The sequence below is a fragment of the Archocentrus centrarchus genome, chromosome 1 (genome assembly GCF_007364275.1).
Source record: "Archocentrus centrarchus isolate MPI-CPG fArcCen1 chromosome 1, fArcCen1, whole genome shotgun sequence".
NCBI lineage: Eukaryota > Metazoa > Chordata > Actinopteri > Cichliformes > Cichlidae > Archocentrus > Archocentrus centrarchus.
The window spans coordinates 33070771-33355111 of NC_044346.1; the positions used below are offsets into that span (position 1 = coordinate 33070771).

Sequence of the window (284341 nt, forward strand, 5' to 3'; positions counted from 1 at the left end):
ATTCCTCCATTGTACATGGAATTATACCAAGATATTTTACAACTGCTGGTGCAAAACAATACGGTTCATCTCCACACAGCATTGATAAAGGCTCAGCCATGCTGTCGTGGCGACATCTGTTGCGCTATATCTCCACCAGTGGAACGCTGTAATAGTCATTGAAAAGTTAACTACCGTACTACACTATAATATGGCATAACACAGGGCCTTGAGTAATGCACTACGACTTGGTCATTGCCATTCTGGCAACAGCAAATTTATAACACTGTGTCTGAGGGTTAAAGTAGGTTCGCTGTGAATCGTCTTTTGAAAAACTGGCCAATCCTTATAGCCTAAAAAATATACATTTTACTCAACTCCATTTTAAAAGCGAAATATGTTAAAGCAATCTATTTCATGATAATTTCTTCACACATTAGGCCCGCATCCTAATTCATGATTGTTAGTAAGCAGCTGCAAACGAGGAAAAGAAACACTCGATTGCCTACGATTTCAACAAATTAAAGAGGAAAAAAGTACAACTGTGTAATACCTCTATTAAAACGCTTGAGATGAAGGCTGAAGCCTTAAACGGAGGCTGAACGTGCCTGAAATGAAGAGTAATGCTTTTCGCATTAAACGAACCCTTCTCTCAATATTTCCTTAAATTTAACATTCTGAAGCTTTCTTTTCTTTCTGAAAGTCAAATCGACGCGCGCGACTTTTTTCCCGGTTTCCCGTCTAACGTTTCCCGGGAAACGGGAAATGGTTCTGATCGCATTTCCCGGGAATCCCGGATCCCGGAATTAAACCCTAGTTTCTATATTGATGTATGTACACTGTTTTCTGACTTTGGCTGAGGAGAAAATCAATCAGAGCTTGAAACAACTGACTGTGTCACTGTGCCAAACATAAACTGAACCCATGACCAGGAAAGGTTCAGCACTTGAACACCTAGTGAGACAAAACTGTTAATTATTTCCTTTATAAATCAAAATAGAGAAGCAGCGGGACATCATCCTCAACTAGCTGCAATACGACAGACTTCATACGAAGTCCTGAGATTGGGAAAAGCTGTAAGAGGCATGAACAAACACACTGCCTCGACTCATTCCACTGGTCCAGCCAGATGAGCCAGGAGATCTACTCAACAGATGTATGTTCAAGGTGAAGGTAAGCTCCATGGTAAGACACAATAAACAAAGAACAGAAATTGGATGAAAAGGTCACAGTGCATCCCACTGAGCTGAGAGGCAAAAACAGCTACCAGGTTAATGTTCAGTGAGAGACAAGAGTCAGACTCTATTACTGGACAACCCTCTCCCAGTCCCCCATCTCCGTTCTGTGGTAGAGCTGCGGTTGACCCCCTGGGAACAGGCTTTCAGAGTTCGGGTGGTCTAAAAGGAACTGAATGGTGGACTTCATGTGCTGGACAAAGTGTGGCGGCTCAGCCCTTGGAGAGGTGGACAGGTACTAGATAAAGGGAAAAAATACCAAAGTCATGAGGAAAAAGCTTTGTTGCACTGGTTAATAATTGAAAAAAATAGTTGATCTTTTAAAAAGCCACTTACTTCAAGTTAACATTACCTTTAAAATTGTGTCGTCATTCTGTGACAACCAAAAGGCAAGATCTAGATTCTCAGACCATTTGCATGGGCCAATTTTAACAAGTCCCCGACTTGAGTCATATATGCCAGTCATCTGCAAAGGGTCATTATTTTATTCAGTAAGACTTCTGTTTCCATAAAGGGGACATAAAAATGATTTCAAGGCTTAAAAATTGTACAATTAAGAAGACAATCAAAGCATCCACTTGGGGATTACATTTTTAAGTCACTTCAGTAAGTACTGATCAGAAAGAAAATTCAGTGATGATATGACATTTCAAAAGCAGCAAAATGATTAAATATTAGGTAGCATCCATGTGAAAATTGTATATATACAAACATGCATTTTACCCCCCCCCCAAAAAAACAAACAAACAAACAAAAAACAGCATGCTATAGTCCCAGAGCACCTCTCCTCCAGTGAAGGTCCGTGCTGACCTCAGCTCCTCCGCAGGCCCTTTATGAGGGAACGAGGCAGGGAACACATCCCCCATTTTAATGTTTACGCCTGTGCAGAAACAAAAAGGCAACATATTAAAGGCCAAATACCACAGAGCATTGGATCCTGTTCTGTAACAGTCTCACTTACCAATTCCATACACTACAGGTCTGTGAGTTCCATTAACAACCACGTCATTCATTTCTACAACAGCGAACCGAAGGCGTGATTAGGGCAACGGATGACTTGTAGAGTATTTCTAAACGATATTAAACAGTTAAAACAAATATCAAAGTTACCTGTGACACAGCATGTTTCCAGATGAATATCTTCCTTGTGTACCTGGAACGCTGCTGTGAAGTGATAAAGAGCCAGTTAAGTTTTGCAAGTTCAGCTGCTGTCTGGATAACACTGCAGTGCAACATGAAGTAGCTTTTAAGGATTATACCCAGTATATTAAGGCTGAGTTTATGGGATGTTTTTGAGTCGTCGTTAAATCCCCCGACAAGATGGAGCTCAAGTCTGCATAATGGAAAGGAGAGGAGAAATGGAAATAAATAAATGAATTCATTGAAGAACCTGCATGTTTATGTGTGTGTCATACCTGCCCTCCTTACAGGCATCACTCAGTGACGTGACCGTTTTCACGAGGAGTGGCACTTCAGACCAAGTGTTGGAACCGTCGCAGTGAGCGAGGCAAACAGCTCCACTTCCTAAGAGATAATAAAGGGGAATTATTAAACACATTAAAGATAGAATTTCATAATTTAATACTAAGGCACACAGCATAAATGTGGTAAAAGAAATTTCACCAGTGTGCCGCAGCACGACCAAATGGCAGGTGGTGGCATCATCGGATCCAATGACTGAAACATAATCTGTGACAGATAAGACAATAAAGGATATTAATGTTACAGTCCACGTGTTCAGTCTGGAAGACCAAGCAAGCATACCAAAATGCTGAATTTTGTACCAAATAGTTCATAAATAAATAAAAGCAGAGTCATGCTTATAATAATTCTTGATCCAAAATCTTTTCTGTGGTCAGACTCCATTTCAGAATACTAAGGTTTCTGTTGCTGGCTGCTTGCCTAAGGTTGTTGTACAACATGATATCGAAATATAAAGACACAGGAAAAGAGCAGATGCACTGTTAAAGTCGGGATGTGACACCAGTCTGCAAAGGATGCATTTGTCCAGCTTTTCATAAGAAAATACTTTTTTCTTCTAAAGCAACCAGTCAACACGATGAAGCCAGGAGTTTCAACACTGAGAGGGTTGACTGAGCAGCAACACATGAATATAAGGCAGCCACAGTGGCAGAAAACATACTCCTGCATATAAGAGTGGGAACTGAGTGCTTTATCCATCACTAGAGGAAGCTTTGCCAATGAAAGTCAAGTGCCCACACAAAAGGAGTGAAATCACAAAATGTATGAGAGCCTAGCTGTAACGCTTCAGCTTCGTTTTTGCAACTGATATGACTAAACTGGGAGGTGCACATGGGTGTCTGTGTCTTCTTTTTCAGTAGCCTCTGTTTCTGCTTGCCCAGCCCAAAACATAATCCTCGAGTTTTCAAACTAAAATGGGTTCGACTGCATTTCCACTGGTCTCCACTAAAACACCAGAGTGGTGTGAGGGAAAGGCGAAAACATAAAACTCTCACATTTTAAAATTCCTGTGTATCAGTGTGGATACAGCCTTATGTTGAAGTGATCTGTTACTTACTGTCTGCTGGTGTTGTTGCAGCAAACTCCCTCTGTTGGACATAAAGGAGGCACTTTGGATCGACATCAACACGCGGCTTAGAGCGAAATGTTCTCGCATTTTCCTGTGACATAATAGCAAAATGTTTCAAAGTGATGCCACACAGAAAAGACTATCTTTAAAGTATTTTTCATTATTAGTATTAATAGCATATTTAGTGTAAACTCTGGCAGTCTATTGAATTTTATTTGTGAAACATAAGAAGGTAGAGACAAACTGATCCAATATTTGACCTGGATATTGGTCTGATCCTGACTCATAAAGCTGGATCAGTTATTGGTGATGACAGTTCAGTCTATTACTATGATGTTCATCAGCAGGTTTGCACCAGTTGCTAGCAGTTACATTCGATAACATTTGTTGGGTAGCTTATATTGCACTTCCTGTAATATAATGTATTTTTGGTCCCAGTCTTTTACTAATAAATCCAAATTTACTAAATTTATATTGTCATATTTTTCTTTACAAAGTTAGGAAAACAATTTCTAAGTCAGGCCCTTATGTTGCTTTAAATATGAAAGAATTTCATATTTCATTTCCTAAAACTAATTTTTTAGCTGTCATAGAAATGTAAAGGAAGATTATTATCTTTATCTTTACACTTTAGATTAAATGAATTAGGCTACCAGATAGATCCAGAGGTCATCCAGGACAAGACCTATCTCAAACATCCACAACACATTCAGCTGTTCTGATTAATTCATTCCCATTTCCCTGTGTAACTTGGTAAGTTTAATTTACGGACAGCACGGTGGTCAACACTGCAGCCTCACAGCAAGAAGGTCCTGGATTTGAATCCACCATCTGGCCTGGCCCTTGCCGTGTGGCGTTTGCATGTTCTTCCCGTGTTTGCGTGGGTTTTCTCCGGGTACTCCACAGTCCAAAGACATGCAGTTAGTGGGGTTAGGTTAATTGGTGATTCTAAATTGGCCCTAGGTGTGAATGGCTGTCTGTCTCTCTCTCTGTTAACCCTGCGACAGGCTGGTGACCCGTCCAGGCTGTACCTGTGACAGCTGGGAAAGGCTCCAGCTGTCATGGGTGGCACAGATTTACAGCCACTCACTACTTAGTTACTTTGAAGGCAATTAAACCTACTATATTATTTACCAACTGCGATTCTGTTAAAATAACCATTTAAAGACGGTTCCTACTGAATAAAGAAGATGCGCTAACTACAGCAGCCACGCTTTGTGTAAACAAACCTGTAATTGTGGATTTTTGTCGAACAATTCCGCTGTCGATCTTATGCGGTCAACCGGTTTATTTTGAATGAACAAAGGCATTTCTTCAGGCTAGGTCAGCTTTAAACTGGATATCATTAAGAGCAAAAACTTCATATTAGTATCGCTTATTAACACACGCTATGCATCTGTTTCATCCATCGGCTTTGACTTCCTGGAAGACTTTCTTCTTCGTCGTTTTAATGTCGGATGCACCAAGTGAAGCATTACCGCCATCTACTGCTGACTTACAGAGTCCCTATATTCTTCTTGTCGCTTGAGAGTCTCGTTAAAAGTGTGAGATTTGTTTCAAAACAGCATTTTTGAACTTATTTGCGAAGATCATCTCAAGGTCCTTCTATCTTACTTTGCTGTTTCACCGTAAAATAAGGTCCAACGTCTTGACGCCACACAGTTGTTAAGAAGCGCCATTGTTTACACAAATCATATTCACCATTACGACTTAGTGAATATGCGTACATAGTACCTGTTCGTTCTACACGAACTACGAAAACTTACTAGCTTAAGTCACGTCGATAAAGAGGGCAGGGAGGGAACAAGCCAGCTAGCCGTTTAGCTACGTGACACATACAATTATTGCGTGATAAAACCTTTATTTTAGCGCAATTATTGTCTAATGAACGTATAGCCGAAAGCTGCGAAATTCTGTGTCTTTGCTCGCGTAAATTACGCTTATTTTTTGCCGTTTATCACCGAGCAAAACAAACCGCTGTTTGGCGTCAAAGCTAGCATAACAAACAACAGAAAGGGAAAAAATGAGAGGGGGCTCATCTTATGGAGATAGAGACAGGGACCGAGGACGAGACAGGTGAGTTTTAGTTCATGCGAAAGCAACACATTTAATACACATCTGGCTTTACACGTCTGGACTTCAGAGGAAGTTTGACCTAAGGCCCTGTTTCTTCTTCTTTTTTTTTTTTCTTTTTCCTCCAGACTCAAAGCCGATAAAGGCAACACCAAAGGCTTCTTTAATATTTTCTTCACTTTGTTGCTACTTACTAATCAATGATTGCACAGCGTCAGCATTGATAGTGCATTTATGTAAATGTAGCAGTTGCTTAAAAATGTCCGCTGTATAAATCTCGAGGGACTACTACATAAGGCTGTCTACTAATTTTAACATCTAGTTTTATTATTTAGAAAAATTATGGCGCTAAAGGTGAGGTCAGGAGGTTGTTACTTTTTTGTAGAAGTGTCACAGTGCAAGATTTGTCGTTGTCTAGGTAAATACAAACGTGTCTGCAGGACTTATTATTTTTGGTCATCAGACTACTTGCTAGCACACTTTCGGTGGTGTTTGCACATCTAAAATGTGAACATTATAACGCTAGGCTTGTGTCTGCTGCAGTTATTACATAATTTCTCTTACAAATTAAAAATACGAGAAGCTGTCTTAAAATAAACCTAAAACTTTAGGTTATGTTAACCGAGCACAACAACGCATTGATTGACTGGTGTAGTGCAGCCAGTCTTGTGGATTAATGCAGGATTGGCACTTTAGACTTAATAATCATAATAATAATCAAATTGCAGAGAAGTATGTGCATTTTTATTATGCCATAAATACGTTGATCCATATAATAACTGCAGTATTAGTTCAACAGTTGACCATTTGCTGCTGTCTGTTGTGCTGAGTCTTCATTGCTCTTTATCTCTTTGCTCTTATCTTTCAGGCCACGTTTTGGGGCCATGAGTGGTCGTGGTGGACCTCCGCCAATGAAATTTGGGAATCCAGGTGAACGTCTTCGAAAGAAGCGGTGGAACCTGGATGAGCTGCCAAAATTTGAGAAGAACTTCTATGCTGAGCATCCTGAGGTGCAACGCTTGAGTCAGGTGAATCTTTGCTTATCTTTCTACATCAGTAAGGTGATGATGACTTTGGACCTGAGGGCATTATTAGTAATCAGTTATGTTTTAAACAGTCCCTGTGCTTGTGTGAGGATGGAAACATATAATAAAAACAATAAAAGTTAAGCACAATCCTGTTTAATTTCATGTCACCTGATAATTGCAATTCTTTGGTAGAACTTGAGAACATACTGTGAAAAATGTGACTGATTTACACATCATCCCCTCGTGTACAATTTTCTTTCCCTCTTGTTGGCATGTCCAGTATGAAGTGGAAGACTTCCGCAAAAGGAAGGAGATCACGATCAGAGGCTCTGGCTGTCCAAAGCCTGTCACTGCTTTTCACCAGGCGCAGTTTCCTCGTAAGTAAAAAATATGTTTCAGAAACTGCTGGTACAGATCATTTCTAGGAAGCATTAGCAAATACAGCAAATTATTCTTACACTCACTCAAATATCCAAGTACTTAAAAATGTCACAATTTTATTTTGAGGCTCTGAGTAAAAGTTTTGTTACACATACTGCAGGCATACTTGCACACACAATGTTTTCTCTTAGTCTTCTGATGGAAGGAAAGAAAGAAAGTCAGAAATTAATCTGCCAGGCTTTTTGTTGATTGTCTCCCTCCTTTTTACTGACAGAGTACGTGATGGATGTGTTAATGCAGCAGAACTTTAAGGAGCCCACAGCAATCCAGTCCCAGGGTTTTCCTGTGGCCCTGAGTGGCAGGGATATGGTGGGGATTGCACAGACTGGCTCAGGAAAGACACTGGCTGTAAGAATTGGACATGACGCAGTTTTTAAGGATTTATTGTAAAATAATAATTTGTTTACTTAGCACATGTTGCTAGGTTAACTGCAGAAGGAGCAAGAGAATTATTTTTGTGTTTATTTTAAAATAGATTCAAAGGGGCATTTTACTGCTTTATGTATTTATTTTTGTAGTATAGAAACTAACTGTATTTTGCTTTTTTTTTTCCTGCAGTACCTTCTTCCAGCTATTGTACACATCAACCACCAGCCTTATCTGGAGAGGGGAGATGGTCCAATTGTGAGTTCAAACTTAGTGTGTGATGTGATACCAGGCAGAATTAAATCGTATGATCTTAGTGCGGGTCTTCTGTCACTCTGTAAATTTCCTTATTCCTCATTCTCCTCTCTTCATAGTGCTTGGTGCTCGCCCCTACCAGAGAGTTGGCCCAGCAGGTACAACAGGTTGCGTATGACTATGGGAAGTCTTCCCGTATCAAAAGCACCTGTGTCTACGGTGGTGCGCCGAAAGGACCGCAGATTCGAGACCTTGAACGGGGTGGGTATGGTTGTAGATAAGGACTTGGAATGGATTATTGAAAATCCAAGAAGTCTATGAAATGTTCTGTTCGGTATATTCCAACCCCGATTTTTTAGTATTTTCTTTGTCTGTGAGGTTCAGAGATATGTTCATAAAGAGAGTATTATACATGTACAATCAACACAAGCATTGACTGTTACCCTGTCTGAGCATCTTACACGATGTGTATCACTTATTTTTTCTGGTGATCATGATTTGGTGATTCTAGGTGTTGAGATCTGCATTGCCACACCTGGTCGCCTCATTGATTTCTTGGAAGCAGGGAAGACCAACCTGCGCCGCTGCACCTACCTAGTGCTGGATGAGGCTGACCGCATGTTGGACATGGGCTTTGAACCCCAGATTCGCAAGATAGTAGATCAAATTCGGGTAGGACTGAGGCTCAGTTAGTTTACCATTTAGAAGTGATTGTGGATAACCCTATCGCAGAAGTGCTTCAGTTAAAATGATCGTTTCTTTCTCTGTCTATTAGCCTGACAGACAGACTTTGATGTGGAGCGCAACCTGGCCAAAAGAGGTTCGACAGCTTGCTGAGGACTTCCTGAGGGAATACACCCAGATTAATATCGGCGCTCTGGAGCTCAGTGCCAACCACAACATCCTGCAAATAGTCGATGTCTGCATGGAGACTGAAAAGGACAACAAGTAAAGAAAGCCAACAGGAAAAATATGGCTACAGCAAAATGGCATGTTATCATCTTTAATTTTAGGTTAAAACTGAGTACTTTCTTTGTTGACAGACTTATTCAGCTGATGGAGGAGATAATGGCTGAAAAAGAGAACAAAACCATCATCTTTGTGGAGACTAAGAAACGCTGTGATGATCTTACACGGAGGATGAGGCGTGATGGGTGAGGAATTACTGTCTCTTATCATACGATAAAGTATTTCAAGGAGAAATATTTAATATTTGATAGACTGAAGGTGTTCACTGTGTGAACTAAACTTGCCACTTAAATGTGTTTTTGTTTTCTAGGTGGCCAGCCATGTGTATTCATGGAGACAAGAGCCAGCCTGAAAGAGACTGGGTACTTACAGGTGAGAATAAAGTGGTGCCACCTTCTACCTTGTCTTTCTTGTAGATTATTTTCCTGCCATTCACCTGTCACTAGGTTTTTATAGAATGTTAATAATTTCCATCATCTTCTTCAGTTTCATTTTCTTCTTCTTCTTAATTAAAGTGTTTTATTTCATTCTACAGAATTTCGTAGTGGCAAAGCCCCCATTCTGATTGCCACTGATGTTGCCTCTCGTGGTCTGGGTATGTCTCATCACATAATAGTTTCTATTATCTTAACTATCCTAATAGTTCATAATATTCCATATAATTGTGTCTTCTGTTTTATTATGATTTGTCCCTTTTAATAATATTTTTTTCCAGAAATAACAATATAATATATGTAAGAAAGAGCATAAGAATAACACAATTATAGTTGGTGGGTTCCTGTTAAACTGGTCCTCTGTTTTGCTAATAATTTTTACAAGTAGGTAAGTAGACCACCTGAAAGTGGACAGCTGGAGAACAACCCTTTAATACAGTAGGAAAATATCAATCAAACCACAAAATATACATTTTCTTGCTGAATTACCGTCCCACGATTACTATCAGGTGACTGTATGTCAGCTTTTTGTTATTAGGACTGTATTTATTTGTTATACAACACTTAAATCCACTAAATCCAGTGCAAAATAACAAAAAGTCCCCAAGATTTTGCAAACTAAACATTTATTGTCTTTCAATTTATGCACTTCATTCTAGTAGCATTGTTTGTCTTAGTGTGTAACATTTAATCTGTTAGCTTCCTGGCACTTAAAGAAAATTAAGGTTTATTAGTGTTTTTTTTTTTTTTTTTTTAAGTATGTTATTATGAGTCAACGTCATCACAGTCAGCTAAAATAAAGGTTAAAACTTTAGTTAACTGAAAAAAAAACTTTAAAAAAAGTTAACTGAAACTATATTTTGCGCATACAAAACTAAAATAAAATAAAATAAAGCTATGCAAGAAATGTCCTTAGTTTTAGTCATTTTCAAGTTGGCCAAATTTGTCTGCATAGCCAGCCTGAGGAAACTATGGCACAGATATTTATTGAGACATGGGATATTTACATGACTGCAAGCCAGTGTTTGTATTGTAATACATCTTCCAAGCTTCTTAAATGTCACACTCCATGTTAATAATACTTAAAAAGAGTAAAACTAACACTTAAACTAATAAAATGTAACTAAAGCTAAAATATTTTCTGACAGAAAAACCCTGCATTGAGCAAATCCACTTTGGAACCTAACAAAAAGTAAAATGCAAAACTGTAATGACACTTCTGGTCACAGATGAAGTAGAAAAACTTTGGCTCTAGTGACATTTATTTTGAAATAATTTTTTTGGGGGCACTCTTTTCCAAAATGTTTTAACCTTTCTGTACCAACATGGGGTTAAACATGGCTCCTTAAGTACATCTAATACATACATGTGGTATATTTTTATTTAAAGATTTAACTTGGCAGGAGTTGAATATGTCTACATTAACCTGGTATATTGTGTAAATCTTAGTTAGCTTATTAATGTGGACTCTCTGTTAAACAGAAAGTAAGCACATTATAGTTACAGGAGTTTTTACAGAGAATAATATATCAGTAGTTTCATATTATAGTTGTATTGCAGTTAACCACAAATGTGATAATACACTGAATGAATAATAGCAATGAATATAGTGATAAACAACGAAATAAATCAGCAGTCTGCATTAAAGCACCCGCCCTTAACTATAATAACCTGACAGTCTAATGGACCATTTTGTCCAGTATGTAGGCTGCAGGCCCTCTGGTCCACTGGGTTTATAGTCTGTTTCTTGTTACTGCAGTTTAAAAGCTTCCTTCAAACGGGGCTCTTTGGCACGCTGCCTGAAAGGAGGGGTGTGTGGGACAGATGCTCCTGTGCACCTTTTCTTATGTCTCCTTTGTGGTGTCAGTACTAATTTGCTGATGATGTTGCACATATTCCACTTTTTCTCCAAACATTAAATGATAAATTGTGTAGTTCTTTCTTGATATTATTCTGCAAAATGTTAAAGTTTGCTATGTTTTGCAGATGTATATGTGTAGAACAAAACAGCTGAATTTTATCAGATCCACTGAGATAGGCTAGAAGGAAGGCTAGGGTGTACAGTGTGACATCTAATTTGTTGACAGGATAATCTGAGAAGGGGGGATAAGTGAAAGTGTCTTAATTTTCCAAAATTCCCATGACCGAATCCTTGTTCTCTTTTCCCCTCTTCTCCTCTCAGGGTTTGGCAGCGCACGGCAGCTGTAACAATCTGCGCTGCTGTCACTGCCCCCTCATTCATGTTAAAGTAGAAGCTTCGCTAGTTTTAGAGGGATTACAGCCCCTCTTATTCGACTAAAAAAAAAGATCCCCCCTGCCCAGTATTGTCAGAGTTTGTAAATCCAACGAGCCTTCCTTGGGAGCAGCCTGAGGTTCCTGTATGTCTGCCCATCGGTCCGTCCCAAAAAGCAGACAGACAGGAGAGAGAGAGTTAGACGGGCTCGTCTGGATCCAGTCCTGGCCAGGGTCTGAGGAGGGGCCTGCAATGCGGCGAGAGAGCAACAGAACCACCCGTTATGTGTGTGTGTGTTTGTGTATATGTGTGTGTGTGTGTGTGTGTGTGTGTGTGTGTGTGTGTGTGTGTGTGTGTGTGTGTGTGTCTCTGGAGATTTTATGGTTCTGCTCCCGTCTGACGTTGCTGGTGTGAGCAGAAGGTGAGGGAGGAATCCTGTCTCCCTCTCCCTCAGCCCCTCCCTGTGAACCAGGACTGATCAGGGGGGACTGACTACCTTTGTAAAAACAACATGAAGGGGGTAAGTACCTCACCACCCCTTTGTCCTAACTCCTCCACGAGCTCACCATACATTCAGGTACTGCCTTAGTGCTCATTAAAATCAATTCAATCACGGCACATTGTTATTCCTATGTAGCAGATAATGGTTGATTAAATGGCTTCCCTCTGTCACAATGGAGGAGAGAAGGGAGACTTATTGATCAGCAGTGCTGTCAGAGCCCCACATCTTCTGTAATGAGAAACAGACTCCTTGTCCTCGCACATTCTGACCAGCAATAACAATGTGAAGTTTACAAATCCCAATCATGGTTTCACCTGAACACCTTGCTCACTTTGTATCAGTTGAGCATGAAAGCCACTTTTCGGTCATAATTGAATGTGATTTGATGAGTAGTCATGTGGATTTTTGCATGGTGTCTAAATAAGCAGGTAAGTAATTTGTTTAGATATCTTCCTAATAATGCAAATGAAAAAGATTTAATTGAAATTATACATTTGGACTAAAATTAAATCAATTTTTTCCTCCAGAAGCCTTTTCCCATTCTTGAGATTCTCATGTGTTTACTTTCTCCCTTGCTGTTAAATTGGTTTTAATCCACAAGATGTGGAGGATGTCAAGTTCGTCATCAACTATGATTATCCAAGCTCCTCTGAGGATTATGTCCATCGTATCGGACGTACGGCCCGCAGTACCAACAAGGGCACAGCCTACACCTTCTTCACCCCAGGAAACCTGCGACAGGCACGAGACCTTGTCCGGGTGCTGGAGGAAGCACGCCAAGCAATCAATCCTAAACTGCTCCAGCTTGTGGACTCAGGCCGTGGAGGAGGCGGCGGTAAGGACTGTTCCACTCTTTTATACCTCAGTCAAACACACATAACAGATGTTTGATTTTAATGAGTAAGTTGAGATCAAATTTGTTAAGTGGGCCAGACAGGTGAAGCCACAGCTTAATATTGTGTGTGTCTTCCACATCCTCTCTAGCTCTTCTATCAGCACTTGGTATTTCTCAAGCTTCTTGTGTTCCTTCTTCTTGATGTTGCTGTCACTTGGTATTGCTACGTCTATCACTACAGCTGTCTTCCTCTGCTTGTCCACCACTACTATGTCCGGTTGGTTAACCATCACTAGTTTGTCCGTCTATATCTGAAAGTCCCACTGGATCTTAGCTTGGTCATTCTTAATGGGCATATCCCATTTCAACCCTGGGACTTCCAGGTCATACTCAGCACAGATGTTCCTGTATACTACGCCAGCCACTTGGTTATGATGTTCCATGTATGTGCTGACTGCTAGCATCTTGCACCCTGCTGTTATGTACTGGATTGTCTCAGGGGCATCTCTACATACCCTGCACCTGGGGTCTTGCTTCGTGTGGTAGACCCCAGACTTTATCAATCATTTGCTTAAGGCTTGTTCCTGTGCTGCCATGATTAGTGCCTCTGTGCTGTCTTTCCGCCCAGCTTTGTCCAGCCATTGGTACGATTTTTCGATATCAGTCACTTCTTTATGCTGGTGGTACATGCTGTGCAGGGACCTATCTTTTCATGATGGTTTCTTTTCTTGCTCTTCTTCTTTCTCAGGTTTCTGTTGCTTGAGGTACTCAGCTTATTATCCCAATAGGGTATCGGATGACTGGCAAGCTAACTTTCCTGACTAACTGGCTAACTTCTCTTCATGCTGCCTTGATCTTGGCCTCAAGTCTTCTTCTCCATGGAGGGTACTGCTCCTTACGGTTGTTGTTCATCTTATAGCCAAGCATCTCGATGATCACTGTTGCTGTGGTATAGATCAGCTGGTTGGTTTCAGTGATGGTCGCAGTAGGGATTAGCCATGATCTTCTCTTTCAGGTCAGTTGCTCTCACATTCAACGTACCAGTTGTTCTTGTGGCTTGGTACCCAATCTCAGTGTGGGGATGATGACATCTCCCCCTGACCTGACATCCTGTTTCTCCCTTGCCATAGCACTTGAGTTTTACCAAATCAATCTATAGTTACAATAGAAGGTGCATCTTGCGGCTGGAACGCTGGGGCCTGTGCCGCGCTGAGAATTTCAGTTAACTATCAGAACGGATTGATATCATGACAGTTTTCAAGTGGGCGTGGCCATTAGCACTAGCAAGCAGTTGTCCAGTACCACCCACCCTGGTGAGTATGGATCAGTGAGACTAATTGGGGAAAAAAAGGCCTCCATCATGAAGTGATGCACCCATCATGCCAGTGGGTTGGGGTTGCTTTAGTTGGTCAGGTCTCGCTTAAGGAATATTGTTTTCCTAAAAAATTCAGTCAGCTGACTACCTAAATGTACTGGATGGCCTGATTTTTTTTTTTTTTTTGGGGGGGGGTTTACCATTGATTTTTTACAATACAAGAATTTTCCAACTTCTGGGATAAAGTATGCTGTATGTTATTGTTTCTTATCTTACCACGGTTGATAACCTGGATAATGATTAATGTAGCAGAATATTTTCTTACCTGAAAAGAAAGGATATGATGAATGATTGTGAATTTGTTTTTTTCAGGTGGCAGAATGCGTTACCGTGGCAGTAACTCCAGCAACCCTAACCTGATGTACCAGGAGGAGTGTGATCGGCGCATGCGCTCCACTGGAGGCGGTGGGGGCAAAGACAGCCGCAGCGGCTTCAGCCGTGACACCCGCGATAGCCGCAACACTCGCGACGGAGACCGCTCCTCTTCTTCCTCCTACAGGGACAGAGGCCGGGATCACAGAAACAACTACAACTCGGGCTCAGATCAGTACCAGAACTACAACAGCGGCGGCGGTAGCGGCTACAACTCTCGCAGTGGAGGCCAGACCAGCAGCGGTGGAGGTCAGGATCAGTCGAGTCAGCCGCAGGGTCAGTTTGGCCAGGCTCCTCCACCACCAGGGGGACCGCAGCCCCTGATGGCTCAGCAGTTTGCTCCACCACAGCCCCCACTCATGGGCTTCATGGGGCAACCGCCATACCCATTTCCTTCACCTCCACCTCCTCCCCCTGGCCCGCCACCTCCCAGGAAGTAGATTAAACAAGCACTGAATTAATTTGTGCTACTTGTGTGTCCACAGGTTACCTTTGTGGGTTTTTTTTAAAACTCTTGTAATATGAAGAGGCAGGGGTTTAAATGACATATATCTAAGGAGGTAAGGGCTTATATTTTCTATTTGTTTTGTACTTTTTAATACACCCAAAATGTGGAGCTTAAATTGTCTGATAGAAAAGGAAATCTTCAAATTTTACAGTTTTTCCAAAGTAGACTATCACTCTCCATAGCTGCACCGTGTACCATGAGGGGAACAAGTATCAGGTTTTCATTCCAATCAAATGCCACACAGGATGTGATCTGCTTTAAATTTTCAGGTGTGTTGGGATTTGGTTAAAATGAAACCCTACTTTAGACTGAGGCCTGAGTGTTATGTGGATTACAGGGCTAGTCTACTAGAAATTAATTTTTAATAGTCACATTCCAGGCTGATATCGTTCTTGAGCTTCATAGTAGTTCCGATTTGTTCAGTTTGAGAGATTTTTGGCTGACATATTTTATTTATTCAATACATTTTAGGCTTATTCTCAACAGGGAAGCAACTTTCATGTTTGTGACTCTTTTCTCCAATAGTAGTCATATCATTCAGTGTCTTCAGTGTGATTGTTATATTAGACTCAGATTTTGTCACGCATGCCTTTCCTTTCTGCTGTCCTGTAGCAATATTAATAAGCACATTGACTAAACTTGCAATTTGTTGCTTGTTTCCTTTTTTCCCTCATTGTGTCCTTTTTACCGTGATTTTGTAAATAAATGAATCAAACCTGTTTCCTACATTTCAGCTTATTAATCAAGCTTATACAGCTGATTAGTTCCCTGTTCAAATGACTTTATTTGCTTAAAATACACATTTCTAGTACATCCTCAGTTTGGACCCAGCAGTATGTACATGTATCTTCATTAACTGGTAAATGCATTTTGATGATGATTGGCATTGGCTTCTATTTACAGTAGGAGCACAAATAAAATTTCTCTCCTCTGAAATGTATCTGTACAGTTAATGTTATCAGGCATCTTTTTGGTGCATTGGTCTTAAAAATCTGTATGTAATTTGGTTGACTGATGCACTTTTGGTCTAAATAAAAAAAAATTTAAAGGAAATAAATTCAATTTTTTTTTTTTTCCTTTTCCCAGATGATTTAATGTCAGCGATTCAGTCAGATTAACAATCAATCTGGGACCATGCTGCATGCAGCTGCAACGGGTTTGGTAATCTACTTATCACTGTAACACAAATTGCTGTCTTATTTTTTTCATTTCTATTTATGGAAACTGCAGTTAGCTGTGGCAGAAATAACAAACCTCAGATGGCCTATTGATACTGTTACCCAGTGGGACAGAGCCACTGCACATGTGGGAGTGGATGAACAGGGGAAACTGTATGAGTTGAATAAATATTTCTCTATGAACAGTAGAGGAGTCTGGTGATCCCAGCACATGCAGACATTTAGTTCAATAAAATTCTATGCTGGAGTTTTTTTTTTTTTTTTATTGTTAATACCTGATAAAATTTGTGGGGAGTGGGTTGTGAACTTTTTTGTGGAGTGTGCCACACTAAATCTTCCACATGGAGTGAAGAGTTAGAGCCTCCACCATCCCTGCATGTCAGAAGAAGTAGAAGTTTAATATTGTTTGGGAGTTGTAGTTAAGGCGAATCTGATGATCTTTCTGAACTGAATTAAATGCATTTTTACAACAACTAACTGGTAGATCAAGTTTACATTAGTGACAAACTGCTTGACCAGCAAAATCTGAAGTGGAGTTTACCTTTTTATTGCTTTCTTCCTGCTAGTCCCAGATGTTAGCAGTAAAACTGCCTGTAGATAAATTAAAACATCTGACTTATAGCATTATAGAACATATTAAAAAGGTAAAATTGCTCAGTTTAACATGGGTCATTTTACCATATTAAATTTAATACATGTACAGCTGAATCAGAGTGAGCAATTTCCTAAAATGACACTGATGTAGTTGTTTCTTAGACAAAGCCATCTGTCTCCGACCACTTGGAAGTGATCATGGATGTGTGCTCCAATCATCTCAACAGCTATGGATATTAGAATAATCCTGTTATCATTTTTGCTCGTCTTTTTTTTTTTTTCCCACAAAGTCTTTCCCGGTAAGGATACGAACACATGAAAACAAAGGTCAGATCAATCATTTGTATACATATATGTACAAATCAAAAAAAAAAAAAAAAAAGAAAAGTTTCATCTCAGGCACATGTGGTAGAATCAAACCAGATGTCAATGACTTCAACTCAACACTTCACATGTTCCTCTTTGGGTCAATCAACGGTAGAAAGGCAGAAAAAAAAAAAAAAAAAAAGTAGTGTATACGGGAATGATTTCATTTTCAAAATTTTGACATAGGTGCATGTAAGGTTAAATCAAAATCCTGAGTGAAACATAAGGTAATAAAGTTTCTTAATCTTTTGAAAAACCAAAAGTGCAGAGATTTAACGCCCTTCATTCGTGGGCCTTTCGCTGTGACAGGAGGAAAAGCACGGGCGTAAACAATAAAATTAAAGAACGGCTGGTTCGGTTTCCTGGTATTCTGGTCCTGGTATTCTCCATGCTGGCTCACATGTCCAAGACTTATTGGTACATCTGACAGAACAAAGCCTTCATTCAAGTTATCAGTCATACCAGTGCTTTTCCTAACGTGCTAACATCTGCTGTATCAAAGCTTTGATACGTACACCACCGATAAGTAATTTCTCCAAATACATAAAAACCCACACAGACTATGGTTAAAAAAAACAAAACAAAAAAAAAAAAAAAACATAATCATCACGTTACAATTCATCACTGAATTGATTACTGCATCATTACAGATCAAACTCCTCATACTCTAAACAGGTCTCCCACTCGGCTCAAATGGAAAACATCTTCTGTGATTTCATATGTGGGAGATGACTGTTAGTTTTCATTTCAAGTGGATGTAGTTTGCTAATACATTGCATTGAATTTGTGCTAAATTTCATAATTTGATAAGAAATGAGGAAAAAAAAATCTATATAACTATCTTTTCTGGCTTTTGGTAAGATTGTTTTAAAATATTACTTGAAACATTTAGCTGACCTAACAGTATGGAGTGACAGACATGATTGCTATGAACACTCAAATGTGCAGCAATCTCAAGAAAGGAACGCAGACTCAGACTGAGCATCTCCTTTAACATAAATATCAGATATGAGCTGTTATTACATGTTAAACTTGTTTTACAATATACTGGAAACATTCAGTTTTTAAAACATGTTTTACCAAAAGCCACTGCACTGGATTGTTTCTGACAGTCTTATGCTGGACTGATTGTTGGAAAAGAAAAGAAAAGAAAGCAGCAACAACATTCGGGAACATGGATATGATCAAATAAGAAGAGAAAGGCTGTGAACAAAGGCACACGGTGGAAGCTGGTTCCCACAACTGCTCCCAGAGTTTGAAACCACTGAAGCGTAAAGAGGTCCCCTGGCCTCAGTCAGCATTGAGGGAGAGCTTCGACCTAAATGTAAAGGAAGCAGCAGATCACATGACGGGATACTGGTCCTTCACACTAAAGGTTTCCCCAAGTGTTCGGAGGTGGGAACTGGTCAACATCACCAGATTCATCATGAGATTTGTCCCCCAGGTTAAAAGTTAGCTTGTACCGCAAACGTACTTTCTCCTGTAACACAAGAAAAGCAAACAGACTAAATCATCAACGATGCTGTATGCTTACATTTACAGTTTAATTCCAATCAGTCTTCTTCACTGCATTTTAATGTAATACTATAAACATTCCTCTAACTTAAAGGCATAGCTTTTTTCATTTAAGTGGGGCTGTACACAGTGCACATCCACAGTCAGTGGATTACCTATACAGCATACCCCTTTTGAGCGGAGACACAGAAGGTGAGCAATGTATTGCCGCAAAGAATGTCAGGCACAATATGTATTTTCGCCACCTAAACACAATGTCAGCTATTTAAATTTGCAGTTTTTTCACCATTACAAACAAAACACCCATCAAACAGGGAAGTTCTCTGTCTTGATCACTCAGTTTGTAACTTGTGTGTCTTATAATGTAGAGCAGTGACCCCTGTACTCTGTAATAAATTCGCTGTTGGCGCAACAAGAGTCTGATGGCAAATTGAAGCACTGAAAAATATTCTAGGTACACCTAAACAGATGCAATACAAGCTTAGCTTTGGTGACAGCACTCCTGCCTACTACTTCAAACTGTGGGAGAATTGCTGACTGATCTATTGTAGATGAAACAATTAAAAGTAATTGGTAAATGTATAAAATAAATAAAGACAAATATTCTGACCTGCGGCGATCTCAAGCAGAGTAAAATGTATAAATAATGTGGCTGAAGGCGTAGAGTACCTTGTGAGGGTTAGCCAACAGTAAAATCTGTGTGACAGCAGCTGGAGGCAGGATGGGATTGAAGGCAGGCAGCTCAGTGCTGGAGGGAGGCTGTAGCTTGACTTTCATCACCTAGATAATGCACACCCATTAACACACTGAAATCTACATGTTTTCCAGCTGGCTAAAAGTCACAGCTCTCACATTACACTTCAATAATAAATATCAGTTTAATCTGAGCAAGTAGCTCCTCACATGAAAAGACAAATTTCTGGATCAGATGCATGAGATATGACCATTGCTGTCATTAGTATGAATATCAGGAAACGTGCTCCTACTTTGGGCACAGCTGCCTGGAAGCGGATGTTGGTGACGGGGATGGGGGCTGAGGACAGCATGGAGATGATCACCACCAGCACATCGGGCCGTGACGGAGGGCAGTCGCGGGCAAAGGTGAACAAAACCCGGAGACTGTGTTTGTCAAATACAGTGACTGGTAACAAGGTGCCTGAAATAGATGAGCAGAAATATACGATTCAAAGAAATAATAAGAAAGACAATTTCAATTTATGTTACCTCCATATCAGCTCATGAAAATGACAAAAAGCTAACTATTCCCAGACCAAGAATCCCTGCTTTTTTTGTTCTGGTGATTGTGCTTACTAGGTTTGATAGTTTCCAGAGGCACAGTAACATCAGCTAGAGAGATGCTGTCATAGGGGTCAGCAGTGGGTAATGAGGCTTTGTCAGTAACTGTGAGAACAAGATTGGAGAGGAGCGCAGCATCAGGCTGCTCTGAATGGACGACCGGGCTGGCCACAGCAGTAGCAGGACTAGATAAGGAGGTGGAAGTTGCAGCAGGAGCAGGCTTTGAGCTGGACTTTGTCTGGAGATCTCGTAAAGGGACTCTTGATTGAGGCTGCAGCTTATCCCTACATGAAAAACAACAAAAACCCAGGCTATATGGCAGCTGTGTGCATGTTAAAAGTCCACCAACAGTGCGTTTCACTACAAATGGTGATGACAAACACACCTACCATTTGACCTGCTGGCTCTCTGGAGGTAGAGACTGCTGCAGCAGTGTCTTTCCCAACAAGTCCAGCTCTTCCATGGCTTTAGGTGGTGCAGTGGGGCCCTCTACTGGTGGAGCCTGTGGTTTCTGGACCACAGCTGGTAGCAACACTGAAGCTGGTGCAGACGGAGTTGATGCTTCTGTAATATCTGATGTCTAAGAGAACAAACAGGGAGTTATTTTAGTGTAAAAGGAGATGAAGATGGTGTAAAACTGAAAATTAAACTTAGTGGCAGGACTGAATCTACTATGTGTAGGATCTTTATATGCTCCATCTTTATTTAAAATCAGAACTGGGTAGCAGGAAAGTTCAAAGTTTTTACTTTTTTAAATTTTTTTTTCTTTTTAAAAAAACAAAACAAAAAAAAAAACAGTGATTTTTTACTGTGAACATATAAAATATTATTTTAATTCGCACCTGAAAAGCGTTCAGAGAGTCACCGTTTTCGGTTACATTCAATCCTGAGAGAACAGAGACAACAAAAGTTAGACTGCATCCTATTTGATTTCATTTTATGGAATCACTGAAACCTTTTATGTTACATGTACCATAATCTACTAAATACCTTGTTGTACTGACCATAAACCCATCGGGAAAGTGTTGACGGAGGACATTTTATACAATGTAACTTCCCTTTTGAAACCAGATGAGTTGCCCCCTGTTGACCACTGAAAGTGTTGCAGGTTTACGGCACTTTTGACACTGGTTTCACCTTTCAGATCTAGAAAATTAATCAATTTTTACATACACTACAGTCTCATGCTATAGTGTCAGGGAATGAGCCAAGATTTGTTATGATCTGGCCAATAATAAATGTTTCTCTTCTGCTAGTCGTCAGATCATTCAGATCATTCATTAATTATTCGTGTTAAACTTGGAAACACTGAATACTTTGCTGCCTAAAAATAGAATGCCCTGCAACAAAAATATGAAGCTAAACTTAAAAACTTTGTGTGTCAGCTGTACCTCTTTCAAATTTTTCTTAATTATTTCTGTACACCGGTGTCTCTTGAAAAAGAGGTCCAGATCTTAGAAGAGGTCTGCCTCTGCGGGATGCTGCACTTGAATCAGTGGAAAATAAGGAATTGTGCTGAGCAGACTAGGATGTGCTTCCTTAGCTTGCTACCTTTGGGTTTACAAACCATAGGATTTTTTCCTGCTTACCAAGTGACATGAGCTCATCATCCAAGAGGCTCATGCCCATGTTCTGAGTCAGCGTCTGTAGGCTGGAGAACTCCGTGTTGGACGGTGCTGTGTTGGCCGAAATGTTAAGGCCCGTCAGGTCTACAAGCGCTGAGCTAGTGCTGTCTGATTTGGAAAGAAAATCATCATCTGTGTTACATAAATCTTCAGAAATTAAGGGAGTGTTAAGGTAAACACTGATGGAAAGTAAAAATCTGACTTTCTTGGAATCATCAGCGGTGACTTTGAAAACAGTCGCATGCACCTACCTGGTTGTGAGGATGAGTTTATGGCATCTTTAGTAACATCCTCTCCCTTTACTAGCTGTCTGTACAGATTAATGACCTGCGTCAAGCTGTCGTTGGCCTGCAAGATATCAGCTGTAAGCAGAAAACTAATTAGTAACCAAACATTACCCTTTGACATAAGGCCTGATTTCCTCAACTGACATACAAACAAACTTACCTAAAGCTTCATCACTATCCTCTGTATCACTTGCTAATCGGAATAGCGTAGGCCTCATCTTCTCACATCGATGGTAAAGATCCTGCAATAAGAAACATCTTGGAACACTAAAACCACACATCTGCTGAGCAGGACCTGTGGGAATAAGAGACCTGCAGCAGCTCTTTTAAATGTGCTGTGTCCTACAAACCTTAATGAGCTCCTGGTTGCTCTGGGAACAGCTCTCCTTGCTGTAGCCCTCCAGCAGCTGGCTCAGCAGGCTGACACTCTCCTTCACCTCCTGGATGGCGTTCACTCGCTTTGATACTTTCTCCACTCGTTTTTGATCCTAACAAGAGGTGTGACAAGATCGCACAGTGTCCAAGATCATTTGAAACTTCTGAGTGAACAAATTAAAGTCTGCACTCAGGCCATCATGGACCAATGTTATTGTAATAAATAACATATTACAACTTAATGCTAACATTTAATGTCACAAAATATGAAAGTAGAGTGAGTGTACATTTTTTAAAATGTAATTTAAGTTTTATTTCACCAATAATTATCCATGCCATCTGATATCTGCTGACAAATGCTACCTTTGCTGGATATGCTCAATTTCAAATCATGATCATTAATCTTGATCATTTGGAAGTATTTTGTTTATTGCTCTGTACTTATACAATCGTTCACTTCAATAATTCATTGGAGAGATAATGGATACACCATCGCCGTCAAAGCTGGAAAAGACAGAGTCAAACAAAGGGACACGTACGTGGGAGCACACGATGTAAACCACATGTGGCAAACAAAGCCGATGACTCACCTCTTGGACCATTTCCTTAATGAGCTTGTTTGCTGCTCTTAAATCTTCAGGGTGGGTGCTATTCAACAAGCGGGACAGCATCTATAAAAACAGGATTAAAAGAGGAAAGGGGAAAGGAAAGAGGAAGAGAGTTTTTTAAACTGCTGCTCCCTCAAATTTTCCCAGGAGTTCAACTTCACATCATCTGATGGGAAAACAAACTTGTGACGATTGTAAAGAAAACTATTTCCATCTTAGGATAGTAAAGCTCTAATATGTGCAGAAAATGAATGATGGCTTTGTTTTTAAAGCCTAATACTGTATTTAATTTTTATATTTAATTCTTGATCATTTGTATTATATACCTTTGATTTCTCCTCATCCTCAAAGATGGCATTTCTGGCTCTGGGTGGAGGGGGTGGGAGGGGCTTGTCATCAGGAAGCACAGGATCCTGCTTGACAATGCCTGGAAAAAAACAACACTTGTTAACCTTACAAAAATACACCGTCTATCGAGAACATCATCGTGGTTTCCATTTATAGATCACAGATACAAAATACAGGTCACCTTGACCTCTGGTCCAACCATGATGCCTGTGATACTGCTGCTTTAATACTCTACAGCTTTTAGAAGAATTTTAAATGAGAGTCCCATTTGTGCTCTCTTAAAACATAAAAAAAAAAACCCCAAAACAAATCATGCTACTAATACACACTGATTTGACTCCAGGAACCCATGACAGCTGTTAGAGTGGAAACTTCATTTCTGCAATCAGAGTTCAGATGACCATGACTAAGGACATTAGTCTCATGCTTGTGCTAGAAAGGAGAACTGACACTACCTGCCTTGTTGTCAAAAAGGACAAAATACAGGGAACCAAAAAACACATCAACAGTTTAAAAAGAAAAAAAAGGGAACTAAAAAGATCCATAAACCTTGTATGGTGAACATACGTGCAACCAGGGAGAACAAAAGAAAGAAAGTGAACCTATCATGTATTTTATTTTACTCTTGGACACCAATGGATTAGCCTTGCATAATTCATAACTCAAAATAATCATCGTCTATCTTATGCTGGACCTTGGTGCGGCCCCACACTTCTACCTTTAAGGCCACCTTCCCTTTAAACTAGTGGTTTTCAAACTTTTTCTGAAAGTGCCCAATGCTGCACAAGTCAATTTTTCAATCAATTATTAACAACAAATAAGAATCCAGGTCTAATAAAGGTCAGCACGATAGCTTAAGGAAACTCTTGTGTGCTCTCCCAACAAAAGGCTTATTTATTCAGCCTGATTTCACTCCCTATTTTAGTCCTGGCCCTCCACCTGAAGTGGCTCTGTAGCCTGCAGTTTGAGAAACAATGCATCCTTTTCCTGACTGGCTGCTCCTCACAAACAAAACACTTGGATACAACCATTATTATTAAGGATATCCTCTGTCACCAACATCATAAAGCATAAAGGCAAGAAAAATATGGCTGAATCTGAGTTTTCAAGGAAATTTGAAGCTTCATTATTTGAAACTTCCGGAGAGCTCACCCTGTTTTTTCAGCATGTGATACGCTTCTGATATTTTGGTCTCATCTGGCAGTCTCACCGTCCAGCTGTACACCATTTCTAAAACTTTCTTCTTCACTGCCTCTGGAGCCCGGGCTCCTAAATACTACAGAGAGAGGGGAACAGGTATTAGCTACTGCTAAAGAAAAACAGATTTATTCTTTGATAGATAACACTGACGTTTGGTCAGAAGAAAGCAATTATTTGATACAAGATTTTGTGACTTCCTCTGTGGTTAATAATACTAATATCTAGCCCCCTGGCTGTGTGTTCAGGCAAACTTAAATATAGCTCCATTCTTTGTGAAACCAAACAAGTAGTTTCTGTTTCAGTAGTTAATAAACTATAAAAACTCTCTCATGGATATTGGGTTGCAGCTAAACTGCTGAGACAAGAGAACAATAGTCATTACCTTTGGTGAGACCACTTTGATGAGCTCATTGAGAAAGCGAAACTTTCCCACTTCACTATGAAATCGCTTTCCACAGTTCTTCATGCATGTCTCAAGAACCTATGAAGTGTACAAAGGTTGTTGGTTTTACACTTGCACAGACAAACAGAGTCTAATGTGACACCTTGCAGTCCTCTGCACCCGTTGATGCTGCGTGCAGAACGAGCTTACCGTTAGCGCTTGCATCGCCTCCCACTCCTGAGGAGACTGGATTTTGTGTGCCAGAAGTCTGGTGGCAAGCTGAGGACTGAGACAAAAAAAAAAGAAAAAGAAAAAACTTACATTAAAGTGACAGGCTTAGAAGGTTGTGCAAAACCTCATTTTGAAATTTCAGAGTGACACACAAATTGCGAAATTATGGTTTGATACATTACCAATTTTTTAACCCATACCAATATTCTTTTTGTCTGTTTTGTTTCTGTTGTTATTTACTCCTCTTTTGTGACAGGAAAACAAAGAAATCTTAATTCTAAATTTCTCTAGACTTACACTACACTACCTTTAAACACTTAGCCAGAATTTGCTGTGGGGTGGCTTGCAGCCAAGTATGAAGTGACTGGTACGAGAATTAGAACCTCCAACCTCCACCAGGCAATATCATCTGGAAAGCATCTGATTGGCAATAGCTTATTACAGCAGTGTGGGATCATCTCAACAGAAAGAACAAAAAGTGGCCAACATGCAAAGAAGAGCTCTGGTTGCACATTTCAACATAAGATAAGAGATAAGATTAAAAAAAATGTACTCGTTTCCCATTTTACGCAAAATATAAAGAAATGAGGGGTCGCTCAAGTCTTCTGTACTGTAAGTCAAATATTAGTTGATATCAAAGTTGATATTGATTATTTAGCCAAAAAACAGTGCAAAGTCCCAGTCCCTAAAATGTATATATTGGCTGAAGCAAACTGTCCAAAAGTACATAAATGCTGTAAAACTGAAGGCAGCAGGAAACAAGTTGTCACTGTGTTAACAACTGGTACATCACTTAGCTTCTCAATTTCCGTGTGAAATTGTGCAATATATGAATCATCATCACGATCATCTCACCCTTCCGGTTCATTTTCGAGCTGATCACAGAATCCCTTTATAGAGTCCCAGTCAGTCTCCTTATTCAGAGGATTGGTGGCCTTGTCTGTGTAAGAGAAAAACAAATCCTCAACTTGCTTTAAATGCTTGGCACGTTTGTGAATTTCAGACCTGAAAACTGCCACAAAAGATTTTAAATCGGGCTGTTCTCTGTAGATCTGTGAAGGCAGTCAAACCTGTCCCTTTACACCTGACACTGCACAGCAGCTGCGGCCTGCGAGCGCGTGCAATATGCAAATGAGCTTTCTGATTTGGAGCCGATGAAAAGGCTGGCTCACTTTTGGAGACTTGTGTGAGGATACAGCCCAGGTGCTGCAGGGTTCCTGGTTAACTTGCTCCTCAAGGGAACAACCAGGAGCTAACTAGCGCCTTGATTCTGTTAGCATCCAGCTGAGCGTTACTGACGCCTTTAAATTTAAATGTCACGTTTCTGTAGTACCACAGAGCTCAAACGGACAACAGTAAATTAACATTAAGCTCAAAATGAAAGCGCAGCACAGTAAATATGAAACCGTATGACTGCTGCGGTTTGTTCCTGATCGCCAGCTGTACTTCTTAATTTGGGGGCTTTCGTTGACTCCTCTTTGCTCCCTGGGGAGGAAGCTATCAGCGCCAGCGGAAAACCCACAATGACTAAATATCTCGATGAGCCTCAGCGTCATATCAGTTATCTATTCACGTTCAAAACCTAATCAGGTATTGATATGTCCAGTGACTTACTGATGCGAGACTGCAGGCTGGCCTCATCTGGAGGCGCTGCCGCCGCCATCTTTCGGGAATTCTAAACAAGTGGCAGCTATCGCGAGACTTTTGCAACATATCGCGCGAATAGCGAAAAAGATTTCAGCGGCTGTGGAGCACATTTCAATCAACAGCCGTGGAAACGGTACAGTGAACAGAGATAATTAACAAAGAAGCAAACAAATTAATATTAAAAGTCGCAAGTATTTTCTCCCCCGGGGTTAATAAAATATTCAGATTGTAAAAAAAAAAAAACGTACAAGAGGAGAGATAAAGGTACAGGTATCTATCTCTCCTCGTTGTTGATATTTAAATGGATTAAAATATCTGGCAAAATAATGTATGAACATATATACTTACATATATGCACACAAAAAAAATACATCCAGGTTATTTATAAACATCACTGGATCCTGGGACTTCCTCTGGGATCCACATGGGATGACATAAATGGCAACACAGACTGCATCACTGACTATATAAATTTCTGTGAGGACACCATCTTCCCAACCAGAACTGTGCGCTGTTTTCCCAACAAGGCCTGGATCACCTACTGACTGAAAAGAAGACCATCTTCAGGTCTGGGAACAAGGATGAGTTGCGAAGGATACAGCATGAACTGAAGGCAGGGCTGTGAAGGTGTAAAGATGCATACAGGGAAAAACTGGAGACCAAACTCCAGCTGAATAGCATCAAAGAAGTGTGGAGGGGGATGAAGCTGATCACAGGTCTCAATCCAAGAGATCATCGGCAGCAGGGGGCAGCCTGGACATAGCCAATGAACTGAATCTGTTTTTCAACAGGTTCAGTACGGGACCCCCTTCTGCCCCTCATCAAACAGCACTAATCTTAACACCTCTCCTCAGCCATCAAACAACCCCCAACCCCCCCCATGGTGGGCTTGAGTTGCAGGCCCTGAGCATATCTGTCCTTGGGTCCTGCTGCCAAGGGTCCTGCTGAAGTGCATCATAGGAACTGCTTGGGGGGTTCCTATGATGCACTTCACCTTTTTTCTCTCTACATTTAATCACTAGTTATTATTAATCTCTGTCCCTCTTCCACAGTGTGTCTTTTGTCCTGTCTATCTCCCCTCAGCCCCCAACTGGTTGCAACAGATGGCTGCCCCTCCCTGAGCCTGGTTCTGCTGGAAGTTTCTTCCTGTTAAAAGGGAGTTTTTCCTTCCCACTGTTGCAAAGTTCTTGCTCATAGGGGGTCGTATTGACTGTTGGGTTTTCTCTGTAATTATTGTAGGGTCTTCACCCTACAATATAAAGTGCCTTGAAGCAGCTATTGTGATCTGGCGCTAGATAAAAAAAATTGAACTGAATTGAATTGAACTGATTACAGGTGGCATGGTGAGAATCGTGTATACAAACAAAGGCAGTAAAAAACATGGTTTTAAATAGCTTACTATAGCATTGATATCACTTTGAGTTTCAGACCAGTCTATTGATCTTAAAGGAGAGGTCAGAGGTCAAATGTGACATATTTGAAGTGTTTTTACGATGCTTTCTATATGTTGACAGTGCACTCCACACTTGTAAGAATGATGTTTTCTTAGTTTGAAGGCTTTTTGTCAAATTTTGACTGATAAATCATTGAGTCAACCTTGAAGACCTTGGTGGACGTAATTCAAATTTGAATGGACTGTTAACATGACCCCACTCTACACTCTACAACTCACATCTCTAAAGTAGGGACCATAAAGGATGAGTTTATATAAGCATACTGTCTGGAGCAGCCACACTCAAAAATATTTAGGTCTAATATTAAAGTTTGCTTACTTTAACTGCATTTAATATCTATGGGGAATAACATAGCTTTAACATATACAGGGATTAATTAAACTGATGCATGTTTGTCAGACACATAAATTAAACAAGTATAGAAATGTAGTTGCTGTTTTCAGGTACTTAAAATTAGTGTAAAGTATGTAAAAGTACCAATAAACGCATTGTGGTTTTAGACACATAATAGTAACTATCAGAGACATTATAAGAGAGGGAGAAACATGTCACCAGAATCCTTATAGAAGGACTGATGGCACTTAAAGAAATTAAAATCAGGTGGATAATCTGGCAATGACCAGCAAGCAGTCTAATGAAAAATGCACCAGTGGTAGAAACTGTAAGTCATGCTCTGATGGTCTGCTCGGGCTGTCAGAAATTAGATTACAGATTATCCTGAAAAGAAAGAAAGAAAGAAAACCATCATGGAACATGGTGAAAAAAAGCATACATTTTTGCATAAAACACTTTTGACTTTGATTTACTTGATGAAATTTCACCAGTATTTGTGTTAAGGGCAGGCCTTAGGGGTCTAGTCCTGTACAACAAGGTCACTGTGCCCAATCAGATGATCTGTATACTTATAAACTTTGACAACTATAAGTAAAATTAAGTTGAAGTAAATGAAAGATTTATGAAATATTTTTAAAAACCCACATTTCAGTAACAAGCTCGATCTGCAGTGACAGAGGTATCTAGTATGACTGAGAACATTGGGGCTCAGTGGCTGATGGAGACTGGCATGTATCCCAGTGATTTTGGAGCAGATCTGTCTATGCAAATCAGATTTTGGCATGTCTTTTAACTAATTCTTAAAAGAGATTTCATATTTCTCCAAATCTTAAAATATATTTTTTGGTCCTTGTTAGCTTTAGAGTCAATTTTAAAATTCTTGTTTAAACTTTTAAAGCTTTGAATGGTAAAGCACCTCAGAGCTTTTATTAATCTATTCTTCCAACTGGTCCCTTGGGTCTTCAGAGCAGAAATGACTGCTTACTCATTTAAAAAAAAAAAAAAAATATATATATATATATATATATATATATATATATATATATATATATATATATATATATATATATATATATATAAACAAAAAAACATGGAAATTAGGCCTCTGGGGTAGTGGCTCCTAAATTCTGTAATGAGTTGCCCTCATCCCTTCATTTTATTGATTCCGGGGTAGCTATTAAAAAAAGAGCTAGACATTCCTATTCAGACAGATGTTTAAGTAATTATGTGCCATTGTTTTATTTGTTTCTTCTATTGTTTTATTTGTTTTTTCTCTTGATGTAAGGCACTTTGTGACCTTGTGAGCACCACTCAATGTCTCTTTGGACTTAAGAGGGCTTTAATTAGCTTGGAAAGCTTTAAATCGTGTCAGTCTAAAATCCCGAAACAAATGAAACTGTGCACATAGGGGTCAGCATTTTTTCTGGTTAAAAAGCAAAGCGAGATGAGCCAAATGCCCATGCGCTGAACCTGTATTCTACAAATGACCTGAGGAGGGATGCAATTCGCTGCTGATGCATGTAATCTGACATTAATTCCAATGTAAGAAGAAGATAGCAGCCTGTGAATGGCTGTAGCGCCCCCTGTAGGGCGTTAGAGGAACACAAAGGTGATATTGTAGGTTGGCAGGTTGGTTGACAGCCAGCCTGCTAATGCACTTATCAATGCGCGCTCGGATGGCGTTGAACACATATTTCCTGTAAGGCATTTTACTTTTGCTTTTATTGTTACATAAACGCGGGCGTCGCGGGTAGCGCGCTGAAGACACTTTTTTTTTTTTTTTTTTAAACCCAGTGTTTTAGCAGCTGCTGCATTCACTGCCCCGTCAAACAAAAGCGTACTGCGGGTATTGTGGTCCACTTCACAGAGGAAATGCTTGCACCTGCTTCTACTGAAAAGGCATCACTGCGTGAAACAATCCGCACAGCAAACCTGCAACCTAGGAGCTAACAGCGAGCCTGTGAAGCTAGTTAGCTAACTCGGCTACGTCAAGAACTTTTTGCGGGCGACCCCCTCCCGACTGATAACGGCGCTATCAGCCGTGTTTTTAACCCTGTCCGCAGGCATCGCAGTCGGAATAATCTCACACGGGAGGTGAACTTCACACAGAGCTTGCTGCAGTTGCAAAAGTTGGTTGGTGTCCAACTAGCGTGTAAGACATGCTGTTTTTTCTCCAGCGTGACTCAGTGGCTGTTCATGAAGGTAACGTATCGGCCGATCGCGGGTGTTGCCTGGTCATCGCTGCCGTCTCTATCCTGTCAGCGCCTGGGAACAAATAAAGGTCGATTCATTTAACGTCCACCACGTTTTGTGGATTTGTGTGACTGTAGTATGATGGGGTCTCTGAAGGCTCTCCAGGAGTGGTGTCGGATACAGTGTGAGAACTACAGCGATGTGGAAATTAAGGACATGTCCAAGTCCTTTCGGGACGGGCTGGCGTTTTGTGCCATCATACATCGCTTCAGACCAGATCTGATGTAAGTAACATCGAGCGTAACATTAATGGTGAGGGGAAGTTAAAAGCAGGTTAAGTTAACGGTAAGGTTGAGCTGTGATAAACTGCTTTTTTAATGTATCAGCTGGCTCCATTGAAAGGTAGACTGGTTTTTGAGGCGTGACAGGGTGCTAACTGTTTTCTGTGTGACTGAACTGAGGTTCAGTCTTACAAAGGATGATCCATCCATTCAAAATACAAATGTAGAACAAGATCTGTCACAACAAGAGCCATCTGAAGTCATCTGTTCTCTGAAGAAGGGCCGTCACTCATTAAACTTATAGCTAAACTCACAGGCTACATGCACACACAGCCCAGTTTGATCCCATGTAAAACCATTGCATAATAACATATAAGTTAAGTTATATAAGTGTAAGAAATACACTGGACCATAGTCAAGACTTTTTAAAGGAGATGAAACCATGAATCCAAGTGGAAAAACACTCCTTACCCCCACTCCTTTAAAAATATGCCAGCCAAGAAAATATTTTATTTTTCTTAGTTAATTAGTGAGCCATTTAAAGTAGAGAAAGCTTAAGAAATATGCATAATTTAAAAAATCTTTTTTTTTCCTACATGCATTGAGTCTACATGTAGATACATGTACAGTCAATGAGTCAGTATTTATTAGTCAGTAGCCCAGAATTAAAACGGACCAAAAAAACGTCACATAAATAGGCAAGAAAGAAAAAAAAAACCCACACCCCGCAAAAGACAGGTGTGTCTCTCCACAGCTGGGATTGGCAGTGTGTGCTGCTAAATTTTATACTTTATAAACCCGCAGTGATTTAAATTTGAGAAGCACTGAACCCGCAGATAAACGCATACAGCAGATGTCTTAGGATACTTTAAAAGTATTAACTCATGCTGTGCCAAATGTTTCATTGGTACTGAAACATCTCAGTATGTTCTGTAGTCATAAGCTATTTGAGGTCTTTGTAAACGTCATTTTTTTGCCCATAGGTGCGAAAACACTGAAGAGTACAGTATGCAACATCTTCACTCTATCCATTTGCGCAAGTGTGTGTTTGCGTGTGCGCAGATCATACATCACATTCTATAAATATCTCCATCATCTGTCGTTCCACCTGAAATAGAAAGCCCATGATATATTTAGATTAGACGGTTTGAGATCAGGGAATCTTAGATGTTTGTCGTCTTTGGTTCTGCAAGTCGTGACAGCGCTCTTACAGACATTTTGTGCGAAATCTTGTTTTCACACCATAAACGGGACATGTGGTGAGGAGCTGCTGGAGACCAGCGCTGCTAAAACTAAAGACCACAAGATCATATGCATGCATAATATGCTTCACTAGAGTACAGTCATGCACCCGGTTATGTGGGCTTTCAACTAAAAAAAACCAATCAGCGTAAAAACAGCAGAAAGGCACAAAACCACATGCTGAGTTTTTGTGACTAAACTATAATAGGATTTTCTGCCTTTATGATTCAAACAATTTGTCTAGATTTTGAAATACTTTATAACCTTTCAGACATTTTCATTTTTTCACTTCTTCCTACTCTTGTGCAGTAGTGATGGCATCGCTACAATAAGAGTAGCAGTGTGTGTGTTATTGAAAATTTTGCCATACTGTGGGTCAAATTTGACCCTTTGGTGGGCTGATTCTGGCCTCCAGGCCACTGGATTGACACCTCTGTGTCAAACATACCTAAATATGGCGGTGTTATGCTGGATAACATGCTTCATTCACTGTATGTTTTAGCTATGTTTTGTCACTGCCACTTAAAAACAAAAAAAGCCCCTTGTAATGCCATGAACTGTGCAGTGAGCGAGGGGCCAGTGTGGCGTGTTAAAGTCATCCTGACAAGCTATGCTCTGCCTGTAACAACACTCCCCTCCTCTCTGCTTCACACCTACACACCGAGTACAGAGGTTACTGCAAACCACAACAGCATACATACATGATCAGCAAGACTTTGTATAGGGAGGAGGAAATGATGACTCGCCATCTTTTTTAGTAGAGATTCAAAACAGTAATTTTCTTTTTGACGCGAGGGACAGTGATCCACCTTTGGGTAAAAACAAGTGAGGAACAGCCTGAAGTTTTCAGTACTTCTTTGCAGCAAAGAAGCCATAGTGTGTTTGTGTTAAAATATATTTTTGTAAACTAAATGTATATCAGGGTTTTTCCTGGATCAGACCACACACAATAATGGGCCATGAGACAAGTCCAGATTTGTTGTGAGATTTTGTGGCAACCATAGGTTATCAAGACCAAAACCCAGGAAAACTCGCTAGATATGTGGTGCAAGTATGTCCATAGAAAACTAATGGGACACAAGGTCTGCAGGTAAAATTATATGGAGTTTATTCTTTGGGGAAATTGGCAGGTAACTGTGTGGTAATCTACCAACATCTTTGGCATGCTGTATAACTTTGCTGTATAATTGTACAAAAGAAGCAAATCATGAAGATAGTAAGCACTTCACCCAGTTTGATGTTTTTGAGCTTTTATAGCCTGTCTTGCAGGGGGTAACTGCTGGTCCTTGCTGGCATGCAGTCAGGGGTGCAGAGAGGGACTCCCGTGGCTCAAGAGGCATGCATGGTAGCCACGGGGCGAGCGTCAGAGGCTGAGAGCCAGCTGTCATAGGCTACTGGAAGTGGTCATAAGACTCTTTGAGTGATCTAGAGGCAAAGGCATTTCCTTCCACACATTCACCTACAGAAACCTTGAATTTGAATTCCACTGGACAGACCATGTTGACCAGTCACTTTCTTTTAGTCTTCATGGCTGGAGCTGAACTAAACAGCAAGTGAGTCTGAGGTCTGAGGGAGGGGCAAAGACACACCAATGTAAAATGGAGGGGTGCATTTGATTTTTAACAGGAGGTGTGTTGTTCCACACAGAATATTACCAAGTGTTGGCATTCGCCCATAGGCTGCACTTTGAGCACCTTGGGTCTAAAATCATACCATTAACAATATATTGTGTCATACCAGTGCCCTTTGGGGACATGGGGAAAATTGTGGTTTGAGGAATGGTGATCGTCTCACTCATGATGTTCATCTCTCAGGTGAGGAACCTGGACTGAATGGAAGCAGAGTACACTTTCACTAGACCAGTGAAGTGGAATTTATCAGCACAAACAGCACAGCAGTAATCCTGGAAGTACAGGAATTAGACAAATCCTAAACTCCCAGCTTTCAAGCTTTGCCTCTTTAATTTGTGCCCCAGCATGCCTCACTGTTCAGCTTTCTTTCTAGCTGCAGCGGCCCGGCCGAACTCCCTCTGATCCAGACAGACAGCCCGTCAGACTAATCTGCAGCTGAGACCTCCGCCTGTCAAACTGGATTTAGCTCTAATGCAAGTGCAGGTCGTTATAGTAGATGTGCTGCCCTGTACTCCGCAGCCACCGTAGTTTAATTGAAGTGTAGCACACTGATGCAAATGAGACTCGGATGGCCTTATCATTGTTTAGCTGAGGCCAACTGTCAGTCAGCCCATGGGGCCAAGAAGTCATTCATGGAATGGTTAATGGAAGCGCATGAAAATTGTCTTTTTAAAATTGTATTTAAATGAAAGTGTGTTCATTTATCATAGCTTTGTTTTATATTTTTAGAATGCATTTGTTGTCTCACATGCTCTTCTACAAAAGTGCCTGATTATTGCATATTTATAGGCTTAATTATTCACTGTCATGGCATCACCTAATATCAGACTTTGAAGCTTTTCCGACTAACTGAACCAGATTTAGCGGATGTACTGGTTCAAGCCAGATTTTGATCATGTGGATTGTCATTGCCGCCTAACACACACACACACACAGTTTCGAGCGGTCCTCTTTCCTAAAATAAACCTTGGAGTGAGACTGTGAGTCACAGTGGATTAGGTGTGCACTGCAGATCACACACAGCATTTCATCATCCCAGTCAGTGTCTTTTCTGTGAGGCTTGAAAACCTGAAGTCTGTAACAGCAGTTAGAGGCATAAGTTGATGCAGTTTTTTTTTTATTTGTCAGTGTTGGAAGTGCTGACACGGTGGACTGACTCTGACACAGTCGTGGTATTAGAGTTGCTGCTCAGTGCGTTTGTGACCACGGGAATTAGATTAGAGAGAACAGAGGTCACTTTGTGTGGCTCCAACACGGAGCTCATTCACAGGATTTTGCCTTCTTGAAAGTTCCACATGGTTACCACAAGCACTCATTAGGTTCATTGTGTGTGTGTGTGTGTGTGTGTGTGTGTGTGTGTGTGTGTGTGTGTGTGTGTGTGTGTGTGTGTGTGTGTGTGTGTGTGTGTGTGTGGTTTTTTTTAATTAATTTTCCTGCCATACTGTTGTCCAAGACCACTGCACAAATTTACTTATGCACATTCATCCAACAACTCCTCGGACATTTTTCCTGTTTTACTGCAGGATGTTTACTGGTGAGAAACTGGCTTTAGATCCCTGCTCTGGGCATTTTAGACTGGAACCTTGTAATTATCAGCCCATCGCTCCTGCTGCTTCTTTCTGTTTTGCTCTGCCAGTTTTTTTTTTTTTTTTTGAACATCGGGCAGCATTTATGTGTGGTTTTTGGAATTGTCTGCAGTGGTAGGTGGGTGCTGTAACCACTCACCATTGCAGTTTGTTATGCTGTCAGGCAAATAATAGCTTGTAAGTCTATAATATGAGTGCAAATAGGTCAGCAAGTTAAATGCAGCAGTGTTTTGTATCAGCATAGCTTGAGAAGGTATGTTATTACAGTCATCTATAAGATTTGCGATGGAAAAGTCGGGCTCTTATATAATTGCACTGGAAACTTTATCTCCAGCCTTATCTCAAATGTAGTTTTAACTTTTTTTCTGTCATTGCAGAGACTTTGACTCGCTGTCTAAGGAGAATGTCTACGAGAACAACCGCCTGGTGAGTCACAGCTGTATGTTTTCAGGCTTGAACAGTGAACATTTGTGATCCTGTGTTGCATGATGCTGTCATTTTGGAAGCCATAAACCTATCAACAAGGAGTCAAATGCTTAACATGGTGGGTGTAATTTTAGTGTATTTGAGTGCCTGTGAGGAGAGAGGGCAGAGAGTCAGAGGAGGGGAAAGCCAGAGTGCTCAGTGTCAGAAGAAAGAAAATTCTTGACACAAGCCTGTGGAGAAACCATGAAGTGAGGATTTTCAGTGCGAAAGTGCTGAATTTGCAGCTTTATAAAGCAGTACATCAAAACCAGCATAAAACTTTGTAAATCTTATTTCCTTGGTTGTATTTTCCACATGGTTTGAAAGCCAGGAGAACATTGAGGGTTGAAATGGTAATCTCCTCATTTTCAGTCTGAGCTCAGCTTTGGCAGCTCTTGGCTGTTGTTGTTCCTGCAGCTTTAAGAAAGTAAAGAGAAGTGAAAAGCTTATAAAGAAGTTTTATAAAGGAAGAAAGTAATTGTCAGGTCTAAGCTGCAGTCACTATTATGTGAAAACCTTGCGCTTTGGTTGGGTTTGACCTTTTAAGATCTACGTGTGAGCTCCATAAATGGATTCAGGGATAATTGTCTCCTGGAATTGCTTTTCTGGTTCCTCTTTCATGTAGGAGGTGCAGTAGACACGATAAAAACTGAACCCCCTGTTTATATGTTACTGCGGTCACACGGAGACTCAAGCTGGCATTAGAGTGGGCACGTGGCCTGTGGTCATAGGTTGGGTCATAGGTGACCAGGTGTGGGGAACTAGAGCCAGGAGGAAGCCACAGGCTTTATGTGTTGTCTTTGCAAGCTCATTTTGTCATTCATCCAGTGCACCCAGCTATTTTTGGTCTTTTTAAATCCAAATAAAAATCAAAACGTTAAAAGTATTTGCCATGACGAGTCTCAGCACGAGGTGGAAACTACTTTAGCTTCCCTCAAGTGGCTTCTTTTGCTCGTTGGACGCCACTACAGAAATAACTGTGTCAGTTTCACTTCACTCAGTCACCACATTCACATCAAAACAAAAATTCCAGGCCTAACAAACTGTAAAATGCCACTTACAAAGGAAAAGAAGTATTCCTGACCTGATTTGGGTTGATTATCAAGGACCAGTAGTTCATGTGTTTTTGGGTTTTTTTTTTTATGATTTTAGATTTAGTTTAATTTGGATGGTGATGTGCAGCATTTGTGGGCTTCATTATTCCAGAACTGTGTGACTGCTGGTGCGTTGCTGCGAAACTCTGTTTGCACTGCAGTTTCTTCACTGGAATTTTTTCTCACTGCTGGTTATCCTCAAAGGATAAAGCATTGTAAACATCATCTGCAAATGGTGGATGTTTTGGCAGCACAGTGAGATAAGCAGACTTTCACAGTAATCTGGATTTGCATAACTTATTTGTGTGTCTAATCAAAGGCTGGGATCACCCAAATCGCAAAAAGAAGCACACTCTCTGGGATGTCTCACGCAGACCCAGTACATAATTGAAGTGCATTTGTTTTTTTGGTGCTCAAAGCATTCAAAGGTTAAAATGGCAACAATAGTCATTCTCCTGAATAATACACAGACCACAGTTCCACACATTTCCATTGAAATAAAATGCTGATAGCAGTCATACCAAAATATCACACTGGGTTTCAATTAACAAAACAAATTCAGATGCTTAGTGGGTCTGATCTGTTTACCTGGATGAAGTGTGTAGATTATTAGCTATTATGTTTTTGCCCTGAATTTAAGCTCGCTGCTTCTTACTCATCTCCAACATCTCCTGTTGTTTCCTGCTCTTTCTACCTCCTTTCCCCTGTCCGCTTTTCATCATTCTTTCTTTTATCAAAGGCGTTTGAAGTGGCCGAGACTCAGCTGGGGATTCCAGCCCTGTTGGACCCAGAAGACATGGTGTCCATGAAAGTGCCTGACCGGCTCAGCATCATCACATACGTGTCCCAGTACTACAACTTCTTCAATAACAAGTCTCAGGGTGCGTGCACAAACCAGTTGGCTTTGACTTGTAACTGTTCAATTCAGTTTATTTCAGTTCAGTTCAATTTTGCTTAAATAGCACCAAGTCACAACAAACAGTTGCCTAGAACTCTATCCTATATATTAATTCATTAAGCTTTAGTGATATATTTTAGGTATTAGTGTTTCCTGCAGAGATGCATTATGTTTGTGGTGGTGTCGGGGGCAGGAGCATGCTTTCGTTAAAAAAATGTGACAATATGGAAGCTGTGTCTCCAGTATCTTCCTCATCCCTGGATTGACTCCTCAGTGTAGTGACACATGTACCAGTTCTTTACCTGCTGCAGGTTCTGGTTAGAGTCAGAGCAAATCAAAGATTACTGTCCTCAGCTGCAGTCAGAGTTGGTGGTTTGTAAAACAGTGTTTTTAGTTTTTAGCTGCAGCCAAAGGGAGTACAGTAATCATTCATAATTTGAGTATTTTATTATAAATAATAAGAAGAAAAAATAAAGCTTTCTTTGGTAGATGGCAGTGTAGTTTCTTTTGGCCTCTGATTGTTTTTATCACTGTGAAATCCAAGTGCCTTGATTAGGTCATCTTATAATTATCAAACATAAGCTCACCTTTGTTTGTGCCTTTGCATATGAACAAAGAACACACACGTTTAGTGTTTGATGATTTGCATAAATGAAAAATAAAGAGAGGCGAACACCGCAGAAGTCACCTGGTTAGCTTACCAATTGGGAAACATGACCCTGGAGGGTTCTTTCTAGCACCTCGAGATATTCAGCGCTTGAAGTCAAAAGCGGTGCTATTTATGGAAAATCTCACTTTATTTCTCATTTTCTCATAATTCAGATCCAGTCAGACTGCACAGCAGCTTAACCTGTCGGTGTGATAACGTAGACAAGCAGTTTGCCATTAACTGGCTTCCTCTACTTTCTCTAACACAGCAAACCCTCCGTGTATGAAGAGGCTGAGTTCTGCTGGTCTTAATGAGCCAGCCCAGAAAAGGCCTCCAACTCCTTTGGAAGACAAGACTGAGGTAAGTATATAGGACTTGGCACCAGGAGAAACATTATCTGTTAGACTTTAAACCTAATTAAACTCTAGATGCTTGGCATGGTGGCTATTAGGGTTTGCATGGTAGCGAGCTGTAGATTTCTCAGAATGTTTTGTTTATGATGGCCTGTTACGAAGTGACATTGAAACAACACTTAAAAAAAAAATATTGAAGCCTTGCAAGATTTAAAAATCATTTTGCATGTATTATGTGGGGTTATTATGCTCCAATCTCATTGTACATCCTGTATAATGACAATAAAGGCATTCTATTCTATTCTTATAAACCTGCCGTGATACTACAACAATGCAGAATATCCAGCTATGGATTTTTATGTCAACTTCCTTATGTGAGCTTTGTGTTGCACAGCAGGGGAAAAAGCACATCCAAAGCAGTAGAATAAGTCTATAAAGATAGCCTCTGTATCCTGTCTCTCTTTTCTTTCGCATGCCTTCAACTTCTTTCCTCCATCCCGTACTCCCATGTACTGGCATTCTCTTCATCACTCCCCCAATCGCCCTTCCTCCCCTCTTCAGATGGAAATTCATTCCACTCCCTCCTCTTCCTGTTCTCCGTCCTCACATCTCACCCCCCCTCCGCTCTCTGGTCCTGAGCCTAAGCAGTAGGGTTGGGGTGGGAGGGTGGGCTCGGAGGTGAAAGCAGAACTGTTAGGTCAGTCTCTCTTAACCATCTCTTATGGATACAAGACTAACAGTTGTAGTTTCTTAATACTGTGTGCCAAGTTTTGGAATATGCTGCTTCTAACCCCTATATTTACTTAACTTAAAACCCCCAAATGCCTAAAAACTATATATTAATTTTAAATATCAATCATATCCCAAATGTGTGACTCCCAGAGCCACTAATCTAAGCTGTTTGGATTGTTTTTGTTTGTTTTTTAACTAATAAACACTTTTTTTTGTAATTTCATTCTTTTACAATTAATCAAATGATTTAAGCTGAATTAAAAAAAAAAAAAAAAGTAATGATAACCAAGTAGATGTAGCTAGCTAAACAGAATGAACAATCCACATCCTCAAATCCTGACTCCGTATATGATCTCCCCCTCCCTCATTACTCTCCATCTTCCCCGTTCCCTGATGTCTCCTCCCTGTCCCCCCTTCCTGTGAACAACGTCCCCGGTTGCTTGCACTAGCCGATCCAGACCGTGCAGACGGGCGCTGAAGCGGTTGGGGCAGGCAGGCGCCACACTCTCAGCAGCACCTGCGCTGCCTGCCAGAAACACGTCCACCTGGTGCAGAGGTTTTTGGTGGACGGCAAGCTCTACCATCGCAACTGTTTCAGGTAACCCCCTGCTCCCTTCTACTCATTTCTCAGATTGTACATCCTCAGCTCCTCTGCCCAGGTGTTAGTCCCTCCCTCCCTCTCTCTGGGTATAGTACAATCCTTTAATGTAAATGCCTGGCTAGTCCTGTTTTTGATAGCTGTGCACTGCCAAATTGGATCATGCAATATGACCAGCAGGATAGTGCAGTATACCCTGTAAGTATATTGCAGCTGAGTCCAGCTGAGCTATTGGTGACCTGTTTTGGTCAAGCTATGAGTGGAGGAGAGAGGAGTCAAGGCAACGGGCATTTAATGTACAGATATTAGCTGTTTGTTTTGTTTTGTTTTTAAATCACACATCCACAGATGGTGATTGGCAGAAAGTTTGATCACACAGTCGGTCGTCTCAAACAACTATAATTATGAATACAAAGCTCTTAGCCTTCCTCCGCCATGGTTTATGTATTCCAGCTCTGTCTCTTTATACACATCAAGGATAAATACACTTCTGCAAAGGAGTCACCTGTTTCAGAGTTATTATAGTTTTATATTTTTATTTTTATTTTAGTAATCTTGAGAGTGGATTTGTTTGTTTCACCTTAACATTTTGTTTAAAATGTTAAATATTAGTTTTTTTTTTTATTTTAGTGTTCGTTTTTGTTATTATGATGTTTTTCTGATGGAGGATTTAACAAGTTCAGCTTTTCAGCTTTTAAAAGAGTGCATGCCATTTTGATTCTGGCGAACACAACAGTTAAGATTTCACTTAAGTGTGAATTGTAGTAACGGCATGTGTTGCAGCAAAAATTTGATGAGAAGCTATCTCCGTCAGAACGAGTATATCCAGTTTCCTGTGAAATCTTCACAAAGAAACGCTCCTGGTTTTTACCTGTGGAACGGTTTCAATTTGAACATCTACTGTAGACAGCGTTCGATGTGCATTAATATTACATGAATCATCTTTGGAAACATTTCACAAAGATAAATGTGTTTTTTTTTTTGTCACACATTTATGAAATCTTTATGTTGATCTTATTGTCTTCCTGTGTTTTTGGTTTCTCAGGTGCACAGAGTGTCACAGCACACTGCTTCCTGGCTCTTACAAACTGGGAACCGATTCTGGGGCTCTGGTCTGTGCACATCACCTTACTAGGAATGCATTATCCAATCAGAATGGTCGTCCCGATCTTGCTAAGAGACCGGTGTCGGTACAGTCTGCCAGGATTGGTCGCAGCACAGTTCATCACCCGGCGCCCTCTGATGGCGACCGGGCAAAGACTTCTTCTCCGGTACAGCAAACAAACGACACTGACACGCCAGCCAGTGACTCTGTCGCAGTCACTCCTGTTGCAACAAACAAAGACTGCTTGGAAAAAATAAATAAACAAGATGGCGCTGGAGAGACAGAGGAGAACCAGCGCTCAGCCACACCTTCCAACCCTTTTGATGAGAGCGATGCTGAAGAGGAGGAGCAGGGAGAGAAAGAGGAAGAAACTGAAACACCAGCCACACACACAGCTAATGGCGACCTCCCTTCTACACGTGCACCTCATCTCGAAGGTATCGGTCGGCCAGTGCCCGCGCCCCGCCGGGTTTCTGATCCCACCCCTCCGCCTCGCCCTGCCCCGCGGGTTCGACTCCCTCGCACAGCAGACAGTCCCACAGTCGGTAAGTGGTTTTTGCACAGTACTTTTTTTTTTTTTTTTTTTTTTTTAAGGTAGCAGTAACATTTGTTTATAGTGATACTTAAGACTTTTCCTGAAATCACAGGGGAAACTCAGAAGCCTCCGCCTCCTCCCAAACCTCGAGAAAGGTCGCAGTCTCCTGCAAGGTAGCAGAATTGATCTTAAATGCCATTTCACCTGCGTTAACCATACCTTCACAGTCTGTCAGAACTCTGAATTACATTTTGTCGCAGTGTGTGCTGTAGTTGTTTACCCCTCCATGTTTCCATGTGGATGAACTTTGTTGTCTTCCTCTGTGTGACCCCCCCCCCCCCCCCCTTCCATCACTATCTGTGTCTCACTGTTCAGTGGCACCCATAAACCCAAAGACCCACCTTGGCTCGCCCTGGTTCAATCAGAATCCAAGAAGAAGAAAGCCCCAGCCCCTCCCCCTCCCCCCGCTGGACTGGCAACCCCTCCAAACACAGGCTCTTTGTCCTCTCTCAAAGGGGAGGGCTCCAGACCCAGCACGCCCCCTGAGCCCTCCAACCCATTTGACGATGATGATGATGATGATGAAAATAATGAGGGAAATGGAGAAGAAAGCAGTGAGGGAGGTGCACATCCACCTACAGTGGTGACTAGTCACCCATGGTACAGCATCACTCAGGCTGCAGACACAGCAGGTGCCGACACGCCCCCTAATAAAGGAAGCTCATCCCGCTCTGTCAGCCCCGCAAGCACCAAGAGCAAGAAACGGCCGGCACCTCGCGCTCCTCGGCCACCTGCTGGTAACCAAGGTTGGTTTTATCAGCACTCCAAACACCAACTAGTTAGAGCATTACCTTTGTACTTTACAAACATCAAACCTTAATCTGAATGTCATTTTATCAAATGAAGAAATGCAAACATTACATTTCGGTTTTTTTAGTGCCACCTTACCTGAGTCTGCTGAGCTCAACTTGGTGCAGAATTAACAGCTGAGGTGATAATTTAGAAAGCTGAAGTTTATAGATGAACACACCAGTTTGCTGCAATAAAACTGGGATGCATTTGGAAGAATTTGGATGCATGGCTGTATCCAAAGTTGCATACTAGCATACTGTTTAGTTGGCTAAAATAGATTTTTTTAATTGGGCGTATGTATTCCAGAATGCAAGTTATTTATTTTGAAAGCCCTGGTCTAAATGAATGGATGCATGTGCAAAGTTGCACAACAGTACAACTTTATTTAGAGCTCAGTCCAGATAGCCAACTCTGACTCATCTCTCTGGAGTACTGAACAAATGCCGTGTTTATTCAGGTCATGGATACAGTAAGCCAAGAAAAATTAAGTGTCCTTTCCTACATTTTTACTTTAATTAAGAGTAGACATGTCTGCCACCATGCAGTTGAAACTGTCACGAAAATCTACTAACTGTTTGGCTACAGAGTTTTCCCATAGATTTTCTGTTTAGTCTCTATTAATGGCTTTATTTAAACTGTCATTCAGGTGTAATAGGACAAATTTGCATTCATATTTAATTTTTAGCTGAGGTGCAAACCCTGATTCCAATTGATCAAGACTGAAGTTTATAACCTGCAGATGTTATTTGACCTTCCATTTAACCTGGTGCTGCTCGGCACTGCAGCCATCTGCAAGCTGTAATAGATTCTGGTCGTGGGATTGACTAGTGACAAACTTTTGTTTTCTAGATTATAATTCTGTTCTCTGTCCTGTTGAGTTCATTTAAGACATTTCTAAATTTGTATGATGAGTTGCTTTAGTCTTTAGTGAGTCTTGTGCATTTACATGGTTTGTTGCATGGAGTTTTGTGGCACTCTCTACACTAGCATTATGTAGCCTATGAACTCAGTTATTTTAAAATTATTAATTATTTTAAGGCACATCTGTCCAACTTTGAGCATCCAGTGTTGAAAATGTGTCCAGCATAAAGGTGTGAAGTTTGTGTTATTGTTAGTCCCTTTAATCGTAGAATAGTTTAATGTAAATTTAAACAACCTCAAATTTAAGTTGTCACAGTGAAACAATGGCAGTCAAAGTACAAAGCTAAAACAAAAAAGCTTCTAAACAGTGACAGACTAAAAACAGATGAAGAGAGATGAGTTGTATAGAGATGCTTCAAATAAACGTTCTATTCCCTTTCCCGTATCCTCTCTTCATTTCAACATTTCAATCTGTCCCAACTACTTTATATTCCTCTTTAATTTCTCCTGTTCCTACTATTCTTTCTTTTTCTTCAGTTCTCTCTCATTCTCAGCCCTCCTCTTGCTCCCCCTCTCCAGCTCTTAGCACAGAGAGTTTGTCCTCAGGCTCAGACTACAGTTCCTCTCAGCTCCCTTTGGCTGGCAGTGCCAGCAGCGACCAGGAACACAGCTTCACCAAAAGCGTCTCAGAGCCTTCCATTTGTTCACCGAATGACTCCAAGCCTTCCCCTTCTTCCTCCTCGACTGAGCATCTCCGTCAGCCTTCCCCGAGCCCCGCCCCTACTTCAGCGCCAGCATATGCCAGCTCAGCTCCAGCCACTCCACAAACCACTCGCAACCCAGGGACCAGAAGTCCTCGACCTCCACCACCACGACCCCCCACCACTCCCAGTCCACTGGTGTCAGAGGCCACCCAATCACACAACAAGGTAATAGCACCACCACCTAATTAAAAGACAATTTATATAGCATTACTCTTTGCACATACTACAAATCCAGCTGCATCTCTTCTCTCTTTATAGCGGACATGTAAGGAGAACCCCTTCAACAGAAAAGCTTCTCCCTGTCCCGCTGATTCTAAAACCAGGCCGCCAAAAGGTCCCCGTCCTGCTAGACCCCCTGCTCCCGGCCACGGCTTCCCACTTATTAAACGCAAGGTAAACAAAAACATAAAGACAGACTAATTACAAATAGAAACAAAACCTACTGAAATGACATTTCCACTTATGTGTAAAGCTCAGATGAAGTAGTAGGCATGTGGTTCAAACATCTATCCAGGTGCAGTCAGATCAATACATCCCAGTAGAAGATATCCATGGGGAGATGAGTCAGCTGGAGAAGCAGCTGGATGAGCTGGAACAGAGGGGAGTGGAGCTGGAGAAGAAGCTCAGAGACAACCCAAACGGTATCACATTACAGTGCTTTCCAAATCGAGTGAATACCATTTTTTTTTTTTTTGGCCTTTTTTTTTTTTTTCTCTCAAATGTTCATTTTTAAAATCTGCTCCTTATGTCCCAAAGAAATGACAGAGTGCTAATATTTCTTTTTTGTCCTTCGTTCATTCAGATGAGGATGAGGAGCACTTGTTGGTGGACTGGTTCACTCTAATTCACGATAAACACCTTCTAGTCCGACGGGAAGCTGAGCTGGTCTACACGTAAGATATAAATTTTAGTTATTGAATGTCATAGCTGGTTATATTTTTACATGTAAACCCTGTAGACAGAAGCTTGGAGCAGTAAACATGAATTTACCATTTTCTAACTGCAGGGCGAAGCAGCAGAACCTGGAGGAGAGGCAGGCTGACGTGGAGTACGAGCTGAGGTGTCTTCTCAACAAACCAGGTATTTCAGATATCGCCGTCTGTCCCGGCATTATCCAGATAATTTTGGGAGAACCAAGTTGCAGCATTATCCAGCCTCGCCCCTCTCACATGTAGAGCAGGGAAAAGTCTGTTTGTGTTATCATTACTGTAAATACGCAAAGGGTGCAGCCTGGAGAGATGATGCATTGGAAAATAGGCTTTGCACTGGAGAGCTGGTCGGTTAAAACTATTTAATACCCAGTGTGTGTGTGTGAAAAAGCTTGTTACCTGTCTGCACTATTTCACTTGTAGCATGTGCACAAATGTAATAAGTCGGACCAAAAACTCTGTAGTTGAATTCCAGTAACACCCAGTACATGTCTAATAAAACCAGCTTCAACTTTTGTGTCGTCATATTCTGTAAAATCATCATTTACACCCTTGAAGTACTTAATGCACACACACAAACATTTAGTCAATCTTCAGTTTGAATTATTTAGAGTCTCTTGGTTAGTTTGTGCCATTAATGAAACTGACAGTAGCCGCAGTGCTTCTACATTTTACAGTAGTGCAGTAAAACATTAATTAATAAGGACTCTTTGCTGACCTGACGGGATAGTGGGTGTGCATTTATATTCATACTGAACGATGCTCTGCTATTGCTTCAATAATTTATAAACCCTGTGAACACCTACAAAGTGTATATGATTGAAATAAAAACAATACAACAGATTCAATTATTAATCACGCTCTCCTTCTTCCCTTTCTTCCGGACGTCAGAGAAAGACTGGACCGAGGATGACAAGAGTCGGGAGCAGGAGCTGATGGATGAGCTGGTTACCATCATTGAACAGCGCAACCAAATAGTCAACAGCATGGACCAAGACAGGCAGAGGTAATCGCTTACTGATAGTGGCTGTGCATCTCTGTTGTGTATAGACTGGCAGCAGTCTAACTGTGGTTCTGTCACAGGGAGGAAGAGGAGGACAAACTTATGGAAGAGATGCTGAAGAAAAAAGGTGGGATGATATTTCCTTTGTATCAGATTCATGAAGGCAATCTTTCCTTACTTTTAATTTTTATTTCTTACTTCCGTCCTCATCAGACTTTAAGGATCCAGACAGCGACCATCAAAAGAAAAAAGGGACAAAGTTTAAACCCATCAAGGTGCTCAAGCGTCTGAGCCATAAAGGAGAACCGGGAAAGAGTCCCAGCCCTCGTAAGGAGAAAAGCTGAAGAGCAGAGGACACGTCTAGTTTGAAGGGATATTTAAAGGACGCCTATTTTAACAAGACTAAGGAATTCTGAAGGAAGAAGACAGCTCCTCAAACTGTTTTTAACCCCCCCCCCCCCCCCCAGCCCCTGCTCACATCTCCAAACTTCTCTTGGTGGCTATTTTCAGTTGCCTTTTAGTGTCTAACAGCAGGTGCTTTAAAAACTTTAGGCTCAAAATATTCAAACTAGTGACATGTTGGGTGGGTTTCTGTATCACTGCACTGATTGTGTGTTTTTGCTTGAACATCCCTGCATTGCACAGTGACTCTGCACCGTAGGCCTTCAGCAAAGATGTATGTGGTTTGTCAGCTTACATTAGTCCTTGATATCCTTGAGTTTTTAATGGTTTTTTTTTCATCTTACTTACACTCCCCGAGTACCTGAGTAGTGGGCTCCTCTGCTCCTTCAAAGGTGCATGTGTGGACATCTGAGGTTTTATGTCATGTCTGGTTTGAGCCTGTGGTACTGGTAGAAATACGTTTGTTTTTCTTCCAGATGAAACTTGCTTTAAACTGAAGCATCTATTCTTGAAACGCTCAATCAACAAAGACTTCTAGCTGCTATACTGTTTGTGGTTTTCTTGTTTGGTTTCTTCAGTGCTAGTTTTACAGTTGTGTGTGTAAACTGTCATCAAAGGATTGAATGAACATAGACACAGTATTTATAAGTGGGGTTAAACTGCAGGAGAAAACAGAATCGTACAGGAGGAACAAACTGCAGAAAAAAACAAATTGCTTGTTAGTTTTAAAGGAGACCTATTATGCTGATTTCCATATTTTTCATTTTGAGACCCTACCAGAGGATCTTTGCATGATTCAATTCAAGGGGTATACTCCAGGTAACCCCCTGGTCTCAAAGACAGTTTAAGTCCCCAGTCCCTTGAACCCTAGAACACTAACGTTGGGTTATTTTATTTATATATATATATATATATATATATATATATATATATATATATATATATATATATATATATATATATATATATATATATATATATATATATATAAGGAAAATCAGGATAGGTCCCCTTGTAATATGGAAAGTCACACATGTAGTAATGAATTTTGGAAAAAGAAAATGTACAGTATTTTATCAACTGTAGCAAAAGTCCAGTTTGTAACGGTTTTAACTATTGGGGGGTAACCTGAATATGCAATCATTAATTTATCATTTACTATGCCTTTCTGTATGTGTTTCTGCCTTAAAGCGGATAGTTTATATTGAGTGCCATTTATTTTATTGCATACGTCATTGGTTCGAGCTAATGTAAATGTTTACTCATTCTGTTAGTGTTTTGTCTTTTAGGTGATGTATTTGTCTGTCTTGTAAAGTTGTGTGTGTCATGTCTGTTTCTGCTCTGTGCCTAACTTCCTGCTCAGCTGAAACTAAGGGCTTCTGTAGCACCGCGTTTTTGTCAGCTCTACATTGTCCTAAAACAGCAGCAGGGTTGTATGAAATACTGACACTGGGAGGCAGAGGAATAAAAGAAATTCATAAACTTGGATAGACGTGTGTTGTAGTCACTGTTTTACTTTCATGTCACAGCTGCATGTCTCTCTGCAGGCGTCACACAATACTTGTCTCTGTTTTGACTGAAGATTTCTCTTGCTTCCAAGTGAAGGTCAAAAACAGTGGTCAGTCTTCTTTGTCGGCTGCATTTTCTATCCTGCTCTCTGTCCTTGTGTCCAATCTGGGAACGCGGGCCTTTTCCAGTATCTCCAGTTCTCGTATTTTCTGTTATTGGAGCCGTGACGCAACATACATTTAAGTGCATTTGATCTTAATTCTGTTTAAATTACTGCTGATCTCTTACCACTGAATTATATTTATAAGAATATAATTCTAAATGTACATAATGACAGCTTGAAGCATTGTGTATGGACCATTTACCTGGGATATCTCAGTGTTGATAATGTCGATATACTCTTTCTCCTGACCCAGAGAGGCCATGTCTTCCAGAAACTGTTGTCTTTCCTCTATTTCATTCAGAACTGCAGGAAAAACAGAACACATGGTCTTAGTCTTAAGGCTCATCGTGGGTAAATGGATGCTTTCACCTGTAGCATGATGTAGTTGTAGAAAGAGAATAGTTCCTACAATTTTTTTTTTTCTTTCTGCACTGAGCACCACAATGCGAGTGCTATGCAGTTCTAGACATTTCTGGAGCTGAAATCTCCAAAGCAACTCAAAATGAAACAATTCAGATTGAAAAAAGCACCACAGGTCAGAGGAAAAATAAATCTCATTTGGGGTTGAACTGTCCCTTTAAAATGAATGTGCTGGCGTAACCTCTCCACCTCACCTGTGTCTGTGCAGTCAGCCTCACCTTCCTCATAGCGATCCATCTTTGGTGCTTCTGAGCTATGATGTAGAGGAGATTTTTGAGAAGATCCTGCTCTGGGTTGCTCTGTTCCTAGTGCAAAGATATTCTGAAGCTTCTGCTTCTCTTTTTCTAGGTCACCTTGGGTGACATGAAGAAAAATATGAGCAAAATGGAGCCTGAATGTTTCTCAGGATGCAGAAAATGGAACAAATAAAGACATGAATTGAAATTCATGTTATTTTAAAGAACGTACGTGTTGGACCGGGACAGAACTTTTCTCTTGCATAGCTGTCCCCAGACCGACAACCCTCAGCAGCGCGCTTCTGTGTGCGGACCGGCCAGCCTTTCTGGACAGATTTATCAGGAGTAGAAGGCTGTGCCGGAGCAGAGGTCAGAGGTAAAGCTGCTTCACCTGAGGGAGAAAAGTTTACAAGAGCAGAGGTTTTTTTATTTACACAAAATGAAGGGATGTTTAAAATATAAGACTAAAAACATTTTTAGTCTTGGACTCCACCAGACAAGCTTTGCATGATGTGCATTTCAAAGTACCCTGTATCTATTTAGCCCCTCAGTTCATCTAATGTTTAGCTCCTCTCCCTTTAAAGGCAACTGTCTCCTGATTGGATGCTCCTGATCTACATTCCTATCCTCATCTGTGGACTTGATGAATAAAGTTGCAGATACAAGCTGTGAAGGGTGTCTGGGCTCAGCCTTATATTATGGGGTGAGGAGCTTGATCATTTGGAAGGGGCACAGAGTAGAGACACAGCTTCTCCACCCTGGTAGGAGTTAGCTGAAGCAGTTTGGCCATCTGAATAGGATTCCTCCTAGGTTGTGTATTGCCAGCTGGGAGGAGACCTGGGGGCAGACACGAGACAAGCTAGGAGAGATTACATCACTCGGCTAGCCTGGGAACGCCTTGGAGCTAGAGGCAGTGTTTAGGGAGAGGGAGATCTGAGCGACTCTGCTTAGACAACTGAAAATGGATGGGTGTTTGCTCCTCACAAACAGATCTGAACATGCAGGATTTACAATACAAACCGCATGCCTGAGGTGATCATATTAGGGATACCTGCTGTCATGACATCATGCAAAGCCAAGAGTGGAAAAAAACTTGTAGGAAACTGAGTTTTAAACCAGCCTAAGCCTGAGCTTTCTCATGACATGAAACTTAAACCATGTTTAATATGAGCATCCACAATAGTAACGGTTTATATATGACAGAAAATGAGGCAAATAGGTCCTCTTTAAACAGAGCTGGGGCACCATGGGGCAGAATCATAATGATATCATCTGTATTTTTAGCAGACTGGAGTAAAGTTATCACATTCTAATATTATACTGTCTCAAGCCTTTGTCAAACTTACTCTTTGGGTATCTGTTGATCTGTTTTCTCTTGAGACTGGTGACCCTTGATTCTTGTTTCATCACTGAGCACAGAAACAGAACAGTATGAAAAATATGCAGCACAGGCCTCTACAATGTTAAATGGAGACACAAACACAACTCTACAGTGGCCTCCACACTGAAACTCTGTCATATTTTCATGTAAACCTGGAAGGAATCAAATGTTTCATGATTTAAAAGCACAAGTTCAGACATGCAAAATGAAGAAAAATTTGCTCTGACAATGAAAAGCTCAGATAGTGCGTATATATAAGGGAACGAGCAGGAGTGACGATGATAGTGAAGTGCATTAAGCTCACGGTGAAAGCTGCTGGAGGACATATTCAAATCTGGAAACCTCAACTTCACTATGACCAAGGAGGATCTGTCTGAGGTTTGAGCCCTTTCACACCTTTCCAAATACTGCTTGAGGACCAAAGTAGTCCAAGCAGTGCTGACTGTCCTGGACTTTCCTCCAAGACAGTCATCACATCTGGCTTGAACAATTCTGTTCAGCCTGTCAACACTGAAATTTTCATTAAAGCTGCTGAGTTAATATCATCATGCATGATGAAAGATTTTGTTTTCTTGGACAATTAAAATAAAGATAAAAATAAAAATAAATGGTGATCTCCGATTTTTGAAGCCCGCTGCAACAGAAGCATCATCTTACATTTCAGCATGTCCTGGGTCTCCTTGTTGAACTGTGTGGCTCTGGGGCTGTTCCACAATCCCCCGCCAGCTGTACTCTGTGAGGAGGTCTCCATCTGCAAACGCAAGCACACACAGAGGTTACAACCCAGAATACAAGCCCAAAATTTCACTGTTACATAATTCTTAGATTACGTTTTCTTTCACGTCATTAGCCTATAAATGACAAGTTTTTTTTTTTTTATTATTCCTTAGACTACACTGCTGTGCTGTATGAGTTAATTCAACATGAAAGAAAGCTTCGAAGGAAAACATTTATCCAGAGGTGAGATATCTTAAAATTAATAGATTACCTCGTTTTTCACGGTTCAGGCCAATCGTGAAAAAGTCCGGACAGGAAGACAGGAAGTAACGATTTGTTGCTACAGCAACAAAGTAACAAAAACCCTGTACGATTTTCCTGCTATTTTAAGTCGCTGAAATATTTAGAAAAAAAAGCAAATAAAATACAGGTTTTATAATTAAATGTCGTCAATTTTCAAGAAATTTTTAATTTTACCCGTTTTTATTATTTTAAGACAGTGGTGCACTGTCAACTATGGCCACTAGAGGGAGACAGATGATGATGATGATGATGATGATGATTATTATTATTATTATTATTATTAATATTATTATTGTTGTTGTTGTTGTTGTTTTAATGGCTTCTATCAATTACTGATTCTAATTTCAATAAAACTAAAACGAGTCCATTAAGTATTTTTCATTATGTCAATATATACAGCCAGGGGGTCAGGAATGACTGGAAGTGCCATTAAGGTTTTTATTTATTTATTTATTTATTTAAAATTATTGTGGTAATACTACTTTAACTTAGAAATTGAAATAAATAAATAGAATAGTTACAGAACAGAGATCTTATGAATAGTAACTCAAACTAAAATAGTAATTGTGAGGCTCTGTGTGAACAAATGCACACCTCAGTCAGATGCCTTTGCAAATAAACTCTCGTGTGTCAAATAAACAGACTGAATTGAATATAATATGTCTATATAAAGCTGATCACTGCAGCTTTCAGCCTGCATAGTGGATGTCTTATGTGTGGTCGTCACTCAGGGGGAAGGAGAGTCTTTATCAGTGGCGGGCAAGTCATCGGGGGTCAGCAGCAGTCAGGGCATCACTATCTGTGGAAATACAGCAGCCTGCATTTGCCCCATGTCTGCAGATAAACAGCAGCCAGAATATAATCACCTTTCACACACAGGTCTTCTCAGAAGCCACATGTCCTCACTGGGAATACAGAGACAACCTGTGTGCATGAGTGTGTTAAACTGTAAGCAGTAAAAACAGAAGGGATTCACTTTCTGCTGTAGATTCAAACAATTAAAATTATTACATATCTATTATTTGTTTGTGTATGCCAGTCACCTCACCTGTTTTCAGACAGTTACAGAAACACATTAAAAGTATGCAAGTAGCTTTTTAGAATTATATATGTTTATTTTTATTAATCATTTAACATTAACATTTCTATCAACATTAAATGAGCATAAAACCTCTCTGTACATGTGCCCACACAGTCTGGACTCCGTGCCAAAGCATGCTTACATAGATAACAGCCAATGATCTGTTTACTTGTGAATGAAAAATAACCGAGTACGTGCTACGTGTCTGCACGTAATGGGTGGATGGTAGTGAAGTAACACTTAGATAATGTTTTCAGCATTATTATCACTTTTTAAGTTATATTCAACTATTCACAGTGACTATTAACATTTTATTGTTTATATTTTAGTATAATTTTGAGTCTACTTGTTCAATTTTTATGCAGCAGCTCTTTAATAACCTTTGCTTATTTTGTGCAAGTTTAGATCTTTGATAGTTTCGGTCTTTATTTTGGGGCTCAGCATTTTGTGTGATTTATGCTACTTACAAAATAAAAGTTTCTGGGGACAAACCAAAATGTTTCTCTTGCATTTGTTTTCCACCTGAAAATTCAATAATACCAATAACAGTCAACACTCACTGATGTAATCGTCGTTATCATTTTTAACTTTAAAAACACAAGTGTAAGATAAAGTCAGCATGTCGGTGATGGTGATTCATTAAACGACCACATGTTTTAGGTTTTCATCTCAGCACCAGTTTGATTGGGCACGGCACATTTAACCAACAAAAGTTTCTTGGTGGTTCTTCAGACATGAAAGGTGAGAGGACAGCATGACGCTCATCAGTGTTTTTTCAGGTTTTATTGCTCTGAATCCGACACAACAGGAAGACAGTGTGTTGAGGTCAGATAATAGAGTTTCTTAGGGTTTATAATTGACCGGTCTTAAAGGAACCAGCTAAGTATTTTACGCTTACGCTCCACCTCCTAACGGTCAAAACCTATATGAAAAAGAGAGATTTGAAGTTAGACTTGCAGCTGACAGAGATAGACAAGCGAGAGGAGGGAGAGATAGCAGGCAAGGAATGACGAAAAGGAGGCAGCCCTCTGTGGCCTGTTAGCATTGAGTGGACCTTAACTGGGATGAGAGGCCTGGTGAGCTGGAGTCTGACTTTCTGTTAGCTCAAGGTGAGGTAGACATGTAAAAAAAAAAAAAAAAAAAAAAAAAAGACAGAAGTATCCAAAAGAAAAGAGAAACTTTACTGTTGTCGTTGCACCTGCTGCCTTATCAGAGTGCTTGATGGCTGTTACCCAGGCTGTGCTCCCTTCCTTCAGCTCCTTCTCCAGCCTCTCTCACTTCAGTGACAATATGAAAGTAAGTATTATGTTCACTTCAAATTTTTGATGCTTTTAGTGAAATATGGTGACTGAACTGGCATATAATTTATTTACTGGACATATGTGTCTATCTTTATTATAATGCTGGCCTAATAACTCTCAGATTTAAACGGGCGAAAAAGTGGCTTGTAGGTTTTTATTTGTTCCAAAGGGTTCTAAAATACACATTAAACATTTTCAAGATTAAGTTAAATTTTAATTACAATTTATAACTTTTGATAAAATCTTGCTCTTGTTCCAGTTGAGTTCGCTTTTTGTACTGTAAGCTGTTTTATATGAAAAATAGCAATTTAATCACAATATAAAGAAAGTCTGCAGGGAGTGAACTGTTTAATACGCTGATTTAATGAATATCATTAAGGATAGCTTTGTATTTGTATTAGAATAATACTCACATGTTCATACTGGGTTTTTCTTTGCTTAAACTTTGAGTTTGTGGGTGACCTCACAAGCAAGCGCAACTGATCTGCCTACAGTGAGAGCCATCACTGTTTCTCACCTTATTTGACAGAAATCTTTGCATTTTCTAGTTATTTACAGCAATCTGAAAAACAAAAAAATGATTATAATGTGCAAGTAAATGAAACACCACTTTACAAAACCAATAATAATAAAACTACATTACTGGTGATTTTCTTTACTCACTGCCTTGGCAAAGCCTGAAACTTTGCATCATCTTAAATTTGCAGAGAAGTCATTAATAATTTAAATTTCGCAATAAAATGCTCTAATTCTTACGCAGGTGTGGAAATGTACAGAAAGATAAAAGCATGTTTAAATAGAAGATGTTCTTATAATAAAAAGTAAAACTAATATTTTTGTAGTTCAAAAATAAAATTGACAATTTTGTGTCTCTGTGATTTACAAATTGTACACGTGATAACAGCGGACTCTCTGAAAACTGAAACATATTGTTGAAATTGCACATATTTTTTCTTGAGACACCTCAGACTAGTCATCATGCTAAATAGTTTTACCATTTAAAATCAGATTAGGCGTTATGTCGCCCTTAACAAGAAGTTTGACTCCCCTGGTGCAAGTGGAAATCTCCTGTACTCATTCTATGTACAAATGCCTTTTAAAATTCAGCTTAACTTAATGTGAGGCTTAACTTTGCTAAGAGTTAGACAAATCAAGTTAGTGCAAGTAATCAAGTTTGTATAATACAGAGAAAATTTGGAAAGTACCCACCTCATTTGGCTAAACACAGAATGGTGAAAATACTTCAAGGAAAAGATGAGGTTGGTGGATTTGATCCCCCATCGGTCAGACTGGTTACTTAGAGTCAGTAAAATGACAAATACAGTCAATAACACTTTAATACTTTTAAGGATGTTCTTGGTTTTCATAACTTCTTAACTCTCTCCAACAGGTGTGTAAGTCTGATGGGTCTCTCCCTTTAGACTCTCCAAGTACTAAACTGTCACCAAACAGCTCTGAGCAACTGCAGGTCTCTCAACAAATGACAGAGGAGCTCTTGGATGATGACAGCCAAGCATCTTGGGACATTGAGTTCCTGTTGTCAGAGTGGAACAGCCCTTCTCCTGACCCCAGTGCCTCTCTCAACAACAGCAACCAACCGCTTCCACAATATGACCCGAACATTGCATACCAAGAGGCGGGCATGCTTAAGGACCCATCAGGACAAGAGAGTCTGCAGATGAACAGCTGCAGCCTCATGGCTGAGCTCATGTCCCCTGCTGAAACCACCACAGTCCAGCCAGAGCTGTACCACCATGGTTTTAATGATGACCAAACAGGTCGGACTTTATTTCCTAATGTACATAATGTAAATCAGTTTGACTTCTGCCAAGGAGGAAGTATGGAAAGACACAGCAGAGGAAGCCTCAGTAAGGTCACATCATGGGACTTCAACCCCTACTATCACCAGCAGCACCAGCAGCAGCAGCAGCACCCTTCTATGGTGACCATCCCTGAAAACAGGTTCATCCCACCTCAGGCTTTGACCCCTGACCCTCGACACTACAGCTACGGGCACCATTTCAACCACAACGCCAGCCTTTACTGTGACTTCACCCACAGCCAGGGCCATTTGCCCCTTCACCAGCAGCCCCTGCTGGTTGGACAACAGTTGCCCCCTGGTGGGTTGGAGGGGAAGCGTGGCAGGAGAGCTGCAGGGAAAAAGAAACCAGCCATGCACAGCTGTCAATATCACGGCTGCAGCAAGACCTACACCAAGAGCTCACACCTCAAGGCTCACCTCCGCACCCACACAGGTAACCAAAGAAACAACTGTAACATTTAAGTACAGGCACTGTTTAACTGATGCATTTCTTAAGTACTGTCTGCTTTATTTTTATTATCAGGTGAAAAGCCTTATCACTGTTCATGGGAGGGCTGCAACTGGAAATTTGCTCGTTCAGATGAACTGACGCGTCACTACCGCAAGCACACGGGTCAGAAACCGTACCAGTGTATGCTCTGTCAGAGGGCCTTCTCCCGCTCAGACCACCTTGCTCTGCATATGAAGAGGCACAACTGAAGCTCTCACATACACACAAATTTACACCTCTGCCATTAAGACAATTAAATGAAAAAAGTAGACAATTCTTGTCTGAATTTAGGACCTCAAAAGTCAGCTGGTGTAGATGTTTTTGGTAAACTTAAAAAAAAAAAAAACCGAGATAAGTCTTATTCAAAACCCTTCAAAATCCGAAATGAGTGATATCTACCATTTAAAGAGTGACTGTTAGTGATTGATGAACCAGTGGCATGTGGTGGAATACTCCACACATGATGGACAGAAAACGATGCAGCAGGCAGCTTGCTGAAGGTGCTGTAGCAAGTTTTTCTCTTTGTCTCTTTCTACCACACACATTTTAAATTTGAGGACCTTTACTGGTGTTTTCCTGTCCTTAAAGGGCACCAATTATTCTCATTCTCAACACCATGTTTTTATTCTCAAACCCTGCTGAAGCAGCTTTGCATGAGTCACAGTTCAAAACAATATGTCTGTATCTTATTACACCGCTTTGGTGCAGCCCCTCACTTTATCCACTGTCTCAAAGAAGCCATTTTAGCCCCTCCCTCTTCAATCCATCTTTTCCCTGATTGGATGCTCCTCATAAACAGAAATTTTGAACAGCAGGTGGGTGGGGCTTCTGTGTGCCTAAGATGAGCATATTAGATATATCTATTCTCTGTGACATCATACAGAAAAAAAAAACTCTGAATCTGAGTGTTTAGAGTCTGAAGGATTAGGATTACTCACACATACACTGACCTCATACCTTAGCCTTATTTAATATGAAGCTCCACCATTGTAATGACAGAAAATATTAGATAGATAGACCCCTTTAACCATCACAACTAAGCACCAGAAGAAGACCACATATGTACAATAAGCCTGCTTAAAGTTACAAGAGCCGTACAAACACTGTACACACAGCGGACTTAAACACTAACCAAAGGCCTAAAGGTGTGTGTAACATTGGTTAGAATATGATGCACAATAGTGTATCCAGAACTCACAGCTTACTGAACAAAGCTATGGATGCTTATTAGCAGTGCTTAATTATGTCAGCACTGAGATGATCTGATATATTTGTCTGTTTCCATTACGGCTAAAGTAAAATGAAATACTGATGTTGGCAGATTTTTCTTTCTTTCTTTCTTTCTTTCTTTCTTTCTTCTTTCTTTCTTTCTTTCTTTCTTTCTTTCTTTCTTTCTTTCTTCTTTCTTCTTTCTTTCTTCTTTCTTTCTACTTCCCCTTTTTTGTGCAAGGGAAATAAATAAATCTTCATTATGAATAAACACAAACTTCATAACTTTTGCTGCTGCATTGCAGTATCTTGAATGAGCACAAATTTTTATCTTTGAACTAAAAAATCTTTTAAACTGGATTCCAGGCATCAGGACCACAACCTGATGTGATGCAACAGTTAAACATCAAGCAGTCAGCATAGAAATTTTGACCCGTGACCATGAACTGCTGTATCCAAAATGATAATAGAAAAAGCCTTAAATTATATGTAAAACAACTAATATGGGGTTATGCTTTTCTTTAAATATATTTTTATTTAAAAATAAGGAGGAGATCAAGGAGATTTTAAAGCTGTAAATAATCAGCATATTTCTGAGCTCTCTGTTATTATTAAAAATAAGCAACATATTTATTTTCACAATCTTTTATATCAGCAGAAGATACTATATTATTTGTAAAGTGTCTTTATTTCAAAAGACTGCATTAAGCACTGTTATTTTAAGAATTGTTAATATTATCTTATTTCCAATAATAAAGTCTTTTAATGCTGTAAAACTATTTGTGACTCTAGTCTGTTTTTCCAAAGTGGCCTATCTTAAAAAGACAATGATAACACTGTGATAACTATTATTAATAAATGATACATACTTACTCTCGTCCTATGACAGCTGGAATAGGCTCCAGGTCAAGACGTCCGGTCACTCCAGAATTTACTGGTTAATAAATATTATGATATGCATTAAAGACACTATTTGAATGATCATCCTAAAGTTCAAAGTCATGTATAAGACTTTATTTAAGAAGGCAGGTGTGGGTGGTGCTGTCAGCAATACATAATACAATCATTATTTTTTACATAACATAAACCAATGCAACAGAAATTATAGCATTACTAATTATTATTAATAATAATTGATAATAACGACTGTTTTGTTATTTGTCAATGGTAAAAGAATTGTAAAATAATTTGTGCTCTATCAAAATGTTTTTATATGAAGGTACCTCATAGTATTTATTAACTATTTACAAAGTTCAATACCTATCAAGACAATGGTCGTAAAATGTTGTGTAAATCAATTATTAACCACTTTGTGAAAATTTGTTATAAAGAAAGAAAAAAAAAAGTGTTGCTCACACTTTGAATGTAAAGATGTCTTAAGAAAAAAAGTTCAATTTCAACAGCACATATCAGTTTTTCCAGATGTTAACGATGATGAAAGGCAACTAATTTTCTTTCATTTAATGGTTTGTTGCTTGCTTTATTATTTTGCTTGTTACAACAGGCCATGAGTTATGTCGTAGGAAGACTGCAACACTGATTAAAATACAGTTAAAGGTTTAAAATTTATGCCTGCCTTCTTAAGACACTTCACATTTCTCAAAGTCATCCAGTATGTTGGAGTGGATCTTCCAATGGACCAGTTCTGGCCTGTGGGCTGCATGTTTGACACCCCTGCCCTAAAACATTGTTTGCCTTACGCCAAGATTAGAAAGAAGTGTCCGTTTCAAGTCCTTAAGGCTTTTCATTTTCCAAGAATGAGCAGGCACTAAGTGTAATATCAGCCTGTGACCTCTAGATGTCAGTGTTCTGTTATAATAGCTGTCCTCCAGGCTGCAGGCAGGTATTAGCAGGCTGTAGGCGGCTGTGTCTGTTGTGCTTCTAATTTGGGTAAGGGTGAGGTAAGGATGAGGATCTGCTTATGTAACTCGGTACACTGATTCATCCTGATTATGTCAGATGATGGAGTTCATCATCACATTAAGGAGCTCTCTCTATATACACAATGTTGTGTGCTGCATAGCCTCCGGGAAGACAAACAAACACACAACCTCACTCACTTATCAACATCTGCAACACATGCTTATGCAGCCACAGCATAGCATAGCATAGCATAGCATAGCATAGCATTGCATTCAATAATAAATCTGCACGCCTTTGTAAACAAAGTTAGAAAAGCAGCTGACCTTATGTGATCCACAACAAAGAATTAATATTGGCACAGTATCTTCAGTTGCATAAAAGATCTTTGATCACCCCCCCCACACACACACAAAAGCAAAATAAAACAACAGCAGCGAATGAAAATATTTTGAAATATGCTTATGTCATATCAGAGTCATTGTAATTACAAGGCTTATAACTAGATTTAACGTCCAGAGCATGATGCTCAAGTGATGTCATTTTTGTACACAATTCTTTATGTAACTTTAAAAAAAATTTACCAGGAAAGTCTGACATACAGTTTTTCTCAATCCCTTTAGTGCAATTCTCACAGCAGAGAAGTCATTCGCTACTCTCAATGCAGTTTTCAAATCAGTAACGCTTTTCCCCTCTCACAGTAGTGTTTCTCATTGGATGGCTGGATGGAAGGAAGAGAAAATCCAGGAAGGCACTGTCAGACGTTTACTTGCAACAAATAGAAATGCATACTCTCAGTCTTGTGTCACAGGTGCATATCATGGCACAGCTAATTAAATATTCACAAAAGGGTTGGAAATCACACAGCTACTGCCAGCTGCTCATCCAAAATTCCCGTTCAACCACATCCCCGAGGATGCTCTACTAGACTGAGAGCTGGTGACTGTGGAGGCCATTGGAGTACAGTATTTTTCCAATCTTCTATTGTCCAATTTTGGTGAGTCCGTGTGTAATGCAGCCTCAGTTTCCTGTTCTTATCTGACAGGGGTGGCCCCCAGTGTGGTCTTCTGCTACTATAGCCCATCTGCTTCAAGATTCGATTTGATTTGATTCGATTCAATTCAATTCGATTTATATAGCACCAAATCACAACAAACAGTCGCCTCAAGGCGCTTTATATTGTAAGATAAAGACCCTACAATAATTACAGAGGAAACCCAACAGTCAAAACAACCCCCTATGAGCAAGCACTTGGTGACAGTGAGAAGGAAAAACTCCTTTTTAACAGGAAAAAACCTCCAGCAGAACCAGGCTCAGGGAGGGGCAGTCATCTGCCGCGACCGGTTGGAGCTGAGGGGAGAGAAAAAAGACATGATGTGGAAGAGAGCCGGAGATTAATAATAACTAATGATTAAATTCAGAGTGGGGTATAAACAGACTAAAAGAGGTGAATTAAAAAGAAACACTCAGTGCATCATGAATTATAATAGTCCACCCTAGAAGTAATAAATGCATGGATTAGCTTTTCAGCATCACTCTGAGACAGGATGTTTCTAATTTTAGAAATATTGCGCAAATGCAAAAAAGCAGTCCTACATATTTGTTTATTATGTGCATTGAAGGACAAATCCTGGTCAAAAATGACTCCAAGATTTCTCACAGTGTTACTTGAGGCCAAAGTAATGCCATCCAGAGTAAGGTTCTAAGATTTGTGGGGCAGAGTACAAGAACTTCCATTTTATCTGAATTTAGAAGCAGGAAATTAGAGGTCATCCAGGCCTTAATGTCTTTAAGACATTCCTGCAGTTTAACTAATTGATGTGTGTCATCTGGCTTCATGGATAGACAAAGCTGAATATCATCTGCATAACACTGAAAATTGATGCAATGTTTTCTAATAATACAGCCTAAGGGAAGCATGCATAGTGTAAATAAATTGGACCTAGCACAGAACCCTGTGGAACTCCATAATTAACCTTAGTGTGTGAAGAAGACTCCCCATTTACATGAACAAATTGGAGTCTATTAGATAAATATGATTCTGCAGATGTAAGATCAGATGTATTGTGCTTTCAGAGCTGTGCTTCTGCATATCTTGTTTGTAACGAGTGGTTGATTGAGTTACTGCTGCCTTCTTATCAGCTCAAAGTTGTCTGGCCATTCTCCTCTGTCTATAAACCCTAGAGATGGTTGTGTGGGAAAATCCCAGTAGGTCAGCAGCTTCTGAATCATCAGACCAAGAACGATGCCACTTTCACTCACCTTTCTTCCTGATGCTCAGTTTCAGCTTCAGCAGACATGCCTAAGTGCTTTGAATTGCTGACCTGTGATTGACTGATCAGATATTTACATTGAAAAGCAGTTGAACAGGTTTACCTAACAAAGTGGCTGCTGAATGTATGTAGCGTGAATTTACTGGAATATACAGTAGTTGGTGTTATATTCTCAGATTGCACATATTTTCTTTGTCTGTTGTCTGATGCATATACTTTCAGGAGTATCATTTTGCTTTTCTCCATTTAAGCAATTTTGCAAAGTTTCAAATAAATCCTTCACATTTCTTTTTTGTGCCTGAACACTTTTTACTCTACATGAGGCCCACATTTTTTGCAGTAAGGTTTTGATAAAAGTAAAAAAAACAAACAAACCCAAAACTATTTGATGTCTAAGTCTTTAAACAGTGGCGATAAGTTTGTCTTCATTCATCACAGAGTTGAAGTGATTGAGAGCCTTTCATGTTTTGACATATGTGAAAAAGGTTTTGATTCTTGCAGTGTCTTTTGCACAGGTGAGTCTGTGTTATTAAAAATGCCTTAACTGTTTTGAGAATGAGAGGGATGAGAATGACATTCCTGCTGTTAGAATTGCGCCAAAGCGCAAAAAAACATGAAAAACTGTTACAGCATATAACTGTATATCTTTATGTACCATCAAGGGATTGTACACTGATGGCTGTGCCACTGCTACGCAAATTGCAGGGGCCCATGTAAGGTGTTCCGCCACGGGGAGCAACTTGGCTGGGGATCAAACCACCAACCCTGTCATAAGATGGAAAACCTGGTCTTCCAAGCCAGCCCCAAGCAATCCTGATAATTTTAGAGCTAATAATAATCTTCACTGCAGCTCTGCTCATACAAAAGATGTTCCACATCATCAGATAAATCACATCACAAACATGTTAGTGATGGTCATGAGGCTCCATCTGCAGTTTATTTTAGTGCAGTGTTCAAGGGTAAGTGATTTGGGATTTAGAGGTGACATGAGGATAGAGGCTCTGGCCTGTAGTGCCCTGAATGAACAAACAAACTCTAAAACAAATCCCTTCCACTTCCATGTTCTACTTCCTCCTTTCCTGGTTACATAATGTTATACTTTTAGAGAGGGTAAGTTAACCCGTTGATTAGAATGATCCATCCTCCCTGAGCGATAAGAGCACACGATGAGAGTTTGCTAAACAAAGACATGGCCAAGGCTTAAACACCATGCGGTACAAACAATGTCGGTAATGTAATGTTTTTCCATGCATTTGATTTATTTTAGCTTATTCCTCCATGTTTTTTTTCCCCTAAATCCCCAATGTAGGGTCATTAATGGAAAAGACTCATTAAATCATTTGATTTGATTGTTTTATATAAAAACACAGGACACACCCACACGAACCACAGAAAACAATGTGAATGCTGCAGTGGAAGGAAGGTTTGCTGAGGACAGAAGCTTAATTAAATTCTCCTCTTTCTCCTCATCATTTCAGTCACTTGTTTAATCAAATTAAAGAGAGGGAAAAGCAGAAAAGGAAACTTTCCAGAGAAGCAGTGTCAAATCTCAGAGTAGTGACAGTTATGTTTTAATAAACATCGAAACATAACTGTGGTAACTCTTTACAATATAGACAAAAACAAATCATTTGATTACACCCCATTTAGCCTCTGTCTAAATTTAATTAACTCCTTAGCCAGTTGATGTAGACTCTGTTGCACAGATAACAATCTTTCTGAAATTACCTTTCCTTGAAAATGTGCAGCCAGAAGTTTAATAAAATTGAATTTACTCAAATATACTACCAAGGTTTGACGAATAGCTGTTGATTTTTAAATGTGGATATTTTCCGACACTGAACTGTAACACTATGTGAACTGTGCAGACCAACCATGTTACTATTTTTTTTAAAACACAGCAGAGCCATTCACATCACTGAAGTAAACACAGGGAAACATACACTCACATGAAATATACACACAGTATATTGTAACATTACTATTTCAAGAGCTCTGCTTCTCCAATGAGCATTTATAAATGGATTTTCTCTGCATTATTAAACCCTGCTATTTCAGGGCAATGTCAGTACAACCCTCTACAACATCTGTATTTTTTCTTAAGGGTGAAACATTTGTGGACTGGTAACTGCCCATATGGTATACAAGATAAGGATTTTTTAATGTTGTTAAACTAGTCCCACTCAGTGTGTGTTGTCTCTCTTAATGAACTCAGTTTGATTATTTTAAGTCAGTATGAATGTGTAGAATTTTTACTCTTTGTTTGCTGTTACACAACCTCACATAATGAGAATCTTGGCCTGCTGTCCGAGAGCAGGATGAGGATTAGAGTGCTGAAAGCCACTGCAGTACTGAGACTGTTGAGGACTGTAAGTCCAAATGAATCAAAGGAAAAGCTGGGAGAGAGTGGAGGGAGAAAGACGGAGAGGGAGGGAGGGGGTTGGCCGCCTTATTTGAACTTGAGCACACACACACAGAGTCAAACAAGGCCACAGAACGCTCTGTGCACTGGTGGTTACTTTGCACCTTTGTTTTTCAAGGAGCTAATGAGGTTTGGCATACATGCAAATGCATACGCAACAGAGAGCCTTCACTGACATAATGAAACGCCTGTTCTCAAATTTAGATCCATGCATTTAGTGTGGCAACTCCATAAACCTAGGACACTCACAAACATTTAAGAAATAAATGGTCAAACTCAGCAGCAGAAGCAAAAAATATCCTCTTTTAGCCCTTATCAGGACATCTAACCATGTGTTTTTTTCCCTTTTGCTGTATTTGTGATTAGTAGCTCAGATCTTAGATTTCTATTAAAGAAGCCTATTGTGTTTATTTCCAACTCCATAATTATGCTTTGGATTGTTCTAGAGTAGCTTTGCATAATTCACAATTCAAAATAATCCTTATCTTATTCTAGTGGGCCTTGGTGCCGCTCCTTAGTTTTTGGTCTGTCTAGCAACAACAAGTAGTTCCGACTGCCCCCCCCCCACCACCACCACCACCACCACACACACACATACGTGCGCATGCATAAAAAACATCCTAAAAGGGGAACCCACCTCTATGAGCACCTTTTATTTTTTCTTTTGTCAGCTGTTTCCCAGAAACTCTGAACAACAACAACAACAACAAGGAAGAAATTTAGAACCTAAGAAATTGGTAACTAAATTGGTAACTGAAAGCATGCCAGATTATTTATACTGCACTTTAATAATGTTAGTGATTTTAATGATTGTAAAGCCAAACTCCAGTTTCCCCAGAAAACATCATTTAATTTTCTATTTATGTATTTATTTTGAAGAGGTAGATAAAACATGTTATAATATTAAAGACATTTTCTTGTTTAGTGTGTTTTTACACTGCTGCTGGTCACTTACACTACACATAATATTGTAAATGTACTAACCAGTTATGTGATTTCAATTGTTTTGCATAGCCCAATATCACATGTGGAGGTTCAAAGGGCTTCACATGCATAAAAACATAACAAGCCAAAAACAGCTGCCCATTAAAACAGACATTTAAAGAAAACTACGCTCTGCATCTGCCAGATTCCTCAATGGGGCTGAATGAGGCAACTGTTTGTTGTAGGTATGGGTGTACAGTGGTTTTATTATCATTATTATTAAGTTAAAATGCTAGTTCAATGCGAGATTAAAACGGTGCATTTTTTTAAAGACTTTCTTGAAATTATTGGCAGAGTTTGAATCCCTAAAATTTTGAGGTAGGCTGTTCCAGAGTTTGAGAGCATGAACTACAAAAGCTGCATCTCCAGTTTTTCTCTGAGAGGAGTATTGGACAGCTAACAATTTGGCAGCGGAGGAGCTAAAAAGTTAGGATGTAAAGTGACAAACTATCAGATATGTAAAATGATCCAAGACTATTAAAGATTTATATACAATTAACAGTATTTGATGAGTGGACTGATGTACTCTCTGTTATTGGTTTCAAACACTATATTAATGTTATTATGAATAGGTTTAAGCTTCTAAACTATTCTGCATATACCTGTTGGACTCAGATTTATGATGAGTCAGGTGGTTTTCAAAATTCAAATGAGGGCTCAAACATGTTATTGTAAGCTTTGATATTTTGCACAATATTCCAGTTGTATAACGCAGAATGGACACATCACCAATGAAGCACGTCCACTGGTGCTGGTTGATGTTATGACTTTAATCTTTAGTTCAACACACAGGGACACAATAAGAGTCATGGGGAATCAGAACAGATGTTCAGAGGTGAGTCTATGCATGCACACCTATACAGTTAATGATTATAAATGCTTTCTTTCATAGCAAAGTACTTTTTTTTGTATAGAGCTGATACTGAAGGTACTGAAGAATGGTAATGTCCACTTATTTTGCAAGTATGTCTGTGTAGATTCTCAGTCATCCAGGTCATAGTAGTCTCTGGAGCTTGAAAAAGGCGACTGGACTTCTTTTTGTTTCTTGAAGACGTTTCACCTCTCATCCGAAAGGCTTCTTCAGTTCTCAACCAAATGGTGGAGAGACCCAGGTATTTAAACCCCTGTGGGCGTAGTCCCCTGGAGGTGGTTATGACCCTCTATTCATCATGTGTGTGAACACATGTGCCCAGGTGTGAAGGGGGCGTGGGTCATATTTAATCAGTGGTTTCAGTTGAAACCAATTTAGGACTCCGCTCCATTGTTTCCTGTGGCCTATTGAGGTCACTGGAACAAAGGTGTGAATGGGGGTTGAGACATCTGGGAAGGGAGCTCAGGACAGCACTGTAAGCGGGGGAAAGTTGGTGACGTAATCCACCTCCTCTGTTCAATGATGGTTGTTCACAGTGGACATAGTTCTCGCCACCATTTGGTTGAGAACTGAAGAAGCCTTTCGGATGAGAGGTGAAACGTCTTCAAGAAACAAAAAGAAGTCCAGTCGCCTTTTTCAAGCTCCAGAGACTATTTTGCAAGTAAATATAGAACGTGCATTTTAAATTGTGAATCAACATTTTTTTTTGAGGAATTCCTTTTAAATTATCCCTGTAAAATGCAGAACACAAAGTGTTGAATTAGTATTAACAAAGCAGCATTACACAGCAGTTTTATATTACTGCCTGTCCATTGTGGGCAATTTTTCTGGTGCGCCGTTGCAGCAACTACAGCACGACGGTGAAGTGGCTGGTGTGGCATTATTAGTTTTCTTCAAGTAGTTGCAAAGAGAGTGGTGACTCCCAGAAGTGTCAGAATGTCTACAACTAAGATTAAAGCATGTGCTCCACCTTTTTCCAGACATATAAGAACTGTAGGAAATACTGGCACAACATAATGGTGCAGAGGAGAAGAGATGGTGTGAAACTTGAACATGCCCACTGCCACAGAGAAATGCTCACTGCTATGGGAAGCAAATGATACTTTAATTTAGAAATTTCTTCAAACAAGTTCATTTCAATTGTCAGTAACGTCTATATTCATGACTCTAGTGATGGCAGAGTTGTACCTCAGACCTAGATGTGTCAATACCTACTGGGAGGACTACCATGGACTTTGGCACACATGTTCAGGTCCCTTCTGGGTGAATTATAGTAACACTGGTGACCCCCTGTCATTTCATCCAACACCACCATTAGGTCTAACACCAAATAAATGACATTTCCAGAATCTTAGGTCCCCCTGGGGCAAATTAGCATATGCTAGCATGCAAACTTGCTCCTCTAACGTAGGGAAAGACAATATCCCTTAATGACTGTTTATCATTTAACCTTATTTATTGTTGGTAGCTCATTCAGCTCAACATGTCTGCTCCAACCTCTAAAACCGCCACGGTTGCAGCAATGCACCACTGCGTTGCAACTGATCTGTCAAGGTCACAGAAACATTTCCATAGTCAAGCTGTTGTCACTAAATCAAGCAAATTTTAGTTTATGGGCCCACATTGTTCTCAAGTGAGTGGGAACAGTAAATCTGTTGCGTAATAAGGTGACCAGGCCCTAGCAAATTAAACACGGGACAAAAAAATATGTTTATTTGGAACAATGAGCGACACATTACTAATGCTGAGAGAAGCTTAGCATGTAAAGGTCATGTTTTATTTGAACACAACCTTATCAACTGGCTTGCTAAGTAAATAACACCATTAAAGGAAGGTAGATTTTAGTCTTATGCAATAGTCTTACTCTCATTTAAGTATTTCTCAGAAAACTAATAAAACTGCTGTTAACTGTTTGAATTGCTATTTTGTTTAGTAATCATTGAAGGCCATTGCGAGAATGCATCCACGAACTGGTACATCTCAGATGCATCAAGGTTTCTTGTAAGACTCACAAATAAAGTGGCAAAAACATGAAAAACATTCTCTGAGAAGCACTTTCCACCAGTAACACCCAGTTATCAGCTGCATTTGCATAGCTGGTGACTGCAGTGACCTGCATTTTCCATGTTGGGCATTGGTAGAGTAAAATGGTGACGGCTTAACCTGCATGTGAACCATGACGGCAGCCTTTCGTTACAGCCGTTCAGTAAGTGTCTGTCTTCTTGCTAATCTGAATGTGGGATATTGTCTCAACATGTAGGACAGTGGGATAAGGGATAAAAGTGCCGTACAATCCTACATAAAGTGGGACATCCAGATGCAGTATTGCATAATACTCTATGAGAAATAAACATCACTCACTTTTTGCCCTTCCTTTTAGCGTAAAGAAGTACAAATACTTCTTTTCATTTACAAAACCAATTAACAGCATGAGATGTCCTAAGAAAAATAAATGTATTTCCAACAGTATGTCTCTGTTCTTCCATATTCAGTCAGTGTAAACTACAAAGCAACACAAACACTGACACAACTCCTTGGCCTGACTACCTTACTTTGATGTGGTACAACAGGACATGGGTCATATTTTTGTCCATGAGAAGACTTTAAAACTAACAATAATTCAGACCTCTGGTTTGGATGAAATGAACAATTTGGACATTTCCCATGACTTCATATGATTTTGCAGCACAATGCTTCTTGGTGCCAAATACAGCAAAAAAAAAAAAAAAAGGCCCTCCTGTACTGCACTTTTCACATTTTGCAAAGACATCTAATGGGTCTGATTGGACCCTTTAGCCAGCCAGTTCTGGCCCTGGGCCGAATGTTTGACACCCAGAGAGGATCTGCATAAATTAAATGAGAAGTGTTGCCTTGTTTAATGGAAACTAATGAGACCAACACAGAAAAAAGAGAGGTTCAGTGTGAAGCATTCCCATATGTAAGGAGGAAGTATCTCTGTGCAGCACAGCGCTTGTGGAACAGTGTTCCTTTTTTCTGCAAAACCTCACCCCAACTGAACTTTCAACATGGCACAGTCCTCACATGCACTCTCTCTGGGTATTATGTAACAGCTTGCTATCCCATTTACAATAGCTTTCACTGGCACAGTCTCCATATGGGTGCCTTTACATTTTTCACATGGCTACATCATTTACAGATTAGCTCATAATTGCAGTAACTCAGTGATTAGCTTCTCTTGTTCTTATACAATAAGGCTACAGTCTGAAAAGAGAGAAAACATACACAGTGAGTACACAACTGGGCTGCCTGATAACCTTATGTTCTAATGGAAAGAAAAATATAATTATATGCCTTTGTTTTATGCCAATGTGTATTTTAGAGACAGAAAAAAGGCATATATGCTGTATTTTTGCCATGTTTCTGTGTACCTTGAGCTGCCCACTATGGTTGCTTACTTGCAAAGAGCAAATGAGGACAACTTAAGCAACCACAAGCACTGCCCACACAGGCTTTTGCAAACCTTATGACCTCATGTAAAAACATAATTAGGTGAAACAAAATGCTTAATGAAAATCTTCTTTTCTCCACAGGCTTCAGTAAAAAAAAATATATATATATACTTAGTTGTGTCTTTAAGGATAGACAGCCATGCTTGTTCTTGAGGGGCATTTGAGAAAACCGAAACTATTGAGTTAAATTAAATATTTTATATATTTATTTTATATTAAGTCCTAATAAAGAGAAATGAAAAGAAAAATGACATGCAGCTCCAGGGAATTCTAAAGCAGCACTCCCGGGTCCAACTACAAGAGTAAAATTGCTGTTGAAGGACATATAATATTCAGCACTTAACCACAACATTAAAACCACAAACAGGTGAAGTGAACAACATTCATTATCTCAATAATAACACCTCAGTACATCAGACCAACTCTGACAAGGGCTAGACTATGATGACTAAAGGAATGGTTCCCAAAGTCTGGGGACTCTGGGGACACAGAATAATAAGTAGCAAAGTGTAAAATTTTTCTGCCATATTAAAGAGAGCATATCTATAGATGGGTACCAAAAGGTGGTTGTGGGTCAGGAGGTAGAACAGGTCATCTAGTAATCACAAGGTGTGTGGTTCAATCCCTGGCTGCTTCAGTCTGCATGGCAAAGTATCCTTGGGGAAGACACTGAACCCTGAGTTGCTCCGGATGCATTCATTGGCGTGTGATTGTGTGTGTGAATGTTAGATAGAACACACAGAAAATGCCTGTATGAATGTGTGTGTGAATGGGTTAATGATACATGCTGTATGAGTGCTCATCTGGAGTCGAAAAATGCTAAAAAAGAACCAGTCCATTTACTAAAGTTTAAGAATGAAACTTTACATAGCACTTTTGTAGTGTTATTGACCACTCAAAGTGCACAACCCAGTCACACACAAGACACACATTCATACAGTGCTATTTTCTATTGCACATGCACGGTGATCAGGGGTAAACTGGGGTTCAATATATCACACACCGACTTTTTGAGTAGTAAACAATCCACTCTGCCTCCTGAGCCGCAGCTGGCTCCATTATTACAAATCGCTCCAATGGAATCTAAGAGTACAAATTAGAGTAGCTATTCTGTGTTAGAAACACATATTCTCCTTTGTCAGAGAGTCGCCAAAACAGCAGGTCTCGTGAGGTATTTCTTGGTATAAACTGGACCATGTTGCAATGGAACAGTGGTTCTCAAATCCAGGCCTTGTGTCCCAGTGTCCTGCAGGTTTTAGATGTGTCTCAGGACACTGTGCCATGAGGCCTGGATTTGAGAATCATGGCAATGGAAGAAGGTCGCCTAGTCTGATGAATTAGTTTTTTCTAGTACATCATGTGGGTAACCAGAAACTTCAGTTAGTTGGGGAAATAGTAGAAGCAGGATGCACTATGTGAAGAAAGCAAGATGGAGGTAGTAGGATGATAAGGGAGATATTCTATTGGAAAGCGTTTGGTTCTAGCTGTCACAGGCCTCATGTTTTTTCTGTTTTAGGTTCTTTAGTTCTTGGTGAGTATATTTAAGTTGGGTATGTGTGGTGGTTTTTATCACTCCAAGTATTTGAAATATTGATTTCTGCAGTCATTGAATTTCTAGGTTTCTGTTTTGATATCTTTATTCTGGTAAATTGTGAACTTTATTTGTGGCAACATCTTTGAGTCTTTGATTCCTGTTTTACTTTATGGTTATTCCATGAGTTTCAGTTTTGTATCCTGTGTTTTGGTTCATGTTTTGGTTAGTGTCAGTAGTAGTTTAAGTTCCCTCAGTGTTTCTCTCAGTGCTTCTCCCTCTGTATCTTTCCATGTTCATGTCTTTTATCCTCCAGCATTCCCTAGCCTTTGTCTTTGTGTTTAGTATCGTTCTTCTTCTCTCCATGTTCAGTATGTTTTCTGGTCTCATACTTATTCAGTCTGCTTTGGTTATTTCCTGTTTTACTTTGAAGGTTTGTCTTACTTCATGCCCTGTGCCTCTTATGCTTCCTGTTTGTCTCCTTAATGTCTTCACCTATGTATGTGATTACTTTTGTCTGTGTTTTGTTATCCTCCTTTTGGTCATTCCCTAATCAACCCTTTGTGTATAAATAGTCCTGTCTTTTTCCTTTATCACTGTGTTTCTTTTTTTCTTGGATTCAGCCCAATGTTGTTTTTTGGTTTGCTGTTTATTCATGTTTGGGACTTTGTTTTTTTGGACTAACTGTTACAACCTATAGCAAAGGCTCAGCTTTAAAATACGAATGCTATTGTGGCAATAGCATTCGTATGGATGCTAATTTAACACATACTACATTTTTTGCAAAACTCTACAGTCCTTCATATTAACAGCATTCCCAATGGTCTTCTTTAGCAGGACAATGCAACACTGTAAAAGCTGCTCAAGAATGGATTGAATGTACCAAAGAGTTCAAAGGAGTTGAATTCACAGATCTACATTAAGTCAGATAAAACATCTATGGTATGGAAAAGCTCAGTAGTTACAGGACTAAAAGCATCTGTGCTAACCCCTTGGTGCTGGATAAGACAGGGCACGTTCAGATGTCTTGCACCTCTAAAGGTCAAAGCTGTTTTTGTGGCATGAGGAACATCTGTAAAAAGTAGGGAAGGGGGTTTTATTGTTATTTTAATCAATGCGATGAATTCCAGTGACTGTGATGGATCATTTACATTTTATGTACACATCACAACAACCATCTCAGAATAATCATTTAGTAAGGTAAAGGAGATCATACCGCCCGACCTGAGATCATACAACAAGGTAGCTAAGCATCTTTGCTGGTAGACTTTTGTTCAGCTGGACCCACCTGGCCATTAGAAAGAACGAAGGTTCAAGGAATGTCTTGTCATGGTCCTGGGTTTTGGACTTCTCTGATGACAAGTGAAAGAAATATGACAGTAAATGATGGCAATAAATCCAGTTTAGAAAACATGTAGCTGTTGATCACTCATTTATTTGAACCAGGATCTGACTCCTTGAAGGTACACATATTACACTTTACTATGAGGGCAAATAATAAATCTCCACTCTATAGCAATACACAACTAACTAACACTAGTGAAACAATATTACTGTGAATTATCTGCACTGCAGTGAACAACAGCAAGAAAGCAGCAACATTAAGCAAGTGCAACGTGTTTGCTGAATGCTGGGATATGAGCACTTGAGGATGAAGACTATGATAACAGAACTAACAGGATGATAGCTTAATACTTAGATTCTAATGGATGCACACAAGTAATATAGTAAAGAAGGAGAAGAGGTCCAAACTGTAACTGAATATTCCTGAACTGTGGACAGCCCTCAAAAACTGTTCGGGCCCAATGCCTTTGTGAATCTAATCAACTGAAAGATGAGCCAAGTCTTCTGATTGGGGCAGAGTGGTTGTATCATTACTGCATGTTTGGCTTAATTCTGTCTATCCAACTCCAGACTTTCTGTGGATGTGGACCTGTAATGAAACTACAGAGGAAGGGATGACCTTTTAAACAGCCACCGCCAACTTTGTGAAGCAGAGTTGCCGTTGAATTAGTTAAAGGTCAGCCAGGACTATCGTGTGGGTGTGCTGGAAGGCTGACGATGAAGGCCACCAGTCGTGTGTATGTCTTATCTCTAACTTGGATCAAGGCAGTCTGTACTTTGCCATCAGTGCCAGGAATGACCTTCGTAGCCTTTTCCATTGGTCAGAGGGCACATGGTCAGTGTTGGGAATAATTGTGCCAGCAGTCAAATCCTCCCTTTCTTGTTACCAGCAGCATGTCTGGAGGGAAAGCAGATAATTCCAGATGAAGTGGATCCAGAATTGGTCAACCTGTTTCTGGGTAGATACTGGGAGTGACTGGATCTGGGTCTGCAACATCTGATGAAATATAAGCCAGCAGCTTGGAGGTGATGATGCCTCACTAAGTATTATACAGAAGACCTCATAGAACCCAAGATGGTGTGGAGAACAGATTTGATGGACCAAATTATATGTTCCCAAGAGCCTCCAAAGTATAGAACAGGGCTCTTCAACTCCAGGCCACGAGAGCCCCTGTCCTGCAGGTTTTAGATGTGTCCCTGATCAACACACCTAAATCAAATGGCTAAATTATCTCCTCAGTATGCAGTCAAGTTCTCCAGAGTCCTGCTAATGACTTCTATAGTTGACTCAGGTGTGTTGAAGCAGAGACACATCTAAAACCTGCAAGACAGGGGCTCTAGAGGCCTGTAATTGAAGAGCCCTGGTGTAGAGCATGTGGATAACTGAAACAGAAGTGAATATGTTACCTGGCAAGCTGTGATGGTGTAAGAGATTCAAAGCCTCTTTGAGTTTACAGCTTCCACCTTTGAAGTTCGTGCCTTGATCAGATACTAACTCAAAGGGCTTTCCTCGTCTTTCAGTGAAACAACAAAGTGCCGTCAGGAATGAGTCAGCACCCATGCTGGCAAGATCAAGGTATATCATATTGTCAGGCATTTGAATACCACCCCAGTGTTCTAGCCAGCAGCTGATTGCCTGGCGCTGTGCTGGGCTGACGTCCTCTTGTGCTGAGCTGACAACTTTACCTGTTCATTTTCTGAACTAAAGTGTTATTTCACCACAATTATCAATTGATCGTTCACATGGGTTCACCCAGGCTGATATTTATTTCTAGCTAGTACACTGTATCCTGTATTGTTTCTCTATATACCACCCAATCTTGATGAGATATGGCCTGAAAAAAAATCCACACCAATGGAATAAAATGCTGGATGAGTATTAAAATAGAGGGAGGAAGATCAGCCATTTTGGGGATGACTGCCTAGCTGCATTATTTCCTGCATTCAGGACAGTTAAAGTGTGGTGTCTTACAGGCTCCCCCTCCCCCCGAAGTATTCAGAACCATCCACATAGCTCAGCAAAGACTCTCTCTGGTCCTGCATGGGCAAGTTGCCCTCAAATTCTGAATTATTGGTTTAGTAATACACTGTATTGCTAAAAGTATTCGCTTGTCTCCCTTCACACTCAAATGAGTGACATCCCATTCTTAATCCATAGGATTTAATAATGTCGGTCCACCCTTTGCAGCTATAACAGCTTCAACTCTTCTGGGAAGACTTTCAACAAGGTTTAGGAGTGTGTTTATGGGAATTTTTTACCATTCTTCCAGAAGCTCAACTCCTGAAAAACAACTCCACGCCAAAATCCCCACATCCACGCCACTCAAACTTTATACTTGGCACAATGCAGTCAGACAAGTACCATTCTCCTGGCAACCGCCAAATTCAGACTCATCCACTGGCTTCCCAGATGGCGAAATGTGAATCACAACAGTCACCTCAAGGCGAATTTCTCCACTACTCTTGAGTCCAGTGGCAGGATTCTTTACACCACTGCATCAGATCCTTTTTCCATTGCTCTTGGAGTAAGGCTTGGATGCAGCTGCTTGGACATTGAAACCCATTCCATGAAGCTCTCTATGGACTGTTCTTGAGCTAATGTGAAGTTTGGAGGGCTGTAATGACTGACTCTGCAAAAAGTTGGAGACCTCTGCACACTGTGTGCCTCAGCATCCGCTGTCCCCGCTCTGTCATTTTATGTAGCCTACCACTGTGTGGCTAAGTTGCTGTCATTCCCAATTGGCTTCAACTCAATTCAGTTTTATTAATATACTGCCAAATCACAACAAACAGTCGGCAACACTTGCCATTCTTAGACATCGGCTGACCTTCTGCAATCCATGTCTCTCCATAGAATTCGGAGGAAGGGCTTGTCCTGAGTCAAGAAGCAAAGCTAATGAAACATCTCCTTTATGTCAGCTCACTGTAATGGGATACTCCTGGAAATGGAGCAGCACACTGAGTAGGGTGGCTCCTAATGTAGGCCCAGGGAGGAGGTCCAGGGAGGAGGTGTTCATTAAGGCTGGTAACAACTAAAAATGTGAACAACTAGAAATGATGTGATCCGTGCTGTTGTGATGCACCATGTGTTGAAATATGTACCGTGTACTGACACTGGCCTCTATTTCGGGTGATGTAAGCCTTTTAATAGCTCGCGTCCAACAACTTTTTAATCTCATGAATGTAAGTGTCTGCTTTAGCAGGATCCTTTGAGAAGCGTTTTTCAATTTCACGCAGGTGGTCCTGTACTAAGTCCTTAGTTGAATGGAGAAGAACAGGTTCCTTCCATAGAAAGGGGGCAGTATATTGGTTAACACCATCCACCTCCACTCTGATAGTCTTCTCTTCTAGCACTCTGACAGCAGCTGCATCCTGTTTTGAGTGTGTAATGAACTTCTCGTTCCAGTATGGTAAGACATCCCTCTGGCAGAGTTTAGTCACGTGACTGAGGAGTTGGGCAGTTTGTTTGTAAGCAGACACAGAGGGGTGCAGGAGGACTTCACTGGGACCCTGAAGTGTCCAACCAAGTCACGTCTTGAGTGCAGCTGACCTTTCTGGCAGACCCAAATGTACAGGCTTGACTGGAGTAATTAGAGGAGGATAGTCTGAACCAATCAACAACACTCTGTCCATGAACACCCAATTTCTCCTTCTTGGAGAAGGAGTGTGTGCTAGGACCCATCTCGAGCCACCTTTTACCATTGTACAGAAACACATTAACCATCTTCAGTATGACACAGCTACCTTTCCAGGCAGGATGGATGGATGACACTGTATTACTCAGTGATCTCTCCAGTACCGCTTGTCTATTTTAATCCAGGTGACCTTCTGCTCCTTACTGAGTTTCTTGAAATCTGAGCACTAATTGAAGTAATGCTGAACATCGTTGCAGAAGGGGCAATACTTCTGGTTTATATCCCAATACAACAGTCGCGGTGCCTGCTGCAGATTTCTGCTTGGATATGATACCATTCTGGCAATCCACTCGCAGCTCACAAGATTGCTGGGGATGACGGATGTGTATATCATCGTCTTGAATGAACTTCATATTCAAGCTACTCTGAAAAATCTACCAGAGTAGGGATGTGTGCATGAATTGCTTGAACTGTGCTCTTAGGTAATGTTGCAGTTTGAACAGCAGTTGGGTGACGTGTGACCCACACTCCAGCTCCACTCTCCCCTCCTTCCCAAGTTGCTCCAACATTCCGACTAGAGCGCTCACCTTTAGGGCAAACAGACGGAATTCTTGGTCATCACCACTGTTGACTGGAGGCTCGGCCAGAACTTCAGTCATACGCCACAGGGCCAGTTGTGAGGCTGACCGTGAGAGGCCACGGTTTGGCTATAAGGGTGCTTCCTATTGCTGTGGGGATCAACAAGAAGAAGGACATCTTCCAACTTGAGATGTTTGATGAGGATCTGGTATTTGAAGGTTTCAGTTGCATCATGAGGCAGGATATTGTTGAGATAGCCCTAGACAATATCGGTTCTGAAATAGGCGAACTGAAGAGAGTCATCAGTGAAATACAAAAGGTTTGTGATGACAATTAATCCAGTATAGAAAACATGTAGCTGTTGATCACTCATTTATTTGAACTAGGATATGACTCCTTGAAGGTGTGTATATATATATATATATATATATATATATATATATATATATATATATATATATATATATATATATATATATATATATATATATATATATATATAATCTGTGGGTGTGTGGTTTCTATCAAAGAAATAAACATGTAACATGTCTTACATAGATAAACATACCAAATGGAGTGAATTAAGCAAAGTACACAACTGCAAACAATACAAAGAATAATCATTTGGAGAGTATGTTATAAATGTAAGGGATTACCAGTAAAGAACAGCATCCTTGCTTAGGAAAGTGTATATGTGCTTACTATTTAGGGATTGCACACAAGCTCGAGAAATACAGGACGGTCTGTTAAGGGTCATATCGCTGAAAAATAAATCTCCAATGTATGGCACTACACAACTAATAAACACTGTGGAAACAAGAATACTGTGTTATCTACACTGCAATGAACAACAGCAAGAAAGCAGCAACATTCAGCAAGCTAGATGTGTTTGCTGAATGCTGGGACTTGAGCACTGGAGGACGACGACTACTCTGCACTAGTGAATGAAATCAACTGAAAAATGAACCAAGTCTCCTGATTAGAGCAGGAAGCAGCCACATCATCACTGCGTGTTCAGCTTAATTCTCTGTGTCCAGCTACAGACTTTCTGTGGATGTGGACCTGTGATGAAACTACAGAGGAAGGGATGACTTTTTGAACATTACCAGAAGAAAATTGTTTACCCTACAATGCCTATCTTGTAATCTTGCAATCACCCTCTATGAAACATTAAGCCCAGAGAGTGGAAGGGATCCATGGCATTTAATATTATAAATTCTCTATACCATTTAAATAAGGTCGACATTCCAGTTCTTGTCTATGTTCAGAAAAGGCGCCACCACCTGGTGGCCGGTTTGCAGCACAGGTCATTAACCCCGCCCCCTCGGTGTTCACTGGGGAGATCAATCATAGTTAAGTTTAAGTAATTAAAAGCCTAAAAGTAGAGTGTCTGTCTCATTAAGCTGATGTATCGAGCTCATTCCTCCCCTAAGTGTGTTTCTGATGACGCCACTTTCTTATTGTTCTCTCAGACAGTCCTGTAACCTCAGTTGTCTCGGTTATAATTGCATTCATGTCTCTTTATGTCAGTCTGACACGACACATGAGAGTTGAAAGCACCACAGGTCACAGCTGCGATAGAAGTGTAAATTTAACAACCCCATCAGACTTATTTTCTCCCTGCCTGTCTGTTTTGACTCAGCTGGCTTCCCGTTAGGAGGAGGAGGAGGGTGAAGAGAAGGAGGAGGAGGAGTGTGTTACCCGGGGTGAGGTTCCGACCCCGGCTGAACCAGTGAGCGAGGGAAGAAACGGCAGGGAGATGCGGCGTGTTGAGGAGCAGAAACATCTGAATGACCGGCAGAGATTTGCAGTCTACTCTCCGATCCACAAGGTTTCGATCAGTTTGCAGCTGTTTCATTTGTAAGTAATGCGCATTTTATGGCTTTTAAACTAATCTTTACTTATTTATTTTACTAAAATAATTGTTATTTTTTTTTCATTCCATGTGAAATAAAATATGAAAAACTAAAGAACCTCTTACTCCTTTAAGCCCATTTGACGGCTGTAAATTAAAGTTTTCATGTCTAGTTTTGGTAGAATCAAATAGGACATCTGTCATTTGTAAGTTTACAACAAGGAAGTTTCATCTAGCTGTTACGTCTGTAACTATTTATTGTGAGATATTTTCTCTTTAAATCTTTTATTTTAAAGTACTTTTCTTCTACCGTTAAATCACCAACAGTATAATGTCGGTTTACATTTTACCTTCCAAATTTTCATCTCACCACGTGCATTCTTATTTTTTCTCCTCTAGGTGGAGCCATTACGGCGCATTTCACCCGGAGCTGCCAGCCCTACAGCTCCTTGCAGTCAGGAGTGTGTTAACATGACGGGTCAGACTGTAGGAGGCATCATCCAGGACCTGACGGTACCCTCTCTGCTTCGTGTGGGGTCCAGGCCTCAGGGGGAAAACGATTCCTTCACTGAGGAGGCTGTTTCTATCCTGACCTCCACGAGCCAGCTGGCTCGAAGCCTCCTGGGTCACACATTTGCCTTCAAACGTAAAGACAGCTTAAGCAACGCTGAAGCTATGGGCAGCAACAGCTGTGATGAAGAGAACGGTAATAATGCACGTCGCAAACGGGAGTTCATCCCCAGTGAGAAAAAAGATGAAGGCTACTGGGATAAGAGGAAAAAAAACAACGAGGCAGCCAGACGCTCCAGAGAAAAGCGCCGAGTGAATGACATGGTGCTGGAGAGGCGGGTGATGGGTCTGCTGGAGGAGAATGCCCGCCTCAGGGCTGAGTTGCTGGCCCTTAAGTTTCGCTTCGGGCTTGTTAAGGACCCTTCTAATGTGTCCATCTTACCACTGACTGCACCCTTATGTCCCCATCCACCCCCCAGAATAAAAAACCACTACCAGGCTCACACTGATGGCCCCCCATATGTCAGCACACAGCCCACTGCCAGTACTCACCAGATCTCCTCCCAGCCTCCACAGCATGGTGCCGTCTATGGAGCGAGAACAGTTGAGTTGAGTCATAGTGCATCCCAGGAGACTGGAGTTGCTACCTCATGTGGCTCAAATGTGGGCAGCCCTGTGTTTTTTGATGACACACTGGGTGAGTGTGGCCGGCCGTCTCCGAGGGAGGTGGCGGATGAGCAGCAGTGCTGTGAGAGTCATTACGTAAACAGGCAAGACTCACCTGAGGGTTTGAGGAGTCTGCCCCACAAGCTTCGTTTCAAAGGGCCTGGGGGAAGCAACAACGGAGGGGAGATGTCTGCATCACCTGACAGCAGGCATAGTGGTCTGCCTATAGCCATGGTGGGACCAAACATCCAAATGAGAAACCACCAGCAGGTGGGATGGGATGGTCAGATAGAGAGCCAGGCTTCTTGGTCTAGAGAGGATGCCTGGGGTGGGCAGTATCAAGGTTCATCTTCTGGATATTATAACTCATCCTTTCTGCAGAACTCAAGTGAAAACAGATATCCAGCAGAGGACAGCAGTCTTAGGTCGCAAATCAGCAGTTTGTCCCAGGAAGTGGCTCAGCTCAAGAGACTCTTATCTCAACAGCTGCTTCCTAAGATGGCGTAAAACCAGAGCAGAGGAGGGTCAAATCCGAACTATATTTCTCCAAACCATCAAACTCATTTCCCCAGTGTGGGATGTGTTTAAGCAGCTACCTCTGAAATGACATGAAAATTTTACTAGCCTGTTTGCTCCAGTGATGAACAATACAGCAGCAGAATTAAAAAAAAAAAGTCATCACATATCCAAGACTCTGTATATTTCTTTATATTGGACAGAAACATGGGAAAGCAAAGCATCCATCATCTGCAACACCCCTGTCTCATCATATTCAATCACACCTTCAATCTCATCATATTTCAAGACACGCTTGTTTTGTGTATAACATTAACTTGTGATTCAAATGAATTTTTGGAGTGTACTGTGATTTTTGTTTCTGTTCACTATCGTCACGTGCATTGATGTTAACTGTGAGTGCACGCAACATTTGTAAATAAAATCCTGCTTTATGTAAAAGACTTTAAGCAATTTTTTAAAATATTTTCTTGCAATAATTTAAAATCGCAAGCAAGCTGTATTTAATTTTGCACTTACACACATTAGTATGTTTTATTTGGCTCCTAGTGAGAACATTCATTGCCAGTGTATTCCCAAGCTTGTCACCCCTCGTCTTAATCATCACAACTAAGTGCCAAATCCTCACATTAACCCTAACCTAAAGATAACTTCTTCCTTTAATCCTAAAACCAAGTCTTAACCCTCAAATGCACCTTTAAAGGGGTAAAATATGGACAGTATATTTTTGTTTGTGTTTTTACAAAATTACATTTTTTCTTTTTCTTTGGTTTCCTTTTATAGTCAACTTGCTTATGTTTTTTGGACAAGCAGTCAGCCTTGAGGGATGCAGCATACCCACAATCTCACACACAATCACACACACTGAGGGTGTGTATCCTCACAGATGTCCTCTTTTTGAAACAGTAACTTTATGACTGCCTACTTATCAAGCATATAGGGGACAGCTGTAATTTGTAGCTGCAAGAAATAATGCTGGCAGGCAGTGCTCTAGTTAAATTAAGAAAACTCCAAGTGAATCAAGTCTGACGGTAGTCTGATGGTAAATTACTGTGTTGCATTTTTCTGAAGGCCACACATATTTTAAGAGAAGGGTTTTTAAGCTGCATTTGGCATTACATCATGGACTCAGTAACGCTGGGCACAGAGGGAGCTATGGTAGGTGTGGCACCGGACCTGTGGAGGTGCACTGCGCAAGACTACGACTGTGTCATCAGTTTCTTTTTTAGATGAACTGATATCATTCAAATTACGTTTATGGCCTTCCTCGCTTTAATGAAGGCTTTAAAACTGTAAACACCACCTCACTGTCAGTCCATCTGCACTGAGTTAAGGTTAGTGAAACAAAGGGGAGAGTGGAGTGTGGGACAGTGCCGGGGAGAGAGGGGTGAATGCAGGGAGAGCAGTGTGACTCTGCATGAGTCATCTATCACGTCAGCAGCAGAAAAGCTATTTTTAGCCTTGAAGCAGCTGTGGTGGGGACTGAATGACCCACATGTAGGTTCAGAATACATTAACGCTCAGAACAATAAAAATTGGCTCGTGGACGTCTGAGATGAGACTGCGAAACACTCTGATAACAATGGGGGGGGGGGGGGGGGGGGGCAGAATGCACCAGTAGATATAATGAATTATTAAAATTGGTCTCAGAAGATGATTAAATGGTATAATTCTGTATTAATACAAGCTTGGTTTTTTTTGTCAACACCAGGTGGCGCCAAGTGTCTTTAGCGGCATGGTCACTGACTTTCATTCAGTCATTCCATTCATTCACAGCAGTGTCACTCCTTTGTGCTTACTACAGTGCCACACGCTGCACACACAGAACAAGAAGAGATGCAAAGCATTATTTATCCTCTTTCATCACAAAGCACAGTGCAAGTATGAGGCAGGGAGACAAAATGAAAACAAACAAAATGAAAACAAAATGAGCAAGCAAGCAAAATGTGTTTGCTCCTTTTTTTCAATAGCACATTTCATTTCAGGTGGAAGCACAATGAGCTGCAGAAAGCATGAGCTACGATAACGATGCGATAAGGTAACAGCCACAAAACGATATAGACAACAAATGTAAGCAAATGAATGAATAGAAATAATTGAGGTGTGGCACTGGAGGTGTGGCGCATTAGATAAAAGAAAACATAAAAAAAATAATAATTAAGGCAACAATAGACCAGCAATACCCCCCCCCCACACACACACACACACACACAAAAGGAGTGGTGGATCAGTAAAAACAACAATAACAATAATAGTCATAATGACCTAAACAAATGCAGCTTAAAGCTGAAATATGAGGTTATCTCTCTGCAGACCTGTGCAGCTGCAGAGACCCATCCTTTAGGTCTTATTTCTTTCGCTTTCTCTCCAACAAAACCATAAACTCATGAGCTTTTTCTTCTGAGATCACACACCCCCACCCATACCATAAGCCATATAAGATGGAGTAAAAGGGTTGCTAGGCAGACACCACCACACCACAGTTGCCAGGGGGATGCCTGCATGCAGAGGCAGCTGGAGAAATGGAGGAGTGTGTTGGGGGGTTGGTGGTTCTATCTGAGGAGGAGGGGGGAGGAGCCAGACAAGTTCAAGGCCACTGTTTCCCCAGCATGGTAATGGTGGTGGTGGTGATGATGGTTGTGTGTGTGTGCGTGTGTGTGTGTGTGTGTGTGTGTGTGTGTGTGTGCGTGTGTGTGTGTGTGTGTGTTCAAATAAAGCAGGGGGAAGGGATGTGAGTGTGAAAGTGGCTTGGAATTGGATGTGTGTCTGATACAAAGCAGGGATGACGTAACTGCACATGAAATATGGTGAGGATGAGAACAACGGGCTTTGTGGGAAAATAGAAAAAGCTCCTAAGCAGATTCCACTTCCTGTATACATAAATAAAAATATAGACAAAACAACTTTATGTTAATTTTTAATATGCAATAATTTAATTTAATTTTACTGTCATGAATAGTGAGATTATTTCACTTCAGGGTTTTGCAAATACTAACAGGAATTAGGCCAAAAATCTCAGTGCAAAGATAAAATAAATGGCAATAAAAAACTTAATGAATGTGCAATTCATATAAAGCAGTAAAAACAATAGTAAAATAATTAAATCATTTACAACAATGTCTGGAAGAAACTTACATTTTTTCCTAAGTGGGTGTGGCTAGAAGGAAAAAAGATCCTAAACAAAACTGCTCACAGCGAGTTTCTGGATTTCCTGGAGTCTCTTTTCAGAAATCATGATTTCTGAAGAGAGACTGCTGTTTATTTTTCCAAATGTATGTTTATGTTTGCCACAAACAAAAGCCACCCAGTTATATTATACTGTTTTCATAAAAATGCTGACATCAGTGCAGAGTATATCTTCCAAATTGGACACCAAAACAATATAGATGAATAACAGAGCTGCAGGCCATGATCTGAGGTTGAACGGTCGCTTTAAAGTAAGAATAATTAGAAATGGACCCACAGGTGTCAAAACCAAATAGGTTTCATCACAATACAAGTGATAAGCTTTATATATGAAGCTGTGCTTTGGCCAGTTGGAGAGGAGGGTTAAGATTAGGGTTAATACACTGCCCCTCCCCTCTGTTCTGCTTAACTAAGGACTTTTCTTTCATACACACACTCATTTACCCTGGTATTGTAACAGCTATCCAAGTATTATGTAATTCATCATGAATTTATTTTGATGTTAATATCCTTTATGCAAAAATCTATTGCATTCTGATAATATGTATATCTGCTTAAAACAGTAACATGCATTTATGTGGGTATAAATTATAGGGAGAATGTGTAGGTAGAAAAGAGAATTAATTACAGGCCTGGGTTTAAACTCACTGCCCTGTAGTTCCACAGTGAAGGAAGGAAGGAAGGAAGGAAGGAAGGAAGGAAGGAAGACAAAGAAAGAAAGTCAGAGAAAGAGAAAACAAGAAAGACAAAAAGGCAAAGAAAGAAAGAAAGAAAGAAAGACAGAAAGAAAGAAAGAAAGAAAGAAAGTTGATACTTTGACTCAGACTTTTACACTGCACAGAGTTATAGTAAAACACTACACAGTTCTTAGTTGTTGGAACTAAAATTTGCAGACAGTCAAAAGTTTAAGCTTCTCATCTGTAAAGAATTGAACAAAAACTACATTTCCCTTCAAAACACTATGAAGTCCACTTTAGCATTCACAATTAAATCCTGTATGACAAGAAAAAGAATCTGAAAACTGCACTTAAAGTGAAAGTAAAAATACTTAGTTATTTTAAGTCATTGCTTTCTAAAGAAAAGACCTAATGTGATTTTGTGAGAAATTATTTTGATACAAACAAAGCCAGAGTTTCCCAATTAGTGTTGATAAAATTACACATTAATCACACGATTAAAAAAATGGTTATGGTTTATGGATTCTTAGGCCTCACTTATATGCATCATATTTCTGTCTCAACTGCAGGACTTCAATTAGCATCAAATTATAAAAAAATATTTTTATTTTATTATTGTTATTGTGTGTGTGTGTCCCCCATTCATTCCATCCCATTCATTTATGAGTATTTTTCACCCACAAGCGCATGATTAACAGGTCGTGCTGTTGTTGGGGCCATGGTGTCTGTTTAAAGGCATTCATGACCTTGCTATAAACTTAACCAATCCTGTAAATAAGATGGCATTACAGCGTGAACCTGGAGATTAAGGGGCGGGGAGGAGAACAAAAAGAGAGGGGGCTAGTAACACACACAGAGAGGGGAGAGAGAGAGAGTCTCGCGAAGAGACAGGGGACAGAAACGTGACTAGGCAGCCTAAGAGCTGTTATGCAACTGCTGACCTACTAACACATATTTCTAGAAAGGGAACCGGAGAAACTGGAGCAAAGTGTCCTGCAGCGCACAACACACAGGCAGTCCGAGCCAAAAGACAGAAACCACATCCAGCCGACCCACTGACTCAACGACTACTGACCCAAGCAGCGACAGGGAAAGGAGAAGAAAGTTTTTTTTTTCTCTCTCTCTTTCGTGAGGTTTTTTTTCTAAAGGGGACACGGGAAGGAGGAAACGGGAGCGAGACAGCTTTTGTGTCGGGGAAGCCTGAATGTTTTCCTCCCTCTCCTGTGTGGAAAGGTATGTTTTGAATGAGCGGCGGGCTGCTGTGTGCTGTTTCTATCTGTTTATGTGCATTTTTTTTAACCATTGTCTGCGGGTAAATAGTCTTTGGGTGTGTGTGGGTGTATTTTGAGGCGAGGACATGGTGCCCATGGCCGGTTATTGTTCACATGGCGACTCTCGGCTGCGCCGGCAGATCCCGCGTCCGTCCGTGACTTTGAGCTGTATGCGGCTTTTTGTCACGTAAAGCACGCAGGCTAGTATGCCACCTTTGTTCCCGTTTTGCTGCGGTTTTTTACGTTTGTTTGTTTTTGTTTCTTAATGTTTTTGACAAAACACCGAGTCCCGACTGGAAAAAAAAAAAACGTGGTTGGGCATATCATCGCACATTATGAGGTCAATGTCAAGGCGGTGTAATTTCCCCTCATGGTGGTGTTTTCTAGGGAGCAGGGGGCTGCTGCTGTGCTCGGGCTGCTGCTGTGTGGTTAATACACAATATTAGCTCCTGCACGTGGCATATTGGCATGTTGTTTTTATGTAGGTCATTGGATCACTTTAGTGACCAAGATATTGACTGCCCAGCTAGTGCAAACGCTGGGATTAACGCATGGCTGTTTTTAGGTTTTAAATTAATTTGAAGGTCTATCACAGATAAATGTCTAAATCATGTCAGAGCAGATCGTAAAGGAAGCAAATTATTATATTTTTACATATAATTGTTGGGGAAAAGATTTTACAGAAAAGGGTTATTTAAACATATCTTAGGGCTTTTGTTCAGAAAGATTACTTGTCAGGGTTTATGGCACATAATTAATAAATGTTCATATGCAAAGGAGACAACGGTCTCAAAATGTCTGATTTCTATTCAAAGTGAGTCACTGGGTGATTTTTCTTTGCTCACCAGGTGTGTTAAGTAAAGCACAGAGCTTTGCTTTGAGGGAGTTGAAGGCTATGACATAACCAGCACACAGCAGGGAAAAGCAATAAACAGCAGCTCCCTCCTGGGACAGAGACGCTTTGTAATTGATTCCCGTTCCCACCCAGCACTCCCCCCCCCCCCCCCCTATCATTTATATCTACATTAACAGCAAAATTCTTGTATCTAAAGGAGCCATTTAACCACAAAAGCTGATATCAGTGATGTAACTCAGCTGCTCAGTGTCTGTGAGCTATTTTTAACTTGCTTAGTCTTCTTTCTCCACCACAAAAGAGACACGGAGCAGAAACCAGATATAACACTTATTTTTGTTTTGGCTATTTTTATTTTATTTTTTTTGTCTCGAACAATATTGCAGTGAGGGCTTCGGGAGATCGTTTGTAAAAGTTAGAATAACAAGTGAGTGTTCAGGATGTGATGCAATGCATGGAAACCCCTGTCTGGCGAAAGCAGGCACAGTTTTGGTGAATCCACCTACTGCCAGCTGGTCTGGTTTTAGAGCCACCGCTCTGGCCTGACCAGCTTTCTGAATATAGGTCAGACTTGAATCTGGGTGAGGAGACACGAGGTTTACAGGGCAAGCGTTGGACTACTTTGACCACTCTGTCTGTTGCTCTGAGAAATACAAGACCACAGATGGCAGAAGACTTAACTGAGTTCAGCTATTTCTATGAGTTGTAATCAGTAGTTTTGGCGCATTTGATTTACTCTGAAAATCTGTACAACATTTATCTGGTGACTGTAAGTAACAAAAACCTTTGACTTGTACATTAATGCAACTCAGATTTAACTAAAAAGAAATAGACTCTTGTTTATATTATGTGGATATTGAAATGCATATTAATAAGGAAATCTCACAGATAAGTGAATCAAGAATCATTTGCTACCTTTACCCCACAGTCCAAAGTATTTTTTAGTCACATGATACTTTGGGTACTTGCTAAATGGGACACAGTCATATATGTCTCAGTAGCTGACCTGGAATGTCTGGATTCCTGTCTCTTAGTTTTGTTTAACACAAAGCCACAGGGCAAAATGGTTCCTAGCTGGGGCCCCTCCACGTGTGTGGTGTTGGATCATTTAAAAGATGGAGGAGAGGAAGAGGACGGCATGCGTTTTACTCATGCTTGCCTCATAGGGGGTCAGAGGTGAACCATTCCTCCCAGAGCGGCAAGTGTCTGGGAACTACTTCAAAGTTGTATCTCTGTGAAAAACACAGAACCAGTCTGTACAGTAGCTGCAGTGAATAATTCCTTCTAATGAGAAATTAGCCTCTGCGGAAGAAGACAGTTTCATTATAAAATGCCCAGTATCTCTTTATTCTGTAGGATTAGTCTTGGTTTTTATTCAGCGCACAACATGAGCACAGAGGACAGTGGAAAGGGAGATCGGAGGACATTCAGAGCCAGTAACCTGTAGCTCCTGCTGCTGTGTAATATGCATGTGTTACACAAGCTTTTCTCTGTAGCAAGAGAAATTCAGAGCACGTACACTACGAGCAACAACAGCAGCCCCTCCCCTTGCAGTCCTAAGAGAGAGCCTGTTATATGTGAATTTGGCTGCAGAGATGGGTGTGTGCTCTGACGTCAATGCCGTATCTCTCACTATCATTTTTCATCTGCTGCTGATTCTTATTGTTATGTGGAGCAAAAGGTGTCGCAAGGTTTCTAGAGCGAGCGGGAATTATTGTTGCATGAAAATTATCGAGGCTTTCGTAATCTTATTTTTTTTTAGGCAGATGACGTATTCAGGTGTCTCTTTTATTGCTCCTGCTGCAGATTCTGTAAAATTCCTCTCATGCCCCCCCTCCCCTAAAAAAGCTCACTCTGCTTCCTCCCTCCCTCACCTTTCTGTTACTCTATTTTTAGAGTGTGCTCTAATACTCTTTCCCTCTCCTGCCCTCCCTCCGTTGCAGTCCCACTGACCTATTTTATGGCACACCGTCAAAGACAGGAGTGTTTACCGCTTAGCATCGTTTCTAGGTCAGTGGGACAGCGTAGACGTATGTGTGCTTCCTTCCCACCCGCCTTTGTTTCGCACCCCCCCCCCCCTCCCCCTCCATGTCTTTACGAAAATTATTCGGGATTGGAAGGGGGGGGTGGGGGGCGGCGGAGGTCATCCTACATGTTTCCACATCTGTTGCCATTGGTATTCAAATCCCTTTTGGTCCGACGTAGCTTTACGCAAGTTTGAGACTAAGAAACCAACAAGACAGAGTGGAAAAAATTCCCCAGCATATCTACAGCAGACCTTGCCCCTGAGTTACAACACAGCACACATGATTAAATAAATGGTTAATTATTCAGGGTAGCTTTCAAGCTGTTCCAAGGTCACAATGTGGTTTTTTTCCTTTTTTTTTTTTTTTTTTTTTTTTTTTTTTTTTTTTTTTGAATGTGAGATTATGTAACAGGGTCGTTGACTCACTGTGAGGAAGAAGAAATGCAGTCACCAGTCGGGAGTAGAGCTCACTAGATTAGATAGTTGTGTAGCATTATCTTGCTGGTACAAAATGAGTAGTTATATGAAAAAAAAAAGCACTTCAGTAGAGGTGGATGTGAACTTGTCTTGTTCATCAGAACTTTTGTTCTCTCGTTGACTTTGGATTTCTGTTTACGTAACAGGAATCGTCTGTACTGCCTTTTGTCTCATGTGAGGCTTCACTGCACAGAAAGAACACAAACATAGGAGCAAAAACAGAGCTGCTTTCTGTTTCTTCTTTTTGAATTTAGTCTCTGTAGTATTTTGACTAATAGCAGAATACAAATAGGACGGGCAGCAATAATAGATCTATAGCACACTACATAATAAAAACATAATCAGCTGGATTGCAATCATTGAGTCAAAAAGCAGCAGAGAACATTCTGCGGGGATTCCTGCGTTCATAGTGATAGAAGGTCATATTTGCACTCTGTTTAATTCCATTATTGCAAATGAAAAGCGACACCAGAGTCATTGTTGCCTACAGGCACAGTGACCTAGATTATTGCATTTGCTCAGTGTGTGTGCGTGTGTCATAAAAAGGATGTTTTTATGTTTGTAAAGGACTTCAGGGCCCTGTGTAATGATGTGTTCTTAATTAATGCATATCATCTGTGTAATCCAATGGAGTGAGCGAAGCAAAGAAAAATAAGGGCAGATCTTGTTATTACATAACATGGCATTGCTGTCAACATCCGCCTGTGCTGCCTTTGCCATTGTTTTTAACTTTATGATGTGAGACATGTTGGGTGGGCAAGGTTTCCTGTTGATAAGATGTTGACACCACACAAGGAAGTGCAGCGGCTTGTGGTGTTGAGTAATTTCAGACAGTGAGATGAAGTACCAGAGAAACTGTGACAAAACAGAACCCCTTTGCCCTTTTTCCTACATTTTATAAAATGAAATCTATAAGCAGAAATTATAAATGCACAGTTTGTGTTGTCTTATTATAGCTACAGTAATGCAGAATCAGTGTGCAGATCCCATTTTTATCCTTCCTCCTCCAGCTCTTTTATCTGTCAGTCTCTGCAGAGCTGGCAGCAGGTCAGCCTGCCTCAGCTCTGGTTATGTGATGAAGCTCTGTCTTACACAAGAGCTCTGCAGCAGCAGCACATGTTTAGCCCTAGCCTCAGCTGCGTGTGTGTGTGCATGTGCGTGTGTGTAGCTACGCAGACTCTGCATCCACCTTCATTTTCTTTCTGAAGTCAAGGAAACACAGACAAGAAAGAAAAACACTATCTAATCCCTTGGGGGTTAGTTTTTTCTGTGCCGGTTGAATTGAAATGAACAGACGTGTATTGATCTCAACCCTTAGACCAAAGGGACCCAGAATGAAGCTTTGTACTATAGTTAATAAATATAATCTGACCCAATTTACATGTAAATGCATGTCACAACTGAATGCAGTGATTGTACAGCTAATCTAACTCTCTGCTTTTGTTCCCCTCCCTCCCTCTGTCACTGTTTCAGTAACCCATTTAGTGGTCGACTAACAGCGCCATTGAAGCTGGATCCTTAAGGAACCCAAAAGTAGACGGACTGACCTACATCCCATGTAAGACACTGAAAGAAGCAGGTCAACTGCCTGACAGATATCACAACTTTGCTGAAGATCGAGGAAGACACTGATAAACTCAAAGTCACCCCAAGTGAACCTCCTGAGACCGCTTTGAACTACTTGCCAAGACAGCTGGAAAATTGTTTGTACAAAACACAGAACTTGTTTCTTGTTTTAGATTCCTTGCTCAGAACACTACTTCAATGTCTGAGGTTTTTGTGGAGTTCCACCTCTTTTTAATCTTCCTGGCTAATTTGGACACTTGAACATTTTTGATATTATAACTTAAGTAACAGAAATCAATGAGGCTATCCTTTCGAGGAGCACAAATACCTCATCCAGAAGTTTTTGCTGAACCTGCGACATAGGTCAAACGTCTTAGTAACAAAGCAGAAGGCTCATATAGTTTTACATCTTTTCCCTCACCCCCTTTGCCCTTTGCTAGAGTTCTACTCTAGCACCCTGCTGGGAAAAAATGGAAAGTCTCAGTATACATCTCCCATCCACCAGCAACAACAATGCCTTGGATGTTGACAGTTTTTCTCCTTACAATGGGAGCGCCCCATCCCCTACTCCTGAGGGTGGAGTACGGGTTAGCCGCCAGGCTAAAGGTAACAAGCCTACGGTGACCTCCCGTCGCAAGAGAGAGTTCATTTCTGACGAGAAAAAAGATGCTTCCTATTGGGAAAAACGGAGAAAGAACAACGAAGCAGCCAAGCGTTCAAGGGAAAAGCGTCGCCTCAATGACATGGTGTTGGAGAACCGGGTGATGGCACTGAACGAGGAGAACGTTCGTCTCAAGACGGAGCTCCTTCAGCTCAAGTTGCGCTTTGGCCTCATCAGCACAGCCTCCTACATGGAGAAAAGTCAGCAGATCTCCAACAGTGCTGCTGATGGAAACACTGGTGGCAATGGGAGCAGTGCCAGTGGCACGCCAAATGGTAACGCCTACCTCTCAAGCAGTGGTTACTCCAGTGCGTCCCAGGTGATGCTGAATTCGGACTCATCGGAAGCTGAGCAGTCCAGCCGCAGTGAGCGCCACTCCACGCTCCACAAGTACTCTCCACGTGGCTCTGTGTCCGACATGTCTGACAGCTCCTCCAGCCCAGAACCGATGGGCTACAGCATAAAGAAGGAGCCCACAAGCATGGACATGGCTGGTCTGGAAAACAACAGGATTCCCAGTGGGATCACTAATGGGATCCCCAATGGAATGCCAAATGGAGCTTACCATGGCAGCCACAACACTCTGGTTTCTCCTCACCAGCAAAGCTCCTCATTGGCCGAAAGCATCATGGACTTCCAGCAGCATCATCAACAACAGCAGCAGTGCCACATGGAGGTTTCCAACCCTGCTCCTCAGGCCACCTCAGCTCAAAGGAGCGTCATCTTGTATCGCTCCAGCAGTGGCTGTTATCCTATGGAGAGCCAGAGGCCGGAGGAGCAGCAACCTCAGCAGAGCAGAGCTCCTCAACATTGTCAGGACACACTGACTTCCAAGTTCTCTGACTGCTCAGTGACTGTCACAGAAGTTGCTGAGAAGCTGGAGAGAACAAAGACCTTGGACTCACCACAGTATGAATACACCAATGGTGATTCTGAGTCAGCAGAAGAACTACAGCAAATGTATAATCAGCAGCATGACAACCACAGTCTTCAGCACACTGAAAACCACCAGAACCCCTTCGCCCCTGATCTGATCCACAACAACGAGGAGGGCAAGTCCTCCTTCATACAGCACAACGGCTACCTCAACACACTGGATGAAGAGCCCCCGGTGCTCACCTATGAGGGAGGCCCCCGAGCTGATGGTTTTTATCAGGAGAACTCTTCTGCTAAAGACACTTCTTCAAGTGATGGAGACCCTCGTAGCTCTGATAAGGAGGGCTCTACAGATGATGAGTCCCCCTCCTCATCCTCCTCAGATATCAGCAGCTACCACCAGAAGATGGAGGGAGCTGGTGGTTTGCATGGTGAGTGCCAAGCTGAGGTTAAAGCCACAGCCCTTCCCCACAAGCTCCGCCTCAAGTACAGAGCTCTGTCCAATGGAGCATGTGGAGTGCAGGTGGACGGACTGCTCAGCACCTCAATGTCCCCTTCTCCCACTTTGCCTCAGCATCCTTACCTAGCTCTGTCCAGCAACCCTCACAGTGGCAACTCCAATGGGGAGAGCAAAGACACTGAGACTGAGCCAGAGTATGCAGAAGAGGTCAGGCCTCAGGTGAATGAGAGGCCAGAGGCTAAAAAGGAGGGAGGTAAAAAGGGATCCGGCAGTGGGAGGGGTGGGCGCAGTAAGAGGCGAGATTAAGGACAAATAGGAGCAGCTTGAGCAATTTCCTGTCACCTCTCTGTCTTTGCGGTGGACAGACAACAAGAACTGTGACTCACATTGGCACCTTTCAAGACATAAAAGAAGCCAGTGATCAGTATGAGATGTAGTTAGGATGTGATTTCACCATCAAGTTTCACTGTGTCACCTGTACCCCTTCCTTTACTCTCTCCTACCTCCCACCTATCCCTCCAGTTCGATTAACGAGGGATGTGACAGAATGAAACTCTTCAGAGCTGGAGTTTGGGATATTTCCCTTGTGGAAAATTCAAACATTATTCAATTATTCATTATTGTAAACTGCCTTAGTGGCTGGCCAGTGTTTATTGTGGCATTATGGGAACATTCCTTTAACCAAAGACACACATCCTTCCTTTAACATCTCCCCTTTTGGCAAAGAGTTGCATTCTTCCTCCCTTCTTCTCTCTTCTTCCTCTCCCTTCACCCTCTTAACCATCTGCACACAAGTCCTCTTCACTATTGAAGCACTTAGATTGTATATTACTGTGACATATAAATTTGCATATATGGAATATATATTTTAAGATGAAAACTGTCACAAAAATGATAAAAAGCATTGGGATGCGGAAGTCATGGACTTAAGTGATGAACTTGTTGTTTCAAGACACCTTGTACAGTCTTTGTTTAGATGCCTCAAGTTCTTCTTTTACTAAAAGTATGAGCCACAACTTGTAAAAAAAAAAAAAAAAAAAAAAGTGAGGTACCCTTCTTTTTTTACATTTTGAGTTCAGATCGGGGTCCTTATTTAGTTGATCTGACCTCATTGACACTCAAAGTTGTCAAAACAAGCGAAGGCCAGTTACTCGCATATCAGTCCACGCTATGCAGTCACACTTTCCTGTTGGCAAGCACAAGGTGAGCCTTGCTTGCCAGCCGTTCAACAAAAATCAATACGTCTTCATTTCAAGACAAAAATCGTCTGTCCAATAAATGAAATGGCTCTCCAGTCACAACCAGCAAAGCTGCTCTCTCTTTATAAGGTGCCTCTTTATTGTGTTGTTCCTTGTCCCCACGTTGGCAACGTCTTAACAATCCTGCTCACCTCCGCACTGAGTTTTAGCTACAGTAGCTGCAGTAGATCATAAAGTATGTACAAGTTTAACTGTTTCACTTCCTGGTGCCTGCCTCTGGCCACTATGTATAAATGTAAAGTTGTCTATCTCTTGTATACTGCTGTCATTATTTTATTATTGTTTTATTAATATTATTTTCTGTTGTATTTGGTTATTATTTTTGCTGTTATGTGTATTTTTCTGTCATTTACTTGTGTCATTTTTGCTCTAAGCTCTTTCTGGTTGTGCTGTGTATTTATTCATGCTACCCTTTGCCCCAGTTACCGTTTGTACTCTGTGTTACTGTATAACCTTTGCTGAAAGCCTTTTTCAAAAGGAAAAAAAAAAAAAAAAGCTTGGCCAGGAGTGATTATGTAATACTTCACGTGGATATGCAAATGGTTACAAAAAAACACTCATTTTTAATTGTGAAAGATTCAAAATGGGGGGAAAAAAAAATAAAATGTTGTTGAATTTATACACATCTCTTGGATTTTTTTTTTTTTTTTGAGTTGCTCTTATGAAATTTGATGGGAAAGTTACATAAACGCACAAAATTATTCAGACAAGCAGAAGTCCAGCAAGCTGATTCACAGCACTCAGTAAAGTCCCAGTCTGCCAGCACAGCTCGATGTGAGCCAACAAAAAAAAAACCAAAAAACAAAACATAACTGGTTCACCACGTCATCACTTCATACCACTGACTGGCAAACATTTACTAACTGTGGCACATCAGAACAGGAGGGCATCTGTTGGGTAACCCAGAAGTGAGTCTGGATATTCCTGTGATTATATTAATACTGACAGGCACAAACTAAACATGACTGCAGTGTAACACAGAAATCTTAAAATTCAAAGCCATGCCTGCTCACGAAGGGTATATTCAGTGGCTAAAATACAACATTATAAGATCAGACCTACTGCTTTAATTAATTTATTTAAAGAACTAAGTAAAAGAAAAAATGTGTTGGAACATCTAAAAATAGCAAAGACTGACAAGGAATACAGTTTCAGCACTGCTACAATGTGTATCCAACAACTTATAATAGCCTCCATTTAACATTTAGCCTTGTAGAAAGAATTAAAGATGTATCTACAAATATTTTATAGTCTGCAGTGTCTGCTCACTGTGCTCACTGTCATTTATCAGTCCCATTTACATGCATGTTAATGTTTTTGCACTATCTGTGCCACCGTAAAGGGCAGACAAAAGATGTTTAGCAGCTATTGTGCCATAAATTTATTGCAGAAACAAACCAAAAAAAAAGAGAATTAGAGGGAATATTGCAAGAAATACAAGTCCAAATTAATGATACATCTATGTATAAATAGGCACCTGCTGGCAACTTTTTAACAAGGTGATATATCAGTTTCACCAATACAGCCTAGCTGTAATCCAAAAAATATAAGAATCACAGGGTGCATTTAACCAAATGAAGTAAAATCAAAGCCAGATTAACACCTTTTACAGAATCTCAGCTAAAATGAAGGTTCAAACTGCACATTAAGCAGTGTTTCATCAAGAAATCACAAGCAAGGCTATGATCATTTCGGTTTCTGGCATCGTCCAGAATTGCTCAATGTGATGAACCAATTCTTGTTTTAGTTGGAGAAGTAAAGGGAGAAAAAAGTGTTTCAGAGTGCAACAAGCCAAAACAAGTTACACAAGTTTCTTGGGAGAAAACTGTGTCAAACTGAATGCTGAAGTGTCCAAACAATCCTGCAGTTAATGAAACGAAAGCTGACGGGAACAGCAGGCTGGCATGCTCAGTGCATGCCACTGACATGGGTTACATAAGAGCCATTAGAGGAAGGAGAACCTATCAGATAGAGAGGTGTTGCAATGTGAAAGGAACACCCAAGTTTCTTGAGAATCTCAAGTGAGCAGCTCTGGTCTGAAAAGGTCAACAGAGAAGGGAGGAACTCCCCAAAAAATCACTTGTTTTCATCCTCTGAGTGGCTCACATTGTGCAATTATATGACGCAGATCTGCTGCATCCACAGCTCTTCGCATGTCAGTTTCAAAAAGATGGAAGAAGGATGTATATGTGTAGAAGCAGCTGACCACAGAAAGACCTGCTATTTTCAGCAATATGAAACTCTGATGTGTTTTTGTTTCTGGTCTCCAAACCAACCACCAACCGACTATAACAAGGTGACATTCCTGAGAAAACCGCAGAGCCTTGTAGTTCACCCCCCCTTTCCTTCCTATCCTCCGTCATCCCTGTCATCAGTATCTCTTGCTCTTTTTCTCTCATTCTCTTTTTTTTTTGCCCCAGCCCATCTTTAAGCTATAAAAGCTGCTTTGTATTGTGCGGAGGCTTGTGAAAACAGGCCAGGAGAGTAAAAGTAGGTCAGTGAGGAGGGATAGAAGAGGATAGGGTGAGGAGTGAGAGAGAGAGAGAGAAAGAAAGAGTGGGGTTATTTAGAGTGAAGGGAGAAAAAGAGAAAGGGGGGAGGAATAGAATAGGGTTACATCACATTCCTCCACAGTGTAAACTTGAGAAAAATACTCAGAGAAAGCTCTTTTGCTACTGCCTGAAAGAGCAGGTCAGTAGCACGCACATAAAAAAATGCACAAGTGCACACTTACACACTGGAGCCAAGTTTGCATTTGCATCAAACTGACATTTATATGGAAAAAAAAAACACACATGCTAACAGAATAATGTGTTGGAAAACTCCATGACATTTTCAATATTATAATTATTACAGTTAATTTGTTCTTTAAAGATTTAGTGACCTTTGATTAAAGTAACTGAAACATATTCTTATGATTTTACTTCATTATGAGTGAGTGGATATTTTTGTCTGTGAAATGTATTCTCCTACGGGAATTTGTAAATATCCACCTTCACAAATGTCGCTGAAACATTCCCACAGAGTCAGAGCACCTGATACTGACTCATGAGATAGATACCCAGCTCTGATTTGAGTTGACCTCATTTCAATTTTAGTGTAATTATACCTCATACAAACTCCACAGACTCACCCACCTATCCCCGAGATGTGCAGAGCAACAGTAGAAACATGATCCATGATCGCAACTTTGTTAGAATATGAAGAAGTTAAAAATTGTAGTGAGATGTGTGTGTGTGTTTGTGAAAGAGAGGGAGCAAGGGGGTGTTGGCCCTGCGCTGCCTGCAGTGATCAACGGCTGGTTATGTAACTCGGATGCTGCAGTATGTAGGTCACCAGCACAAGGAGAGGCAGGGATGGGGTAAGGAAAATGAAGCTGTGGAGTGCGTGCGTGTGTGTGTTAGTTCCTGTGTTGGTATGTGTGGATTTGAGTCCTTTCACAGCCCCTTGTTCACACATGGAGGATGTGCAGTTTTAAATGATGGTGAGCTGATGTCCAATATGATCAGTCACTGCAGTAACGTCTTCTTAATAAGCTGAAATTCACAAGCCAAGAGGAGGGGAAAAAACTGGATGCTGCTTTGTAGTGAAGCCAAATGTACTTCAAATCGTCCTAAACTTTGAATTGCAGGAGTTTGCATGTTCTGATGCCTGTAAAAAACATTTGATCATGTAAAATACAAATACAAAAAAAAATTAGCTAATTAGCACCAACATGGACCAAAAGCTCAAAGAAAGTCTGGATTTGATTGTGATCAGTTTGGACTTGTTTTGCCATGCAATTAAAAACAGGATGAAAACAATCAGATATTGAGCTCAGTATGGTTCACAGAAAAGCATTGTTGAAGAAACTCTGGAATTCAGCTAATCAATTATTAAACTCTTTGAAGCATGACTAGACATGGTGGCTAGCAGAGTCTCAAGTTCCCTCGCTGAGCATTGTTAGAGCTATTAACATCCTGTGCCTTTTCCCTGTTATGATTACTGTCTTGATCTGAATTCATATTTGGGGTCACGATTACGTGAATTTACAGCTTGGAAGTAACACCTTGAATGTCTCAAAGTGTGGTCTCAGTAGAAAGAAAGAAAGAAAGAAAGAGAGAAAGAAAGGGTACCATATTTCATTTGCAACACAATAAATGGGGCTTAGATCTGGTACATGCCTGCAGGAAGCCAGAGAAAGAAAACAGAGTGAGAGAAAGAGGGAGAAAAATGACTCCTCTGTTGAACATGCTTGGTTGGCTGCAGTTCAGAAGAGAGTTATGTTGCTTGCCATGACCCATTCAGTCTCTGCTGCCTCTGTCCGCCACAGCACTGTAAAATAGGTCAGTCAGTGTATGTGTGTGTGTAATTCTACAGATGCGTGTAGAACAATGATTTGAGGACTGCCAGTGTCAGTGACACACTGTAGCAAGCACATACACACATACATGCACACACAGCATTTACATCATAGCCTTAATATAGGACACAAGAAAGTTGTGCACTTCTGAAATGAAAGTAGGCCACAAGGAATAACTGTGTGTGTTGGTATGCGCATGTGTGAGAGATGAATCAGCTCCATGTTATGCAATGCTAAACCACACTAAACCACCTATTACCATATCTTGTGCCCTTGTGCTACAGGAAGAAGCCTGTAGGCGTGTTTGTCCAAGTAGAGGGTACAGAGAGTCGTACCCTTTCACTCTGACTTTAGCAATGCATCATCTGCCTGTTGAATTTAATGGGCTATAATTTGCTTTCCAAAAGCTTCATTCAGTTTTGTTCTTTGATGTTGCAATCATGGTCATGATCAGTGGTAGAGCCAAGATGAAGCCAGGGGTGGCCATGGCTACCACAGACTAAAGACCACACCACACAATCAATAGTGAAACCCCTTAGATTTCTGACTCACTGAGATTTCAGCAATCTTGTAAGCCAATAGCAAGTCACACTCTGCTGTCTTTAAAAATAAACTTGGGTAGGGCATTAAATTTCATGCATGTGGACCAAATTGCTTGGGGCCCAAGATTCACGTCTGTTTATCCTATTTATTTCCATGCTACCTCCCAGTTACTTCTGTCTTATCCATTTGTGTATCTGTTTTTCCACAAGTCAGGTGTCATGTTGATCAGCGCATTATTTCATGCTGCATTCATATTAACTGGTTCTTAGCTGACTATGACATAGTCATGCTAAGCTTCTAACACTGAATTTTGTCCCATCCAACAGCAAACATTGAACTTCTCTTTCAGCGTGATGCAAGACAGTCATCTTACAGCCACGACCAAAGACGTGGCTACAGTGTACATCTGGCTACACAAATACATGCAATTGGAATTATATCCAGTAAGGACGATTTTTCCAGCAGAACCTTGTTCTTGTTGTGGAACCATTTCTTTCCCTACACAGCTATCCAGCCATTCATTAATTTTCTTAACTGCTTATGCAGTTCTGTGGGGGTGGAGCCTATCCAGCTATCACACCATGAAAGGCAGGGTCATACCAGGCCAGCAGTCTGTTGCAGTGTTAATAGAGAGACATAAAACCATTTATGCTCACAGTCACACCTGTGGCCAATTTATAATCACCAAACATGTATGCCTTAAAGCTGGAGTAGTGGAGGAAACCCACTACACTACAAAAAAAAGATTATCATGGTATTACTTCTACAGGGTAGTCATGTCTGTATAAAAAAAAAAAAAAAATGGCAAGAGGAAGTGACCAGAAAAGAATGACAAATCATTTGGCCACCAGTGATTTGTCATGCAGAAAAACAGTAATGAGTCATCAACTTATGTTTAACTCCAGTGTAAGTAATGATCTCAGCTTGGTCACCACTATAACACTGGTCTAGTTTGGCTGTTATTCATGATCCAATTTGAAGAAGGGTTTTTCAGAATAACCAGTGAAAGCTATTTCTAACCAATTTATCGATCACAATCTCTGAATTAAACTCTTCACAGTCTTTAGTAATATAATCTTTAGTAACCTTTAGCTATTTAGCAGATCTGTACAGTAAAAAGTTTCACATTAGCTCAGAGAGAAACAGCTCCTGATTCAGTCCAGACACGTTGGCTTCCCACCTAGCTGCTGGAGAGCGCTGACTCAGGCATCATGAATGCCTCATCCCCGCCCCCCCCCCCCCCCCCCCCCCCCCACCCCCCTCCCAACCACAAGGTTCATATTTGTGAGATATATGTTAACAATTAAAAATTTTTTACTGGCATCAGTGGAAATCTAATGGTCCTCAGACATGTTGATTCAAGTGCATAGCTTTAAACCAAAGCTGTTACAGTGCTCCATAAATATTTTAACTGGAGCATCACTGATCAATAAAGTTAATTAAACGCAAAAGAGGTGGCTACCAGCATTTTTAAAGTTTTCTAGTAAGAATTCACAGGGAGGCAATAAGGATTTATATGTTTTTTCTAATTCAGACGGACTCATTATTAATGAGACATTTAACACTTTAATATCCTGCAGTGAGCCATTAAAAAGTAGACTCAGACTGCACCAAAGTGAAAGTTTAATCTTTTTAGCTTTTTTTTTTTATTTTAATGATCAGGCCTTGCAAACTAATGATATTATAGTATTAATTTTCTTCTTAAACAATTACATGGCTTTCATTTTCATGTTTCAGACTTGTTAGATAGAGCTGACATGTGGCTGCATCCAGCTACATGTTAGCTAGCTTTGCCCGCCATGATGAAGACACTCTGGAATGTGATCCTCACCCCTGACGTCCATTACTAATACATATCACACACTAAATAGTTTAGCCATGAGTGTGGGTAAAGAATAGCTGGGGGAGTAAAACCCACAGTCCTGTGCACAGTGAAAAAGTTTCTTGGTACACATACCTTTGAAATTACTTTAAATGGGATCTAAGGAGGACAAATTTAATTTACAGTTTATGTTCAAGTTAAGCTCATGCGACTGGATTGATCTAATAAAGGGAGTATTTTCAAATGCTCTGTGTGGTAAAGAAACTATATAGGGAAACAGAAAAGGTGAACCTTTCAGATGATTTGGAAGCTATCCAGCTGATTTGCCTCAAAGTGCTAATTTTCAGATTCATCTTGTAATACCTTTCCACTCAAAATGATATAACCATATTCTGTCTCCCATTGCTTTTGAAAATTAATCAAGGCTTGTACAGAGGGAACAAATAACAGGCATTCATAGAGGCATGAAAGCATTCAGTCATGCAGCTGTGAACCTTTTTGACATGGTATTTTATATTTTATACTATAATATTTTATTTCATATATTTGTCAGTTATGTATTGAAGAAATATTAAAAAGTATGCAAACCTCTGGGATTAGAAGTTGAAGTTGAAGACAAAATTAGGGGTAGCATGCAAAGCCCATTTTGGCTGGATGATGCCACCGTGGGTGAGCAGTTTCAATGTTGCAATCTCAGCTTTTTGAAACCAAATGTCAAAAGTATTTGGTGGATCTGACTGTGAAACTGAGGGACACTGCACGATCATAAGAGCAGTGGCTTGTTGGTCACAAAGTAGGTGTTCTGGACACAAGTTGCAAAATGATCATGTTGTCTTCGGTATGGCTTGAAAGCAGTGAGACAATAAACTTCAGGAAAGTGTTTAGTGAGGGCATGAATCAAAGCAGCCAAGGGACATTTTTTTCTCTAACTGGACTTTTTTTTTTTTTTGCAGCCAAGGAATTACCCTCTTCTGGCCATTATAAATAAAGTCCAGGTTCTCATCACATGTTTGTAAAGGCCGATCATGGCACGGTCACAATAACAGATTTTCATTTCTTAAAAAAAAAAAAAAAAAATCCAACAAAATTGTAATATTGACGTGTAACTGTTTATTACTGCACCTGCCTTTGTGGATGGAGTTTGTATGTTCTCCTCGTGTTTGTGTGGGTTTTCTCCAAGTACTCCGGTTTCCTCCCACGGTCCAGACATGCAGATACTGGGATCAAACTGGAAAATGTTACAGAACCATCTCTAAAGGAATATGGATTCAACCAATCCACAATCAGCCAAAGTGGCTATAAATGAAGGAAAGTAAAGAGCATCATTACCCTCCCCGAAGAGCAAGGTGTGCAGCAGTTTGGGAGGGCATGAAGGAGCCCAGGATTTTACACTCTGACAAAGCTAAAGGCCCCTTTCATACAGGACAGTATCAATCGTCTGTCCACCATCAGAATAACACTAAACAGTGGTGTGCATAGCAGGGTTGAAAAGTAGAAAGTATTGCCTTTAAGAGAAAACTGCAGCCTTTACAATTTACTGGATATTGTGGGGGAACCTTGCAATCCAGCATAAGAACAGTATCTGCTCTGTAAAACATGTTCCTGGTATTATAGTCTGGGCCTATTTTTTTCTGAGCTTAGACAGCTTGTCAATATTGCTGGAACAATTAATTCTGAATTATGCCAGCAAATCTGAAAGGAAAATGTCACAACATCCATCTGTGACTCAAGTCTAAAGAGACAAAGGGACATGAACCAAGATAACAACACTTAGTACATGTCACACGACAGAGTAGTTGAAGAAGAATACAGGTAGGGTTTTGAAACCATCAAGCAAAAGCCCTGACCTTACTCTAAAAAAATGTCAGTGAAGGACTTGAAGTGAACAGTTCATCACTGTAAACCTTCCAACATCCCACATTTGAAACTGTTAGCTGGGGTAAATTCCTCCAAGACCAGAAAGCAACCAGAGACACAAAAACTGAGTTATTACCAAAAATAATAAAATATAGTGTCTCAGTACTTTGTGTCAAAACAAAGGGAGACATAGACAAGAGATGTAAGAAAAAGGTAAACCCAAGAAACACAAATGCAAGAAATCAGGACCACAACAGCAACACTGCTGCACATCAGATACCAAAAGCAAAGGTTCACATACTTTTGACCTTTATATATTTATAATATTGGATATTTTTTCTATAAATGAACCACTAAGAATAATTTGTAATGGATTTTCTTTCTTGCACTGATGTTTTAGTTCATGTTTATTTTTTTGTTTTTCATTTTTGTGAGCACTTCTAAAGTGTTCGCAAAACATCTTACAATACAATACAATAGCTGATAATGTGATATTTAACCACATAAGTGCACAGTCAGCATTTTCTTACACACAAACTTTAATGGAGCAGCCTGACAGACTAACAAGCCAAAGCTGGAATCAGTTAGGTAACCTACAGTCATTTGTGGTGCTTATTAAGTGGATTAACCCCTTTAGATTAGTCTCAGCTATTTTTCCCATCTGTCCACCGTTACAGCACGGACCTGCTGATGTACAAGCTCCACAGGACGCACGCATAGACACGAGCAAAACACACACACAGGAAAACACAACAAAAGACTCATTACAAATACATCTACATGATCATGTGAGCAAATCTTTTCCAACTGACCTACTGTACTGTAAATCTACAATGTGTGTGATCATACATGCACACACACATACACACACACACACACGCTGAGCTCGTTCGCTTACATCACATGCGTGCATTCTGCAGACGCGCTTATGAAAAATACATGCGCACACTAATCTGTGATTAGTTGTTGGTTGTTAATTCTCAGCTGAGTGAACAGGAGACATGCAACTCGTGTACACAAAGAGGTGGAGTCGGTGTTAGCACATTTTGTGCTCTTTTAAGACAAAACATATTCATATTTACCAAAGCTTTTTATATATAGCAATTCACTAAATCTTCCGAGATAATAATATAAGACAATAACAAAAAACAAACAACCAAAAGTAAAAAATGAAAAGAAAAAAAGCTGATAATGACTCACTTTTTATGTAGTTGACAACTGGTAATATGTATCCTGCTAGATAAATACATGTATATTTGTAAAAAAAATATAAAGATAAAATATTTTGTTGTTAAAATAACAAATTTATAGAAATATGCAATAATTTTGAGTTCTTTATGGTACTTCCTATGTAGCTTCTCATTCAGGCAGCTATACTTTTTCCCCTATTGTGACTCAACAGAAATAATCTAAAAATCTACATCCTAGCCAAACAATGTTGCTTTAACAGTACTGCACTACTTCAGAAAAAAAAACTTGCTTTTATTACAAAAGAAAAATTCGTCATAAAACACAAGTTGCATAAGACTAATTTCAGAAGCTCACAATGAAGCTTCTGTGAATCATCCTGGTATGAAATAATATTAATTCCTCACATGAGACCACTTTACTATTAGTCAGCCTGTCAGCTGATTCAACAATTTCTGCAGCGTAAGTTCAGCTGAGGAAAGTGACCTGAAGTGACCTGTACAAAATGGACGTCGTTAACAATCAATCAGCCTGAGAGGCCTGAGGGGCAGAGAAGGACAACAAGAAACCAAAAACCACAACTAAAAAGAAGACGACGGCCCTGCCCTCAGGGGGGACGTCACTGGTTATTTCGGTTCAGGTTATTATGCTGCTGCTGTGGCTCCATATACTAAAGATATGGTAGAAAATTAGGTAGTCTTTTAACATATTAATGCAACTTGTTTAGTTATTTTTTTGATCAAGCTTATAGTTAGGGCTGGATCAGGTGACCCTGAACCCTCCATTATTATGCTTATGCTATGCTGCAATAGGCCTAGGCTGCTGTGGGGTTCCCATGATGCACTGAGTATTTCTTTTAAACTCACCTCTTTTCACTCTCTATGTGTTTATATCCCACTCTGCATTTAATCATTAGTTATTATTAATCTCTGTCTCTCTTCCACAGCATGTCTTTTGTCCCATCTCCCCCCCCCCTCATCCCCAACTGATCGTGGCATATGACTGCCCCTCCCTGAGCCTGGTTCTGCTGAACGGTTGTTCCTGTTTAAAAGGAGTTTTCAAGTGCTTGCTCATAGGGGTTGCTTGATTGATTGATTGATTGATTGATTGATTGATTGATTGATTGATTGTTGGGTTTTCTCTGTAATTATTGCATGGCCTTTACCTTATAATATAAAGCACCTTGAGGTGACTGTTGTGATTTGGCATTATATAAATAAAACTGAATTGAATAGAGGTGGTTTTTCATAGATAAAAGAAAGGAGAGGAAAAGATAAATCACAAGTATTGTTAAGTATTGTTAAGCTGGATGAGCAGAAGAGGGAAAATATTTTTGCCAATATAACAAAAACATCAGTGAATGTGTTAAAGTGGAGAGAAGGGAGTTCAAAACATGGAAATTAGAGCTGTGGGCACAGGCAGCAGCACTGGCCAGACAGGTCACAACCTCCCACACATCTGTCACTGTGAACTCTGACCTCTCACACTGCTTAATGCTTCATCAGGGTAAAGGGTACAGAAGGAGGAGAAAGACCTTGCTTTCAGCTGCACTCCTGCTGCTCTTTGGGTGTGACATTTGGACTTTTTAAATTCTCATCTCAGCTTTGTTTCCCAGAAAACACTTTAGCTGAACTTGCTTTATATTGCACAAAATGTAGGTCATTGCAGAGGAGCCACATTGTTTGACTGAAGGATAAACCGGTTGTTTGCTCTTGAGAGGAGCCAAGCAGCGCCTCAAACAGTCTTTGTGACTATCTCCACCTACTGGCCGGCTAAAACCACTACATTTATCCAGACGGTTTCAGCTGTAACAAAAGCCCCCAGTTGAGCTCTAAGCATTTTCTCAAAAAAATAAAAAATAAAAAAACTTTTCCTCAGTTTTTAAAAAACCTCTCTATTTTCAGCTAAATAAAGTTTCTTTTAAACAACCTGTTTGGATAACAAATCCATGATGGAACATGCATTTAAAGGACCCCTCTAACACTTTCCTTTCTATCATATATATACACTTAACAGCCACTTATTAGGTACACCTGTTCAAGTGATTGTTAACTCAAATATCTAATCAATATTATTGTAGGGTCTTACAATACAAAGCGCCTTGAGGCGACTGTTTGTTGTGATTTGGCGCTATATAAATAAAATTGAATTGAATTGAATTGAATTGAATTGAATTGAATTGAATTGAATTGAACTGAATTGAATTGAATTGAATTGAATTGAATTGAATTGAATTGAATCAGCCAATCACATGGCAGCATCTCAGTGCATTTAAGCATATAGACAAGGTCAAGATGACCTGCTGAAGTTCAAACTGAGCATCAGAATGAGCAAAAAAAATGTGATTTAATTGACTTTGAATGCAGCATGGTCATTTGTGTCAGATGGGCTGGTCTGAGTATTTCAGAAACTGCTGATCTACTGGGATTTTCCCACACAACCACAGGGAATGGTCAGAAAAAAAGAGAAAATATCCTGTGAGTGGCAGTTCTCTGAGAGAAAATGCCTTGCTGATGCCAGAGGTCAGAGGAAAATGTCCAGACTGCTTTGAGCTGATAGGAAGGCAACAGTAACTCCAACATTCACCCTTTACAACCAAAGTATGCAGAAAAGCATCTCTGATTGCACATCATATTGAACCTTGAAGCAGATTAGGTACAGCAGCAGAAGACCACACAACATGTCACTCCTGTCAGCTAAGCCTGCCTTGTATCAATGGTTCAGACTGATGGTGGTGGTCTAATAGTGTGGGGAGATTTTTTTGGCCCCTTTGCGCATTGTTTAAATGTCACATCCTACCTGAGTTTTATTGCTGACCATATCCATCTCTTTATGACCACATACTGCCCATCTTTTGACAGATAGTGCGCCATGTGACAAAACTCAAATCATATCTGATTTCTTGAACATGACAATGAGTTCATGTCCTTAAATGACTTCCACAGTCATCAGATCTCAATCCAATAGAGCACCTCTGGGATGTGGTGGAAAGGGAGATTCACATCATGGATGTGCAGCAAATCTGCAGCAACTATGTGATGCAATCATTCCAATATGGACCAAAATCTCTGAGGAATGTCTCCAGCACCCTGAATGTGTGTCATGAAGAAAGGCTGGTGAGTGTATGTCTCTTCTCTGTTCAAGGAAGCCACACCATCAAGAAGGGAATAAATCCAAAGACATAATTATAGCGGCACGGTGACAAAAATGAGTTTATTAGTGAACATTTAACATCAGTTTTAATGAGAAAATGCTTAAACTTTATAAAGAATCTGTTGAAATAAAATGTTTAAAAAAATTTTTTCATACAGAACTTTTGATGTCACTTGAATTACAAAACAAACATGAAAGCCTGCCAATTCATCTCCTTTATTTCATGCAGCTGCCACTTCCTTTGTTACCGACTGTTTTTTTTTTCTTTTACCAGATCACAGAAGCTTTAAAGTGAACAAGAAAACTCCACCATTGTGCAAGAGGTTTTTCTTAAAGAAAAACAAAAACAAAACTTCATTGACTGAAAAAATTTTAACTTGACTTCAATTTCCATTTTTAGTGCATACAAAAAAAACCAAAAAACCTTCCTGGTAGTTTTAGGGAAGATTCAGCATCACAGGGTAGCCTTTATCTGCCAAATTTAATTCACATGCTAGTTCACCCTTCATTTTCACATACGAGAACCACTCTTCAGATTAATACCGTTCACAGTGACGCAGCTGGACACAACTTCTTGTAGAAGGCCTGGTGTTCTATAATTGCTCCAGATTAAAGCATTAAAACTTAAATGCCACAATCCAGGCAAGGCCACAGATTATAAACATATGTAATGTGCATATTATCACACATAAAAAGTCTCCTTCATATATGACCACAGCAAATAATAAAAAAGAAAAAACACATAGCTTTCTTCAATTAAACAGAAAGACAACATAAACACAAAACTGATGAGCTTATGAGAACTAAATGTTAACAGGATTTATACAGCACTTCATCTAAGACTGGAAAACATGAAAAAAGCATGTTCACGACATCAATTTAGCTCTAAAAGCTGAATACTGAAATTCTTTAAATAATATAAGATGACAAAATTATATTAAGTTACATTCAAATATTTAAATATTTAACTACAAAACAACTGAATACTTGTTGCAAACATGTCCATATCAGGGTAAGTAGGTGTTTCACTTTCTATCCAGTGACTGAAATCCCACAGTTTGTGTTCGACACTGATCTGTTTGGGAATGCGTGCTCATCAACCAAGAGCGAGCGTCCCATATTTAATCATCCTGACTCACTGTTCTTCATTTTGTTCTCTGGGGTTTGAGAAGGTCAGCAGCCCGTTACTCACACAGTCGAACAGGCTGAGAGAAAAGTGCCATGTCTGTTATATCAGCCATAGACAAAACTGTTCGATTCTGTAGTCACACAGCGAGATTATTTTGAGTTATGACACAGGGCTGCTTTGTCAGACCAGCTGATCCTGATGTGCATGATCTCCTGTGGTGAAAGCTGAAGTGTTCCTCCATCGGGAACAATTCACGGCAGCTGTCCAGGGAGAATAGCTGGATTGTTTGTTACTCTGGTTACTCTTGGCAGTCAGTTCTATGTATATCTGGACATTTCCTTCAAACTCTTCGAGCCAGTGCTGCTCCTGATGAATATTGAGCCTCGATGAGAACTTTTCCAAGTCATATTTCAGTCGAAGTCTGGGAACCTCTGTGGCAGAGCTGCTCTTTTCTGCTGCATAGTAACAATCTTATGTTGATGAGTAGATACAAACAGCCACAGTTGTGTCTTTTTAAGTGGTTGGTGTAGATGAACAGCTCCACTCTCTCTTTTACAAAAAAAAAAAAGAAAGAAAGAAAAAAAGGAAAAGAGCATCCTCTGATCCTTTCATTCAGACAAATATGTTTCACCTTCCACGGCGGCATCTGGGCGGATCTCCAGGGCTGGCTGAAGAGCCAAAATTTCTCCCGTGGCTCCTCCAGCGTTGGCGCAGGACAAAGTCATAGTTGGCAGTGGGGCACATGGCATAAAACACATTGGCTTTGTCAGGTATCTGGAGCTCTGAGGCAAGAAGAGGAGTAAAGTGTCATTTAGTTTCCTGCATTTGTCAGATTAATGCAGACACTAATTTCCAATAACGTCTACACTTCAAGTCTATTTAAAAAGCTAAAAACTATTAAAATATAACAAGAGCAGGAGTTGAGAATATATATGTCATCTTGTTTTGAAGCTTATTTGCCTTATAATTTATGTAAAGCTACTGATTACATTTGTTTTTGCACAAGTCGAAACCTTTCCCGCTTTCGGATTAAATATTGGTATGGCATTTAGCTAGTTTATCCAGTGCACAGTTTAAGGATGCATTTCATTATTTATTTACGACTTTTTGGACGCTCTCGTGTTTTGTGCTACAAGCAGAAGCGACACCACACACAGAAGCTTTAATACTGCTCCCTGATTGGGGTTAATTCTCTTCTGAGCAGGTTACACCAGCAATATTCACCTTTCCCATCTTTGAGCATCTGATAGAGGCTGAAGTCACTGCAACTGAACTCATCCATGTTGTGTTTTTCAAGAGCTCTCTGAATCACCTGAGGTGTGTGCTCCTGACTGGTCAGCTGGAGAGGAAACACCAGAGTCAACACTTCACATTCATATTGATGCGTTTGAAATTTGAAGTCCATAATGTCATAATCTCTGTATTATTGTAGGGTCTTTCCCTTATAACATAAAGCACCTTGAGGTGATTGTTGTGATTTGGTGCTATATAAATAACGTTTAATTGAACAGATAATTTCAGAGCATATATAACAGATTACGAAACATACCAGTATGCTCTTATAGACATTTCCATTGCTGACACACTCCATGCTGACTCTGATGATACATGAGTCGGCAACCTGTTTGTTGTAAACGGGCAGCGCAGCCTGAGGAGAGCAGCTGGATGATGGTGATGAGGACGATGACTCTGGGCTCAGCACCAGAGAAGGGGACGTGAGGTCTGGATGTGAGGAGCTGCAGGAGGATCTAGATAAGGATGGGGAGGTGGACCCAGAGGAGGAGCCTTCTGTGACGTTGTGAAGGGAGCCCGAGAACGACTGAGGGGAGAGAGAGGAGCAAAGAATATGAATATCACATCTGTCCCTGCTGACCGGCACACTGACTATAAATACAGGAGTGTGGAAATTGCCAGTGTTCATACCTTTAGCTTGAGTCTGAGGAGCGAGGGCTGAGGTACAGGAAGGTCCTCCATGTCTGAACCGCTCGAGCCAGAAGATGACACACTGATCTGGTCAGCGTGGGTCTTCCTGAGGGGGGTGTCACCGGATGTTCGAAACCTGCAAATGCAATTTGAGTTGAGTCCTTCTGAGCACTTGTTTCTGTGTTCAATGATTATTCCAACATTGGTGGAATTTTTAAGGGTATTCACATTCATTAATTTAACACTTATAACTTTCATTCAGTTAACTGAAAAAACTGTAAACAGACTTTGAAGGATAACTATTATGCTTTTCCTAATTTTGTGTCATATATAAAATTTCAACCTCTAAAATACCTAAAATAAACGGACAGACTTTAAACTTACGCAGCGAGCTTCCTCGTCAGCACATAACTGCTCCACGTGTTGGGGGAGTTGGGGCAGAGGTCAGCTGGAGGCTCCAGTTCACGAGACAGTTCATAGCTACAATAGACAAAAACAGATAAAATAAGACATGACGGATTTCATCAGAACCTGCTTCATAATATATATGAAGGGGTTCAGTGTGCACCTTACCTCTCCTGGTCTGTGAGCAGCGTGTGTGCCTGCAGCCAGGTGGTGATAAGGGGGTTGTGTGGAAAACTGTAGTGGGAACAGGAAGCCTGAAGCTGCCGAATCTGAGAGAGAATCTCAAATTCCTGGAAAGCAAAACAATAAAATATGGCAGAGATTAATACACAGAACAAAAAGAACAACAAGGCAGCACATAGAAATCTGTCCGTCATTTATATAAGACACCACTAGGAGGCGACACTTACCCGTCTGCGTTTCTCAAAGTTTATGAGCACACCCTGTGAACAAAAAAGGGAAAAATAAACAACGGGTGTTAAAATGGATCACAGGTCCACTGAAGTGCCATAAAGCAAAACAAATAAAGAGCTCACATCCACAGTGTCGTTCAGTGCTGTATCCAGCATGGTAAGGACTGTCAGGTAAGTGCCCAGGTATGGTACCACACCACTGCTGAAGTTCTAAACACACACACACACACACACACACACACACACACACACACACACACACACACACACACACACACACACACACACACACACACACACAAAAAAAAGCCAAATCCATTATTTATGATAAAGAACACCCCTGAGAAAATTAGCAGGAAAACACAATCAACTAACTTCTTGTGAGAGTTTATTACAGCGGTGAACAGTGAAGAAGGAAACAACAGAGGAGAGGATATTTAAAGGTCAACTGCACATTAGTGACATAAGCAGAAAGAGAAATATACAAAGACACACAAGAGCAGAGAAGACCATCTCAGTGGGTATTAAACATTTTACACACAACCCCACCCAGGCTGAGTAAACTAATGAACGTGGGAAATGCTACCAACACATTTTATATCTTTCCAATCATTCACGTGAACTGTAAGTTTATGTAAAATTTCCATTAAATATGTATTCAGTAAAGGATTGGAAGTTGGCAACCTATCTAGAAACTGAGAAGGGAAGTAAAATTGACAACAAGTGATTTTTAAGGAAGCTGACTTGATGATGCAGGGAAAAATAGACTTTCTTTTAGTTTTGCTGGCCTGCAAAGCTGACAGATTCACTTTAGCCTTTAGGTGAAACCTGAAATTGAGGAAGCAAAAATGATGATGAGTATCCTCTTACCATCTGCCTGGACTCCGAGCAGAGCTGGGGTGATTTATAAACTGGTGTGCCACTGCTGTGTGGGTGAGTCCCATCCTGCAGGAAAATGGACATTCAGGTTTTTAACGTGAGCAGAAAACAAAGTAGGCATATTATGTAACTGTTCCCGTCAGAGTTGAGTGCCTCTTTACAGGGTGCTGTGGGTGTGTGAGTGTTTCTTCAGCACAAACATGTGTTTAAAACTTGCACATGAGTATTAGACATGTGCGTTCAATTTATTAATAACCACTGTGTGGACAAAATGCCCGAGGAGCTACTTTTATTTGCAGTTTTATTGGTGTCGGTCGAGAACAACAGGCTTCTATTTGTTGCTGATAAAAGTAATCACTCATACCAGTTGCTTTTCACAGGGAAAGGCTCTCAGAACAAATAGAGAGAGTGGCAGACCAACTGGAAACTTAAGAAATCGTTTAGTCTTGTGATTTAAATTGACATGTGATTAAAGCATCAAAAGGAGAAATAATTAGAGACCACTCTCTGCAAACCACCCTAACAGGGCTGCTTCCAAACATTTGAAATTTAGTTTGAAAATGTTATCACTAACCTGTGTGAAAATTCATGTGGTCACATTGGTATTGATGGTTGGAATTTTATTGCATTTAGCTGATAGTGTCATCTCTGGGCATACACAAGCATATGTTTGTTTGTCAGGTTTTAATTTACCAAAGAGTGTGGGTAATAGTTTTGACAGTTCATATGGATAAGGAGAAGTGCAGATCACCAAGAGACATGTATAATAATAAAGTAGGCTTTATGAGAAGTCAAACAAGGCTCCTGTTACACAATCCAGGAAGTATCCTGCTAATTTCTTACTGCAGTGCATTCATCATTCTGTTCATCCATTCTCAGAGGACTGCGCTCAAGATATGGATATCCTGAAGGAAGTACAGTTCTGCCTATTTCAAGAACTGGTACACTTGGTACAAATAACAGCCTTTTCCCCTCAAGTACACATTCTCCCATGTGTAGAAAACAAATGAAGGTACCTCCACTAGGATCTCCCTGTTGGCCAGCACACAGTTCTCATCAGGAAAAGTCTCACACAGGTTATCAAAGGTGGCTGTGCTTTCCCTGAAAACAAAACAAAACAAAAATTATTATGACAACAGTTTTTTTTTTTTTTTTCTGCAGTAGTATATTCTAGTTCTGAGTGAAACATGTAATACATTAAATATCTGCTGACCTGCTGACAGCAGCCCACGTCTTTTTGAGGCGATACACAGCGTTGGATTGCAGAGCTGAAAGGATGGCCCTTAAAGAAGAGAAGTTCTTCAGCTGTCTGCATTCCTGCACAGACACAAAAAGTTTCTTACGTCCTTTCAAGTCTTTCTCGTGTCCATAATTTTTATGGAAACCTTTAAATAATCTCTATTTTTTAAAATTTTTTTATGGCACAAACCTGTGCAATAGCAATCCACCTCTCGATGATGCGTGCTCTGTGATAGGGGCTGGTGCGTGAGCTGCGAGGTGAGCTCGGGGCAGAGGAGGGGTACAGGAAGTTAGAGGACAAACAAGGTGACGAGATAGGAGAGGAAGTGGAACGGCGGTGCGGGGATGTGCAGAGGAGTGAGGTGATGACACGGTTGGTGATGGCGTTAAACTGGGAGATGGTGGCGCGGACTGTTGGCGCTAGGTTTCGGTTTTCTTTTTTGTCTCGTTGGGACCAGATGCAGCCCAAGCAGTGGAAAGGCACCACTTTGACAAACAAGTCCTGGGGGAAAGATTGGCATAAGACAGGGAAATATTCATGAGAAAAAAAACCCTCCAACAATCAACCAGGGAAACAGAAGTTCAAGATTTTCCAAATGTAACGTACAGAATCTAGCCTGGTCAGCTGCTCAGCCACTTCCCTAACAGGGAAGTCCATAAAGTTGTATTTGTCTTCATCCTTAGCAGGCAACTCTCCTCCATCCACCTGCTGCAGTGATTCACTGCTTTGCTCTGACGCAGGCTGGCTGCAATCTGTCAAACACACCAAATCATAAATGACATCAAAATGTGCTGCTCAACGGACACGTGACGGAAAACACTCGTGAACCTGCGGCAGTTTTTGTAAAAGATGAGGGGTGTTATTGAAGCTGTAAAAATGACATTATAAAAATCAACAGTTACGCAAATGAGGTGATCGTAGTCTGAAACAAGTATCTCACAGTTCATCGGCTGTATGTATGCTGTACATTTTCAAAGATATTAATCCAAATTCTACATCTGGGACCGCTGTAGCTGAGAATCTTTTGAACTAAATCAGATTATTAGAAGTCATTAAAGTTAATGCGGACCAGTGAATACAGCATGATTTAAATGAGGGATTGTTGAAATAAAGTCTCGAATGTGAAACTTATACTAAATTCTTCCTCCAATATAAAAACTGATTCACAAGTTGGTGAGTCTCTACTGCCCTGATATTATGTATGTTCTTTTTTTTTTACTTTACCTTGTTCCTGGAGACTCTTGAGCAGGCTCTCTGCCGTATGAACCAAATGTCTGAAGCAGAGGCGATGCTGCATGTGGACACACAACGTCCGAAGAGCCTGGTACTGACGGGGGTCATTGAAGTCTTCGCTGTATTCCTCCAGCCAAAGACGGATTACTGGGACCAAGGTACTAAAGGAGATTTATGGGAGATGATGATTACTGATTATTAATTTTATATGAGATTTAGATGCATCTGTTGCATAATTTGCAACAGATGCATTTAAAAAAAAAAAAGAAGTTATTTTTGTTGTACTTACCTGCGAGCACTCACTGAGTTATCCAGGTTTGTGACCGAGTCATTTCTGTGGCAGAAAAGGGAAACATGATTATGCATTATTACTACAGAAAGGGACAACATGGTGAGTTAGTGATGATAGAAAAAATCCTGTAAACAAGAAAAGTTTCATGGTTGAGGCTTAACAACTGTTCATCCTGTGGAAATGTCATGCAACACTCTGAATCCCTGCAGAGACACCCTGTCCTTGTTACAGAGTAATGAGCGTAAACAGATAAATGTCCCCCTTGGCATTTAATAATGATATGCGTGCAGTAAAACTGGAGGACGATGCCATGTAGTGGCATGTGTAGGAAGCTTTATCACAGGATCCTTCTACTTACTGCGCAAAAACAGGACATAAGACAGAATTTTAAGAACAGGAGCGCTCACACTAAAGGAGCAAGACAACAACTGTTTAAGTTTGGTACATAATTCAAACCAATTTAGGCAGAACCTGTGAAGCTAAAGTATAGTTTTTTAAACACCCTGTAAGCCAAAGGAGAGAAAACAGTCTGTTCTGATGGTGACAAGCACTGCAGGGACAATATGAGGGTCACTTTTTGAAAAATAGCATATGAACTCGACACCAGTGGTCACAGATCCATACAGAACACCATTAGCAAAGCTGAGCTGGAAAGAAAAGACAAAAATCAAACAAGTTTGTTTTAAACTATAAGTTCATTTTAGAACTTTAGAAATCTTCACATGCTCAATCTTAACTAATTTCTATTCTTCTTCTACCACACAGGTGTATAGCAAACCCTGAAATATATACTTTCTAAAAGATTCCTGAAGGTACTTCCTGAGGCAAAATAAATCACGTAACTGTAAATAGTCCCACTGGGTGTTGAGGGTGTAGCCATGATCTACATGATGACAATGGAACAAAGCTCGAGACTGCTTTGTTTAGTTCATGACGGGAATACCTGGCATAGAAACCTGCCCTGGGTCAACACAGGTTTGTTTTGTGAGTAGCTGAGGCGACGTAAAGAGGGTGTTAAATTGCTGTGTCCTTTGGAAATCGATTTGTGCATTGAGCATATTGTAAACCCTGGTTATTACGCATGTGCTCCACTTTCATTTGTAAGCACTGACAACCTTTTTAAAAATAGCACACAGTGGAGTAATATACCAATGTCAGTAAGTTAGGAGGCAGTTATTAAAGACGTCTTATCTGTGTGTGGCTTCTGATAAGGAGCTATCATTAGAACTTAGCTGATTTCACTTTTCTGTTTCGCATAATGTCAAAGCCTTCTCCATGCTCCTCCCACATACATTTTCTAAGCTAAATCAAGCAGCAACAGTGATATCATATGCAGGTTCACAGGTCAGCTGCCATGCTTTTTGTTAACACATGTCTCAGTTTAACACATGTCTACAAATCTCACCTCTGAAACAGCAGCTCAATGAGGGTGCTGGTGGTGGTGAAGGCCCTGTAGGTGGAGAGGAACACATGGATGAAGTCGGGCTCCCTTTTCTCAGGGTCCAGCAGGTGGGTAACCAGACGCTCCAGGGTGGCAGCCTTCAGCCTGCGCACCTTCACCGTGTGGTACTGGACGAAGCTGATGGTCGTCTGAAGCTCCGTCATGTTCGAGGTCGGCACGACAGGCTCCCTGCGTAGCGTGACGCCAAACACTGCCCCATCCTCCTCCTCCTCGCCCCACTCCTGCACCGGGTCCTGCAGCAGAAAATTTAAGGTCATTATTTGGCAAATATGGATATAACACATGAAATGGATTTTCTGCTCTGTTCTTTCTTTGTGCAGAAATGCAAAAATGAATTCAGCTTACATGGGAGAATAAGAAAAGCCTCTTTCCACAATGACTGCTTACATCTGCAATAAAAACCCTTCAAACTGCATTATTTCATTTTCAAAAATCAAACTCTGCTTTAATTAAACTCACTGTTGAGGAAACTTTAGAGAAACAGAGACGTGGTGGGGGAAAACGGGCTATCGGCTCCAAAACCCACAGGAAATGGTAAATAAATAAATAAAGAAAAAAAGATAGATACAACATACAATCTCCCCCTACAGAAAGCATAAAGAGTGACTGATTCGACCAAATAGATTAAAGTAGGTTTAAACCAATTTCAAACCTGCCATTAAATCTGGGTGCTACCTCAACTTCTAACACTCACAGACCTGGAATGAAGCTCGCTGACTGCGCTGATAAACAAGCGTCATTTGGTACACGTACGACAGGTGAAGCGGAGCACGTCTTCAAATACTTGATACCACATGACAGAAACCAGCGTGCAAAATACGCGGACACATTGACACTGGTGGATTCAGTGCATACCCCACACTGAATGAAACCTTTATGAGTGTACCTGCCCTGCTGACCAGAGATACACGATTAAAAAATTCACATGAAGCTGACTGCAAGTGAAAACAACTGAAGGACTGTGTTAACTCATAACTAATGCATGGCAGAATTAGAATTAGTGATAGTTCATTTAACCTACCATGGATAAATGCCATTTTCCCATCTTTATCCTGCTCTTGGGATAAATAAATCCTTCTGTCCGCAAACTCTTGAAATTTAAGGAATCGACTCTGTCCTCCGACACTTGGCTTCAGCTCTGAAGTAAACCTGACACTTTCATCTTGGATAAATAATGTAACGAAATTGGTTCTTTTCAAACGCATATATATAAATACCCAGATGTGCAACTTTCCAAACCGAGGAGTAACTAGAACGACATCAGGACGAGCAGAGGGAAGAGATCTTTCAGTGGGCGGGGCTTGTGAACAGGTGTGGGCAGGGTCAACACAACTGGCCAATAACATGCTGGGACTAAATGGCAGCAGATGTTATGATGCATAATATTTTAAACTTATAATACTGTTTTCAGTGTTGTTATTACAACATCAGCAGAGCAATATGATTATTGCTGTTAACATGTGACAGCAGGAATCAATTATTCCCTCCACCCATCCAGGCATTTTCTTGAATGCTTACGTAATTCAGGCAGGTCGCAAGTCTATCCAGGGAACCACTCAAGTAAACTAATCCAAGGCGATGGACACAGTTAACGAAATGGTATTTAATTGTTCTATACTTATTTTCTATGCAGAGTTTACTGAATGCTTTTCCAAATCTATAAAGTACATCTGTAACAACGGTAATCATCAAAAAAAGGGAGAATAATGGTTGTAATTTCCCAACTAACAAGGTCAAGTGACGCAAATAATCATATATGAGCACTTATTTTTGCATGAAAGTTATGCAGTGAATTCATACTTATAGTTAATTATAATTCATAATTCATACTCATACTGATGAGGCTTCTGATATTCTGTATTCTATTTTGGGTTAACACCGGTTTAAAAGAGCCCAGCACAGCCATTAGAGATGAAGTCTGTGACTTCTAGTGTCAGAATAAACCCATTTTGTCATGGGTTTGGCATGTTTGCTGGTTATAAATTCAGCCTCACGTCACTGGAAGCATATAATAAAAAAAATACAGCAGCCACCTCACTCACTGAAGCCACCTGATATTGGTATTGTCCAGGAACCTTCCCAGAATAGGAACAGCGCCTGAGCGTTGGTATCAGACACATGCAATATGAGGGCTTACAGTGTGTGTGATAGTGATATATATGTTTAGAAATAATAAGGCAGTGTTTAGAAATACTGTATTTATAACACAAAACCATGTGGAGACAAACAGACATAGACACTAATGTGACACCTGGTGGCCAAGTACTATTATCCTTTTTCATATTTCTTGTCATATATCCTGTTCCAAAATGTGGTGGATGCTCATATTAAACATGGCTGAGATCAGTGTGTGTACAAAAGAATCTCCTGTGAGCTAATATCTCAGATTTCATACTGCACTGTATGCTCCATTTCATGATATGAGCAGAAGCCTGCTGTTCAAATCTCCTGTTTAAAAGGCAGAGCCAATCACAAGAAAGCTGGCTCAAAGCAGTGGTTCTCACACTGCAAAGTACAAAGTCACTGAAGGTGGGGATAAATCAGTAAGTAATGGATGCAGATGACCTGCTGTAGTGACCCCTAAAGGGAGCGGCCAAAAGAAGAAGACAAAACATTTTTCTTTGTTAATGATGGGTAAAAAAAATTGTGCTGTCTGGGAAGTTTACTTCTTTTGAGACAAGCCAGAAGTAGTTTAATTAGATTAAATTAGAAACATTATACCTCAGAGTGATGCTGAGAATCTAATTTATGCATTTATTTCTTCTAGGCTGGACTATTATAACTATTACTATCAGGCTGGCCTGAAACCTCCCTAAAAAGCCTTCAGCTGATCCAAAACTGTACTGACAGTGACCAGAAAGAGAGAGCATAGTTCTCCCTTATTGGCTTCTCTTCACTGGCTCCCTGTTGAATCCAGAATCAAATTTAAAATCCTTCTTCTCACATACAAGGTCTTGAATAATCAGGCCTCGTCTTATCTTAAAGACCTCATAGTCATAGTATGACCCCAGTAGAGCACTTCGCTCTCAGACTGCTGGCTTACTTGTGGTTCCTAGGATACTTAAGAGTAGAATGGGAGGCAGAGCCTTCAGTTTTCAGGCCCCTCTTGTGAAACTAGCTCCAGGTTCAGATTTGGAAGACAAACACCCTCTCTATTTTTAAGATAAAGCTTTAAAATTTCCTTTTTTGATAAATCTTATCATTAGGGCTGGATCAGGTGAGCCTGAACCATCTCTTAGTTATTTAGCTGGGGGGTTCCCACGATGCACTGAGTATTTCTTTTCATTCATCTCTGTATATACTCCACTCTGCATTTAATCATTAGGTATTATTAATCTCTGGTTCTCTTCCACAGTGTGTCTTTTGTCCTGTCTCTCTCCCCTCACCCCAACCAGTCGTGGTGGATGACTGCCCCTCCCTGAGCCTGGTTCTGCTGGAGGTTTCTTCCTGGTAAAAGGGAGTTTTTTTTTTTTTTCCCACTGTCACTTGCTCATAGGGGGGTCCTCTGACTGTTGGGCTTTTCTCTGTATTGTAGGGTCTTTACCTTATAATATAAAGCACATTGAGGCGACTGTTGTGATTTGGCATTATAAAAATAAAATTGAATTGAATTGAAAATGTTCCCTTTAAATAGGCCAGCAGCTTTCAATTTGCTTTACATGCTATGAGGAAATATTTTACATTTTACAAAAACAATTCCCAGGAAGAAATTGAATGCAGAAAGTTTAAGGAAGGTTGATCATGGGGGTGAAAAGCTGATTCCAGGCCAGTATGAACAAACTAGAAACAATGCAGTCATGCCATGAAAGAATCTAGTCAGGACAGTTTTTTTTCTTTTCTTGAGAGCTTCAAGCTTACCTTCCTGTTTGTAGTGTTAAAGGTGTGGTGGCATTCCAGGTTTTGGTTTTAAAAATATGTGTGACTAAAAAAAACCCCACAAATATGACAAAAGGCACTAAGGTATTAAAACGAAAGAAAATGTTACTGCATACATTTGGAGACAAACTGACAAGCAAAACACTGACAAGCTGAGCAGTTGGAGCATCTCTAGTCACTGCTCATTAAGCCCAGAGGGAAGAATGAGCTTTTTTGTTTGCCTAATGAGTTTCTGTCTCACTCACTCCTCATGTTTCACAAATCCATCCTCTGTTTCAACAGAGGCTAAACAAAAGAGTGGCGAAACAAAGGAAGGAGAGACCTCAATTAGTTCTAATTACACACATGAAGTGGTGATGTGATGGCAGGCAGGCAACAAGTAAAAGCACGACTACAAGAAGAAGCCAAAACATCTCACTTAAAGTTGTTTCCTTTAAAAAATGGAACATGATTTTTTTTTTTTTAATCTGAAATGCGATACACTTTCTGGGGAGTCTGTTGCACTGCAGTTCTTTATACTTCCTTATTGTTACTAAAAGGCTATTGTTATGTAAACCATCGGAAAAATAGCAGAAGTTCTCAGATGTACACATGCACACGAGTATACATGGAAAAACACCTGACGTAAACAATGACGTAATACACGATCAGATACAGTGCAGTTATCAAGCACAAGAAGACAAATAAGCCCTAATAATTCACTGGTTTTTAGCACTGCTTTGTTTGCCAGCTCCAACTATAAATTTAACCTGGACAGGACTGAATTCTGATTTCTTAAGTAATGAGTTAAAAAACATTATCAGTGATTCCTGCTTCTCAAATGGGAGTAATTTCTGTTGTGATCTTCCATGAGAGTAAGAATGAATTTTTGGGGGGTTTTGCTGTTGGCAACATCAACTTGGGCTCTAGGAACCTTTAATGGGCATTAATGTCTATTACTGTTTCACAATGATTCAAAAAAACATTTACCTTTAATGAAAACAATAATTTTCAGTTTTAAATGGATGGTTCACGTTTTGCAAAAGCAAGTGCTTCCTTCTCTAGAAACTGAATGTCTTTGAGTTTTAGACCGTGGTCAGACTAAAAGAATATGAAGAAACTAAAGGCTCGTGATTGTGAACTTTTCTTTTTTTTAACATATTTTGTTAAATGGTAATGTGCAAACTAACTCAACAGTTAATCATTAATGAAAATCACGTCTTCCAGGTCGTTGGGTTCTTAAATGAACTGTAGGCCTTGCCATTACACAGTACACTTTAGCAATAATGGACTCAAAGTGCTTTTAGTGCAACTTTGTTATGACAGCATCTAATGAATGCTATATGTGTCTGTAGTTCATTTATTTATGATATATATTGGTTGTGTTTACTATTGTTTAAAAACCACACTGCCCACAGGGACAATAAAGACTCCAATACAATCTAACCTGATCTGTCCTGATACACAGAAGAATAAATTGATCTTTTCACTAAACTCTGATGGCCAAATAATTTCAGCCATTTGAATCTACTAACTCTCAGTCAACTAAAACATAAATATTGACATATACATGTGAAAATTTTAATAACCTAATTCCTTCTAGATGATATTTAATGTAATAGTCCAGTGAGTCATATTGACACCTTCACATTTCGGTGTTTTCATTACAATCCTTCATGATCTAGTCAGACAATAAACTGCATATTTAAAGTGGGTATGCTGATGCCTTGATTTAATTGTATTATTACCTTTTAGGACATTCACTTTTATATGTAATATTGTGACAAAAAATGTAAAACACAATTGATGACAAGACACCAAGCGCAGCAGCCATCTATTGCAGCAGGTGGAGCGTGACACACCAGCCTCTTCTCAACAATGCTTAAAAACTCCAAACTCACCTCATACTGTCCGTCGGTGTCCAAAAACTGGAAACTCCTCAGCCACACTCCGGGCTCCGTGTTCATGTGAACGCCCATGCACTGACTCTGCCTGAGCCAAAGTAGCCTCTTCATCCTGCCAACCCTGCTGCGGAGGCTGCGGGGTTCCCCTGCACTGCTGCCTCCGCACATAGGAAGGATGGTCCTCATCTTCTCGCTGTGTACTGGTCACGCTACGGGCCCACGCGCCTCGTCAGATCTCTCCCACACCTGCTGCCTCATCTGTGTCAGGGAGGAGAGCGTGGAGGCAATAAGGTGCAGTCATTTCACGTTAATTCCCGAGCAGCTTACACTATACTACTGTTAAATGCCCCCTCTGTCCAGCCATTTGACAAACTATTAAATAGAGTGGTAGCTGAATGTAAGCATAAAAAACTCAGCAGAACTCAGTGTTGCACCATGGCATAAAAGATCTTAATTCAGAGAATTCACTTCTTAATAAAATGCATCTATTTATGCTTCCATAGACTACAAAAAACAGGCAGAGACATATAGAAAGCATTCAATTATGGGGGAATTTCTCTTGAATTGATTTAAGTTCAATAAAATAAAACTGACACTATATAGTGTGTACAAGAAACGACCCTGTGCCAGTATTTCCTTTGTTAAAATAGCAGCATCGACATTGTCATAGTCATACATGTATAGTTTTTTTTTTTAACTGCCTATCTGCTATGAAAAAGCTTATATCGGTATGGGCACATATCAAAATAAGGCAAAATGACTACAGTTATGGAATACAATGTACTGCTTTCAATCTAACCATTCAATTTCTCTTTAAAAAGGTACAAAATTCACATATTCAATTTCCTATACAATTCAGAAAATGTGTCAGCTACAGTATCTACAAAGAAAATCAGATATCCACAAAGAAAATAATAGTCACTTACTGCTCCTCAGTGATCCTTGTTCAGAGCGGCACTTGTCTAACCAGAGTACTCATTTAGAGACAGTGTGAAACTTGGAAGGAAGAGACTGGTATTTATCACTGAGGGCTGATTGTTCTTTGTGTTTGTGGGTGGATGATGCCCTGCGCATGTGTGTACGTGTATGTGACTGTGTGTGTTGGAATGGCCTCCTCCTTGTTTGGCTGTACTCTCTGTGATATATAATTATGTTCCATTTTAATCGTGTTTCTCACAAGTCACACAATTCACTCCGGCTCAGCTGCCCTGCTCATTACAATAAACCACAAACTCTCTGCCCCAGCCATGAATAGAAATATTACAAATATAAGCACTTCTGTTGTAGAAATGTAAATGTAATTACTTATTCTATTTTCTTTTAATTGCTTATTCTATTTCTTTATTTGTTACATATCTTTTTTGACTGCAAGAGCAACTGTTCTGAGTAGCGCACCCGAATCTCATTGTGTATGCTTGTATATGCAGTGACAATAAAGGAATCTTGAATCAACCACTTTTTTTGTTAAACTGGGTACAGTATAAATTGTCATAAATTAATTTTGACTGATGAGAGTTTGCTGGTTAAAATGTCAAGCCCCTAAATGTTTCTTCTTACCTAGGAGTGGATTCCAGCACATTTAAAAGGCGAGGCAAACATGCAGTCATGTCTAAAGCCTCCACTAATGGCTGAGGCATGTTTAAGTGAAAGCATTCTGGCAGGAGATGCTGAAGAAACGAGCCTACACTTCTGGCAGTGATTCAAATTCTACAACAGAAGGAGCAGGCCTGCCTCCTCACACTTACTGGTTGATAAAAAAGACTGATGAAATAGACCTATATTTGTAGATTCCAGGGGGCTCAAGGTACAAGTCCCCCTCAGTAATTTAGAGACCAACACATGCTTCTTAATAAAAACACGAAAGAAGCAGTGGAATTATTGAGGGAAAAAACATACTCAGGTAAGAATGCCTATGAGTAGTGACTCTTTTCTTCAGCAGTGGGTCTCTTTTACTACAAAATATGAATTCTTTGTTCAGAAACCACTACAATTTTTGGTGATAAACATCCTTAACACAGTGTTGTCATCTCAGTCAGCAGCTGTATATATCCCCTGAAACCAGGTACAGGCAGGCAGATATACTGATAGCCACGAAAGAGCCAGAAAGAAAAAGAAGGAAGTCCAATATTAGAAAATGTTTTCTCAGGAAGGGGGAAAAAAAGAAGTGCCCACTATTTTTCAAAGTATTCAAAGTATTGCTGCTAGATCCCTGACTAATCTTTGGATAATGTTTCCTGTTCTTCATAACCTGCCTAAATATCATGAAAGAGATGTGCATGATTCCTCATAAAGAAATAAATATATTTTAAGTTCATTTAACATTAACATGAATAAGTGCCATATTTAAAGAGATTACCTTCCCAAACAAAGCTTCCTCCCGCAAAAGCCATAAAAGTAGCCTGATCTTAGACAGTATTCTCTCGTTATGGTCGGACTCTCTCATCTGGAACCAGGCAAACATAAATGAGGACTTAAGAATAAATCAGGCGCATGCCTTCATGTATCAGAATCAATATTATAAAAGAAAGGTTGAGCATAATTAACTAAAATCAATACAGAATTCACGTCTATGTTGAACTGTTACCTTTTATTTCTTTATTTAGTTTTTATTTGCGTTAATAAAGACATTTCCACCATATGTTGATGCAGAAAATGTACACATTTGTGTAAATTCTCTAAAATGCAGGGAAGGAAGTGATGCTTAAAATGATCACTTCAGTGGAGGGATTCTGTGTCCTACAGTTCTAACTGAGTACCACATTTATTTTTTATTACAAAAAGGAAGTGAAAAAAAGAGATTTCCCAAGAATGCCTCAGGCAAAAATAAATAGCATTAGTCTAGATGGTTTTTTGATGGCAGAAGAAACCAGAGTTCCTGGAGAAAAAATATGCAAACTCCACAGAGAACCCTGCCCAGGTTGAAAGCCAGGATCCTCTAGCTATGAGACAGCAGTATTAACCACTGAGGAAAAATAGCTCTGGTAGCATCATTTACATTCACATTATTGGCATGGTGATGTTATGGTTAGCACTGTCGCCTCACAGCAAAACAGTTTGTGTTTGAACCCCAGCTGTGGCCCTCCTACATGGAGTTTGTTCCCCCTGTGCCTGCCTGAGCACTCTTTGGATGCTTGGCTTCCTCCTACAGTCCAAAGACATTATGTTAATGGGTGAATCTAAACTGGCTGTGGATTTGAGGTAGGTAAAGTGCTTGAAACGTGTAGAATAAAGAATGTATGGCTAAAATGTGACTTTTGGTTACCTTTAGTTAAAATTTTAACCATTAGAGATTAGATTATTCATAACCATCTCACAGACGTATCTTTGTGTGATATTTATTTAGACTCTTTCTCCCCACTTGATCTTTCAGAGTTCACTTCAATAATTACTTCCTCCAAGCTCCAATGTTGTCCTGTAATTAGTTAATGCTTCGATCTTAAATGTGATCAATCTGCCCTTATTAGTTAGCTATGTACCACAGGCTTTTAAGGTGGCCATCACTTGACCCAGATGTCTTAGCTAACCTTCTTTTTATCTCAAAAAATCTCGAAAGAGTAGTTGTAAAAGAGCTAAGTGATCATCTGCAGAGGAATGGTTTATTTGAAGAGTTTCAGTCAGGTTTCAGTACAGAAACAGCATTAGTGAAGGTTACAAATGATCTTCTTACAGCCTCTGGCAGTGGACTCATCTCTGTTCTTGTCCTGCTGGACCTCAGGGCAGCTTTTGATACTGTTGACCATAACATTTTATTACAGAGATTAGAGCATGCCATAGGTATTAAGAATACTGCACTGCAGGGGTGTGAATCATATTTATCTAATAAACTCCCTGTTGTTCATGTAAATGAGTCTTCTTCACAAACTAAGGTCAATTATGGAGTTCCAGAGGGTTCTCTGCTGGGACTAATTCTATTTACACTATGTATGCCTTCTATTATGCAATGTGATTAGGGAGCATAAATTTCTACTGTTATGGATATGATACCATCTTTATCTATCGATGAAGCCAGATGACGCACATCAATTAGTTAAACTGCAGGAATGTCTTCAAGACATAAAGGCCTGGATGACCTCTAATTTCCTGCTTCTAAATTCAGATAAAACTGAAGTTCTTGTACTCGGCCCCACAAACCTTAGAAGCACAGTGTCTAAGCAGATACTTACTCTGGATGGCATTACTTTGGCCTCCAGTAACACTCTGAGGAATCTTGGAGTAATTTTTGATCAGGATATGTCTTTCAATGCACACATCAAAAAAATACATAGGATTGCTTTTTGCATTTGTGCAATATTTCTAAAATTAGAAACATCCTGTCTCAGCATGATGCTGAAAAGCTAATTCTGAATTTATTACTTTTAGTAATAGTCATTCCTCTCAGGCTGTCCTAAAATCTCCCTGAAAAGCCTTCAGCTGATCCAATGCTACAGCTCGAGTACTGACAGTGACTCTAGACAGAGATCCATCCAGCCATCCATCCCTAAGGGAGAGGCTATCTACCCTTTGGAGGAACCTCATTTCTGCCACTTGCATTCGCAAACTCATTCTTTCAGTCACTACTCAAAGCTTGTGACCATAGGTGAGGGTAGGGACGTAGACTTTACCACAACACCAGTGCAGGCGTCCGCAGACACACTGCAGACACAGCCCCAATCCGTCTGACAATCTACTGCTCCCTTCTCTCTATGTGCTATATAAATGCTAGCACATAACACTAACTTGAACTTTAGGGTCAGTGTATTACTTTAGATGAAGTCAAAGCACAAAGAGCTGTGAACTAACTCTCTAAACAAATGTTCTCAGGAGCTTTTATTAGTCCAAGCATAACAAACAGAGGCTCAACCAACTGTGCTGGGATCAAATAAGCTTTCCAGTATTTTATATTTTAGGCAAGCTACAGCTCCAGTATCCCACTCTAAGTCAGATTTATTTTGTTTTCAATATCACAAAATCCCTTTCATGTTATCTTTCAAAACATCATACAAGTTAAGTTCTTACGGCCTCTGTTCACTTGAAACTGAAACGTATCTAAACTAAAGGGCAATGGATAAAAAAGACATGGAGCAACACGTGTCGTGCTCCAGACGATGTTATATCACAGCTGTCCTTATTCTTACCTTTTTTTGGAACACAGACTCATACACACAAAGCTCTAATAACTGTGCTCCTGGGAATCAGAGGGCTTTTGTTCATGGCACAGAGTTGTCTTTCTGGTTGCTTTCTGTACGTCATTCAATCACTGCTGCTGACCTAGCCCTGCGTGCACTCTGAGGCATTCACTGCGGTTATCCTCTGAAATGTTGGTATGGAGATTTAGTGTTCAGCCTGCTAGGCCATGTGCGCCAACAAATGTAAAGTATTTGAGCGGCGAGGAAGAACGCTGTCTAAGATACCACACATTACAGAAATAGTTCAGGTGTGTGTGCTTTATTCTTCAGAAGGGAGGCTTCATAAACACATCTGTACTTCACAGCAGGACAAAACAAGTTTGATGTAATTCAAGCATGAATAAAGGCTGGATTCGTCACATGTATTGGCTTTCAGCACACCGCAGGCTACTGTGCATCGTGTCTGTGAGATAAAACCCACAACATTCACAGTGGATTGGTTTCTATCAACAGGAAAATAAGAAAACAAACATTTGACGACAAGTTACTAGGCTCTTTCACACACACTATTCAGGGAGTTATGATGAAAAGAAAAGGCAATATTTTGATGTTTTTTTTTTTTTTTAACTGCCTTCCAGAAAGGCTGAGGGTGAAATGTGAGCTTGAAAATACAGAGGTGGGGGTAGAGTGTGCTGGTGCAACAGTGACACCTGACTATTGCCAAAACAAACCCACTTACACAATAAGTACAGACACAAAGCATCAATTCATGAAAATCATTTAAGATTATTACACTGTTAAAATATATATTTTCATTTGTTGTTTACTAAATATCTTTATAGCAGCAGCTAAGACACAAAATAACAGCTGTAGAGGTGAAACAATTGTAGGGGAAAATCTTGGACAGATTCTCTTTAATCAGCTCACAATCGTCCCGTTTTATGCTTCACTTTGCTTTATTGTGGGAGACTTTGAAGACTGTGTTGTCAGATTAGAACTTGCCCTTCTTCTTCTTCTTATTCCTGGTCTTTCTTTTAGAGTTGGAGTCAATGATTAGCTGAGACTGACGCTTCAATGCCTCACGAGAGATGACGTCAGCCTCATCCTCGTCAGACTCAGTCTCTGCAACGCAAACAGTGAAGTAAACAGAGATTTAGACACTGTGCAGTTATTACTGTTTGTGTATAAAAGGATAGCAACTTACCATCATGGAAGGGGCCATGTGCTTCATCCTCAGACAGTGTGACTCTGGTGTTGTACTCTGGCAGTTTCCCCTCACTCCTGATGAAGGGCTGATCGAAAAAAACGTGAATTCAAAAAATGCACTGATCCCATCCCATCAAACAGATTTAAAAAAATTTTTTTTAAACTTTTTAACACTAAAAATATAAAATTCCACAAAACATCTGGTACTGAATCATTGCTTAAATTGTGGATACTGTCAACATTTTAAGCAATTCACTCACGGCACATTTCTTGGTAGCTCACGTGTTGGTCACTCTAGTGGACAAGTATGACTCTGATTGCCTTGGTAACTCACTAATGTATATACCACTGCAATATATATCAATCAGGTGTGCCTTTGCTGCCATTTGTTGCTGCGTCAATTGCTCATCTCAAAGCTGAGACATGTTTGGCTCTTGAACATGTTGAAGTCGGTGAGCACGTGTGTAAAGTTTGATGTGTCTAGCTTGAACATGCATCTGTGCATCTATGGTGTGAATTTGAAGATCCTATATAAGATCGTTCCTGAGTCACTGCATTCTAAAAAGTTTCAGAAAACTTGACCTCTGACCTTTAGCGTGAGGTCAAGGTCGCCAAGATTTTGAGTGGCTGCATCTATAATGTGAATTTGCACATTATAGTTTTTTTATATAGTTATAGTTCGCTTCCTTCTTGAGTTATGGCCAGAGTTAAAGTTTATGTGGAACAGATGCCGCTGACGCCAAGGCTGTGACAATAGCTCCACTTTTTCTTCAAAACAACTGAGCTAAAAATGGCCTAAAACGTCCAAGTCCAGGCACTAAAGGTACATTTGCAAAAAGTAATAAAAAATCATTTATTTTATTGGACTAAAGACAAAAAAATACAACAACATCTATCGGCTTGTGCCTCAGTCAGGGTGTACAGATACAAAGATAGCAAATGGTGTGGCATCTTTTTGATATTTTTAGTCTAATAAAACAAAGGTCTTTTATTACTTTTCCCAGCCTACCTTGAGTGCCAGGGATGCTTTATGCCATTTTTAAGTTTTAGGCCTATCTACAAATTAAATAGTAGGGCTGCAGCTATTGATAATTTTAGTAGCTGAGTATTTCATCAGTTAATAATGGAAAAGGCAGAGGCACACCCTGGACACACTCCCAACAAAATAAGTATACACATAACCAAACTAAGACATTAAAACAATCTTAAATCTGTCTTCATAAAAGGCTTTCTTACATCAGTAGGTGGCAAAAAAGAGAATTCTTATAATTTTTTATAATTTGTGTCAACTATATTATCTGGCGAAAGCTAAGATGAATAGACTGACTTCTTTCCACACTTCATATTCTCCTTTAGCAGAGCTACAAAGAACAGACAAACAAATTTCAACCGTACCAACCAGGCAAACAACGTTGTACTGATTTTCAAATTATCAGCGCAGAGTTACGTCAGTTACAAAGATCGTATCATGTAAAAATGGACCGGAGACCCACATAGTCAATGTCATGGGTGAATGTCAGGCAGACTGCAGTGTGTTGCGTGTAATAAGCTCTGTATCTCATGTTCTCAAACAGAGAAGGTGCTGTTAAGCATTAATAATCGAGAGCAAACACTTCAGGTGGCTCTAATGGTTGCTTTTTCCATCCTGATAAGCAAAGCAAGCACAGCAGCTTTTACACAGCTTACGGGTTATGTATGTGGGCTTGAAGCTCAGACAGAGGTTTAAATCTCAGGCTGTCTGATGATGTCCTTCAACAGGCATCTCCCCAAGACACTTATTCGTATGTGTTATACTGCGCAGGTACTAACATTCTCTGTTAATAGGGATGCCATGTACATTGTAATCAATGGTCTGCCCATGCCTCTCTCACTTTAACTACTACACCTGTACAAAAACTTTCAATAGGACTACCTCTATAAATATCAACCATGTTTTCTAGATCCCATCCAAATTCAGAAACTCTATTAAAACAACTGTGTTGCTGGCTGAGAGTTCATAGGGCTCTGTCTCACCTCTTCTTTTTCCATCTCCTTCATAATAGCAGCCAGATCCTTCCCCTGAAGTTCTTTGTGCAGTGACTCTAATTTTTTCTCATACTCGGTTATCAGCTCTAGCACAAAGTGATCCAAGTCTGGATGCACTTCAGGAACTGTGTCCTCACTCTGAAAGAAGACAAGTGAACAAACATAAAAAGGAATCACACCAAAACAAACGTGTTCGAATGGGAGGAAAGCTATCTTAACTTTAACTCCGAATGCATCGGCCGTGGCACATACTTCAAAAGTGCCGCCGTTGGTGGACTTCCGGCAACAAATACCGTAATACCCCTATATGGCTGTGACATGCAATTTCTGGGCTTTCGGGAACCGTTTGCATTTTTTCGATAGGACAAACAGTTGCAGAGTTATGGTAAAAAGCCAGCTGATCAACGTTCCTTTGATCAGCCGACTCCGCGCTGATACGCCATGTCTCAATCAGCTGTTAGCCGCTATTGAGGGCAAGTAACGGGCGCTTCAGCGACAATCGCCCAGCGTTAAAGGGCTACCATTAAGTAATAAACTGGTGTAGTGGTGATAAACTTGGCATTTTAATTTTGAGACTGGTTGAGGTTGTTAGTACCAGTGAGATGTGTTGGAGTTTGTCTGCCAGGTGCTCAATTCCAGCTTGGGCAGTGCCGAGGATCTTTGAGAGCTGATCCAGTCGCTTTTTGGCTGCGTCACACCTCTGCTGCTGAGCCTGCAGTTGCTGCTTACGCTCCTGCAGTGCCTCCTGGTTGCTAACAAAACCACAGAGAAAGAGTAGAGGCTTTAGAATAAGTAACACATACACACAAATGCCTTCACTCATCTGATGCTGTCTGATATCCATTTAGACCAGATCTTTGACAGATTTTTTAAATGTTTTCTTATTTTTATGACAGGTGGTCTAATAAATGTTTAAACAGTGCATATGTTTCACCTGGAGAGTTTAGCACGTCTAGAATATTTCATGTCCTCAAATTGTTGGCTCAGACGCTCCTTCTCCTCCTTTAACTGGAGCAGGACTTCCTCATTCTCCTCCTTCAGTTTCTCCAGCTGCTGGTGTGTCTCCTTCTGAGAGTTAAAGCGCTCCACTATCTCCTACACACACAAAATGAATGACAAAAAAGCATAACAGCAATCCCCACTCTGTGTACCAGAATAGGTGGAAACATTTATACCTGTATATCTGTGACGCCTGTGGCATCTTTGATGTGCTTGAAGGCCTCCTCAAAAGTAGAAATTTTTTTCTCTTCGTCTTCTGTCTTGGTGGTGCTGTGCTGGGCCTCACTGCTCAGTTCATCTGGCTGCACAGCAGTTCTCTGGACCTGCAGGTATCAATCACTCCAAATGTAAACAAAAGCACTAATGAGTGGGTGGGGGGGGGGGGGCGTTGTCAAAGTGCTGACATAGTAAAGTCAGTGAACAAGTGTGTGAAGTTTGATGGGTCTAGCTTGAACAGTATGCATCTATGGTGTGAATTTGAACATCCTAGGTGAGATCGTTCTCAAGTTATCATGTTCACAAGATTTTCAGAGAACTTGACCTCTGACCTTTACCTTCAGGTCAATGTCGCCAAGATTCAAATTGATCAGATAATTTTAGTAAATGCATTTATGGTGTGAATTTGCACATTCTAGGTAACATTGTTCTCGAGTTATGGCCAATGCTAACACGGATGCCAAGGCTGTGACAACAGCTCAAATTTTTCTTCGAAACTCCACTCTATGGAGTCATATTACTATTATTGTACCAAAGAACAGGTTGCAATTAAAGTGTTGCAGGCCATGGGGTGTGCAGGAGTGAGAATGATTATACAGGGTTAGTGCCCACGCTCGCCGTCCCCATCAGGTTTCATTAAACCTGGCTTGGTAGCTTTTGCTTTATCTTACTGAAAGACAGAAAAATTATACATCATGCAGATTTCAATCCCAAAACTGAAATCACCCCACACCTCTATAATGGCTCACTTTTCACTCTGTCTAAGAATGTGTGAATAATAATGTGTGAATATTCAATACATATTCACTTTTTGACATAGTCCTCATGTGATCTAAAACTTCCCTTTTGTCAGCCATGCAATCTAAATGCATGCACAAAAATAACTTTCATGATAGCCCTCCCACTCTGCATGTTGTTCTCTATATTTCTTCCTGGATTTGTGTGGCTGAGGTGAGCGGCATGGTAGAGGTCGGTCCAGAGAGATGTCACACTTGCAGCTGCGCACTATTTAAGGTAGGCGAGTAGGAGGCCATTTGGTTAGTGGTTTGTGGTTTAGGTTGAAATTACTTTGTTTTACCTTTCTTTTCTAGCAAACACCTCTACTTACTTGCATCATAGTAGCTGCTCTACATTTCTTAGTAAGTTTAATTGAATACATTTTTAGTTAAATTCAACATTCTCTGTGTGGTGGTCTCATTTCATTATGTCTAAACTATGAACCAATTCATCACACTTTCTCAAGCTGTAAATACAATATGTGTCAACACATGTCTCTCACCCTTCTATCGACGTTCTCAGCCTGGGCCTTGTGCTCCTCAACCTTCATCCTGTAACCTGCTATTATACGCTCCCTCTCTTTACACTCCTTGTAATGCAGCTCCTCCTGCTGCTGCAACTGAGCCTGCAAAGAAGAAGAAGAATGATGAGTTGTGGGAAACAAGGGAATTGGAGCAGGAGGAGGGAAACTGTGAAACAAACAAAATGTTAGTATGATAGCATCGTAGTATTACCTAGAGTGCAGACCAGAAAGATTTTAGCGGTGTCTGAGTTAAGAATGGACAAACGTGTTATCCTCAATCACTTTGATCTTCAGAAGATAAGAGAAAGCAACATTTATTTGTTTTAAGGAAAATTACTGTTTGCATAATCTATTGTGACGAGACAAACTAATGTATGTGTGTATGCAAGTTGTACATATTAATCAAAATTATAAAGGCATGGCTGTATGAGCTCTTAACCCTGAAAAAAAAAGTCTGTGTAGCACCTTCATTTATGATTCCAGCACATCATCTGAATAATGAGAGCAATGGTGAATGTATTCTGCTTCTTACACTGTATCTAGAAACATGTATGGCTCTTAGCACAGGAGCTTACAGGTCACCTTAGCAGCTCCTTTGGAGAGCTGGTCATCATCATTCATGACCTGCAGGCCTACGAAGCTCCTTTCTGTGTTCCAGGATTTCTTCTCCAGACTGTCCAGCTGGCCCTGGTAAGTCAGACTCTCATTCTGAAGTAATGAAGGGGGACAAGTGAGGGAACATGAAATGTAAAGAATATCTAGTATTTGGTGCAAAATTCCCAAATAGAAGTGATTATAGACTGCTCATGTACAGGTGCTTTCACTTGCATGCAGGTGTCTGCTGATGCCTAATGCAGAGTTAACACCTAGAGTAAATGGCAAATAATCACTATATAAGAGTGACTGTTTTATGATATGTTGAAAGTATCTGAGACATTTTAAGTGGAACAAAGCGTTTTCTCACATGCTGGACTTACCTCTAAGTGAGTTTTAATTTCAGGTACTTATCATGATGTTCTCAGCTTCCCTGCACTTAACACTGGGTTTTCTCCAGATTGTTCTCCAATGCCCGGAGGTTCTGAACACAAGCACAAATCACTGCTCATCATGACATTGTGCACATGTCAGTCAGTGTATTCTGTAACAAATGAGCACAAGAAACAACAAAAGAAACCAAAGGTAATGTGAGATTTTTTTGGAGTCAGAGAGGTACCCACCATGGCATCTTCATCGTTTTTCAGAGCGTGAGCATCAGCGGACCTGTCGCTGCAGGCTCCTCTCTGATTTCATTCTTTGGTACTTCATCTTCAGCTCTTCGAGGCGGTGCCAGTGGTCTCAGTGCTGTGCTTTAGGGCATTGAGACTCTTCTTCTTGGAGAGCATGCTTCTTCTAGTATTTCAATGACCTCCTAAGAAACATGCAGGTGTTTGTGAGGAATGCAGTATAGTCAGACATACAGACAATAAAATATATATATATATATATTGAGTGACACTGTATATATCCATCCATTCTCTTCCACTTATCCTTTTCAGGGTACAAGGGGGCTGGAGCCTATCCTAGCTGTCATAGGGCGAGAGGCAGGGTACACCCTGTACAGGTCACCAGCCTGTCGCAGGGCTAGCACAGAGAGACATCACCAACTAACCTAACCCCATTAACTGCATGTCTGTGGGAGGAAACCGGAGTACCCGGAGAAAACCCACACAGACATGGGGAGAACACGCAAACTCCACACAGAAAAGCCCTACCCAAGGTGGATTCAAATCCAGACCTACTTGCCATGAGGCAACGGTGCTAACCACTACACCACCGTGCTGCCCGCACTGTATACAGTCATGAAAAAGAAAGTTTTCACACACCTCTAAAACTAAGTACACCCTTACTACTGCTGAATTAAGAGGGTACGCAATCACACAGTTGATTAATTGATCATCAGCAATTAATCAGGGAAACAGAAGTTTTGGCAGTGTGCTGGTCGGGAGCATTCAGGGCACCTTGTAGTCACTGAATCAACCATGTATACCAAAGTATTCTAGAGGCTATCTATGCAACAGCTAAAGCTTGGCCCAAATTAGATTATCAGATAATTAATGATCAGTGCAAAGCTGTGTATAACTGAGGGATTGGAAAGGACATACTGTGCCTCAATGAACTGAAGCAGAGTTGTTAAGAAGAGTGGGCCAAAATTCCTCCAAAACAAAATAAAAGACTGATAACATCATACAGAAGACAATTTAAGTTATTGCTGCTAAAGGCAGGACATCACGGGTTGTACTTCATTTTTCAGAACTGCACAGAGTTCTGTGAAAACCTTCTTGTTCACATGTCTGTATCTGAAATAAAATGGGAATTCCCATTTTGTTATATTTCCCTTTTCAGTTCATTTACACTGAGTTCTTCTCACCTTCACTGACTTGTTGCGGTAGGCCTTCCTCTCCCAGTCTCTATTTCGAAAGGTCTCTCTGATGATGTGGTCATCACGCTAAGAGGCAAAACATCAAAGTAAATAAGACTGTAACTACTGAGACAAATATGACCAGTTTGTTGTCTTTCACTGAGATAAATGTGGCCAAAAAAGGAGGAAAAAAGGGGATACTATCCTGGAATTCCAAAAGACTGCAAATGACTTTCAGCTTGGTGGCTATTTGGGACTGCAAAGCATTTTTATCCTTTGTCCCTGTGTCCTTCATTTTGATTAGTTTTTCTTTATAAAATGCTGCACTTCAGGACACATTTTTTTAAGTCTGGCTTTTACTCAGTGAATGTGAAAAGGCAGAAAAGTGTTTTATCACATTCAAGTGCACATCGGGTATGATGTAAACTACCGGAAAGAAAAGCAAATGAAGCAACCACTTATAACTGCTTGTAGTATGTGTGAGATTCCTAACCAGCTTGAAACTGTTAGAAGTGTCAGGTGTGGCTCAAAAGAGATGCGCCAGTCCATAGATGCATCCCTACTGAAACCCAACAATGAATACCTGACAGAATGGCAGCTGAATAATAGCTACCAACAGTTTATAGAGCATAAGATAGTGTATAAGACCATAAGGACAAACTTCATCTTTTGTTTTATCCTTGCTGTATTTACTTATTAACAGACAGTTATATAAAAATGTTTATCCTTGACCTGTAACCGGCACTATTTTGTGTTTTTCTTTTTCTTAGATATATCCAGATTTCAGACTACCTCCCAGCATTAAAAGCATGCTCTGTATTTTGTTTGTTGTGTCAGCTCACTTACAGATTTAGCTGCTGACAGCTTTTTGCGCAGCCTCTCGTTCCCCTGTCTGGGCTGCTGGATGGTCTTTTTGTTCTTCTTGATGGTGGCCTCAGTCCTCTCATAGTAAGCTCTTCTTTCGCCCTCTAGTGGACACGTTTCATCACCACAACAATAATACATAGATATAGGTGACCCGTAACTCGCTAGTTAATGACCTGCTTGTGAATTATGTGAATTTTAACCCAGTTACAATTATTGTAACCGCTAAATATCGCAGTTAGTTTGCTGATTCCAGCTAAACCCACGTCCTCTAGTATGAAATTAAATCAAGGCTGTGTGTATTTGAAACAAAAACTTACCCAAGAGTTGGATTTTACCCTGAAGCTCTGTTATTTGGTTAGATGTGCTGGTACCGAATGCCATTTTTGTGCTGTATTGGTGTTTCACACGACAAACCAAGGAAAAATGAGCCCTCGCTTCGCTTTAGCTTGAGCTAACCGCGGAACTCCGGTGCTTTAAGTGTACATGTTGCCTAGCAACATGAGCCAGTGACGGGACTCTGTTCAGCAGCCCAGACAGAGCGGGTTGGCTCTGTCCGGCTCTTCAAACGGAGGGTTGTGGGTTCAAGTCCAGCATGCATGGCGTGATGTATGCTGTATTATAATTTATAGGGCGTGATTCTACGAATTTTAACAAATAGCCCAGAATATATTACTTTTGTATATACTTACTATCAGGCAACTCCCACACATGCCCCCAATAACTGGAGAAACAGTGATCAAATCAATAGATAATCCACATTATTGGACCCACATTAACCTTTAAAAAGGGAGGGGGGGGGGATAAACAAAAAACAAGCAAATAAAAAAACAAGATTTCAAAACCAACATTTATTAATTCACTACAAAAAGAAAGACAATGTAAACCGTTTATAAAGTCAGGATTTGCACAATATGAACAAGCTATTGAAAATAATGAGTGTAAATCCAGGTGTGTAAATCTATTTGTAATCTCTTAAGGCTTTTATTATTATTCTAATATTTTGCTTGCAGTTAAGCAACCTTGCTTTGGTGAGCTAATATTAAACAGTGCATTATGCTTAATTAAATGATTGGAGCACAACTTTACTCAATCTGCCATGAACTAGACTGTTCAAAGCTGCCATATAGACATAATATCAATAAAAAAAATTCCAAAATGTACAATGAAACTGAGCACAGTAGCTCTTAAGGCAATGGAGCTTATATTAACTACATTTATCATCTGTAACTCCAGCTCCCATATTCCTTCTGTAATAAAAAACTCACCCTGTGTGGGCAAACATAAGGAGACAATAAAGTGTTGGTAACAAATACAAAGAAACAGTAATATCATACAGACAATATCCAGTTTGATAGATACAAATACACCGTTTATGTACAAATGAAATGGCACTGCAATTTCTCCTTTTGTTCGTTTAACTTGAAACAAACGCACACACACACACACAGAAACACATACACAAATGCATACAAGCTGTGGCTTAGTCCATAGATTTGTAGTCTTCGTTGGACTTCTTGAGGAGCCTGAGCAGGTCCTGTGACATGAAATACGGCCTTTCCTGTGATCCATCATTGCGCTCCAGGTCCTCCACTGTGACACGGACAGAGAGAGTTGAGGAACAATTTTCCCAGCAGCACACTAACACAGATCTGTAATCGACCTTGCTTTTATTTATGCATTGTCAGTCTGTAATCAGTTTTGTCTCACAGCTCCCTAAGAAGGTGTACTTAATTAATTGCTTTGAGCATTATGTAGCTCGGAGGTTGGACCCGTCCTAAGAAAGAACTGAATGACATGATTAAAGGACAAAAAGGGGGAATGCACACTTAGGTTACAATGTATTGTTTATTTTGAATGACTTTTCTCATTTTTTTTCTTTATGTACCTCATCAAATATCTCTTAGTTCAAAACTGTTCACAAGTTACTTCCACACAAAGTCCAATAGCATGTGATTAAGGGTCACAATTATACACAATGCCACTTCTTTTAAGGGCTCACAAGCTAAAAATGGGAAACATCTGGAAAACAAAATGCCCTTAATAACAAAGAGAAATATATTCTGATTTTCGTATCTAAAGCCCAACTTCAGATTACTCAAGTGATACTTTGTTAAGAAGGAGGAGGAAGAGGAGCTTAGACAAATCAATTCTGACATGTAAAATGCTTGTTGTGTGCTTTAGAGAGGAAATCATTGCCTGGGGTTCATTTAACATGAAAACTCACCTGCTTCCAAACACCAAATCAAACTTGAAAGTCAGAACTACTACGATTAAATACAATCACCTTTAATCAAGATTTACATCCAGTAACTATGGAATGTCATCAGAAATTTTAGTGGAAAAACAACTTACATCATCTTTCACAAGTGACAAGAAAAGGTACAAAAGCATCCAGATACTTAAGATGTAGTTAGCATTCAGAAGGTCATGTCAATACCATGCAGTGCTTAAAGAGAGCGAAAGAGAGACAGATTTAAGGGGAGGAACAGAGCAAGGCAGGAGGAGTCAGTAAACAAGTCGGGGGTTCGTAGAGTCTGAGAGGTCATGATGGCTTCATCATGGCGACACAATCACAGCACTTACGTCAGTGCGAAATACCAAGGCAAATAGGTGGAAATACAATATATGGAATCCTATCTCTGCAAGGATCTCCACTTGACTGAAGCCAAAAAATACATAACAGACGTACACTACTGTATATGTACAAGTTTTGATAGGGAAAAAAAAAAAAGTCCAATATTCATACAGTATATCAAATATGTCTGTTAACATTTTGGCATCAGCTGGTATTATTGTAAACAGTGAAAGAGATTTACCTTCAATTGAGATGTGTTTGTTCTGACTGTAAACACGGTACTTGAGTGTATCTGTAGTGCATTCGTTAACAGCATTAAGACAACAAATATTAGTGACAGTAATCAGGCACGGGTTCAGCACTCACGATTGTTCAACAGATCTTCACGATGTAAAAACCAACACTGTTCTAAAACCAACACAAGAGAGCGTTTTTTTGTTCGTTTTCTTTTTTCAAGCTACAAAGATGCACTGGGCTTTTGACCTGCTTCAAACCTTCCACCCTCTCCAGGTGGACATCCCTCCCATACTCACATAGCAAGGCATTCTGAAACTTTAGCTTGTTGTATAGCGTACATTAAAAGGTCCCTATCATAAAGGTGGAGTTACACATCTTTCATTCTTTATGCTTAATGAGATTTTCTGAGCCTCAGCTGCTTTGCAACATCTAGTCCTGTGATTCAGACGGAGCTTTTTCTTCCTTAGTCTCCTCTTTTTCCTCTTTCTTTCTCCAGTCTCCTCTTTCTCTGCCTCCACAGCTGCAGCTGGCACCTCCTCTGTCTTTCCTCTGTTTTCAACTCCTGCTTTTCTGACATCTCGTTCACCGCTGGTTCCTCCTTCTTTGACTCTCATCTTCCTGACTGATCTTTTGTTCCCTCTATTTTCTCCTCTTTTGGCTCTTCAGCATCCATCTTGGACTGCAAAGGCTGCTCCTCCTCATTTTTCTCATTCAGCACCGTCTGTTCTTTCAGCTGGATTTCTCCATCCTGCTGCTGCTGAAGAGGTGTTTCCTCTTCCACTTTAACTTCGTCCATTGTTTCGCAGCATCCGCCTGCTCAACACCATTACGCTCTTCCTCCACTGGCTTTGATTTGGAGAGGATCTCATGCAGCTCAGGGGACATGAAGTAAGGCCTTTCAGAAGAGCCATCATTTCTTTCCAAGTCCTCACCTTATAAGTGCATGGGTATGTTGTGTTTTTTGAATGGGTTAATGGAAAATTAAGGGGAAAATGAAAGGATAAAAGAAAGGAAATGTATGGGATTTAAAGTAAAGTGGAATTAATGGAAAAAATGAGACAAAGAGAAGAAAGGTCAGAAACTTCTCTGGAAGAAGAAGAAACCAGCATCTCAGAATTAGACAGCTTTATGAGTGCTTGTAAACAGGAAAAGAGAAAACGTGGCTATTTGGGGAATGAAAAATTACTCACAGAAGCAGAGGAAAAGTGTGTCCACACACATAGCATACACGCTGAAGAAGCCATGGGCGATAAGGTAGGATCCCACTACCACTGTCTATAAGGACAAAGTCACACGTCATTAATATCCAAAGATTTAAACTGAAAACTAACATCAGGTTTTACTAATATAATTGTGCTTACCAGTATTGGGACCCAATAATAGTTGAGAGATGGAGCAGCGTCCTCGACAGCTTTGATTCTTCCGGAGAAGAAGAAGAAAGAGAAAATCCCTATGAAAGAAAAAAAAAAGAATCAGTAGATTGAAACTAGAAAGGCAGACGTAAGTCTCTCCAGTGTCTGGATCTAAAAAAAAAAAAAAAAAAAAAAAACTCTCTTACCAACGATGCCAACAATAAGGAGCTTCCCAAGGAACAGCAGGAAGTCGGTCACTTTATCTAAAACAGCCACTCTGTGCAGAACAGAGTGTATTGAATTAGAACAGACTAAGAATAGCAAATATTGAATAAAGTAAATAACAATAGTGTCTCTAAAATTAAATCTCACCTGATAATGTTTCTCATGAGAAGGAAAAAGGCATCTCGAGCTGCGGTACAGAAATTTTTTCCATAGACTGCAATCTGGAGGGAAAAAAAAAAGGCAATTGAAGCACTTTAAGGGTTGGTGAAACAGAGTATCTGTCACTCGGCTGTGTCCAGTTACAGGAACTTACCATGATGTAGGCATTTCTGTTCAGGAACTTGATACATTTCTCCAGACACCAGAAGCAGCACTTCAAGCAGCTTAGCAGAAACTTGGCAAATTTGTTTTGAGCACCTTAGAAGCAAGAAGAGTGCAGGATAACAGAAGTAATTTGGTACGATAGAAACCACAGAAAAAGCTGCTAACAGCCTGCACTTTTCATGCACATGTAACAATCTGTATTCCCACCACCACTGTAAATGCATATAAACAAAGACTTTGATATGAAAACGATGAATGGAGTCCAAAAGTCAAACACACCATGTAAAATTTTACCTTTTAACTTGTGGTCCAGATACTCCAGAAGGACCCTGATGACCTGGACCAAAGACAGGATCAGCGAGCCAAACGCCAGCGAGCCTGTGTGGTACCTAATCAGCAGGAGGAAACAGGGCCCAGCTGTGAGCATCACTCATTCTTTTCCTTATTTTACAATAGGGCAACAACAAGATAACCATTTGGAGAAAACGACTTCCTTCAAAGTCCTGCCAGCTTGTACATCTTTTACTGTGTAAGCGTTTCAAGCTGCCGAGCTCAAACCAACATCCACAAATACAAAAACTATGTATTAAGAATCTACTTTCTAACCTGAGGGCTCTTCCCAGAGAGGAGAAGATGGGGTAGGCAGGGATATCCTCAGGCTTCTTGAAGGCCCAGTAATATGATGCAAATGCACCCGACAGAGTGACTTGACCCAAGGCCGTCACAAAGTTTGCACACCAAAAGAAGAGGAAGACGTTGTAGAATTGAAAGAGGATGAGGTACTTGGATAGAGCGTCTCACCACCATAGAATGCAAACAGGCACTCTGCATCTGGGCACAGACGCGATGCATTGGTGGTGTTGAATGTCTTTGATCAAGAGAAAGAGAGAAAAGGGGCATACTGTAAGATATTTTTCATAATGCGATCTGTGATGCTGTCCAAGCAAATTCAGCATTATCAAACTATCAGCACTTGTTTGGCTTCCACCTTCGGAGCCTCAAATATCCTGAAGGCTTGCCACCTAAAACATATTTAGCAGAAGAGTGACATTTAGAGGGATACCTTGGGGTCACAGGTGTCTCGTGAGAATGCGCATTCAGAGGTGTTGAAAACTTTGTACACCTGCTCATTAGAGGTGGATAAGAAACTGGTCAGAGGTGTCAAGGAGAAGAATGGGAAGTATATCTTTGCAAAGGAGTCATGCTTTGCCATGCATTTAGGTTGACTATCACAGACATGTGAAAGGATACACAGCAGTAATAGCCCAGTATGCGATCACCACAGCCAGAAGGGCAAAGGTCAGCAGTGGGTAGAACAGCGATGACATCACATGGCCAACAGCTCTGACAAAGAAAATGGCAAATGAAACATTATGTTCACATTTTTAGATGCAATACTGTACAGAGAAGCAGGACAACAGTGGATGTTTCTCTCGCTAACAATGATGCTTGAGCGTAAAATCTGTTTTACTGTTAAGGAAACAAATGCAATCAAGCTGTAATTTGCATATTATAACTTTGCTGGCAAACAAATACTACATACATACATACATACATACACAACCTTATGAATGTAAGTGAACTAATCAGCTTAGCTACATTGGCCTTCAGCAAGTCGTGAAGGAAATATTGAATCTTAAGCAGGGACATGCTCTCCTGCATTCACCAGCTAGTGATTAAATTTTGTCTGTCTGCTGATTAATGCTGGACAGGCGTACTCTAATGAATTTAAACAGCCGCCTGGTGCAGCTAGACATGAGTGTGCAACAGAACAAAAACAATAAAGCTGCACACTAAGATCAAAACACTGAGCTTAAAGGCACTGAAAGTGCTCCATGGATCTGACTGAAACTGCAGAATGCGGGGGATACTTCTGAGTTCATTACTACAAGTTATTCTTTTCACAACACCCACTGTGTCTGATCCATTGCTAACTTGTAGAATACTGACTGCTGGAGCTTTGAAATATGTGAGCAGATCTGATTACATTTCCATTTTAATCTGGAAAGCAGAACAGAGAGATCCTAGTCTAAGTCTGGTGCAAATCATCATTTCAGACTGACCTGCTCGCCTCTTTGATGAGGGCGATAGCAATAAGGATTCTCTTCCTGAGGAAGATGAGTAGCAGGATGATAATGAACTCCACAATAGCCAGGATAATCACTGCAAAAAGAACACAACAGATTAACAGGATTTGTCAACACTTCATCCAGAGACATACTACAGAATCAAAGTGTGTGTGTGCTCACTGAAGGCCAGCCAGGTCTGTCTGATCTGCAGGTAGACAGAGAAGTCCGTCTGCAGGCCCAGGTCACGGATGGTGACATCAGCACCGGGCTCACCCTTCAAGCTGGCAAACTCCATGTAACAGTGGAAAATGCCTAAAAATAGATAAGTTTATTAGCTGACTTCCAATTCAGTCAGAACAATATTTAAGTTCTTCAGAAGCTATGGATTTACCATATCCAATGACTAGGATCACCAAAATGATCATGATCCAGACCATGATGCCAGCCAAGAAGCGTAGCAGGACGATGAAAATCAAGCTGACGACCATGGCTATCACCAGACCGCTGGAGAGGGTGGACACGTATGATTAGACTTAGTGACATAGGCATTCTGTCTATAATAAGGGCCCAGTTCTTCAAAAGGTGCAACGCAGAGAAATTTATCTGGTTATGGTAATCCTTTTTTTTGTTTTGTTCCATGGATCATGTAATCCAGCTCACTTTTGTCCTGGCTGTTCAAAAAGAACTGGATAGGATCACTCTGATCCAGGTACAGAGTTTTTAAGGATAACCAAATCCAGATGACCAGTACTTCAACTGAGATGCAGGGGGCGCCCAAAATTCACACAAATAAAAGATCCTTAACTAACTACATTAAATTTGATATTAACAGCTTTTAGTGGAATATTTAATTAGCAATAAGCTCATTATTAATCCACAAATATGTTTACCTCAACACCTTTGTGGATAATGTGGATGTACTGTAAAGAATGACATAAACAACTGTGAAACCACAAAAGCCACAAGTAAGAGAGGAAAAAAGTAGGCTGCTGCTGTTAGCTAGCAAAGCAGGGTTGACCAAAATAACAAAGTTCAAAAGATGAACATTTCTTTTTGTTTTTCTGCAGCAACACACTTTCTGCACTCTTTGTCTTTATGCCTTTACTCCACTGGGCCTAACTTATAACTAAGAAAGAAACTAAAAAATGACCAGAAGATGGAAGCAAACATTAAGAACATATGCATGGATAAGTTTTCGAAGAATAAAAACTCATATTCCCAGCTTGCCCTGCGGGTGTTTTTTGTCCTCCAACCTTGGGGTCTCTACCAGAGACCTGGGAGCTTGAGGGTCCTGCAAAGCATGTTAGCTGTTTCTAGGACTACACTCTTCTGGACAGAGCTCTCCGATGTCGTTCCTGGAATCTGCTGGAACCATTCTCCCAGTTTGGGGGTCACTGCCCTGACTGTTCCGATTACCACGGGGACCACTATTACCTTCATCTTCCACATCCTCTCTAGCTCTTCTCTCAGCTCTTGGTATTTATCGAGTTTCTGGTGTTCCTTCTTCTTGATGTCGCCATCACTTGGGATTGCAACATCGATCACTACAACTTTCTTCCTTTGTTTGTCCACCACTACTATGTCTGGTTGGGTAGCCCTCACAAATTTGTCTGTCTGTATATGTAAGTCCCACAGGATCTTAGCTCGGTCATTCTCGACTAACCGTGGGGGCGTATCCCATTTTGATCTCGGGACTTCCAGGTCATACTCGGCACAGATGTTCCTGTATACAATGCCAGCCACTTATGGTTATGGCGTTCCATGTATGCCCTGCCTGATAGCATCTTGCACCCTGCTGTTATGTGTTGGATTGTCTCAGGGGCATCTCTGCACAGCCTGCACCTGGGCTCTTGCCTTGTGTGGCTCTTGCCTTGTGCTCAGAGCTTGTTCCTGTGCTGCCATGATTAGTGCCTCTGTGCTGTCTTTCAGCCCAGCTTTGTCCAGCTATTGGTACATTTTTTCGATATCAACCACTTCTTCTATTCACTTTTTCCTCTTCTTTCTCAGGTTTCTGCTGCCTGAGGTATTCACTAAGCACATGATCCTTTGTGGCCATCTTCCTGATGCACTCATGGATCTCTGTTGTTTCATCCAGGACAGGTCGTTCTGACACTCACTAGTCCTCGGCCTCCTTCCTTCCGCATTGCGTACAATCTGAGGGTGCTGGACTTTGGGTGAAACCCTCTCCATGTATGGTATGGAGCTTCCTTGTCTTGTCAGACAACACCCACTCCTCCATTGGCCAGTTTATTATCCCAGCAGGGTATCTGATGACTGGCAGGGCGTAGGTATTGATTGCCCAATGTGTGTGTGTGTGTGTGTGTGTGTGTGTGTGTGTCTCTCTCTCTCTCTCTCTCTATATATATATATATATATATATAATTCCAATCTTATTCATTTATCTTATTCAAATGTTTTGAACAACACAAACTGGAGGTCTAATCTGATAAGATAAGATAAGATAAGATAAGAGACTGAATTGGATTACCTAATCCTGTTTTCCCTTTGAACAACCAGATTTCAGGATTTGTTTCTAGCTCAGTCGATTAACCCTACCAGATTACTTTTGAACAACTGAGCCAAAGAGAGTACATTCTGGTTTCACATCTTAACTTATAAGTTATCTAGTGCTGTGATTCAACATTTAGCCTGTTACTGTAATAGCAGAAGATAGGCAGACTTACAGTAATATCCAGTGCCAAGACTGAGTGTAGTCCTCAAAGATTCTCATGGCAACCTGACGAGCTTCTACAGCTATATTTGACTTCCTGTAACAGAATGAAATGAGGCTTAAAGCAAAAGTTTGCAGATGAGGCAAACCCATAGCCATATGTAATACTTTTTAAATGTTATATCAGAATATATGTTTAATAGAGAAAGGACACTTTAAAAAACATAGAAATCCCAAAATCTAGGAAGAGGTTATTCAACAAGTCAAAAATAGTCATGTAAAAGAACTGAGCTTCTTCTTTTGGCTGCTTCCTTTAGGGGTGCCTCCATCTCACCCTATCCCTAGCATGCTCTTCTGTCACACCAACCCTCTGCATGTCCTCCTTCACTACATCCATGAACCCTGTGTGAGATCTTTCTCTTTTCCACCTACCTGGCAGCTCCATATTTAACATCCTTTTTCTGATATATCTATCCCACTATCCCTCCCCTCCACATGTCCAAGTGAACTGATCAATTATTGAAATATATCTCTTTTTAGACTCTGCTTTTTTTTTAACTCATATTCAGAAACATTTTATCCTTTCATTTCCCACCAATCTGCAGTTGTGTGTAACACCTTACATAAATAATCAAGAGGAGTATATTCAGCTTATTATTCTCCTCAGCGAGGAAAATGTATAGCCTGCAGACCTTCACCAGTTGCAGACCTTGGCTGTTAACTGTACTGTTTGCTACACTGATGAATCACCACTCTATGAGCTCATGCAAGTGCATTTATGATTTTGGATTTTGCACAACTCTAACTGTACTGTGTTTGGATCCTCTTTCTCTGAAGATCGTCACAAGATTAGTCAGCAAATTTTGTTTGTGCTACTGTTTTACCTTTTAGGTATTTAACATTTAAAATGAGCTGTCCAATAATTTTTTGTTAGCTTACGACCTCCATAGTCAGGAGCACAAGAAAACAAGCATAATTGTTACCAGATAAAATAATTAAGATATACACATTTATATGAAAAATATCATTTTTTTTCTAAAATATTCCAATCTTATTCATTTATCACTCACCATAAACAACATTAATTTACTTTACACTTGTTACAATAGAATATGACATGTGCTAGTTAACTGCTTCTGCAAAAAAAAACAACAGGAAGCACTGCTCAACATTTCATGGGAGTAAGAAAGAAAACTGTGACACAAAGACCCTCTGAGGTACACACAAACAGAGCAGAACCAAAGCAGACCGATGCTGTAACAAACAAGTCCTTCAGCCAAAATCACTGCAGTGAGGATATAATGGATGCCTCATAAGCTGATGCATCCATTATGTCTAACATGATAAGTGACAAGGCAATTGAAAAGAAGTACTCATTCACTAAACAGCATTTTCAACAGGGCTAAGAGGGATGTTGTTTTACCAAGAGATTTATGACAGACATAACCACAGCTTAAGGCCAACAGATATCCAATTAATAAATAAATCATCAAACTAATAACAATTACTTTCTGACAGCTAATCAAGCATTCAATTTAATGAGCAAATAAGTAACTTTACAACACAAGTATTATGAAAAATGTTGGATTAGTCAAGCTAATTTCACACAATTCACAACACTTTGTTGTTTATGACTTACGGATTTAGGACAACATACTGTAAAACAACAATATGCTGCACATACATGTTCGCATACAGTGAAAAGGACTCACTTTGATGCCTCCAGCACATCAGAGGCATTGACAGTGCCACTATTTCCATCATCAAAAGTCGTCTCATTGCCCACCACCACAATGCCACCTTTTAATGTTCCCAGAGCAGGAAGGCACCGGCGTGTGACTGCGGAGGGAGAGATTTTATTAGTTTCACTTTCCTGCAGGAAACAACAGTCCTTCAGTACAGAGAATCTCACTTACAGGCTTTGCTGGGCATCAGCATAGCAGGACACAAGCCATCCCGAAGGATCTCCGGAGGACTCTAAATAATGGAAAATGGCTTTGAGTGCATTTACTTCACATTTAGTAGTACCATTTTAAGCATGTTTATAATGTTAATAATCGAATTATTTGAATGCTTACCAGTCCAGTGAAGTTCACGCCTTCCTTGCAGTACTTGCTGTAGTATTGACGGTCTTCATTATTCCCTAACTTGGCTTTTATCAGTGTAAGATGCCTGTCAGGACAGCTTTCCACGCACAACTGGACACAAGTAAGAACACAGACATGACACGTAACGAAGTAACATGAAATTTTCAGAGTAGGCTTAAAACACCTTAAAAAGAAATGGGTATAATTTCTGACCTGTGTGGTGGGACACTGAAACTCCAGCAGCACCAGTGGGCTGGCACATTTCAGAATGTTGAAGTAGAACAGAAGAGGTTTTTTCCTGTTGTGTCACAGTGAAATGAAACTATTATTAGGCCTGCACAGACTATTTATAAGGATGTAGTCACTGCGATATACCCAGTGGTTTCTGGAGCATGGTTTAATCAGTTGCCTTTTAGGGAACCCATTCCTGTTCCTTTTGTAACTGTGATCGCCTTGTGGGGGTTTTGTTTTGATTCCTGTTCACCTGTTGGGTTTTTCTAGTGATTAGTTTATCTCCAGAAGAATGCCTGCTTTTCCCCCTGACCCTGAAGAAGATCCCACTCATTAAAATGTTGCCTTTTTATGAATGTTTTAAGAATAAAATGATCAAAATGGACCTCAGTACTACACACCTTTTCTGCCCAGCAGAGGATGTACTTCCTGCGGCAGTTGAAGAAATTCAACTTGCCAGCAAGGACCATGGTGCAGTTCTATACTGCCATCATTGAGTCCATCCTCACCTCCTCCATCACTGTGTGGTACGCTGGAGCCACCACTAGGGACAAACAGAGACTACAGCGCGTTGTGCACTCTGCTGAGAAGGTGATTGGCTGTAACCTCCCATCTCTCCAGGACCTGTACACCTCCAGGACACTGGGGCGTGCAGGTCGGATCACAGCCGACCACTCTCACCCTGGGCACAGACTTTTTGACCCTCTCCCCTCAGGCAGGAGGCTACGGTCCATACGGACCAGAACCTCCCGCCATAAGAACAGTTTCTTCCCCTCTGCTGTTGGACTCATGAACAATTACCCTAAGACTGTTACCACCACCCTCCACAAACGCTGATGACCCTATGTCTATGCACCTGTCTGACTGCACTGATGTACATATTAGTGGAATATAGTCTACATTCTTTTATCTTTTAATTAGTCTCTGCACTGTATATTTTGTAATTTTGTAATATTGTGCTATAGTTATAGCTCTAATATCTCTGTATATTTGCAATTTGTATACTTGTATATTGTCTTATAGTTTTTATACTTATTTGTTTTTTTTCTGTAAGCACGAAGTACCGCAGCAATTTCCTAATGCTGTGAACCTGTTCACCCATATGGCAATAAAAACCTTCTGATTCTGATTCTGATTCTGATTTATCTCACAACATATTGTTTTATTGGTCTGACTGACCAGTGAAACAAAAATTGCTATGTGTATAACTTCTCCTGTTTTGAATGTCTGCATGTTGGCATTTTTGTAGCCAGTTATCAACTAATGCCAGCAAGCGTGGGTGGAAAACGGTATTCTTTCACTCTATGGGCACACTGCACAGATACAGATAGCTGCTAATTATTACTAAGTAACATACAAATAAAATACTAGTATTTCATCCAAACAACTTGTGTGGGCAATTAGTACAACAGTGAACTCAGTGGCCACGTCCCTAACTCTTGAGCATTTTTTAACATTAAAGTGGCGAGTGACAATTTTCCAGCCTGTTGCAGGGCCAACACAGAGAGACAACCATTCACACTCACACCTATGGGCAACTTAGAATGACCAATTAACCTAACCTACATACACTAACTGTATGTCTTCAGGAGAACATGCAAACTCCACACAGCAAGAGGTCCAGGCCAAGGTGGAATCGAACCCAGACCTTCTAGATGTCATTCTAGCTGTGAGGCAGCAGTGCTAACCACCACACCACCATGCTGCCCTAATACATGTTGTTATGTAGAATAAGATAATCTGATTATAAAAGGTTTCCAAGTATGCAAATGCTCTCATACTGTAACTCACTCAAGAGGTGTTCCAGCTTGTCCGCAGAACTGCCCTTTGCTGTCTGTGGGATAAATCACTTTTCTGGGGTCACCCTGAGACCAGGCTGCAAAGAGAAAAGGAAAAAAAGAAATTAAATACAAACCTTTATTCCTCATCAGCACATTAAAAAAAATGTTCTTTTCACTTTATTTTCATTTTAAAAGAACCATTTTCTAATGCATTTACAAATTCAGCAATCTCTGAGTCAGCATTACATTTTAAACAAACTCCAATTCTTCAGACAGACAATGCTCTCCTGAAGGAGTTTAAAAAAAGAGAAGTTTCATGTCTGAGAAAGCAGACAGACACAGTATTGTGTCTTTAATGTGTAAACACCTCCAAACCTTGGCAGCGTACACAGAGTGTGGAACAAACTGGAGTGACCCTCAGTGCAAGTCAAAAATAAAACATGTTGCATAACTCCAGTTCATTTGGCTTTGGTTTCAGCAATCTTTCCTTCATCAGGGTGGCGTCTGAGGCATTTCCTAAACTCCTAATAAGCACTCCTCTTATCAAGTGAGAAATGAACTGCTAGGTAAGTCCTGTCATGTTAAAATATGGCTTATGACAAAGAGTTTAGCAGTAATCAAGAATAAGAATAATAAGAATAACTTTATTGATCCCATGGGGAAATTCATAACTGTTATCATGTACAGTGTATGTTTTGCATTGATGGCCATTTATATTGCTTTTCCAAGGGGGTTGGGGGTAGAGGGACTGAAAATATGACTTCAAAACTTAAACTCACAGATGATGCAGATAATGCTGATTAAATTGTAAATACGATGTTGTAGTATGAGCAGTAGTCATTGTGTATGATGCACGACAAATGGGCAGGTGTACTGACCTATGCAACTTTGCCAAGGGCCAAATTTTTTACAACCAAAGGACTGAGTCAAAGTGTCTCCAAAATCTAAGTTCCTGACAGCCATTTAAGTGGATCTGTGGCTTCTAATGATGGGAAAACCCTTGGAAAGAAAATGCTGTCATTTATTTATTCTGGCTTGTAGCTTGTAAGTACCTTTCAGTCTGGCCTAAATCTCAAAAAGGAACAGAGCTGCACAGAGATGCTGAACCAACAGGATGTTTTGCTTCCTTCTTTGAGGCAGCTGTTCAGAAACTCTTATTTATAAGCTGGCTCATGCAGGCACATCTGTTCTGGCTACTGTACAGACACAGCCGCTTAAAATGGTCAGTTGCTCTGTGACGGGACCATGGTGGGTCTGAAATGAGATCCCCCATTTGTGCTGTGGACAATGCGACCATGAGTGGTAACGCCCCTAAGCAGCATTTAGGAAAACTGTATCCACCAGGAGGAGCAGTGATAATGGAAGTGCATTCATTTACTGCTACGCTGTATATTCATACATTTTAAATTTGCTCGGGGGTTCTATAATTCTAACAGAATCATAAAAATCTAAAATCTAAAGATCTAAAAACACTGATATAGATATTTGATTGGAGCCAATAAAGTAGAGGCTGTGCACAACAAACAAGCTGCTTGCACTCGATAGTTACTGCTGACTAACATGAAAGCATAAAACAATTGTTTGACCGCACTGCTAATGTTTTTAAACAAAAAGTAAATTTAAACCTGAATTGATTATTGCCAGGTTCTGTCACTGAACAGCGCATTTAGCTGTGATACAACAGAGAGCAGTGGGATTGCGCAACAATGCTGTGTGTGCGTGTATGTTCTGCTCAAAAGAAATATGGCAGAAATATGTGGAGCTTTGTTCAAAATATTTAGGGTGAGGACTCAGTGAAAAGCTACTTTAGGGGAGGGACCCAAAGATTTGACCCTTAAAACTATGGGGAATAATCCCGTGCCACTGACGTGCCGGCTTTCCAAATAAATTAACAGTCACTACAGCAACGATCGCAGTCATGCCAGCTTACTTGCACTGAGGTGTCTGTCCTTAAACTTAGTTTATCTCCTCTGTGATTCGTTTGTTCCGCAAAGTGGAACGTATGTCTGTTCAGCGGCTGCATCTGTAAAAACAGTTGCCCTGATGCATTTTCACAGGCTTTAGTCTGTGTGCCAATGAAGTTCCTTTCCCTCCACCCAGGGTGTTCCCTCACTTCCCAAACCCACATCACAAACAATATCAGACACCACCCATACATAAATATGTTTGTTAAAAAAAAAAAACACACACAATAACCTAAATAAAAGTCATACTCAGAACACACTGTAGCGATGAGAGATCAATCTTACCAATGATACCCACAGCAAAGTACCCCAGCAAGGCTAAGATGAAGAGGATACAGCAGAGGATGTCTGTGCAGCCCCTGAGGAAAAAGAAGAGGAAAGGAAGTAGAAAAATATTGTTATTAGTGTCTACTACTTACAGCAGACAGAAAAACACAATCAGTGATAAAAAAAAAAAGAGATGTCTCACCTGTTTTGGATCGGCCCTTTGAAGTTTGGATCAAACTTTCTGGACTCCCCTGAGGATAGAAAGAGTCAACAGGCTTATTAATGCCTGCTATTAGAAATCGGATTTTAGAAAATGACTTTCATCCTCTCGATACTGGACAAAGCTGTGGTGAACCGACCCCGTGATAAAACGACAGGAAATGAAACCTGAGGTTTCCTTTCAGACATCATTTCGTTTCATTTCCGAGGCTCACCGCTTTGAGCTAACCATTTTGACAGTTTACATTTTAAAAGAACATTCTTAAACCCATCTGTTGTTTATGATGTGATTAAGATTTTTACTTTTAAAATGTAAAGAATCAAAATGGTTAGCTCAAAACCACATCTGCTGTTTTTTTTTAGGGGAGCACGGCGTTGCAGTGGTTAGCACTGTTCCCTCACATCAAGATGGTCCTGGATTCAAAACTGGCTGCCTGGGGCCTTTCTGTGTGGAGTTTGCATGTTCTCCTTGAGCTTGCATGGGTTCTCTTCAGGTACTCTAACTTCCTCCCACAGTCTAAAGACATGCATGGGATTAGGTTAATTGGTGATTTTAAATTGGCCATAGGTGTGAACGTGAGTATGAATGGTAGTACTCTACCTTTCACCCTGTGGCAGCTGGGATAGGCCGCAGCGCCCCCTATCATTATTAGGTCAGCTATCACACTGATCAGTCATCTATCTGAGACAGACCTATCTTGAAAGCTCTGGGAGATACAGCTGAAAATATAAAGGCGTACTTGTACAACTGTACAACAGTGATATACATATATGGGATATACTAGCTATACTGATTATAAAATCAACAATTTTTAGAACTTCATTTGGATAAGGGATGAAACAGTGTAACTACACCATCAAAATAAATCACTTTATTATTATTTTTTTTTTTTTTTTGGTCCCCTGTGTATGTCTCTGTGTTTGTGTGCTGCTCCTCCAACCGGCTCCTCAACAGCTGCTAGACTGGCACATCTGCATCCCATCACACATCAGCTTCTTCAGCTACCCCAGAGTCTCACTCAATCATTGCCAGACTGTTATGCCATCTTGCTAAGCAGCAGACATTCTTTGGCCTTCTTAGTCAATTACTTCCTTATGTGTTTACGTCTGTTAAAATTATTTTTAAAGGGGATCTATTTTCTCTGTGATATAGTATATCCTGTATTATTACTATGTTATTACTATAATACAGGTAAGGGAGGTAAACTTTTTTCTGGCACAGGATAAACAGAGGGGAAGCACCCAGTATAAGATAAATAAGCATTATTTGAAACCATGAACCATACAAAGCTGCTCTAGTGAAGTTCATGAAAGTACGACACTGGGAACAAGCATTATATGTCAAGATTTATCCTTCCTTCCTGGCTTATTGGTTTAATAGCACACATGCCTTCCTACTCTCCCTTTGCAACACTCTATCCTAACCATCAACAGCCAACCTAAGTCGCAGGCTTCCTAACAAGCAGTCTGACATATGTAAGAAAACTCCGACTGGCATTTTATCACAGTTTTCCGACAATTTAAAGATCAAATGATAACAGCACAGCAAACTACACCTCTTTAATGCATATGTGGGGGAGAAAAAAGTATGTGCCTAACATATCATGCATATGTCAATGTTTATGATGAATAAAGGTTCCTCTTCCACTGCAGACTCCCACCCTAAGGGTCCAGCAAAACTGCTCAACAGTCTTTACGCCCCAGGGTAAAAATACTTATTACAGCGATGTCGTCTCATGTTGCACATCCTCCCCCTCCGTCTTGCACTACATTTCCTGTCTGTATCTCTGTTGTCTACTGTTTATTGCGACAAAATGCAAAAAAAAAGAGAAAGACAGAGCTTTAGTACATGTTTACAAAGACATTGATAGAACGTAAATAAATAAATTTGGATAATAAAATTGGAATTCAGTGCAGGGGACCAAATTAAGAATTCAAAAAAATCATTACATATATGCATATGTCTTTAGCTGTCACTGTTATGAAATAATAACCACTAAACACTACATTTTCTTTCTTTTTTTTTTTTACCAGTAGTGTGCAGCTCAAAGTAGTGCAGAAAATGCTGTTAAATGGAAAGTATTTGTGTGTACAAAAAGTAGTATGTCCTAAAGAGTATTTTATCAGATTGAGTCCTTGTACTGACTTCTCCAGAACAAAAGGATTCTTCTGCCTGACTGTCATGCCTAGCAACCCACAAAATGGCTCCCCGGAGACAGTGGGAGCTCCCTGTGGACACCACCAGCCACCATGGAAACACCTCATGCCCAGCAGGGGAGAGAGAGCGCTTACAGTGAAACGAAGCTAAAAGTGCAAGTCAACAATTTCGAAAAACAGAACGGCCTGCTCGTTTTAAAACACAACCTACATCCTCCTTTAACACTAACAGATGTGTCACACATCCTGTCCCTTTACTGTCAGCGTCACAGTGCCGCTCCCTTCAGCTGAGCTGTTTTGAAGAGTTTTTTAAATGTTCTCCTCCATAAACAAAGTGGGAGCGCACTAGAGGCAAGTTCAGCCGTTTCTCCTAAATGCATTACACTTAACGGAGCTAACAGTACACTCTGGAAATACACTCTCCCTCACACACACACAAACACATACTCTGCTCACACAACAGAAGCACAACCCAAAAGGTGCCACTTTGCCTGAGGTAAAAATATGCCTATTAGCACTGAAGCAGTCCATTAGCTCTCACAATTAGTGAACCATGAGTTCAACTATCTCACAACCTTAACCAAAATACATTCAGTCACAGTTTTATAATAAATCCAGGCTCTTACAATACCTTTCCCATCATATTTTGTCATCTCGTTGCCGTTTTGCTGTTTGTGTTACAGATAATTATTTTTTTTTAGATTCCTCTCAGTGTGTTGTGTGCTGCAGTTGTTTCTTTGCATCTCCTTCCTGTATAAGAGTGCTTGCGTGTCCTCTTACGTCTTACTCCTCACTTCCTTATTTTAGTGTATTCAAAGCTCTGCCTTCAACCTCTATTCCCTCTTTCTGTATTTGGTTTTTCGTCATTGCTGAAGCTGTGTCAGCCCAACAGCAACAAAGCAGTACTGATGGGAAAATTGAGAGAGGATCACAAAATAAACAGAGACTTGGGACGGTGCTGCCAGAAAAAAGACTAAGGACTGAAATGTGCCAGATTTACACATCTCACTACAGGGAGTGTTTGCTTCGGTTGTGGGTGCTAGATCTCATATCAAAACGGTCTTTAACCCCCAGCTTAACAGTTATTTCAGGCTTCAAGTCAGTTCACTGAATCAACGAGATAAGCTGTGTTTGGTAGAGTGTGTCTGCATGCACTGCAGCTGCACCCCCACATGATAAAAAATTTCACCTAAAAAAAAAAAAATAGAGCATGTGAGCTACTGTGCCATTTGCTCTTTCAGCTTTAGTTTAAACAGCTTCCTGTTTCAACTCTAAGCGGCATTTAACAGCTTGTTACAGCATTTTGAGAGTATCCCCGTCTCAGTGCTTTCGCACCGAACAATGAACAAAGATTTCTTCAAATGGCAGTGGCTATGGATGCATTGTGCAAGTGTGACATATACACAGCAGTGAGCTGATAAGCAACTCTATCCCACATTTGGCACGACCACCTCTGCTGGCATGTGACAGATTACAGTGAAAAAACATTGTCAATGCGACCTTCCAAAAACAGTTTCATTTCAGGCCTCAGTAAAACACGCAATATTGCACTGACAATGTTTTTTTCACTGTTATCCTGTAATACTGTGGGAACATTTCATAACCTGCACCTCACCGACATTCTTAAAACATCCTCAGAAGAATGCAGTCAAAACATGAAGTCTTAGTCAAACTTTTAACCTTACAGGAGCTTTATCTGAAAATCCTTCAAGCATTCTCTGTACATTTGAATAACATTTTTTCTTGATAACTAGTTGGTAACAATTGCTACTAAAGCTTGCTCTGTGCTTTGTGAAACATTCTCAGTGGCTAACCACTGCACCTGTAGCAGACATGGTGTAAACCTCTGCGGGGGCCTCAAAGCAAGAAGGTTCTGGGTTCAAAGCTGCTGGCTGGATGTGGTCCTTTTGAATGGAGTTTGCATGTTCTCCCTGCATGTGTATGGGTTTTCTTTGGTTATTCTAGCTTCTTCATGCAATCTTAAGACACGGATGTTCAATTAAATGGCTAAAATTTTGAATCTGACCATCAATGATCTGACTCTGTGTGTATGCTCAGGCTGTACTAAGACTGTGCCCTGTATTATTCTAGGAGAGGCTCCCCATTTGATCCTGTATTGGGTCATTTTCAAAGTAGCTCACAATCTGGGACACACTTTAAGAATGTCGGGACATGTTCAAGTTATGTTATTGCTAAACGATTTAAAAAGGTTATCAGCAAAAAGATTTGTCTGAGGAGGCCATTGGCTGCTGCTTCACTCATATTTAGTTCAGTCCTTGTAACTATGTTTTGTTTGCTGAATCACTTAATGCTGGCCGATGACTCATTCAAGCTTAAAAAAGGCACCTAACTCAAGGGATGAACCAGTGCTGTGTCTACACATAACAGAAGACTTAGCAAAGAACCTATTTTAAATTGTATCTTCAGGCAGTGTTTCCATAATCCATAATCATTCTAGGCAAGAATACTGTAAAAAAAAAAGACTTGCATAAAATAATAGAGTGAGGATATGTTTTATCCTGTAGTTTTTATTGTTGTTTTTTAGTTTTACCCCTCATTCTCTGCCATTACTTTGTGGGTATAAATTTCCTGTCTCTCTTCTGAAGATAGACATTAAGAAATTCTCCCTTCAGCCTTTCATTTGTAGGACCATCTGTGAATGTGAGGCACAGCTCCATCAGAACTGGGGGAACAGGCGTCTCTTTGCCTGTTTTGTCCATAAAACAATCTCTGATTGTGCTGAAAAGCATGGGAGCAGATTTTTTTTCTCTGCTTGTTGTTGCGTTCAGGCTGCCAAATATCTTGTATGTTGTCTTGTTTGTTTATGTAATTGGCAAAATTAATACCATAGAAGTTCACTCAATTTGCTACAGTAAATGTATTTTTTTAAAAGATTAAAAAAAAATAAATAAATAAAAATTCTCACTGCAGTAACCTGATGTCCTCAGGCAGTTCATTACACAGGGCCCAGATTGTGAAATGCATAAGGGCTTTCAGACCTCAGGCTCATGTCCATAAGGAGTTAAAAACATCTGCCAATGATCCAACCTTTAGTTGTATAGTACTGGGTGCGTGTGTGCGCACACGCATGTGTGTGTGTTTAACGGAGTGATGATGTCATGACTGATGATGCACTAATGGGCCCAGAGGGGTTATCAGATGAACCCTTCCCTGCCTACCTTAATGGGCTAGTGGCTACTGTGGTTGTGCATGTTTGTGAATGCACACAGTCTGCACATGCAAGGAGACTTTATGAATATATCTTGTCTTGTGAGCTCGTATTACTGACATTTTTGTCTTTTTATCCCAGGCATATAGACAAAGATAATTAATTCCTTAACAATGATTACAATATAAGACAGAAGCTACTGTGTGTAAAACTGTTCTTTTACTGTTCCAAGCAACTGTAATTCCTTCCAAAACTCCTTCCAAAGCCACTAATAAAGTCAGCGGAACAAGGAAGCATATTAAAGTCTTTTTTTTTTAAAGAGCTACATAAATCTGGCATCCACTGGCTCTGATCAATGTCTCTCATTACTCCTCACAGTCAATATTTTCAAGAAAAAGCAGATTTTCCAAAACCAACTAAATCAGTGATCATCAAAAGGGATATGAAACATCAGCAGTGGCATCTCTGTGTGTGTACAGAGGAGTGTGTGTGTGTGTTTTCCAGCTTGATATTGACTGGAAATCACTTGACTGAGTCTGCTGAGTGGGTAGAGCAGACAAGGCTGAACATAGTCCAGGCAGAGCAGGCTGTGGCCTGCCTCCATGCATGCACAGCGACCTAGACATGGGGGAAATGTGAGTATGCAATTGTAGTAAGAAACTAGGGACTGCTCAAAGGTCAAACTCAAATTGCTAATAAAAGCTTCTGTTTAAGGAGACTGGTGAGCTGTAATTTTATCAAGTGTGTCATCCAACCCTTTAACTTAAGTTTAAAGGGTTTATGGTCTTTGACCTTTGAAAACAGATCATTGTATAGCAACAGGAAAACCACAAGGAAATGCTCCACAGTGGGAGTTCCATGAATTGTCTGGGTAAGATTGTGAAAGAAGGAATAACTCAATAGTAAGGCAGTATTAGGGCTGTATTCCCAATGCATGAGGATTGTGGTTTGGGTTCTAAGAACAACCTTTCATGTAATAATGTAGACATGGAGTATTAAAGAAAGAATAACAGTGGTTATGAAAACTTCATGACTCAACAGTCCATATGAATAACAACCCTGCCCAGACCACGTCAGGCTGCTGTGGGCTGCTAACTTGGTGGTATTGGAAAAAATGCATGTGTGGCACATGATAATCAGCAGTGAGTCATACATTTGGCTGATATAGAAGATGATTTTTCCACACTTAGTGTACGCAAAGGTAATAAATAGGCAAAGGCCGTTAACATCTGTGAAATGTGTGTTTCCACGTTTGCAAAAGGCTGTGTGCATCTGTCAATGAAGCAGCCATATGTCAATCTACAAAATAGCAAATCGTTATGGAGCCCAGGAGACGGCATATGGGTTCTTCTTCTCCACTGTGGTCTGTTTCAGTGTTCCTGCAGTACAGAATCACCTCCATATAAAGTCTAACAGGCAAAACACGGCAGCCTAGTTTTCTTTATTACCCCTAATTAAACCCAAGGAGCAATAATTAACTAGGTTGAGTTTTGGTGTAATTTCCAGCTATATTTAGTTTGTTATACAGGCTGTAATTTAATGGAAAAACAACGGCCCATTTATCATACGCATCCTTCAATCGCTGTATATTGCAAAATTTAAAATGAAATGCAAATTTAATGACGTTTTTTCCTCCTGAGTTTAAAGATAAAAATCCATCGGAAAAATAGCTGTTGAAGATGAGGATGGCTTCAGATCTGCAGGACACCCATGAGGTCCACACCCATCCATCCGTTGCAGTCGTTTCCATTTCTTCCCCCGTTTAAAGAAAAAAAAAAACAAAGATCGAGAAGAAAGCCGTAAAACAAAGCTGTTCTTACCGTATTTGGGGTCTGGGTTTTTCTCCTCCATCTCCATTCTCACGCACTACTGCTCACTGCTGATCACACCTAACCCCGGACAGTTTCCATGGAAATGTCGAGGCAAAAAAACATCAATAACAGTGACCGCCTGCAACAGCCACACAGCAGACTGAAGACGGAGACCATCCCAAGCCAAATTGGAGCAGAGCTCATTCCAGTCAAATGGAAAGATGCAGCAGCCAATGAGAGATCGGGGCCCGTTGATTGATAGCTGCTGCAGCCACTGAGAATGACCCTGAGGGGGACAAAGCCTGTGCAATGGAATGTGTACAATGTAAAGACTAATGAGTATTTAAATGACATAATGCGTTTAGAAAGACTTTTAAGGGGCACGTTTGTTTCATGATTAAAACTTAATAAGTCCGCGCTATTAATTTGTTTTACTTCTTTCGTCAAAACATTATTTGCTGATGTCCAAAGGAAAAACAACTAAACCCCAGCGAAGAAGCATAAAGACCACAGGTATGAAAAAAGCCTAATGTTTTCTCAAGTACCATTTAGTTATTAGCACTTAACTTGAGTATGTTATACCTATACAAGCTTCTACTCAGCTGTAGGTGCCACTCTTGGTTTTCCCATACAAAGCATGTATAAAGCACAAATTAACGAAATTTGGTGCCCCACAGAAATTTTAAAAGGTGTCTGGGGACTCTTTTTTGGGCTGAAAATCTTGGAGAGGAACTCAAAATAGTATAGCCAAACCTGCAATAGTGAAAAGGCTTTTACAAATACCAGCTGGGAGGCTGCCAGCAACAGAAAATACTCACCAATCAATACAATACCTCCAATCGCTGTGTTTACAATTATTCTTTTACCATTACAGTGTCTATAAATTGCCACTGTGTATATCTATGTACCTCCACGAAGAGAACATTCATTTTAACTTATATTTTATGGCATTACTAATAATATATAGGTAAATGATTCTGCTTCCACCACTGCAACACAGTCTTATTGACTCTGATAAATTATCTTTCACTAATATAATTAGTAAGATACTAATTATCTCCTATGACATGAGAGACTGAAGATCATTGAAACAAAATTAGAGCAGGATATCCATGGATACCAGGAACGATTGTGTTACCACCATCTTGAAACACATTTTCATCATAAGGGTACATATGAGGGCATTATGGGCTGTTTCTTTGTGCTGCTCCACACAGGAGGTGGAGGCATTATCAGCGTTAACCTGAAACAAATTTTGACATTTCTGAATAAACTAAATCATGACTCAAAGACGAACAGCGTGGAAAGACTGTCATTTATCTTCACACTGCACAACAAGCTTAAACCTTTGGCTACAAAAGTGTCATGTGAAGGTTTGCCAGGAAAGTAATGAATAACTAGAAAAAGCATTTCCTGAAGAAAATGCACTGTGAATGCTGCATGCTGAAAGATTGGAGCTGAAATGCCAAGAAAGGCTTCAAACAGCTGGAACCTTATTTGCTGAATGAGCTTCAATGAACTGCTGAATACCTGAACTGCTGAACTGTTGAATACCTGAACTGCTGAACTGCTGAATTGCTGAACTGCTGAATTGCTGAACTGCTGAATACCTGAACTGCTGAATTGCTGAACTGCTGAATTGCTGAACTGCTGAACTGCTGAACTGTTGAATACCTGAACTGCTGAACTGTTGAATACCTGAACTGCTGAACTGCTGAATTGCTGAACTGCTGAAATGCTGAACTGCTGAATACCTGAACTGCTGAATTGCTGAACTGCTGAATTGCTGAATACCTGAATTGCTGAACTGCTGCATTGCTGAACTGCTGCATTGCTGAACTGCTGAATTGCTGAACTGCTGAATACCTGAACTGCTGAATTGCTGAACTGCTGAATTGCTGAATTGCTGAACTGCTGCATTGCTGAACTGCTGAATTGCTGAACTGCTGAATTGCTGAACTTCTGAATACCTGAACTGCTGAACTGTTGAATACCTGAACTGCTGAATTGCTGAACTGCTGAATTGCTGAACTGCTGAATACCTGAAATGCTGAAATGCTGAACTGCTGAATTGCTGAATACCTGAATTGCTGAACTGCTGCATTGCTGAACCGCTGAATTGCTGAACTGCTGAATTGCTGAATTGCTGAACTGCTGAATTGCTGAATTGCTGAACTGCTGAATTGCTGAACTGCTGAACAGGTGTTAAAAATGCTGAACAGCTGTTAATAATGCTGAACAGCTGTTAAACTGCTGAACAGCTCTTAAAGTGCTGAACGACTGTTTTAAACCTGAAAAGGCTGTTAAAGTGCTGAACGACTGTTTAAACCTGAAAAGGCTGTTAAAAGTGCTGAACGACTGTTTAAACCTGAAAAGGCTGTTAAAAGTGCTGAACGACTGTTTAAACCTGAAAAGGCTGTTAAAAGTGCTGAACGACTGTTTAAACCTGAAAAGGCTGTTAAAAGTGCTGAACGACTGTTTAAACCTGAAAAGGCTGTTAAAAGTGCTGAACGACTGTTTAAACCTGAAAAGGCTGTTAAAAGTGCTGAACGACTGCTTAAACCTGAAAAGGCTGTTAAAAGTGCTGAACGGCTGTTTTAAACCTGAAAAGGCTGTTAAAGTGCTGAACGACTGTTAAACGTAATGTCATAAAGTAATAACATAAATCTGCAGAAGAAGCTGAGCATTTTGATACCAGAATGGTTTCTGTAGCATAAACGGTGCTGAAGTTATGAAAGACCAAAAAACAGCTCAACTTTGAACAGCTTGCATGCAGAGGAATAATCCACCAATCAGTTTAAAGTATTATGAGCCAATCAGAATGCTGCTACACATTTAGTTCTGCCAACTCAAAACAGCTGTGTAACTGTTTAACTGCAGGCACTTTGTGGCAAAGCCCTGTTGAATTTGTCTTGGCGCACCTCCCGAACAAATGCTTATAAATCAAAAACCGTAACTCCTATCAAAATAATTTTTAAACTGTGAGCGTCACAAGGACCTGCTCTAAACACCAGTGTAATTTTTATTTTCCTGGGTTGAAAAATGTGGTCATGGGAGCAGTTTAAAAAAAGGGTCTTTTCTGGTTTTGAGAAAATCACCTCCCGAAAATTACTATAGAGGCGGATGGAGGAGTTGGAGGGTGCTCCCTCTGCTTGAAGCCTCACAGTTTAAAAAGTTTACATTTCTCAGGGCTAAGAGACACATTGTTTGAAAGTAGAGAAGCAGCTCTACGTTTTGATCATAAAATCATGGCTGTAGAGTGAAGAGTGTGGACACAGCGGCAGTTTAGAGAGATATTTTTCAGCTGAAGAATTTCAAGTCTCCCACTCTAACCTTTGGAATGCGCACTCTAGACGACCACATACACAACCATTATAAACGCTAAAAAGAGCAAAAAACCTTCTTGTGCTTAAACTGTAACTGTTTAAAAACCATAAAAGATATTAATACAAAAAGTAATAGCTGAATAGCTGAGAGTCATGGCTTTATTTTAAAGTTTAAATGGTGTCTCTAGCTTAAGGTATGCTGAAGTTCTTAGCTTTTAAAGTCTGAAAGGGTTTTAAAAGGTTTTTAAGCTTTCCCCATTCATTTGAATGGGGCCAAAAAAATTAGAAAAATATTAATATTAAATTAATGGCAGAAGATTTGAACCTGAAAAGTAATAGCAGCGATCTCCTGAAGAAGCCGCACGTTTTGATACCAGAACGGTTTCTGTAGCTTAAACGGTTTTTGAGATCGAAGCGGTCAAAAAACGTACGGAAGAATAATAAATAATAAAGAATACAACAACAATACTGTGAATGCTTTGCAGCATTCACAGTAATTAAAACGTCTGACACATTATCAGGTTTCTTAGGAAACCCATGAGGATGTTCTTTACTGTGCTTTAGTGTCCAGTCTGTCAAACAAAAGCTCCCTGGTATTTCTTTCTTGGTAAAATTTACAAATTTAAGGTTGAGAATTGATATTAATCTGCTTTTTTTTTTTCTTCCAAACAGGAAAAATATCAACAATAGCTGCTTCAATCACAAAAAAACAAAAATGTAACCTGTCTTCTATTTAAAATGAAGTGAGGTCATTTCTTTGCTTTCCTTCTTTATATTACCCTAACTTAAAAGTTACATTGTAGCCTCTTTCATGTGTCCACAGATGTACAGCATGTTGTCACTTCTAAAACTTCAGTACAGGCCCAACATTCCGCACATGGCTCTTTATTTTAGCGGCCAATGAGCTTGAAGGCTGGCCCAACACCCTCCACACCCCAAGCTCACACAACCATCCACAAACGCCATTTTGAGTGTGTAAATTCAGTCTGCAGACCTGCAGTAACGTCGTGCAGGTCTGTGAAGGCGGTGAAGAGCAGACTCAAACACCTCCAACACCAACGTGCGAACTTCCCGTTTATCTTCTATAATCATGTCACAAGTGCTGAAGGCTGCTCAGAGTCAGTTGCATAATGTTCACGAGTTGCGCTTCTTTTACTGTCGTGCTTCGGCTTGGTGTGTTTTGCCACATCTGTCATGGCGGAAAAGTCGTCCCACGTTAGACTTTACGTAATCGTGTGACGTTTCACCGGTGCCGTTGTGACTTATTAAGCAACTTTTTTACAGCTCAGATCACCATCTGAAAGTCATCCTATCATCGGATAACCCACCTGAGAGGGGAAAAAAAAGGTAGGTGACCGTAAAATGTTTTGCCTGGACAAGTTAATCTTGATGTATGTCGCATGCAGTGTGTGATGAAACTTTTTTTTTTTTAAACTCAGTGCCAAATAAATGCCCAAACTTATGCAATAATACAATTATTACTTCTATATGTAATAATATCATAATGCCCCCAAACAAAAAGCAACTTTACTACACTTGTACTCAGGTATTATTGCATAATAATGTGTCAAAAACTGTGAGGTGCGCTTACACTTTAATATTTATTTTGGTTCCTTTAGTAAAATGTCTCTCAGAAGTGCCTTCACACGTCTGCTCACCAGCAGCCAAAAGTGTGTGGCTGTCGCCGCATCCAGAGCTCAGGGTACAGTGGCTGCAGCACAAAAAGGTACATTTAATATTTTAGATTCATAAGAAGAGGAGGTAAGCTAAAGTTTGGCGTCACAGTTGTGCTCAGAATATATATGTCACAGATGAAGTTTAATCAACAACATTTTAACTTTGATCCTTTAGATGCTGAAGAAACCAAAAACCCAGCAAAGGCTGGTAAGAGGTTTTAAAATGAATCTTAATGAGACGAATCCAGTCTTCTCAGATTTCTTTACATGTTCTGTTATGGTGATGTAATCAGTGTGTGTGTGTGTGTGTGTGTGTGTGTGTGTTCATATTCTGATGCTCAGCCAAGGTGGTGTTCAACTGGCAGGATGCTCTGGACCTGGAGGGTCAGCTGACAGAGGAAGAGATCATGATCCGAGACACGTTTCGGGATTACTGCCAGGAAAAACTCATGCCGCGCATCCTTATGGCCAACAGACATGAAAGTGAGTTAAGCGGGGGTCATTATGTGTGAGTCAGACTGTACACATTGTGGATAAAATGGATAAAAATACCATAACACAGAAGAATTCAGTTTCAGGCTTTTAATCACCCCTTAACGTGTGTAAAACGAGTCTCTCCTAAATATTTGTCATTTTCTATTTTTCCAACGTGCACCTTGCTGCAGATTTTCACCGTGAGATTGTCTCAGAGATGGGAGAGTTGGGAGTCCTAGGCCCAACTATTAAAGGTACAAACAAAACAAACCAACATGATCATTTTTTCACATTTGAGTCATGTGCTATAGTGGACTGGTTTCAGTAGTGTTAACATCATGCCTGCTTTTTGTCATATTTCTACACTTGGTAGGGTCTTAAAGTTTCTTTCTCTTTACGCTGCAGGGTACGGCTGTGCAGGTACGAGTTATGTGGGATATGGTTTGATTGCCAGGGAGGTCGAGAGAGTGGACAGTGGATATCGGTCTGTGATGAGCGTTCAGTCTTCACTGGTCATGCACCCGATTAATGCTTATGGCACAGAGGCCCAGAAGGAGAAGTACCTGCCCCGACTTGGTACGTGTGACATTTTCTCCACTCGTACTTGACATTTCAAATGGCAAAGGGCTTAAATTAATCTTGTTCCCTTTGTGTCTGTTCATTTGTTCTGCAGCTCGGGGAGAAATCGTGGGTTGCTTTGGTTTGACAGAACCGAATCATGGCAGTGATCCCAACAGTATGGAGACTAAGGCTAAGTACAACCCATCGAGTGGTACCTACACCATCAGTGGAGCTAAGACCTGGTGCGTACATAGACATACAGATCAAGATGCGTTGGTTTGCAGCTTAAATGGGACAAATATAAGACAATGGAGCACAGACCTGGATAATGACCAGAGCTGTTAACTTTACTACTTAAACTTTACTTATGCTTTACTCAGTCCTACAAAAAGATACTTTGAAATTAAATTTAGACGTTTCATTTGATGACTAATTATATGCACTAATTTAGACAAGCTGACAAAGCCTGCTCTTCTCTTTGGAGCTAAATGACTTAAATACGTAATGATCCAATACACTGACTTTTTCATTTATTTTCCTAGGATCACAAACTCCCCTATAGCAGACATTGCAATAGTCTGGGCAAAATGTGAGGATGGCAGAGTGCAGGGTTTCATCTTGGAGCGTGGCATGAAGGGTTTTTCCACCCCCAAGATTGAGGGCAAATTCTCCCTGAGGGCGTCAGCCACTGGCATGATCCTGATGGATGAAGTAGAAGTTCCTAAGGAGAACCTGCTACCCAATGTTTCTGGTCTTAGCGTAAGTTAATTCTTTACAAAATCAAGTTTGGCAAACGTTTATTATTTTTTTACATGTCTGAATGCTAGTAGCTTAAATTTTTATTGTTGTTGGTCTTTGTGTCCAGGGTCCTTTTGGCTGTCTGAACAATGCCCGGTATGGCATTGCCTGGGGAGCTCTGGGAGCAGCTGAGTTCTGCTTCCATGCTGCTCGACAGTACACTCTGGACAGGTACATGATATTCTGGCTAAACTGTGTTCACAACATTGTCCAAAGACTTTACAGATATAAAAATCCAGACAAGAGGGATCCACATTAGCATTTTTCCCCCCGCATGGTTCATGTTTTGTATCCTCCAAACAGAATCCAGTTTGGTGTGCCACTGGCCAGGAACCAGCTGATGCAGAAGAAAATGGCTGACATGCTAACAGAGATCACCATGGGGCTGCAGTCATGCCTGCATCTTGGAAGACTCATTGATGAGAAGAAGTGAGGGCCATCTTTCACGTGTCCCGGCCTGTCTGTTAATTTTCTGTTCTATAGAATAAAAAAAAAATGTGTTCCTTTGTTTTTCTCCCTCATCCTAATAGAGCAGCACCAGAGATGATCTCCATGCTGAAGAGGAACAGCTGCGGCAAGGCACTGGATATTGCCAGACAGGCCAGGGACATGCTCGGAGGAAATGGCATCTCAGATGAGTACCACATCATCCGTCACGTCATGAACCTGGAGGCTGTCAACACATATGAGGGTAAGCAAAATGTAAAAGTAATTAAAAGGCTTTAAAACCTCAGCAGCACTTACATGTGCCCACCACCAGGTAGCAGCAATGTGCAAATTATTAACCGAGTGTGACTGGTTTACTTGTTAATTTTAATTATATTGTATATGTGATACAAAAATTATCTAATACTCAAGTGAAAACAATTTATGGCCTTTTTTCCTTTTTTTTTAAATTTTCTTTACAGGAACTCATGACATTCATGCCTTGATCCTGGGCAGAGCGATCACTGGACTTCAGTCTTTCACTGTGAAAAACTAAACCATCTCCATTATCTTCTTGAAACTGACTTCGCATGATGAATTTTGCAACTGATTTAACTCTTATTAGCCTGGTAGGACACATCACAAATACTTCATCACAGATATGGTTAAAATATACTGAGGGACGCCATCTATTACTGCCTCTTTCCGGTGAATATTAAAGGCTTCGGGTCCATTTATATAGTAAAAATACCTCAGATGTACTCTAATTGCCATAAGGCATGGTGTACTGTATAGATAAGCTGGTGTTATGAGTTGGCATATTTTGTGACAATATATGAAAATAAATGGCTTTACATGAATAAGAAAATGTGAGTATATTTAAAGTTTAAGATCCCTAAATAATGTGCAGTGAATTATCAAATGTTTTCATGTCGGCTAATTTCAGTCTGAAGAATCCCATACTGCTGCTGATGCATCTAAGGTTTGGTGAAATACAAAGCACTGTAAAGACGACAGGCTATAACAATACATAAATACTAAATGACAATATTTTGCTCATTTGTTGTAATTTTATTCACTGAATCAACAGATGTTTAAACAAAACACAAAGAAAACATGTATTCAACTTTTCTATTCTTGGACTGAAGTCATAAATGTTAACTCTACGTGCTGTCGTAGAAAAATCAAAAGAAGAAAGAGGAAGCCAAACCGCTCCAGGATTTTGACAAAATCAACACTGAATACTAATTCTGAATAACTTATTAATGAGTTCAGAATATGATAACATTAGATAAAAATCACTCTGTCACAGTTCTATTTCCTGACTAATTGCTAGACCTTCTCGGAGAGACGCCAGGGCTCTACTGGCTTCCAGAAGCTCATGACTGAGCTTTGTGCAGCTCTCCAGCACCTCAGACAGCTCCTGGAGCTTCACCTGCATATTGTCACTGTTCTCTTCATAGACCGTATACATGTGCTCCTTCATCTGCTGGCACATCTCTGTCACCTAATTGATGGAAATGATCAGATCATCAGTTTCATCAGAACCTTTTTAGACATGAAAGCAGATCATCTGGTACTGACTCCTACCAGATGCATGAAATTAATTTTGCACCTTCTCTATTAACGTCTCCTGAAAGCTGTCTATCATATTCTGGTCACTGGTGCGGTTGTGGTTAATCTTTTCCACCAGTTCCTGTGCTCTTCTGCTGATGTCATCTATGCCTGAGCTACAATAGACATTACAAATGTAGACAAAAAAAACCCAGAATGAATTTGATTACAACTTGATATCTTATTTTAGTGAAGATTCTTATTTTATTTACACTTTTCCTCACTTCCTTTACCTGACTCTCTGGTCATGGATTGGTTCTTTTGGTGCACACCTGAAATCACCCATCACAGATTATTTAAGGACTACACTCCCTTTAACTTACTCTGTTTCACCTCCACATTGGGCGGCAGCTACGATAACTTTCTTATTATAAGTTAGTTTAAAAAATAACTTCATAATTACTGTAAATTGGAAACTTTTTTTTGCCAGATTAAGCAGTCCATGCGTTTGTTTATTCACAACTGTATGTAATTTATAGTAAAATAAAATTTAAGCACATAAGCACTTATTATCAAAACTATCATTAGTCTTAAACTAGTGTTCACAATTTCACACAGGTGGGTGAGTAACGGTGACTGGCCTACCTGCTATGTTGCTCCTGAATGTCAGTCGTGCTCACACTTGAAGATTTCCCTCTTAATGAATCGTGGTCCGTGTCTTCTCTCTGTGTCACCAAATATAATGGAAGAAACAAGGCATTCCTCTAGTTTAATCAGTGGCAAAAGAATCAATTATTAAGGTCTAATGTTGTAGATGCTCTGAATTTCAAGATTACCTGAAGGTACAGGTTAACATGTATGATCATCAATCACACACATACCTAATAAAGGAAAAGCTAAGGTCCTACCGTCATTGCACCTTGGTATTTATTCTACAAGTCTCTAGAGCTCCACTTGAGGGATAGACCCCAAATATTCACAATATCCCCCAAATTTCAGAAGATATCCCCACATTACACAGCAAAAGATTGCTGTGTAGCATGTTGATCTCAGGTGTTTAACTGTGTTGAGATGTGGTGACACTGGCCCCTCCTGAAATACATCATATGTACAAAAGTACTGGGCCACCTACACTTTACACTTACAGGACCTGCTCAGCAATAGAAACCCACACCATTAAGCTCCCAGTGAAAACATTTTGTGCTGACGTTAATGCCAGAAAGGGTTTTTAAATCCGCAGTTACTGAGTTAACAAAGGGTTGGCAACTTTTACGAATTATGCACCTCAGCACTGGGTGACCCTGGTCTATGCTTGAATTGATGTGGTTCATAAATGCTTCCACTTGGCAATAATACCACTTATAGTTGATTGTGGAACATCTAGGAGGGAAGAAATTTCAATAGTGGCAGTAACCTGTTATTTCAGAAATGCTTGCAAAAGGCAGATTTCATGGCTAGGTGCTTGATTTTATACAAGCACTAAAAGTTTGTCCATATAGTGTTTTTAATGATAGATGGACCTAGATTCACAAGCTTCTCTAAAATGTGTATGTATTTCATGCATGTGCCTGCAATTGATAAGATGCTCAAATGAACCATGTAGTGGATAATCAGCTGCTATTATTGTTTAACCAGTCATTTATTTATTTTTTCTCTTATTTACCACCCATCTGTATTTTATAAAAAGAGAATCCACATTACCATCCGTGAGTCTTCAGGCCCTTTCTTGGGAGTGGACTGAGAGGTTGATGGTAGGTCCTCAAAGAAAAAATCCATTTTGGTCTTTTTACTCTCCGTAGCTAAATCTCAGCTGAACAGAAAAAAAAAGTCCGACCATTACAAACAGTATAAAATACTGTAATTAGCTAAAGTTAATAGCTAGTTAACCTAGTCTGTAAAACTAGCCTAGCTACGAACTTCTTTGCTTACAATTATTTCTAAAACGGAACAATGTAACTCCATACTTTGCATATTACTTAATTCAGGTGGTCATATACAGCAACTGGTATACAAGGGCTATAATATAAGTACCAGAAAAGTTTTACAAGCTCACCATTAGCAGCAGGACACTGGTATAAAAATGTAGCTAACGCTGCACTAGCTAAGTGCTAACGGCTAGCTTTAGAACTAACGCTGTTTTTTCTGCTAAAACCTACTGATCCATATTTCTTTTTAATTTTATTTTGTTAAAAGCACAGACTATATATAATATGTGTATATACAGTTAATAGTTAAATGGGATCATTTTCTCACCTACCTGGCAAAAGTGGACATTGTAAAGTAACACTGCATACATAAAACTTCCACACTCACTATTATGATTTTATTATCTTAGGACAGTAAATAATCTCAGGATGCATTAGCACTAGTAGGTTGGCATTTGACAGCACTTAAAAATTAAATATAAATATTGGATAAAATAAGAAGGATATAATAACTTAATATAAAAAAATATAGCCTAAAGTATCAGTTTTTTTAGTTAATTTACAGTAAAAAAAACAAACAAAAAAACCTGAAACCTTACTGTGCAACAAAAATACAGTGGGAATGGCTTCATTTATAAACAGCAGCATAGATACACATATTTGTTGAAATTGGGATGTCTGTATAACTGAGAGTTAACTGACTTCAAAAACGTTTTCTGAACTTCTTACAAATACTTAACCATATAAAAATTATTTAAAAAAAAAACATTAAAACCAATACAATTGACACTAAATATTTTCAAACAATAAAAACCACCCTGGAAACTAACTAAAACTAAACTGAATTGATAACACAAACATCATAATGCATGGCACAGATTCAACAAGGTGCTGGAATCATTCCTTAGAGATTTTTGAACCATGCTGACATGATAGCATCACCCAGTTGCTGCAAATATGTCAGTTGCACATCTAAGATATGAATAACTCATACCCCCCCCCCCAAAGCTGCTCTTTTGGATTGATATCTGGTGATTGTGGAGGCTATTTGAGGACAGTGAACTCATTGTCATGTTCAGTTTGAGATTATTTGAGCTTTGATCAGCAGTTTCTGAAATATTCAGACCAGCCCGTCTGTCACCTACAACCATTTATATTTCTTTTTTATGTAAAGTGACTTTTATTAGGTTTAGAAGAGCAACTTCAGACTCATCACACTAAAAATCACATTTCAGCTCGCTCTTATTACTATCAGCATCCAGACGTGGTGGTTTCCTTGCAGTAACTCATGATGCTGATGTTTTTATGTGTTTAGTACTTTAACTCTGGGAAGTGTTAGCATGGTTTTTGCAGCTGCACTTGAAGAAACAGTCACAGTTTTTGTTTTGTTTTTTTCATTTTACTTTAGTTCTGACTGGCCTACACATCTTAAAGTCATAAAGTAACAGTCTTCCTTTACTGAGCTGAGCGGTTCCTCTAATTCAAGGATTCTTTATTGTCCTTTGCATCACATTTACATGCAGTGGAACTAAATTTCTGTCCTCAGGTCCCTGTGTTGCACTTAAAGAAGAATAAATATAAATAGAAAGTACCAATAATGTAAAAGAAAAATATATACATAATATGGCACCAACATAATTTAGATGCAACACAGCTCATGGTCTCAAAGGATGGCAAGCAGTTTCATTAGGTAACATTTAAGAAGGTCCAGCTTATTTTAAACCTTTCCAGGTGACGACCTCATTAAGCTGGTTTAGATATTGCCAGTTGTGTGCCAAGTTGTCATCGAGACAAACAATAGTTATTTTAAGGAATCTAAAATCTTTTTCCTGTATTTTTTTCACACTACATAATTTCATTTTTAATATTTAGCAGTTTTAATATATTCTGAATAAAATGGCAAACTAATAGTAATACTGAATCACCTTAGCTAGTGTGTCTAAGCTTTTGAATGGGATGCTCTTTATATGTGTGCATATGTGGGGGGTGGGTTTAATTGTGAGTGAGCATTATAGATAGATAGACACTTTATTGATCCTGAAGGCATCCTGCAGCTTAATATGCACAATAAATAGAATCCAAACAATGGAGGTATAAATTATACAAACTATACTAACAACACAGACTAACAAACTATGCTAACTATACAAACTATACCAGGGGTGGCCAACTCCAGGCCTCGGGAGCCGGTGTGCTGCAGGTTTTAGATGTGTCCCTGATCCAACACACCTGAATCAAATGGCTGAATCACCTCCTCAGTATGCAGTCAAGTTCTCCAGAGTCCTGCTAATGACTTCTATATTTGACTCTGGTGTGTTGAAGCAGAGACGCATCTAAAACCTGCAGGACAGGGGCTCTAGAGGCCTGGAGTTGGCCACCCCTGAACTATACTATTATACTGTGCCAACTATACTAAGCTGTACAAGGGCTTAGTGCTCTGAAAACAAGGAAAACAAAAAAAGGAATGAGTCCAGTAGTGCAGTATACATATACAAATGTGCAGAGGCAGATGTGCAAACAATGCAGTGCAGTAATATACAGTAGTAAAGTGATAAAGTGTCTGATTTATAGAGTGCCAAATATCAACATATGTGATGATATTTGTATGTTATTGTCCCCCAAGCATTAAAGAGTCTGATGGCTCTTGGAACAAAAGCTGAGTAAAAGCTGAGTAAGCACTTACAAGATAGTTGTGGATTAAGTGCTCTCTCTCTCTCTTTATGGGCTGGGATCGGGATGGGATGAGGAGCGGATTGATCGCTGCTCTGATTTGAAGTGTAATCCTTCCCTTCATCTCTCTATCTCTCTCGCTCTCTCTCTCACGTTTCCTCTGCTGCTGCCTGTAGTCTGGATTATTTCAGCACAGAGATCACAGCACATTACAGGAAGCACAGAGGCTGTCTGACCTCATGATGGTTCTTTATTGGAGGATGAACTGATGATAACAGCATGCATCATGATGCAGATTTGAGAATGAGTTGGATAGAAATATGAGCTGGAGTTGGAAAGATCTGGAATCAGCAAAGACATGGTCTTGACAGGTGGCTGAATTTACTCTGACTCGATTTGAAATGATAACAGTCGATTTTGACACTGTCTCTGTAAACTGTAGGGAGTGACGTCTCAGCAAGAAGGTAAATTATAATGGAATAACTGCTTCTCAGTGGAGGAAGTGGAGCCTGCTAATCTGGGAATATGGACAGCTTTAACTACACAGAAGAAGGACGACCGTCATTTCAGTATTTGGTTTACAATGACGAGCCTCTCTATAAGGAGTACAAGCCTCCTCCCAGAGATCTTATCCAGCTGCCCAAATCTGTCCTCTACCTTCTCGTGGCCGCCCTGGTCGTGGTTGCTGTGGCTTACGCTATCGTGGGTCACCTCATCAAAGACCTCATGCTGGATATAACAGGTAATATAGTCTCTCAGATGTAGCAGCTCGCTCACACGACCTGAACTTTTGCATACACAAGGTTTTAATTTATTTATTTTTTTGGCCTAAAATAATATGCTGCGCTGTTTGTGATTCAATCTTAAATTTTCAAACGTGGGAGACATTTTTACAGCTCAAGACTGTCTTATCAAAGATTGAGCAACAGGAAAATAAGAGTAGTTTGTATTAGTAGTTCAAAAACAGGGCAAACCGTTAACCTTCACCTTGAAAATCCCTGTATTTGGACCAGGCTGTATCCTTTATTAACACACAACCTGCTGCTATTTTTAGAAGTGTGCTGAGCACAGAGTGAGGACACTATACTACACTACTATAACTCAAACAGAGGCATCATTACTAATATGTCAAATTTAGTGGAGTTGCAGTTGAGGTATATGCTATTTACTAATTTACAGTTTTAATTAGGCAGAAATTGATTTTTTTTTTTATATGACATTCTGATCTGGTGTTGAGCAACAAGAAACTTGCCATATTTCATTAAAGAGCCTGACATAGCTCAGTTTGCCTTTTACAGTTGCAGACTCAATTTTGGGTGTTTCAGATGTAAATGGTAGGACAGTAAAGATCAATAATTTTGTTCTCATCCCTCCTTCTTTGTCCATCCACAGATTGTTTGCTGGGACCAATTGAAGAGGAGCTGAAAAAAGACGGAGAGGTGGAGGGAGTCAGCCCTCACCACATGCCACCTGCCCTCACTCACTCCCACCCAAATGCCTTCCATGTGTGGAACCAGGACGACATCATCATTCCTATGACGCCCGAAAACGAGAGCCCACTAACCAGCCCTTTGATGACCGTCTCCCAGTACATACCGTCATTTTTCCCTGGCTCTATCAGTTTGGGCAGCCCTTCTCACATTCGTCCAATCCCGAAGGAGACTGATGCATGAAGAACACAAAGGATCCAAGACAATGCATCTCAACGTTCTTAGGTTGAGCTTCTTTAGCTCCTTGTTTTCATGTCTGAAACACCTTTACCAAAATCTCCCAGTGTCACAAAACTAACATGCAACCTGCAAAAATGGGAGAAATATGCATTCAAACCTAAAAAAAAATTCCCTATCTACCTGGAAATACACAAGCAGTATACCATACAAGGCCAGTTTGCATGTATACATGCATGGATTTCCTTCTCTTGGAGCAGCTGATGTGCATATTCGACCATTCAGGAATAGACCGACTGCACGTTTTCTCCGGTCCTGAGCTCCTGCAGAGCCTGTGATACTTTGTTTGATGGCCTTCGCTTGTTGTGGATTTGTGCCAAGTTAGCGTCATGATTATGCCCGTTTCTCCTGCCAGTTGTCGCATCATCCTGAACTGTCACATTTATTTGGACTGTAGCTAAGACACGAAAAACTTAATTATATTGATTTAATCACATTTATAATTGTGTTTGCTCATGAACAGGAGCAAAGGGTTATTAAAAATATGACAGATTCAGTTAAAATCATGTCTCAATGATTTTATTAATGAATGTTAACTATATTACAGAGTATATTTTCTAAAATTTAAATACCTGAAGAAAAATAATAAAGAGAGCAGTGCACCTTGAAGGAGTTTGTGTTGAATTCATGTGTCAAATAGTGGTGAATATTGGTACTTAGGTCCTATTTGCTAGCACAGACTTATTCCTATGCTAAATATATTCTGACCCTTTGGAGGATAGAGTGAACTTACTATTTAATAGGGTGAAGTTGATTCGATTAAGTCAAGGTGACTGCTTTAAGGTGACTGCGTGATGCTTTTTAAAGACGTGAGGATTACTTCAAAAAATGGAACTCTCAAAAGCAGAATGATAATCGCCAGTTCAGTGTTCAGGTTAACAAGAGCAACCTCAACAAATAAAACAATGGGCCTTTTCTTAAAAAAATTAGGAGTGATTGTTATTTAAATTATAAAAAAAGTCTGTAAATGTAATGATCAGCTGTAGAAGAGATTTTTTTCTTTCTTTTTTGCTTGCTGGCATTACAGAAACATGGTTATACAACACCAAATGACAGATTTCAGGGCCCATTTTAAGCAGCATATTAGTCGCCAAAATCCGGGGATATTAAAAGCACATGTGGCTGTGACAACACACAGACACACATATTTGCACACACTTTGATTCATATTGCTCCAGTCATTTTCCCCCCTTTTAAGCTCCAGGCCTGTACCTGAAAAGGAGATTGCTCCACCTTTACTGGCAAGCAACGTATTAACATTGTCTTTTTTTTTTATATTTCAGGGGGAACTCTCACTGCATCATTCCATCTGTGAAACCCGGAGTTCAGTATTCAGTGAGGGGTGGAGATTACGGAGGGAAGATTAGATGAGCGGCTTAGCCTTTAATACAGTCCTTTCATTACTTTTGAGCTGTGGAATTAGATAATCGGACAGCATCAGTCCAGTCCCAGCATATGAACCTCTGAATCTTGTGTGAGATGAATGACTGAAGATGTTTAACAGCTTCCAGTGGGAGAACGGACTCGAGCAGAAGCAGGATGTAAGGAACGAGAGATTAATAGGGAGAGGAAATGATTTGATCTAAGTGACCCAGTCTTGTGTTCTGTGAAAGGGTTTTGTGTGACAGAGGCACAGAGGGTTTAGATCCCCGCAATTGCTTTTTTTAATGCACTATGACTGATGTTTGCATGGCTTTGAGGGGAAAACAAAAGCACAGATTTGGAGCTGACTGTTGCAGATGTGCGGGTTGTACAGGATGCATGAAATGGTGAAGTTAAGCTGGTGGTGGAGAATAGTGGAAGTTCAAGACACAGATAAGATTTATTTTTTTAAAGAAAATTCTTTTTCATGAGAATTTTGGGTGGTGAGACAGAGAAATACTGTTAAAATTCAGACCAAATAAATGATAAGAAGGTGATAAGAAGGCAGCATATTTAAAACACACAAACACTTCTCAAGACAACTCACCTTGAGATCTAGGTGTGGCTATTTAATCAGCCAACTTTTTATTTAATTAAACACATAGATTTTATTTTAAATATAATTTCAAAACAATTACAGATGAAGTTCCTTTTGTCGCCCTGATTTCCTGCATCGTACATTTTAAACTCTTTGCTCTGATGCTGTTTTGTCATTAATCTCACATTTTGTGCTCTCTTCTTCTGTAGTTTCAGTGGCAACTAACCTGACTAAACGAGCCTCACTAACTTTGTGCCAACAGGTGTTTATCTAAACAAATAAACTCCTTACATTTGCAGCAGTAAGGGGTGGATCAAAGTCTTCATCTGAAATTTCTTTTGCCAGTTTTCTTGAAATTAGATTTAATAAAAATCTTAGCTCTAGCTGGATGTTTGGTGTAGCTGTCTCTTTGGCTGCCTCGGATTGTCTTTTAAGTGCTGAACCACAGACTGTAATGTTTAATTTGTGCCAATTATGAATATTTGTGATAGCTGCTGCTTCCAGGCATCCACTGGATGTGAAAGATCAGTACATTGACTCACTTACAGCAACTTTAGAAAGTGTCTAATCTTTAGTGTCTGACCTGACATGTACCTCACATGTACCTCAGCCAGGTTTTCTTTTAGTCTACAGTGGATTTACATAAGTCAGGGCTAAGTGATACTTACCAATCCTTTATCCTCAGATGACAGCTTACCCTCAACTGACTTCTTATCAGCATTGACTTACTTGGTCAGTCTAGCTCTCACTCTGACGATTCATGACACCAGTGGACTTTAACTCATCCCAATTGGATCAGGATAACACTCAGCAACCCTGTAATAGCCTCAGTGTAGTTAAGGCAAGGCCAAACCTAAGGTAAAAATATTTTTGGTATTACATCACGTACAAAAAAATTGTAGTCCTTGCCTGTTGGTGAGTTTCATAACCCATGGATCAACATATTTTTTCAATGGAGAATAAAAATGTAATGCCTGTTTACATGGAACAGATTTTAGTTTAGGAAATTAATTTTAATATATCAGCAGAAGGGAGGAAAAAATAGAAACCAGCCTGTTCTCAGTCTCTGCTTCCTTCCCAGGTTAACTGTCATTGGTTGGCTGAGTTTATCCAGATCACAGTCACTGCCAATCTGCTGTCATTCAGCCTGATCCTCTGCTGGCAGGCCACGTGGTTCTCTGTGACAAAAGAGCACTCGCTGTGAAGTTCTTGACCATTCCTGTCCTTTAGCGGCAGCCAGCCTCGTCAGCAATTAATCTCCAGATCTGATAAAGTGCTGTATGTGGCATGCACGTAACAGATGAATAAATCAGCTCTAAATTTGCCACAATATCGCATCTATTTGCAAAAAAAGCTTAGAAAGTACCTTTCTTTGGTGCATATCACATTTGTGGATTGATATTAACTATTAATTACCTCATTTTGCACCACAGTAACAATACTATAATGTGTTCAATTGCAGTAATTTTTCAAAATGCTCTCATTATATCCTGTAGTGCAAAAAGATAGAAAATATACAGTAGATAGGCACAAACAAGCAGCATCTCTTCTATTTGCTGTGTAGCCGGTAATGCTTTATTATGCAGAATAAAATGTTTACATGTGTAAATTTTCTACCATGTGTTTGGTAAATAAGAGACATGACAGACATTAATATCTCAGCGTAGGCCCGCAAATCATTTGATGCCTTCTCAAATTTCTCACGTGCAAAAAGAAAAAAAAAAAAAAAAAAAAAAAAGTGAATAAAACGACCATTTTCAAGATGCACTTGCAGAATAACACATTCAAGCACTACAACCACATTTTCAAAAGTTCAGGACAGAGCAAATTCATCTTATCAAGTGAAGCGAAAAGACACAAAAGTCACAAGACTACAGTCACAAGCTGACACAAGCTGACGAGACACATTTCTTAAAAAACAAACAAAAAAACCCAGTTTATTTTACAGTACCATAAAGTCACATTTAAAACCAGCTGATTGTTTTAAAAACATCAAAATGCTTTGAACTTAATGCCAAGATTTAAGAAAAAAAAGAGAGATCAAGACTCATTGCTTGATTTCACACTACACTCATACTGTATTTATTTATATTAGATATATGAAAAAATATAGTATGTGTGTAGTGTAAAATATATATATATATATATATATATATATATATATATATATATATATATATATATATATATTATAACTGTGCCTGCACCTGCATGTCCATCTAATTAAGATCCCTTTGGGAGAGAACAGTGCGATAGAGAGAAGTGCCTTTAGCCTGGTAGAAGGTCACAATCATCTTGTTCTGTGTCACTTCTGCATGCATGAATCCTCCCAGTGTTGAAGCCTGGCCGGTGAAAAACTTCAGAGAGCCTTTGGGAACATGGTGCCAGTGAGTGACATCAGGATCCAGGAAATTTCCAGCACCACTCACCACATAGCCCACATCAGACTCTTCTAAGTACTGCAGGAAAAAGAAGTGGAAAAACAAGTTTAGCTAAGAGTAGCCAAGCACATTTATATCAAATGATGAACATAATCTTCCTGAACCAACCTGCAGGTTGTGGTCATGACCGCAGAGGTAAGCAGTGGCCTTGTATTTAATGAGCAGAGGACGGAGGCTCTGCACTAGACACTTTGTGGGCCCGTGCTCGGACACAGACCACACAGGGTAGTGGCCCGCCACCAACAGGAAGTCTGCCTTGGAAAGAGCCAGTCTCTCTTGCAGCCAAGTTAATTGGCGATTGGCATCCATTTCATTCAGGGGTCCGCTTGGCTTCTTGTCTGAATTGTCATCAGAGTTACCACAAAGCATCACAGTGTCAAGCATGATGATGGTCAAAGTCTTCCCGGTGTTAGGAATGCGGAAATTCAGCTCATAGTAGTAAGCGGGGAATTTCCTAACAAAGGTAATAAAGAGGCATCAGTGTTTGAGTATTTAAGCCTAACAGCTTAAGACTTTGAGATATCTTAACTTTCTATGCTGCCCCTTACCATCTGTTAGATCTACTGCTGTAATCGATCTGGGCTTTGACATTCCCTGCATGGTCATGATTGCCAGCAATCACATACCAAGGAATTTGGAGAGACTTTTCAGTGTACACAGATTCAAAGGTTTCCTGATAGGAAGACAAAACGTGGTTACTGTTTCCAGTGCAAAGATTTAAAATAAAGTGTTGTCATTTCACATCAGATTTATTCAACTCACCTGAAACCGAGGCGAATCCACAGTGTTTACACCTGTGTAGTAGAAGTTATCGCCCAGAGCGAGAACAAAATCAGCTCCCATCTGGTCTGCTATTTTGCTCATTTCTCGAGCCGTAGCCTTCTGCACAGCAGTGATGTAGGGGGGATAAGGCACTCCACCCCAGTCACCCACAGCCAGAAACTTAATGGAGGTTCTGTTGCCTGTAAGAGGAACACGAGGAACAAAACATTAGGACATCTGATTGTGAGAAGCAAAGTTACACATAAGCTCATGAAAGTCAGTGTGGCGTAATACTTACTGCGACTTTCCTCCAGGTCCTGAAAGGCAGTTGGATAGCAGTAGGCCACAGTGAGGGTAGCAATCAAGATGGACAAAATAGTGAGAGCCATCTTTAAAGACAAACAAAACATCGGCCTTTAAGCCAACAGTAGATTTAAACTCTAAGCGCAGTCACAAGATGAAACGCCATAATGAAAAATGAAAGTCAGCACCTGCATGAGCATGAGCATGACGCACAAGAACAATGAACCAAAACCACAACCTCCCATGTGACACTGTACTACTTCCTCTCACTCTCTGCCTCCCACTACAGGTCTCAGCTAGAGTCAACAGAAACTAATCAAAGAAACTGTGTGTGTGTATGGGAGGCTGACAAGTTTCAAAGTTCAAACCTCTGTGTGATCAAACAGATGAAATGACCCTCAGCAGAGACGCCACAAAGCAAAACAGTGTCAAATGCTGGCTGGCTAATGCAAAAAGAGAAAGAGATTTCAAGAGCAAAGGTGTCAGAGAGCAAATATCAAAGATAAAACACTCACGGCTGATGGGATCTGATGGGACACTCTCCAGCCTCAGAGCGACCGTCCTCCTCGCCTTTTATCAGAATTCCTGGAGGAGAGGATGCAGGAAGACCAGCCCTGGGACACGCTGCAGAGGCATGATCATTGCTCAGACACTGATGAAAGGGTCATAAGGTCCACATGTGATCCATAGTGGTTAATATAGCTAGTGTCCAGACTCACCAATTTTCCTACTTTGCTTTTTTCCATCTTGAACTTCCTTCTTTTTTGATAACTCTATAAAGAACAAGTGTAAAATACTAATAGTCTCCGGAGCTTGAAATAACGGCGACTGGACTTCTTTAAGTTTCTTGAAGATGTTTCACCTCTCAGCCAAAAGCCTCTTCAGATCTAAAACCAAATGGTGCAGAGACTCCGGTATTTGAACCCTAGTGGGGGTTTGTTTAACCCCTGGAGGTGGTCGTCGACCCACTATTGTTCATCTGCATAATCACATGACCCAAGATGTGGGAAAAAAGCATGGGTCAGTACAATCAGTGGTTTCAGGTGAAACAAATGTGGGACAACCCCCGACCCTATCACATGACCTATTGAGGTTGCCTGAAGAAAGGTGTGAGTGGGGGTTGAGGTGCCTGGGAAAGGAGCTCAGGACTGCATTGTACAGTAGATGGGGGACAGTTGGTGCTGTAAGCCACCACCTCTGTTCAGTGATGGTCGTTCATAGTGGACATAGTGGATAGATGGCTTCTTTTTCTCCTCTTTCAAACCATTTGTCTTCCCAGTCCAAAATCTGCTGTGTTTTGGATCATTGTTTTGCTGCATAATCCAAGTATGCTTGAACTTCAGGGCATGAACTGATGGCCGTGAAGTCGTTCAGGTCCCGAAGCAGCAAAGCAGCACCAGACCACCAGATAATCACCATGTCTGACTGCTGGTATGATGTTCTTTTTATGAAATGCTGTTAGTTTTTATGCCAGATGTTACAGGATCCAAACCTTCCAAAAAGTTGAACTTTTGCCTTGTCAATCCACAGTTTATTTTCACAGAAGTCTTGGGGATTTATCAAAATATTTTTTGGCAAATGTGAGATAAGCTTTTGTCTTTTTTTTTTTTAGCCAGCAGTGGTTTTTACCCCGAACTCTCCCATGGATGCCATTTTTCCCAGTCTCTTTGTTATTGTTGACTCATAAATATTGACCTTAACTGAGGTAAGTGAGGCCTGCAGTTCTTTAGATGCTGTTCTGTGTTCTTCTGTGACTCCCTGGATGAGTCGTCAATCTTGGAATAATTTTGGTGGGCCTGCCACTCCTGGGAAGGTTCCCCACTGTTCCAAGTTTTGTCCATTTGTATATAATGGCGCTCACTGTGGTTCACTTAAGTCCCAAAACCTTAGAAATGGTTATGTGACCCCTTCCAGACTGATAGATGTTAATGACTTTCTCATCAGGTAGATTCGGATAGGTTTTTTTTTCGTTAAATGAAATATTTGAAAAATGCATTTCGTATTTACTCAGGATATCTTTGTACAATATTAAAAAAAACAGGGCATTCATTTTCACAGCACTGTATTAAAAAACAGAAAACCCATTAAAAGGTTTGGTCAAAGTGTCAAACATGTTAGCATCTATTTATCAAGAAAATCTATTGAAATTCTGAAACTGTAGGTGTACTGACATAGGGTACTATTGCCAAAAAAAAAAAGATAAGTGTGCAGTTCTCCTTTTAGTGTGGTTACAAAGCTTCTCTGTTTCCTTATTTTTGTGTGTGTCATTTACCAAAACAAAAACACACAAGGAAGTTTTACTGATCGTATAATTGTTTTTCTTTATATATGACAAGCTTTAAAAAAGTAGCATCCAGTGTTTTGAACTAAGTCAGCAAATCTTCATCTCTGTAGCTTCCACCTTTAATCTCTTTAATCTTTTTAACAAACCTCTCAGGGGTTGCAATATTAAACCCACAGTGGCCCTTTCACAGTGTAATTTCTAATATTCAGTCAGGGTTGCAAAATGTGCTTTAAATCCTTCAAATACATTTTGGGTCAGTGAGGCTTCCTGTCAGCTTCGACACTGGCAGGCATATCGCTCACGGCTGCTGTGTGTTATTCCTGCATTTGTAGCAGACTGGCTGTGCATGCAAGAAATCGTTTGCAGCGCGTGTGGGTGTTGCACAACATATTCAATAACACCGATGTGACAAACACCTTTGGTATTTGTTAAGCGAAGGTTAAGTTTACTAGATTTTGAGCAGTTTTACATTCAGTTTTGCCAAGGGTGGCGCTCCTCTAACCTCAACTGTCATGTCTTGAATAAGCCGAATATCTTAAGATGTTGCCACACGAAACAACATCTGCAGTGCCTGTGATTAAAAAACTGATGGTCAGAAACTCAGCTCCAAAATAAGTAATTTATTTATACAAGGATTAGAGCATTTTTATGAAACAGAAAGAACTGTATTCAAAACAACAAGCAGCTTTACATAAAAATTAGATACTTGTACAGAACCAGTACACTAGATTAAAAAAACTGAACAAAACAAACACACAATGTAACACTCGTGTCAACATTGACGTGACGAAGGGTGCAGACAGAAAAAACATATTTAACTCAAAAATTGGTTTACTGGGTGTCAAAAGAATTGACAACTGAGGTGAAAAGTATCAAAACAAGAACAGCAAAAATTCCAGTTTCAGAGAAAACACCAGCATTTCTTTTTCTTCTTTTTAGGAGACATGACTCAGGATGATCATTAATAATCAAGGTGAGGGAGACTGCAGATTTCATTATGCTGACATGCTTCCTTGCCCCCCCCCCACCACCACCACCACGATGGAGGAACTTTGAACAACTTAAATCCACCTTGAGGAAATGAGGAGGCAGGGGCTTAGAGTTAGGAAACATGCATAATCTTGCCTGGAGGCGCCAAGACATGAAGGATGATAGGAGTCATGTTAGCAAAATGAAAAGCACCATTGATGCTATGATCAGTAATTCATGCCGCTGTATCCAGAGTATGAGCCCTGGGTATGTCCTCCAAAGCCCTGGTACATGCCATACCCCTGATTCCCCCAGGACGACTGGTTTCCCCAGCCTGTGAAAACACCAGATCATTTTTACATGTATATCAATATTAAAATAGAAAGAAATAGAAAAAGAGAGAAGTGGATTTTTAACTTGGCATTTAAACTTACCATAATTATTGTAACTCTGTCCCCCAGTGACAGAGCTGGGATAAGCAGTGCTGTACATAGAGTAGTCTCCACCTTGGGTCAGCATCTTCCTCTTCTCGTCTCCATAGCCGTAGCTGTATGGACTCTCCTGATCAGCAGGAGGCGGCATCGACTGGTAGCTTTCTCCCTTTGTGGTGCTGGTGTTGGAGCTGGAGACGGGTGGGGACGAGTATGTGGTGGTACTCTCGGGGTAAAAGGTGCCATACCCTGAAGCGGTGGGGCCAGTACCTTTGGCTGTGGCACTGGCGCCATTATTACCATACAATTTATCTGTAAGACAGTTGAAACGAGAGTTAAGTCATGGTCCTAGAGCTGCATTTTAAGTAGTATTCTTTGGTCAACTGTGAACGACCATCGTTGAACAGAGGTGGTGGCTTATGACACCAACTGTCAGCCATCTCCAATTCAGTCTTGAGATCCCTTCCCAGGTGCCTCAACCCCCACTCACACATTACTTCAGATGACCTCAACAGGTCATTTGATGGGGTGGGGCAAGGTCTCACAGTGATTTCCCCCAAAATCCCTGATGGTAACGACCCACGTTTTCTTTTCACACTTTGGCTCGTGTGATGATGAACATGAACAATAGTGGGTCAACGACCACCTCCAAAGGGACAACCCCCACTAAGGTTTAAATACTCTCCATGACTATTTCATTATTTTAAAACTGCAGGGAGTGAACAGACCACATGGATTTAAAAATCAGAGAGAAAACTGCTAGAGCATAGTAACAGTATCACTTCAAACATGCAATACAAGCACAGACATGCAGCATGGGGAAAAGCTGGCTAAAGACGCAGACCAGCTGCACACAAAACCAGACAAGCAATGACATAATAAAAAAACATCTTAACTTCCCTGTCTGCAATATCTCGTCATGTCCAAAAACTGTAGTTTACTGAAAAGTTTCTGAGGCATTCACTGCAAATAGATGGAGCACTATTTTGCCCTCAAATTCTTGGTCAGTGCGTGTCCGGGGGTGCGACCTGGCCTGTCAGCCTTTAGCATGTGTTGATAACCCTGCGTGAATCGATCAACTGTTTCTTGTAAACCTACAGGAGTTTTAATCAGAAGCTTAATTATTTATGAATGTGCTACAAGTGACTGTTTATCTATTTGCACCCTTCAACCTCATTAAATCAAAGAACGGACACAGTTTGATATCTTCAAGATAAAATGTCACAGAAAATACACAAAGATAAATAAACAAAATCCCTTTTTTTAAATTTTTATCTTGAAGTTTTGAAATTTTGGGAAACAAAAATTGAAAATTTGGGATTTTAGCCTGGTTACTGCATGCACAGTATATTCATATATTCAGTTGTCATTTTTAAGAATAAGTATCTTATGACTTTCAACACAACAGCAAAGCTTCTCCTTATTAAAAAATGTACATCAGTATATTGTATGTACAAAAACCCCCCACTCAAAACCAAATACACACACAGACACACCACGCTAATCTACAGCTAGACTGCACAGAGCTAACAGACAGTCAGATACTTACGGTAGCCTGTGCCAGTGCTGCTCTCATAACTGTAGTTGGCTTTTAAAATAAAGGAAAGAAATCACCATTTAGTGCATTCCCTTATAGGTGTGAACTCCTTGTATGTTTAAAGGTGTCCTACGATGATTAAACTGACTCATAGTTAATGTAAAATTCCTTACTCTTGTTATAGCTGGGTCCTGCGGGAAACTGTTTGCCTCGACCTCTGCCTCGACCCCCTCTGTGGGGACCCCAGCCATGGGACCCCGAGTCTGAAGGAATGCCCCGGATGGTGCCGAATCCCGGGATGTGCTGTCAAAAAGAACACGGCAAAAAATTTAATGTCAAATTTCTTGATTTGTGCATTTTAAGGATCACTAGCTGGATACATTACCATGTCTGTGTAGGTGACCTTCTTCTTTGCAGCATTTCTGTTGGTTGACACACCGCTGTCATCAGGGAACAGCTTCTCTAAAGCAGCGAGGGCAGCGTAGGCCTTTGCTTCCTTCTTGTTGGAGCCTCTCCCTTTAAACTTCTGCCCATCAACTTCCACCTAAGAGATAGGAAAGAGGGGAATTTTTTTTTTTTTTAAAGTATACATTTTACGGTTTTACATGAACCATGCCACACACAACATTTATAGCCTACAGTGCCCTCCATAATGTTTAAGAATTATAGTCCCCAATTTTCACAAGACAACTGACAAACAGGCAGTTTCAGGACTAGGTGAGGCCTGCTCCCTTGTCATTTCATGCTAAAACAGACAGAATGTGTTTCATTTATATTTCATTGATTTGATTTTCATAGAGCTTGTACCAGAATGATGGGAAGAGAGAAAGTATGGTGGAGGAGAGAAACCGCTAATGATCCAAAATGTACCACATCACCTGTCAAATATGGCAGAGGCAGTGTATCTACATGGGAATATATGGCTGCCAGTGGAACCAGGCCACTGGTTGTTTACTGATGATAAGACACTGATAGAAGTAGCAGGATGAGTTGTGAAGTTCACAGATCTATACTTGCTGCTTAGATTCTGCAAATAATGACCCAAAGCAACCCAAGAGTTTCTTAAGGTAAAGAAATGGGATATTCTTCAATGACCAAGTCATTTGTCCCATCAATTCTGAACCTCTGTAAATGGGGGGCTATGTATAAAAATGGCTGTAATTTTTAAACAGTTCATGCAACATTTCTTGTAAAACTAAAGCTGAAAGTCTCCCCTTCAATGACATATTAATTGATTTACAATCCACTCTGGTGGTGCCCAAAGGCAAAATTACAGCTAGTCTGCAAAGCCTGTAGTTGGACTTTGTAAAACATAATGAAATGCTGTAGAATAGAATGCCTTTATTGTCATTATACAGAATGCACAATGAGTAGGTGCACGAGGTTAGATATGTTATGGTGTGCTCCCATTCAGCTGCACGTTACTTCATCTTCATGCTGGAAGTGGTAAATTAACACCTCAGCTTCACCCAATCTGTCTCCTCTGTTGAGCAGAAGTGCACAAACGCAGCTACAGTGTTCTTCTCAACACTTCACGCAACTAGCAATTAGTATTTTAGTGAGTGGAGAGCCCCGACCTACCACCTACCCCCTGCCACAGCCACACAGCCTAACAACTCATTAAAGTAACTCTAATATAGTCATGCTCCATTACAGACCACATGCTGTTTATTTTGGGAAGTTCCAAATCCTGTCCAGAATAATGGATCACAGGAAATAGTTTATCTCCCACTTTCTTCTGTAATATTAATCTTCCCAGATAGGGCTTAAAATACTATAATGGCTTTAACAGATTACAAAAATATAGAAATCTTTAGTGGACTCTACAGTTGCCTTTTGGAAAGCATAAAGACATCAGCGCTGCAATGCCACGTGGCTCCGCAAAGTATAGACACCATCCTAAAAGGTTCCTAATTTTAATGTTCATTTAACATGTGAAAACAGAAGTACATTAAAGTGCAGCAGTATTTTTGGTTCTGCCTCACCTCCATGACAAAACACTTTTCATGGGAGCCCCCCGTCTCTGCCGACAACTCATACTTCAGGCTGCGGCGCTTCTCGTTCAGCTCCATCACCGGGTTCTTGCCATTTTTAGTCAAGATTGGACCCTGACCACCCTGTTCACACCGAGAAGACAAAAGACAGAGTGTTTATCTCTGCGAGAAGTTTTAGAGGTTTTTAAACACCGACTACAGAGAGAACTCAAGGACATACATCTTCAGATGCGGAAGAGGTCAGTGCAGCAGCTTTAACTGATTCCTGGCTTCCTTCAGCTTCACTACTGGTCTCAGATTTAGATTCTGAGCTTGTGGGAAGACCAAGGTCTTGCAGGACCTGTGAAAAATAAAACTCAAAATATTACAATACACATTTAAAAGCAATTTCTTTGCACAGTTGGATTGTAATGCTTCAGAGAATATGTTATTTATAAAAGTTAATAGTAACTGGCCTCATTCACCCATTCACACAAGCACTTTTTTCTAGGATTAAGTGCTTTCTATCTAACATTCACACACATTCATACTCCAATGGTTGCATTGGAGAGCAACTTGGGGTTCATTATCTTGCCCAAGGATATTTGGCATGGTCTCTGGAGCTTGAAAAAGGCGACTGGACTTCTTTTTGTTTCTTGAAGACGTTTCACCTCTCATCCGAAAGGCTTCTTCAGTTCTCAACCAAATGGTGGAGAGACCCAGGTATTTAAACCCCTGTGGGCGTAGTCCCCTGGAGGTGGTTATGACCCTCTATTGATCATGTGCTTGAACACATGTGCCCAGGTGTGAAGGGGGCGTGGGTCATATTTAATCAGTGGTTTCAGTTGAAACCAACTTAGGACTCCGCTCCATTGTTTCCTGTGGCCTATTGAGGTCACTGGAACAAAGGTGTGAATGGGGGTTGAGACGTCTGGGAAGGGAGCTCAGGACAGCCATTTTTAGTCAAGATTGGACCCTGACCACCCTGTTCACACCGAGAATTACTACCGCCTGTACCCTGGAGAAGCCACTCCATGCATTTATGGACTCCCAAAGATCCACAAAGAAGGAGTCCCACTTCGACCCATTATCAGCAGTATAAACTCGGTCACCTACAACATTTCCAAACACCTCGCCACCATCTTATCACCGCTTGTTGGCATCACACCCCACCACATTGAAAACTCTACAGATTTTACTAACAAGGTCCAGAATCTTGTACTGGATCCAGATGAAACCATGGTGTCCTTTGATGTGGTTTCACTTTTCACTTGCATACCTACAACTGAGGCAGTGGAGACCGTCAGAAGACGACTACAGGAAGACGATTCCTTACTGAACAGAACCAGCTTCACCCCAGATCAGATTTGTGCACTTTTAGATCTCTGCCTTACCACAACATATTTTAAATACAATGATGGATTCTACAGACAGAAGCATGGATGTGCCATGGGCTCCCCAGTGTCTCCCATTGTAGCCAACCTTTACATGGAGGAAGTGGAAAGTAAAGCTCTTGGTTCTTTCAAAGGGAAGGCACCTAGCCACTGGTACAGATATGTAGATGACACCTGGGTCAAAATCAAAACCCAAGAAGTAGAAGCCTTCACTCGTCACATTAACTCAGTGGATAAATACATACGTTTTACCAGGGAGGACACCAGAGATAACAAGTTACCATTCCTGGACTGTGCGGTGCTTATCGAGGAAGATGGAAGCCTCAACATTGAAGTTTACCGGAAGCCCACACACACAGACCAGTATCTCCTCTTTGACTCCCACCACCCTCTGGAACACAAACTTGGGGTGATCAGGACCCTACAACACCGTGCGGAAAGTGTTCCCTCTAAGGCAGAAGGGAAGCATAAGGAACACACACACATTAAGAAAGCCCTCAAAACATGCGGTTACCCCAACTGGGCCTTCATCAAATCAGCTAAGATGCACAGGAATGAAGGCCAAACACAAACTACAGAGAATGGGAAGGACAAGAGGAACAACATTGTCATCCCATATGTGTCAGGCTTGTCAGAGAAACTCAGAAGAATTTTCTCCAAGCATGACATCTCAGTATACTTCAAGCCAAGTCACACCCTAAGACAAAAACTGGTTCATCCCAAGGACAAACCCGCCAAACACAAGATCAGCGATGTAGTGTATGCTGTTCAGTGCAGTGAAGAGTGCTCGGACCTCTACATTGGTGAAACCAAACAGCCTCTTCACAAACGAATGGCACAACATAGAAGAGCCACCTCGACAGGACAAGATTCAGCAGTACATCTGCATCTGAAGGAAAAAGGGCACTCTTTTGAGGATGCCAATGTCCACATTTTGGACAGGGAAAACAGATGGTTTGAAAGAGGAGTGAAAGAAGCCATCTATGTCCACTGTGAACAACCATCATTGAACAGAGGAGGTGGATTACGTCACCAACTTTCCCCCGCTTACAGTGCTGTCCTGAGCTCCCTTCCCAGACGTCTCAACCCCCATTCACACCTTTGTTCCAGTGACCTCAATAGGCCACAGGAAACAATGGAGCGGAGTCCTAAATTGGTTTCAACTGAAACCACTGATTAAATATGACCCACACCCCCTTCACACCTGGGCACATGTGTTCAAGCACATGATCAATAGAGGGTCATAACCACCTCCAGGGGACTACGCCCACAGGGGTTTAAATACCTGGGTCTCTCCACCATTTGGTTGAGAACTGAAGAAGCCTTTCGGATGAGAGGTGAAACGTCTTCAAGAAACAAAAAGAAGTCCAGTCGCCTTTTTCAAGCTCCAGAGACTACTATGACCTGGATAACTGAGAATCTACACAGAGATATTTGGCATGCAGACTGGAGCAGCCAGGGATCGAACTGCCAACCTTCTGATTAGTAGGTGACCTTCGCTACCTCCTGAGCTGCAGCCACCCCATTAATCTCAATGGAAAACAAAAAAAGCAAAGTGCCCTACTGTTTTTCTGTTTCTTATTCTTTGCAAATCTATGTTTTGATTTCAAAGGAAAAAAAATTAATTTGTTCTATATTATATGAATTTGGAGTATGAAATAACCATGCATTTTTTATTTTTTAACATCTGTTTTCAAAATAAAAAAAAAGAATGACCAAAAAGTACACGGACCCCTACTAATCACGTACAGGTGATGCAGCTCTTGAAAGAGAAAAAAACTAAAAAAAAAAAAATATCAATGCTGTAAATAGCAGTCATTTGAAAGCTAGATGCAAGGTTTCAAACAAGCATGTAGCAAGAATTTAAAAAAAGCTCCTAAAAACTCAAGTTTAATTATTTTAGTGTCTGGGAGCAAATCAATAACCAGTAACTGCTCCCAAAAACAACCCAGAAGAAGACAGTATTGATGGTAAGTAGGCTTTTTAAGAAACTAGTTTTTATACTCAAAGTCAGCTCATGTAGATTTAAAACAAAAAAACAAAAAAAAACACACCATTACCTTGGTGGCCACATTAAGTTTAGCAGCCCGTTTGGAAGGCCCTGTTGCCTCATACGTCTTTCCATTTAGATCGACAGCCATCGTAAAGACCGGCTCGTGAACTGGACCAGTCTGGGATGTAAGTCTGTACTCCAGGCCAGGTCTGTACTGGTTCAGACGCATTACGGCATTCATGCTAAGATCATCTGTGACTACAGAAAAAGGAACAGATTAAAAAATAAAAACATGAGAAAATGGATTTGTTTTGAGGAGAATCCACAGAAAAACAAGGCAACAAGTCTTCACTTCCTCATTTGAGAAACAGCACACAGAGTAAAAGTGTCACATGGGCCACAAAGTTGCCCATTTCACTTCACTATTCAACCCATGTAGTTATAAGTATTCTTTCCAAGGACACAAAAAGAATTAAAAAGTAAATCTAACTTTTAATAGTACAGTTAGTAAAGCAATTATGCTTTTGCAGCAAAGTGTATATGAAGAACCAGAATATGTTTGTGAATGTTTATTCCACAAAGCCAGGACCGGGTTTTGTCATGCAGTTAAAGATGAAAAGAGTTTTAACAGTAATTTTTGTACTGAAGTAAATAACTCGATAGTTAAACAGCTCAGTCAACACACAATCCTCTGACATTCATTACTGACAGGATTTCTTCTGAAAGCGCTTCTGGAACTTGAGAAACTTTCTCTGTTTGCTGTTGAGATGAGGCTCTTCCTCTCCTGTGTCCACTTCTGTGTACGATCTCTTAGCTGGCAGGTTCAGTTGTCCAATAGGTGGTATCTGGGCTGCATTAGACAAACAAACAAAAAAACAAGAAGCATAGCTTTTCAAATGTTGGTTTTTGAATACAGAAAAAAAAAAAAGAATCCAGATCATAACCCTACCTATGCTATCTTTGCCAATCGCTCCCAGAGATTTTCGTGACTTCAGAGGTTTAGAGTCCATCCCCAACACTTTGTGCATCTGACCAAATGCACACAGCCTCAGGGCAATCTAAGGAAAAGATCGAAGTTATGCACTAATTTGTTGATTCAATTATAACGGCGTCTCAGTTACTTTACCTGAGCGCTCTGAGTGATATCTTCACACTGCTGCTTATTCAGATATGCAATGGCATCAACAGCTTCCTTTTCACAAGGATCTTTAATTCCAGGGCCATCTGTGCACAGATGCCATTAAATTGGTGCATTAATGTTGTGTGTAAGAGTGTAAACATTCATGCAGCTTTCACAACACAAAATAAAATCTCACCTTCCAGCAGGATTCCTGAGGCTACGCACTCTAAAACCCTGCGAAGGGCTTCGCCACCTCCCAGCGGTCTCTCAGACGTACCAATAGCCTTCTCCACCAGCAGTTCAAGTGGCTATGTGGAGACAGGAAGACAAACCAAACACAATGCTTAGCAAGATGCTGTCACAAACAACAACAAAAAAACAACACCCCCCACCTACCCCCCAAACACACAGCTCAGCAGCAGCTGAAATGAGCTTAAACACAAATATCTGCTATGCTGTCATCAGAATAGGTGGACCAAGAGTTTCCTCACCCATCCTGAGAGTGGAGTCCAGGTAGGAACGCGGTTACACAAGTCCCTCATGATTCGGATCACAATGACGGCAGAACTCAAGCTGTTAACTTTTGCCTGGAGACAGAAACAAAGCCCATTCAGTTAGAGGAGCTGAAGTTTCATCAAATAATCCAAAGAAACAAACCAAACACAGAAGAGTCTGAAGTACTGAGCCTTCTCCAAATCAACAGTGATTAAAACTTATGTAAGGTATATCAGGCTTTTATGACCTTTGTGGTTGAAATCGAGAAAGCTCAGTCGATACCAGTGATTTATCCACTTCTCTCACTGATATAGACGAGCACCAAGTTCGGCATTTTATGAAGATTACCAACAATATGAACAAGAACTGAGAGCAAGAACTCTTACGGTCTTCTAAATGGACAGAAAATTAAAAAAAAAAAAAAAATCACTCAAGGAAAACAATTCAACCTCATGTACAAGTAAGGACGTGAATGCAAACCTGAAACCATTTGGCGTGGCGGAGAGACGCCAAGGCAGTTAGGCATTTCTGCCTGTCCAGAACGTCCGGCGGATCGTTGACTGTTCGCGTTTCTATTGACGAGGTGGGGTAAGAAGAAAAGGTACAGTTTGACCAAGGGGGTGGGCTCTGTCTTGCAGCTCAGGGAGTAGCAAACAAAAACCAGCAAACAACCAGGAGCAGGGAAAGGGGGTCTCCCATACGGGCAATGTTTTGTCCCAGCAAGCTTAAAGGTCTGCTACAACAGATCTCAATGATCTTTTCCACAGAGTATGTGGGAGTAAAAATACTGTGAGAAACAGTTGCAATATTTATTTATAACATTGCATATCATGTTGTTAAAAATATATGCACTGCACTACATTAAATACACCCTTCCCCCAGCTCCTGGGATTGGGTTTGCTGCTTCTCCCCCCTCCTGAGACAGTGTGTCCAGTTGGTCAAAGGTCCAGCGTTCCTAAAAAAACTTGACAAACTAAAAGGTAATCAGTTGTAAACCACAAGCATTTAAGGAAACTTTACGTCTGCCCTACACTGCAGCAAAACTGATGAATCCCTCAGCAAAAACTGCCCTAAAAAGGTTTTGTGAAAGACTGGATATATTAAAAATAAATAAATACATAAAAAAAAAGGAAAACCATACCAGCTTTGGGCAAGTTTTAGCTCATTTGTCCTACATTATACAGCTCAGGATACACAACTGAAAATTCTGAGCCAATGCTGATATGAAAGACAAGTAATTTGGACATTAGCCTATGCTGACATTTTTAGTTAGTTTTTATGAATTGATGTGAAACAAGATACATAGATGCTGGCCATCGACATCAGCAGATATGTTTCTGGAAATAAGTCTTAAGCTCACTTAACTTTACTGGTGCCTATACAACTCTGCTTGAACTCTCTGACTTCAGTGGAGTTGATTGACATTAAATTGATAATGTGTGTTTACAACAGGGCTGCATGATATTAATAGATGATTTTAATCACTATAATGTTTAATATAGATTAAAGTTTTAAAAATATTTAATTGCACAGTTAACATGTCCAAACCGTCAACTAAAATAAGACTTTTGCCTAAAATGAGTTTTGTGATTGGAACCAATGGTGATTAAGTCTCCCACCCCAGGACGTAATGGCACTAAAAAAAACCCCAGATTGTCAGTAATGTACCCAATCTGGTCTAATAATTTTATTACTAATATTGCATGACTTTAAAGCCCCAGTGTATAGTGTACTAAAATGGACTAAAACTGCACTGAGACTGATATGGTTCTCAGTGTGAGGCTCCCCTGAAATTCAAATAAACTTTAGGCTAAATGCAGCTAATGCTACTTAACACAGAAGCTCCCAAACACTCCACCAGCCAAAATATTCAACTGAACAATGATTTAAATGATTTTAATCAATTTTTTCCCTTATAATTTAAATCCTCCTAAGGCAAGCAACAGTTGATCAGTTTTGCTGCAGCTAGTTCCAAATGTACATGTTCAGCATCAAGGATCATGCATGCGCGCTTTAACTTGTTATTCTTAAAAAAGCCTTCACTTGAAACATGAAAACAACAAGAATATACAAGTTTTTTTTTTTTTTTGGTTTGCTTTAAATCACTTAGGCATTGTCACTAACAACATGAGCAGGATGCATCAGCGACTACAGAGTTAATGTCCTGCAGACGTCAGTTTGTCACAAAGACGACGAAGGGACTCTCGAGCGAGTGAAGAGTCAGTGACTGGCATCAGTCTGAGACAGTCACTGTACAAGCTCCACTGAGGTTTAATGAGATGTAGTGGGGGAACTGATTTGATTTCAAACAGTCAGATTATTAATAAATAATGGAGCAGTACAGTGCCTGCATACTGAGAACACACAGATCAGGGCTGGACCAACATACGCACCTTGTTCTGCTTCAGCAGTTTGACTCTCTTGCTCTGTCCTGACAAGAGGTGATGTCAGGTGGATAATAAGAGTCAGAACTGACTCCTTAGTGCTCGTAACAACAATGGCTGCATCTCCTGGACACTGGCTTACTGCATATGTCTCAGGTGAAATAGCCTATAAAAAAAGGGAACAAAAAATTAAGAGGGTTGCAGGAAAGATCCAAGTCAAACTATGTGATATTTGTTTTGAAAGCATGCTGTAGGCACTCATTTCTACCTCTAACTGTGCAGAAAGCTGTTCAGCCACTTGTTTAAGCAGAGTCACTGTAGGCTTGTTGGAACAAAGCAGCACTAGTTCAACGTTCTTGTCTCCTTTCAGCAGGAGTCCCTTAGCCACCAAACCAATTCGCATAACACCACGCAGGACGCGCACTTGTGAGTCGCTACTTCCATTTGACAGGGGCACAAGAAAAAAAAAAGAAATGGATCAAATACATATAAAGAGCTGTGTTCATTTTAAAAGCTTCCTGCTATCCTTTTAAAGCCATCACAGGCTATTCTCGCTTACCTCTGTGCTTCTGTAGTTGCTTTGCCATCTTCTGGAGCGTCCATCTGGTCAGATACAGTCTTGAGAGCACACTCCACATGGGAGACGACTGTCTGCACCGCCTCCAACTCCTCTGTTGAGGGGTACACTTCAGAGTGTTTGGCCAACACGTAGCGATCATATGGCCCAGCCTGCACTGGAGGAGCTGCGGCTTCCTTTATTAGAACAAAAAGATAAGGTTTTTTACTGAAAGAAATAAACTGTAGATGACAGCAAATATACAATTAGTTCATACTGTAATAATATTTCATCGCAGGTAAGTGTTACTATTCATTATAGCAGTTTCTTATCTGCTTTTTACTGCTGCCGATGCAACCCTAACCTTTCCAGTGAATACATTTGAAGACATATAATTTTAGTAGTAACATGAAAAGTGTGTGATTAAAAAAAAAACAAGGTACAGTTTTCATGCAAGAGGAAGAGCAATCTTTTTACAGTTCAAAAGGAAACAAAATGGGGACGGAAAATACTGTATGTTCAAGAAGAAGAAGTGGGCTCAAAATAAAAACCTATGAATTCAGGGTTTCCACCAGGGAAGCTGTTGGACTTGGTGACTACTGTGACTGGAAGACTGCAGTGCTTGTAATACAATGGAGGACAAACCCTGTGATTATCAAGTCTAATTGATTTAGCAGGCGAAATAGAGCCAACCTCACGATGACGTTTATCCTCAATATGCTCGATAGCAGCAATGTAGTCATGGTACTGTCTCAGCTCCTCTTCATAGCACAGACAATCATACCAGTAACGCAACTCCTCGTATCTGAAAGACAAATAAATGTGAGAAGATATGAAGAACAGTTTCAGTGTTAAAGTTAGAACAGATGTCTCAAGTGACATAATTTAGGTACATTTTACAGGATTGAGAAATGTATTCTGGGTTATGTGACAGCTCTTAAATTTACACTGAAATGGTATTTATACAGTGTTGTCCTGCGGCGGACTCAGAGCACTCTTTCACCACAGGCCACATGTACCCACTCTCTCTCTCTTTTTCTCCTTTTAATCTTTCCTGTAAACATTGATGGATGCAAGCTGGGATTCAGTATCATCCCCAGGGACACTTCCACATGAGAACTGAAGGAGACAGGGAATGATCCACTGACTTTCAGATCCACAGACACCACAGCCATCCAAGAAATCTAATTTTAAATGTGTGCCTTGCCAAACCTTGATCTATAGTGTTTACGGTAACAATTTCTGCTGCTCTGCTTCCCTGGCCACGCTTCAAACCAGATATTCAATATCAATGAGCCCTGATTCTGGTGAAATAAAGATCTGTAATTAAAAAACAAAACAGAACAGGCTCTTTTAAGGTTGATCTACTTAATATGCTTTAATAACAAATCCTGATTTAATTCCACGGTGCAATAAATGTTGTTTTCAGCACAACAATGATAAACACTTAGCTCACTGAAAACCTAATCTATTACCCATTATCTGACACAGCTGTTCAAAGGCTGCAGGCAGACAAATCGAGCCACATCATAAATACGAATACGAATACCTTTATTAGTCCCACAATGGGGAAATTACAGTTAACAGAACACCCATCCAAGAAATACAAACATAGAGACAAACACAAACACTTAATGTGGTTCACTCTCCTCACGTGATATTCCAAACAATCAACACCTACATGCACTGGAGGGCTGTTTATCTCTCACAATTTTATATGTAGCATATCTGGAGGGCCTGATGAGCTCATAGCCGAGACTCCAAACTCTAAGGCTCTGTCTCCCAGATTAAGTTCGAGACTAAAAATTATTATTATTTTTTTTTAATAGCGATCTTCAAAGTTTTCTGTCCAGGCCCACTTAGGCTTGGGAACCATATGCAAGTGGTGTGAACTGAGCCCAAACCTGAAAATCTGATACTCACTCAAGCACAGATGCCTTGATGAAAAATCGCTTTAAGTGATTAACAGCTCTTAAAGCTATGTAAAAGGACCCTGTGTCTCTTCTTCGAAAAAACAAACTGCAAAACACATAAAATCATGAATCATGAAAGACTGAAGAGAAAGCGAGAGAGATGATCAGATGCACAGACCAATCCGGCCAGATGTTTAAGCGCAGGGTGAGGACAGGCCAGAGGAGTGAGGAGAGTGAGGAAAGGGTGGCAACATGTGAGTGCACTCTGCTCGGGTAATGAATCAAATATTTCAACATGAGCTGTTTGACCAAACTGGGCTTTTATTGTGGTGTTATTAACTTCAAGAGATTTTTCGTTATATTTATTGCTTTGGTTATTTTATTAGTTATTTTTTGCTTTGCATGAAACCTGTTGCTGTATTTGAATAAAAAGTGCAGAGTGTACTATGCAAATGGAACCGCTTTAGAGTATATTCTTTTATTTAGTGTACCTGTCGAAATCATGTGGGTGGAGGCGGTGTCCTTGTTGTATTAGGCTGTCCCAGTACAGCAGCTCCTCGTACGCCTGGTGCTCGTCCCACACTGGCGTTGCAGTGGCCGCCATGCTGTCACGATTGCAGGACCAAAGCTACCACCTGTTTCCCCCCACAGTATACACCACTGTTACTACAGTTAGCTGACAACTGGCTGTGTAAGAACAATCACAACAGAGCACCAGGTATGACGACGTTATCCACATGTGCTAACGTTAACTAACCAGTACACTTGTGGAGACATGAGGTTTGGATACAAAACCAGAACATCAGTACCTACATTCACAACAATCTGAATACATGTAATTTAAAAACGTTTTCTATTACTCCCATAATTCTTGTCTCCACATAAATTAAATCACCTAATTCGCTCATGTTTACAGGTCTGTCCATTCACTGAATGCTAGCGAGCTAGGTAGCGTTAGCCAGCATGCCAGTACATTAACCCTCGATTAAGTTTCATTCATGTATTTAGAGCTTACCTCTGTTAACGAGCCAGTAAACAGGTATAGGTCATTTAACAGTGCTAGTTTGAGATGAGCTAGGCCTGCGCAGGATCGGTCAACCTGGTGAGGTTACTCTTCTTCTTCCCCGAGTTTAGTGGCGCGTCGCAAATCACCCCGTTTGGTTGCATACTGCCACCTAGTGTACAGGAGTGTACCTGCTATTGATATTTCCGTTGCGGTAATATACTTTCACCAGCATGCATTACGCACTCTGGTTAGGTTTTAGTCCTGGCATCATGCAAACAAAAATCTCACGCCATCAAGGCAGCCGCTGATAATTTGGAAGACTTATTAGAATAAATATATTGCACACACTTGCTAATTCTTAATGTATTTTTTTATTTGGTGATACAGATTATATTTTAGTTCTAAATGATCTGAGACAGCTGCAACCAGTCCAGGTTGTTTTCTACCTCTCGCCCTATGGCAAGTAAAGCACATTTAAATTTTTTGATTAAGATGCCAAATTACAGTTATTTACTTGCATTTGCATTCCTGAACAGAAAAAAATAAGCTTTAGCGGTTGAAAGTTATCGTCTGAAATTTGAGTATTTATACGTGAATTTGTTATTTGCCTAATAAACAACAACAGAATTTGTAGTTTTTTCCACACATTTCTAAAATTTTAGTGCTTGCTTTCTTATGAAATCTAAAACAATGAAGAAATATATGAGTAAGTAAAAAAATATCACCATTGTATTATTTTCCCTTTTTTGCACCCTACATTATAACCAGTCCAGGTTCTTTTATCAGCAGAAATAACAAACAAGTAAGGGATATTTACACTCACCACAATGTTATGGCAACAAAGGAGGACAGGCTCATGTTAACTGAAAGGTCATGTATGTGTTAAATTGACTTAATGTCATTTATGGGAGTTATACTTGGCATACAATTTTATTTATCTAACATTTGGAGGTAAGAAATTTGCAGCTACACTACCATTTTGCCCCATAATGAAGGAAAAAAAATTGGAAATATCAAGAAATGTAGACCTTTTAAGAAAGTAAAAATGGAAAATAACAATAAAAGTGATCAAATGAAGAGTTTTTTGTGCCTGCAGGAGTTCACACCTGTAACACTTTTAGCTGCCAGAACAAATAAAAATAATGGTAATAATGATAATCACAGACATCACAGACATCTGTATAAAAGTAGAGCACATTTTTTACAACTGAAAGGTTCTCTTTCTTTAGCTGGATTAGGAAAAGCATAGAAAAATTCATAAGCCAAACTTTTGGACTAAAATCACATTGCATTGTTTTATTTACATTCAGTCTTTACACACACTCAGTAAACTGAGTGTATTATTCAAGTATTACCTTATAAAATCTTACATTATTTCACACAAAGAAATATATAAGCGCACATAAAGCATATAAACATACATAAACATACATAAACTCCACAGTATTTGTTTATTAACATTCCTTAATGAAATACATTCAGCAGAATTCCTAATACTTAAGCTCTGAGTTTGGTATGGAGCGCCCTCTGATGGCTAAACCAGTACAAGTGATTTATTTTGCAACCACACAATACTGCATAAAGGCATGCCGACAATTCATTCCTTTAAAAGCCGGTAGAAGTGAGGACAAATAAATCCAGGCAATATGCAGTCCTTGTATAAGTGGCACTCACACAAAGTGTGGTTAGTACTACATTCATATGTGGCCTACATCTTTGCCCTTTCTTGTTATGAGTTTCCTTATAAGAGTATAATAACAAGGACCTCAATGCAAGTAAACAACAGAAAAGTTTATATTTTGTGCAAAATCATAGCATTAGCTAGCTTCCATCTGTACGGTCAGACCTTCAACTCATGGTAAACTTTGATGGTGTAAGAAAGAGAAATGTTGATTAAATCCAAGAAACAGTTTTTTTAGACAAGCTTTAAAAGCCACAAAGTTGGTTCTCTCCACCTGCTCTTCTGCTAGTCTTTCTTTCTAAAGGTCTTTATACAGTTCGTCAATTGTTTGCTGACCTTCTAACAAATGAATATGTCAGCTTTTCTCTCAGCTCAGCCTTGGTCTACATCATTCTTCTCTGAGCTGTGAAACGAGGATGGCTCCCAACGGCCCAAAACAGTACCCCTCAGGCCTGCTTGGCACTTAACAATGAGGTAGATTTTGCGGAGCACAGTGCGACGCAACAGGATGTAGACCCAGGGGTCGAGGATCTGGTTCCACGCGGCCAGCCTCACTCCCATCACCATCAGAGTTTCGTAGTTTGCCAAGTTGTGCCCAATGGTCCCCGTGTAGGAGTGGATCACGGACATCAGGCCAAAGATCTGTAAACATGGAACACAAAACTGCAGCTGTTATGTTTTATATTAAAACATTACATTAAAAGCAAAGCAAAACACACACATGTTTATAACACAGGAGAAATGTACAGAAATCATAGTATGCTGGAAACATTTTTGTAGTAGATACTTGGATGAATCTTTAGGTAAATTAGCCAAGTAAAATGGCAATGTCAGTGCTGTGGTATATTCTATCCTGCACACCGAAATATCTGAGCCAACTGAAATCAGTAATCAGTAGCTTCTTAATACGGCACAAAACAGAGACCAGCTGTGTATGTGTTGTTTTGTCCATGAGGACTGAGTCACTAGAGTTCACTGTAGTGGCAGCATAAACGTTCGAGTGAGACTTCTTGGACTGCTGCTGTTCCCTGAGATGTAAACTAAGGTTTGTTGGCGGGTCAAACGGAGAGCTACTTTCCCATTTTCATTGTTTGCTTTTATTATATAAAACCTTGTTGACATGCAAAAACCCTTCTTTTATTATATCTTAATGAATGTGAAGCACTTTTTTAAAATTACCTCTTCATTTCAGACATTGCCTCCTCAGTCTCTGCTTTTACACTTTTTTTTTAAATAAATTTGATCTTTAAACAGTGCGATCCACTTACACGAAGACAGAAAGCTCGCTCTTTAATTTAGCAGTCTTTGCTCCCCGTCTGACATTTGATCTCATAATGATGCAGTTGTGCAATGTGGTCCAGTTTGCCTCAGAAATGTGTTTACTAAGAAGTTCACGTTTTGGTTGTTCTAACGAATACAAAGGCCATTTGCACACAAAGTTCTCAACTTTGTCTTTCAACCATCCCATTACGCATGCACGCTTCAGACATGATCATATAATCAAACAGCTTTCTGGGGGTTTGACTGTCAGTTTTGAACCTGCTAGCACACCTCAGCCTATCCTGCACTGATTTATTTTAATGGTGTCAAAGTACATTTATTTTCACTGTATTTTATGTAATTTCCTTGGTTTCATATTTAAATGAATGAGAGGCCAGCTGATGAATTTTAATTTTCAGTGCTTATCTGTACATTTTAGAACCAGTTTCCTAAATTGTGCTCAGTAAATACAGCTTCTCAATGAATTCACTTTTTAAAAATATTTATTCTGTCTTTATCGATACTGATTCTATTGTTTATTTCATTTTGAGTGGTCATTTCAGCTACAAAGTGAGAATCCTTGACAAATCAAATCAAATCAAATGGCTTTCTACTGCAAACTTCACAGTTTTTCACTACTCTCCTCCATTTGCTCCTAATCTCACAGCTGCACTGAGTGACATAACTGTATAAAACTTCCACAAATCTGAGTAAAAATACTGCATAACTGCCAGGTGTTTTCAAACCTCCTGGCTGATTAAACCTCTCGTGGCCGACTGCCAGCATCAGCAAGAGAGCTGTAAAAGTGTTTTGCTCCAGTAGGTGCAACAAAATTGACAAGAGTGATGGAAGTTAATCAAATACAGTCTGGGCATGCTCAGAGCGTCACTAATCAGGCAGCCTAACTGTAAACATCTGTGTGAGATAACTTTTGGCGTGTAAAAGCTTTTTGTTCTTTTCATTTTTAGATGAAGGGTGATGTCTACCAAACCTGTACTTCTTGACACTCACCAGCAGAGGGCTCCAGCAGATACATGAGGTGACCATTATTCCAACAAGCTGCACCACCATCTCTATGTCGTGGGACTTGGCTGAGTGATGGGAGCCGGGCTGCCTCCTGAGCCGGGCGAGGACCAAAGTCAGTCCACTGATGGTGTTACACACCAGGGCCACAGCTAGAGAGGCCAGACCAAGTCCAGAGAACAGCACTACAAACGCCACATCCACCTCCTTAGTGTCACTGAGCACTTTGATGAAACACCAGGTCCCTGGTTCCTGATAGGTGTAGGAACCCAGCTGAAAACAGGGCAGCAAGGCCACACTCAGGGCTGCCAGCCAGATGACAGAAAGGCAAATTTTTGTACGTGTTTTTGTGACCAAAGATGAGTGCAGCAGCGGTTTAGTAACACCCAGGCATCGCTCAGCAGCCATGGCGCAGCCCATGAAGAGAGGGCATAGTCCAAAGAACACCATGCTGCCACCGAGGAACTGGCACATCCCATCAGAGGAGTTGACATACTGAGGCCTCGCACCTCCAGAGAGGTAGAGTCGGAGAACCAGGGCACCAGGAATCACATGGCCAATAGAGTCTGTAATCACCAGTGAAGTGGCAAACAGAAGGAATGTAGCTTTGGCGCGCCGGCGCTGGAGGGAGTAGGCATTAACCAGGATGAAGAGGGCCACAATATTGGAGATGATGCCCAGCGTCATGGACAATATGACAACGAAAGCCCCACCGGCGGTCGGCTCTTCAAAGGTGAGGTTTCCATGATGTGGCAGCCCTTCAACATCAGCCCTGACCTCCACCTTCCCTCCACTGTCATTAGCCACACGAGGGAGAAGAAGGGGGGCTGAGGAGTTGTAGTGGCTCAAAGCTAACATCTCTGATCTCTAAAGGTCATGAGGTCCATAGTTAAGAGAGGCTGTAGGAGAAAGGAGAGGCAGAACTGATTTGTAAAGTGCTCATAAGCTGCTGTTCAAGTAAAATGCTGTTCAGAAGTTGATTATTATTTTTTAAAATTACACGTAGTAACACAAATTAAAATTCAGGGAATATCCTGGAAAAAAAAAATAGTGCAGAAAATCTCAAACCAACCAAACATCGACAGCAGCATTTCCAGATGTGACGGCACAGGGGGCAACAAGAACGAGCCAGGTGAGGGGAACATGAGAATAACAGTTTTATTTGTGGGCAGAACCCACGCCTCCATAAACATACACTGGGAGATGTGGCTGCGTTGTAACAAGGCACTGGCTGCACTGAAGCACAAGACTGAGCTCAGGGGCATAACTTGCAGCGCAGTTACAACCGTAAACATGTTTTATCTTATTGAGTGGGGGAAAGCGGCAGGCCAGGTGCCACTTTAGCCACAGCCTTTATGAGGTAGGCCATAAGATTCTGGCAGATCGTTAAAACACCAAAAAGAGTTTTAGAAGAAATGTGTTTATGTCTCTCGCTGCATGGCTGCATGGCTGTCCAAAAAAAAAAAAAAAATCACTGACAAGAGGCACTAAAGATGATCTGGAGACTAACGGTGGAAAAACGTGTATTGTAATCCTTTTAGATCTATCTTTTAATATTCAAAGGCTCCTAATAGTTAAAGGATTTAAGCACTCCAAAAGAAGGGAAAGAAGGAAATGATTGTTTTACTTCTCCTGTTTTTTTTTGTTTGTTTTTTAAGAAAGTTTACTCATAAATATTACTGGCATTACTGAAATAGAAACCTCTGAGTATGAAATCAAGTTTTATCCTGGAGAGAAAACTCCAAAGGAGAACACTCATCTTAGCATGAAACTTATAAATTTACTTGTAAATAATATTATAATATAATAAATATAATATGTATTTCCCTATTTTTATATAACCATACTGCCATAAATTCTTCATAGAATTTTTTTTAAATAGTCACTTTGAACCCAACTGGACAGCTGGTCACCTTGTGGGTGTCAAGCAGACATGACAGATGAAAGCATTTCAGTAGCCACAGAATGACAGACAACAAGAAGAGGCTGTCAGGACCTGGGTGCTTTATGAATCGAGGTGGAGCCTTATTGTTAGGTTTAGTTTGGAGGTCAAACACAGATAAACAGAACAGAACTCCCAGCAACACAAACAAAACGCTAAATATTAGAACAAATTAGAGGTGTACAACCAGTGAGCTGATTTTCTGCACTATTACACGTATGTTGCCCATCACAAGTTCTTAATCACCAACTTTGTTAATTCTATAGGAACTGCCATTGCACACTGATTTTGCATATTAACAATAATAATTAATAATAGAAATTACATACTAATTAACAAAGACTTCCTACTGCTCTTCTTCATCATCATCATCATTATTATTATCATTATCATTATTATTAAAATGGAAGAAATCGCTTACCACTAGACAGTTGTTCAGATATCCTATAAGTTTTTCCGTCATTCAGAGATCCAGATGGTCCAAAGACGGGATCTAGCAGTCCAGAAACAGATGAAAAAATCTGTTTTTATTAGAAGTCATATTTCCTTTAATAAACTCCACCGCAGCGATGTCCTTCTTGGATTTTTTTCCCCCCCATTACTCAATCCGTCTGTCTGCTTCCGTATTCATGGGATCCCCACTGACGCTGAAATACCGACTCACATTTTTATAGCGCGGTATCCTTCAGTGTTGTGTGGGCGTCTCTTGCTGCGGTTCGCCCCCTGAGTTCAAGTCCGTCTCACCGTCTGTAGCACTTTCTCTGCAGTCTGTTTACATCACCTGTATCAGCCGTAAGCGCAACTTAACGCCACTTAACGTGTCACCGACTTTTCTCAAAAAAGAAAGAAAGAAGTCACTTTTTTTTGTTGTTTTTTTTTAATCTAAGCAGCGCACTGTTTTAACTCCCCTGTGAACTCAAACAGTTACTGAAGCTTTATTTGCTGTGATCAGCTCGCGGTGAAGTCACTGCTCAGCTTTTTGCTCTTCAGTAACCGGATCGATGTGAACAGATTCGGTTTCCATAGGCTACACCATTAATTCATTTATCTTTGCAGTTTGATGCGTAACTCTGTGCTCAAAATAACCTCTGCTGAGGTATCCGTTGTCCAGGACATGGTGGGTATCAGTCCTCCCTTAGAGGGGTCTTCTATTTTCAGTAATGTCAATAAATGACCATCAGTGTTCAGGGGCTAGGGCTGACCTTCATCTAGAAATAAAATAAAATAAAATAAAAAGATGAGTATATATATAAAGGTATTTGTTTTACAGTTGTATTTCTTAGATAATAATAAGTGTGGAAAAGTCATATTCATTCTCTAGAAGAACCAGATGTTCGTCAAGGACCCTGATGTTGGTACTGAGGGTTTCTGCAGCTGTGTAAAGGAAAATATTTCAAGTCTTCTTCTTGCTTGATTGACACTTTTCCTGTACTGCATACTGGAGGCCAGGTGGCCATGTTTGCTTTAATTTTACAAGGCCTGGCATGTGAGCTGGAGCAGACTATGGTTTGGAAACTGACTAAAAGCAACATTTGAAATTGCCTGCTTGTTCACAGGAAGGAGCGGAGGTGGGCACTGACACATAAATTTGTTTAATTTTCTTTTTTTTTTTTAAAGTGAGACACCTGGAGGAAGAATTTACTGGCTGGCAAGAGTGTTATAGGTCTGTGTACTGGCTTTTGAAGATGCACTGTGGGAGACGAATCTACAGAAAACATCAAAACATCTATTAGATGTGATTGCATCTTGAAAAAGAAGCCAAGACTCAAAGCAGTTCGTGAAACAGTCACAAAATGTAATCTACTGAGTCACGACCCCAGACATAAATTTCACTTTTTTTTTTTTTTTCTCACAGCTTTCTTTGTAAGGAATGAAGCAGTTGAATCTGAAAGAGCAGTTGATGATGAGATTTGGAAGAAAGCTCAGAGGACGAAGAGCGGAGTGAGGGTGATTTTGCTGTGGTCAGAGTATCATATTGTCTTGCTATGGATGACTACGAAGGAGTCCTCTTGAAGAGAATCACCAGCCGATCAAGAGCGCCATCTTCATACCAGATTAAAAGATGCTGTTATTAAAAAAGCTCCCTCATCTGAGATCTATTGGGGACTCAGCTGGAAGAACAAATTCAACATAAGTTAAACAGTTAACCCTGCTGAGAGCGTTCTTTTTTTCATATTTCACATTTCTTAATTTTGTGTGGCCTTCAATAGGCCTGATACTGTATTTGTTACTATAATTTGCAGACCCCAAGTTTACAGAACATTTTACATGATAGCAATTTTAGTCACTATCATATATAGAACTGTAGTAGTCAAAGTTGTGCATATAGTAAGATGTAAGTTGGCTGTTTAACTTAGAAAAATAAAATTTGCCCCATCGGTGGGGTAAGTTGATCCTCTTGAAACTGCATATTTGAAGGCCATGGGTTGGGTTTCTGGCTCAGATGTGCTATAACTTATAAAACCATACAATAAAGTTTTCTCACTGAAAGTGATAGTGTTTGGCAGAAACGTGTTCATATGGCAAAAAGGCTCAGTTTGCTCTAGTCTCCCCTGGAGAAACAGGCCTACTTATGAAATAGCTTTCCTGAACTCAAAGTGAAGTGTCTTTAAATTCAAAGAGAAACAAAAAAGTGTGTAGTACCAAAGATGTCACTCACACATCAGACTGAGTCCTCACATAGGGGTGATGTTTTTTACACTTTCTGTGGCGTTACTTTTACACTTAGACCACTTTTAATTTGCTGTTCACTTTCATTTTCACCTCAGTTTGGATGGGTTTAAGATTATTGGTTTAGAAAAGATTATAGCCTGGGATTAAACACAGTCATTGCCATTGTAGACAGGGTTACTGTAATCACTCTAATGTAACAAGTTACTGAACTGAGTTTGGTATTCACATTACAGTTACAGTTGGGTTGTTACGTGTGTTACAAAAGTTCTTCAGTTATCTGCATGCCAGATGGATAAAAAGAAAAAAAACATCAAATGTGTCTTTTAGTTTCCGGGTGCTTACGCTACAATTAGCTGATTTTGGTTCATGTGCAGGGAGGAGGAAAATGGTGGGGATATGGGACTCTATTTTCATTGCACTAAAGAACAAGAGCACAATGCTAAAGTGCAAACTGCCTCAAGAACAGGAACAACTGCACACTGTTAACATAACATCAGTTCTTTGCAAGCATTTACAAAGACAGCATGTTAACACAAAGCTAGCGAAGAACCCGGAATGATGTTAAAGCTGAGTATCCAGACCCCAGTCCAGCTGCCAGAGCCTGATCATCAACAGGTAACAAAAGCAGTGATGAGCAGCTATCTGAGGTGGACAGAAGGCACAATGAGGTGGATAGAAGAGGAAGAACGGAGGGAGCAGGAGGAGCGGAATGAGGCGGTGATGTGAAGGAGATCATATAGATAAGAAGGGGCGAGGTTTTGGATGGCCTTGAATGCATAGTATCATCCTGAGGGGTTTGAACTGAATTCTGAATGTAAAGTGAAATGAGAGTGTTTTGGTGATGAGAGAAGCACCTGAATTTTGGACCATTTGGAGCTTCTGGGGGGATTTGTAAGGAAGGCCAAAGAGAATTACAATAATCAGTACAAGAGGTAACAAGACTGTGAACAAGGATGGAGGTGGTATGTGGGTAGAGGGAGGGGCAGACAGTATTTACGTTTTGTAGATGGAATTATGGATCAATATTATTGATGCGAGAGTGAAATGATAAAATGCAAAATTCTGATGCTCACTTTCAAATAAAGGTTTACGGCCATGCTAGGAAGCCTATTAGCATACACACTGTCTTAGATTAGCATGTTAGAATGCTAATATTTACCAACTAGCAATGAATGTAAAGTTCAGTTGAGGTTTAAAGTAAGATCCTTAATGTACATGACAGAAAAAATGTAAGAAAATCAATTAAATTATTACATTTGGTACTGAGATGGACATCAAGGTGTGTATAAAAATCCAGGATGATACTGTATCATTATGTAAGGGTTCTAGCCTGAAACAATTCACAGCCTGGCAGTATCAAATCGGATGACCAGGGGGGTCAGCACAGCAGCAGGTGATCAACTGCTGAGTAGAACTCTATATGATCAGTACATGTTTATGGTGCGGAAGGCAAGATGTTTTCAAACTTAAGATTTCGGGACAAAAATTCCAGTCTAAATATGGATTTGTTTAGGATTTCGTTGATGTCACAGGTACTGCGCTATCAGTACTGGATCAGAACATGCAAAAGGTGGGTGAAACCTACAAAAATAAGCATTAATAAACAAAAATGGAGGCATCTGGGTATAATTATCTGTTGCTAAGTTCCTTCAGTAAAGTTTAGCGCCTTAGTGTTGTCAGGTCTATATTTTTTATGGGGTGTATGTACCAGTCGTAGTGACTCTACAACAATGCATCAATAATTGGTAAGCAAAACTTTCCCATTATAAACACACACTGGGTTGTTCCCTAGTTATTATTAACCTTTAAGTGGAAGGGTGAACTATTAGGGAACTTTTAGAAATATTTTCTCCCTATAAGTCCTAAGGGATTTGTCACTTCTACCAAAGTAGAAGTGATTGGTTTAATTCAAGACATGGGGAAAGTGGAATGTATTCTCATGGAACCAGGTGACTTGAGATGAACAGCAGATGGGTTGGTTACTTTTTCAGTCTCATAAAGACCAATAAATTGGGTGACAGTTTCATGGACAAGCATTTCAAATGTATTTGGAGGACAGCCACACTTTCTGCCTGGAATGTACTGTGGGTCTAAAGTCCTCCATCAGCAGTTCTGGTCAGCTGTGCTGAAGAGGGTTGCTTAAGCTTGTTTCATACATGGCGGTAGCAGCGTAGGTGATGAGGGACAGAGGGAATGGCCACCTCTCCTTCTTGAACCAGGAACAGCAGAGGCTGGTAACCAAGAGATACCTCAAAAAGAGAGACTCAAGTATCTGTTGACATCAGTGAATTATGGGTTTACTCAGTCCAGGGCAGTTGTGAGGTTGATGTAGTTGGGTTACCTTCTGATTTGCTGATTTGATCTGTTTGGCCATTGGATTGTAGATGAAAACCAGAAGTTAAACTGACTATGGCTCCTAGTGCCTCACAGAAAGTGCTCCAAACCTAAGAAATTAATTGTGGTCCTCTGTCAGAAACAATGTCTGAGGAGATTCCATATAACCAGAAAACATGTTGAAGCAACAGTTGGGCTGTTTCGGTAGCTGTTGGAAGTTTTGGCAAGGCTATAAAATGCACTGCTTTGAGAACCTGTCATTGATGGTTAGTATGACTGCATTGCCTCCAGAGGGGGGCAAACCGAAAAGAAATCTAAAGCTATATGTGGCCAAGGGTGACTAGGAATAGTCATTTGAGTTAGGGGTGCTGCTACATGATGAATTTGCTATAGAAGTCAGTGAAGCCACAAAGCACTGTAACTGTTTCCGAGTGTTGGAGTGGGCCATTTGGTCATAGCTTTGACTTTCTCTTGGTCCATCTTCACCTGCCCATTCTCGAGACTATAATGCAAAAAGGATATTGAAGAAGCATGAAAATCTTTGCATAGTCATAAGGGAAGGCACGGGGGGAACGACTGAACAATAAAGACGACAGCAACAGGAAACGTCCACATTGACCCAGTTCAATTTTGGGAATAGGAGAATTAGGGGAATTTAAAATTCACTGAGTGAATAGTGCTATTCAGTTGATCCAGCCTCTGATGAGTTGCCTCTTGCTGTTTGACAAAGGAAGTGAGACTCTGGGAGGCAGCTGCTCTAATAGCTGCTGAGTCTAGAGTGTCCAAAGGTTGGCCAGATTGTTCTGTCATGTTTAACCACAAACTGGCCCCAAAAAGCAGACTCAGGAGACCACAGAAGATTTATAGTTTTTACTGTAAAATAAGAATGAGTATACTGGAAACAGGTAAGTGGCACAAGGGGAAGATTTCTCTACAGAAACTGAACTGGAGTCCCTGCTGGAAGGAGAGGCAAAATTAGAAGCAGCCGAGGTGAGTTTGCCAAGATCCAGCAGTATTTGTGATTCGACTCTGAGGCCTTGTTTGTTTGCTGATGATCCGAGGGAGAGAGCTTTGCTGGAGAGTGGGCAGACAATTGACTAACAGGTAAGGAGTTTTCTTTGCAGGAGCCGGCTGGATGGCTCAGGTAAGTGTAACTGGAAGTGTCTGTTAAGCTCTTCAAACAAACAGGAAACCGAGAAAATAGGGTAATCTCTCTGGCTTTGGGCAGGCAACTGGAGAACAGACAAAAAAACAGGCTTACAGGATGAAATACACAAAAACTATTTAGAGACTTGGGAGGCCTAATCACAACTATAACAAGAACAACAACCTGGCAGAGGAGTAGCAGTACCAGCCGGTTGCTTAAATGCTATGGGTGAATGAGTTAATGCGAACAGGTGAAGGAGAAGAGAAGAAAGCCTGGAAGAGAGAAACTCCACCGGTAGGCAGGCCAGCGAGGAAGAGAAGAGGAGAGAGAGAGAGGCTACAATAGAGAGAGGAGACAGAAAGGAGGGAAGAAAAAGATGAAAACTCCAAGCCTGCCAGGACTGTAACACAGGGTTGAAACTAAAGAGTTTGACTGTGAATGTATTCATATTCGCTTCAGCTAGATCGAGTTGTTTCAGTTTTTTAAAATTCAAAAGAAAGAAATTCACCATTTGACAGCCCATAAATATGTTAAAACAAAACTTTATTTTTTATATTTTACTGAATTCATTTATCTTGTCAGCACATTCCATTAGACATGTCTATGTATGTGTTGATCTTGGACTAAATAATTTAGATCCGATCCTCTTCCTTTCCCAGTGCCCATTTTGAGAGTGCAACAATTGAGCATTTGGCTACTGTACCTGCTTTTCTTCCGTCTGTTAAAGGAGACGCTGTTGCCCCCATTTTCTTCATACTTCACTCTTACAAAATGTGCCATTTGGCCCCTGCAGTCCACTGGCTTGTCCAATACTAAGTCTGAGGTTTGTAGGTTCGAGGCTCCTTCTACATCCTTGCACTCACTGCAAAACCTCACTAACTGTATACCTGATGTTTTTGAAGCACTGTGAGATGGAAGTGCTCTTCAGAGGTTACAGAGACCTTTGTCCTTTAACATGCAATACTGAAGAAAAGCAATTCTAGTGTTGCATATGCACAAAAATATTCCATCTGCTTGACATGAAGACTCATAAATCGCCCATCACAACCACCACAACACTTCATCTCATTTCCCAGTTTGCCAAACTTGTTGGCTAGAGAGACTGAATATTTAAACTGACAGGAGTTTGATGGGCTAAGATATATGATTTTCATTTTTTTACAGCAAGGACATTAAGCTCTATTGCAGCAATTTGCACAATTATGCTGTGATAGTTTTAATCAAGCATTGTGATATCATGTAAGCATATTCAGTGGGGCAAAGGTAACCATGATGTGGGTGCATTCCTCAGTGTTATTATATTTATGGAAATTCCTTGCTATTATGAGTGGAAAGCCACACAGTATCTGTCTGGCCAAAAACGAAACAGTGGAATGCTTGCATGAAGAGATTCAGATGAGAGAAGAAAAGACAAACACACTGTCAAAGAGAGAAGCAAGTTCCACTACTTTTCTCTGATGAAACGCACACTCCTTATAGTACAAATTGTTTAAAAAACTGCTGTCAGGTTGTCAGGCTGGAACTCAGAAGTAATTTCTAAGATTTCGTTACTGTTTTTCCTACTGCATGTCTCAAACTGTAAAGATGGGAGAGAGTGTTGATCCTGCCAAGAGAAATAGCAAAAATCCTAATCTTGTAGGATCCACAGTTAATCACAGATGACTTCCATTCTAGGCAGTGCAAAACTATCCTGATCACTGTGGCTGATTTTTGTGTTTCCAGCAGGGGTAAACATTATGAAGCACTCATGGTAATCAGTGTTCTGAGAGAAAATACAGTCAGAAATCTAATGAAGATTTCAAGGTTTGGGGAAAACACACCGATTATGGGTTAGGGTCATTATTTCTGTACTGAAACATGTGCAGCTCCAGTGACGGAAAAGACCAACATATGACAAAAAATTTAAGTAGATTGCTTTATGTGAGCCTCGAATTCCTCAGCAATGCAGAATAACTTTACTGTGACACAATGTTGGACAAAGGCATGAAAATTTCAGATGAATGCACAAAGCTCAAGAACCTGGAGTGCTTTACATTTATTATGCTAGGTGTTTTGTTTAGACGGTCCGGACTCTGATTCAGGCCAAATTTTGTAGATCTAAAACAGATACCACTGTCCACATTTGGCCTTGAATTGTTATGCTTTTTCCAAACTGCATTTAGCAAGATATTCCCAGTGCACAAAAAAAAACAAGCAGTTAGTTGGTTGAGGCAGAGCAAACATTGACTGGTCAGCATATGTTTTGTGTTGTAACCAACACAATGCATAATATTTTATGTAAAACCATAACGATTTACAGCAGGTCTATTCAAATACATTTTACTGAAATTGAAATCATATTTAAAGTTCAACTTGTTTGAAATTCTTCCCTCTTACTTCAAAATCTACAGTGTATATACTTTCATTGTTGTAATGTCACTATGCTTATGCAGATTCACACCTTTCTCTACCCGACATACACTCACTGGTTACTTTGTTAGGTGCACCTGTTCAACTGCTCATTAATCCAAATATCTAATCAGTTACATGGCAGCAGCTTAATGTATTTAGGCTTGTAGACACAGTCAAAACAGCCCATTGAGCTTCAAACCACGGCTGGGAAAGAGAGATGAAGTGCCTTTGTTGCTGCCAGATGTTCTAGTCTGAGGGGGTGATCTGAAATTTTCTGATCTGCTGGGATTTTCTCACATGACCATCTTTAATATTTACAGAGAACGGTCCGAAAAATAAAAATATCCAGTGAGCGCGCAGTTTCTGGGTGATAATGTCAGAGCAGAATGGCCAAACAGCTTCAAGCTGATAGGAAGGCAACAGTATTTCAAATAACTACTTATTAAAGCTTAAGTATGGCTCCATCCAGCCTTGCATCAATGGTTCAGGCGATTCTGTGTAATGGTGCGCAGGATATTTTCTGGGCTCCTTGGTACCAGCAGAGCATCATTTAAATGACACAGCCTACCTGATTCTTGTTTGACAATGCCTATCTTCAAATGGCTGCTTCCAGCTGGATAATGCACCATGTCACAAAGCTCAAATCATCTCAAAACTGGTTCATGTACTCAAATGGCCTCCGCAGTCACCAGATCTCAATCCAATAGGGCACCTTTGGGATGTCATGGATGTGGAGCTGACAAATCTGTAGCAACATTGTGATGGTATCATGTCAGTATGAACCAAAATCTCCGAGGAATGTTTCCAGCACCTTTTTGAATCTATGCCAGAAAGAATTAAGGCAGTTCTGAAGGCAACAGGTAGTCCAAACCCCTAATATAGTGGCAGGTGAGTGTATATTACACTGTATAGTGGCAAAGCCAAAATAACAAGCCTGTAAAAGTTTAGTTTATTCACTGAGGATGTTGGAGGCTGTCATGGTCCTGGGCCGGTGGCCCAGCGTTTTGAGTTTCTTTTGTGTAGCTTTCTTTGTTATACTTTTTAGGTTATGTTTCTTATAGTTATATTGTTTGAGTATGAGGTTTAGTTTCCCTTGTTGTTTTGTGCATGTTCTCTTTGTCAAGTTTTCAGTGTTAGGTCTGCGTCTGTTATGTGTAGTCAGTTCCTGTTTTATTTTGACAGTCTTGTGTTCCCTGTGTTTGGTGTTTAATTTTGCTTCCCCTTTGTCATTAGGTTCATTTGATTCACCTGTCTTCCCCAGTTGTTTCCACTTGCCCTAATTCCCTTGTGTGTATTTAAGCCCTGAGTCTTCCTTTGTTCATTGTTGCGTCGTCGTCATTATTTTCCCCCAGTGTTCCCTTCCTAGCTGTGTGTTTTGGATTTTGCTTTTGCTTTCTCCCAGGCTTCTAGTTTGTTTATTGCCTTGGTTGAGAATTTGGGTTTTTGTATTTTGTATTTTTCAGGTCCCTGTAAACAAACAAGTTTTAGTTCACGTCTGCGTATGTCCTGCACTTGGGTCCTCTCCTTCCGCATACAGCCCCTCACCGTGACAGGAGGCAAAGGAGAGCAATGATAAAGATTTGTGTAAAGTGAAAAGAAAAAAAAAATTGCACTCATTGGAACATTGTATCTTCAAAGCGATCTAACCTCACAGCATTATAACCTTTAATATCCTGGATTTTCTGAAGTACAGGCACTGTCTTTACTGCTTGGCTTGCTTCAGATATCTGCTCTTCAAACATCTGATTTTTTCCCCCCTGTTCACTTTTCTTGTTCCACCCTTCTTAAATGTTCCTAATGGCACTTATTTGCACAACTGCTACATTTTACCTACAATTAAAAACATACTAGTTTTAAATGCAATTATCTGCTTGAGCTTTTGAGCTAAAATTCATGTTTAGTGATGCACGGGGCACGCCGAGCTCTGTAAATTGTTCCGTGAATGTCCATGCAGAAAATCCTCAGAGAACACAAGAAGAATGCAGTGACCTTTTTTTGAAGAGAAAAGACTTCTTAAATACTTCTCAGCTGAATCTCATTCCAAGAAAGAGAAATTCTTAAACCTTCCTTCCTGTTATCCTCGCAAAGACTGTGAAATTTTTGTGGGCTTTTTCCTCTTAAATCTTTATCATAGTGAAAATAAATGACAGCTTTCCCAGTCAGCATTTAATGGCCTACATCAGATCACTGTCCCTGCCAAATAAACCTATGCCATGAAGATGGAGAAACCTTGCAGGGGGACTTGACATATCTGAGTGATCTGAGCCCAGACAGCAGCTCCCACCATGTGGTCTGAGAGCTAAGTGGCCTCACTGATGTGTGTGGTTATAAAAATGAAGAGCTCGCTTTTGTGTAGTGATTAACGAGAGCTCTTGTCAGTGCGAATAAAAGCGAGGATGTGGTAATTAAAGTGTGTCTGCACTGGCGCAGGGTTTAAGAGCCACAGCCTGCTAATTACCAGAGATGTTATTAATAGGAAACTGTGATGCTAGCGCTTATCACCTACCATCCCACACAGAAAAAATGACAGTTAGTAGGTCTTTGGTCACAGACCATAACCTTTTACCTGGTGAGCTAGCTAGTCTTAAATTGTGATTGCTAATTCTTCACAAATGATGGTATTATTCCGTATAGTTTGGAAATACTGGTATTATTTTTAAAAATCTGATTAAAAATCTGTTTATGTCTTATTTTTCATGGGTTGATAGAGCTCAGTAGATCCACATTTAAAATGTCAGGCTATCGCTTTCAATAGCCTGACGTTTTATTAGTAGCAGTTTATTAAGTGATGTTTGTGATTGTTCAGAGACAGGCTCGGACGTTATTTGTCGGCTCAGTTCTCAGAAGCACTTTATCAACACAAAATTTTTAGCAAGAGAAGCCGAGAAGACAGAAACACAATCTAATCAAATCAAATGAAGTCTGGCTTTAACATTTACAAAGTTAAATGACAGAAACAAAATGTCGTCTCTGTCTTGTCATTTTTTTCATATTCTGACTTCTAAAACAGACTCAATAAAGACATATTTAGCTCCCATTTATCTTATGATAAATGCTGGATTTTTAGACAGCTCATGCATCATAACATTCATCTGTCGCAAATTAACTGTGTAAAATATGCGACTAGATTGATGAAGCGAAATTGTGACCACCCTGATTTAATGTGGAAAACAACTGTGATCATTTTTACGAACTAATTTGTGATTTTTTTCATCCATCCATTCCTTTTCTTAACTGCTTATCCAATTCAAGGTCACATGATTCCTCTGGTTTCTAAATTTTCATTGCTTTCGTTGGCTACGGTGATGGATATCATATCGCTCTTTATGCATATAGACGGAGACCTTAATTATACATTATTACTCATCTAGATGCGCGTCACACTAAGGTGAAGAGTTACTTTGCAGCTGTAGTATGAAGAGTTACTGCTGTGGCTCAGGATGAACTGGTGAATCCATCCATCCCCCCCCCCCCCCCCCCCCCCCCCCCCCCATTTCATTTCCATTTTGCCATCAGTGTCACAGCTGTGAAGAAATGTCTGTAGGTGGCATTGCTCGACAGATTGAGGCTTTAAATCAATGGGATTCATATTAACTCAAGTATTATTGCAGAGCTCTTGATCAAAACATGCTTTCTCACATCAAAGTATTGAACTCAAGGAGTAACAGTAATAGTTATAAATGTGCCAATATTGCTCCAGAGGATTTTGGTGGATTGGGAAGATGTTTGTATAAGAAGCTCCTCCTTCACTTTCCCTTCATTTGTCTTCAGGATTGCAGGGATGAGTGGATATGCAGGGATGAGCGTACTGAAGTGTATAACAGATTTAGTGCCGGCCGCCCACAGCTGTGACGCTGCAGGACACCGTGTTGGCCGCTTTCACGACACTAACCTTGCTCAGCATAGTTCAGTACAGGCTGTACCTGGTGACACAGCAAAAGTAACCTGCCAGCTCACACATACTGGTAATACTGCTGATGGTTATCATGCTGTCTGCACCTCCAGTTTTTTTTTTGTTGACTAATGACTAATAAAGGTCAAAACTGAGCAGTTAGATTATAAGACATTTGTCCTTAATAGCAGGAAGATTTTTTTTAACATCCCATTAAACATTTATAGGAAAGATAATGAATATAGCATAATACAGATATAAGCAGTTGTTTAACCAAGTTTGTAAAGTTGGGATCTGTAACTCATCTAAAAGCAAGTTAATGAGGGATTTATAAGATAATTGTAATCATTTAAATAGTTTTTGTTTATACATGTGTGGACATCACTCGCAGGCAGGTTAAAAACGGTTCATTATTGCTCATTTTTGGCTCTGGAAATGGTAAATCATAAATGAGCAACTTACTACATTGCGTACTTTAGTTTGCTCAGCTGTCACAGAGTGATTGTGCTAAGTGCTTCAGTAACTTTACATAACCGGTTATAGGTTTTGAGAAACATGTTAACAGATATTTAAATTCCATAAAATTGAACTCTGTTGTTTTTTTCTTTATAATTATTAATATTTTTAAAACATTCATATGAACAATACAACAAAAAGAAAACAGGAAACAAGGCGAAAAAAATCATTTGTCTATTCATAATGTATAGCAAGCTAAACGCTGCATGGTTTACACATCAGTTATTCAAACAGACATTCTGTTAGAGAACAGAGAGCGTCCTCAGACGTTTTCAAATTAGTAATAGCCCTGTGAGAGACTGGCAGCCTGTTGATGGTGTACCAAGCCTCTCGCTCTATGATACCTACTGTAGGATAGGCTCCAGCTGCATGGATAGATGGATGAATGGATTAGTAGTCTTTCAATACAGTACATATGCTCTTTTTTCTATCAAATGGTTTGAGTTCTTTGTTTTTTTTTTTGTTTTTTTTAATAAAGTGTGTTACCTAATGGCCTAATGTATGGAATGGCCTAATTACCTAATGTATGGAATATAAATTTAGGAAAATCCAACACACAATTTAAATCCTGGGCGTTTTACAATTAGATTCCACTGAATCACATTAAAATGAAACCTGGACTTTCCAGGGCCTCTGATGTCCCATGGCTCGCTCTGACCCTTTATTAATCTGTCAGCGTATAATCCTGAAAACAAATTTTTTTTCCCCTTTCTAATCAGGAGATCTCGGCCACAGTGAGGTTCAATAAAAAAAATTCTAAGAGAACAACTGTTTCAAAAAATCTTACCCATCCTGTCATTCATAAAATATTTTAAAGGACATGTATTTGGAGTCATTCTAAACTTTTAGCCTTTTTGTAAATAGCAAAAAACACATTTAGATTTGGTGGTGGAGTTTGTCTTTATTGGGCAATATAATGAACATTAAAAAAAAAAAGTCGCAAAAGTAAAAAACAAATAGTAAAAACAAAAGTCTTGTAGAATCCTCCAATAACAATTTCCAGGTATTTTACTGAGTGTCCCATAAAGGGTCTGCTAATGCAGGGAACTAAACAACCTAAATCAACACTTGATGGTTTGTACAGAAAGATAAATGCTTCCCACTACAGAGGCTGCCCCGAGGAGTCTGTTTATTTTCTCTCCACTAGCAGCTGGGATGAGAAACAGGAGAGGTCAGTCATTGTTCTGCCCCTTCATGAGCCTGTTGAGGTTTAATGGAGGATCAAAGGCTCATCACTGAGCCTTATTTCCACAGCATCTTTACAGCATGGGCTCAAACTGATATGATGATATCACACATTCCCTTCCAAGGAGTTCCTCTTAAACAAAAATAAACACAGCACTGGCACATTTGCTTCCAGAAACTCCTGCAGGTGTTTACACTGCGCCTGAAACAAACAAAAAAAAAAGTGTGGCACCCAGTTTTTACATTTTTAGATTGTGCGTGTCCTTATCTCCATTTAACAAACAAATATGCAGGACCGCTTTTTTGCATTTGCGCAATATTTCTAAAATCAGAAACATCCTTTCTCAGAGTGATGCTGAAAAGCTAATTCATGCATTTATTACTTCTAGGGTGGACTATTGTAATTCATTATTATCAGGCTGTCCTAAAAGCTCCCTGAAAAGCCTTCAGCTGATCCAAAATGCTGCAACTAGAGTACTGACAGGGACTAGAAAGAGAGAGCATATTTCTCCCATATTGGCTTCTCTTCATTGGCTCCCTGTTAAATCTAGAATAGAATTTAAAATTCTTCTCCTCACATACAAGGTCTTGAATAATCAGGCACCATCTTATCTTAAATACCTTATAGCACCATATCACCCCAATAGAGCACTTCGCTCTCAGACTGCTGGCTTACTTGTGGTTCCTAGGATACTTAAGAGTAGAAGGGGAGGCAGAGCCTTCAGCTTTCAGGCCCCTCTTCTGTGGAACCAGCTTCCAGCTTGGATTCGGGAGACAGACACCCTCTCTATTTTTAAGATTAGGCTTAAAACTTTCCTTTATGATAAAGCTTATAGTTAGGGCTGGATCAGGTGACCCTGAACCATCCCTTAGTTATGCTGCTATAGGCCTAGTCTGCTGGGGGGTTCACATAATGCACTGTTTCTTATTCACCTTATTTACTTTGTTTATACTCCACTCTGCATTTAATCATTAATTGATATTAATCTCTGGCTCTCTTCCACAGCATGTCTTTCTCTCCCCTCAGCCCAACCGGTCGCGGCAGATGACTGCCCCTCCCTGAGCCTGGTTCTGCTGGAGGTTTCTTCCTGTTAAAAGGGAGTTTTTCCTTCCCACTGTCGCCAAGTGCTGCTCATAGGGGGTCGTTTTGACTGTTGGGTTTTCTCTGTATTATTGTAGGGTCTTTACCCACAATACAAAGCGCCTTGAGGCGGCTGTTTGTTGTGATTTGGCGCTATATAAATAAAACTGAATTGAATTTAAATAAAAAAAAAAATAGACAGCCTGGCTGAGGGGTAGCTGGGCTGAACATCTGAAATAAAGTCAGCAACCTGTTGTGTTGAATGTAATTTGGTGTTGCAATAAAAAAATAAATAAGTAAATAATCAAAAACATATGTGAATGATCTGTTCAGTGACTGCGGTGCCCACCACTGAGGCATTTGTGGTAATAAAACCAAAGGCTCCATGTTGTTCTTGCCCTTACAGTGAACCCCCGAAGGGGGATCAAAATACATAAATAAATAAATGGACACAAAAGGGGTCATATAAGCCTGTGTAAGGAAATGTAGCTGATGATGTCATGTGAGTATGACATGCATGATACTTTCATTTGTAAACTAGGCTCCACCAAAATTGCCAACTTAAAATGCTCGTTCACAGCTGTAAGCGGTTTTAATGTTTTGGTCTGATTGCTGCACGTCTCACTGTTTGCATATATTCCTGGTTTACAGTCCTCTGTTCTTAATGAAACACTGAGAGGCCAAATATCATGCAAGACCCTTAGTTATAAGGCTCTAAATATGATTATAAATATGTCTTTGGTAAACTGCCTTTATACAAACATGTGCACACTGCACAAATAAGCACACAAATATATTAATAGACATATACAGACAAAATGCGTACAAATCCACATATTGATATTTGGCTCTGCTTGAACATCATTTTTCGAACAGATTCTAATGTGTTGATACACAAATTTCCCGCTTGGTGAAGTGTAGCTTGTTCTGTAGGTGGACCGAAGCTGCTTCTGCCATGAATACAGTACTGTAAATGTTTGAGGGTGAAGCTTGATGGAAAAAATATAGAGGATAGTAATAACTCTACTTTTAGATACATAGGGGTTATAAATAAGGGTGTTACATCACTCCTTGCAACAAAATTTCACAAACAGAAGACAGAGCTGCTGGCTATGAAATTAGTGACTTGACTTTGTGACCTATATTGTAACTGTAAGCTCAGTGAAACTCAGCAGCTCTCCACAACTCCTGCTCGTATACATGTTTTGTGCTTGTGTGTGTGTGTGTGTGTGTGTGTGTGTGTGTGTGTGTGTGTGTGTGTGTGTGTGTGTGTGTGTGTGTGTGTGTGTGTGCGAGTGAGAGACAGAGAGAGAGAGAGAGTCACAGAATGCCCTGATGTCCTCACACACTGACCCTAAACCACATGTTTGGCACAAACTGGTGCTTTCACGACTGCACTCTGTCCCAGCTTTATCCATGTTAGGGCACTACGGCACACAGTTCATGGGGTTAAGTTGTTTGAGCTCAGTTTGTGCCTGCCAGTCATCTGAAGGAATTACTGTAAGAAGCAATAACTGAGAAAAAGTTTACAAAAATTTTATTTGATACATACTTTCGCCCATAGGTCAACATAAATACAGTACTTGAGTTTTTCTGACTATGTAACAGCCTTTTGGTTAAAGCATAAATAAGAATCCAGACTTTGAATCATCTGGAATCAATAACATAAGTATTTTTTTTTTTTTTTTGCAAAATCTGGGCAAAAGTAGGGATTTTTCACATTTTACTCATACTGCGAGCAGGTGTCAGTTATAAATATACTAATGAATGATAGTTCAAACACTGTTATAAAGGTCTTTAATTTAGAAAGTCCAGAAATGAAAGTTGGCATTTCTTGATTCACTAATGAGGATAAATAATGCATCAGATGAGTTTTTGAGAGTCAACACCACCTCAGGCTGGCCTCTGTTTGACCTTCCACTGTGTATGTGATCAAGTCAAGTGTACTTCTAGACCTGATTTCAAAACTACAACAGTGCCATACAGGAGAAAAGAAAAAATAAATCTTTTCTCCGTATAGGAGAATAGAAAAAACATGGATGATCTAAAACAATGAGCATATATACTGAGTAATAAGTAAGTCATTGTTTACTCACAGTAGGATAAAATTTAAAAAAAGGCTTTTGGTAATAAATGGTAGAAGAAGAGAGGAAAATGAGAAAGAGGAAAAAGAAAGGAAAAAAAAGCGGAACAGTTAGGCCATGAGACTGAGAACAAAGGAAAATAGCTGCGCTGCTGACTCAGATGTTGCAGTCCAAACCAAAGTTTTATGAAGAGTGACTTGACAGATGCCAGCTTTCAGTCATTTGGTGATTTCTTTCTGTTATAATTTATTGTAAAATCGCCACACGCAGTCAATCTAGCCATGCATAAATGCATCCATGCTGTAGGCTGAGGAAAGGAAATAATTTGACAAACACAAATACCATGAAGAAGCAGCCTAAATCATCTGTTTTTAAATGCAGAGTTTTGAGTCAGGTATGAAAGAAAAAAAAAACAAAACGTATTATTCAGTTTATTACTGACTTTGTTTATTTAGGAATATTCAAACAAACTGCGTGGCTGTGATACCTGCTTATTCAGCCAGGGCTTTGGATTCCCCTGTGATGGACTAGTGACCTGTTCATGGTGTATCCTGGCTCTCACCCTATGACAGCTGGGACAGACCCTGAAATGGATAAGTGGATGGATGGATGGATGGATGGATGCTGAACACATGAACTGTCTCACAGTTAAAGCTCTGTTTCAAATGTAATTTAAAAAACCATTTTTTTTTCCTCCATCAATGTTATTACATTAAATAATGACATATTTGGTAATAACAAGAGATTAATGTATGTGTGACGATGTTTATAGTTCCTGTGAAGCAGCTGGCAGCAATTTTTTTTCTGTGATGTTCATGCCAGTTCAAAGTAGGTCAAGTGCTGATTTATACTTTTGAAACAAGTGAACTAAACCCGGAGAATTCGTGTTAAGTGAACTCGTCATTGGCACTGACAGTAATAAACAGTAATTTATTTCAATTCTGCCAAAATAAAACGTGTTTTAATGTGTTCGTTGTTGTCACCATCAGGGAAATGTTGGAAAAAATAAAAGAATAGCGCTTAAGAGCTGGTGCTGGAAAACCTCGACTCAGATGTTCAGCAGACTGTTGAATAATCTGCATCTGTATATCATTAACAAATCTGGCTACACTAAATTGCGTTTCCTTTGAACTCGGGCCTGTCCCAGAGCTCTGGCTTTCAACTTTTGAGTCTTTATATTGTACAAATTAATTAACTTGAACTATAGGATGTTCCTCACCCTTAAAATGATCAGCTAGAAGAGAAAAATGATCTGTACAGCTAATGTGAGCTACTTCTGTTTATCACTTGTCCTGGTTAATTTTATTAAACCATCTTGAATCTAAATGAAGTTTTTTTTTTTAAACTGACAGTTAAATAACCTGTTAGATTTTGCAGATACAACTACAGAAAACTACAAAGGCTTTCAATTTCTTTCCATGTTGGCACAGTGTACTTGAGGCTCTAGAAGCAGGAAACTCTACATGTAAACAGTTTTGTTGTTTTGTGTATTTTTATGTCATATAAGTTTATCTTCACTAATGTAAGCAGCAGTCTTTAACTTCAGTACATCAGTGCATTAACTAGTTTCAAACTGTCATAACTTTGTGGGAGTAAGTCATGAAACTATTTAGGCTATCTGATGTGGAATTATGTTTAACACGTGATGATATGAGATGGATAAGTATGTAAGTAGCCATCCACATACCAGTGTTAACCCAACACTATTGCTTACAAGAACAATGCTGTTTTTTTTTTTTTTTAAAGATCTTTTGTGAGATACTCAGTTGGCAAGGATGCTAAATTTTTCCTCTGGGGAATTTAGTTTTAGCCTTAGACTTTTTTCACATTTCAGCAAGTGCATTTTCAAGTCCTGAAAAAAGTCTGCTTGACACATGTAAGGGTAACATAATCAGCTCATGGAGAAATCGTGGAGTCATTTGAAAAATAAATCTGTGTTTTGGTATTAGGATCAGACACTATTTCCGCTGTAAATTATGGTTCTCTTCCATTATTTCTGTTACTGCCCTACACTGCCCAACTCTTTTGGTTTCAGATCCTCCACCTTTGGTCCTCCTATGTTTCCCACCAGCGGGATTGCTTTGCCCTTTTCTAATGTGTTGCATGTGTGTCTAAATGCCATCCCTCTGTGTGTTTATAGTCTGGCCCAATTACAATCCATACCATACACCCTCCTACTCTGTGACAAGTGTAGAGTGTAGAGTCAGCACTGCAGCTGCTGATCTCTCAGCGTGACTTTCCTTCGTATTGGACACAGAACAGGCACTTCACCTTTACAGAGTTTAGTCAGGAAGCCTAAGACTTGGTGTTGGAACTTCCTTCCACTGGTTAGTTTGGAACAGCAACCAGTGTGGAGACCCTCCATACCAACTACGCTAATGAAGTGAATGTGAGTAGGCGCTGTAATAGGATTAGACTTTTTTCACCCCCTCTCATCTATATAGCACATGTTAAGCAGTGCAGCAGGTTTTCCAGTGTGGCTGATTCTGTCCTTTCTCCTGGAGTTTGAGCCTGTCTGCTCCTTTTGGTTTTGTTTGCCGTGTTGAACTCATCAGTGCACCGTTTTACGCCACCTTGCTGAACTTTTAGTTAGTTTTTGGAGTCTTCCATTTGAATCTTCTGATTTTTGATAATCAGTTCTTTTATTTTTCAAAATGTTGTGACAAATGCTGTGTGTCATGGAGCCTGGGTTTTTGCCTGAGTTTTGAGTTTTTTAATTAATATTTGGATTCTTGTTTATGTGGCATTTTTGAGTTATTTTTTTAGTTTTGTGTTCTTTTTATGTAGCAGATATTTTCTGGTTGGTTTCTTTATGATTATATACTCGGTTTAGTCTTTTCAGTTCTCTTAGTTTAATTTTTGCTTTATATTACAATGTACTTTTCATTTTATGATTAGATATAATTTATAATTAATTCATTGAGTTTCAGTTTATCTCGTGCTCCCTTGCATCCTGTTAAGTCTCCATCTCTGTGTTAGGTATTCCCCTGTTATGTTACTTCCTGTTTTATTTTGGTAGCTGTTATCATCTGTGTCTTGTTCCTGATTTTACTTCCCTTGTCTGGCCATCCTTGATTAATTTTAACTGTTTTGTTCCCAAATTAATTCCTCTTCTCTCATGACCTCTTGTGTATTTAAGCACTCAGTTTATTTCTGTTTGTTGTGTTGTACTGAGTAGTCTGCCTCTTTGTTTCCTGCTTTATCCTGTAGTGTTCCTAGTGCCTTGTGTATTTTTTAATTTTTTTATTTCTCTTGGAATCAATGGCTCTATTTGTATTCTGGACTCTGCCTCCCTGCGTCTCTGCGTTTGGGTCCACACTTCTTGTTAAACTTATTAAACTGTTTTGAAATATGCAGCAGGTGCAGAGGGAATGGAATGTACAGTTTTTCCTCTTTGCTCCTTCTTACAGAGAGCTTTCAGTCCTTAATTTACACCAAAGGCAGCAGCACGGCTGTGTCTGAACCACTCTGGGGGCTTCACCCCTGACCTCAGCTCTCCATAGCCTTCTGAAATGCTTCAACTCGTGAACCACTAATCCCAACAGATAGAAAAAGACTGGGAAAAGAAGGAAAATTGTAAGAGGTGATGAAAGTCAAGAAATTTCATGGAAGGTTGATACAATGGGTGTGAAGCTGGAAATCCTGCAATTTCGTGGATGTTAGTACAGTACATTCTTTTTGGCAGCTTGTCCAGCCGACTGGCTGAACTTTTTATTCAGTTTCTCCTCACATGAGATATGCAGCATGCAGATCTCATGTTTGTCTCGTTCTCTGTGGAGTCTGGGTGGGTCGTTTTTGTAAGTCATTGCACAATAATATTTTTAGACTTTGCAGTTTAGTAGGTGCAGCGTGTCCTGAAGTGGTCTTTGTCTGAATTTATGGGAAATTTCAAGGATAAATTTAGGATACACCAAATCATTGTCCACATGCAGCCCTAAAATGAGGTGATTAAACTTTATTGCTCCAGGATATGATGTGTAAATCCCTTGGTGAAAAATTGTTTACTGACCTCTGTGTACGGTGGGAGGAGAGGACACTGGATTACGGGACTGCTAGCGTCTATCCACAGAAGGACCGGGTGGAGTCTCCTGACCAGCTTCCATGACCATCTAAAAACAGCTCTTGAGAGATTTAAAGGGGAGCAGCTAAATATGCCGACAGACGTGTTTGTGTGAAAGCAGCAACACTGAGAGACAGACACTGATAAATCTATTATTTATTTTGACTATCGTCACCTTCATTCCTAATGCAAAGTCCTGTTTGAATGCCGTCATATTGATCTATGTTTTACTTGTTGCTGTAGAAACACACCATAAATTAAACTCCACCAACAGGTCTGCCGATACTGAATGAGCAAGATTCATCATGGAAAGGTCATTAGTGTTTGTTTGCAGCCTCGGTGGGTTTATCTTGTAGTTAGTGGCAGTGAGTTATCACCTTAATGAGATATTGTGCCTCTAAGTGTTGGTTCCTAGCAAGCAGGAGCCTCCATGAAAAATGAAGCTGACAACGAAGTGCCAAAAAAACAAAAAAGCAGTCCCTCAAATAGCCATTTGAATGTGGCTCCAAAAGTAAGTTAATAGTTTCCCATGCTAAAATAGCCAACTTTAGAACAGACATGAACATGTTTACAGCTGGTACTGTAAATAAATAAATAACATTTTGTTTATATAATGCCAGATCACAACAAACGGTCACATCAAACTGCTTTATATTGTAGGGTAAAGACCCTACATATAAATATAAAAATAAATGGTCTCCATAGCCAGGCGTTAAAGTTGGTCAGAATAATTCATCAGTTGCATTCCTGCAGTGGATTTTAGGTTTCCCTCACCTGCCAGATCCCACTTTAGCCCCAGTCTGTAGCTAATTTCTCCTCTCATAACAACTGCCCAGTGGTTACTATTATTATTATTTTTTATTACTCTTTTCACTAACTCTGCCGTTAAATTTATGCAATATTAGGTGAGTAATAGATTGACAGGTAGATGCAAACTAAGCCACTAGCTGTGTGTCAGACTTCAGCTCAACTCAACCGCTTTATGAGCCACAGGCTCGTTAACTTTAAGTGTGGATTTAATAATGATACACAATGAGTCTGTTTATCCTTTACAAGAAAGTGAGCTTTCAACTGAAAAACACTGACACAACTGTGCTTTTTAAAATGTATCTAACGTTGCTAAAGTGTAAACCAACACCTGAGAGTGTTTTAAATTTGAATGTGTTTTGGTGTTTGAAAGCAACTCCTGCTGAGTTGAGCCTCCACAGAGAGCAGGAGAGAAACTTGGTGAGTCCAAGAGGAGAATGCACAATTGGTTATGAAACTACATTATGAGTCAACCTCTGTTCATCTGCCAACAACCCCCCCTTCCCAGTGGGATTAAGATGAGGTGGGTGGCTACATTAGCCTGTGCTTGCTGCTGAATGAGGAATCATTATAAACACCTCCCTGAAATAAAATAAGACAGTGAGCTTTCAAAGATTTTGGTCACTTCCCAATAAATTTGGTTCCATATTTGGGGTTTGTGCTGCCCTGCTGAGCATCAGTGCACTGCGGAGGAGGCCTGTGTTTATGTGACACAATGAAGAGTCACTGGATATTATGTACAAGCTCCAAATGTATACTTTCTCTGCTCTGCTCATCAAATGATGTAAGACCTACAAAAATGTCACACAGAGATTTTATTCGTCCTGAAAGCAGCACTCACTTTTACTAATGACTAATTATTACAAACAGTGCTGCACATATTTTTAGTACATGTTAGGTGCAGAGTAAATGAGATTATTGTGAGACCGTGCTGATTGAAGGCAGTTATATTTGACCAAAACAGGTGTTGAACTTTACATAATCACAAAAAATATATTAAGATGTTTACTTTCCAAGTTAAACATCCCGACACCTGTTAAGTGTAGGGCAGGGTCCTTACCTCAGGATACCCTCCACTGTGTCTGTTCCTTGTTTACTGTCTGGATCAAGTCTGGACCTTGTTTGACTATCTGAATGTGTCTGTCATCTGCTGACTCTCAAATGAACCATAGTAACTGATTATGAGTATAAACAGAAAGCAAACTGTCAGGGTTTTAACACTCACATCCCCCAAACGTACTGGATGAATTTCCCGGAATATATTTACCTAACTTTGATGAGTCAGCGTGCACAGCTCCCCTGCAGTAAAATAAGGAAAATAAAAGAACATCACAACCTTTAGATATACATCAGTGAGATAAAGCTGTTTGACGACTTAAACATCAAGCAAACAGTGTTTATTATTTTGTGATGACAGTGCATGTCAATGTCTGGGATACATTTGAAGGTAAGAGAATATCCAGTTACTTCTGGATACAGGAAAAAAGAGTAAATATCATAATGTCCAGACAAATGAGTCTGAACAGCTCCAAAATATGTGGTTTACAGGGTGAGTAATAAGGAAGGACAAACACTGAACCAAGTGTTGGGTGTCTGATCCTCTTGGATCATGCAGGACCTCGCTGGTGTCTTTGCATCTGATATCACAGGGCACCTTTAGGAGTCAGAGCTGTTTTGGGGTTGTGCAAGGAACCAACAACATATGGAGATGTGTTTTGGAGCAGCCATGCATAACAAATGTAACCTATATTAAAAAAAAATTATCTACTTGTTAATCTGTGGTCATTTCAGTATCTTCTCATGGTTGCAAGCTAAGGAGGAGAGGGAGAAGCAAGACTTCACAGCCTCCAAAAGAAAACATTTGTGCATCCAATCAAATCTGATCATATACTCATACAGAATAAAAGGTCCTTGCTTTTGAGATTGGCCTCCTCTTTGAGCACCAACACAAGATGACCTGTTCAAAAGACGCAAACTGATGACTTTCCAAATAACTTAATCATACACTGTAAGCAAAAGATGAAAATAGAAACTGTGGCATCACTATTATCAACACTGAGGTCCCATTATGAAGCCTTCAGTTGAGTGTTTTTGTGAGCATGGAGCTGATCTGACTGAGAAACGTGACGCACATTGCACTCTCAACAGTGGCTGATTCTGCACATGTAAGTACAGCATCTGTTGGATACCAGAGTGAACGGAAGGAAAAACCGAGATCAATAAAACACAGGTGTTAATACTTAGGATGATAATACAAATCCTCTTGCTAAATAGACATATAAGTTCCCATTTTTTGTAACTGGAAGTACATTCATTTTCCATGCTTTACACCTGATAACTCATTGCCTCCTACGTACATTACAGGAACCACAGCGGTTTGGAACGGAGTCCGTTTGGCAAGGAGCTCCTCTATAATGAGCACAGCTAGAGTGTCTGCCTGTGTCCTGTCACACTATCCTACCAAGTTAAAAATGGTTCAGGTAAGGTTATACAGTGTTTATCTGGGGAGACGTGGATTTTCAGTGAACTATTGATAGTGGTTGGAAATTCAGCTACTTTGATGATTTGCTTTGACCTTCAAAGATTTCTCAGCTCATTCATCTGAAATGAAGAATTCTCCCTGGGTGGATTTACACTAGTCGATGTGAAGGGGCACTTTTAGGGAGGAAAACCATGAATAAATCAGAAGACCATTAGTTAGAGCTGCAGGGCCTGAGGAAAAAAACCAAGGATCATACAGTAGAAATTTAGTGTTTTAAATGGGGCATGTTGGCAGGACTGTAAATTTATGGGAACATATGTATGTATAAAATTTTCCAATAAGATATTCTTTATATTTCCTTGAATTGTTTTAAAACAGAGTAATTGGCACAGAAATAGTTAAACTGGTATTCTGGTAGAATCCAGAAACCTCACAGCATAATGTGATTGCACAGATTTGCCTGTCTCACATTCCTGTGCAATTTTATTTCTTTTGACAACCTCCTATGCAGAAATAAACCATTTCATGTTCCACCACATAACACCACTTTAATGCTCTGGATCCCCTGTGTGTATGAATATGGTTGAGAGTCATATTTTATGTTTCAATCTGCGTTAGCCACGCTGTCTTGGCTCTGTCCCGTTAGCTAAAATGTCAACATTAGCTATGGCCAGGTCTAACGGAGAAGAAATATTTTTACTGCCAAATTTAAATGTTGGTATAAAGTTCATCCCCAGGCTCTTTAGGCTGTAAAACCCCATTTAAGAAATATTATTTGGGTATCCCATAGCAACTCAATATTATCTTCTTAAGTGGGTGAAATAAGGCAACAAATGTTTAACTGTGCAAACATGTCCCTGATAAAGAAAAAAAAGAAAAGAAAAAAAAAACGATTGTCTGCTTGCTCTTTTGTAGAATTGGCTGTATATTTGATTTTGGTCATTTAATTCTTGACTGCAGTTAACATTATTGGACTACAGTAAATATAAATTAATGTAAAATAGAAAGAAAAAAAAGGTTGACCTGCAAACTCATCTGTGGATCCAAAACATCTGTCGGAAGGAAATTTGCACCCATTCAAAGGATTCAGTGATGAAAATAGCTGCTACAGCACTGCCACGGAGCTTTAGAAAATACATTGTTATAAACAGTAGTATTGTGTGAATATAATGATAATATCCTCCTTGTTTTCTTACCTCAATATAATTAAACCTAACTAGCAATTTATATCCACTTAGTAAGCGCCAAAAGATCCTCTTTACAGAAAAATACGACTCAATCTCTCTCTCTCTCTCTCTCCCTGTGTGTGTGTGTGTGTTCGTGTGTGTGTGTGTTTGTTTGTGTGTGTGTGTGTGTGTGTGTTCAGGACTCTAATTGTAATTATCCAATTATCCAAGAAATGTTGATTTAAATGTTGACTGAGGAGCTATGAAATAATATGCATTCATCAAATTGGAAAAGATCAAGATTCCTGAAGGGAAGTGGACATGTTAACCTGTAAGTAAAGGGTGAATTTGACAACATTTGTTTAGAATGCACGATTAATATTATTATTATTTTTTTTTTTTTGTCAAAACGGGATGTGTAATGAAGCAAGACTAGGAGCACATGAGTTATGCAGTTTTGTGCACATTTGTGCTGTTTTAAAGACAAGTTGTAGTTACATGACATGCTATTTATGTTTATTTTTATCCTGTTAACCACACTTTGGATGATTGTAACTAATAAATAAAACTTCCTACCTACTTACCTCAATAGTTGCACATGACTGTACATCCAACAAAGCAAAGGCTAGTACTGCACACAAGCCACAAACACATCTGTACACACACAGACCAGATGTGAGGTTGACTCTGTATGCACCCAGGCGAGGATTGGGCTCAAATCTTTGGCTGTAGGAACAATGCAGTGTTACCATTGCCTGTTCTGAATATTTACAGTGGTTAGAGATTTATGGTCAGGTCTGTCTGGGGGTGGAATAATTATCTAAAAGACTGAAGTAATCATTATCACACATCAGTCTTCAGAAAATAAAGAACAGGGATGAAAATAAAGAAGCTTTGTGCTCAATTTGTAACTTGGGGATACAAATTCTTGGACATTTTGGAAAAAAACAAAATGTTTCTCTAATTAGCATAATAGTGATGAGAACCTTTCACAGAGGGTGAAAATATACAAAAGTTTGTTTTGTCCCTTTGTCCCTTGCTTTATAAATAAAATTGGCTTAGCTTGGCTTGGCTTTCCTGAGGATGATGGGTAAAGTTGCAATTCCTCTGCCCTGCATCTGTTGCATCTGTTCGCTTCATGAGCTGGCGTTTTGTTTTGCTCTATGGTGCTGCACAGCTTTTGCTTGTTAATTTATTGTGTAGCTGAGTTGTGATACACAAATATGAGTCTGGGCTGGATTTCCAAAAGGGATTTTGGCAGAATGTCATCCAGTTGTTCCACTAAAAAAAAAATCACTGTAGTGTAGCTGTTTATGGCAAACGGGTTTAGGATTATCTTTGTCAACCCATGATCTGAAGTGACCTTAATGCAGGAGTTATCCAAGGTGTCCCAAACAGCCAGAGGAGCACTGTTAAAACACCAGCAGCAGCACAACCCACTGGGGAAAAAAAATGCGAGCTCATCTCTGGTGTCCAGTGTCACTACAGCCAAGTACACAGATGACCATCTTATAATCTTACTGCATGAAAATGACTTTGCAGTAAATTGATAAATAATGTGTGATTGCTTCCTTTTTTTTTCTTTCATCACAAATAATCTGTTCTAATCAAATACATTAATACACAAATGTGTACTGAAAACAGTCCTTCCGTGTGTGAGCTGTCCTTGAACACTGAGCAGTGTTGCAATGTATGTGCTACAAAACTGGAAACAACTAAATGGAAAAGTAGATACACTGCCAGGGTTGCAAAGTCTTGGGGAGTCTGTCCTCTTGGAAAGATGACTGCAAAGCCACAAGTTGTGTGATAAAACTCCATCTTCTGCCAAGCCCCCAAAGCATAGTATAAATCATACTAGATATGCTTGGGAGAATTTACTTCCAGAAACATGACTCATAGACAAACTTGAGGAAGGAAAGAAAGCCTTATTCCCTCTCGATCCACTCCCTTTCTTTCTAGTTTTAGGACAAAAAAATAAAAATGATTTAGCATGCAGCTGTTAGTACATTTGATCTCTGGATATTAGTCAAGTCAGTCTATTTGTAAAGTGTGCAAAACACTTTCTGCACAGTAAGCGATAAAAACCATTAAAAACAAAACTATTTTATAAAAGCAAGTTACAAGATGCAAATAGAAACTATGAACCACTTAAAAATATTAAGGAAGTTTTTTTTTTTTTTTTCTCTTACCCTTATCACTGTGTATCACCAGACTTGCTGCTGGTGTGAAGACCACAATCTCTGGGAAATGTACAGACACTCTACAGCTATCTCAAATTTAAGGAGGTAAATTCTGATCAAAGAAAACGATGACAAGCAAAAGTGCAGGACTGCATGTTGTCAGTGGTGGATATGGAAGTTAATTACTCTAGTTTCTGATAGCATGCACTTATGCATCTTATGGAGTTAAGTATCATTCATTTGTATTCAGCAGACCATACAGCAGCACAGCAATAATGTTGTAGTTTTACTGCACTGACTGAGTCTTTAACCCTCACAACTTTACATATAGCCATCTTAGAGTATTGAGGTTAAACAAAAACTTATGGACTCTAATGCAGACTTGCTAACAACACTGATAGATTTCCAGGTGGAAATTTTGGGGTGTTAGAGGTAGTCTGTAGAAGAGGGTGTTGGAGAGTGACAAGGCAAGTAAGGCAAATTTGGAGATGGTGGAGCAGGTAAACCTTTCTAAGTGGCTTGTACAGGAAGGGATTAACTGGGGCGCAAGGAAACATGACTTTGGAATTAACTGCAAACCTGAAACTCTAAAGAAGAGCCTGAACAGTTCTACCACTGCAATGGACAGGTCAGTCTGGAAGGGAGTGGGTCAGTAAGCCAGTCTTTAACACAGACTGTATGCAAAATTCTGATGTAGCCACTGGGAAGTCACACATTTCTTTTTTCTGGACTCTGCATCTTAAAGCCTCAGCATTAGCTTTGGCCACCAGTATGTTGTTTTTTTGGAGCCACAACTCACTATATCTGGAGAGCTTGAAATCCTAACTTATTAGCTAGTGCTAGATAGCTAATAAGTTAGTAGGCTGCATCCACAAACTGTACAGGTGCAACCACACAGACACTGATACCTATGATTTAGTGCTAAGTAACAAAATTTAAAAAATATTGGAAAGGCTCTACAACTCAAAAAACAATATTATTTATCAAATATTTCTATTTAAAATGCTTCATAGGGCACCAGCATCACTAGAATGGTAGCAAGGTCAACTTCAGTTATACTAATTAGTGGAGATGAGGTCTAGCACCACTCTGATTATTATATGTAAACGTTCCCCATTCGTGGTCCATTTGTCTTTAAACTGGTACTCTAGCTATCCAACATTTTCACTTTATATATATTTTTCTCAATTTAAGTTACTTTGATTCTTGTGCTTTTCTGGATCTAGTTAGATTTTCTTTGTATGGCTTCAGACAGCCTTTAAATCCCTGTCTTTGCTATGTTGATAACTTCCCCTTGTAAGACCTCAAGCTTATTAGTTGTCATATTTTGGGATTTTTCTTCTCGTCTCTGATACACTGTGTGTGTCTTTTTCCTGTGATCCACAGGAAATTGGCAATAACAATGACTATGGCCCTAACTTCCAAATGCTTGAGTTACAGGGGAAAAAAAATGCCCAGTTGCTATACAGGGGAAATTTGGCTCTAGAGACTAAAACAGTTGTTTTGGTAATAGGCTGCAAGTATCTTAATTTCATAACTGAAGTCAGGCATTTTAACTTGTCTTTTGGGACTGGCTTGCTTTTGGAACCAGCCTCAAGTGGCCATTTGAGGAAAAGAAGCATTTGGCACTTTATTGTTGGCTTCATTTTTCAGCCCTGGAGGTTTTCATTTGGTCTTTACATACAGCAGGTGGGTGGTTAATTGATTCCACAGTCAGCTGCACACAGCCAGGGATTAACAGGAACTGATGAGTAACCACACCTCCAAGGATACATGCAAACAGATAGAGAAGACGAGGGAGGAGAGAAAAGAACCAGAGAAGATCTGCAGGTCTGCACTGAAGGCAGAGGGGTATGGGGGACATAGATGTGCAGACTCTCTTCATATTGCAGACAAACATTTTTAGCATTAATATGGAGCCATGTTTTTGGCACACATTTATTCTCACATTAGATTTATTTTAATTAGTCCCCAAGAAAAAAAAATTGTAGGCTATCTTCAGTGCATAATGAGGCTAAATTATGCAGATTTAAAATTATTTAAAATGCATTCGTTCAAGTTAGCCCAGGAAATCCTAGTGGCATCCTAGTGGCATTTTGGCTTGTATCACCTACAGCTGATAATCTAATTCAAAACTCACTGCTAAATTCCAGCTGGCAAAAAAAGCTGAATTTTAGACACAAAGATCACAACAGCTGCCCTGAGTATAGGATGAATTTAATAGTCCCTTGAAAGCCTGTTATTCTTAACTTAATAGAATCATTATAATTAATTACTGCTCATATAAGAATATAAAATCAAGGAATTTAGTTTGATGATTAGTGAATCCTGTATTGCTAGTCCATATTCATGTGTACATTTATTAGGAAAACCTCATAAGGACTGCGGTTCACAAAAAGAATTAAATGATTGCACCGTACTGACCCCATTCCTTGTGAAAGGCAGCCATACTGAAGCCTCGTTGGTTTTAAAAGCCATGAACCACAGTCAGGAAACCTAAAATTGTTGGCCAGATCCTCCAAATCCCACAGTCCATGGAAGACAGATGTGCTCCTAATTTGGGTTCTCAATTGAATAAGCACTTTGAAACTGCTGCCCCCTGAAAGTGAGACGCTCGTGCCTGTCTTTGAACTGTCAGGTGCTGACAGCTGTGAGCAGCAGCCTGGTTAGTTCCCGTCAGGTAGGATAACCCGTTCACTTTGTAAATGCCTTAAAGGCTGGCATACCAGCAGAGGAGCACAGATCAGATGAATCCATCTGTGGTTGGACGCAGATTTTTTGGTGGTAGTAAATCGCACAGAATGACACTCCAGGGACCATCGCTGTGAAGCAAAAAATATAACAGAGACAGTAACAGACAGCAGAGAGTGATGATCATATCCTGTCTACTGTGGAGGCAGAAAACAGGAGTAATATTATGCTGCCTGGAAATTTCTAATAGATCTTCCTCTCAGCTCGAGTAGCCTCCAATCATCAACTGTTCAGTACTCTTTTTTTATTTTTCTAATCAAAAACTAATTTTTCATATCTGAACACAAGCACAAAAGTAAGCAAGTGAGAAGACACATTAACTTATAGGGAATCTTAAATAATTATATTTATTTAAAGTTATTTCTCAGCTTATGGTGATGAAAAATAATCCACCACAGGTTAGGTGAATTTGAGCAGATACAGAGGGTGGATTATTACTGTTATTACTTTAAACCAAGTATGGTTATCAACGGTTCATTAATAAAGGATGAATTACTGGCTACAGCGGTTGTAACGGTAGTAAGATTAATAACCCCCATCATCAAGACAATAATGGCCACAGGCCTGGAAAGTGGATGTCATTCCCCATTTTTGTACTGTACAGTCTGTAATGAACATTCAAAATGCCTTAAAAATTCTTGTTTGAAAAGATGTGATTAATTGGCAGTTAAAAGGCAGCTAAAGTGCAATCCCAAAATAATCTTCAATAACAGCAAGCTAACACAACAAAAGGAAAATAAAATGCAAAAAGTAAGAGATGCACCGAACCACAAGTCGTCTCAAGGCACTTTATATATTAATGTAAAGAAACCACAAAGTTATAGATGGAAATCCAATGATCCAGCCATCCCCTGCAAGCAACCACTTGGCTCTAGTAGGAAGCTACAAAAAAACAACTTTCCAGGAAGAAACCTCAGGCTGAACTAGACTCAGAGAGGGGCAACTTCTTATGCTAACGGGAAGAGGAACAAAGAGACAACATCACAGAACAAAGTGCGAATTATGTGAGAGGAAAGACAAAAAGTTAATGGCATGTAGTGGTGACTTATAAAAGTACAGGGAATTAAAAAGAGGGTAGTCATGGGAAGTCACCCAGCAGCCTGAACCTATAGCAGCATAACTTAGAGATGGTTCAGGGCCACCTGATTCAACTTGATCTGTTTTTATCAGAAAGGAAAGTTTGAAGCTTAATCTCAAAAGTAGAGAAAGCATCTGAACCCAAACTGGGAGCCGGTTCCAGTAGAAATGGGCCTGATAGCAGAAAGCTCTGTCTCTCCGTTTGCTTTTGCAACCACAAATAAGCCTGCAATCTGAGAGTGAAGTGCCTGTGGCAGCGTGTACATGAGAATTATTTTTGCTTCAATCAATTCTGGGTTTTTATGGGCAGCCAGTGAAAAGATGTGTCAATCTTTTCGACAGCGTCTTTCTGCTGTTATAATCCGCTGTGTTTTGGATCAACTGAAGACTTTTCAGAAAGCTTTTAGGACAGCCTGTTGGATGCGAATTAAAATAGTCTGGTCTAGAAGTAACAAATACGTGGAGTGGTTTTTCTGCACCATTCTTGGTCCTAATTTTGATTTGTTTAAAGCGGGAAGCTCAAACCTGTGGCTCTGGAGCTGAATGCAGCTCTTTCCTCCATTTCCAGCATTTCCCTGTGGTTTTGACCAAGAACTAGACAAATGTGGGAATAACCTTTTTTTTTTTTAAATCAGTTATATGTTTACTACCCAAGTTTTAAAAAAAAAGAAATTTTAATACTTTGTCAATCATGGTGCCTTATCCTCTTAATTTTGCTAAGACTTGGAAGAGTAAATTAACCAAAGTTGCAGAGTAGAAAATTTAACCGTGTGGGGATAGGTTTGCTTTTTACTATTTTAAAGCCATTAGGCTGCTACATGTTTTACTTATTAAAGTGGGCTACTTGTAATTGGATTTATCTGTACCCACAAGTAGGACTCAAATTGGCCTGTACACCTTTAAAGTTGTTTTGTGGGTAATAAAAATTAGTAAATGTTACTTTTGTTCTATTAGTTCATAAATGCAGCATGAAACACACACACACACACACACACACACACACACACACATATATATATATATATATATATATATATATATATGAAGATGGTACTACAGGAAGATGCTCACAAAGGATCATGTGCTTAGTGAGTACCAGAGCAACAGAAACCTGAGAAAGAACAGAAACCATCATGGAAGGACAGGCCTCTACACAGCATGTACCACCGGCAGATAGGATAAGTGGCTGATATTGAAAAGTCGTACCAATGGCTGGACAAGGCTGCACTGAAAGATAGCACAGAGACACTAATCATGGCAGCACAGGAACAAGCTCTAAGCACAAGATCGATAGAGGCTGGGGTCTATCACACAAGGGAGGACCCCAGGACCCGAGCTCGGAGGACAAAGACCGCCCACAGGGCGAGTGGGGGATTTTATTTAGATTTTTATATATATATATTTACGCACACACACACACACACAGTAATACTGGAGACTGAGGTAATATTCTGGTTAGATACCATATTTCTGGGAGTGTTAGGAATTAAAGAGATTCATTCCCTTTGATTTAGAAAATTACAAAATAAGCTTCACACACAATATTAATTATATACAAGACATAATTTAATTTATACAGGTGTTAAAAAAGAAATGTAAAACATCCAGAAAAACAGCACATTTTGTTTGTTTTGCATCGTGTAAATAAAAAGAATGGAAACACTGTGTTACTCTGCTCAGGAAAACTTACAACAGTGGTATCCAACTTTGCTGTAACAGTGATCAGAAATCACCTCATGAAAATACATTAATCTTATATATTTAAAGTAAAAACACCAGAAACAGAAATGTATCAACAAAAAAAAAAAAAAAACTCAATTCAAAAGGTATATAAATGCGAGAAGGTATTTCAAAATGAAATGACCACCACGGCAGTTTATGGCTATTGTATTATGTAAATTTATGTCAGTCTCTCTTGTTTCTTAATGGCAAAGCCTGAATACCATTCAAATACATTTAACATCTGTTCAAATGGAAGGAATGTAGGAGCCAGAATAAAAAACAAAACAAATATCCAGAGATCATTACTTTGATCTTTGATATCTAATGGATTTAACCTGAGTGTATTATATTGTGCTGTTTCTCATATGGCTCATGTTTGCCCTCTTCAGGACAAGTAAGGAACATCTCATTTTCTGACAAGTTGATTTCAAGTAGACATTAGGATAACACAACTCCTTGGACTTTGACAGTTGAAAGACTGAGAAGAAAAACTGAATAAACCTTTACATTTCTAGACGGCTACTGGGTGGACCAGTGCTGGAGTTGTCACGGGCGTAGCGGGAGGAGAAGTTTTGTCTTTGCAGCCCAGCGACAGAATGTGTTTCTGCAGGTGTGTGATCCACTGCTCCTGAACAGACAGAGGTCCCTGAAATACTTCTTCACAGAATCTGAACAGCAGGACAGAGAAGAGTTTTATTTACTGCATCACATGAGGTTAAAAAAAAAACAATAATGTGGATATTAATGTGGATACACTCACCAGCCACTTCATTAGATACACCTGTTCAACTGCTCATTAACACAAATGTCTAAATCGGCCAATCACATGGCCCCAAGGCAATACCTTTGACTTTATAGACACAATCAACACAACCTGCTGAAGTTCAAGTCAAGCATCATAATGAGGAAGAAAGGTGATTTAAAGGACTTTGAGTGTGGCATGGCTACTGACGCAACACAGGCTAGTCTGTTGTATTGCTGATCTACCAGCACAACCATCTCTAGAGTTTACAGAGAAAATATCCAGTGTGAGCTGCAGGTGGGAGAAAATGCCTTATTGATGGCAGAGGTCACAGAAAAATGGCCAGACTGCTTTGAGCTAAGAAGGCACAGCAACTCAAATAACCACTCATTACAACCAAGGTATGCATTTAAACGTCTCTAGATGCACAACATGTTGAGCTTTGAAGCAGATGGGCTACGGCAGCAGGAGACCACACCGGGTGCGACTCCAGTCAGCTGCAATTCACACAGGCTCACCAAAAGGGGACAACTGATGATTGGAAAACTGTTCCCTGGGCTGATGAGTCTCGATTTCTGTTGCGACATTTCGATGGAAGGATCAGAATTTGATGTAAACAGCATGAAAGCATGGATCCATCCTGCGTTGTATCAACAGTTCAGGCTGTTGGTTGTAGTGGCCCCTTAGTACTAACTTAGCATACTTCAGTATTGCTGCTGTGTATCTTGTGATGGCTGGTTCCAGCTGGAAAACAAGCCATGTCACAAACGTAAAATCATCTAAAACTGGTTTCCTGAACAAAAAAAAAAATGAGCTCACTGTACTCAGTCACCAGATCTCAAGCCAACAGAGCACCTGTGGGCTGTGTTGGAAGAGGAGATTCACATCATGTCAGTATGGAGCAAAATGTTTCCAGCTCCTTGTTGAATTTTTGAAGGATTATGGAAGCTCTGAAGGCAAAAGGGGGTACAACTCAGTACAAGCAAGGTGTATCTAATGAAGTGGCCGGCAAATGTATAATAATGCATCCTCCATTTAGACACAAATATTTTGACAATATGTTTAAATAAAGTGTGTTTTAAATGTAACTTGCATCTCCATCAAACTAGACAACCTAATGATTTTATAAAACATTTCTACAGCTACCAAATTGACTCACCTGCACTTGAGGGAGTAGATTTTACCCACCAGTTTGACCAGTGGAGTTAGTGGGGGCTTTGGCAGCAGAGCAGGGATATTGCCAGACCGCGGTGGTTGCTGGGAGTTCCTGTTCTGATTTTCCCTACCTGTAGATGCCCCGTGTTTTTGTAAATGCACCCCTAAAAATCACACAGAGAGGTATAAATATTGCTTTGTAATCTATTACACTACATCTGTATCCGGCTATCTTCCACAGTCTGTCATCTCTCACCCCTTGAGGAGCGCACACTGTAGTTGCTATACTCCTTCCTGCTCGCTTTGTGCTCACGATGCTGCATGGAAGACTTCAGACTGCTGCCGACCACAGAGTCAGAGTCTGTGGACGGCGATGGGGAAGGAGCAGTTCTCTGGGACTAAAAGAAAAATACAGTAAATTAGAATTTGCCTAATACACTGATCATGTTTAGCTGAATATTTCAGACCACAACCCACCTTCTTGATGTAAAGGTCTCCCATGCGATAACGCTTGGTTATTTCCGACACCTTGGCTGGATCTCTCTTGATCAACTCACTGAGGAGTTCGATTGGGGAAGTCGCTCCATCTGCCTTCCATTCAATGATGCCCAGCTGTCGGAGGTGGGCCCTCGCGTGACTGGCCAGGGCCTTACGGTTTTCAAAGTCAAACCCACAAAGCTCACAGGATGTATCTGACACAAACAAGACAGTACACAAATCTTTCAAATCTTTGTGATTACATAAACCTCACAAAAATTAGATGCAGTGTACTTTGATCAGGTAAACCCGAGTAATCCTCATCCTCAACCACTTAGGTAATTTAATCTAACAGAATTAATTTCAAAACCTGCCACATAAAGTGCACTGAGATTGGGATGAACTTGTCGAACCACCTTTAGCAAAATAACGAAGTAATAATTTTCAGCCCCAGCCAGTTGCAGCAGATGACTGCCCCTCCCTGAGCCTGGTTCCGCTGGAGGATTCTTCCCGTTAAAAGGGAGTTTTTCCTTCCTACTGTTGCCAAATGCTTGCTCATAGGGGGATCATTTTGACTATTGGGTTTTCGCTGTAATTATTGGAGGGTCTTTACCTTACAATATAAAGTGCCTTGAGGTGACTGTTGTGATTTGGCGCTATATATTATATTAAATTGAACTGAATTGAAGTTCGTTTAGAGAGAAGAGGCTTTCTACTGACAGCCCTTCCAAATAAACCATACTTGTTCAGTCTTTTTCTAATTATCCTGTCATGAACTTAAACTTTTAGCACGTTAACTCAGACCTGTAGAGTGTGAGATGTAGGTTTCTCTCAGTATTATACAGTCTGACTTTTTGTTGAATTTGGTGGGACGTCCACTCCTAGAAAGATTGTGGCATTTTGCTAATCTGGAGCATTGAGATCAGCAAACTGCCACAATCCCAAAACCTCTGCTTTTATAGAGGTGGTCAAATGCATCTAATTAGCAGCACGTGGCTGCTACTTATCCTCTTGATTCTTGTGGAAGCAGTAAGGGTGTACCTTAGTTTTTCACAGGACTGTATATGTCGAGGCCTGTTATTTTAATTCAAAAGAAAATCATTTTAAAAAATAAAATGTTCTACTTTTAGACTACTTCCTGGAAGTTTAGACCACTTCAACTACATGCTTTCAATTTAAGAGTCCACAGTTTCCAAGTAAGTGTCCGTCTAGGACTTTTTTTTTTTAACCATACTTCATAGTTGACTGCAGTACTAAGTCAACTTAATATAATTAAAATGTTGAGTACACAAAAGTGACACAAAGCTCCAGGAACTAGTTTCACCAAAAAGTTAAAATAATTAATTCGTTAATGAACTGAAGCATTTGCCAAGAACATTGTCATTAATCACAAATGACAGGAGCTATGTCACAACCACAGATTAGTTGAACTGTGTTTAGATTAGTGTTAATGTCACGTACAAGTTGGCTTTACTTACCAAGGTGTATGACTCCACTCTTGCTAAATGAAGATTTCTCTTTCATGGAATAATCAAGAGGCGAGTTAGAAGCTCTTTCCCCAGACGTGAGGCTGTCTAGGGATCTTCTGGAGCCTTGAGAGCTCCATGAGCCTTTGCCCGATGCTGTAGACCCCCTGACGCTTAGCTCTTTCCTGCCTTCTTCACCGTGCATCATCACTTCTTTTAGAAGATCAATTGGTGATGTTTTAATTGACCAAGTGAGACCAAGTTGCCGGAGATGGGCACGAGCGTGGCAAGACAGGGCTTTGCGGGTGTCAAACAGCTGGCCGCAGAATTCACAAAGGACTGTCGGTGGGGACGGCACATCTGTGGACGCTGGGGATCGTTAAATATAATAAAACATTATACATCCAACTTCACTATACACACAAATAGAAAAATGCAAAAAAACAAAAAAAGAGCAAAAAAAAGAACGAAATTAAGTATGCTGTAGTATATGGTACCAAACATAAAACATTTGCCAAACTTATTTTGATTAAAGATTTTCTGCTTTACCGGATTCAGAAGGTTTTGCAGAAATGACAGCAGCAGCCAAATTCTGCACAGGGGAGCTGCTCTCACTGGTGGATGCCTTCAGCTGAACAGACACCTCAGTCTCTACAGGCTCAGGCTTAGGTTTTCTATGGAGGGGGTCCACCGCTAGCCGAAAACCTTTCTTAGCTTTTGGTGCCCTGTTAACAGGCGCCTGAGGAGACTGAGAGATCTTTTCAGGGCTTGTTGAAAGGGGTGTGGAGGAAAAAGGGGTCCAGGATTGGCTTGGACCGGAAGACTGAGCTGGGACTTCAGGAAAGGGTGGGGCTGGAGATGGTGCTGCAGATGAGCTGGCTGTATTGTTTGTTTTGGGGGTGTGTACGGCTTCTAACATACCACTGCTCACCAGATCCTGGACGGCATCAATTGCAGAGTTTTTCCCCACTAATTCACTCATTCCAATGTGACGCAGGTGAGAGCGCGCATGGCTCGCCAGGCCTTTTCTATTCTCAAATTCCTCCCCGCAGAGAATACACGTGCACTCCTCTGATATTTTAGGCCGTTTGCTTGAGGATGACTCAGGTGGAGGTGACTGAGTAGAAGGGCGTTTGGACGAGGATCTAGGTGGACTATTGGATGGGAGCTCTTCCTTTTTCTCAAAGTCAACAGGCTTGAGGTCCTCCTCTTCCATGATCTGGTAAAGAAGATCAATAGGACTCCCCTTGATGTCACTGTCAGAGATTCCAATCTGGCGCAAATGGGCCCGAGCGTGACTAGCCAGGCCTTTGCGTGTCTCATACCAGCAGCCACAAAGTTCGCAAACGTACACCTCATCACGGGGATCTGAAGCTAAAAGAATGAAAAAATTGTTGGGAGAAAGGCACAAAGTTAGCAGGAGACTAATTTGACATCAATACACTGCAAATTTGAATACGTTCTATTAAGCTCTGCCTTGCACATGCAGCTACTCCCCTTCAAAATTTATATTTCTTTTAAATTGTTGTGTTGTTTCCCTTACAACTGTCTGGGGGGGCACCCAAGATAATCATATTTTATTTACTTTGTTTACCGAATTTATGTGTCCTGGTTTAATTTCAGTGCAATGTGAGAACCTCCTTCATTTTCAGTCTCAGTCACTTTTGGTTTCTGTTTCTTTCCATCAGACTTTTTGCTATGCTTATGAGTGTGTGTGCGCAAGAAGGGGAGGAGTAGCAGAAGAGGCTACCAAGTTTGTGACAACTGCTATCGCATCTGTCTAAATCCATTCATTAACAGATGTTGGCTGACCCTGAAAGTCTGCAGGCCTATTATTCTAGAGCACAACACAGGATGGTTTATGTTTCCCTTTTTTTTTTTTGGGGGGGGGGGGGGGGGGGGGGGGGGGGGGGGGGCTATCCCAGCTGTCATGGGGCGAGAGGCAGGGTACACCCTGAACAGGTCGCCAGCCTGTTGCAGGGCCAACACAGAGGGACAGACGACCTTTCACACTCACATTCACGCTCTCATTCACACCTATGGGCAATTTAGATTAGCCAATTAACCTAACCCCAGTAAGTGCATGTCTTTGGCATGTGGGAGGAAACCGGAGTACCCGGAGGAAACCCACGCAAGCACGGGGAGAACATGCAAACTCCACACAGAGAGAGGGAGAGGCCTGGGCCAAGGTGGAATCGAACCCAGGCCCTCCAGATGGTATTCTAACTGTGAGGCAGCAGTGCTAACCACTACGCCACCGTGCTGCCCTATTTATATTATGTTTAAGAAAACAACTCAGTCCAGTCATACCTAATGTGATAGGAGCATCAGTTTCCCGTGGTGCCCACAGTGGCTTTGCTGCGGCTGTGCGCTCTGAGGAAGATGAGCTGCTGCCTTCAGCTGGCTTAACAGGAGGAGGAGTTGATGGGAGGACAGACGCTGACGACTCATTCAGGTTTGCTGCAGATCCCTGATGATCCACTATTTGTGAAGTTGTCAAGAGCCCAACCCCCGTCTTATAAGTGGTATTGGTGTCCTCTTCTTCTGGAGGTGGCTTGGACTCCTGCTGTAATGTAATTTTTTGAGGCACTGAAACATGTAAAAATGAGTCTGATTTGAAATCTGGAAGGCTGCCATATCTCTCCCGGGTGATCTGGTAGAGGAGCTCTATGGGAGCCCCACTGCTTTCTGACACCGTTACGCCAAGCTTGCGCAGATGGAGGCGGGCGTGGCTGGAAAGTCCCCGGCGTGTCTCGAAGTACGTTCCACAGACTTCACACATTACTGGCTGTGGAGATGCTGTGGGGGAGTTCAGAATGGAGATTACCATCACAAACAGAAAGAAAACTGTAATCACTGCCTCAAAACAAAAAGAAAGGGGGGGCAAGCTTGAAGCTTCTTTTATTTTCTTTTGATACTGTTGACCATAAAATTTTACTTAATAGGCTTACATTTTTGGCTGGTATCTCTGGGTCTGCATTAGATTGGTATCCCTTTTATTAATCTGGAAGCAAGTTCTCCTCTAACGCTGCTCCTCTGACTGGTGGGGTTCCACAAGGCTCTTGGTCATTATTATTTTCTTACTACATCCTTCCTTTAGCCAGCATCATTCAATCGTTTTCAAGCATTTCTTATCATTTCTATGCCAATGACATTCATCTGTATATGTCTTTTAAGACACACCAGCTGGATAGGCTATCCACCCTAGTCCACTGTTTATCCCAGATTAGTAACTGGCTCTCCAAAACCTTGTTTTAAATTCCAGCAAGACTGAGATCATGATTATACCTCCTCCTAAATTACATACAAGAATCAGTCAGGCCCTTGCTTCTTTTTGTTCATTTGTGAAATCCAGTGTTCATAATCTGGGCATAATATCTGATTCTTCCCTGGGCTTTGATTCACAAACAAAACCCATCTCATGTTCTTGTTTCTTTCATTTAAGGAACATTTTTAGATTGCAAGCTATTATATCCTGGAAAAAAAATGATACTGCATTTGTGTCATTGTGCCTACTGTAATGCCCTGTTTACTGACTACGATAAATCATGTCTTTCACAACTCTGTTGTTATGCTGTTTTATAATATTTTTTTTTTATTGCTTTAATCATTATTTATTCTATTCATTTTATATGTGGATTTTTTTTTGTTTGGCATCTGTTGTGGACAGCAAAGAAAGAATTTCATCCTTTTTGAGCCTCAGATAGGGTGAGGAGTTCAGTCATTTAGACTGCAGTGAATCTTTGTAGAGCCTAGAATGTATTCTACACCAGTGGCCGACGTTACTGCCAGCATTCATGTTTACATGTGGTGTTTTACCTTGGGGTTGTAGCCTTTGTTTTATATGCAGGGCCAGCCATGATAGAAACAAATAAAATCCTGGGACCCTTTTCCCTGCTGAGTCCCCAGTCTTTGTTGTGGTCCCCCCCCCAGAAGCAAATATATTTGTGCCTCAGGCTTTTCCACTTTTTTGTACATTCCCTCACATCTATTCTGATAGCTTTGCGATCTCCATCTAGGAATTTGTGAATCTGTGAGTCTTTCTTTTGAGGCAATGATTATTCTCTCACTAATCGATTCAAAAACTGCGGTGAACAGGTAGCTGGAAATGTATAGGAAGAATCAATTGTGCTGAACATGCCAATCACAATAGTTGCAGTCTGTGTTAACATGACGTGTAGTTACATTTCCAGGGAAGTGTACGTCAGGTTACGGTGCAGCGTTTCAGAGGTGTAGACTTAAAGGAGAAGCATAAGTCCCCTGTTGAAAGAAGCCAGCTGAGATGGTTTGGGGATCTGACTAGGATGCCTCCTGAACGCTTTATTCTGCAGTATTTTGGGTGTGTCCAACTTGGAGGAGGCCCTGAGGCAGACCCAGGATAAAGGGTACAGACTGGATCTCATGGTAGGCTAGGTAATATCTGAGTGTCCCCTCAGAAGAGCCATCAAAGGTGGCTGAGGAGAGGAAGCTCTGCTTGGGCTGCTAGAACCCAGATAAGTGGTAGGATGTGAATGAATAAATGGATGTATCAAAGAGCGCCAAATGACTGAATTATCACAATGTGTAATTACCTGAAACCAGTTTTCTACAATATGCAGAAGTAGAAACTGAGGAGAAGGCCAGTCGTAACTGACTGAAGCAGCAGTCGGACAGGCAGTCTCTCTAAACTATGTAATATAATTACCTGAAGTAATGTAATTAATGGCAAATCCCGTTAAAGCGTATTCTGTTTTTACCTAGTGAATCCATTGGTGCTGAAAATGCTGCTGGTTTATTCTGAGAGATGAAAGCGTCGTTTTCCTCTGGATCCTGTTCTTCCTAGTAAATAAAAATGGAAAATTTTAAAGTCAGAGAAGCTGTATTAGTGTTAACAACGATGTGCAGGTCATTAGTTGTTATAGATCTTTAAATAATCGTATAATGTGACTTCCTTGAACACAGTTAGTCACAAAAATATCCGAACCAGCTGCTTAAACAACACGATCGACTGAAACCAGAGATGAAGGAAAAAACTGTCTAATCGTGGATTAAAACCGGACTGCACCTCTTAACACGGATCGCTGTTAAAAAAAAAAAAAAAACTCGCCTATTTTAAATGTTACTCTACACACACTTTAACAAAACAAACTAAAAGCAGCTGAAACGCACTGTAACTTAAAGCTAACTCCGGCTAACCTTGTCACAGCCTTTGTTTTGCTCTAAAATGCTAACGTTAGCTGTCGTGCTAACCTTAAAAATCATCTTATGTAAGCGAAGAGGTGACAATCTATACACGATGGGCCCTCGAATAGAAACAAACCTAGAAATCCTCTCTTTAAAAGAAAGCAAATTTACCCCAAAACCTGTACAGACTGCCTGTGCGTATCTGTCTCCCTTGAAGCGGAAAGCATAGCGGAAGTACCTGGGGGTGTACTTTTTCAAAATAAAAGTCCAAGGGTTATAACATCGGAGCTTTGGCCACGGAACAATGAAAGTCATTGACATCTTAGACATTAATACGTATATCTGTCTATGATTGACATGGACAGACATTTTGAGATTAATACCTGTCCATAATTTCCAATTTGGACCGTAGAATAATTACTTTTGCCTTGCGTGTCTAAATTATTAGTTGTAATAACAGAAAACACACCACTCTTTCATTTTAAACAGCTAAAAAGTACAGACCAGACTGTAGGCCGAAGATTTAAACACATTTTTTTTTTAAATTATTTATTTGTTTTTGTTTTTCCAGCTCTCTGCATCAGCGCATCTACTCTGGATACTACAGGGCATAATACATCTGAGAAATGTCACTGTTTAGAATAAGCGAGTAAATGTTAGTAAGCTGTAATACTCATATATAAACAATGATGATAAACAAAGAGGATCTGAAACAGAAGCTATCTGTGATCACTTTCAGACACTATACTACGTTGTGAAGCACACTTCTGTTTGAGCTACACAGACAAGCTCTTTAACTGTAGTGTATACATCCTGTCTTCCTGCTAAGCTGTATTACAAACTCCTGGGGCCAGATATACAAAATGAGCTTTGGGTAACAACAACAACAACAACAACAGTTCTGTCGGTTTTTACAAAAAGAGCGCGGTGACAAGATCGCGTGTAAGAGGCGAGACCTCAGAGATTTTTGTGACTGACCCTGTAGTAATGTATTTCTGGGAGCTCCTTTCTCAAGGCCCAAAATATAGGGAGGAGGAGAGCGCGCAAACTCATTTACTAACGTTTGCGGTACGCAATTTTTTTTTTACCTTGTTTACATTGTTATGATATGTTATACTTCTATTTATTGTTTTAATGTGAAACAATTGTGATTTCTATCTGTGAAAAGTGCTTTATAAATACTACTACTTTGCCCCGTTTAATAAATGTGGCCCCAAATGCTCCAAGTGACAGCAGAAAAGAATCTGTCTCAGGCCTGATGCTGCAGTTTCTCCACGTACTGTACATACCAAGAAACGGATCACAATCACCACACTTTCATGTTTTCATTCATCACTGTTTCGTGAATATGATGGCTAACTTCATTGCAGGTAACATTAGATATTCAAACTGATCACGAGGTGGCGGTGTTGTGCCAAAAAGTCATTGTATGCTAAAAAGTTATTTCCGATGTTTCTATGTATTTTTTAATGTGCAATATATTTGCTTATATTGGCAAATAGACTGTAGTCAACAGGATTTATGAAGGGCCTATTTATAAAATGAAGAAATGACCCGTTTTTCAAGTGTCTTTAGGACTCTGTGTTGATATATCTACATTATAATCAACCTTGTACTTTTTGTCCACTTAAAATATCTTTATAGAACTCAGATCTCTCTGAAATTTAGTTTTTACCCTAATAAAATAAAGAACATCTAGAAGTAATTTTGCCAAAAAGTGATTGCAGCTTCTACCTTGTGACAGGAATGCTCTTTTTGGCTCAAAATGACAAAATGAATATATTCATGAGAGACATGTCTGACATATGTTTCAAAGATTAAAGCCCCAAAGGTCATTTACAACTGTTTAAATACAGCCAGTCAGCCAGTTTTTAGCAGTACACCTCTTCTGAAAAGCCAATTGTTAATGTTTTGGTTCAACAGTATCATTACAGATGTATTTGTTTTGTCATTTTTGAGGCCTCAGTCCATCCTTTGTGAGCAGAAAATTTTAAGGTAGTCAATTTATTCTATTTTTTGTTGCAATTATTTAATTTATTTCAACAGATTTCACCAGAAAAGTCGTGGGGGGAAAAAATGTATAATTTGCTTCGACTTGTTCATCGTAGGTGACCTCGGGTGCAGAAGCCTAAACAGAGAAACCCAGACCACTCTTTCCCGAGCTATACCTCCTCCAGCTCATATGGGGGAACACCAAAGCATTCCCAGGGCAGCCTAAAGATATAATCTCTCCAGCGTGCCCTGTTTGTCCCAGGGCCTCCTCCTGGTAGCACCTCACCCAGGAGGCACCCAGTGCATAACTAAGGGATGATTCAGGGTCACAGTTTTAGTCTTACTTTTAGACTTTTTGACATTTAAAAAGAAGTAGTATTTTTTGTATTCAAAATAACTAAATGATGATGATTTCAGGTTGATGATTTGAATGTTATAAGCCATCCATTTTTTTCCACGTAGCCTTTTCAGGGTCATGGGGGGCTGGAGCCTAGAGAGGCAAAGTACACTGGACAGGTCGCCACCCTGTCGGCTAACACAGTTAAATTAAAATGAACATGCCCAAAGTTAATGGCTTTGTACTTATGTCCTAAACTCACACAGCTGGTGGGATTTTTTTTCTGTCTAAATATTAGAAGGCAACTTACTGTTATAAGTTGTAATGTTATATTTTATGTTATTTATTGTTTCTTTTTAATGTTTTTATTTATTTATTTATTTTTATTTTATTTTTATTATTTAGTATAGTCCTTGGGGTTATAGATCTTGTACAGCACTTTGGTCAGCGTCGTTGTTTTAAATGTGCTTTATAAAGAAACTTGACTTGACTTGAAGAAATATATTTTTCACATATCCGTTCTCTTCTAAAATTGAACACTATATCTGAGGGTCTGTCCCATAATTAAACAAACATATTACGAGGGCTTGGAGCCGTAGGGGCGTAAGTGACATTTCATCAACTTTACAGGAGAGCCAAAACAAAAAATGACCATAGTTTGAATAACTTTGTATACTGATTTTAGTTTTTTTTAAGCATGTTTCTTTTTATAAATGTATGACACAATGCCTAATGAACAATCATCTTGTCTTTGTCTTAAATGCACTTGTGTGCATTCAGAGTTAAGTCTTTTGGTTTTTGTTGAATAACTCTATTTCTATTAATATTTTACTTCTGTAATTTTGACAGTAGATAGAGCACATCGAGATCTTTCATTTGATATATATATCTCAGTTTTGACCAAAATGTCAGTTACGCCCCTATGGCTCCAAGCCCTCATGATATGTACTGTTATTTATTCAGTGTAAGTGAGTGGATGAAGAGCTCCATTGCAGACAGTGTGGACAGAATGTGACATCACAATACTGTAGAACACTGAACATGACAGAATGGCAAACAGTTCTGAGAGAACCCATCAGTCCTGCAGCAACTGAAACCACACGCAGACACTTTTCTGTCACTCTTTTTCATTTATATTTTTACATTTGCGTTCCTCCATGGCATCAACAAACATACCAGGTAAGCTAACAGTGGTGGTTTGTCTGGTTTCTGTCTGGTATTCGTTCTTTCCCCTGTGTTTTTGTGTTGTGCAGACATTTCTAGCTTTATCTTCTGTATAGTTACTTTCTGTGCTGTCTTTCTGTCTTGTCCTGTGTGTGTGTGTGTGTGTGTGTGTGTGTGTGTGTGTGTGTGTGTGTGTGTGTGTGTGTGTGTGTGTGTGTGTGTGTGTGTGTGTGTGCGTATGTTTATAATATCTTGTGGGGACAATTTTCCTGACATATACTACGTTGTGGGGACCAATTGCTCCTTGTGGGGACTGGAACCTTGTCCCCACAAGGGGAAACCCTGTTTTTGGGTCAGGGGTCAGAGTTAGGGCTAAGGTATGAATTGAGTTTAGGTTAGGGTTAGGGTTAGGTATGTGATGGTTAGGGTTAGGAAAAGGGTAAAGGTAAGGTTTAGGCTGTAGAAATGAATGGAAGTCAATGGAAATTCCCCACAAAGATAGCAAAACACCCTTGTGTGTGTGTGTGTGTGTGTGTGTACATCCCTCTGTGTACCTGTGTACATTACGGTTGGTCATTTCCTGTCTTATTTTGGTGATCCTTGTCCGTCTGCATTATGTTCTGTTTTGCTTCCCTTGTTTCATTTGGCTAATTCTGTTCACCTGCTCTCTCCTGCTGTCTCCTCTCTTCCTAATTACCTTGTGTGTATTTAAGTCCTCACTTCTCTACAGTTTGTTGTCATGTCCTTCCTTGTGGCATTTTCCTGCCTCCCTCCTGGCAGTGTGTCCTTTATACTTATTCTGTTATTTGGTATTCAGTGTTTTTGAGGAGTAACTTCAGCATTAGTTGTTTCGAGTCCTGGCCTAGCCTGTGTTTCTTTGTGTTTTTCGAGAAGCACCTGCAGCGATAAAGCTGTTTCAAGTTAAATCTGGCTTCATGCATGCAGCATTTGGGTCCGCACTAAACCACACATCCGGCTCATGGTGACAATAGTGAACAAAGCTCAAGTGTTTTTGGCAATGAAATAAGGATTAGGTCATTTAACAGACGGTCCTTGCAAACAAATGCTTAATTCTGTGATTTCAGCACTAATATATCAAAAAATGAGAGCATGGTTTAACATCTTGTAATGTTTGTCAATTACTGGTCATGGATCAGTTACAACATGCTAATGATATCAAATTGAAATTATATACATGCACTGTATACAGTACTGTATATGTGTCGATATACAATGTTGGTATAACTTATACGTATCTGTAGTTTTCTCTGGGCCGCTCCCCAATCAGACCAGGAGCGACATGTTTAGCCCCGTGTTCTCCTTAAATTGCTGGCTGTCTGAGTGGTGTCCAAAAAACAATGTGGCGTTTATAGATAATTGGGAAAGTTTCTGAGGAAAACCTGGTCTTGTTAAGAGAGATGGCATCCATCCCACTTTGAATGGAGCAGCTCTCATTTCTGGAAACCTGGCTGAATTTATTAACCCCCCCCAAAACATGACTATCCAGCTTTAAGACCAGGAAGCAGCGTTGCAGTCTTACACGCCCCTCTGCAGCGTCTCTCCTCCTGCCATCCCCCAAAAACTCCATCCCCATAGAGACGGTGCCTGCTCCCAGACCACCAAAAAAACAACTTAAGCATAAAAGTTCAAAAAGAAAAAACATTATAGCATCCTCAACTGCACCAAAGATTAAAAGAGTTAAACATGGATTATTAAACATTAGGTCGCTCTCTTTCACATCCATCCATCTATCCATCCATCCATCCATTTCCTTCCGCTTATCCGGGGCCAGGTTGCGGGGGCAGCAGCCTAAACAGAGAACCCCCAGACTTCCCTCTCCCCAGCCACCTCCACAGCTCATCTGGAGTGACCCCAAGGCATCCCAGACCAGATATAATCTCTCCAGCATGTCCTGGGTCTGCCCCGGAGCCTCCTCCCGGTGGGACACACCCGGAACACCTCACCCAAGAGGCATCCTAGTCAGACGCCTGAGCCACCTCAACTGGCTCCTCTCAATGTGGAGGAGCAGCGGCTCTACTCTGAGCCCCTCCCAAATGGCTGCACTCCTCACTCTATCCCTAAGGGAGAGGCCAGCCACCCTTCAGAGGAAATTCATTTCTGCCACTTGTTTTCGTGATCTTATTCTTTTGGTCACTACCCAAAGCTCGGGACCAGAGGTGAGGGTAGGGACATAGATTAACTGGTAAATGGACAGCTTCGCTTTTACGCTCAGCTCCCTCTTCACCACGACAGACCGGTGCAGCGTCCATATCACTGCAGACATACCCCCAATCCGTCTGTCAATGTCCCGTTCCCTTCTCCCTTCACTCGTGAAGTCCAAGTCCATCCAAGTCCCTGTTAGCAAATATGTAGGACCGCTTTTTTGCATTTGTGCAATATGTCTAAAATTAGAAACATCCTGTCTCAGAGGGATGCTGAAAAGCTAATTCATGCAATTATTACTTCTGGACTACCAGATTACTACCAATTACTACCAGGTTGTCCTAAAAGCTCCCTGAAAAGCCTTCTCAAAATGCTAAAGGTAGAGTTCTGACAGGGACAAGCAAGAGAGAGCATATTTCTCCCATATTGGCTTCTCTTCATTGGCTCCCTGTTTCCAGAATTGAGAGCCTTCAGTCTTCAGCTTTCAGGCCCCTCTTCTGTGGAACCAGTTCCCAATTTGGATTCGGGAGTCAGACACCCTGTCTATTTTTAAAATTAGGCTTAAATTTTTACTTTTTGTGAGTGCTCAAGTAAAGTAGAAAAGTGTTATATAAGAACCATTCATTTACCATTTACCATAATTTATAATTGTGTGTTCTTCAGGCTCTGCACAGGACTTCACAATCTATCAAGGAGGCCTGCTGGGCTCCAGCTATGAGGTGCAGGCCTTTCTTGGGCAGGGGAGCTTTGGAAAGGTCGTCAAGTGTGTAGACACTATACTGAACATAGAGGTGGCCATCAAAATAACCAAAAACAAGCCAATGCTCATTAAACAAGTGCTGGAAGAGGTAGAACACAATTTTTTTTTACCTCAAAACTGAAGCTGGAATATGCATGTAAAATATTTAATATTTTCACATAAGACCTTCCTGCAGTTTGCCTTTCAGGTGATGAACAGTTCTACTCTAATGGTTCTAACTGTCTTCGACAGATTAAAATTCTCAAAAAGCTGAAGCATCTGGATCCTGACAAATGTAATATTGTTAGATGGAATAAATCATTCTTCCATGAAGGACTCGTTTGCCTTGAATTTGAGCTCCTGGACCTGAATCTGAATAAGTATATGAAAGAGAGAGATTGCCAGGTTATGTCTATGGACGAGCTTCGCCCAGTTCTACATCAGGTATGCTGACTTTTCCTAATTCACTGCATATTCAAACTTTAAAGAAAAATAAAAACCTATTTGCATAGTTGTGACTTAGCAAGAATACATTTGTGTGAATCCAGCTGACCACAGCACTGCTCCACCTGGAGGCCCTGAAAATCATCCATGCTGATATAAAGCCTGAAAATATTATGGTTGTGGATCGCAGACAACACCCACTGCAGGTCAAACTCATTGATTTTGGCCTGGCCCATCATGTCTCTGATGCTGTGCAGGGACTGTGTGTGCAGTCTCTGTGGTACAGGTAAATATAGTTCTAGTGGGAAAAAAAAAAAAGTGGGCAACTGAATAAACCTGTGCCTGTAGCCTTTTACTTCTACCTCTCAAAACAATAAACCACATTTGCAGCTGTAAATATGTGTATTTTGTTAGCTCACAGCTGAATCTTGAATACTTTAGGTTGCTGAATTATCAACCAATTTTAATTTTGATGTTTAAATTCAATCAAATTTTCTGATTTCCCATGCCTCTCCTCCAACCCTTACATTGCTCTCGAATGGCTCTTGGCGCCCCTACCACCCAGTTTTAAAAAGTTGATGAAATGAGTGTTTACGTGTAACAGCACTGCAGATGCAAATTTTTAGTTTGCTGTACTCTTCTTTTCCCCTGTGATCAGGGCACCGGAGGTCATCCTGGGTCTGGTCTTCAGTGAGAAAATAGATATGTGGTCTGTGGGTCTGGTTGCAGCAGAACTTGCTCTGGGTTGCCCACTTTTTCCTGGGAACAACGAATATGACATAGTAAGTATTTTCTGCTCAGAAGGGAATTATGTGTTCCGTAATCAAATCTTCAAGTGAAGAAAATTTCTGTGTGATTTCTCCAGATGAAGTTTATTGTGGACACTGTGGGTCAGCCACCAGATTATCAGCTGTACGATGGACAAAAAAGCAAAAAGTTCTTTATCCATGAAAGCAGATATGATCAGCTGACCTGGAGATTAAAGGTACCTACCAGAGTTATTATAGTTTTGTTTTCCAGATTTGTTTTTATTTTTATTTTGTTTTGACTTTTTAAAGTCAGTTTAGTTTCAGTTAGTATCCAGAGCAAGTTTGCAGGTATTTAAACAGGTTAATTAAAGTGTTTTTTCACACCTAGTTTCAGTTTTTCGTTTAGTTTTAGTTAACTATATTAACCTGTGACCTACCTACCTACCTATCTACAACTAACTTGTCTAACTTAAACACTATCTCTATAGACTCCACTGGAGTTTGCTACAGAAACTGGGCACTGCTATAGAGACACCAGATTTATTCGTCTCACCTCTTTGGATGTCTTGAAGAAGGTAGGGGCTCTTTTTGGGTCAGGTTGCCATTACTGCAATAGGATATTTGCTGCAAGGACATCTTCTGCTGACTTTCAGGGTAATTCAGAGAAGGTGGAGGTGCTTAATTTTCTGGACCTCTTAAAGAAGATGCTGCAGGTGGATAAATATGGACGAATAATACCACTTAAAGTCCTGGAGCACCCATTCTTTACTGAAGAGCAGCACAGAGGCATGAATATTAAAAACCTGAAGGAAGACAAGCCAGCTGTCACTCAGCAGCTTTCCCCAAAGAAGAAGAGTCCTGGGTCCAAGACTGTGACTGCTCTTGAGGAGGCAGCCTTTACTGATCCTGAAAATGTCTCTACAAAACTGGAGGGTGAGGATGATAAAACATCTCACGTTCAGCCTGGTTAGTCACATGTATGAAGTGCATTCAGTCTGTCGTGTTTATAGTTTTGAACGACTAACATCCGTTTTTGTTCGTTTTTTTCTCTTGTGGTTTTCCAGAAGAAAACAACACTGATGATAAAACACCATGAATTAGGAATATTTCCTTTCCATATGATGTCATCTTTTATATTTATGGGTTTTCCCCCAGTTATGGTATTATTTGACATTTTTTTTATTCTTATTTGTCAATAAATCTTTTGACTAAATTCAAAATATCTCAATGGTCAATGTAGATAAGAGGGAGTATTTAAAAATCACTCTGAAGTAAATCATATAAAAAAGTGGAAGTTTGTATGAATAAGAAGTCTTATAAAAAAACAAAAACAAAACTCTTAAGTTTTAAAAAATAATGTGATCATATAGTATTTTAGTAGCCAAGGAGTTGGAAATGGTTTTGCATGAAATTTTCCACATAGTTTCTAAATTACATGCACCTGTACATATGCATACATACACAATTAATGATAAATGTAGATTCAATCAAACCCATAAATTCAGGTTAAATAGCATTACTGCACCACTAATGTAATAATGCTCATGTACATTAGTCTAATCCAGAGGTACCAGAAAAGGATCCAACTACTGGATAACTTTGCAAAGTGTGAAACTGGGAGGTTTTGTGTTTACATTGGGTTTACATCGAGCTTGCATTGAGTTTACATGTTTTTTGTTTGCTTTTATGTCAGAGATACACATACTTATAAACATGAATGAATAGGTAATTTAATAAGTAATGCAGAAATTATTAGCCTCGCTATGAAATTTAAAGTAAAAAAAAAAACAAATTTCCAAGGTTCTTGTTTAACAGAGCAACAGATTTTCAACATAACATTTCTAAACATACTAGTTTTCTTTAGAAAACATCAATTATTTCTATTTGCACACAGTAACAGAATTATTTAAGAAAAAAGCAAATTACTAAGTCAATATTGCTCACATTGCTGTGCAATGATGTGCTTTAACTTTGTAATGCTCAAAGTCGGTAAAATGAAGTTAAAACTGAGAGTTATTTCAAATTTATGCATAGCATAAAAACTTCAGCAAGGGTTTGAGCTGTCACTTGAGAAAGTATCATTCCAAAAACAAAATAAATCAGTTAAGACTTGAGAAAAAACAATTGTTCATGCTCACAAAGCAGGACATGGATATACAAAGTTATCACAGCATTTCCAGGTGTCAAGAAATGGAGTGAGAAGAATCATCAAGAAATTCAAAAGAAAGCCACACGGTACAGAACATGCCTGGCAGAGCTAGAAGCGAAAGATTTCAAAGACTCTGGAAAGAAAACTAGTGAGAGATGTTTCCAAAGACCCCAAAACAACTGTCAAGACGCTAGTGAATGACTTTGCCAGGTCGGGTATTGTAGCCTCAAAAAACAAAATCACTAGAACCCTGCACAGGAATGGATTGCAAGGTTTCAGACCAAGAAAAACTCCACTTCTGCCTAAGACACACCTTCAAGCCAGACTAAAGCATGCTAAGGATGACCTGGAGAAAGATTATGCATACTGGAAGCGCGTCCTTCGGTCAGTTAACATGAAATGGGAGCTTTTTGGCCACAGAGACGCAGTTTATATTTGGAGAAAAAAGGAAGAGCAAACACGGTGGTGAGAGTAATATGCTGTGGGGATGCTTCAGTACGTCTGTACTTTCTGCACTTACAACTAATCTTAACTTTTACTTTGGAAGGGAGTCATTTCACTTCCGGGGGCCGCAGTCGTCGCTGCGTACTAATAGCACGCCTCCGTCCCTGCTTTGACTCTTCTGTTCATCTTCAGGTTGCAGACCTCCGCTTCCAAATTCTGCTGTGCTTTCCGTAAAGACAGGTGAGTTGAAATTTTATGGGATTCCTCAGAAGTTTATAACGCGTCTGCAAACTCGACTTCATATCTTTCTAGAACAAACGGAGACTAAAGAAAGCAGTTTATTACGTCAAGCTAACATTAAGCTAGCCGGTTGGGTGAGCGGCTCCCTCCTTCTTTAAGTGTTTGGCCCTGTTTCTGGCTCTTTCTTTGTCCCCCTGCTGCAGCTTGCAGGATTCACTGTCCACTTCCTCCTTGCTCTTTTTGACCGCATCTCTTTCTGCTTCATATTGAAAACGAGGTTTAAATAAAAAAAAAAATAAAAAAAAACACTTCATGGCTGAACTTTGACCCGGTGCGTGCATTTATCTCTTTAAATCAAACCGAACCAAGGTCACAGGTGACCGTTAGCTTTTGTCTTTTTAGTTCTTTATATTATAATGGTGAAATAGTTTGGCATTTGTGCAGCGCTGCTTATGTTTATTTGCATGTTTATTGTACATCCAAGTAATCATAATCTAAAGCAGCTGCACGCACATTAACCCTCTGAAGTCGTGCACAATAAGAACCGTCTCATTGGTTTGTGCGTTTCATGCTTATGTAAGCCTGCCAATAGGCCATTGTTCCCTCTGCTGGCTGAACATGACTTGCATGTGACTTTGTGGGTTTGCTCAACTTACCAAGCCTTTGAACCTGTGGGGCTTCTAAGAGCTCCAAAACCTAGCTGACAGGCTAGAACCCCCCCCCCGTCTAAATGTCGTATTTGTTTGTTATCACAGCTTCATCTCAGTCACCACCCAGCTGAACTTATCTGTGGTGGTCTGTGAGCATAAGGAATCGTCTGACTGCATGCACGCTCTCTTTCAGTCATTTGTCTCAAACACCATGTCTGCTGGAAACGCTAAGATCGGCTTCCCTGCCCCAAACTTCAAAGCCACAGCTGTAGTGGATGGACAGTTCAAGGACATCCAGCTGTCAGACTACAAAGGTAAGTGTTAATTCTCAGGTTTTATAACTAATTTTGTTGTTATCTGCATAGTTTAGCTTTTATACACCTATGTTTCTTCACTAACAGCTTATTTTCAGAATAAACAATTCTCTTTGACTAGGATCAGTACATTACACTTTTTTATTTCCTCTGTGCTGCAGGGAAGTATGTGATTTTCTTTTTCTACCCACTGGACTTCACATTTGTGTGCCCCACTGAAATTGTGGCCTTCAGCGACCGAGTAGAGGAGTTCCGCAGCATTGGCTGCGAGGTTATTGGCTGCTCTGTAGACTCTCACTTCTCTCACTTGGCATGGTAAGAACTCCTGCATAATGAAACAGCATAATGAGAATTTGTGGGAACTTAACTACTTCCTGAGCGCTTTAGCAATAATAACCACACAGCTCACATGTCAGCAGGGTAATTAAGCAGAGCTGCTTTAACAAAAGCTCCTTTTGCCTATATTTCAGTGATTATTTTTGCAGGTGAACTGAGTTTAAATACTACTGTTCCTGAAAATGCTGCTGAATCTTTTTTTTTTTTTTATTTTTTTTTATTTTTCTTACTATGATGAAGTGAGGCTCACTTATGCATGAAATATAAATAAAAACTCCCCACTTGCCCTGAGGGTGGTCTTTGTTTGTCCTTCAAGATCAGGTCTTCTAGCAGAGGCCTGGGAACTTGATCACCCTGCCCAGTATCTTAGCTTTTCCTATGACTCTGCTCTTCTGGACAGAGATCTCGGCTGTCATTCCTGGAATCTGCTGGAGCCACTCCCCCCGTTTGAGGGTGGTCACTGCTCCAATTTTTAATTTATATTTTAGTAAAAAGCGTATGAAAAGCGTATTCAACAAAAACTCTTTGAAAACTTATCAGATGTTTACACAAGGTACTTCAAACTGTCCCTGGTTGGCCGTTTCTGTTTGCACAGTTCAGAGTGAAGGCTTTTGGCAGCTCTGAAGGAGCACCCAGCCCAGTTTATCTGCTTCTTTGCAATGTGTAGATAAGCATAACTGTCATATGGTAGTTTCTAGAAGGTATAATAAATGAGGCATTACACAATCTGCACAGGTCTGGAGTTGGAGTGTTTAAAGTTTAAATGCATTATATTTGATATGGCACGTCAGTCAGTGTATGTGTTCTCACTCATCTGGAACAACTTCTGTTTTCACTGAAGCTTTTACAAAGATGCGTGCACTCATTGAATCCAGTTAGAAAATGTGTTTAAACATTCTTTCTTTTAATGAGTCCACACACACACACACACACACACACACACAGTAGTGGTGACAAGTTAACATTTAGCTCAGCAGCAGTAGGGAAGGTCCACTGGCCTAAAAAAATTTAAATTGAGCACTAACATAAATGTATATTGTATGTGTTTAAATGAGGTTGAATTAAAACAAAATCAAGAATAGGCCAGAACACCTTCATTCATCAGATCTGAAACTAAATTTCATGATCAACAGTTAATCTTTAATAAAAGCTCAAAGTCTTGTCCTCAAAATTCTAGTCAACATATTTGCTATTAAATATGCTGAACAATTATTTTTGTCAGCCTGTCAGATACTTTTTCATTTTATTAAATTTAAACCTGATCCTGACTCCTCACCCTCTTGTTTGCGTGTCCCTGCCCTACTCTGCTTCTGATTGGCTAGTGTTCCTATTGCCTGGTTAAGGTTAGACAAACATTTAAGGGTCAAAGCTAATCAGTGGCAGAGCAAAGTTGGGTCTTCTGTGAAAATGGCCTGGGGGACCACTGAGGACACAAGCGGCACACCTTTAAATCACATACAATACAGAGACTCAATTTTTCACCACATTACTATTTTGGTACTTGGGTGTTTATATGAGACCCTCTTTAGAAGCATTGCTGAGAACCTCTATTCTAATCAAGTTGAATGATGGATATGTCCTGTCAGACGCCACAATGGCATTAAATAACTGTCCCTTATCAGGCAATTACAAAGTCCTCCTTAGGGGGGGTGGTGGGGCAAAGTGAAATTTATCAGCCAGGAGATCTTCCCTGTGGACCTTGTGTTTTGCACATGGCTTCATTTTTACTACTTTAAGCACTAAACAGTGCTTGGTTAGACTTAGGAAAAGATCACTGTTTGGGTTAAAATATGCCCATCACAACAGGAACCCTAAAGACTAATGTCATAACCTTCAGCCAAAGAGTGCCTGGTGTGTAAGGCCTGACTTATGCTTCTGCATCAGGTCTTTGCAGCGCCTACGTACATAACCGTAAATCCCCTCTGAACCCTAGTAGGGCTGCAACTAAACATTATTTGGGTAGTCGACTAATCTGTCAATTTTTCGGTCAGCCAACAATTATTTCAATCTTTCCTCACCTGTCCGAACCTGCCCACCTGTTAACATCACCTTGTCTCTTCTCACAATTAAAATAATGACCCATAAAAATGGGAGTTTGAAACTGATCAAATGTATCTTTAACATTAATGTGACCATCACAATAAATGATCAGAAATAATGCATATTAAAGTGAATGCAGTATTTTTAAATGAAAACATAATGTGCAAATAAGTAAATAAAAATGGCCTCAGTCCAAAAGTTGAAATGAGGCTTCTGTAAACTGAAAAGTTTACAGATGATTCAGTTCATGAAGGGTTAACTATTCAGAATGAGCACTAATATTAATTGGGGGGGGCACAATGTAGCTGCTCCTATTGTCCTTCACTTGTTGGCTAACATAACTGAAATGATGCCACTTAGCAATCATCATCCATGAGACTTTGCTTCAGACGGGTAAACTAACAAACATTACTGTACAAACATTAACAGGGTATCAACATGATGCACTAACACACTAAAAGGTACCCATCCAGAGCTGACGTCACAGCTCCAGGGTGCCGGCGTTTTAAACACTCACACATTGCAGTGATGCTGCCGTGGAAGGACAGTCTGCATTCAGCTTTATTTTTATCACTTCATTTTCTCCACTCTCCTCTCTGTTCCATTATTATGTTGTTCACATTACCTTCTTTAGTATTGTTGTTATTGGCAGACAATGGAGGCAATACTGCCTCATATCTTTCTGTAGTGTGTTGCAGTTAGACACTCGTGTGTGTGTGTGTGTGGTTTTAGAATGAGTCGGCAACATTAAAATTCCACGTCAACTAATTTTTGTAGTTGACATCGATTGTTGATGAATCATTGCAACCCTGAACCCTACGTGGTAAATCACAATCCTTGCGGACTGCATCGACCCAACGTGTAGTTTACACTTCTCAAGAGGTGAACGTCAGGTTACTGCATAGGGGTCAGAGGGGATTTCCAGTTATGTACATGGACCCCACAAAGACCCAACACAGCAGCATAATTCGGGCCTAACTGAGGCACACAAACAGCTTTGACAACATAGCTTTTTTTTTTTTCTCCTCTCTCTCCCTTTCCCTTCCTCCTCCAGGGTCAACACACCAAGGAAGCAGGGAGGTCTGGGTAACATGAAAATCCCCCTCGTATCAGACCTCAGCAAGTCAATCTCCAAAGAGTATGGCGTGCTGAAAGAAGATGACGGCATCTCATACAGGTCACTTAAATGCTTTTTTATCAAATGATTCTAATTAAAGCCCATGGATTTTTGTTAAATAGCTGCTTGGTCTGTTTTACTTCCTCTAAAATATTTGTGCAAAATTGCAACATTTTGTGCCTTTCAGGGGTCTCTTTGTGATTGACGACAAGGGCGTCTTGAGGCAGATTACCATTAATGACTTGCCTGTGGGTCGTTCTGTGGACGAGACTCTGCGCCTGGTTCAAGCCTTCCAGCACACAGACAAATTTGGAGAGGGTGAGTAAAATCACTGCATTCCCTCTTCTCATTTTACTTGGCATAACTCAGTGGTACTCCGTGGCATAACTTGTTAATCATGCACATCTCATAAAAATACCCTAAATATTTAACATCCTTTTTATATCTGTAACTTAAGATGCTCTAAACGGCACATCTCACACCACATCTCAGTTTATTTTTCCAATAGTTGATTGGAAAAATAAACTGAAATTGTGTGTAGCTGTGCCCTGGTTTGGAGATTCACTTAGGCTTTCATGTTTCCCAGCCATTCACATATGTACCGTTCATTAGGCTTGTACCAAGTTCAGTATGTACAAATGACAGCTTAAAGTAAACTTGGTCTCTTTTGCCTTTTCTCCCAGTGTGCCCTGCTGGCTGGAAACCCGGGAGTGATACGATCATCCCCGATGTTGAGAAAAGCAAAGCATTCTTCTCCAAGCAGTAAATGTGGAGGTTCAGCCCAATTCAGCCCTTTTCCTAACCATAGCACTTGGCCTCAGATGACGGGTCCCTATGAAGCAGTATCGTCACGTCCAGTCTAACCTGCTAAAATATGTCTGAGCTTCTCACAGGAAGAAAAGTTCTTTACAAATTTTGTTTGTCCAGTGTACAAATATTGGGTAATCTGATTGTCTTGAGCACTGAAAGTATAGTTTTGTTCCTTTTTCAAAGAAAGTATTGCTATTTTTCCTGCTTGTGGATAATTTGCTACCATCTTTAATAAAACACGGAGGGGGAAAGTTGTGATGTTGCAGTTATTTGTTAAATCATAATGTGAATGCCTTTCTACTTGCATCCACTAGGTGGCAGCATAAATCTACCGAATTGTTCTTGATGAGTAAGACCTTAAAGTTCTTGAAATAATACTTGGGGTTTTTTTTTTTTTTTTTTTTTTTTTTTTTTTTTTGGTTTTTTTCTTTTCCCAATAATTATTGTGGTGCATCATTCTTGGCTCCTGTACCTGGCAGAAGATCTGAGTGCGTCACAAAGCTGCCAAGAGTTGGTTAATAGTGGAGCTGCTGTGTTTGACTCAGCACAACAGGCTGTTGTTGCCAAATGGTACTGAAGCTCATTGGGAAAGATTGGATTGCTGGATATGACTATATGATAATGACTGTCCCGACCACAACCTTCATTTCACCGTTTCAGTGAAGTTAGAGGTATCCCACTGTTTAATGTTTTTTCCACTGTCACAATAACATTTTCCTGAATGCTATTTACTAATGCAGTGGGAGAACAATACTCCTTGTTTTACTAAATGTACTCAGCTTACTGGAACATTTTCTCAGTTTTGTACGAGCCAATTCTTGTAATTCAAACTAGCTCTCAGTAATCAGTCTAACATGTTTATCTGGAACTTTTTTTTATGACCATTTTTTCCTCACCTAGTGTTCTCACGGCTTGTTTTGGGAAATTGAAAGCAGAATGGGGAAACTCCCTTCACTCGAATAAACCACTCATTGACAAACCTTTTCATTTACACACACGCGCGCACACACATTGCGGTGTAAAGGGGAGCGCGCAGCCCTTCTGACGGGCAATGTAGGAGGGAGTTCCCGGAAACCTATAGTGATGTGACGTTTGCCAGCAATATTAACCATATATGGAGTGACGCTTGTGCGTCAGTAAGGAAAAATCCTACGCTGGGACGTCTCCAACGTCAAGCAACTTCTGGTGTTGTAACCTTAACCACACCGCTGTCTCTGATCAGCAGTTCACGAGAATTACAATAATTCCTGGTGTGGCTTTTTATTTTTTATTATTTTTTAAGTATACGACCTCAAAAACAAAGCGACACATTTCTTAATTTCATAATTTCATTTACTTAAATATTTACTGTACACGTAAAAAAAAAAAAAGAACAGGTTGGTGAGATTCAACTCAAAAAACGCAAATAAGTTACATAAGCATCACAAACAGCAATTAAAGAAAATGTAAACAGGCAAAGTCAAGACACTTTCAAAACTTATCCAAAAATGCCCTAAGTGTTTTAGTCTTATATTATTTCTGTGTGTGGGTGATGTTTCTAGCAGGAAACCACGACGATCCGGTTTTCATATCAATAACGTATGAAGACCGGGTTTTTTGTTAGTCCAGGTACTGTCCAGTGTTTTTATAAGTGCATTATTTCTTCAATAAGACTTCACTTTGGGCGCTAACATGAGCTGGCAGCCACTGCTCACGTGCGTCATGACTTTCTGTTTGAGTTGGGCCACCTGTTCCCGCAGCATGGACGCTGTGTTTGACAGTCCAGCGTTGTCAGTTTTCAGCACTTTAACCTTGTCTTCCAGACGGGCGATGCGCTCCAGTTTGCGCCTCCGACACTTCGAAGCTGCGAGCCGGTTCCTCAGCCGCTTACGCTCCGCTTTCATCCGCTCCTGATTCTCCAAATCAACAGGAGACATGGGTGGGGAGCTGTTGTCGCTGCTCTGCATGTCGGGGACTGTCTGAGGCTCCTCTTTGAGACCCCCGAAGCGCTGCGAGTGGATGCCGGCCCCGGCGAGGGGGTGCTGGAAATGGTGGGATCCGTGCGCAACGGCTTGAGGATGCTGGTGGTACTGGTGATGCGGCAGGTAACTGATGGTCGTGGAGGGATAGCTGGCTGCAGAGGTTAGGCTGGGGTTCGTGGTGCAGCTGCTCAGGGTTGTGTACTCGAGCGGCTCTGGCTGCATGGATGAGCCAAACACCGAGGCTGGAGCCGAGCAGGCAACCCCGCCGGTGCCGATGGACACGTTTGGAGGAGCCATCTGGTTCATCTTGTGTAAGTCGTCCAACGCTTTAACAAAACCTTCAGCAAAACCCTCCTGCTCCTCCGTGATCCCGCGGTTGTAAAGGTACTGTGTAGGTGTCGGCGTAGTGATGACCCCGTTGCTGCTCTGGACGATCAGTCGCTCTAGTTCAGGAGAGGCGAGCTTCAGGGAGCCCACTTCTGCCGTCCCCCCTGGATAGAAATCACTGTCGGCGCGCAGGTGCTGTGACTTGAAGTTTGAGTTCCGATATGTATCGGAGAAGTTCAAGTTCATATTCTGCTTAAGCAGCTTGTAGTCCTGCAGTGCTGCGCCTGGATGGCCATAAGCAGAGAGAAACGAGTCGTCATAAAAAGGCTGTTCCATTATTGTGGACATATTTCAAATCAGACAGTCAAATACAAGAGTGCGCTGCAAAGATGTTGCGCGGACACCGAGGCTTCAGTGTCCCAAATGAGTCAATCTCCAGCGCAAAGTCCCGCTGTATTATTATACTGAAGACCAAAGCTATCAAAACAGAGCAAAACTTCCAAATAGTGGAACTGTACTGTACCAAGTCGTCGATTTGTACCTTTAGTTGGAATCAAAGCGGAGTCCAGTGACTAATTCAGATGTTTTCAATCCACTCGTGACAAGAAGTCTTTTCTTCTTAAAGTGTGAGCTCCACTCGCGTTTCCTTATTAATGACAGGCGGCCGACGCGCTCTGCTCTCTTTATATGATCCGCCAGACAGCGCTCTGATTGGCTGTTTCTCTATTCCCTCCGTCGGATCTTGACGACGCAGCTTCCAGGAAAATGGACTGTAAACAAGACAAGACCTATTCGGCGTAAGGGAAACTCAGTCCAGGTAGGCATAAACACATAAAATAGGCTTCCACAGGCATTCACACACGTAATCATTTGTTAACAAGTCAGTTTAAATGTTGCCCACAGTCCAAAAGCGATCCACAAGTGACAATGAGCCTTTTACAGCTGTATTCGGACACCTAAACCACAGCCACTTTGCCTTTCACCCTCAACAGTAATCGCACCAGTAAGGCTATATAATCTGGTGCTGAGTCATGCGCTCCGAACTGATATCGGCCGGTCCATATTTGGCTATCCTGGCTCACCGGTTCCTAATGACAGGAGCAGGAAGTCAATCCCATCCTGGCGCGCTTCCAGCTCTCGGGGATGTGGAGGCGGAGGCTGCGGAGAAGGAGGAAGTGTGTCTCTACCCCCCTTTTAACCCGCAGGCAGAGAGAGGATGGGTAACTCTTGGGCGAGATGTCTTCAAAAACGCACGAAGCCTAACGGGTGTCTGGCAGATGAAGACATGTTCAGTGAATCAGTCCAAAACTATTAGTGTGTGAAAAAGTCAATAAACAATATTTAAGGATGGTATTCATAAAATGGAGGGAGATAATATTCAGCCAACTTAGGTTCAGTACTTAGTATTTTTGAATTAATCATGTCTAGTTACTCATATGTTATTTTTGTTTATTTATTAGTGTAAGCCTAGCCTTCTGAACCTAATGCGTTCCTATGGGAGCATAAACACATGACAGAACCGCTCAGGTATTTGAGACTAAAGACACGTCACGTGACCTGAACACCTGTTGGATCGAAAGAAGTCTTTGTCTCCTTGTCTCCCCAGCATGGTAATGCCCTCTGAATCATGACCCAGAGGGCCGCGCGCCCACGCACGTTCATATTTTTTCTACAATTTTCCTATCTTATACTTACCCTCAGGTCACCTTTGTTTGCACGTGTGTACTTGTGTTTGCGTTATGAATAAACCAGTAGAAGTATCTGTATTTTTAAATTTAAATCATTTTTTAATCATATTTTCTAATATTAGAGACTTCTACCAGACTGCGCTATGAATGTAAGTAAAATGTGGCTGATAATAAGGTCATTTCTGGACTTTTGTGTGGCAATTTGAGCAATTTTGCCTGCATTTGTGGCTTTAAAGAAGTACTTCAGGTTTTTAGTATTGTATTTTGATCAAAAAAGGCAGGTTAAATATGAACACTCAATGTTGAAAGAGCACAAAACAAGATATTTTTTATTTTATTTCCAAGAATGTATCAGTTCCACAGAATTTCATAAACCTGACCCATTCTGGCACTGAATCCTACTTTGCCTCCTAAATTCAGGCTGCACACACCAAGTCTGAAAATCCCTGATAATATTTTTAAATCTCTAATCAGATAACCTGGTGTCATCACAGTGACATCATCAGGGTTATTTGTCAGACTTTTGTTGGCTCCTCAAAAGCCACATAAGGTGTCATATAACTACAGCAATGACATCGTCTGATTAAAAAAAAAAAGGAAAAAAAGCTGATATTCATGTGTAAAACTGGTGACGTGAACCTTTAACCCATCAAGAAAAAATAATTTTGATACAGTAAAATACAATAAACCTCCTGGTCCACATTACCAGGCCAGCGTAAAATTGGAAAAACTCCAGAGTACACTTGCCTTTTTATTTCCACTTCATCAGCTTCCACAGCAGCAACAGGCCCTGATGAAAATTGCAGTAGTTTTTTTTTTTTTTTTTAAACAGCTGTCTAATCTCCTTGATTCAGCTGTACCTCTTACCACACTGTAGGTGATGAAGAAGTGTTACTGTCCCCCCCCACCCCCTGAGAATATTTGATGCAGTCATACCCTACACCCGTTTCTGTGATTGTGGGAATTTAAGTTGAAGTTTGTTCAGCTGTCATGCAGCGGTCAGCTTGGACTGAGTCTGCTGTCAGTGCGGACACACCAGGGGAAACAGAGAAACAGAAGTAGTTCAGGGAAACAGGGCAAGGTATCAGTCAGTGGTCAGTTCCACTTTCAGGGTGATCTCATCCACTTACTAAAAGTCACGATAGTCACCGCTGTGAGATTGCACAAAATTGGGACCTGATATCCCTCATGGCTTGATACAGATGAGTGTTTGCCTCAGATAAGCCTGTAAATAGTTGATTATTTTGTATATTATAAATGCAAATATATATTGGTTGGGTTTTTTTTTTTCTTTTTTTTTTTTTTTGGCAGATTAAGAGACTGAGAATCTCATACCTGATCTAGTCAAGGAAATGAAAGCGCTTTCTGTGACTAGAATATTTACAGCATGTAAGACTTCTTATTTGGCATCCCTAATTGGCATCGTGTCTCTGTTCTGAACCATTTCTGTGCACATTTATGGCAATAGAGAGAAATTCACAGAATTACTGAGCAAACACCTCACAGATGCAGTTCTCTCATTTTCTTTGAACACTGGTGTGATTCAGGTTGACAGATAGGACAGCAAAGAACAAAAGCAGCAGCCGCAGCAGCCAAAATAAGAATAGTAAAGGAAGAAAGCATCCAAGAAGCATATAGGTGAAATCAACCACATCAGTGTCAACACCACCTGTGGCTAAGCCATATGAAGTTTTTTTTTTTTCTGTTTTTCACTGGCTATTAACACATCACTGGGGTGCATGACAGCTGCCGGATGAACCCAGCAGAGAAACTCGAGGCAAGTGAACTGTTTGCGGCGTGAGTCTGTAACAGCACATAAGAGAAAGTAATTGAATTTGTCACATCTGTAAAGTGTGTCATTTATAAGAAAGTCTAAAATGTCAGTGACACACCTGTATTAGTTTGATTCTGAGTCATGCTTCCAAAACATTTCTTACTGAGAATTCAGTGATCTGGATATTGCCTGCACTGCTGACATTTCAACCACAATACCAGGTGAAGTGCAATAATCAAAATATTTAAGCCAAGATAATTTTACAGGAAATTAGAGCGTTTGACAACAAAATTCATGTTGCTTGTAAGCAGTGAAAGGAAAAGTGATGCTTTAAATTCCTTTGTTTTGTGTAAATGCCGCTTGGTTTTGCCCTCCCTGACCAGCTTCTGTAACTGCTCTAACAAAACTTTTCTCAGAAAAGGACAAAAGTGAAAAATGCCTGAAAGCTGCTGATGTTCATTTGGCCTTGATCACAACTTTTAACTCCCTCCTTTCCATTTCGCCTACACAGCTTATTCAGGCACTAAAACACTTGCCCGCTTTGGTAAATGAACCAGAACTAACATCCCTCCTGTGTTTTTGGCAAGGTCTTCCATGCTGGAAGCTCAATGACCTGGAAGCGGCCTGTAGGTGTGGTGAGTAAGGTAGGGGTGTTTGTCAGGGCAAAAAGCTGGCTGTCCCCTTAAGGACCGGACAGCTCACTGCCCCGCACAGCATATTAAGTCAAAGGACTGTTAGTCAGTCCTTAAAGACTGTGAGGGTCATTTTAAATTAACGCTAACAAGCAGCCATCAATTTCTCTCCCACCCCCCCACTCATCCCTCCGAACAAAACCCTCCATACACCAACAGCCCTTTACTTTCCTTCTGCTTCCCCTTCATTATTATTTGGCTGCCCGTGGGAAATTGAGCCGCCCTGTGCATGTAATCGCTTTAATGAATGCATGTTTAATCAGCATATTTTTCGTCTTTAGCTCCCAGATAGTGCCAAGGAGCCTTGTAGCAATGGGAGACCTTTAGCACAAGGCATGATGACTGCTGGGGCCAAATGAGTGTGGCAGGAAAAGGCAGTCAGTCCCAGCTGTCCCCTTGGGCTGACGTAACACATATGGAGCTGTCCTTCCCACTTCCTCTCCATCTACACGGATGCTTTAACTCGCTGTCACTCTGCCAGTTTGTAAGAAAAAAGGCAAACAGCAGGAAGCGGGGCTATTAGATCTAATCTGATTTTACATGCTCATTTGGTTATTAATTGAGCTGGCTCCTTCTTCCTTTTTTTTGTTCGTTTGTCAGAAATGATCAGTCGTCGGCATAAATCTGTTAACTGTTAACCAAGAGGTTCAGAATTGTTTGTTCTTTCAATCAAAGCTATTGAAGACTGCAATATCCATGTCAATCTATTATTAATGATTGGTTACTGAGCTGTTATCTGACACCAGAACTAGAGTATATTGCCATGCTAGCAGCTTCTTGAGGCACTATATTAACTCTAAGAAAACATGCTGTTTTGAATTTGTGGACCGTAGTAACAGCTGAAAATTCAAACAGGGAAACAAAAACCGTTTTCAACTTTGACGTTTTCTGGAGATTTCCTGATCCACGTGTATGTGAGAAGACAAATGCCTCACACAGTTTTTTAACCTGCTAGCTTGCTGTGAGCTGCATGTGAGAAACAATGGATTTTTCTTCTTTTCATTTTTTTTTTCCCACAACAGTCTCTGCAACAATCATACAGAAATTTAGTTCAAATTCCAACTTTATGGTGGCCCTAAAAAGCGTGACAGATTCCTCAAAATCAATAAATTGCATCCTCTAAAAACCAAATGCTTAATTCATCTAATCCTTTTCAGTCATTCGGCAGCACGGTTATGGGTATGTTCACAAAGCTTAAGATTTCCTGTTATTGATGTGCATGAGCATTAAAGGAAATTTGTGACTTTCTGATTAAAAATGAAAAACCCCCACTTTATGACCCCTGGAGACCTGCCTGCAGTAAACATAGCAACAATTCCAAAAACACACAAAAGGTCTCACAATGGTCAAAGACTTGTGTTTCTGATTTCTTTACAAACATAGTATTAAAATGAAAAAAGGTGAGTGAAAAGACAAACACTCCATTTTCCGCAAACTCATCCAAACAAGACACGTCACACATTTGCTGTGAAACTATGAGGGAGGGCTGACATACTGTAAATGACTAAAAGGCTCAGTGTTGTGACATAAAAGGTAGCTTAACCTTTAGTACATACGCCCATGTCATTGAGAATACAAGGCAATGCTCACGTCAGATAAAATCTGAACCGAGATTATAGCTGGATTCAGGGTCGCTTTAAATTGCTGGATCAGAGAGGAGAGATGGCATATAGTGCGGATGTGTGATTCCTGTCTGACACCAAACGAGAGTTCCTCTTTGCGTGAAAATAGGAGAAGTGAATGTGAGCTGGCAGGGGGCCAGGGTGCGGAGGATTTGGGTACACCACATTTTCATTTCCCCCAGTAAGTTGCAGTAATGGGTCAGCTGTGGTGTCAGTGTGGCAACAGCAAGCTTGGAAGGGTTCAGGTCAGGAATCAAGCTAAAGGATGCACAAGCTCAAAACACATTTAAGAGCAAATATTAATTCCTGCTGATGTTAATGAGAAACTGCATGTGCTGTGTGGATTTTATTGACCTTTATAGGTCACAAATTACCTTCTAAAGTCATAACATGGTAGTCCTTATTGCAGTGCAGTAACTGTCTGCCATGTCTTAGCTCCTGTGGATGTCCATTTGCCTCAGACATGTAATTAAACATATGTCTTAATACTACTCGGTGTCTCCACACTGTTTCAGTCTTTATGCTAAGGTAAAGGTGACCATTTCCTGAAAGACGTGCGTCGATCTCTTTGTGCTTTTTCATCCACCACAATTTTGAGAGGGTGTTTTCTTTTAATTGCAAGGGAACCCACCTAAAACTCCAAAAAGGGAAGTGACCCTGTATAAAAAAGATCCATCGCTAAATGCATCTGAGCAGCCAGTCTTTAAAAGAAAAGCAATTTTCCAACAAGTCATGCAATAACTCTTTTCCTGTGTCTGCAGGAATGATGTCTTCCTGCAGACACATACCTACTCCGTATGTATGGATTGTGTCCTCCAAGCTGACTAGAAGGTCATAATATAACAAAAGCTACACATCTGTCTTTTCCACAGTAGATGAGTGTGTTACACAACTGGTAATATTGTCACAGCTTCAGGCGGGAAATCAATCATTTCCCAAAAAAAATGTAAAGGCTGATGGCATGTCTTTGCATCAATAAACTCTTAAGATAACCTTCATTCGTAGTGAGTAACTTAGTTGATATACTTGTGTCACAATACGCTCTTGCATGTCTATCATGTATTTTATGATTTTAGATTCCTTTTTGATTAATTAACGTTATTAAGGAGAGCAGTAGCGGGGTTGAGATTTGTCTTGATCATGTTAAGGCTTCGTGTTTGGGCATGAATTTGTCTGTGCTGCCTGAATGTGTGCGAACATGTGTTCCCCTCCAACATTATGTCTGCAGTATTCCTCTAATAAATTCATCATTCATTAGTGAAAATTAAGAAGGAGTTAAAATATATGTTGACCTGTGAGAAAGAGAACTCATTCACATGATGGTGGATCATAACATTAATCACAGTAGCGGGTAAATGACTCGGCTATTTACTCTCGGGATGTCAAATGAGAAGCTGTGGTATTGGTTTGAAGTGAGAGCCTCACTTCAGCCTACACAATTTCCCAGCAGGTAATTTAAATGAGAAATGGTAGCTATGTTTATCTTTCAGTGCAGAGGTTGTGTGGCTAATGTTAGGTTATGTTACTGATATAGAAAAAAGAAAAAAAAAAAGGTTTGAAACCCAAACAGCATACCCAGGAAACAGATTTCCAGGATATCTTGGAAATCTGTTTCCTGGATATTTTGAGTATATATTTACATACCTGGCATGCTTAAATAAAGGTCACCTTTTTGTCTCACTCTACATTTTAGAGAAAGTCAAAACTGAAAATTTGAATAGTCTTGGATTTGTGTGCCAGTTCCAATTATTATTTTCTTTGTTCCCTGATTGTCAAAACAATTCATTAAAACAAAAATGACATATTCTGATTGGTGAGGACGAGAGTTAGGGATAGGATTAGGGTCATCACCAGTGATGACTTAGACCTCAGAGGTTTAACTGCCGTGCAACTGAGAGCACCTTCATTATGAGAAATGTTTACCAGAGAGGTAAAAGGGGGAAGACAATGTGCCTAATTGCGTGTTTACTAGAGAGATCAATGTTACGAGTCTGGGTGAAACTGTGTAGGCGCCAAAAGCGCATTTCTGATGCTCTCACTGTCGCTGATGATCATTGAGACTCAGCACTTCTAGACTCCATGGCTTCCTGGAAAAGAAAAGGCAGAGACATGCACAGAAACAGATGGCATGGTATAAAAATACGGCTGTTGGTATTATCATCAATGCCTGAGTCTTGTATATGAGCAAACAGGTGATATAAATATATATATATTTATATATAGAATCTAGAGTACTTGCTAATTTACATTCACTGGGTTCAGTGGTTCAACGGTGGTTCCCCAACCCTTGATTCATTCATTAGAACAGCATATTCATCACACTGTACACCATACAGCGATGTACATTTTGATAAGATTGCTGAATCCTGATGGCCATGCTGTCCCAGATTACTGCTTCTGAGAAACTTGTTTATACTTTAAAAGATTGGAGAGGAAAAAAAAAAAGCTGATGATCAATGCTGGGAAACTTTTAAATAAGCACGAACAACTTTAAAGTTGCTGTTTTGATTTCTAAAAAAATTTTTTAAATTCATCGCAATGTATCACTCCAACAACAATATCAAATACTTAACACAAGACTAAGATAATATTATTCTCATATTCAAATTTCTTTCAGTGAGACGGGTTACAGTCATAATACCTGCTAAGTTAATCTCCTAATTAGTCATTCAAGCCCCTCAAACTTTCATCCGAATTCTTCTGTCATATGCGTTTCATTCAACCTCATTATTTACTGTCTGTTTCACAGCAATGCAGAGATGACACCGGCAAGTGAAGCCCACTTCTATTTTATTTACCAGAAGTGGTTCACCAGCTTGGGTTTTCACACACACTCGCGTATATGTGCGCATACACACACACACACACGCCAACAGGAACTTTCCTGTCAAAGGATAGTTGTTCTCATACTAAGAAAGCCAAGTGAGAGAATACAAAGGCGGTCAAAGGGGACTGCTTTTTATATCTACATGCATTGAATGCCTCCACTCAAAGCTATAACTGGCTTCCGCAATAATTTGTGTCAGCCTGTAAACGAATCAAACTGTGAAAAGAGGCATTTCAGTCCTTAAATGAACAGATATTGCTGCCAGTCTGCTCCATCATTTACTGGATCTGCTGTTTTCGAGTCTTTTTACTGACATGTGTTTGTGTGTGTGTGTGTGTGTGTGTGTGTGTGTACGTGATAATTCTGTCACCCTTTTGTACTGGGATGCCTTTTATCTGACAGCTCTCTGATGTAAAAAGAATTTCCTGATAAATTACTCACCATCACAAAGCAGCCTACAGATCTTTTAGTGTAATACATATGTAAAGGTGAATAGGTGGTTGCACTGATCTGCCACACACTGTGCAGGGAAAGATATGCTAATTATCATGTGACACAGCAAGCCATTTTCACGCCCGAGCAAGCTATTTTAGCACCCAATATTTAACAAAATGTCCCATCAAAACAAAATTCCACTGCTGTAAATATGAGGCATATTCGTACTCCTGTACAGTTCTTCCCAGCAACAGGGCACATTGACCAGCCACGACAGTAAAATCACCTGTCTAATCTCCTCTGGATCTCCCCAGTGCCACTAAAAATGGCTCTGACCCTTTTGGGCCATGGATATGAGTCCACTGTGGGTGTTCTGTGGTGTCTGGCACTGTGATGTCTGCAGCTGATCCATAGGGTTCTGTGGGTTGCAGACCTGCAGTGCATGAATCGAGTTTGTTCCAGAACATCCCGCAGAAGCTCATTCAGGTTCAAAGGAGATGGACTCGTTGAGCTGTTTCTGACAATTTCTTTTTTTTTTTTTTTTTTTTTTTTTGCAATATAACTTTAAAACATCTTTCAAATTACTTGGAGCTTCATTTTTAAAAGAAAATATTTGTTACTATAGCATCAGTGGCAAAAGTAAAAACAGCTACTGCACTAGTGCGAGCTTTTTTCAGTTAACAGCTGCCAAGTCATTGCATTGATTCAGAAACGCTACAATACTGAAATAAGTCCTGCAACACAGACATAAGGAAACTTTTGTTATTTATATAGTCAAGATAACAAGAGTCATGAGAAAAAGTCAGTATCACTGACTTTATTGCATTGAAATGCTCTACAGTTGGGAACAGTAAATAATTTAAGTGTTAATGTGAACAAAAACTTTTTATCCTTATATAGTAGATATACTAAACTGAGCAAATGTAGATCAAATCTACATTGCATTACTTTAAATGATGGATTTAAACTTGTTATGAAAGGCCGTGGGATTGTAGAACTGTTCCAGCTGTGCAACCTCAAAAAAATACATGTGCAACTACAAAGGTGCGCAGCGTTTTGGTTTGGCACATTTTCAGTTTTTGTGGATTCCGCTGTGGTCACCCTTCTGCGGTTTAATTGCTTATTAAGCAGTTGTCTTCGTATTGTTTATGAATGAGTTAGCTCCAATTAAGATGCCCATCCCAGAAATAAAAGCAACTTTCTTTTTCAAGTAAATCACACTCACTGATCTAGCTTTTCTGTTATGACAAGTAGTTTATGGTGGACGGTAATGTGAGTGGGATTCTGCTGTGGAACTGCTGTTACTGAGTAAGTTCACAGTCTATCTGCTCTTTGCTAACAGCTCAGAATTCCTCAGAAATGTCACATCAGACCACAGACTGTGGTTGTTAGCCAAAGTCCCAGAGACTTGCTTTAAAACAGAAGTCACAGGAGCAGACCTTAGTGAAAGCCTGCTTTAACTTTGATTTCACAAACCTCTTCATGATTAACCAGAACTCTGTTTGCTGTTTATAATTCAAGTTTGCACAAGTGTTGCACAAGTTAGCAGTGTTGCTAGTGAGATTTCCTGATTTCAGTGGCCAGTGCGCAGGCTGCAAGTGTTCAATACAGCAAAGATTTTAGCAAATCGAGGTTGTTTATTTGGGTGACGGACGCAAACTGTAATGTCTGATTAATCAGTTAGCACCTTTGGATCCACAAATTTTTAAGTAACAGCTCAGTGGTCAACATGTCCAAGTGCATTTGGGCAAGTTACTGAACCTCAGGCTGCACCTGACATCAGTTTCTAAGCGTGACTGTGACAGTTAATGTGGTGTACATGTAAAAAAAAAAAAAAACGGGCTGTATGACTGTTTGAATGTGGTTTTAAGTGTTTCACAGAAAGTGCTATGTACATGAAAGTTAATTTACCAATTTGCTTATCCTTTATTCACATTTTTTTTTTTTTTTTGCAAATGTTAGCAAAACCCATTTACCTATCCACTATCTTCATCTGGTTTTCATCATATAGTTTCACCCCTCATATTTACCCCCTTAGCCTCCCATGAGAGCAAAGAGAAACAGAAATAGAGCAGAGGGGAAATGCAGAGTCATTTGTAGTCATAAAAAACAAGCACACACACACACACCCCCACCCCCCCACACCCCCTGCACAAACATTAAAATACATGAGTAGTGAACATGTTATCATTCAGCACTTCCCTAGGGGTGAATGGAATGTGCTTGTCTCAAGAACTCTTGAGTTTTATCAAAACATTTGGATTCATTTCAGAAAGGTGCAAATTACACAGTAAACACACACGGCCGTTAGCGATGAGGTGCAAGGCTTAAAGACGTGTTCAGCTGTGTGTCAGGTAGCGTTAGAGACAGGCGTGACTGGGAGAGGTCTAGGGACACTTTCATCAATACTCACTGGAGTGAAACTACTAATATATAGAGAGTGAGAGAGAAAGCTTTTAGTCAGATTAACCACAGTCAACTCAATTCTGCCTGGCAGTGAAACGGTTAAACTGCACTTTTGCTTTTTTTTGCCTCCCAGCTGTCTGGTATTACTGGTGGAGCCTGATGCCCAGAAATGAGGTGGAGGGTGTTATCAGTCAATCAGATGGGTATGATAGTAACCAATGGGCAATTTGTAAAAAAAAAAAAAAAAAAAAACCAACAAAAAAAGATGACTTTGAGATTTTTCTCTAGAAAATAGTTTCCTTTTGTACCTCACAATCTGTCTTCTCTTCTTATCTATCCATATTTCTACCTGTTTGTCTTCCTCATTCTCCCTGTGTGCATGCATATATTATGCGTGCTTTGCTGAGCATGGTGTGTGCCCTTTGGGTGTTCTTTTTTTTTTTTTTTTAATGCAGACATTCTTGGCACAAGCACAGTACTTAAAATTCTGCCCAGGGGCAACACTTGACCCTTGTTTACAGCACAGGTGCACCCACAATAACGATGAGATTAAGTCTTCTTGTCATGTAGTTACTTAATCAAACCCAACAGGAATGCATGTGTGCACGTGCAGACACTCGACTAACCGATGCCTCCAGCACGACACAGAGATCATTATATAGTTTTTAAAACAAGAATTTAAATTTGTGCAAAAGTTGCTCAAAGTGCTTTTTATTTGAAACAAATCTGTTTTTTTCAGCCAGCAGAAGGGAAAGGCCGATATACTCCACTGACTTTGTAAGTTGGCTGAAAATGAAATCTCTAGTTGACTGTTTAATTTTTTTCCCTCTGAAAACTCTAGATTATACTAGAATAGAATGCCTTTATTGTCATTATACAGAATGTACAATGAGATTGGAGGGCCACTGTTGTTCAGTGCCATGCAGTAGAAAGTCAAATTTTCTAAAATATAAAAACTTCTAAAAATATACAGAAAATGAAACAATGTATAAAAATAAAGAAAATAATGACATGTGAGTATTGCATTTGGTAAATGAACATTGCACTAGTGGATGAATATTGGATATTATACACTATAGGAGTGATAGATATTGTTCAGTATGAATGACATAATATTGTGGGTATTGCACGGTTAGAGTGGGTGAGTGTGAGAGTTCAGGGTGGTGATTGCTCTGGTGAAGAAACTGTTCTTGAGTCTGTTTGTTCTGGCTTTGATGCACCAGTAGCGTCTACCAGAGGGCAGCAGGTCAAACAGTTTAAAGCCAGGGTGTGAGCTGTGCTTGATGATGTTATATCTGCATGGGAAGTCTGTGGCTGATAGGTTCCCAGTTTGATAGGCCTATAGCATAAACCTGATAAACTGATGCTAAATCTAATTGCTTCAGATTCAAAATGAATGTACTAACCAGTTAAAAACTGCATATAGAAGAAATGGAAATAAAGAAACTGTAAGTTACGGCGCTTTATCCTGATACAGTACTGTAAAAGAAAGGATAGTTTAAATCTTGGAATGCGTAGCTACTTACCAGGCTCACATAACAGTGTTGTAGTCTGTAAGTATCCACTTTTCAAGGGAAGCTTTGAAAACAAGTTTTAACTGGTGAGGATCAAAAATGTAATGTGTGGTGAATTTAAAGCTACTAGCATTATTTTGCTTCTGTATGTGATCCGCCAAGGTGGAGTTGAAGCCAGACCTTCTAACTATGAGGCAACAGTGCTAACCACCACACCACCATGCTGTCCTTAATGAGCTTACAGAGCATTGCAGGGCTGCATCAGCATCTCTTTGTTAACCTCAGGCCACCTCTTCAGGTGTAATTTACAGATTTCAACTTTTATTTGACTTTCTTAAATGAAGCATGGTGCTCCTCACAGACAGTTTGATGTAGTAAAGTGCTAAATCACGGTGAAGTAGTGTGCATAATTTAGTTCTGCATTGCATTTACACTGTTCTCCAAAAGAACTACACATTTAAAGTGCAATTTGGAGTTTTATCTCAAGAAAACTGTATCCCTGCATGAAAAACCTTTGAAATAAATTGATGCAATAAGTTCAATCTAATTCCTGTCTTTGAAAATAGTCTGTTGGTTCTCTCAGCATGTATCTTGTTTTTAATCTACCATCCTGTAAGCTTACACTCATATCATTGTGGCATTTTAAAAGACCTAGATCTTCATTCATCAAACGTGGGAGCGAGCACCTCATATAAATATGATTACCACTGATTATAGTACTTCAAAAGTGCTGCGAGTGAGACTGTGGCACACAGTGAGAGTAGCTCTCATTCATAAGAGACTGAAACACGGCAATGCACAAAACCTCACATCCTGTGTAAAAGGCAGCAGGAAATGCTTAATTTCCTGTAGTGAAGTGTAGGTGGGGGCTATTATATATTTGCTCACTGTGTACATTTGACACATGAGGGTTGTGTGATTGTATGTTAGAATCAACATTTCATCTGAAAATTGGTCACCCACCATCTAATGGGTATCTACTAAGAAAGGGCCCTTGATATCAACGAGCCCTGAAATAAATTTCAGGGATGATGGCAGCCTTCTTCTTGGTGATTATTAGGTTGCCATAGATGCATTAGTGTCAGACAGTTAAGTGTGAAATTCTTTCTTATCAGCACCATCAGTCGTTTACGGAAGAGCACCTGATACTGTGTTGATAGCGCGTCTTCGTATTGCCTAAATGATGTCAGTACATTTCTAAGAAATTTGGCAATCTGACACACACGATTTGATGCGCTGATAATATTAGGTGACTGTGCTGCTAAAGAAAAGCGGTTTGAGGCCTTTTATATGTACCTCACCCTTTTCTTACATTTATCCCCTCAGGTTTGATGAACTTTTACACACGTCATGACTTTAAGACACCATTAGGAAAGTAGTCCTTCTGTTAGTGATGTAAACAGTTGAATTCACCAGAATACACGACCTTGTTTTGCAACTGCGGCCACATCCCTCTTGACTAACAAGCTGCATGGAGTGCACGCGCGCGCTCACACACACACACACACACACACACACACACACACACACACACACACACACACACAGCTGCTACCTCTGATCCCCGAAAATACTACACTGTTGTCAAGGAAACAGCCAAAGCTTATTCTGTGTGTGTGTGTGTGTGTGTGTGTGTGTGTGTGTGCGCATTAGTACATCTTGGAATAGCTTCAGTGACGCATACATTTGCTCGCACCATGCCAGCTAACCGCCCTCTTTCACCTCCCCATTCTGTTACAACATACATCCATCTGTCCTCTGATCTTTCTCATTCCTTTTCTTTCTCCTTTTCATTTTCACCCTTTTTCTCGTCTCTTCTTCTCTCGCCGTTCATCTCATTCTTCTCGCCTTTCTTTCTTCCTCTTTACAACTTTCCTTTCTTCCCGTCGTACCCAGCGCTCTCCTTACACCTCCTTGATTGATTCCTCTTATTTTCAGTCATAGCATTTTATTGGCTTCAGCCCTCAGCAGAAACATTACTAATCAATGCAAGTCTTATGTGTGTGGAAGAAAAGTTAATAAAAAAGCACTTTATTTCACCCAGAAAAGTAAGAATGCACCACGGGCTGCCAAAGCTTGTTAGTTCGTGAGATCAGTGTTAGCAACTCTGCTTATGAGCCATGTAAGGTTTATTTTTACAGGCAGTAAAATCCCATGAGGGAGTGATGACTTCATATTGTCTCTGATTAATGGTTCAACATGAGGATGGGGGGAGGATGGAAAGCTCAGCCAAAATCCCTTCTCCTCCATCCCTTCAAGGCATCTACAACCTACATTTATACAACAACAACGAGGCTCTGGTAGCAAACATAAATCTTATTTTCATATCTGACTGTTGAGCGAGAGGCTGCCCAGATGTCATTTTCCACATTACATGGATTTTATTGTCGCTGATCTGATAATTATCCCATAAATAAAAAATCTGAGTGGATCCAAGACCTTGTATAACTGTTGGCATTTTTAAGGTTGTGCCACCTAATATGGATTAATTTTGACATGACAACAATAGCTATTTTTAAAGACTAATCCTTAATCCACCATCAAATCCATCCTTCACTACTGATAAATAACTTAAATGTGTGTTCACACTTTTACAGCTTCTGAGCATATACTGTATATTAAAGGTGTTTATTCTTTTCTTTTTTTTGCTGCATTTATGATAATTATAAAGAGGCCCAAATGACCACATGTGATGACACATCACAAGGTCATATGCCATCAGACCTTCAGACCTTTCTGTATGGAGTCAGGTCAGAAAACTCTTTGTTTCGGCTTGTATGAGTCCAGCTTATTTAACTCTCAGCCTAAATATAACATCGCTCACCGTAGTCAGCTTACATCTGCGGGAGCTCAGAGGACCGCAACCAATAAAGTTTGTAGCAGTTTGGCATTCTGTTTGCGTGTATGTAAGAGTTTGTGCTGTGTGTGTGTGCGCATATGACTCGCTCTGAGTCACCGCTGTCCCTCTGGGTGCACAGCCAGGGCAATGAAGAAGGGTTTATGTGTGAGTGTGGGTAGAGTGAGAGTGAAGACAGCGTGCACATGTCTGTATGAACATGTGTGCATAATAGCATCCATATATTGATGTGTTTGTGCGTGTTTATTTGTCCCGTGGAGCTGCCCAGACCTGAGCACTCTCCTCGGATGACTCAAGACTGTGACTGCATCCAAGCCTGAATCTTTTCAAAGATGTATTCTTTTAAAGTAGTTTTACCACCTGATTAAAGTTTCTGTATGCAGTCCACACTCAAGTCCAGTTTTTTTTTTTTTCATTAAGTAATTTAATACATAAACTATTATCTGTCATATGGTTACAATATCGGGTGCCCATATCAAACATTGCCAGGGGTTCAGAAAATGAGGTCAGCAAAAGTAAACCATATGAGCCAAACTCCGAGCTTCAGACTCAAGCACGCAGCTGTGGCTGTGAGCACAGAAGCTCCACCCACTTGCTGTTAAGAGTTTCTGCTTGTGAGGGGCAGCGAATCAGAAGAAGGCTTTCTTAAAGGAAGAGAGAAGGGAGCTAAAACTGCACCAACACCCAGTAGGAAAAAGGGGGATTATTTTGAACCACGAATGATGTAAAGCTACTTTAGTACATTCAAAAAGTAAAAATATTGAGTTAGATATAAACACAAAGCACCCTTTAGTACTAAAAAAAAATCACATGAATTGACCAAAATCAACAGTGAACTCACAGTCAAGCCCGATATTTTTTATTAGCACTGTACGATATGTTCCCTCATTCTAAGAAATTACATCAAATTAGACACAGAAAAAAAGGCAGATTCCCCAACTCCTGCGGTTTAAGTATTATTTAACACCAATAACAGTGCCTAGCTATCTAAGAGTACATATTTGTGTCTAATATTTAAAAAAAAAATTTTTTTTGAATTCAGGATGACAGCAAGTATGTGAGATATTAAGTTAATATAGCAAGAAGTGAAAATTTGAAGAAGAAGACAGACACCATGATGACTTAACAGCAGCAAGGAGCCCTAAGCCAGCTGTTCTAAATCATGTGACTGGTCATTAATCAGGCCGCCTGAACAGATTTGGCTTCGGAGCTGGTCCACCCGAGCTTCTGTGTCTGGGTCAGTGCCATCAGCAGGGGAGCTGGTAGAGAACAGATACCATGGGCTCCTCCTGAGTGGAGTCAATTAAGCTGTCAGCATGTGTGTGTGATTGGAGCGGGACCCACAGTCTGTGACTCAGGATGATGCCTGTGAACCAAATGGAAAACCAGCATCATTTTGGGGCTTCAGTCTGTTTTTTGGGGGGGTCTCTGTCTGAACTGGGGGAGAAGACGTAAAAGATGAAAAGAAAAAAAAAAAAAGGGAGGAATTATTCTCACAACTGCAGTATGACTTTACTGTAAAATCTTTTTCCTGGCATCATCATAGGGGGGAAGGAAACAACAGTAGCCTCTTACAAACATGTGGTTTTCTTGATGGGAGTTTACATCATGTGTGCTTATGTGTGTAATTTTGTGGCTGTACGTGCGTGTTAGATTTTTTTTAAGCCTTCTGAAAGATTAAAAACATATTAAACAAACTGTGATGAATCTGTAGCTTATTTAGCGTTAAATGGCCTTTCCCAGAATACACAGTATATAATCTATATGACCTCCAGATGAACTGAGTAGATGAGAGTGATAATGACTTTCAGCTGTAACGAACCGCAGTCAGTGAATGAGTTGTTTTAGTACAGACTGGACAAATAGCGGGCGGGGTGACGAAGGAAAGAGCGACAAAATCAACAACATCCGTCTGAGACGACCCACGGAGGTTAAAAGCTCCTTGTGGAGATGTTCAAAGACAATGTGTCTGAAACTAAAAAGGGCCCGTTTCAAACTGCTCCAGTGACTCACTGCTCCTTCTCCCAGCTTTACGGGAAGTGGGAGTGTTTTTCATTCTTCACCTTTTTTTTTTTTTCTTCCCTTCTCCGTGCTTAGGTGGAACAGAGGGTCAGACTGTGGGTTAATGTTTGTCTGTCTGTGTGAATATTGTGGTGTGTGTACATGTTCATCAGCATGTCTCAAGTCTATAGCTCAGGGCAGATAACCCAAATGATTTCACAGGTGTCTAGAGAGACTTTAAAGTTTAAAGAAAAAATTAATGTTAGGATCAAGTAAATGATTGAAGATAAAACACAAGATATTGTATTGGTTTTTTTTTTTGGTTTTTTTTAATCTCATAAACACATGCTATAATTGGCTAAAAGTAAAACCAAAACAAGAAACTAAATTAAAACAAAACTATAGACTAGATGTCTAACGTTTTAGTTTCTGTGAGTGGGGTCAAATTTTGCACACAGCCAGCGTGAGGGGGTGTTATTGAATCTGGGACTTGAGCGTTAACTGTGAGTCAACTTTCCTCTTAATTTGTTGGTTGTAATATGATATACAAGTTGACATTATTTCCCTTGAAAAATATTCCCAGCTAAAACTGAAACTAACAAAAAATAACAAAAACTACACATTGCTAACCTGTCAAACTGAAACTGAAATGAAACCATAATAAAGTTTATGCATTCAGCAAAACAAAACAAAATCCCAAAGCACACTAAGCCATGCTGGGTAGCATAACACAGAAAGAAGCTAGCTTACCTCTTTCCATCATAATTTAAATCTACTTGCCAACATCTGTGAACTTCACCAGTTAGACCAACACCTCTTTATTTTGTACAAATGCTGATGTGTTAAGTTTCTTTCATCTGCGGTCCTGTTTCTGTTATAAAGTGTGTACAAAGATATAGCCACTGTTACACCACCATTTGGTTTTGTGGAGCCAGAAGTGACATAATTTTAGATAAGAGGATGGATTTCTAGATTATTGTCTAAGGCCCCAGTCACACGGGGGTAGAGTCCATTCAGCGGCCCTCTGGGAACCACCAGTTGTTAGAAAAAAAAAAAAAACATGTTGTAATGTCACAGTTGTAAGTGGTTGCTGGTTTTCGCTTGTTGACACTGATCGCAAAGAGATACATGGGGCAGCAAAAACCTCCTTGTACTTGCTTTGGTTGCTAGCAGGCTGCCGCGGTTGCACATCGTTTGCATAGAAGATAACAACTTGTCTGCAAACCACTGCTTAGCACTTTACTACCTGCTAGGCAGTAGTAAAAGTGAAAAAAGTGTGATGCAAACTGGAAACAGAGAACATTTGCCTTCAAAGCAAAAGCCGCATCTTTTGAAATGTGTTGGTTTCAGGTTAAGGCCCAACTTTTACTTTGAAGGTGAACATTCTCTGTTATCTGTGCCACACTTATTCAAGTTTCGCAACCACTTGGTGGTTAGTTACAGAGTATTTGCGGACAAGTCGGCGTGTTCCATGCAAATTACTAGTGACCACGGCATCCTGCTAAAAAACAAACAAAGCAATCGCAAGGAGATTTTCAACAACGGCCGGCAGGGAATACACCTTTTTCCCTGGTGACCCACACGCTGCCAGAGGTTGCCAACCAGCCTCTTGGCCTATGTGACTGAGGCCTAACTAGAAAGCCTAACTTGGTTTGCAAGATTCATTCATAGACTGTATGAGTGCATTGCCCAGATGTAGATATCTGCTAATTAGTACTAAGTAATACAAATAAAATACTAGAATTTCACTCACCAGAACTGGAACACAAATGTATTGGATGCGGCTATTAGTTAAAATACCAACACACAGCAGGGACGTGAATTAACTCAGGTAAGGCCTCGCAGGCAGCCACCAACCTGCAAAATAGCCACAAACATGCTTATTTCTGATGTAAACGGGTATTTTAACTTGGGAGACAGCCTCAAGTGGTCACTCAGTCGACTGCAGTTTTAAGCGCTTCTTGATGGCTTTATTTTTCAGCCAGGAAGTTGCAGCTTGGTTTCTATTGATGCCACTATTTCTTGGCTGGGTGCAGTAACTTCCTGAAGTTTTTGCTGGTTTCATGCCAACTTTATAATGACAGGAAGATAGGTCAAGCTATTGCTTCAAGACAATACAGGGGATGAACACAGGTTTAAAACCACAGCCCAAGTTAAAAACAGAAGTGAGAATCATGAGGTTTGTCTCTTTTTTCCTGTTAACCTTTTCAGTCCCAGAACTGTTTTTTTTTGTTTGTTTGTTTTTTGGCTAATTTTCCTCTCAGAATTTCAAACTAGCTTAAAATATGGCTGTTTTCCATTGTTTTTCAAGGTAATATGGGCAGTTTGAAATAATGAATATGATAGCTGCCTCAAAGCTATTTAAAAAGGCTAACATTTTTAGAACATTATACTGACTATCACTAACCTTTTTTGACTTTTCTAGAAAGTGAACTCTTTTGTTCAATCTGGAAGCGAAACTCCTCAGGTTAAAAAAAAATCTCTAGCAAGAATGTCCTGGGCTAAGATAGGCAGCATTAACTTAGCATGCTTTACAACATGATAAACCTGAGTTCCTGGAGAAAAAAAAAAAAAAAAAAAAAAAAAAAAAACCTACTCAAGCATGAGAGTAACATGCAGGAGCCTCACCTGGGTTCAAACACAAGACGCTCTACTGTCACTGAGCCACTGTGCTGCCATAAACAACTTCTTCAAAGGTCTGTAGTTATGTGGGGGAAGTTGTTCAGTTGAGCTAAGTCAGTGGTTCTCAAACATTCTTTCATCGTGCCCTACTTCAGACTTAAAAAAAAAATCAGTGCTCAGCACCTTACAAATTTTATCAGTCATTAAAAAAAAAACCCTCCCAGCCCAATTTAAGTGAAATAAAGGTCAGCAATATAACAGCAGCAAACTCTTGTACTTTAGTCATTCAATTTAGTTTCACTCAGTGTTTTTTCCCTGGTTCTCCACACCTAACCTACAGTGGCCATCTGCAGTGGCCCCATGCCAAACAAGTGGGGCCTGGCCCACAGATTTAGAACTTCTTGGCTACATGAGTACATTTGATGGGATTCATTGTGGGACTTAATAGTGTTCATTAAATCAGAAATGTAGATAAAGATGGGGCAGCTGTAGCTCAGTAGGTACCTCTAATCTGCATGTCCTTGAGCAGGATACTGACACCCAGTTGGCCCCTGATGCATCCATCAGTGTGTGTGAGTGACCAGTAAGAGAAATACAAATTACAAGTCAATTTATTTTAGTTTAGAATGTCAGCCTTTAATATGTTAAATAAAAAATCTAACATTGCCTATAAGTGACTCATTATGAAG

At 40.2% G+C, this 284341-nt stretch overlaps 20 protein-coding genes across 33 annotated transcripts; 8 read left to right on the top strand and 12 right to left on the bottom strand.

Moving 5' to 3' along the window:
* Positions 1 to 671: 671 nt before the first annotated feature.
* Positions 672 to 5499, bottom strand: ntan1 (N-terminal asparagine amidase). The gene is made up of 10 exons (XM_030731501.1): positions 4995 to 5499; positions 3754 to 3856; positions 2838 to 2903; positions 2630 to 2738; positions 2474 to 2547; positions 2325 to 2378; positions 2176 to 2229; positions 1997 to 2094; positions 1567 to 1680; positions 672 to 1452 (listed from the first exon to the last, which is right to left on the bottom strand). Exons 1-10 carry the CDS (start codon positions 5073 to 5075, stop codon positions 1285 to 1287), a joined length of 921 nt encoding a protein of 306 aa, XP_030587361.1. The 5' UTR covers positions 5076 to 5499; the 3' UTR covers positions 672 to 1284.
* Positions 5500 to 5519: 20 nt separating this feature from the next.
* On the top strand, positions 5520 to 15882 carry LOC115781685 (probable ATP-dependent RNA helicase DDX17). Its single transcript, XM_030731486.1, has 13 exons — positions 5520 to 5841; positions 6707 to 6866; positions 7147 to 7243; positions 7522 to 7655; positions 7866 to 7931; positions 8048 to 8189; positions 8440 to 8600; positions 8704 to 8876; positions 8972 to 9082; positions 9208 to 9269; positions 9433 to 9492; positions 12668 to 12901; positions 14589 to 15882. The coding sequence occupies exons 1-13, from the start codon at positions 5789 to 5791 to the stop codon at positions 15086 to 15088; spliced, it is 1953 nt and encodes a 650-aa protein (XP_030587346.1). The 5' UTR covers positions 5520 to 5788; the 3' UTR covers positions 15089 to 15882.
* Positions 15883 to 18428: 2546 nt separating this feature from the next.
* LOC115781676 (ADP-ribosylation factor-binding protein GGA1-like) lies at positions 18429 to 26829 on the bottom strand. The gene is made up of 17 exons (XM_030731475.1): positions 26776 to 26829; positions 26017 to 26101; positions 25141 to 25216; positions 24931 to 25029; positions 24501 to 24624; positions 23327 to 23427; positions 22983 to 23063; positions 22368 to 22505; positions 22178 to 22259; positions 21982 to 22092; positions 21695 to 21838; positions 20948 to 20991; positions 20495 to 20685; positions 20121 to 20389; positions 19796 to 19965; positions 19479 to 19589; positions 18429 to 18774 (listed from the first exon to the last, which is right to left on the bottom strand). Exons 1-17 carry the CDS (start codon positions 26822 to 26824, stop codon positions 18664 to 18666), a joined length of 1986 nt encoding a protein of 661 aa, XP_030587335.1. The 5' UTR covers positions 26825 to 26829; the 3' UTR covers positions 18429 to 18663.
* Positions 26830 to 30406: 3577 nt separating this feature from the next.
* On the top strand, positions 30407 to 47655 carry micall1a (MICAL-like 1a). Of its 2 annotated transcripts, XM_030736393.1 has the most exons (17): positions 30409 to 30797; positions 30926 to 31072; positions 35906 to 35954; positions 37827 to 37968; positions 38903 to 38994; positions 40169 to 40317; positions 41363 to 41967; positions 42070 to 42130; positions 42333 to 42763; positions 44208 to 44599; positions 44693 to 44827; positions 44949 to 45075; positions 45237 to 45327; positions 45441 to 45514; positions 46255 to 46369; positions 46447 to 46493; positions 46580 to 47655. In XM_030736393.1, the coding sequence occupies exons 2-17, from the start codon at positions 30927 to 30929 to the stop codon at positions 46708 to 46710; spliced, it is 2787 nt and encodes a 928-aa protein (XP_030592253.1). In that variant the 5' UTR covers positions 30409 to 30797; position 30926; the 3' UTR covers positions 46711 to 47655. The 2 variants fall into 2 exon arrangements, with proteins under 2 accessions (XP_030592261.1, XP_030592253.1); XM_030736401.1 differs by having other exon boundaries at positions 30407 to 31072; positions 44250 to 44599.
* A 591-nt stretch (positions 47656 to 48246) lies between these two features.
* Positions 48247 to 51534, bottom strand: c1h22orf23 (chromosome 1 C22orf23 homolog). 2 transcript variants are annotated; one of them, XM_030738807.1, is made up of 7 exons: positions 51466 to 51534; positions 51135 to 51228; positions 50443 to 50505; positions 49329 to 49487; positions 49055 to 49213; positions 48643 to 48743; positions 48247 to 48486 (listed from the first exon to the last, which is right to left on the bottom strand). In XM_030738807.1, the coding sequence occupies exons 2-7, from the start codon at positions 51226 to 51228 to the stop codon at positions 48388 to 48390; spliced, it is 675 nt and encodes a 224-aa protein (XP_030594667.1). In that variant the 5' UTR covers positions 51466 to 51534; the 3' UTR covers positions 48247 to 48387. The 2 variants fall into 2 exon arrangements, with proteins under 2 accessions (XP_030594667.1, XP_030594676.1); XM_030738816.1 differs by having other exon boundaries at positions 48248 to 48486; positions 49079 to 49213.
* Positions 51535 to 53547: 2013 nt separating this feature from the next.
* On the top strand, positions 53548 to 58129 carry klf1 (Kruppel like factor 1 (erythroid)). Its single transcript, XM_030743881.1, has 4 exons — positions 53548 to 53687; positions 53792 to 53874; positions 55270 to 56134; positions 56225 to 58129. Exons 2-4 carry the CDS (start codon positions 53800 to 53802, stop codon positions 56398 to 56400), a joined length of 1116 nt encoding a protein of 371 aa, XP_030599741.1. The 5' UTR covers positions 53548 to 53687; positions 53792 to 53799; the 3' UTR covers positions 56401 to 58129.
* Positions 58130 to 77837: 19708 nt separating this feature from the next.
* On the top strand, positions 77838 to 80342 carry LOC115783173 (nuclear factor interleukin-3-regulated protein-like). Its single transcript, XM_030733871.1, has 2 exons — positions 77838 to 78229; positions 78624 to 80342. Exon 2 carries the CDS (start codon positions 78696 to 78698, stop codon positions 79905 to 79907), a length of 1212 nt encoding a protein of 403 aa, XP_030589731.1. The 5' UTR covers positions 77838 to 78229; positions 78624 to 78695; the 3' UTR covers positions 79908 to 80342.
* Positions 80343 to 84678: 4336 nt separating this feature from the next.
* Positions 84679 to 93774, top strand: nfil3-5 (nuclear factor, interleukin 3 regulated, member 5). Of its 2 annotated transcripts, none has more exons than XM_030758584.1 (2): positions 84679 to 85012; positions 89880 to 93774. In XM_030758584.1, exon 2 carries the CDS (start codon positions 90443 to 90445, stop codon positions 92273 to 92275), a length of 1833 nt encoding a protein of 610 aa, XP_030614444.1. In that variant the 5' UTR covers positions 84679 to 85012; positions 89880 to 90442; the 3' UTR covers positions 92276 to 93774. The 2 variants fall into 2 exon arrangements, with proteins under 2 accessions (XP_030614444.1, XP_030614528.1); XM_030758668.1 differs by lacking the exon at positions 84679 to 85012 and adding an exon at positions 86537 to 86672.
* Positions 93775 to 106165: 12391 nt separating this feature from the next.
* On the bottom strand, positions 106166 to 121861 carry rgl3a (ral guanine nucleotide dissociation stimulator-like 3a). The gene is made up of 18 exons (XM_030742705.1): positions 121795 to 121861; positions 120866 to 121126; positions 115053 to 115342; positions 113645 to 113689; positions 113347 to 113516; positions 112729 to 112874; positions 112312 to 112623; positions 112096 to 112199; positions 111899 to 111983; positions 110874 to 110948; positions 110127 to 110213; positions 110001 to 110033; positions 109759 to 109880; positions 109570 to 109665; positions 109186 to 109321; positions 108812 to 109081; positions 108487 to 108601; positions 106166 to 108044 (listed from the first exon to the last, which is right to left on the bottom strand). Exons 2-18 carry the CDS (start codon positions 121052 to 121054, stop codon positions 107890 to 107892), a joined length of 2430 nt encoding a protein of 809 aa, XP_030598565.1. The 5' UTR covers positions 121055 to 121126; positions 121795 to 121861; the 3' UTR covers positions 106166 to 107889.
* Positions 121862 to 126312: 4451 nt separating this feature from the next.
* Positions 126313 to 135477, bottom strand: odad3 (outer dynein arm docking complex subunit 3). The gene is given in 17 exon segments (XM_030739489.1): positions 126313 to 127095; positions 127178 to 127265; positions 129193 to 129342; positions 129800 to 129956; positions 130139 to 130299; positions 130380 to 130526; positions 131699 to 131821; positions 132302 to 132477; positions 132724 to 132757; positions 132759 to 132797; positions 132937 to 132990; positions 132992 to 133053; positions 133056 to 133103; positions 133106 to 133127; positions 134127 to 134204; positions 134964 to 135085; positions 135302 to 135477. Coding segments are annotated over 17 exon segments (1656 nt in total). The 5' UTR covers positions 135366 to 135477; the 3' UTR covers positions 126313 to 126964.
* A 1338-nt stretch (positions 135478 to 136815) lies between these two features.
* On the bottom strand, positions 136816 to 158300 carry LOC115779858 (choline transporter-like protein 2). The gene is given in 26 exon segments (XM_030728739.1): positions 136816 to 138281; positions 138284 to 138337; positions 138340 to 138591; positions 138594 to 138728; positions 138987 to 139071; positions 139158 to 139246; positions 139355 to 139425; positions 139521 to 139594; positions 139687 to 139790; positions 139992 to 140086; positions 140304 to 140484; positions 140487 to 140565; positions 140761 to 140845; positions 140949 to 141041; positions 141761 to 141860; positions 141947 to 142078; positions 142158 to 142270; positions 144451 to 144534; positions 146150 to 146276; positions 146354 to 146414; positions 146516 to 146635; positions 146738 to 146822; positions 148547 to 148631; positions 150786 to 150859; positions 150970 to 151018; positions 158133 to 158300. Coding segments are annotated over 26 exon segments (2520 nt in total). The 5' UTR covers positions 158170 to 158300; the 3' UTR covers positions 136816 to 138225.
* Positions 158301 to 158507: 207 nt separating this feature from the next.
* On the top strand, positions 158508 to 166235 carry gcdha (glutaryl-CoA dehydrogenase a). 2 transcript variants are annotated; one of them, XM_030737349.1, is made up of 13 exons: positions 158508 to 158636; positions 162734 to 162796; positions 163069 to 163175; positions 163301 to 163333; positions 163468 to 163608; positions 163791 to 163853; positions 164005 to 164175; positions 164273 to 164402; positions 164703 to 164919; positions 165026 to 165129; positions 165262 to 165387; positions 165489 to 165649; positions 165867 to 166235. In XM_030737349.1, exons 3-13 carry the CDS (start codon positions 163073 to 163075, stop codon positions 165938 to 165940), a joined length of 1323 nt encoding a protein of 440 aa, XP_030593209.1. In that variant the 5' UTR covers positions 158508 to 158636; positions 162734 to 162796; positions 163069 to 163072; the 3' UTR covers positions 165941 to 166235. The 2 variants fall into 2 exon arrangements, with proteins under 2 accessions (XP_030593209.1, XP_030593218.1); XM_030737358.1 differs by lacking the exon at positions 158508 to 158636 and adding an exon at positions 162429 to 162567.
* Positions 166236 to 166444: 209 nt separating this feature from the next.
* On the bottom strand, positions 166445 to 169334 carry syce2 (synaptonemal complex central element protein 2). Of its 4 annotated transcripts, none has more exons than XM_030742027.1 (6): positions 169196 to 169334; positions 168640 to 168748; positions 167584 to 167663; positions 167232 to 167270; positions 167000 to 167114; positions 166445 to 166891 (listed from the first exon to the last, which is right to left on the bottom strand). In XM_030742027.1, exons 2-6 carry the CDS (start codon positions 168712 to 168714, stop codon positions 166691 to 166693), a joined length of 510 nt encoding a protein of 169 aa, XP_030597887.1. In that variant the 5' UTR covers positions 168715 to 168748; positions 169196 to 169334; the 3' UTR covers positions 166445 to 166690. The 4 variants fall into 4 exon arrangements, with proteins under 4 accessions (XP_030597887.1, XP_030597903.1, XP_030597895.1 ...); XM_030742043.1 differs by having other exon boundaries at positions 169192 to 169238; XM_030742035.1 differs by lacking the exon at positions 169196 to 169334 and adding an exon at positions 168992 to 169100.
* A 7601-nt stretch (positions 169335 to 176935) lies between these two features.
* Positions 176936 to 179584, bottom strand: acp5a (acid phosphatase 5a, tartrate resistant). 3 transcript variants are annotated; one of them, XM_030737153.1, is made up of 8 exons: positions 179446 to 179584; positions 179242 to 179350; positions 178722 to 178812; positions 178424 to 178623; positions 178210 to 178334; positions 177770 to 178115; positions 177411 to 177679; positions 176937 to 177368 (listed from the first exon to the last, which is right to left on the bottom strand). In XM_030737153.1, the coding sequence occupies exons 3-7, from the start codon at positions 178810 to 178812 to the stop codon at positions 177440 to 177442; spliced, it is 1002 nt and encodes a 333-aa protein (XP_030593013.1). In that variant the 5' UTR covers positions 179242 to 179350; positions 179446 to 179584; the 3' UTR covers positions 176937 to 177368; positions 177411 to 177439. The 3 variants fall into 3 exon arrangements, with proteins under 3 accessions (XP_030592994.1, XP_030593003.1, XP_030593013.1); XM_030737134.1 differs by lacking the exons at positions 179242 to 179350; positions 179446 to 179584 and adding an exon at positions 178915 to 178947 and having other exon boundaries at positions 176936 to 177368; XM_030737143.1 differs by lacking the exons at positions 179242 to 179350; positions 179446 to 179584 and having other exon boundaries at positions 176936 to 177368; positions 178722 to 178901.
* Positions 179585 to 181646: 2062 nt separating this feature from the next.
* LOC115781796 (interleukin enhancer-binding factor 3-like) lies at positions 181647 to 196933 on the bottom strand. Of its 3 annotated transcripts, none has more exons than XM_030731666.1 (20): positions 196791 to 196933; positions 196267 to 196410; positions 194556 to 194667; positions 193866 to 194059; positions 193575 to 193740; positions 193316 to 193472; positions 191403 to 191494; positions 190919 to 191014; positions 190624 to 190735; positions 190434 to 190531; positions 190257 to 190365; positions 190017 to 190157; positions 189375 to 189565; positions 186162 to 186281; positions 185933 to 186064; positions 184333 to 184491; positions 184121 to 184250; positions 183960 to 183998; positions 182414 to 182722; positions 181647 to 182313 (listed from the first exon to the last, which is right to left on the bottom strand). In XM_030731666.1, exons 2-20 carry the CDS (start codon positions 196377 to 196379, stop codon positions 182207 to 182209), a joined length of 2577 nt encoding a protein of 858 aa, XP_030587526.1. In that variant the 5' UTR covers positions 196380 to 196410; positions 196791 to 196933; the 3' UTR covers positions 181647 to 182206. The 3 variants fall into 3 exon arrangements, with proteins under 3 accessions (XP_030587526.1, XP_030587518.1, XP_030587534.1); XM_030731658.1 differs by having other exon boundaries at positions 193575 to 193743; XM_030731674.1 differs by lacking the exon at positions 183960 to 183998 and having other exon boundaries at positions 193575 to 193743.
* Positions 196934 to 198214: 1281 nt separating this feature from the next.
* On the bottom strand, positions 198215 to 203315 carry LOC115787434 (prostaglandin E2 receptor EP1 subtype-like). Its single transcript, XM_030740143.1, has 3 exons — positions 203109 to 203315; positions 200734 to 201644; positions 198215 to 199104 (listed from the first exon to the last, which is right to left on the bottom strand). Exons 2-3 carry the CDS (start codon positions 201601 to 201603, stop codon positions 198835 to 198837), a joined length of 1140 nt encoding a protein of 379 aa, XP_030596003.1. The 5' UTR covers positions 201604 to 201644; positions 203109 to 203315; the 3' UTR covers positions 198215 to 198834.
* A 32760-nt stretch (positions 203316 to 236075) lies between these two features.
* Positions 236076 to 245481, bottom strand: LOC115790188 (protein Wiz-like). Its single transcript, XM_030743929.1, has 9 exons — positions 245410 to 245481; positions 244812 to 244893; positions 242386 to 242874; positions 240625 to 241449; positions 240088 to 240444; positions 238610 to 238824; positions 238389 to 238530; positions 238137 to 238296; positions 236076 to 236903 (listed from the first exon to the last, which is right to left on the bottom strand). Exons 2-9 carry the CDS (start codon positions 244822 to 244824, stop codon positions 236747 to 236749), a joined length of 2358 nt encoding a protein of 785 aa, XP_030599789.1. The 5' UTR covers positions 244825 to 244893; positions 245410 to 245481; the 3' UTR covers positions 236076 to 236746.
* Positions 245482 to 246586: 1105 nt separating this feature from the next.
* LOC115778355 (homeodomain-interacting protein kinase 2-like) lies at positions 246587 to 253797 on the top strand. Its single transcript, XM_030726452.1, has 7 exons — positions 246587 to 246608; positions 251558 to 251742; positions 251886 to 252077; positions 252182 to 252363; positions 252736 to 252859; positions 252943 to 253062; positions 253480 to 253797. Exons 1-7 carry the CDS (start codon positions 246587 to 246589, stop codon positions 253795 to 253797), a joined length of 1143 nt encoding a protein of 380 aa, XP_030582312.1.
* Positions 253798 to 255525: 1728 nt separating this feature from the next.
* prdx2 (peroxiredoxin 2) lies at positions 255526 to 261181 on the top strand. Its single transcript, XM_030734806.1, has 6 exons — positions 255526 to 255659; positions 256503 to 256623; positions 256785 to 256938; positions 260054 to 260176; positions 260304 to 260434; positions 260800 to 261181. The coding sequence occupies exons 2-6, from the start codon at positions 256521 to 256523 to the stop codon at positions 260880 to 260882; spliced, it is 594 nt and encodes a 197-aa protein (XP_030590666.1). The 5' UTR covers positions 255526 to 255659; positions 256503 to 256520; the 3' UTR covers positions 260883 to 261181.
* A 1075-nt stretch (positions 261182 to 262256) lies between these two features.
* On the bottom strand, positions 262257 to 264189 carry LOC115779466 (transcription factor jun-B-like). Of its 3 annotated transcripts, none has more exons than XM_030728169.1 (2): positions 263738 to 264188; positions 262257 to 263498 (listed from the first exon to the last, which is right to left on the bottom strand). In XM_030728169.1, exon 2 carries the CDS (start codon positions 263458 to 263460, stop codon positions 262570 to 262572), a length of 891 nt encoding a protein of 296 aa, XP_030584029.1. In that variant the 5' UTR covers positions 263461 to 263498; positions 263738 to 264188; the 3' UTR covers positions 262257 to 262569. The 3 variants fall into 3 exon arrangements, with proteins under 3 accessions (XP_030584029.1, XP_030584012.1, XP_030584020.1); XM_030728160.1 differs by having other exon boundaries at positions 262258 to 263498; positions 263756 to 264187; XM_030728152.1 differs by having other exon boundaries at positions 262257 to 264189.
* Positions 264190 to 284341: the final 20152 nt, after the last annotated feature.

Excerpts from the sequence above, each read along its gene's own strand:
- ntan1 (XM_030731501.1), bottom strand. The coding sequence starts at position 5,075 with ATGCCTTTGTTCATTCAAAATAAACCGGTTGACCGCATAAGATCGACA. Across the intron at positions 3,857-4,994 it reads ACAAAAATCCACAATTACAG|GAAAATGCGAGAACATTTCG; the intron begins GTTTGTTTACAC and ends ATTATGTCACAG. Across the intron at positions 2,548-2,629 it reads GATGCCTGTAAGGAGGGCAG|ACTTGAGCTCCATCTTGTCG; the intron begins GTATGACACACA and ends TCCATTATGCAG.
- LOC115781685 (XM_030731486.1), top strand. The coding sequence starts at position 5,789 with ATGAGAGGGGGCTCATCTTATGGAGATAGAGACAGGGACCGAGGACGA. Across the intron at positions 7,244-7,521 it reads TCACCAGGCGCAGTTTCCTC|AGTACGTGATGGATGTGTTA; the intron begins GTAAGTAAAAAA and ends TTTTACTGACAG. Across the intron at positions 8,877-8,971 it reads GAGACTGAAAAGGACAACAA|ACTTATTCAGCTGATGGAGG; the intron begins GTAAAGAAAGCC and ends CTTTGTTGACAG.
- LOC115781676 (XM_030731475.1), bottom strand. The coding sequence starts at position 26,824 with ATGGCGGCGGCAGCGCCTCCAGATGAGGCCAGCCTGCAGTCTCGCATC. Across the intron at positions 22,093-22,177 it reads GGATAGTGATGAAGCTTTAG|CTGATATCTTGCAGGCCAAC; the intron begins GTAAGTTTGTTT and ends TTCTGCTTACAG. Across the intron at positions 21,839-21,981 it reads AAACTCATCCTCACAACCAG|ACAGCACTAGCTCAGCGCTT; the intron begins GTAGGTGCATGC and ends TTTCCAAATCAG.
- micall1a (XM_030736393.1), top strand. The coding sequence starts at position 30,927 with ATGATGGGGTCTCTGAAGGCTCTCCAGGAGTGGTGTCGGATACAGTGT. Across the intron at positions 46,370-46,446 it reads ATGGACCAAGACAGGCAGAG|GGAGGAAGAGGAGGACAAAC; the intron begins GTAATCGCTTAC and ends GTTCTGTCACAG. Across the intron at positions 46,494-46,579 it reads AGAGATGCTGAAGAAAAAAG|ACTTTAAGGATCCAGACAGC; the intron begins GTGGGATGATAT and ends CGTCCTCATCAG.
- c1h22orf23 (XM_030738807.1), bottom strand. The coding sequence starts at position 51,228 with ATGGAGACCTCCTCACAGAGTACAGCTGGCGGGGGATTGTGGAACAGC. Across the intron at positions 49,214-49,328 it reads GTTCTGTCCCGGTCCAACAC|GTGACCTAGAAAAAGAGAAG; the intron begins GTACGTTCTTTA and ends ATGTCACCCAAG. Across the intron at positions 48,744-49,054 it reads GGCTGACTGCACAGACACAG|TTCTGAATGAAATAGAGGAA; the intron begins GTGAGGTGGAGA and ends TTTTTCCTGCAG.
- klf1 (XM_030743881.1), top strand. The coding sequence starts at position 53,800 with ATGGCTGTTACCCAGGCTGTGCTCCCTTCCTTCAGCTCCTTCTCCAGC. Across the intron at positions 53,875-55,269 it reads ACTTCAGTGACAATATGAAA|GTGTGTAAGTCTGATGGGTC; the intron begins GTAAGTATTATG and ends TCTCTCCAACAG. Across the intron at positions 56,135-56,224 it reads TCACCTCCGCACCCACACAG|GTGAAAAGCCTTATCACTGT; the intron begins GTAACCAAAGAA and ends TTTTATTATCAG.
- LOC115783173 (XM_030733871.1), top strand. The coding sequence starts at position 78,696 with ATGACGGGTCAGACTGTAGGAGGCATCATCCAGGACCTGACGGTACCC.
- nfil3-5 (XM_030758584.1), top strand. The coding sequence starts at position 90,443 with ATGGAAAGTCTCAGTATACATCTCCCATCCACCAGCAACAACAATGCC.
- rgl3a (XM_030742705.1), bottom strand. The coding sequence starts at position 121,054 with ATGAGGACCATCCTTCCTATGTGCGGAGGCAGCAGTGCAGGGGAACCC. Across the intron at positions 115,343-120,865 it reads ACACCGACGGACAGTATGAG|GACCCGGTGCAGGAGTGGGG; the intron begins GTGAGTTTGGAG and ends TTTCTGCTGCAG. Across the intron at positions 108,045-108,486 it reads GATGCTCAAAGATGGGAAAG|AGCTCCAGATACCTGACAAA; the intron begins GTGAATATTGCT and ends TTCTTGCCTCAG.
- gcdha (XM_030737349.1), top strand. The coding sequence starts at position 163,073 with ATGTCTCTCAGAAGTGCCTTCACACGTCTGCTCACCAGCAGCCAAAAG. Across the intron at positions 164,403-164,702 it reads ATCAGTGGAGCTAAGACCTG|GATCACAAACTCCCCTATAG; the intron begins GTGCGTACATAG and ends TTATTTTCCTAG. Across the intron at positions 165,650-165,866 it reads GGCTGTCAACACATATGAGG|GAACTCATGACATTCATGCC; the intron begins GTAAGCAAAATG and ends TTTTCTTTACAG.
- syce2 (XM_030742027.1), bottom strand. The coding sequence starts at position 168,714 with ATGGATTTTTTCTTTGAGGACCTACCATCAACCTCTCAGTCCACTCCC. Across the intron at positions 167,664-168,639 it reads GGCCTGAAGACTCACGGATG|AGAGAAGACACGGACCACGA; the intron begins GTAATGTGGATT and ends TTGGTGACACAG. Across the intron at positions 167,115-167,231 it reads ATCCATGACCAGAGAGTCAG|CTCAGGCATAGATGACATCA; the intron begins GTAAAGGAAGTG and ends TGTCTATTGTAG.
- acp5a (XM_030737143.1), bottom strand. The coding sequence starts at position 178,833 with ATGTTTTGTTTGTCTTTAAAGATGGCTCTCACTATTTTGTCCATCTTG. Across the intron at positions 178,624-178,721 it reads GGACCTGGAGGAAAGTCGCA|GCAACAGAACCTCCATTAAG; the intron begins GTAAGTATTACG and ends TTCCTCTTACAG. Across the intron at positions 177,680-177,769 it reads GTCATGACCACAACCTGCAG|TACTTAGAAGAGTCTGATGT; the intron begins GTTGGTTCAGGA and ends TTTTTCCTGCAG.
- LOC115781796 (XM_030731658.1), bottom strand. The coding sequence starts at position 196,379 with ATGGCGGCCACTGCAACGCCAGTGTGGGACGAGCACCAGGCGTACGAG. Across the intron at positions 193,744-193,865 it reads GCAACTACAGAAGCACAGAG|TAGCGACTCACAAGTGCGCG; the intron begins GTAAGCGAGAAT and ends GTCAAATGGAAG. Across the intron at positions 193,473-193,574 it reads AGCTTTCTGCACAGTTAGAG|GCTATTTCACCTGAGACATA; the intron begins GTAGAAATGAGT and ends CTTTTTTTATAG.
- LOC115787434 (XM_030740143.1), bottom strand. The coding sequence starts at position 201,603 with ATGTTAGCTTTGAGCCACTACAACTCCTCAGCCCCCCTTCTTCTCCCT. Across the intron at positions 199,105-200,733 it reads TCTGCTGGAGCCCTCTGCTG|ATCTTTGGCCTGATGTCCGT; the intron begins GTGAGTGTCAAG and ends CCATGTTTACAG.
- LOC115790188 (XM_030743929.1), bottom strand. Across the intron at positions 241,450-242,385 it reads TGATGCTCCTATCACATTAG|CTTCAGATCCCCGTGATGAG; the intron begins GTATGACTGGAC and ends TCATTCTTTTAG. Across the intron at positions 238,825-240,087 it reads GAGTGGAGTCATACACCTTG|ATACATCCTGTGAGCTTTGT; the intron begins GTAAGTAAAGCC and ends TGTTTGTGTCAG.
- LOC115778355 (XM_030726452.1), top strand. The coding sequence starts at position 246,587 with ATGATGGCTAACTTCATTGCAG. Across the intron at positions 251,743-251,885 it reads TTAAACAAGTGCTGGAAGAG|ATTAAAATTCTCAAAAAGCT; the intron begins GTAGAACACAAT and ends TGTCTTCGACAG. Across the intron at positions 252,860-252,942 it reads GGAACAACGAATATGACATA|ATGAAGTTTATTGTGGACAC; the intron begins GTAAGTATTTTC and ends TGATTTCTCCAG.
- prdx2 (XM_030734806.1), top strand. The coding sequence starts at position 256,521 with ATGTCTGCTGGAAACGCTAAGATCGGCTTCCCTGCCCCAAACTTCAAA. Across the intron at positions 256,624-256,784 it reads CCAGCTGTCAGACTACAAAG|GGAAGTATGTGATTTTCTTT; the intron begins GTAAGTGTTAAT and ends TCTGTGCTGCAG. Across the intron at positions 260,435-260,799 it reads CACAGACAAATTTGGAGAGG|TGTGCCCTGCTGGCTGGAAA; the intron begins GTGAGTAAAATC and ends CTTTTCTCCCAG.
- LOC115779466 (XM_030728152.1), bottom strand. The coding sequence starts at position 263,562 with ATGTCCACAATAATGGAACAGCCTTTTTATGACGACTCGTTTCTCTCT.